The sequence below is a fragment of the Cnephaeus nilssonii genome (assembly GCF_951640355.1).
Source record: "Cnephaeus nilssonii genome assembly, chromosome: 5".
Classification (NCBI taxonomy): Eukaryota; Metazoa; Chordata; class Mammalia; order Chiroptera; family Vespertilionidae; genus Cnephaeus; species Cnephaeus nilssonii.
In genome coordinates, this window is record NC_137076.1 from 24,617,160 (window position 1) to 24,865,526 (window position 248,367).

At 51.7% G+C, this 248,367-nt stretch overlaps 16 protein-coding genes, 1 long non-coding RNA gene and 1 pseudogene across 40 annotated transcripts; 12 read left to right on the forward strand and 6 right to left on the reverse strand.

Annotated features, from left to right (window-relative positions):
- The first annotated feature begins 592 nt into the window (after nucleotides 1–592).
- Nucleotides 593–6,522, forward strand: LOC307099876 (high mobility group protein B2-like; annotated as a pseudogene). Its single transcript, XR_013815254.1, has 3 exons — nucleotides 593–719; nucleotides 5,582–6,011; nucleotides 6,087–6,522. The product of XR_013815254.1 is annotated as a high mobility group protein B2-like (transcript).
- Nucleotides 6,523–8,915: 2,393 nt separating this feature from the next.
- On the forward strand, nucleotides 8,916–24,792 carry LOC307100502. Its single transcript, XR_013813609.1, has 4 exons — nucleotides 8,916–9,047; nucleotides 17,935–18,061; nucleotides 21,736–21,808; nucleotides 22,365–24,792. It is a non-coding gene; the product is annotated as an uncharacterized lncRNA (long non-coding RNA).
- Nucleotides 24,793–37,249: 12,457 nt separating this feature from the next.
- ACP5 (acid phosphatase 5, tartrate resistant) lies at nucleotides 37,250–40,821 on the forward strand. Of its 3 annotated transcripts, none has more exons than XM_079772428.1 (6): nucleotides 37,250–37,535; nucleotides 38,464–38,555; nucleotides 38,783–39,043; nucleotides 39,246–39,373; nucleotides 39,503–39,848; nucleotides 40,244–40,821. In XM_079772428.1, exons 3-6 carry the CDS (start codon nucleotides 38,783–38,785, stop codon nucleotides 40,493–40,495), a joined length of 987 nt encoding a protein of 328 aa, XP_079628554.1. In that variant the 5' UTR covers nucleotides 37,250–37,535; nucleotides 38,464–38,555; the 3' UTR covers nucleotides 40,496–40,821. The 3 variants fall into 3 exon arrangements, with proteins under 3 accessions (XP_079628554.1, XP_079628555.1, XP_079628553.1); XM_079772429.1 differs by lacking the exon at nucleotides 37,250–37,535 and adding an exon at nucleotides 37,586–37,742; XM_079772427.1 differs by lacking the exon at nucleotides 37,250–37,535 and adding an exon at nucleotides 38,191–38,292.
- A 6,516-nt stretch (nucleotides 40,822–47,337) lies between these two features.
- On the forward strand, nucleotides 47,338–53,861 carry ELOF1 (elongation factor 1). 3 transcript variants are annotated; one of them, XM_079771493.1, is made up of 4 exons: nucleotides 47,338–47,409; nucleotides 51,628–51,761; nucleotides 51,885–51,955; nucleotides 52,252–53,855. In XM_079771493.1, the coding sequence occupies exons 2-4, from the start codon at nucleotides 51,646–51,648 to the stop codon at nucleotides 52,314–52,316; spliced, it is 252 nt and encodes an 83-aa protein (XP_079627619.1). In that variant the 5' UTR covers nucleotides 47,338–47,409; nucleotides 51,628–51,645; the 3' UTR covers nucleotides 52,317–53,855. The 3 variants fall into 3 exon arrangements, with proteins under 3 accessions (XP_079627619.1, XP_079627621.1, XP_079627620.1); XM_079771495.1 differs by having other exon boundaries at nucleotides 47,342–47,399; nucleotides 52,252–53,861; XM_079771494.1 differs by lacking the exon at nucleotides 47,338–47,409 and adding an exon at nucleotides 47,437–47,594 and having other exon boundaries at nucleotides 52,252–53,861.
- A 1,873-nt stretch (nucleotides 53,862–55,734) lies between these two features.
- On the reverse strand, nucleotides 55,735–63,577 carry CNN1 (calponin 1). The gene is made up of 7 exons (XM_079771944.1): nucleotides 63,500–63,577; nucleotides 61,403–61,524; nucleotides 57,652–57,718; nucleotides 57,431–57,568; nucleotides 57,156–57,266; nucleotides 56,578–56,724; nucleotides 55,735–56,492 (listed from the first exon to the last, which is right to left on the reverse strand). The coding sequence occupies exons 1-7, from the start codon at nucleotides 63,560–63,562 to the stop codon at nucleotides 56,247–56,249; spliced, it is 894 nt and encodes a 297-aa protein (XP_079628070.1). The 5' UTR covers nucleotides 63,563–63,577; the 3' UTR covers nucleotides 55,735–56,246.
- Nucleotides 63,578–75,924: 12,347 nt separating this feature from the next.
- On the forward strand, nucleotides 75,925–90,576 carry ECSIT (ECSIT signaling integrator). The gene is made up of 8 exons (XM_079771593.1): nucleotides 75,925–76,061; nucleotides 82,492–82,610; nucleotides 83,678–84,095; nucleotides 84,455–84,678; nucleotides 89,229–89,286; nucleotides 89,396–89,544; nucleotides 89,703–89,808; nucleotides 90,241–90,576. Exons 2-8 carry the CDS (start codon nucleotides 82,515–82,517, stop codon nucleotides 90,489–90,491), a joined length of 1,302 nt encoding a protein of 433 aa, XP_079627719.1. The 5' UTR covers nucleotides 75,925–76,061; nucleotides 82,492–82,514; the 3' UTR covers nucleotides 90,492–90,576.
- A 251-nt stretch (nucleotides 90,577–90,827) lies between these two features.
- ZNF653 (zinc finger protein 653) lies at nucleotides 90,828–109,406 on the forward strand. Its single transcript, XM_079771592.1, has 9 exons — nucleotides 90,828–91,343; nucleotides 96,633–96,676; nucleotides 98,726–98,941; nucleotides 104,185–104,796; nucleotides 104,924–105,104; nucleotides 105,181–105,292; nucleotides 106,529–106,643; nucleotides 107,424–107,523; nucleotides 107,717–109,406. The coding sequence occupies exons 1-9, from the start codon at nucleotides 91,051–91,053 to the stop codon at nucleotides 107,892–107,894; spliced, it is 1,851 nt and encodes a 616-aa protein (XP_079627718.1). The 5' UTR covers nucleotides 90,828–91,050; the 3' UTR covers nucleotides 107,895–109,406.
- Nucleotides 109,407–119,254: 9,848 nt separating this feature from the next.
- ELAVL3 (ELAV like RNA binding protein 3) lies at nucleotides 119,255–126,562 on the forward strand (the record flags this gene model as incomplete). The annotated part of the gene is made up of 6 exons (XM_079772417.1): nucleotides 119,255–119,459; nucleotides 119,708–119,811; nucleotides 123,645–123,798; nucleotides 123,960–124,185; nucleotides 124,800–124,838; nucleotides 126,211–126,562. The coding sequence occupies 6 exons, from the start codon at nucleotides 119,255–119,257 to the stop codon at nucleotides 126,560–126,562; spliced, it is 1,080 nt and encodes a 359-aa protein (XP_079628543.1).
- Nucleotides 126,563–129,935: 3,373 nt separating this feature from the next.
- Nucleotides 129,936–141,240, reverse strand: PRKCSH (PRKCSH beta subunit of glucosidase II). Of its 3 annotated transcripts, none has more exons than XM_079771411.1 (18): nucleotides 141,133–141,240; nucleotides 140,668–140,808; nucleotides 140,349–140,465; nucleotides 139,749–139,844; nucleotides 139,597–139,654; nucleotides 138,622–138,739; nucleotides 136,025–136,154; nucleotides 134,016–134,100; nucleotides 133,225–133,303; nucleotides 132,477–132,563; nucleotides 132,044–132,202; nucleotides 131,858–131,951; nucleotides 131,402–131,471; nucleotides 131,114–131,203; nucleotides 130,865–130,942; nucleotides 130,682–130,781; nucleotides 130,425–130,586; nucleotides 129,937–130,306 (listed from the first exon to the last, which is right to left on the reverse strand). In XM_079771411.1, exons 2-17 carry the CDS (start codon nucleotides 140,741–140,743, stop codon nucleotides 130,440–130,442), a joined length of 1,584 nt encoding a protein of 527 aa, XP_079627537.1. In that variant the 5' UTR covers nucleotides 140,744–140,808; nucleotides 141,133–141,240; the 3' UTR covers nucleotides 129,937–130,306; nucleotides 130,425–130,439. The 3 variants fall into 3 exon arrangements, with proteins under 3 accessions (XP_079627538.1, XP_079627537.1, XP_079627536.1); XM_079771410.1 differs by having other exon boundaries at nucleotides 132,023–132,202; XM_079771412.1 differs by lacking the exon at nucleotides 141,133–141,240 and having other exon boundaries at nucleotides 129,936–130,306; nucleotides 132,023–132,202; nucleotides 140,668–140,758.
- Nucleotides 141,241–141,661: 421 nt separating this feature from the next.
- On the forward strand, nucleotides 141,662–149,807 carry ODAD3 (outer dynein arm docking complex subunit 3). The gene is made up of 13 exons (XM_079771414.1): nucleotides 141,662–142,055; nucleotides 143,994–144,115; nucleotides 144,234–144,311; nucleotides 145,555–145,725; nucleotides 145,843–145,944; nucleotides 146,048–146,173; nucleotides 146,369–146,491; nucleotides 146,700–146,852; nucleotides 147,734–147,894; nucleotides 147,975–148,161; nucleotides 148,697–148,852; nucleotides 149,248–149,332; nucleotides 149,477–149,807. The coding sequence occupies exons 1-13, from the start codon at nucleotides 141,818–141,820 to the stop codon at nucleotides 149,593–149,595; spliced, it is 1,821 nt and encodes a 606-aa protein (XP_079627540.1). The 5' UTR covers nucleotides 141,662–141,817; the 3' UTR covers nucleotides 149,596–149,807.
- Nucleotides 149,808–150,192: 385 nt separating this feature from the next.
- On the forward strand, nucleotides 150,193–168,562 carry RGL3 (ral guanine nucleotide dissociation stimulator like 3). 4 transcript variants are annotated; one of them, XM_079771409.1, is made up of 19 exons: nucleotides 150,193–150,299; nucleotides 150,694–150,807; nucleotides 151,308–151,531; nucleotides 151,692–151,745; nucleotides 151,859–152,073; nucleotides 156,306–156,448; nucleotides 156,533–156,748; nucleotides 157,387–157,490; nucleotides 157,584–157,668; nucleotides 159,520–159,576; nucleotides 159,685–159,771; nucleotides 159,969–160,001; nucleotides 160,083–160,204; nucleotides 160,861–160,956; nucleotides 161,058–161,126; nucleotides 161,212–161,308; nucleotides 161,984–162,106; nucleotides 162,195–162,309; nucleotides 163,515–165,704. In XM_079771409.1, exons 1-19 carry the CDS (start codon nucleotides 150,267–150,269, stop codon nucleotides 163,634–163,636), a joined length of 2,109 nt encoding a protein of 702 aa, XP_079627535.1. In that variant the 5' UTR covers nucleotides 150,193–150,266; the 3' UTR covers nucleotides 163,637–165,704. The 4 variants fall into 4 exon arrangements, 3 of the variants coding, with proteins under 3 accessions (XP_079627535.1, XP_079627534.1, XP_079627533.1); XM_079771408.1 differs by lacking the exon at nucleotides 163,515–165,704 and adding an exon at nucleotides 167,968–168,562 and having other exon boundaries at nucleotides 159,969–160,204; XM_079771407.1 differs by having other exon boundaries at nucleotides 159,969–160,204; nucleotides 163,515–165,705.
- Nucleotides 168,563–168,700: 138 nt separating this feature from the next.
- EPOR (erythropoietin receptor) lies at nucleotides 168,701–175,262 on the forward strand. Of its 4 annotated transcripts, none has more exons than XM_079770164.1 (8): nucleotides 168,703–169,052; nucleotides 169,878–170,013; nucleotides 170,323–170,501; nucleotides 170,710–170,735; nucleotides 171,125–171,290; nucleotides 171,363–171,450; nucleotides 172,703–172,790; nucleotides 172,884–175,259. In XM_079770164.1, the coding sequence occupies exons 1-8, from the start codon at nucleotides 168,938–168,940 to the stop codon at nucleotides 173,487–173,489; spliced, it is 1,404 nt and encodes a 467-aa protein (XP_079626290.1). In that variant the 5' UTR covers nucleotides 168,703–168,937; the 3' UTR covers nucleotides 173,490–175,259. The 4 variants fall into 4 exon arrangements, with proteins under 4 accessions (XP_079626287.1, XP_079626290.1, XP_079626288.1 ...); XM_079770162.1 differs by having other exon boundaries at nucleotides 168,705–169,052; nucleotides 170,578–170,735; XM_079770163.1 differs by having other exon boundaries at nucleotides 168,706–169,052; nucleotides 170,578–170,735; nucleotides 171,125–171,278.
- A 188-nt stretch (nucleotides 175,263–175,450) lies between these two features.
- SWSAP1 (SWIM-type zinc finger 7 associated protein 1) lies at nucleotides 175,451–177,241 on the reverse strand. Its single transcript, XM_079770165.1, has 2 exons — nucleotides 176,797–177,241; nucleotides 175,451–176,104 (listed from the first exon to the last, which is right to left on the reverse strand). Exons 1-2 carry the CDS (start codon nucleotides 177,043–177,045, stop codon nucleotides 175,601–175,603), a joined length of 753 nt encoding a protein of 250 aa, XP_079626291.1. The 5' UTR covers nucleotides 177,046–177,241; the 3' UTR covers nucleotides 175,451–175,600.
- A 4,935-nt stretch (nucleotides 177,242–182,176) lies between these two features.
- On the reverse strand, nucleotides 182,177–188,849 carry PLPPR2 (phospholipid phosphatase related 2). Of its 4 annotated transcripts, none has more exons than XM_079771645.1 (9): nucleotides 188,713–188,849; nucleotides 187,993–188,073; nucleotides 186,839–186,952; nucleotides 186,578–186,713; nucleotides 185,536–185,807; nucleotides 184,502–184,678; nucleotides 183,852–183,974; nucleotides 183,471–183,522; nucleotides 182,177–183,356 (listed from the first exon to the last, which is right to left on the reverse strand). In XM_079771645.1, the coding sequence occupies exons 2-9, from the start codon at nucleotides 188,056–188,058 to the stop codon at nucleotides 183,013–183,015; spliced, it is 1,284 nt and encodes a 427-aa protein (XP_079627771.1). In that variant the 5' UTR covers nucleotides 188,059–188,073; nucleotides 188,713–188,849; the 3' UTR covers nucleotides 182,177–183,012. The 4 variants fall into 4 exon arrangements, with proteins under 4 accessions (XP_079627771.1, XP_079627770.1, XP_079627773.1 ...); XM_079771644.1 differs by having other exon boundaries at nucleotides 186,839–187,027; XM_079771647.1 differs by having other exon boundaries at nucleotides 183,192–183,356; nucleotides 183,868–183,974.
- A 2,220-nt stretch (nucleotides 188,850–191,069) lies between these two features.
- CCDC159 (coiled-coil domain containing 159) lies at nucleotides 191,070–197,841 on the reverse strand. 6 transcript variants are annotated; one of them, XM_079771640.1, is made up of 12 exons: nucleotides 197,717–197,835; nucleotides 195,180–195,618; nucleotides 194,475–194,508; nucleotides 194,114–194,202; nucleotides 193,943–194,024; nucleotides 193,577–193,766; nucleotides 192,942–193,009; nucleotides 192,783–192,859; nucleotides 192,332–192,453; nucleotides 192,024–192,106; nucleotides 191,361–191,474; nucleotides 191,070–191,200 (listed from the first exon to the last, which is right to left on the reverse strand). In XM_079771640.1, exons 1-12 carry the CDS (start codon nucleotides 197,719–197,721, stop codon nucleotides 191,196–191,198), a joined length of 1,308 nt encoding a protein of 435 aa, XP_079627766.1. In that variant the 5' UTR covers nucleotides 197,722–197,835; the 3' UTR covers nucleotides 191,070–191,195. The 6 variants fall into 6 exon arrangements, with proteins under 6 accessions (XP_079627766.1, XP_079627765.1, XP_079627767.1 ...); XM_079771639.1 differs by lacking the exon at nucleotides 191,070–191,200 and having other exon boundaries at nucleotides 191,211–191,474; nucleotides 195,180–195,406; nucleotides 195,500–195,618; XM_079771641.1 differs by lacking the exon at nucleotides 191,070–191,200 and having other exon boundaries at nucleotides 191,211–191,474; nucleotides 195,180–195,406; nucleotides 197,717–197,837.
- Nucleotides 197,842–198,093: 252 nt separating this feature from the next.
- TMEM205 (transmembrane protein 205) lies at nucleotides 198,094–200,351 on the forward strand. 2 transcript variants are annotated; one of them, XM_079770369.1, is made up of 4 exons: nucleotides 198,094–198,124; nucleotides 198,620–198,728; nucleotides 198,833–198,996; nucleotides 199,995–200,351. In XM_079770369.1, exons 2-4 carry the CDS (start codon nucleotides 198,629–198,631, stop codon nucleotides 200,298–200,300), a joined length of 570 nt encoding a protein of 189 aa, XP_079626495.1. In that variant the 5' UTR covers nucleotides 198,094–198,124; nucleotides 198,620–198,628; the 3' UTR covers nucleotides 200,301–200,351. The 2 variants fall into 2 exon arrangements, with proteins under 2 accessions (XP_079626495.1, XP_079626496.1); XM_079770370.1 differs by lacking the exon at nucleotides 198,094–198,124 and adding an exon at nucleotides 198,149–198,172.
- Nucleotides 200,352–202,529: 2,178 nt separating this feature from the next.
- Nucleotides 202,530–212,466, forward strand: RAB3D (RAB3D, member RAS oncogene family). Of its 2 annotated transcripts, none has more exons than XM_079771001.1 (5): nucleotides 202,530–202,751; nucleotides 204,072–204,336; nucleotides 204,989–205,107; nucleotides 205,195–205,319; nucleotides 209,661–212,466. In XM_079771001.1, exons 2-5 carry the CDS (start codon nucleotides 204,109–204,111, stop codon nucleotides 209,846–209,848), a joined length of 660 nt encoding a protein of 219 aa, XP_079627127.1. In that variant the 5' UTR covers nucleotides 202,530–202,751; nucleotides 204,072–204,108; the 3' UTR covers nucleotides 209,849–212,466. The 2 variants fall into 2 exon arrangements, with proteins under 2 accessions (XP_079627127.1, XP_079627128.1); XM_079771002.1 differs by having other exon boundaries at nucleotides 202,531–202,699.
- Nucleotides 212,467–220,116: 7,650 nt separating this feature from the next.
- TSPAN16 (tetraspanin 16) lies at nucleotides 220,117–235,684 on the reverse strand (the record flags this gene model as incomplete). Its single annotated transcript, XM_079773380.1, has 6 exons — nucleotides 220,117–220,164; nucleotides 224,164–224,247; nucleotides 226,242–226,394; nucleotides 228,044–228,151; nucleotides 233,255–233,452; nucleotides 235,616–235,684. The coding sequence occupies 6 exons, from the start codon at nucleotides 235,682–235,684 to the stop codon at nucleotides 220,117–220,119; spliced, it is 660 nt and encodes a 219-aa protein (XP_079629506.1).
- Between the last annotated feature and the right edge of the window lie 12,683 nt (nucleotides 235,685–248,367).

A 248,367-nucleotide genomic window follows, 5' to 3' on the forward strand; every position in this document is an offset into this window, starting at 1 on the left:
AGAACCTACAACTAAGATTACTCTACCCAGCAAAGCTATCATTCAGAATTGAAGGTCAGATAAAGAGCTTCACAGATAAGAAAAAGCTAAAGGAGTTCATCACCACCAAAGCAGTATTATATGAAATGCGTAAAGGTATTATTTAAGAAGAGGAAGAAAAAGGTAAAGATAAAAATTATGAACAAATACATATCTATCAACAAGTAAATCTAAAAATCAAGTGAATAAAAAATCTGAGGAACAGAATAAACTGGTGAATAGAATAGAATCAGGGGCATAGAATGGGAGTGGATTGATAATTCTCAGGGGGAAAGGAGTGTAGGGAGTATGGGAAGAGACTGGACAAAAATCGTACACCTATGGATGAGGACAGTGGGGGGGAGGAAAGGGCAGAGTGTGGGGTGGGAACCGGGTGGAGGGGAGCTGTAGGGGGGAAAAGGAGAAACAATTGTAATAATCTGAACAATAAAGATTTATTAAATTAGAAAATTTTTAATTACAAAATAAAATTTAAAAATATATATTTTTATCTACCAGCTGACAACTCTCAATTTTATTGACAATAAAAATGGAAACCATCTGAATTGGAAAGAAAAAAAAAAAAGACACTCCAACCTCCTTGGAAAGGATCTTATCAGTTGCCTAACTGGAATTGGATGCCTACCTCTGTCTGTGGACTTCAAAGACTCATTGAGGATGAGGAGCCGCTGATACCAAAGGTAGACAGCTATCCCAAGACATGGACCAGAACTGTATATTTGCAGATTGATATTGAACTCAGAATCCATGTTATTTGATTGTCTTTACCTGTCTGCTGCTGATATTAGTCATAATAATAGTTATACTTGTTCTTTGGGTGTTTCCATCTGGTCCAGCTGTTTATGATGGCTGGACATTTCTGAGATATCTGTTAATGCTCTTTTTGTGGCTCCTATAAATGTTCTACTAAATGCCAAGGAAGGATGAGAAGGCAAAACTCAGATCGTGATAATTAATAGGATAGAAATGATTCACAATGTTTTTTCATAATGAAGGCCATAAGATCTGATTGCCTTCCATTTACCTGCTCTTTCCTTTTTTGGGAAAGATTCTGCCTCCACTCAGATCCCGTCCCCAGGGGACTTCCTAGGAATGAGCCTTCCTAGTGCTGTGGGACCACACTATCCAACCAAAAGGTTGGTCATCAATGCATCCTTCGGATTGATTTATGAGTAAAAGAGGAAACTGAAGGAAAAAAGGGTTCTATGAACTGTAACCTCATAGGGTGATCTGATCATAAATTACTAACTGGGCAAATCATGATGAGTGGTCACAACCCAGGCCTATAACTTCTTTAATGAAAGTTTTTATAGCATCTAGGTTAACTCACCTTTGAAATGCCAAAAGTGGGGTATTAACCCTCAAAAGAGCACATAATATTGTTAACTATCTATAATTCAATCCCTGCCTTTCTTCAATCTTCCTTACATCCCCTTCTTAATTTCAAATGCATAAAAACACCTGCAAAACTGCTACTCTCAGGAACATTTGAGATCTTGTTCCATGGCTATGTCATCAGTTTGTCTCAAATAAACTCATAAAAATTCTCCCTGGGTTCGGACATTTCTTAGGTTGATACAGCGTCACATTGCAGGTGTTAAACTGTGTTTCCCTTTTTCTTTCCTTGGGTGTTGTGGTTTGTTTCTGAGGGCTGTTCATTACTTTTGGGTGATTTCAAATAAAATCCCAGGGCTTAGATTTGCAACACGTGTTTACGTATAATCAGTTGTTTACAGGACAATTTCTCAGCATGGAAATAATAATGAATTACCATTATTTTCTGAAAGCAGTAGATAGTTGAGGGTTTTCTTGTTGAGTTAGCAAAATACCTTATAATTATTTTCCCTCCTTTACACATAAATACTGGGTTTAAGTGCTTTTGCCAAATTGTTCAAACACTGGGTTTATGTGGTGCTTAAAATATAGATGGTGGTTCAGAGCAACTCCAATGGGAAGCAGAGCCTCAGGTCAGTGACAGGAAGCTAAGACCCCTCCCCCCGCCGCTCCCCCCCCCACACACAGATATACACACACACGCACACACACACAGATATACACACACACCTTGAGCCCGCAAAGGGAAGTACTTAAAGGCCCAGTTACTTTTCCAGAGGCACCTCCCCTGCAGGTGTCCTACCTGCTCACACCCACTGTGGAAGGAGCCTTTACACTGAGAAGCTACAGCCCTGGAGAGCTGGGGGTGCACGTGCACCTGGGCGAGGGGGTGAAGCCCCTTCTGAGGTTTGAGTTGTGCTTCCCCTGCGCCTGTTTCTAGGCATGTAGGTTAGAGTTTTGCATCCCCAGTGTGGGTGCACTCAGAGTGTCATTTGTGCACGTTGAGGAAGTCTGAAAGACAGCAGTCTGTGTCCTGGGTTAGGGATTGTGAATTTGGGAGTTCATTTGGATCAGAACCTTCAACTAAATCCAGCTAAGCACTTCCTCGCTGTGAGCTGAAGCCTGAGAGAGGGAGCATTTCCATTATTCCCCGGGAGGAGGAGGGTGTTGGAGCTCCCAGACTTTATTCTTGGGCTGCTCAGGCGTCCCTCCTCACCTTTCCCAGGGACAGATCCACTCCAGGGGCTCTGTCTCAGTCAGGAGAGTCTAGGATGTGGAACCTTCTGAAAGTGGCTCTCCTCTGTCCTGTGGGAAGCTGGCTGCTCCTCTGAGCTGAATCTAATGTATGTGTTTCTTTCCTTTGGATCCTTTATCCACTGAATAGTGCAGGCCTTTGGCTCTAATTTCCCTGAGAGCTTGGACTCTGAAACTATAAGATGACTGAGAGATATGAGGTGAGAAAAGCAAGAAAACTGTGGAACCACGTAGAATTTTTATTCCTTTATGCAAGAGAACCTGAAGAAATGAATTGAGTTGCCCCATGTTCTTTTAGTCAGCAAGAGATTTGAAATTTTCTTTGTATGGTTTATGCTTTTGTAACTATTAGTGTTTAAAGAATTTAAATAATAGAATGGTTAGTAAATAGTAAATTATTTAATGTATAAACTTTTGTGTTTATTTTTAATACTTTTTTTTATTGATTTCAGAGAGGAAGGGTGAGGGAGAGAGAGCTAGAAACATCAATAATGAGAGAGAATCATTGATCGGCTGCCTCCTGCACGCCCCACACTGGGGATCGATCCTGCAACCTGGGCATGTGCCCTGACCAGGAATCGAACCGTGATTTCCTGGTTCATAGGTCGATGCTCAACCACTGAGCCATGCCAGCTGGGCTCTGTGTTTATTTTAAATAAATCTGTAAGATAGGAAGGTCTAAGGTGAGATGACTCCCTGCAAATATCTTCTGGCCCCTCCAGCACTGTTACTCCAGCCACCCCCAAATACAGTTTTGGTCATTTCTTGAGCCTCCTGTTAGTGTTTCTCTATATAAAAACAAGCCATTGCAAGTACATATTTTCTTATGTATGTTTTTCCTTGTAATAAGCTGTTAGACTCCATATCTTTTGTTGTTTGCTGACAGCTTAAGCCTCCCCCTCCCTCTTCTCCTGTGTCCATACCTGGACAGGCCAATGAGAAAAACTGGGGCTTCCTCCTCTGGCACTGGCTTCAGATTCCAACCACACAAGCCCCGGCCCATGTGCAGAATCTTGCTCAGGCCCCACCCTAACCCACAGCAGACACCCAAACCAAGCTCCTTTCCTTGCTTCCTGAAGCCATTTCAGAGCTGCCTGAGAGGCCGCCCTGCTCTCTCCAAAGACCTCTGTTAGGCAGTTGTAAGCCTTTCCCTGCCTACCCTCTGGGCCACACTAGAATCGGTCTCAACATGAGGACCACACCTCTGCAGGAAAAGGTAACATTTGGGTATGTAGGCAACATGTCCCCACATGACCACCAATATGCATTTGTCTCTTGCTTTAACTTGCTCACCTGTTCTGCTGCCTGCTGCCTGCACTGTGGCTGCTGGGCTCTGGGGAGCTGGTGCTGTGAGCTGTGCTGCCCCGTGTGGCATTGCTGAGACTACCAAGACTCAGTTCTATCTGCAGCCGACCAGAGTGGGCAGTTTTGAGAAATTCTAGACATTTGGGAGCAGGAGTGTGGGCTTGAGACCCTCCTTAAAGTGGTCCTGGGTTGTTGCCTTTGCTGGGATGTATCTGTGTGTTAGAGGGAAGCTGTGACAGAGGCTGGGTTGGCGCCAACATGCCCTGGAGTCAGGGGTCGAGGGAAAGACTACACCCTGTGGGTCCATCTCATGGTCACTCCTGAAACATTAGTTATTTACAAAGAGGAAGAGAGGGTAAAAGATAGTCAGTAGGTAGCCAACTGAGTCCAACCCCTCCCCCCCCCCCACCACCACCACCCGCAAGTACGTAGGCTGCGGCTGCTCCTGCCTCTACTGCAACACAGAACCTGCCCTTGGGGTTAAGGAGACAACACCCATGGCACCCTGTGGCACAGCCAAACCTGATTTCAGCTTAGGTCCTTGAACTCTATAATGTAACAACCAATTACGGTGGAAAGGCTTCTAAACCTGACAGTGTTGGTTAGAGGCTCTCTGCAAGAAAAAAAAATGACCAATGCTGGCATACCTCATTTGTACTGTTTTATTGGGCTTTGCTTTATTGCACTTTGCAAATGTTGCATTTTTTACAAACTGAAGACCTTCTACCAGCACAAAGATTACAACTCTCTTTATTGCTATACTCACTTTCAGTGTGATGGTTTGGAACCAAACCCATGATATCTCTGAGGTATGCCTGCACTGGAAAAGAGAGAGCACACCCTTTCCTGAAGTAGAGCAGATCTTCAAATAATGTGGTTTTGTTCAAGGTCATTTTGCTATAAAGTTGATGAGGGGAAAAGTGAGACAAAGCATGGGTCACTCGGCTCTTTCCCGAGGGGGAGGAATCCCAGGCCCAGCAAGGAGTCTCTTTTGGCAGTGAGGCGTGCTGCTTTGGAGAAGGGGTGATGTGGGTAAAATGAAACTGTTAATTCTTACTGCCTACAGTGTGTCTGTTCTCAGTTAATTTGCTCAGCGGTGTGCTGCAACTTCTCCACTGGACCCTCAGAAAGATACTTTCATCCTGGTGTGGTTGTCAAAAGCAGTGCATTCAGGGGAGATTTTGGTAGAAAACTCATATTCCACCATCTGCTGAAATGTCTTTCACTTGTATTTATACCATTGATGTTTAAAGTGATTATTGAAATAGCTGGATTAATACCTACCATATTTTTACCATTTTTATTTGTTGCTCTTGTGCTTTCTTGTCTTCCACTTCTGCCCTCTTTCTTTTTGAGCATTTTACCAGATTACATTTTTGTTTTCTTTTAGCATATTATGCTGTTTGTTTTTTTTTACTTTCTTCATCATTGCCTTTGAGTTTGCAGTATACATTTATAACCAATCCAAGTCTTCTCTGAAGTAACACCATAGCACTTCACTGGGTGTGCAGGTTTCTGATAACAGTGTTCCCAATTTCTCTCTCCCTGTCACTTGTAACATTGCTGTCATTCAATTCACATATTCAAAAGCTATAATTACTGAACATATTGCTGCTATTATAATTTTCAACAAAATGTTCTCTGTTAGGTTAGTTAAGAATAACAAAACAGGCTGAGGATTGGCTAAGCGATAAGCCAGTTCACGCCAGAGCCCAGTGAGGGACCGGCCGCTTGGAGGGACTCTGAGGAAAACCTACCACCAGGTGGACACCGTCAGTCATCATGGATAAAGGAGACCCCAACAAGCCGGGCGCAGGATGTCCTTGTGTGCCTTCTTTGTGCAAACCTGCCGGGAAGAGCACAAGAAGAAACACCCCAACTCTTCCCTCAATTTTTCCGAATTCTCCAAGAAATGTGTGGAGAGTTGGAAGACCATGTCTGCAAAGAAAGAGTCAAAGTTCGTAAATATGGCAAAGAGTGACAAAGCTCACTATGACCGGGAGATGAAAAATTATGTTTCCCCCAAAGGTGACAAGAAAGGAAAGAAAGAAAGATCCCAACGCTCCTAAAAGGCCTCCGTAAGTTTTTGTTTTTTTAAATCGCTCAGATTGCCCCTTGCTTTTCCATTTATTAACTCTGTTACTTCCTTTCAGATCTGCCTTGTTCCTGTTTTGCTCTGAACATCGCCCAAAGATCAAAAGTGAACACGCTGGTTTATCCATTTGGGGTACTGCAAAAAATTGGGTGAAATGTGGTCTGGACAATCAGCCAAAGATAAGCAACCATATGAACAAAAAGCAGCTAAGCTAAAGGAGAAATATGAAAAGGATATTGCTGCATACCATGCCAAGGGCAAACGTGAAGTGGGAAAGAAGGGCCCTGGCAGGCCAACTGGCTCAAAGAAGAAAAATGAACCAGAAGATGAGGAGGAGGAGGGAGAGGAAGAAGAAGAAGAAGAAGATGATGATGATGATGAAGATGATGATGATGATGAAGAAGAAGATGAAGAATAAAGGCTGTGCTGTAATGATGTGCGGAGTATGTGTGTGTGCTCTCAGGCAATTGTTTTGCTAAGAAAGTGAATTCAATTGCAGCTCAATATTAGCTTCATTATAAAAACTGTACAGATTTTTTATGGATGCAAAACTCTGGGGGGTGAGGGCATGTATGGGAGTGGGGTGGGGGGGGCAATGGTAAGATATGTACACATATATACCTTAATAAAATAAAATTGGGAAAAAAATAAAATAATAATTCCATTTACAAAAAAAACTGTACAGATTTTTTTATAGCTGATAAATTCTTTGTAGAGAAAATATTTTATAAAAAATGTAGGTTGTAGCTTTTTTTTTATAATATATTTTATTGATTTTTTACAGAGAGGGAGGGAGAGAGATAGAGAGTTAGAAACATCGATCAGCTGCTTCCCGCACGCCCCCTACTAGGGATGTGCCCGCAACCAAGGTACGTGCCCTTGACCGGAATCAAACCTGGGACCTTTCAGTCCGCAGGCCGATGCTCTATCCACTGAGCCAAACCAGTTCCTGCAAGTTGTAGCTTTTCGAGGGGCTACTACAAACAGTTAGATTTTAAGGCTTCTGATGTTAAATGTTTCTAAAAATTTAATGGTTTCTTTAATTTCTTGTGTATGGTAGCACAGCAAACTCATAGGAATTAATACCAATAGTAGTAAATTTTGGGTTTTCTAGACTGTTGCATTTTGTTGTTTTTTTAAAAAAATTGTAATAAAATTATGTATATTAAAAAAAGAATAACAAAACAAATTATCTTATTTTACCTTTATTCCTTCTCTAACACTACTTTTCTTTATCATTCACCTTCCTCCTGATGAATTTCATACAAAGCAGGGATATTGGTGACAAATTCCCTCAAATTTAAACTCAGTCTTTATTTCTCCCTCACTTTTGAAAGATAATTTGGCTTTACACAAAATTCTAATTGGGTGGTTTCTCTTCTAACACTTTATTTCACAAAACTCTCTTCCTGCTTTCATTGTTTCTGAGATGAAGTTCCATTTCATTTTTATCTTTGTTTTTCTAAGGTTCCCCCCCCCCTTCTTTTAGATTTTATCTTTGACTTGCTGTCCCCAGACACTTCTGTTATGTCATAAACCCTTTTATATATTTCTGGCAGCAGTATGTTGTCAGCCAAACCTAGAGTGGGGGCTCACCTGATTCTACAAGTGAGCATAACAGTTTTAGAAGAGGTAACATGATATATAGTCTATTGATAAGTACTCCAAATCTTTACATATCAATACATATAATCTGTTCTTAAAAGGTACATATGATGATAAATTTATGTAACCCATTTTTCTAAATAGCCACATGGTTTGTTACCAATTTCAGCCACCAAAACCAAGAATGAAAACTCAGATTGCCACTTTACAGGGAAAACAAACATATGCAAATTATATTATTTGAAAAACTGAATTCCTTTTTTGTTGTTAATCCTCACCAGAGGATTTTTTTCCACTGATTTTTTAGACTAAGTGGAAGGGAGGGCGAGAGACAGGGAAAACATTGATTTGAGAGAGACACATTGTTTGGTTGCCGCCCTCCCCTCTTACCTTGCCCCCCGAGGAGGTTGAGCTTGCAACCTAGGCATGTGCCCTTGACTAGAATCCAAATAGAACCCTTCAGTCTGCCAGGTGACACTCCAACCACTGAGCCAAACCGGCTAGGGCCTGAATTTCTTAAACATTTTATCATCAAATATATTCAGATAAGAACAGACAAAATGCATTACGGTACAATTTAGTAATAACAATATTAACACCCTTGGGATCAAGATTCACAAATGGCCTGTGGCAGTGGGGAGGGTCTCCTGATGTTTCTGTCCTGATTTAGCTCTGTTATGCCCCACAGGTGACCACTGTCCTGATCTTGATTCTTTGCCTTCTATTATCTTTCACTAAGCAGTGTTCTTTCAGTCTTGCCTCCTTTGACCTTTCACAAATGGGTTTTAATGGGGTTCCTTGAACTCCGGTGGTTACTTTGTCCCATATGTTTCACACATGCTGGCATCTGGGTCCTGGTCTAGGACTGGGGGCTTCAAACTTCCCTCCAGAGCCAAGTGTCCCTGACACCACAGGATCCTTTAAAGCACCAGATGAGTGCGTGTGAGGGACCGAAGGGACGACCTTTCCCCTCCGGAAATGGCCAAATACCAAAATGGACCCAGCCTGACCTTTATCTATGGTGAGGTCATTTTTTAAGAGAATGTGAAGAAGAGTCCTCGTTCCGTGAACGGCCTTATGCTGGAAAGGGCAGATTGTGGCCCACTGCCATTGGCTCATAGACCTCGGCCTGCTGTCACTCAGTCGTGTGGGGCGGGGCCTTGCAACTGTCCAATCAGGAGAGACCTTGGTAACCTTTGTGGGCGTGGCGCTTTGTGAAGCGGGTGGACTGCGCGTTCGGCGTGGACGGCTCGCCGGTAGCTTGCAGCCCCCGCCACGCTGCGGGCGCTCTCCGGCTCCTCCGAAGGCCTGAGGGGGCGGGACACGTCCTCTGGGGTTGCGGCCAGCGCTCGCCGCTTGCCGCGGGAGGGAGTCGGAAGGTGGAAGGCAGGGAGCTCCGGAAACCCGGGAAATGGTGAGTGGGCGGGGCGGGTGTCAGGAGACCGGGATGGGGAGCGGGTTGGCACCAGCGGAGGTGGGACAGCGCCTCCCCGAGGTCCCTTCGGAGTCTGCGGACCCGGACCCGAGTCGCTGGGACCTCGGTCCGCTCCGGCACGCAGCGCGGGGCCTCGGCGGCAGCCCGCACCCGGCGGCAGCCCGCACCCGCCGAGCCTTCCCATCACTGCGCGCGGTCGCCTCCCCGCCGCATTGCGCGGTGACCCCGGGAAGGGTCATCAGGGGACGATCGTGACTCAGTCCCCAGGGCTCTGCGTGGAGGAGCTGCGGTGTGTGTCCCCCTCCTCTTTCTCCCCGGGGGACTTGTTTGCCCCTCACTTTTCCAAGTCTCAAATCCACCACCCTGTCCCCTCAGCCTGACTCCTCCGAGGGCTGGCAGTAAACCCCTACATTTCCGGATTACCTAGGCCCCCCCCCCCCCCGCCCAGCCCCCCATTCCAGAGGTCATCTTACCCCCAGCTCACGGCCTTTATTAACTAGTTGTCTCCCGCGGTGCATTTCATACAGACGCAGTATGTTATCATTCATCCCCTGAGCCGTGGGCGGCTCTCTTCGGGAATTTACTTTTGTGTATATTTTACAGGAGAGGAAAGTAGGGAACAACCCTATGAAATCCCCTTTCCCGTGGGAACAGACATTCTATGGGAAGCCCCTTGGGTGACTGTCCCGGGAAACTCCAGTTCCAGGTCAGTCCTGCCCCTCCCCAGGTTTGTCACTTTGAAAAAAATTTTATTCACTTGAAACAGTTTTTCAATAAATTAAACATTTTGTAAATCACTAGAGCTTGGGATACAGTAAAAGTATTTACAAAGAGGCAATAAAGAGGTGAATATCAGGAAAAAATAAAATATTTCATTATTACGTGTATGAATCAAAATTTTTGTTTCCCTTTCCCCTTCCTCCCCCTTTTCTACCCCCCCCCCCCCAAATGGGTGTAGTAATATTCTGATGTCTGTTATCCTTTTTTTGTTAATCCTCACCCTAGGATATTTTTCCTTTGATTTTTAAATATATTTTATTGATTTTTTACAGAGAGGAAGGGAGAGGGATAGAGAGTTAGAAACATCGATGAGAGAGAAACATCGACCAGCTGCCTCCTGCACACCCCCTACCAGGGATGTGCCCGCAACCAAGGTACGTGCCCTTGACCGGAATCAAACCTGGGACCTTTCAGTCCGCAGACCAACACTCTATCCACCGAGCCAAACCGGTTTCGGCTCCTTTGATTTTTAGAGTGGAAGGGAGAGGGAGAGACAGAGAGAGAAACATTGATTCGAGAGAGGCATGGCGATTGGTTGCCTCCGACATGTGCCCCTGACAGGGCTTGGGGGGATCAAGTGTCCTCTTGACGGGAATTGAACCCGGGACCCTTCAGTCAGAGGGCTGATGCTCTATCCACTGATCCAAACCGGCTAGGGCTGTTATCTTTTGGGTGATTTCAAGTGGCACGTGAGGGCCTAGACTTACAGCATCTAGAAGTGTTCCAAATCAGTTTCTTTTCTTTGACATAATTAACTGACATATTCATTTCTGATAAAAATAGGTATTTGTGGGTTTCCTTGTTGAATTAGTAAAAGTTCCCTACACAACTTACTTTCCTCCTTGCACATGAACAATGGGTGACTTTTAGATTCTTGCAACACTGGGTTTATGTCATTTAAATTATAAATGGTGGTCCAAAACATTGTGACTGGGAGTAGAGGCCTGAGGCCAGTGACTCCAAACTAAGCGCTCCTGCCCCATCCTCCTCTAGGGGCAAAGGGGGTTTTCTTAGGCCTAGACACTTTTACATGTTGAGTTTTGCATCCATGATATAAGTGCACTCAGTGTAATTTGTGTATTGACAAAGTCTGGGTATAAATACCATACTCTAACTCAATGGTTCTCAACCTTTCTAATGCCAAGACCCTTTAATACAGTTCCTCATGTTGTGGTGACCCCCAACCATAAAATTATTTTCGTTGCTACTTCATAACTGTAATTTTGCTACTGTTACGAATCATAATGTAAATATCTGTGTTTTTCGATGGTCTTAGGCAACCCTGCTAGCGGTTCTCAACCTGTGGGTCGCGCGACCCACAGGTTAAGAACTGCTGCTGTAGAGCCTAAGACCATCGGAAAACATGAGAACCGCTAGCAGGGTCGCCTAAGACCATCGGAAAACACAGATATTTACATTACGATTCATTAACAGTAGCAAAATTACAGTTATGAAGTAGCAACGAAAATAATTTTATGGTTGGGGGGTCACCACAACATGAGGAACTGTATTAAAGGGTCGCGGCATTAGGAAGGTTGAGAACCACTGCGTCTAACCAGTTGTGCCACTGGAGAAAGTATGTGAAGGTCAGGGGTTCTGTCTCCTGAACAAAAGGTTTATGAAGTTGGGAGTACATTTGGGTCAGACCCTTAAACTGAATCAGGCTGAGGGGTCCCTCACTTTTGAGAATGGGAGCCTGGGGAGGGAGTGCTTCCATGCTTACAAGAAAGGGAAGGGTGTGTGGAGCTCCCAGAATTCATTCCTGGGGCTGCTCAGCTGTCACCTATGTCCTTCTCCAGGGGCTGACCCACTTTATTATTTTTTTTAATATATTTTATTGATTTTTTACAGAGAGGAAGAGAGAGGGACAGAGAGCCAGAAACATCAATGAGAGAGAAACATCGATCAGCTGCCTCCTGCACGCCCCCCACTGGGGATGTGCCCGCAACCAAGGTACATGCCCTTGACCGGAATCGAACCTGGGACCCTTGAGTCCGCAGGCCGACGCTCTATCCACTGAGCCAAACCAGTTTCGGCAGGCTGACCCACTTTAGAGGTTCTAGCTCAACTAGGAGTATCTAGACTCCAAGTTTGAGAATGTTTTTAACTTTCTTTTTTTTTCTTTTTTTAAATATATTTTATTGATTTTTTACAGAGAGGAAGGGAGAGGGAATAGAGTCAGAAACATCGATGAGAGAGAAACATCAATCAGCTGCCTCCTGCACACTCCCCACTGGGTATGTGCCCGCAACCAAGGTACATCCCCTGATCGGAACCGAACCCGGAACCCTTAAGTCCCCAGGCCAACGCTCTATCCACTTAGCCAAACTGGCTAGGGCTTAACTTTCTTTTTTTTCTTTAAATATATTTTTATTGATTTCAGAGAGGAAGGGAGAGGGAGAGAGAGCTAGAAACATCAATAATGAGAGAGAATCATTGATTGCTGCCTCCTGCACATTGGGGATCGAGCCCGCAACCTGGGCATGTGCCCTGATCAGGAATCAAACCATGACCCCCTGGTTCATAGGTTGATGCTAACCACTGATCATACTGACTGGGCACTACTTTTTTTTTTTTTTAATATATTTTATTGATTTTTTTACAGAGAGGAAGGGAGAGAGATATAGAGTTAGAAACATCGATGAGAGAGAAACATCGATCAGCTGCCTCCTGCACACACCCCACTGGGGTTGTGCCCGCAACCAAGATACATGCCCTTGACCAGAATCGAACCTGGGACCCTTCAGTTCGCAGGCCGACGCTCTATCCACCGAGCCAAACTGGCTAGGCCTGGGCACTAACTTTTTTATTAAAAATGTTTTTATTGATTTTAGAGAGAAACATCGATATGAGAGTGTAACATCCATTGACTATCCTCCCCCCCTCTCCCCCCTTCCCCCCTGCATGCTCTCCTACTGGGGATCAAACCCACAATCCAGTTATGTGCCCTGACCAGAAATCGAATTGGCGATCTTTTGGTGCACGGGACAACACTCAACCAACTGAGCCACACTGGCCAGGACAAAGTTACTAATTTTTTTGAAGTCTAGTAGTTTTTTAAGATATGAAATGAGCCCTATCTGGTTTGGCTCAGTGGATAGAGTGTTGGCCTGTGGACTGAAGGGTCCCAAGTTCAGTTCCAGTCAAGGGCATGTACCTTGGTTGCGGGCACGTCCCCAGTAGGGGTGTGCAGGAGGCAGCTGATTGATATTTCTCTCTCATCGATGTTTCTCTCTATTCCTCTCCCTTCGTCTCTGTAAAAGTAATAATTTTTTTAAAAAAGATATGAGCAGCCGAAACCGGTTTGGCTCAGTGGATAGAGCGTCAGCCTGCGGACTCAAGGGTCCCAGGTTCGATTCCGGTCAAGGGCATGTATCTTGGTTGCGGGCACATCCCCAGTAGGGGGTGTGCAAGAGGCAGCTGATGGATGTTTCTCTCTCATCGATGTTTCTGACTCTCTATCCCTCTCTCTTCCTCTCTGTAAAAAATAATAATAATAAATAAATAAATAAAAAAGATATGAGCAGAAACCGGTTTGGCTCAGTGGATAGAGCTTCGGCCTGCGGGCTCAAGGGTCCCAGGTTCGATTCCGGTCAAGGGCATGTACCTTGGTTGCGGGCACATCCCCAGTAGGGGGTGTGCAAGAGGCAGCTGATCGATGTTTCTCTCTCATCGATGTTTCTAACTCTCTATCCCTCTCCCTTCCTCTCTGTAAAAAATCAATAAAATATTTTTTAAAAAAAGATATGAAATGATGAGACTTCAGTTTTTTCAGAGCATTTTAGGTTTACAGAAAAATTAATCGGAAAATAGTTTTCATTTGGCCCTCTGCAGCCACACAGTTTACACTGTTTGTCACATCTCCTATTACTGTGTTATATGTATTTGTTATAATTGAGGGACCAATGTTGATGCATTAAAGCTTGTTGCTTATATTAACATTGATTCTGTATTATAAATCTACCAGAGTCCCAATGCACAAAATTTGTGCTAGAGTAGGCCTTCGCAGCCACAGCAGCTGCTTGGATCCTTCCCTCACAGCCATGACAGCTGCCTGGATATCTGCGGCAGCTTCCTTGATCCTGTGGCTGCAGCCCCAGCTTCATCCGGAAGGTCATCCAGAAGGACATCCGGTCTAATTAGCATATTACGCTTTTATTATTATAGACTAGAGGCCCAGTGCATGAATTTCGTGCACTGGGGCATCCCTCAGCTTGGCCTGCACCCTCTCCAATCTGGGACCCCTCAGGGGATGTCCGACTGCCGGTTCAGGCCCCATCCCAACCAGCAATTGGACATCCCTCTCGCAATCCGGGACCGCTGGCTTCTAACTGCTTGCCTGCCTACCAGCTTGATTGCCATCTAATCGCTCCCCTGCCAGCTGGATGGCCCCCAACTGCCCTCCCCGGCCGCCTCAATGGCCCCCAACTGCCCTCCCCTGCTGGCCTCATGGCCCCCAACTGCCCTCCTCTGCCGGCCTGATTGCCCCTAACTGCCTCTGCCTCGTCCCCCACCACCGTGGCTTTGTCTGGAAGGAAGTCCAACAGTCAGAAGATGTCCCGTCTCCTGGTCTAATTAGCATATTACTCTTTTATTAGTATAGATGGGTTTTGATAAATGTATAATGACATATGGCCATTATTTCTATATCCTATAGAATCATTTTACATACCTCAAAGTACCCTGTGTTCCATCTATCCATTCATCCCTCCCTCCAACCCTAAATCCTTCACAAGCAAAAATCTTTTTACTGGCTCTTCCAGCATGACATGTACTTGGAATCATACAGTATGTAGTCTTGTCAGAGTATCTCCTTTCACTTAGCAATATACTAAGTTTTCTCATGGCTTGAAAACTTAGTTTTTTCATCACTGTACAGTATTTCATGGTATGGTTATACCACAGGTTGGTTGGTTATTCTATTGAAGGATATCTTACTTAAGTCTTGGCAGTTATGAATAAAACAGCTATAAATATCTGTTTGAATGTTTCTGTGTGAATACAGGTTGAAATTGCCTGTCTTCCAAAGTAGACATACCATTTTCCATTTCCACCAGCAGTGAATAAGAATTTCTGTAGCTTAACATCTTCATCATGTTTGTTATTCTGAGTCTTGAATTTTATCCATTGTAATAAGTATCTAGTGGCATCCATTGTTGTTTTATATGCAGCTCCCTAATGATATTTGATGTTGAGCTTATTTTCATATGCTTATTTGCCATTTGTATATCTTCTTTATGATGTGTGCTTAGATCTTTTGCCCATTTTTCATTGGATTATCTGTCTTTTTTTTTTTGGCATGAAATATTTTTATTAAAAGTTTAACCTTAATGAGGAACTGCATTCAAGATACAGGATTAAAAATACACTGAGCAGATATCTCAGTGCAGAGAAATAAAAATAGAATGGAAGGTACTGAAGTAGCAGAAGGCAGTTAAACGCTTTATATAAGTAAAAATACTTCGCTTTTATAGAAAAAAATGGGTATATCAATGCAAGTCTCACTTAAGCAAAAAGCTATTTTTTACATGCAATAAACCTTAATATTTCAAGAAAAACAATCTTAAATGTAATAATGTTACATGCAATAAACATTAATATTTTAAGAGAAATGATTTTAAATATAATAATGTTACATGCAATAAATATTAATATCTCAAGAAAAGTAATTTTAAATATGATGTTACATGCAATAAACTACAATTATTCAAGAAAAGTGATCTTACATATAATACATGCAATAAACATTAATATTTCAAGAATAAAAGGATTTTAAGTATAATAATATTACCAAAACTGTACTAACATAGTGTGATATCACAAAATTAAAAAGTTGTAGGAAAATCTTCAAATAACAGGATAACTTCTATTATATTCTAGAATATTTTTCCCCCTCTGGCTCTATTTTTGCTCATCAGTTTATGTTGTTCATTATATTCCACAAATGAGTGAGATCATATGATACTTATCTTTCTCCAACTGGCTTATTTAGCTTAGCATAATGCTCTTCAAGTCCATCCATGCTGTTGCAAATGGTAAGAATTCCTTCTTTTTTACAGCAGCGTAGTATTCCATTGAGTAGATGTACCATAGTTTTCTAATCCACTCATCTGCTGATGGGCACTTAGGCTGTTTTCAACTCTTAGCTATTTTAAATTGTGCTGCTATGAACACAGGGGTGCATATGTCCTTTCTGATTGGTGTTTCTGATTTCTTGGGATATATTCCTAGATGTGGGATTATTGGGTCAAATGGGAGTTCCATTTTTAATTTTTTGAGGTAACTCCATACTGTTGTAGTTGCACCAATCTGCATTCCCACCATCAGTTGCACCAGGGTTCCTTTTTCTCCTCATCCTCACCAGCACTTGTCATTTGTTGATTTGTTGATGATAGCCATTCTGACAGGTGTGAGATGGTACCTCATTGTTGTTTTGATTTGCATCTCTCAGATGATTAGTGATCTTGAGCATGTTTTCATATATCTCTTGGCCTTCTTTATGTCCTCTTTTGAAAAGTGTCTATTTAGGTCCTTTGCCCATTCTTTGATTGGATTGTTTGTCTTCCTTTTGTTAAGTAGTATGAGTTCCTATCTGTCTTCTTATTGTTGAGTTTTAAGAGTTCTTTGGACATTTTATATACCAGTCCTTTATTAGATTAGTCTTCTACAAAGATTGTTTTTTCCCGATCTGTGCCCTTTTCATTCTCTTACCACTGTCTTTTGTAGAACAGTGGTGTTTCGTTTAATAAAGTAATAGTTACTATATGTTTTTGGTGTTCTATCCTAAAATTTATCAGTTAACATAAGATCAACTTGAATTTTCTTCTATGTGATTTTCTAGGACAGGCCATCATATGGAAAAGCCACTGCAAATAGCTTGGGTGGGATCTCAGGGAATCACCAGGGCTGGGCAAAAAGTGTAGTCCAGGTTGATGGAGACTCAGATATGGCTCCTGCCTGTCAGCACTGTGGTAGGGAAGTCTCATCAAAGGAACAATAACCTCTGTCAGTACTTCTGCCTGGGAGAAAGCTGCCCTTCCCCATTCCTTACCCTGATGCCAGACAATTCATTTCATGCCAGTATGTCCCTGTCATCTTTCGAGCTACTGCCCCAGGGCTGGAGCTCAGAGAGAGTAAGTCTGTGTAAGTCCATGCACCAGGTCCATGCAGCCACACTCCATCTCAGCCATAGTACCAGCTGGTTTTCATGGCCAGAAATTTTAGGGACTCCTCTTCCCAGCACTGGAATCCTGGGCTGGGGAGTCTCATGTGGCACTAGAACCTTTCGCTCACCAGGGGGGTCTCTGCAGCCGAGATATTCCTCCTGATTTTTAACCACAATGTGTGTGTGGGACTAGCCCATTCCACGTCTCCACTCCTCCTACCAATCTTGACATGGCTTCTTCTGTATATCCTTAGTTGTAGGACTTCTATACGCTAGATATCAGGTGGTTATAAATGATGGATGTTCTATAGGTTGTTACAGAAAACATAACCAAGCAACACTTAGAGAGATGGAGTTACATTTATTACGTGTGGGTCCAGAGGAAAATGTCTCTCAAATTCTGGGCCCCAACATGGAGGAACTTTCCCTATTTATATGTTTTTACCTTCTTTGTCTCCCAAATATGGGGTGTTTCCGGCCCCCTTTGCAAGTTCTTAAAGAGCCCCTATGTGCTGGGGCCTTGAGACCTCAACCAAAGGCTTGGCCTGGTGCCAGCACTGATAACTTCATCCGGGGAAGGTTTAATGGCCTCTCTGAAGTGGAGTAGTCTTATTTTCCTTATTATTTAAGCAAGCAAGCATTTACAGAAGCCAAATAGCAGGGTTAAAATTTCAAACAGCAATTTTTATATAAGATGCTTCAAGTCCAGTTGTAATTTTGTGTGCGGATGCGAGTACTGCATAATGCTGTTAAATTTATGAGGAAATAAGTATGGACAGAGTATTTGTTTCTGATGACCAAGACATAAAATAAATGTTGAGAAACCACAGAATCCTATGTAAACCTTCTATAAATTGAGTGTAAATGCCCAGTGCTGTCAGATTGACGCATCCTACTATATAGATATTTGCAATGTTTTAGGACTCAGTGACCTTTGAGGACGTGGCTGTGAACTTCACCCTGGAGGAATGGTCTTTACTGGATCCTTCACAGAAGAAACTCTACAGAGATGTGATGAGGGAAACCTTCAGGAACCTGGCCTCCATAGGTAAGAATGACGACTTTGTTACTTAATTTGTCAATTAGAGATCAAGTATTTTTTTTATTGCTTTTGCTACATCCCAGAAGTTGTGACATGTCATATTGTCATTCTCATATGTCTCTGTCTTTTGATCTCACCTTTTATTCTTTGACCCTGTCAGTTTTTTAGCAGCATGTTTTTTAATCTCCACATATTTGTGGGGTAGGTTTTTTTTCTTTTTGTAGTTGATCACTAATTTTAAAGCATTGTGGTTGAAGAATATATTGGTATGAGTTAAGTCTCTTTTTTTTTTAAGATTTTGTATTGATTTTTAGAGAGAGAGAAAGGGAGGAGATAAACATTGATGTGGAAGTGATATATCGATTGGCTGCCTCCTGCCCACCCCCCACTGGGAATCGAGCCAAAACCTGGGCATTTCCCCCAACCGAGAATTGAAACAGCCACTGAGCCAGCAACTTTTCAGTGCATGGGACAATGCCTAACCAACTAAGCCACATGGGCTAGAACGAGTTTAATCTTCTTAAGTTTGTTGAGGCTAGTTTTGTGACCCAACATATGGTCTATCCTTGAGATTCTTCCATATGCACTGGAGAAGAATGTATACTCTGATGTCCTGGGATGAAAGGCACTGGAAATGTCAATTATGTCCATTTCATCTAATGTGTCATTTAAGGCTGATATTTCTTTATTGATTTTCTGAGTGGATGATCTACCTATAATTTTTATTGATTTCAAGGAGAAACATCAATGATGAGAGAGAATCGTTGATTGACTGGCTCCTGCACGCCCCCTACTGGGGATTGAGCCCACAACCCAGGCATGTGCCCTGACCTCCTGGTTCATAAGTCAACACTCAACCACTGAGCCACACCGGTCAGGCTATAATTGTGTTTTTTACAGTTTCTCCCTTTAGTTCTCTTAGTAGTTACTTTATATTTTGGTGCTCCCTAACTGGGTGCATATACACTGAATGGCCAGATTATTATGATCTCTGAATGCATAATAATCTGGCCACTCAGTGTATATCCTATATAATAAAAGGCTAATATGCAAATTGTCCCCTCGACCAGGAGTTTGACCAGCAGGCAGGCCGGCCAACTGCCCATGTCCCCTCCCCCTGGCCAGGCTGGCCGGACCCCACCCATGCACAAATTCATGCACCGGGCCTCTAATATACACACACAAACACACACACACACACACACACACACACACACACACACACACACTGAGTGGCCAGATTATTATGCGTTCAGAGATCATAATAATCTGGCCACTCAGTGTATATTGAAAAATATTATATCTTCTCTTTTAAAATTTCATTTATTTACTTATTTTTATTTTTTTTAATCCTCACCCAAGAATATTTTTTTCATTGATTTCTAGAGAGAGTGGAAGGGAGGGAGGAGGTGGGGAGAAAAACATCGACATGAGAGAGAGACATCAATTGGTTGTCTCCTGCATGCACCCCTACTGGGGCTGGGGAACCTGCATCCAAGGTAGGTGCCATTGACCAGGAATTGAACCCACAAGCCTTGGGCCCACAAGCTGGTGCTCTAACCACTTAGCAAAACCAGCCAGAGCAAGGAGTGTTATATCTTCTTGAGTAGTTTCCCCTTTCTATATATATAAAAGGCTAAGTGACCGTTTGACCGGCCGACCAGCCAGTACATATGATGCGCACTGACCACCAATGGACAGACGCTCAACACAGGAGCTGCCAAGCTGCGGTGACTTGGCAGTGGCGGTTCTCTGGGTGACGCACCCCAGAACCAGAGAGAAGGGAGCCTGATTCCTCGTGGGGCCGCACCATTCCACTTTCAGCTGTGGGTTACCGAATCTGGTTTACTGCCGAGCTGCAGTTCTTCTAATTAATTTCCTTTCAATGTGCACGAATCTGTGCACAGGGCCACTAGTATCATTATAAAATGTCCATCTTTGTCACTCATTACCTCCCTTATCTTGAAATCTATTTTGTCAGATATAAGTATGGCTACATCTGCTTTTCTGTGGATGCCCTTTGCTTGGAGAATCATTTTACACCCTTTTGCTATGAGTCTATATTTTTCTTTGCAACTTAGATGTGTCTCCTAAAGGTAGCATGAGGTTGGGATTTGTTTTTTGATCCTCTGCTACTCTGTGCCTCTTTTTTTTTTTAATATATTTTATTGATTTTTTACAGAGAGGAAGGGAGAGGGATAGAAAGTTAGAAACATTGATGAGAGAGAAACATCGATCAGCTGCCTCCTGCACACCCCCCACTGTGGATGTGCCCGCAACCGAGGTACATGCCCTTGACCGGAATCGAACCTGGGACCTTTCAGTCCGCAGGCCGACGCTCTATCCATTGAGCCAAACCGGCTTCGGCCTGTGCCTCTTTATTGGTGAATTCAGTCCATTGACATGTAGGGCAATTATTTATTGTCTGTGGTTTTCCTGTAGCCATTTACCCTTTGTTTTCTGGTGGCTCTGTGCCTCCATGGGTACATTTTATTTTTTAATCTTTATTGTTGAAAGTATTACATGTGTCCTCTTTTTCCATTGGTTATTTTCCTTTGTGTTTCTCTCCGTTGTTTTTGTTGGTGGTATTTTATATTTTTTTCTCTGTTTCTTCTTTTTTTAAGTTATGTGTCTCAGTTTTGTTTTTTGTTTTTTGGTGTGGTCACAATTAGGTTTATGTAAAAGAAAGTTTCATATATATAGTAGCCCTTTCTCTTCTGAATGCATCTAATCTCCATCCCCCTTTGCAAATTCAGACCTTAACCATACCCCTTTGTCACAAATTATCCCTATTTACTCTGTGAGTTCATTTCTGAATTGCAGTAGACATTGCCTTCTTTCTCTATTTTAATGTTATTACCTCCTTTAATCTTTATGTGACATTTAAGTGTATAATACCCTATTCTAAAAAAGGGTTGTAATATCCTGCTTCTGTGGGCCTGTTGGCGATCTTACTCATAGTTTTGTGACCTTTTGTTCTTTGTTTCAGGTATTATAACCCCTTGAGTATTTCCTATAACACGGGTCTTCTTGTGGTTTATTCCCTCAGCTTCTATATGTCTGGAAAAGTCTTTATTTCTCCTTCATATCTAAAGGATAACTTTGCTGAATATATTATTCTTGGCTGGTAATTTCTCTCTTTTGAGAAATTGCCAATTACCAGACAACCGTGGCCATACCTCTGTGCTATGTCCTTGCACAGGCCACTAGCTTCAGCCACAGCACATACTGACCACTCCTGCAGGAATGCTCATTGTATCTCTCTTCCCTGCCTCTGCTGAAGGGAATGTCTGTGGCCACTTGATTCCTCCCCTCTCTGGGCTGAGATCTGCAGTGAGCTTCGGGCTGTGAGCTCCAGGCTCTGTCTCTGACACCATCTCAGCTCTTCTTTCTTCCCACCTTTCCAGTCTGCTCCCACTTCCCACCTTCATATGTTTCATTGTTTGATCTCTCAGATGTGTTTCTGCATTGAGCAGGGAGTCCTTTGTTGAATGATAGCTGTTCAAATTGTTGAAACTTTAAGGGGAGAAACCAAGGTATTTCTTGCACATCAGTGTTGTTTCAAGATGTGGAAAAATGAATATATTAGTAAATAAACTAAGCATGGTCACAACTCATCATGGACTTAGAATCTAATAATTTTTCTCTAACTTCTAATAATTTGGAATTGTTTTTTCTAGGTACTCATTTAGAGAAAAAATGGGAAGATCATAACATTGAATATCAGTACAAAACCCAGGGGAGAAAACTACGGTGAGTCACTCGATAAACGGCATTGTTCCACATAAGAATTCTAGTATGTCATATTTGTTTTAATATTTTTATGTGTTTTTTTTTAATTTTTATATATTTTTATTGATTTCAAAGAGGAAGGGAGAGGGAGAGAGAGAGAAACAACAATGATGAGAGAGTCACTGATTGGCTGCCACCTGCATGCCCCCTACTGGGGATTGAGCCCACAACCCAGGCATGTGCCCTTGACTGGAATCAAACCTGGGACCCTTCAGTCCACAGGCCGACACTCTATCCACTGAGCCAAACCTGCTAGGGCTGTCATGGGTTTTTAAAAACAAGCAAATAAAACAATTTCTACTTCAATTTATTTACCCTTAACCTCATATATTAATATCACTGTTTTCATAATAACCAAGGTCTAGTCCTTTTACAGAGCATTCAGTATATTGAAACAATTCAGAAAGGACAAAAAACCTTCACTATAGTTATAAATTATAAAAATGTAATCCAATACCCTCCTAAGAAATAGGAAATTAACAAAGAAATCACTAATAATGCTTCTCATTTTTTACAGAAGTTATATGGTAGAAAAACTCCATGAAAGCAAAGGAGGTAGTCAGTGTGGAGAAACCATCAGCCAAATTCCAAATCCTGATCTGAACAAGGGAACTACTTCTGGAGGACAATCACTTAAATGTAGGCTGTGTGGAAAAGACTTTGTGCGTCATTCATCCCTGAATATACACATCAGATCTCACACTGGACATAAACCTTATGAGTATCACAAATATGAAGATAAGCCATATAAATGTAAGGAATGTGGCAAAGCCTTCAGTTACCACAAATCTGTTCACAGACATGAAAGGACTCACACTGGAGAGAAACCCTATGAATGTAAGGAATGCGGGAAAGCCTTCATGTGGCTCCCAACCTTTCAAACACACATGATAACACACACTGGAGATGCTCCTTATAAATGTAAGGCATGCGGGAAAGCCTTTAGTTCTTCCACTTCATTTCGAGCACATGAAAAAATGCACACTGGAGAGAAACCCTATGAATGTACACAGTGTGGTAAATCCCTGAAATCTCTTCTAGGTTTGCGAATACATGAACGAAATCACACTGGAGAAAAACCCTATGAATGTGAGCAATGTGGTAAAGCCCTCAGTTGTCCCAGTTCTTTTCGAAGACATGAAAGGACACACACTGCAGAGAAACAATATGAATGTAAGCAGTGCGACAAAACCTTCAGTTCTCCTCTAGGTTTACGAATACACGAAAGAATTCACACTGGAAAGAAGCCTTATGAATGTAAAGAATGTGGTAAAGCTTTCATTTCTCTCTCAAGCATTCGAGCACACATGATAACACACACAGGAGGAGAACCTTATAAATGTAAAGAATGTGGGAAGGCATTTGTTTGTCCTAGTTCTTTTCGATCACATGAAAGGACTCACACGGGAGAAAAACCATATGAATGTAAACAGTGTGGTAAAACCTTCAGTTGGCCCAGTTCCTTCCGAATACATGAAAGAACACACACTGGAGAGAAACCTTATGCATGTACAGAATGTGGGAAAACCTTCATTTATCGCACAACCTTTCAAGGACACATGAGAAAGCATACCGGAGAGAAACCCTACAAATGTAAAGAATGTGGGAAATCCTTCATTTCTTCCTCAAGTGTTCGAACACACATGATAATGCATACTGGAGATGGGCCTTACAAATGTAAGGTATGTGGGAAAGCCTTCAATTTTCCTAGTTCATTTAGGGTACATGAAAGAACTCACACTGGAGAGAAGCCCTATGAATGTAAAGAATGTGGTAGAGCCTTCAGTTGTTACACATCATTTCGAACACATGAAAATACTCATACTGGAGAGAAACCCTATGAATGTAAAGAATGTGGAAAAGCTTTCATTTATCGTACTACCTTTCGAGGACATGTGAGAATGCACACTGGCGAGAAACCATACCAATGTAAAAAATGCGGGAAAGCCTTTAGTCGTCCCAGTTCCTTTAGAAGGCATGAAAGATCTCATACCAAATAGAAACTTCTTGAATGTAAGCAGTGTGGACAAAGACATCAGTTGGCCTTCATCCTTACATGTGAAAACTCCCACTGGAATGAAACCCTGTAAATATTAGTAATGTGAGAAAGCCTGATATAAATCAATCCATATTTAATGTTCTGGAACACTATAATATGAAAGAATTATTATAAAAGTTATAAATGTATTGTCTTTATCAGTGCCTCATTTTTAAAGTGGACCTCTGAAGTGTGGATATTTACTGCTTCCAAAAATGAACATTGAGGCAATACTCTTCAATCAATACTATATAAGATTAATAGATATTTCCTCCTTAAATCAGTTGACATTTTTCTCTTACCATTTTGAAGACTATTTGATCTATGGGTAAATTGAAGTGTATTTCTAATATACAGGTAAGCTTAATTTTTATGTTTCCATTGTTTTGTAAATGAGCAATTAATAAATGATATTTTGGTATTTGTTGGGATTTACCTACTGGCCTCCTGTGCCAAGTACTGGATATTACTTGCCCCATCTTTCTTATGAGAAAACTACTCTCTTTGTTTTGGCCAGAAGACCCTTATTCCATTTTCCTTGCTAATAAAAGATGGCATCAATTTATAAATACCACAAAGTTTATCATAGAGTACGGTCTCATGTGAATGACAGTTGATCCTTGAACAATGCAGGTGTTACAGGTACTGACCTCCCACACAGTTGAAAATCTGAGTATAAATACAGTCAGCCCTCTACAGCCTCAGAGCTGATGTTCAGACTGTGTAGGTCAATTGAAAAAAAATCCATGAATAAGTGGATCTGCACAGTTCAAACCCATGTTGTTCAAAGGTCAACTGTATTTACATATTTTGCCCTTTGCTGTTTGTCATTCCTTCAGGCTAGGACTTTAAATAATAGGCTTTGCATTAAGACAGATCTGTTGTTGGACAATAAAATAAAGAATTGGAGATGACTCTCCTAAATTGTGTTTGGCACTGGGTAATGTGACAATTTCCAAAATCTGTATCTTTTATGGTTCCATGTAAGCTGCAGCTGAGAAGAAAGAGGAGAAGAAGGAATCGGAGGAGTCAAATGACAACATGGGAGTGATATGATTTAAAATTGTTCTCTTACCAATTTTAGAGAGATGGTTACAAAAGACCCTTATTTTTGTCTTGATTCATCATGGTCACTGAATAGCTTTGTCTGATGATGGAAGTGATTGACATTTTACTCTTCAGCACAATAAGAGACTTCAAGGCCAGCTCCCAGTCCACTGGAACACCTTCCCTGCTCATGATCTAAATACTGATACGTTTCCTACCGTGTATTGGACAGACACTGTTGATTATAAAGTACATCAGTGAAAACATATAAATCCCCTTAGTAAAGCACATGAAACGTTTTTGTCTCCTTTATAACTCAAATGAGTCCTATATGTTTAGGTAACTAGTGAAAGAACACAAACCTAGCAAGGGAGAAAGACATGACCACTATTCCAATCAGGCCTTTGTTACTTAGAGATCATACTCTTGATGCTAATTTCTTAACATGCCTCATCTAGATTCAAAACGTAACTAGTTTAGCACAGGTCATCAAGGCACTGTGGGTCTTGGATATAGAGGCATGAAACAAATGTCTGTGGTCCTGGTGCTCATATTTTTGTGAGAGAAGGAAGATGGTTAACAAATGGTAACACTTTGGTTTATAAGATGAAAATAAGGGCTTGGATAGAATGTAAAAAATAATGTGAGCAATGTGAGCCCAGCCAGTGAGGCTCAGTGGTTGAGCATCGACATATGAACCAGGAGGTCACGGTTCGATTCCTAGTCAGGGCACACGCCCAGGTTGTGGGCTCAATCCCTATTGTGGGGCGTGCAGGAGGCAGCCGATCAGTGATTCTCATCATTGATGTTTCTCTCTCTCTCTCTCTCTCTCTCTCTCCCTTCCTCTCTGAAACCAATAAAAATATATATTTTTAGAAATAATGTGCGATATTAGGGCAGCTGGGAGAAACACAGCAACGGAAGTAAATGAGCCACTTCTGCTCTTACATGAAAAGAGCTTGCTGCCATCAGTTATATTATTACAAGAAAAAAGCTGAATGAACTAAAAATTCATCAGAGATTTGAGGTTATAGGCTAAACCACTGCCCTGAAAACTGGAGGGACAAGAGAATATAGAGAATGGCCACTGAGTGGGAACAAAAGCTACTGGAGCCAGCAAACTGTGGTAACACAAGAATAAAGGAACTGCTGGAGACACAGTATGGACTAGCTTGAGAATATTCTGGGGCCTAGTCATAGGGTACCCCCCATAACTCACAAAGTTTAACTCAATGACCCAAAGCCTAATGCTTTATACAGTCAAAGGAGAAAAACATCTTTTTTTTTTTTTTTAAGCTTGGTTTTCTTTTTTTTTAAATATATTTTATTGATATTTTTTTACAGAGAGGAAGGGAGAGGGATAGAGAGCTAGAATCATCAATAAGAGAGAAACATCGACCAGCTGCCTCCTGCACACCCCCCACGGGGGATGTGCCCACAACCAATGTACATGCCCTTGACCGGAATCGAACCGGGGACCTTTCACTGAGCCAAACCGGTTTCGGCGAACCGGGGACCTTTCAGTCCACAGACCGACGCTCTATCCACTGAGCCAAACCGGTTTCGGCTAGAGAAAAACATCTTGAAACATTCTGTTCTCTGTACCTTATGTTATCCCTCAAAGAAAATTAATTTGCCAAAGCCTTATCTGACCTGGGGAAAAGGCGGTTAGCCACCTCCAACTGTTCTTTTCATTTTTAAAAATGTTTTTATTGTTTTTTGTTTGTTTGTTTGTTTTTAGAGAAAAGGAGGGGGATAGAGAGATAGAAACATCATCAATCTATCAGCTGCCTCCTACTGAGGATTAAGCCTGCAACCCAGGTATGTGCCCTGCCCAAGAATAGAACTGGTGACCACTTGGTGCATGAGACTACACTCAACCATTGAGCCACACCAGCCAGGCCAGAGCATGTTTTTAATGTTATCTTCTGTGCTGTTCCTAAGTTTGCTATTAAATTACATTAAACTATAAAAAATATAATAAAATGCTTAGGAACAAATTTAACCAAGGAGGAGAACGAGATGTATACTGAAAACCACAAGACATTCATGAAAAATTGAAAGACACAAGTAAATGAAAAGGTATCCCATGTTCATGTACTGGAAGAATATTTTTAAAATCTTCATACAACCCAAAGTCATCTAAAGATTCAATGCAATCCCTAGTAACATGCAGGAGGCAGTGATCAATGATGTTTCTCTCATTGATGTTTCTATCTCGCTATCTCTCTCCCTACCTCTCTCTCTATAAATAAATAAAAACACATTTTTTTTAAAAAGTTTCTCACCATCTTTAGCCCAGCCAGTGTGTGTGGCTCAGTGGTTCAGCATCAACCTATGAACCAGGAGGTCATGCTTCGATTCCCAGTTGGGGGTGTGCCAGAGGCAGCCAATCAATGTTTCTCATCACTGATGTTTCTATCTCTCCCTCTTCCTTCCTCTCTGAAATCAATACAAATACATTTTTTAAAAGAAAGTATTTTTTAAATGGATTAAAGACTTAAATGTAAGACCTGAGCCCTAGCTGGTTTGGCTCAGTGGATAGAGCGTCAGCCTGCAGATGTTATAGACTGAATATGTGTGTCTCCCCAAATTCATATGTTGAAGTCCTACCTAACCCAATGTGATGATGTTAGACATGGGGGCTTTGGTCGGTAATTCAGGTCAGATGAGGTCTGAGGGTAGATGGGATGGTGCCCTGAGAAGAAGAGACACCAGAGGTATCTCCCCCCTCCCCCCTGCCCCCACCATGTGAGGACATAGCAAGAGGTGGCTGTCGGTAAGCCAGGAAGAGAGCACTCACCAGTAATTGAATTAATTGTCTGGCACTTTGGTCTTGGACCTCCCAGTCTCCAGAACTGTGAGCAATAACTGTCTGTCCTTCAAGCCACCTGGTCTGTGTTTAGAATCCTGAGCTGACGAAGAACGAGAGCAAAGAATTAAAAACCCATCACATCAGAGATGTGTCACAGAGGCGACAGTGTGTTGGGGTTAAGCCCGAGCTTTGCAGTTGGAAAGAACGGAGTTCACCTTGGACAAGCCACTTGAGCTCTCTGAACCTCCATTTGCTCTTCTGTCAAGTGATAAGGCTGTTGTGAAGCCGCCATTAAACTGCATGACACATGGGCTGGCATCAGGTGAGCCTCAGTGAGAAGGGCAGGTGCTGTTATTGCGTGTGCAGTTGTTCATGCAATGACACTGTGGGGCAGGCAGGGCCCGGTCCTCCACGACTTCAGGCGGCAGGCTGACGGGCTTGGGAGCCCTGGGAGAAGTGGAGCAGGGGAGAGGCAGGGAAAGATACCCTGGAGACGGGGATGGACAAGCAGGAATTAAAGGCCGGGACAGGTACCCAACACCCAGGTGATGGGTGTCTGGCCCTGGGTGGTGGCCATGGGGATGGCAGGCATGAGAGGAAGAGAGGTGTTCAGGACAAGTATAGGCATGGTAACCCCGTGACCCAGGTTGGGAGCAGCAGTTTAGGGGATAAGGAGTATATCAGGAGTTCAGTTTTGACCTAGCTTTGTAAATAAATGGCAAAAAATGCCCTTCTTTCTGCCCAGGATAACTTTTCTTTTCTTTTCTTTTCTTTTGTTAATTTTCACCTGAAGGTATTTTTCCGTTGATCTTTTAGAGAGAGTGGAAGAGAGAGGGAAATATCGATGTGAGAGAAACACATCGATTGGTTGCATGAGCCTGCAGCCAAGGCATGAGCTCTTGAGCCCTTGAGGGGAACCGAACCTGGGACCCTTCAGTCCGCAGTCCGCAGGCCACGCTCTATCCACTGAGCCAACCCGGCTAGGGCCAGGATGGCTGTTCTCACTGTGCCTTCCTGAAAAACTCCTACTGGTCCTTGAACGCGGACCAAAGACCCCTCCTCTGAAAACCTCTCTCTAGAAGCCAACACAATCTGCAATTTCCTGAGAAGAGCGAGGTTCATCGGTTACCCTGCAAACATCTGACTCCCGACACGTTCACTCCTCACTCCTCTGGGAGAGGCTCTAGGACAGTCCTTGGCCGAATCCATTGCAGGACCCTCTGCGCAGCGCACAGTGGGCTGGGAGGAAGCCTTTGCGCACCAAAAAGAGCGGTCAGCCGATGTCGCTGCAGTTCAGGCTGTAGCCACACGGGGGCAGCAATGAACAGGTCAAGGATCCGAAAGGTATTCAGGCTCCGGCGTTCCGCTCCTTTTTTTTTTTTTTTAATTTAATGAGTAAAAGGGGTATAACCCCCCACGACCCAGTTTTTCCCATCTGCCCCAGGCACCCAGTGGAAGTTACACAAAACCTAAATCAGATCAGTCCCTCCTCTACTGAGTTCTCCACTGAGCCACCTCACTGGGGATAAAAGCTCCTCCCCCGCAGCCCCCGCAGCCCCTCGCATCTGCCCCACACACGCCCTCCTCCCCTCCCCGCCTTCATGTCCTCCCACTGTCCCCCTCGCTCCCTCTGCTCCAGCCACACTAGCCTTTCGGTTCCTAAAATCAAACTCATTAGTGTCTGGGTTTGGGGTCAGCTTCGGTGCCTCGAATAGTCCATCTTTGTAGTTAATTTGTAAATGTGTAATCCGTTTAAGAGATACCTTGAGAAACACGGTTTCCCTTCAGCCTGTGCTTCCAGCTGCAGCTATTATGTGACTTTTACACCTGGCCACGCGGACCATCGCTTTCCAAGAGGCCATTGGCTCCTTGTGGAAATGCAGTGGGTTGAATTCGCTTCAACATTTTATTTATTTTTATTTTATTTATTTATGAATACTGAAACACTTTATTTTTAATATTTCAAGAAAAACTTAAATATAATAATGTTACATGCAATAAACCTTAATATCTCAAGAAAAACTATCTTAAATATAATAATGTTACATGCAATAAACATTAATATTTCAAGAATAAAAGAATTTTAAGTATAATAATATTACCAAAACTGTACTAACATAGTATGATATCACAAAAATTGTAGGAAATATTAAAAATCTGCAAATAACAGGATTACTTCTAAAACATTTTTTTCCTCTGGCTCAGTTTATGCTGTTCATTATATTCCACAAATGGGTGAGATCATGTGATATTTATCTTTCTCTGACTGGCTTATTTCACTTATCATGATGCTCTCCAGTTCCATCCTTGCTGTTGCAAATGGTAAGAATTCCTTCTTTTTTACAGCGGCATAGTATTCCATTGGGTAGATGTACCACACTTTTTCTAATCCACTCATCTGCTGATGGGCACTTAGGCTGTTTCCAAATCTTAGCTATGGTGAATTGTGCTGCTATGAACATTGGGGTGCATATATCCTTTCTGATCGGTGTTTCTGGTTTCTTGGGATATAGTCCTAGAAATGGGATCACTGGGTCAAATGAGAGTTCCATTTTTAATTTTTTGAGGACACGCCATACTGTTCTCCACAGTGGCTGCACCAGTCTGCATTCCCACCAGCAGTGCACCAGGGTTCCTTTTTCTCCGCATCCTCGCCAGCACTTGTTTGTTGATTTGTTGATGACAGCCATTCTGACAGGTGTGAGATGGTACCTGTTTGTTGTTTTGATTTGCATATTTTGGATGATTAGTGACTTTGAGCATGTTTTCACATGTCTCTCGACCTTCTTTATGTCCTCTTTCGAAATGTGTCTATTTAGGTCCTTTGCCCATTTTTTTTATTGGATTGTTTATCTTCCTTTTGTTAAGTTGTGTGAGTTCCCTATAAATTTTGGAAATTAAACTCTTATTAGAGATAACATTGGCAAATATGTTCTCCCATGCAGTGGGCTTTCTTGTTGTTTTGTTGATGGTTTCTTTTTAAAAATCTATATATTTTAGATGGCCTTTATTAAAGTGATAAATTTTATTCTTTAATCTGCTAAATGCCACCACCAGCAAGCCCTTCTGAGGTCCTTAGCAGTTATTATAAATTTGAACATGAAACATATAAATAGGGGGCAATGTATTATCTTAAACATTCTGTACTGCTTCTAAACTCAAATTATCTTATACTCTTCAATTTAAAGTTATCAGCCTGAAATCAATTAGTCGTCTCTGGAAGGAGCCACAAAAATCTCGTAAGCTTGTTCCCTCCCAGTGGTAGCCAGGGTAAGCTGGGGGACAGAGTAGGAGGGAGGCTTCTCACTGTGAACTATTTGGGATTTTAAAAATTGAGATTAGGGGAGGGGGCTTCAACATATGCATGCGCCCTGATTGGGAACCGAATAATACACATAATAGCCCTGGCCGGTGTGTTCAGTGGTTAGAGCGTCGGCTGGCTCATGCACCCAAGGGTTGTGGCTTCCATTCCAGATCAAGGGTACGGCCTTGGGTGCAGGTTCAACCTGCAGGATGCCTGCAGGAGGCAACCAATCTGTGTGTGTGTGTGTCTCTCTCTCCCTCTCCCTCTCCCTCTCTCCCTACCTCCCTCCCTCCCTCTCTCCCTTCAATGCTCTCTAAAAATCAATGGAAAAAATATCTTTGGGTGAGGATCAGCAATAACAATAATACATGTAATAGTAATGGTAATAATATTAAGCAGTGACAGCTGGCTTAGAGTGAGTGATTGCTCCGGCAAGGTGTTATTCCGCAGGTTCCATCTGCGGCAGGTCTTCTGGTCCACACAACATCCTGAACTGCGCGACGGTCACAGCATCCACGTTAAAGATGAAGAAATGAGGCCCAGGAAGGTACACCCAGCCAACAGTCCCACAGATGAATGCCATCAGAGGCGCTGGAGCACCCAGGCCCGGCCTTTGAGCGGCCGTCCAGAGCGCCAACCCTGGGTCTCCCCGACCGCAGGCTCATCTCCCTCAGCAATCGTCCACGCTTTCCTCAGCGTGACTGTCTAGGTAAATATTGTCTTCCTGGTTACAAAAATATTACCAGCCCGGCTGGCGTGGCTCAGTGGTTGAGCATTGACCTATGAACCAGAGGGTCACGGGTCGGTTCCCAGTTGGGGCGCATGCATGCAGGCTCAATCCCCAGGAGAGGGCTGAAGGAGGCAGCCGATCAATGATTCTCTCTTATCATTGATGTTTCTATCTCTCTCTCCCTTCCTCTCTGAGGTCAATACAAATATTTAAAAATATATTTATCACCAGCTTATAATGTTTAAAGAGGAATTAAGTAAAGAAATGAATAGCTGAAACCGGTTTGGCTCAGTGGATAGAGCGTCGGCCCATGGACTGAAGGGTCCAAGGTTCGATTCCGGTCAAGGGCATGTACCTTGGTTGCAGGCACATCCCCAGTGGGGGATGTGCAGGGGGCGGCTGATCGATGTTTCTCTCTCATTGATGCTTCTGGCTCTCTGTCCCTCTCTGTAAAAGAAGGGCCTCTCTGTAAAAAAATCAATAAAATATATTTTTTTTAAAAAGAAATGAATAAAGTAGAAATTAATAAAGTCCCATAGCAGCTCTCCCCAGAGGATACCACTCTTCATTTGGTTTCTGTTGGCACCAGAATTTCTTCTTGGTGTGTAGCACCGAGCACTTGCAGTTTTGTATCGAGATATAGTGTGACTGCCCTAATTGGTTTGGCTCAGTGGATAGAGCATCGGCCTGTGGACTGAAAGGTCCCAGGTTTAATTCCAGTCAAGGGCATATGCCTGGGTTGTGGGCACATCCCCAGTAGGAGGTGTGCAGGATGCGGCTGATTGATGTTTCTCTCTCATCGATGTTTCTAACTCTCTATCCCTCTCCCTTCCTCTCTGTAAAAAATCAATAAAATATATATATTTTTAAAAGATATAGCGTGACTGATGGATAGCTAGGTAGGCAGGTAGATGTAGACAGTGATAGAGAGATATCGGTAAACAGAAATATAAAGATAGATGTATAGACAGTCAGATGGTACACATTTGTCTTTGACTTGCTTTGTTCCAGAATGATCTTTTTTTAAATGTTTTTATTGATTTCAAAGAGGAAAGGAAAGGGAGAGAGAGACAGAAACATCAATGATGAGAGAGAATCATTGATCAGCTGCCTCCGGCACACCCTACACTGGGGATGGAGCCCGCAACCTAGGCACGTGCCTTGACCAGGAATTGAACCGTGACCTCCTGGTTCATAGGTCGCTGCTCAACCACTGAGCTACACCAGCCAGGCCAGACTGATTTTAAAAACTCGGCTTGGACCCCATCCTCCGAACCTGTCACTCTCCAGATAGATCAAGCGCCCACTCCATAGCTCCAGGCCCTTGTTCCTATGGCCCCTTCGGCCTCTGTTCCCACCTCCTGATGCCTTCCACCGGCCTCTGCCCTCCGGCTCTCCTCAGACCACTCGTGCCAGTCTGGTGCCCACCTCCCCTCACTGACCGGAGCTTGTCAGTGCCCACTGGGTGCCCACTCAGACCTGCACTATGGGAACTCCTGGTGGGGAGGATGGGGAAAGGGTGCTTGACAAGGGTGGACACTGAGAAGTGGGTGCTGGGGTGCTAATTGTATCCGGGCCGTCTGAGGGGGTGGCACTTCAGCCAAGTACTCGATGACAGAGAGATGGGGGGAGCGCGGTCCAGTGGAGAGAACGGCGAGTGCAAAGGCCCTGAGGTGGGAATAAGCTGTCCTTCCTGTGACTTGAGGGCTGTGCCCAGGATGTGAGAGATGCCGAATCTAATCAGGGGTCACTGAAGGCTCTCTAAGACACTCCAGGGCAGGTTACCAACCACAACACCACTGACATTAGAACCGAAGCAGCCGGAACGGAGTTGGTGGAATCCACTCAAGGCATGAAGCCAGGAGGGGGGTCGGGGAGGCTGCACATTCAATCCAGAGGGAAGTGGGGTCCTGAAAGGGCACCCCTCCGCTCCATCATCCCCCAAATGAGCCTGTGTGCGCCTGTATTCCAGATGCCAGGGAAACACAACAGGGACGTTCTTATCCCAGTGGAGATCTCTCTGGTGGGGAGACAGACCAAAAACAAGATGTGTGGTTTGTTGGGTCATGATAAGGGTGACGGAGAAAAATGCAGCAGGAGAGGGAGTCAGATGGGGGTGGAGGGTGCATTTTAGATAAAGAAACTTGAATACAACGGGAAAGGAGCACAGGGTTGCGGGGGGGGGGGGGGGGGGGGAGGTGATCTGAAAGGGAAGAGCCTTCTAGGCAAATGGAACAGCAAGTGCCAAGGCCCTGAGGTCAGAGGTGGCCCTATTCCAGGAGGGTGAAAAGGCCAGAGAAGAGCAAGGGGAGAGGGGAGGAGTGGGCAGGGCACAGAGGTGCCAAAGGAAGAGCTCAACCATGGGATGGACGTGGCTGTTGGGAAGCCAGGCAGGACTGGAGGGGGCGGGAGGCTCTGAGCCAAACCCTGATCCACCCTCACAGAAAATCAGCAGAGCAGGGACCCCTGGGCAAACGGAGGGAGAACAGCATATTCAGAATCCGGGAGATGACAGAGCAATTGCCAAGAATCCACAAAGTCATGGGCACAAGCTTTTGCATACTTTTTAATTTAAATATATATATATATAATGTTAACACTTTAAGATTTTATGAAATAGTAGCACTAGCATCCCATTTTTCTGTTTCTTGTTTTTGTTTTTTGTTCATTTTCACCCGAGGATATTTTTCCATTCATTTTTAGAGAGAGTGGGAGGGAGGGTGAGAGACACAGAGAGAGAAACACTGATGTGAGAGAGACATCAGTTGGTTGCCTCCTGCATGTGCCCCAATCAGGGCTGCCAGTGATCAAGTCTGCAACCCAGGTAAGTGCCCTGGACCGGGATCGAACTTGGGACCCTTCAGTCTCGGGCTGACGCTCTCTCCACTGAGCCGAACTGGCCAGGGCCATCCCATCTTTCTGAAGACAAATGTAGGCATAGAAAAATCAACGGAAAAGAAAAATGAATGAATAGTGACTCTCCAGGCAGAGAGATTACTGGAGAGTGTAATTGTTTTCTTTGTGCTTTTCAGTATTTTCCAATTTTTCTATAAAGACCACGTCTTACAATAAGATAAAAAATATATACATTTTAAAACATATTTTTAAAAATACACTTTTTATTGATTTCAGAGAGGAAGGGAGAGAGGGATAGAAACATCAATGATGAGAGAATCACTGGTCTGCTGCCTCATGCACGCCCCTTACTGGGGATTGAGCCCACAACCCAGGTATGTGCTCTTGACTGGAATCGAACCCGAGACCCTTCAGTCCACAGGCCATTGCTCTATCCACTGAGCCAAACTAGTTAGGGCTAAAAAATATAAATTTGCGTGGTGTTAAAAAAATACAGAAAGCATAGATTACTCCTAAAACACTCCTGTACCAACCACATGAAGAAGCAAATGTTAACATTTGGTCCTAATTGGTTCTGATCATTTCTTTTTTCCTTTTTTGTGAAAACAAATAAACAAAAACAAAAAACAGTAGGGATGGAGTTGAAGCCCCTTCCCAACCCCTTTGTCACCCCACCCTGATTCCACTCCCCTGCCTGTCTCCCCAGAAACAGCCCCTGCCCTGAACCTGGAGTGAGGGTCCTGTTTCCTGTACTAGGATTTCCATTTGACCACAGATATGTTAAGAGGAAGTCTGTATTTGTTCTGCTGGCAAAATAATTAACAGGGCTTTTTAAGCAACATTCCAAACAGTACATCCTATATAATCCTATATAATAAAAAGGTAATATGCAAATTGACCATCATGCCCTTGCACAAGATGGCTGCCCCCATGTGGTCACAAGATGGCCACCACAAGATGGCCAGCAGGGGAAGGCAGTTGGGGGCAACCAGGCCTGCAGGGGAGGGAGGGCAGTTGGGGGGGACCAGGCCTGCAGGGGAGGGAGGGCAGTTGGGGGGACCAGGCCTGCAGGGGAGGGCAGTTGGGGGCAACCAGGCCGGCAGGGGAGGGCAGTTGGGGGCAATCAGACCAGCAGGGGAGCAGTTAGGCATCGATCAGGCTGACAGAGGAGTGGTTAGGGAGTGATCAGGCTGGCAGGCAGAAGTGGTTAGGGGAAATCAGGCAGGCAAGCAGGCAAGTGGTTGGGAGCCAGCAGTGCTGGATTGTGAGAGGGATGTCTGACTGCCGGTTTAGGCCCGATCCCCCAAGGGGTCCCAGATTGGAGAGGGTGCAGGCTGGGCCTCTAGTAAAAAATGGAGAGAGAACGCCTACTCCCAAAGGAAGGAGAGCCATTACTGGCTAGCATACACGTTTCTCCAGCGTGTCAGCCCAGCAGGGAGGGCTTTCCTGCCTGTGCTGCTCACTGCTGTGTCAGCCGGTACTGGGCAAACAGTGGTGCTTAATACATGGTGAAAACATTCTTACGTTTCTTGGATTAAACCCATTTTCAAAGTAAACTATCTTAATTTGGAATATTTTAGATTTACAGAAAAGTTGCAAAAACTAATGCCAAGCGCTTGGACGGGCTCCTCCCTGTTTCCCCTGTAGCCATAACCACCTTAACTACTAAGAAATTGTGTTTCTTGGTTGTGTTACAATTCACAAACCTGCAGGCTTTGGTTGGGTGTCACCAGTTTTTGCACCAACGCCCCCTCTCTGGCCCAGGATCCCACATTTCCTTGTGTCCTCACGCCTGCGGGGTCTCAGCCAGTCTGTGACACTCCTCGGACTTTTTTCTTCTTCATGACTGGGGCATGTTTGCAGAGCCTGGATTCCTCTGTTGAAGTGTATCCCTCCGTTGAAGTGTATCTGGTACTGTGCTCATCATTAGCCCGAGGCCACCGGCTGCTGGAAGAAACCCCAGAGGTCAGGCGCCCTCCCCACTACATTCTGTCAGGGCCACGGGATATCAAGCACTGGCCACTGGGACGTTAGCCAGGGCCGTCTGGTTAAGGTGGTGTCCGCCAGGGGTCTCCACTGTGCCATTCCCAGCTTTTGCTTTTCCTTACTTTATTCACTGGATGAGAGTCAATCACTTTTGAGCCCTGTCCACACCCAAAGGAAGGATGCTCCATCCTCAGTGGATAGAGCGTCGGACTTCGGGCTGAAGGGTCTGGAGTCGGATTCTGGTCAAGAGCACATGCCCGGGTTGCCCCCTGGATCCCCGGGGGAGGGGAGGCCTGCAGGAGGCAGCAGAATCAATGATTCTCTCTCATCATCGATGTTTCTCTCTCTTAAATCAATAAAAAAAAAATGTTTTTTAAAGGAGGCTGGAAAGACTGAGTCCTGGCTCCCGAGGGGCCTTTGACTGACATGATTTGGAATTCTTTCTAAGGAAGATTTGACTCGCTTGCCCTCACACCCATTTTAAAGACCAGAAGACTGAGGGTGGAGACTTCCTCACTAGACGGTGGCCCAGCCCAGGGCCAGGCCCCACCCAGCGCTGGACCAGGGCTGCGGCGCCCCCAGTGTGAAGGCAGGTGGCGACTCTGGGCCCGCGTGGGGGGCCGGGGCGGAAATCGGGCCCCGAAGCCGCCGTCGGGAGCCCCAATCGTGTTTGCGCTGCCAGCGCCGTGGGGCGGGGCGGCGGGGCGGCCGGGCAGGATTCCGGGGCGTGGCCAGCCGGGCCAGGTGGGAGCGCGGGGCCGCAGAGCACACCTGGGCCCGCCCCGGGCTCGCGGGCCGGGGGCCCTGAACGCGGGGCACCCCCCCCCCCCACGGCGAGCGCCCCGCACTTGAGCAGCGCGGCTCCCCCGGCGCCTGGCGTTGACCTTGACCCCGGGCCCCAGCCAACCACAGGTGAGACCCGCCCTGCAGGTGTAGACGTGCCGGCCGACTCCCGTGGGAGGGGTCCCCCCGGGTCCTTGTGACCCACTTCCTGTTACCCCGGGACTGCCAGCCGTGCTGGGTGACCCCGGGGCCCCTGTTCACCCTGCGGGGGCTGCAGGCGGCAGCCCGAGTGTGCAGGGGCTATTCCGGCCAGAAGAGGGAGGCCGCGAGTGCAGGGTAAGTCAGCCGGGCCACACGTGCAGGGGCGCCGGTGCGCAGGCGCCTGTCCCAGGGGCTGGGGTTACCCGGAGAGCCTCCCAGTTAAAAGCCCCAGGTCACATGCAGTGCCATCAGCTGCCTCCCGCCTGGGTTCCTCCTGCAGGAATGGGGGCAGGGAGGAGAGGAAGGTGTGGGCAGGACTTCCTGGAAAAGGGGGACTCTTCTGTTGGGGGGCGGGGGGGGGGGGGGAGTGACCCTGGGACACACACTCAGATGTTGTCAAACACACCACACGCACCATACACACCACTCACGCTAGAGACACAGTGCAGGCACGCACCACCACCCAGGCACCAAACGGGGACTCCCAAGTCCTCGCCCCACACAGCTTCTGGCACACATCACAGACATTGGGCCTTATCTGCTCGGGGCACACGGCAGACATGTGACCTCGGCAGCTCAGACACACCCAGACACAGGCAGGACGCGGACACCCAGATGTGTCTGGCTGGGGCACACGCAGCATGCCACAGCGGCACCTCAGGCCCCAGCACAGACAAGCCCCCAGGTCAGAGCCGTGACTGCGGTGGTGGGCGGGGCTACACTTGTGTGCCAGACCCCCACCCACCCCCTGCCCACGGCTGGGGAACTCCACGGCTCACATGACCCCAGGGGAGGGCCTCTGGAACAGCCCTGGAGAAACTGCCTCATCCTCACTGATGATCCATTTCCGCCCCAGAGCATAAAGGCTCCGTGACCCTGGCCAGTCCTGCCCTGGAACGCAGCCGCCCCTTGGACTGTGCCAAGTACCCGGCCAGTGCCTCCGCCGGGGTGAGTGCTGGGTCCGGGATGAGGGCGGGCAGAGTGGGCCTGCGTGGCCACCCTTCCTGGCCCCTGGCCGGACGCCACCTACCCGCTCACCCTCCCAGCCAACTTTGCCCTGAAGTCCTGGGAACCAGGGCACCCGGGAGGTTCCCGCTGGGCCACAGCGGGGCAAGGGGGTGTCTCCTGCCCACGCCTCAGCCCGGGTCCCCAGACTCTTGTCTCTCGCCTCCCAGATGGACACAAGGACAGTGCTGCTCGTCCTGCAAGCCATGCTGGTGCTCCCCCTGGCTGATGGCGCTGCCCCCGTCCTGCGCTTTGTGGCTGTGGGGGACTGGGGCGGGGTCCCCAACGCCCCATTCTACACAGCCCGGGAGACGGCCAACGCCAAGGAGATTGCCAGGACTGCGAAGATCCTCGGCACAGACTTCATCCTGTCGCTGGGGGACAATTTCTACTTCACCGGCGTGCAGGATGCCGAGGACAAGCGGTTCCAGGTGTGTGCCACTGGGGCGGGGGCGGGGGACACGCGGGGAAGCCGTGGTCAACTTCCGACTCTGAAGGACGCAGAGGGAAGCCGCCGACGCTTGTGGGGACCTGGAGCTCTCAGGGTCTCTCTTGTCCTCGGCTCCTGAGTTGGTGAGGGCATTGGGGTGCTGCTTGACCCTGGGGTGGGGGTGCCCTTTCTGTCTGCTGCAGGAGACCTTTGAGGATGTGTTCTCTGACCCCTCCCTCCGCAATGTGCCCTGGTACGTGCTGGCTGGCAACCATGACCACCTGGGCAACGTCTCGGCACAAATTGCCTACTCCAGGATCTCCAAGCGCTGGTGAGCCTGCTCCCCCCCACCCACCCCCCAGGCCTCGCTCAGGGGCACAGAGGGGCCCCCGCTGGCCTGAGCGGACCCTGGGGCCTCTCCACCCAACGTGCGTGCACACCGCCCCTGTGCCCCCCACAGGAACTTCCCCAGCCCTTACTACCGCCTGCGCTTCAAGATCCCACGGTCCAATGTGACCGTGGCCATCTTCATGCTGGACACAGTGACACTGTGCGGCAACTCGGACGACTTCCTGAGCCAGCAGCCACAGAGGCCCCGCGACCCACAGCTGGCCCGAACACAGCTGTCCTGGCTCAAGAAGCAGCTGGCGGCGGCCAAGGAGGACTATGTGCTGGTGGCCGGCCACTACCCAATCTGGTCCATTGCTGAGCACGGGCCCACCCACTGCCTGGTCCGTCAGCTGCAGCCGCTGCTGGCCACGTACAAGGTCACCGCCTACCTGAGTGGCCACGACCACAACCTACAGGTGAGGGACCTGCGGGTGGGGTAGGGTGGGGAGCCAGATAACGGGCCACCACCGCAGTGGATGTGCCACGTGGCACATTGGGATCCTCCTGCTGTTTGGGGTTCCCCCAGATGTCACGCTCCCTCAAACTCCATGTTCTTTAACCAGGGAAACAACCCCAAGTCCCCCCAAAGCTATCATGATGGCTACCAGTTGCCAGTAGCTTACTCAGTGCAGACTTGTGAAGTAGGATCAGTACACTCCTGCAGGTGGGGAAACTGAGGCCCACAGGGGGTGTATGTTGCTTGCCCCAAAGTGACTGGAGAGCCTGGACTCAAGAGAGGTGGGCACCAAGCCCGTGGTCGGCCTCACTGAGGGGCTGGGGGCTCCCCTGACCCCGAGGCCTCCATCCGCAGTACCTTCAGGATGAGGACGGCATCGGCTACATACTGAGCGGGGCTGGTAACTTCATGGACCCCTCGAGGAGGCACTTCCGCAAGGTTCCCAGCGGCTACCTGCGCTTCCACTACGGGGTTGAGAACTCACTGGGCGGCTTCACCTACGTGGAGATCAGCCCCAAAGAGATGAGCATCACTTACATCGAGGCCTCCGGCAAGTCCCTCTTCAAGACCAAACTGCCCAGGCAAGACCGGCTTGAGCACTTGTGAGGGGCCGGAGGCAGAGAGACTTCCCTGCCAGTGGGGTGGTGGGGCCCCCTGCCCCTTGGCAGGACTTCTCAGGGGCCTGTGGTTCACGCTCTTGAACCTGACATCCTTCTGTCACTGCCAAATATTCAATAAAAGAATAGATGCGCCCTGGCCGGTGTGGCTCAGTTGGTTGAGCGTCGTCCCATGCACCAAAAGGTCGCCAGCTCCATTCCTTATTAGGGCCCATGCCGGGGGGTTGCCTGTCCCCAGAGGGGGAGCATGCAGGAGGCAGCCGATCAATGTTTATCTCTCATCAATGTTTTCCGCTCTCTCACTTCCTTCCTCCCACTCCCTTCCTCTTTCTCTTAAAAAAAAATTTGTTACCAATAAAAACATTTAAAAAAAATAGATGCAAAACTGCAAATGTCCCTTTCCTGACCCTGGCGAGTTGCATCACCTGGGTTCTAGAGTGTCTGCCCCCAACCCCTTGCTGGCCTGTAACTCCATCTCTTAACCCCATCCACAGCCAGCTGGCCCCCTACGTGGATATGATTTTAAGGAAGGACTGAACAGGGCGCACCGTTCCCTTCCTCCTCTTCTCCCACAGATAGGCCTCTCCTAAACCCTAAGGGACCCCACAAGACTTGCAACCAGGGGAGCAGCTAGCAGCAGCTCGCCCCAGGCTCACCGCCTGAACCTCAGTCCCCTTTTCTCTGCCTTCCCAGTGAGCCTTGCAAAAGTGCCTTCTCGAGCCCTTCCTTGTTTCACTGTCCTGAGAGTGCTTTTGCTTCGGTCAATAAATTCTTGCTTGCTTTGCTGCACAAAAAAAAAGGCCAAACAGGGAAAAAAAATAAGGGTACAAAACAAGCCTTCCTCTCCCAGCCCAGCTCTCTAGGGACAGCCACACCGGCACTGGTGCCTCCATCAGCAAAACATCCCTCTTTATGCAAAACAACACCGTCCCCACACAGTTCTGCAACTGCTTTCTAGTTAACCACGACTCTTCTTTCTACCTAACCACAATTCAACTGTCGTAACAGAACACTCATTTTGTTCATTTCAACATGAAGTTGCTAATAAGGTCATATGGCTCAAGGTGAAGTCTCCCACCCACCTCCCTGTCTTTCCCGCCCCCTCTCCTAAAAAGAAACAACTTTTTATGACGGCTTTGTTTTCTTCCTTGTTTCCTTCCGTATATCTCTATGCAAATAAAGACAAGTGTGAATGCCTTTGTCTCCTCACTGATCTGCACCTGGCTTTTGTGTGTGTGTGTGTGTGTGGTGTTTTTTTTTCCAAACCAACTTTACTTAGGTGTAATTGACACATTTAAAGCATACAATTCCAGTCAGGCTGGTGTGGCTCAGTGGTTGAGCATCTGCCCAAGAACTAAAGAGGTCATCGATTCTGAGTCCGGGCTCATGCCTGGGTTTGGGTCTCGATCCCCAGTAGGGGGCCTGCAGGAGGCAGGCTCTCACTGATATTTCTGTCTCTCTATCCTTCTCCCTTCCTCTCTCTAAAAAAAATTAATTAAAAACCATGTTTTTAAAGCACACAGTTCCATAAACACCTACCACAATTTAGATACAGGAATAAGCATGTCCCACATCCCCAAAGGTACTTTCCTGTCCCTGCCTGTTACACCTGGAGATCTGCCTATCTGCTCTCCGTGGCTTCCGGCTCTTTCTGCGGCTATGGCTACGGAGGCCCCACGGTGTGCCTGCTCCACTGCCTATCTAACCAGCCATCTCCTGAGGGTTGCCAGGATCACATCCAATTGCTATCCTCAAACAAAGCTGCAATTAATGACCCTGTCCCTGTTTCCTGCATGAGCAGATAAGTTTGTAGAATAAACAAGACACATTCCAAAGAGCAGGACTGCCGTTCTTTTTTTGTTTGTTCTTTTTATTTTTTTTTTATTTTTATTTTTTCTGCTGCCGTTCCTTTTAACAGGCACGGAGCTTCTACCTATGTCACCCATTCCTTGCTGGGGCCCCCTTGAAATCTCCAATCTTTTCCTTTTACCAACATAGCTATGGAATTGTATGCATTCCTGGACCCAGGCTTTTGTACATCTGTGCAAATATGTATGAAAAAAAATAGAAGTCCAGAAGTGGAATTGTTTGAGGGCCTGTTTCTTTTTCTTTAAGAGGATTCTTGATTGATTGATTGATTGATTGATTGGTTTCAGGGAGAGAGTAAGAGGGTGGAAGGGAAGGAAGGAAAGAGAGAGAGAGAGAGAGAGAGAGAGAGAGAGAGAGAAAGAGAGAGAGAGAGAGACATCAATTTGCTGTTCCACTCATCCATGCAGTCACTGGTTGCTTCTTCTATGCCCTGCCCTGATATCGAACCCGCAACATTGGCGTATTAGGACCACACTAGCCAACTGAGCTACCGGCAGGGCTCAGGCCTGTTTCTTATGGTGAAGGCTGAAGGCTGAAGGCTGCAGAGAAGCCAGTTCCCCTTTGGGGAGAGTTGAGTAACAGCCACCCGGCTCCAGGCCAGTCACCGAAACTTCTCCTTTGGTCCGCCCTCAGCTGCTGCTTCAGCTGCTCCAGGGCAGGGACGCCAAACAGCCGAGACACAAAGTAACCGAGGCCACTGCTGGGAGGAACCCGGGGCAGGGGCACCTTCCATGGGCTACTTAAGAGATGTCCATCCATAGTGTTGAATTTGTTACAAGATACGCGTGTTACGGCTAAAATTAAGCAAAGCGATCTTACCCAAAGACCAGCCCTAAGGACTTTCCAACTGAGTTTACCCGGCTGGCATTATTACCAGCCAAGCTTTATGCCAAAAAAAAAAAAAAAAAAAATCATTTCTAATCCTGACCCGAGAGGGAAGGGCCATAATCAACCTTGCTTCTCAGAGGACATTACAGAAACTGAACGGATTACATGCCCAAGGTCATGCCTAGGAGTTGGCAGACTCTCAATCTTAACCGCGACAGTCACGGCAGCTCACAGCCACCCTGCCTCTTCCCACTGACTCAGAGGCTCTGGGCAGGAGTGGGTCTGAATCAGAGGTCAGCCCAATGTCCTATTGGTGGGGCCTAAACCGTGGAATTAGCCCAATGTCCTGGTTCACGGGGCCCAGAGCTTGGAAAGGAGAAGTGACACATCAAAGCTGACACAGGGAGTGAGTGGCAGGGATGGGGTTGGCCCCCTCCTCCACAACGGCCAAGTACTGCTACCAAGCACCAAGGACCGAGTCCTCTGCAGAGAGCTGGGGACACAGGAGCACCCAAAAGCATAAGGCAGGGTAGACAGTCACGCTCAGAGAGCTTCGGTCCGGCTCAGGGAACAATGCCAATCAGCACACAGCCATTGTTAGAAAGATGCCTTCTCAACTGCAAGGATTAAGATGACAGAGTTCCTCAAGGGCAGTTGCAGAAACCACTCTTCTCACTCTTCCTAAGCAACCATTTCTGATTCAGTCATCACGGGTATTATCAGGCCCCTCTCCACTCTTCACGCAGAGTGCCAGAATGGGCACCACCACCCTCAAGCAGCAACAGGTTGTCTCCAGAGAGTCAGGCCACACCCACCTCCTTACCAGCCTCCAAGAATCATGAATCAGAAGGTGAGAGACCTGCCTTACCACACAGCAAAATGCACTGTCATCAGAACAGCACAACATTGCCCTGCTAAAATTAAGCAAAGCTATCAGGTGGTGTGGCTCAGCAGTTGAGTGTTGACCCAGAAACCAAGAGTTTACTGGTTCAATTGGTTTGATTCCTGGTCAGGGCACATGCCTGGGTGTGTGCAGGAAGCAATCGATCAATGATGCTCCTCTCTCCCTCTCCCTCCCTCTCTAAAAATAAAAAATATATATTTTGAAAATATTTAAAATATATAAAAACCAGCACAACACTGGCTTCAGGAAAATGTCCAGAGGGAATCCAGAAATTCCAAGAACACACAAGAATGTGATGTAGGTTGAAGGTGGTATTGCAACTTTACAAGAAAAGGGATAATTTGCCTTGTTGAATTGCCCAGAAGACAGAGTCTGAACCCTACTTCCAACCATAAACAAGAATAAATTCCAGAGGGATCACATATTTCAGTGTAAAAATAAAAGAGTAGAAGATGGCCGAAACCGGTTTGGCTCAGTGGATAGAGCATCGGTCTGCGAACTGAAAGGTCCCAGGTTCGATTCCGGTCAAGGGCATGTACATTGGTTGCGGGCACGTCCCCAGTGGGGGATGTGCAGGAGGCAGCTGGTCGATGTTTCTCGCTCATCGATGTTTCTAGCTTTCTATCCCTCTCCCTTCCTCTCTGTAAAAAATCAATAAAATATATTTAAAAACAAACAAACAAACAAACAAACAAACAAAAAGAGTAGAAGATGAAAATGAGTATCTCCACAAAGTTCTCAATGAGATGGTTCATAGTAGTTCTATTCATCATTGTCCCAAAATTGGAAACATCCCAAAAGTCCAGCAGTAGTTGAAAGGATAAACAGGCTGGTAGCCTATCTAATAAAGAGGCAATATACTAATTGACCCTCACATTGTCACAAAGATGGCAGCACCCACAGCCAATCAGAAAGAAATATGCTAATTGACTGTCCTGCCCTCAAAGATGGCAGTGCCCACAGCCAATAAGGATGGAATATGCTAATTAACTGCCATGCCCTTAAAGATGGTGGTGCCCACAGCCACAAGATGGTGGCGCCCAGTCCCCTCAGCTCCCCAGCCACCCAGGGCCACCCGAGGCTCGGGTAACCAGGACCGGCCGAGACTTGCGCTGCCAGCAGTGGCAGCAGCAGAGGTGTGATGGGGTATCACCTTCCCCTGATTGCCAGGTCGCCTCCCGCCCCTGAGGGCTCCCAGACTGTGAGAGGGGGAAGGCTGGGCTGAGTGACCCCCCCTTCCAGTGCATAAATTTTCATGCACCGGGCCTCTAGTATCTTCATAAGGGAATATAATTCAACATAGAAAGGAACAAACTGCTGATAGATACAACATAGACTCGAAGGTAGTAAGCTGAGTAAAAGAAGCGGAATCAAAAGGCTATGTATTGTATTATTCTGTTCATGTGACTTTCTGAAAAAATATAAAGCTATAGGAAATAAAAACAGATCAGTTGTTGCCAGGGGCTAGGGGCAGGGAAGGAACTGACTACAAAGAAACAGCAGGAAACTTCTTGGAGTGATAGAAACATTCACTATCTTGATTGTATAATTTCACGTGTATATGCATATGTCAAGACATAAAATGTCAGTTTAAATACATGCAGCTTATTATCTGTCGATTATCCTATAAAATAAAAGGCTAATATGCAAATTGTCCCCTCGATGGGGAGTTTGACCAGGGGGCGGTGCCAGCTGGCCAACTACCTTCGGCCCCTCCCCCCAGCTGGCCCTGCTCCCGATCAGCCCCCCACCCCACCCCATAGGGGCAGGCGGGCAGGCCAACTTCCCATGTCCCCCCACACCCCCACCCCACCTGCCCCATCCGCCCTGACCCCACCGAGCAGAAATTCGTGCACGGGGCCTCTAGTATTGTTACAGAAAACCGGAGAAGAACCAAGCAACGCTTAGAGAGATGGAGTTACATTTATTATTATTACGCACAGGCCCAGAGGAAAATGTCTCTCAAATTCTGGGCCCCAACATGGAGGAACTTTCCCTATTTATATGTTTTACCTTCTTTGTCTCCCAAATATGGGCTGTGTCCCATCCCCTTTGCAAGTTCTTAAAGAGCCCTATGTGCAGGGGCCTTTAGATCTCAACCAAAGGCTTGGCCTGGTGCCAGCACTGATAACTTCCTCTGGGGAATGTTTATGGCCTCTCTGGAGTAGTCTTATTTTCCTTATTATTTAAGCAAGCAAGCATTTACAGAAGCCAAAATAGCAGGGTTAAAATTTTAAACAGCAGTTTTTATATAAGATGGATGCTTCAGTATCTCAATAAAGCTGTGAAGGAAGGGAAGGAGGCCGGGAAAAACTACCCTTCAGCAAATAGAGCAGTGTCCATATGCCATGGCAGAGTTGCACAATGACTTATGTAGCTACTGAAAACAAGCGTTATCTGTATACGTACCGACCATTAAGTGGAAAAAGCAAGTTGCAAGACAGCGGTTCATTGCAAGATCCCACCTGTGTGTGTTCAGGTTTGTAACCAGCACTGAGAAGGGGGCTTCCAGAAAGGCACTTCCAAGGGTAACACTGCCCCCTCGTGGGAACCTTGGAGACAGGTCCATTTGACATACAGGTTACAAGTTTATTTTCCTGAACACTCTAATGAAACAGTTCTTATCAAGGTCACCAAAGATCAAACGCAGAATTGTAGCAAGATCCAAAGGTGGTTAAAGTTGGAGAACAGCGTCTTACAAGCTCCGCCCTCACCCTGATCCAGCCATACTAGTATTTGCAATTCCTTAGCACCGGGACATTTTATTTTATTTTTTTATAGCAAAGGTGGAAATTGATTGAAGAACAAGCACAGACTCCCACGTGGGGAGGGGTAAAGAGTCCCGAGCTCCGGGATAGTTTACTAATGTGTCCCACGGTGGGGAGAGCTGGGTGGGCTGCGAGGGGCTGGGGTTTGAATCGCGAGAGGCAAGTGAGACATCCCCAAGAAGATACTGCGGCCCAGGACAGGATACCTTTCCAGCTCGGGGATGGCCGGGCCCAACGCCCCCGAAAGGCGGGAACGGCCGCCCCTGGGAAATGAAGAGAAGCAGTACTCTTAAGCGCTCAAGCCCACGCGCAGGCGCACTGCGAAACTCCCGCCGGCTCCCCTCCCCCTCCCCTTCACCCCATGAGTACGCATGCGCACAAGAAGACGTTGGAGGAGGCGGGTCCTGCTATTGGCCTATCCCGGCTGCGGGTGGGCGGGACGTAAGGGTATAAGGGGTTCCGCTTCCGCTGAGAGACGGAAGTCTCTGTCTCCCGGGTGAACGAGGCTGTCGCAACGAGGGAAGGTTTGTGCAGGTGACGGTTCACGCGGGAGGGCGTTGGAGCCGGGCGGGCTGGGTGCTCTTCGACTCGGGGCCGCTCACGGGGTACCGGAGGAGGCGCCGAGGGCCCGGGGGTTGGAGGGTGGCCCGTCAGGGAGCTTGACTCCCCCGGGTCCCAGCCGGCTAAGCGCGCTGCTCGCAGGCGCCGCCGAAGCCTGGGTAAGCCTGAAGGGACCGCCCACCCTCCGCCTCTTGAGCCTCGGCAGGATCGGAGGCCGACCCCCTTCCATCCCTTTGTCGGCGCGTTTGGCCGCCGTCACCGAAGGACCGGCCGAGGTCCCTGGGGCTTTATGGCAGGCCAGCCCCCGTTCCTGTGGTGGGGTGGGTTATTGTAGTCACCGGGTAAAATGAGATGGGGCGCGGGGGGGAGACATCTGTAGCTCCTGATTCAGGAGACTCATTGTTTCATTCAACACGGAGTTATTGAGCGCTTAATGCGCACCAGTCACTACGCATGCTGAGGCTTCAGCAGCGGGCAAATCATGCCCCGACCCCTCCAGAAGTGACATCCCAGTGTGGGTAGATCTGGGGTGAGGCTCAGAAATCAGCCTTTTCGGAGGGCCCCCAGGTGATTCCGTTGCAGGTGGTACCCAGGGCTGGACTTTGGAGGGAAAACTGCTTTGGTAGGTGAGAGCATGGGCTCCAGAACTGACTCCACCTCACTGAAGTCTGCAGGGCTTTGTGGGGTCTGGCTGCTGCTTCCCGCTTCTGTCGCATCTCATACCCATCTCCCCATTGTCCACCGAGCTTCAGCTGTACCAGCCTTTCTCTTTCTCGAGAAAAGTTTCTGCCTCGAAGCCTTTGCAGTTGCTGTTCCCTCTGCCTGGACTGACTACCTTGCATGGTGCCTTCTCATTCAGGTCTCATCTTAAGTGACTTTACGAAGAGGGTCCTTCCCACTCTGCTCTTATCTGAAGCAGCCCCCATTCCGGAAGTGTTTAACCTTGTAGGACTTAACAATGTTTGGAGTGATTTCCCTTAGTAGTTAACTTGTTAAGGGTCTGTCTTCGTCCGCGACCATAGAAGTTTCACAACAGCAGAATCCTCGCCTGCCTTGATTGCAGCATTGCTGTGGTGTAGTGTTGGGCCTGGCATTACTTTATTCATTCATTGGGTCAGTAAATATTTGTTGAGTGCTAGCTCTGTGCCATGAACAATTCTCGGCTCCGAGGATACGAAGAAATGCCAGAAGTCTCTGCCCTCGTGGAATTTACATTTGGAGATGCAGGGAGACCAATGAGGAGGCTGTTGTGATAATCCAAGCCAGAGATGACCAGGACTCTGGAATAGCCCTGGAGGTGGTGAGAAGTGGTCAGGTCCTGAATGTGTTTTAGAGGAGCAGCAGGATCAGGATCAGATTAAGAGCTGGGTGTAAGAGAGAGGAATCGAGGATGAGTCCGAGGTTTTTGGAAAGACGGATCTGCTGTCTGCTGAGATGGGGAGAACTGGGAGAGAGCAGGTTGAGGTGTCAGGACCTCAGTTTTCAACAGGTTACTTTTAAATGTTTGTTAGCATCAGAGGGAGGTGTGACCAAGACAAGTAGAGGGGCGAGTCTGTGGTTCAAAGGACACATCAAGGCCAGAGAGGCAGGTGGCCTCGGTGTAGAAGAGGCATTTGAAGCCTTGAGGCTGGGTGAGATCTCCATGGAGGTGAGTGTCGGCAGAGGAGAGTGGCCCAAAGATTGAGCTTGTGGACTCCTCATTAGAGAATTGGGGCGCGCGGGAGGTCAGCAGCAGCAGAGAGTGAAAGGATCTGTAGGGAATCAGGGGTGTAAGAGTGCAGGTTCTGAGGGTCCCATGGGAAGGGCAGGAAGAGAAAACCAGTGTGTCCAGTGCCCTGAGGAGTGGGGACTGCCCCTTGGGACGGGCAGCATGAGGAAGGTTGTAGAGAGTATGGGAGGGAAAACAGCTCTACTAGAAACTGCCGAGAAGGAGGTGTTTTGTTTTGTGGTGGTTTGTTTGTTTTTTGATTGGTTTTTTAATGGTGGGAGTGTGTTTGTTAATGACCTACTAGAGACAGAAAATGTGATGTTGGGATCTAGGACACAAATTGTTTTTATGGGGACCTCGGACATCCGTCCAAGGCAAAGGAGGGAAGGCCACATGGGATGTTCTCTGCCAGCTGTTTTTGTTTACTCAGTGACTTGGATGCATCCTCAGTTAAGATTGAGGATGTTGCCACAGCATGGATGGACCTGGAGGGTATTATACCAAGTGAAATAAGTCAGAGAAAGACAAATACCATATGATTTTACTTATATGTGGAATATAAAGAACAAGATAAACAAGCAAACAAAACAGAAACAGACTCATAAATGCGGAGAACAGACTGATGGTTGCCAGAGGCGAGGGGCTTGGAGCTCGCTGAAAAAGGTGGAAGGAATTGAGAAATATAAATTGGTAGTTACAAAATACTTATGGGGATGTAAAGTACAGCCTAGGAAATACAGTCTAATACTGTATGGTGCCAGTTGGGTACTGGAAATACCAGGGGAATACTTTGTAAAGTATATGATTGTCTAACAACTATGTTGTACACCTGAAACTAATACAAAATAATGTTGAATGTAAACTAATGAAAAGTTAAAAAAATTTTTTTTAATATATTTTTATTGATTTCAGAGAGGAAGGGAGAGGGAGAGATAGAGACATCAATGATGAGAGAGAATCATTGATTGTCTGCCTCCTGCACCCTGGGCATGTGCCCTGACCAGGAATCGAACAGTGACCTCCTGATGCATAGGTTGACACTCAACCACTGAGCCACTCTGGCCAGGCTTTAAAATTCTTTTTAAATGAATGAGGATGTTACATAGAAAGTGATTGCTACATATGAATGAAATTCTGGTCTTTCTTCTGGCAGATTGCCGACCTCCCCTGTCATGGAGGAATGATCATAGAACCAGCAGGGAAGAGAGAGAGAAAGACAGAGTGTGATTGGGAGAGCGGGGGAGCTCATTGGAAGGCTCAGGAATGGTGAATGCAGAGCCCTGAGCCCAGCTCCTGGCATAGAGATTCGTTCAGTGGTCTCTGCCTCCAAGACATATGTCCCAGTGGCACCTGACTCATTTTTAACGACACTGTTCTTTAGTGTTCGACACAGCCCCTGCCCATCACAACCTTGGAGGTCGTTCTGGACTCTTCCGTCTCTCGCCGCACCCACTCATTCTACTGATTGGTCTCTTCAGTCTTGCCAGCTGCTTTTCTCCTCCCCAAACAGCCCTGTCCCAGTTCTGACTTCCATCTTTGTCCAGACTTTTGACCTGTATTCCTCAGTCCCTTAAAAGCACAGGGTGAGGTTGTTGTTTCTCTCCCTGGCCATCAGGATCCCTCTGTTCCCTCTTCAGCCTGCCCCTCCCCCACTTGCGTGGTCCCCAGCTGCTAGCCCAGCACTCAGATACCTGCCCCTCAGCCTTCTACATGGCATTTCTCTGTCCAGTAACCCCTCTTCAGTGGATAGGCTGCCCAGGGAGCCTGTCGGAGGCTCTGTCAGATCCCTTGAGTGTCATTCCTCCTGGGTGGTCCTTGCATGTCTTTGAAACATCGATGAGAGAGAAACATCGATCAGCTGCCTCTTGCACACCCCCTACTGGGGATGTGCCCGCAACCAAGGTACATGCCCTTGACCGGAATCGAACCTGGGACCCTTGAGTCCGCAGGCCGATGCTCTATACACTGAGCCAAACCGGTTTCGGCCCTTGCATGTCTTTTGACAAGAGGAGCAGCTGCTCCTAAAAATCATCGGCTCCAGAGCACTTTGGCTCTGCCCAGCCCTGGGCAACTGGCCTGTCAGTCACTCATGTTATCCTCACCAGGAACAGTGGCCTCCTGTGTAGGTGCCAGCGATGGATGGGCCATATACAATGCAAGCACTTAGGATTCTGTCAGCCCCTCTGAGGTAGCAACCTCATCTCTATCTTATAAATAAGGAAATTGAGGCACAGAGAGACTAAGTAACCTATTGGGGGTCATGTAGTAAGTGGGGGGCGGGGCAGGGTTAGAATCTAGTACCTGCTCTCACCCCCTCTACCCAGAGTGCACTGGAATTGTCTGCTGTCCCCAGAGGGTGCCATTGTGCAAGTCCTCCTTTCACTGTGGGCCAGCCAGACCATCTTCCCGGCCTGCTTCCCAGAACATCTGGAGGGCCTCCTGGGTCCCATGAGTCATTGACATCTGTCTTCCTCCCCTCACAGGTTCGCCCTCCTGCAGACATGGGGCGCAGAAAGTCAAAACGAAAGCCACCCCCCAAGAAGAAGATGACAGGCACCCTAGAGACCCAGTTCACCTGCCCCTTCTGCAACCACGAGAAATCTTGTGACGTGAAAATGTGAGCAGGGGATGGCGGCCAGGAATCCTGCCTCATGGGGCCTCCCCGCCCTCAGTCGGGAATTGGTTCCCCCTTAAATACAGGCCTCTTTGCTTATAGTCCCTCCATCTCCTCCCATTCCAGGGACCGTGCCCGTAACACCGGAGTCATCTCTTGTACTGTGTGCCTAGAAGAATTCCAGACGCCCATCACGTGTATCCTTGGGAAACTGGGCTTTATCCAAGGGGTGAGGGTAGGGTGGTCAGGGCTGCCCTGCCCAGGGTGGGCTGCTCAAGGGCAAGGGGTAGAATCAGCCCTTGCATCTCGGGCCTTGCTATATATCCTGTGCAGGGCTGTGGCCACCCAGAGGAATGGGTGCTACCTGCTTGCTTAAGTGGGCCGATAGTGTGCAGGGCCGGGGTCTGACTGACATCAGCGTGAGCAGCAGAGGTATATACGGGAAAGGGGAGGTGTCGGATGCCGGCAGTTGCCCTTGACTTCAGCGGCTCAGATCTCTCAGAACCAGTGGACGTATATAGTGATTGGATAGATGCCTGTGAGGCCGCCAATCAGTAGCAAAACAGAGGACCCACCCCCTTAGCGGCCCCGCTGCCGAGGACCAGCCCACTGGATACCAATCCAGAGACATTCCTGAGGTCCAGGGTGTGGGTCCAGGGCCTTCGCAGCCCCCTGCCTGTGTATGGAGTGGATGTGGATGTGAATGTTTGACTGCAAGTATGGCCATGGGAGTGTGCTCATGGGCAGGGGGCTCCGGGGGCCTGAACTGCCTCCTTGACTCCAAAAGCCTTTGACTTGCTCCCTCTTTCGGCCCCTGACCCCCTGGCTCTGGAGCCCTGGCTTCTCCAGGGGCCAGTGTCCTGACATCCTGGGTGAGGGCAAGCCCACAGAGACGGTCTCAGGACTCTCCACCTCCTCACCCCCTCTCCAGCACCTTGCCTGTGTGAACTGGACCCACGCCCTCCTCTGCCTTCGAAGGACTGTGGCCTGGGATTCAACACCACTGGATGGGGGCCCCGGTTCATGTGTAGTTGCTTTTATAGAAGAGGAAGGGGCTGGGATGGGGACTGTTAGTCACCAGCCCTTAAATAAAGCAGCCGATGCAGACTCCTGGCTCTCTGATTTCCTGGGTTCTGGTCAGCCCCCTGGGCCCAGTGAGGGGGGAGAGGGAGGCCTGGCAGGCCATTGTAAATGGGGTTTGGTCAGTCCTTCCAACTGTCCACCACTTGTCCACTAGACAAGCATCCAAGGTAAAACCATGGCAGTGCTGGGCGCAAGGAACTCAGATGACCCCACAGACATGTGGACAAGCATTTAGTTCCATTGAGAAATAGGGCAAGAGCCTGGGGTGCGTGGAGCAGGGTGGTCAGGGAAGGCTTCTTGACTGACAGAGGTAACTCTCAAGGGCCACCCCGTGAGGCAGGTGCCACAGGCTTGCAGGTGAGGAAACAGGCCAGCGATGGGAGGTCACTGGCCTAAGGTCCCACAACCAGAAAGCAGCACAGCTGGCCCTTAAACCCAGGACACCTGGCTTCACCACCCAGGGTATAGGCTGAGAGGACAGCTCGGGGCTGGTCACCAGAAAGATCAGGTGATTACTGAGGGGAACTCGCAGCCACCTCTGGGAAGTCGGGGAGAGACTACAGGTTAAGCTCTCTAAAAACTTCAATAAGATTTGGAGAACAGTTGAAACCTATATAATTTTTTTAAAATATATTTTTATTGATTTCAGAGAGGAAGAGAGATAGAAACATCAATGATGAGAGGGAATCATTGATTGGCTGCCTCCTGCACTTTGGACAGAGCCCACAACCCAGGAATGTACCCTTGACTGGAATTGAACCTGGGATCCTTCGGTCTACAGGCCAACTCTCTATCCACTGAGCCAAACTGGCTAGGGGGAAACCTATGTAATTTTATCAACCAATAAATTCAATTTAAAACTGTAAGTAAATAAAAAGGTTTGATGAGCTTCCAGGTTGGTGAACTGGGAAGGTGGTGGGTATGAAGCGCATGGCGGCTCCGCTCTCCTTCCCCAGCCTTGCCTGTGCAGCTCTTCTATCGGGCTGTTCCTGGTTTATGCCCTTTTATAATAAACCTGTAAGTGACCTGTTTCTCTGAGGACTGAACAATCTAGAGCCAGTTGGTCACAAGCACCTGGACTTGCAAAGGCAGCTGAAGTGGGGGAGGACCGAGCCCTTGTTCTATGGGATCTGACACTGTCTCCAGGTAATGTCGGAATTGAGTTCCTTGCTTGGTAGTGTTGGAAAAAGCACACATCTTAGCATGGCTGATGGTGAGCACCTGGGCACTGCACAGCACCCTCAGGTGGTCTCCTGGTTATGAAGGTCCTGACTCAATAGCCTGGGGCAGGTCCAGCTCCGCCTCCTGAGCCTGAGCAGCAGGGGACCTGAGTTTTGGATTTCTCGTTGAGTTTTGGATTTCTCGTTGGTACAATGGGAAGGATGATGGGACCTTCCTCCAGGGCCCACACTGTGGATGGAGGTGCCTAGTTTGGTTTGAGCGACTCTAGAATCCACCCTGGATGTTGAGGGGTGTGAACAGTTAAATGGTGAGTTGGCAGGAAGCCCTGACCACCAGGCCCAGCAACTGGGTCTGGCATGTGCCCCCTGAAGTCCACCCTGCCCTGAGATGCTCCTTCCTGGTGCTCCCACCTCCCCGCCAAGGCCCCAGGTAAGGTTTGGTCCAGACAGGAGTCAGTGGTCATGGGCAAAGTGGTGGACGGGCCTGGGTGGGATTGCCTCTGGGGTCCAAGAAAAGGGGGCTCAGTCCTCTGGTATCCAGGGCCCGCCCACCCCAAGTCTCACTGACCAAGTGCTAATATGGTGCTGTTCTCCACAGGAGGCAGGGCCCAGAGCGTGGATCCTCAGCGTAGCTTCTAGAGCTGGCCCTAGGGGAGCAGGACTCACAGTAGCCAGGCCAAGAGCGCCTGGAATCCAGTTTACAAGGCCCCAAGGGCTAAATCATCTGCATGTAGGTCTTCTGATGTCTGTCTGCAGATCCCCCACGTTCCAGCCTCATCCCCTGCCCGGGGGAGGGGAGGAGAGAAGGCTGCATCCTCTCCTTGGAACCCTGACAGTTGGTGGCTTGCAAGAGGGATGAGTGGGGCTGAGGTCACAGAACAGGGTCCCCTCTGAGACAGGGAGGATGGGGGCCTGCCCACAGACTTCTAGGGTCCTGGGATGGCAGGCGAGACTGGGGGATCAGCTGTAAGGACAGAGTGAGCCTGGCGCATAAGACAGCCATGCCCTGCAGTTAGCTACTCAACTGCTCTGTGCCAGTCAGTAAAGGGCCATTGCTCTGGGCCCCCGAAATGCCCATCCTCGCCCACTGCCCTGTCCCTTCACCCCACACACATTGCAATCCAGGACTAAAGGGGTCCCCTGCCCACAGGGCCCTCCAGGACCCAGCTTGTCCATGGGTCGGTGCCAAACATCCTATTTGGAGCAGTCATTTAAGCTTCCCCATGAGCCTTGCTGTCCCCATTTTCCTGATGGAAAAACAGACCTGAAGAGGGAAAGTGACTTGCCCAAGGTCACCTGTCCCGTCTAGCCCATCCCAGCACTTGGGTTCTTTCCTCACAACTCACAGGCCCCCTGGCAAAGTACATGGGTACTGAGCATGTGTGGGTGGGTATTGTGTACATATGTGGGAGGGTTGTTATGTGTCTTTTTATGTGGGAGTGTGTACTGCATGTGTGAGTATCTGTAGGTGCCTCTAAGGCTGCAGCAAGCGTGCACACACCATACCCACCAAGAGGTGTGTGTGTGTGTGAGTGCATGTCCGTGTGTCCTGGGTCCAGCCGAGTGGCTGTGAGCCTGTGTGTATAGAGTGTGTGGGAGTATGTGTGCCTGCACAGATGTGTGTTTGGTCAATGCAGTGTAACTGAGCAAGGCTGTTTGTGTGTGTGCAAGAGCCATACAGGCTCCAGGACAGAGCCGCCTGAGTCTCCAGATGATTTTATAGCCATTTATTGTGCTCCAGTGAAATAGAAAAAGAAAGTGCTCGCATTGCAAACACCGCTGTCACATCCACATACGCCAGTCGCTGCAAACCAAACTGCGTGTGTCCGCTGGGTCTCTGGGCATGCAGTTGGCTCCCATTGTGGGAATGGGGTGGAGGCAGGCTGAGCCTGGGCTCTGGGGGCTTTGCTTGGGGGGCTTCTTGTCCTGGGGGGAACCCACCTGTGAGGGAGCGGGGAACAGCTGGGGTAGCTTTGCTCAGTGCGTCCTTTGGATGCTGTTGGGAACACCTGGCTCGATGTTGGACCCTGCAGTGCTCCAGGGAGGAGAGCCCCCTCTCCCCCCCCACAGACCCCCCAGTCTGCTCCTCCCCCCAATGCTAACCCTGTAGGCAGGTGCCAGGGGCTGGAGGGCGCCATGCAGGGGGAAGGGGTTAGCGGGGCCGGGCTAGGCCCTGCCGAGCAGCAGCCAGCCTCCCTGGGGGGGAAGGCGGAGGCCCAGGGCCCTAGGCAGAATTGTAGTAGTTGTGTGGGTGGTGGTTGTGGGCAGCCTCGCCCAGCTCCGGGTACTCGGGCGTCAGGCAGTACTTGGGGTCATAAACCTGGCGCGGCAGCCCATACACCGTCATGCCCCGCTGTGAGGCCCCCTTATTGCTGCCCATCTGCAGGCTGACGTTGAGAGTATCACAGTGCTCCATGCCCAGCCCCGGCTCGAAGATCTGCCGCTTGGTCCCGGGAGCCGTCATGCCGGCCTGCGGAGGGGAGGCAGTGCAGTCAGGCCGTGGGCATGGCGAAGGGCAAGAGCCCCACCAGCCCACCCCATGGCCCCCCACACACCTGGCTGGCTCCCTTGTTGGTGCCCATCTGCAGGCTGATGGTAGCCTGGTCCAGGGGTTGGTCCGTGCCCAGCTTGGGGTCGTAGAGGTGGCGCCGGGTACCATAGGCCGTCATGCCCTGCTGGCTGGCAAACTTGTTGGTGCCCATCTAAGGATCCAAAAGGAGAGTCATTTCAAGGTTACGGAGGCTCACCATGGATCACAGATGTACCGATGCCCGTGGACACTCACATGGCCCTCTAACAAGGCACTGTTTCCACTCTTAGGCTACAGACTGGAAGCCGAGGCCCAGAGAAAGGGTCACAGCTCAGTGAGTGGCTCAGAGCACCCAGGCCTGACTTCCAGGTTCAAGTCCCAGCTTGGCCACTCGTCACCTGGGAGAGCCTGACAGCTCCAGGCCTGTTCCCATATCAATGGTCTGACGCTAACAGCCTACCTTCTAGAGCTGCTGCGGGAGTGGGTTAGGTACAGAGAGCATCAAGGCCAAATACGCTGTCCCCAAAGCCCACAGGGACCAGGATGCCTTCCCCCCTCAACCTCCAGCCCAGGCAGTGAGACTCAGGTGGGGAAGGGCAGTACCTGCAGCCCAATGATGTTCCGCCCTTCTCGAAGCTTCTCAGGCTCAAATTTCCGCTCCTGCTTCTCTGCATACTTCACACCCACATTCACCTTATTCCCTTTCGTCTTGGCCTGGGGGAAGCGCAGGGGGGCAGGGACTGAGGAGGGGGGAGCCTCGGGCTGCACTGTCCCCTCCCACCCACGCTGGGCTCAGGGACGTGAGTGGCCCCACCTGAATTGCAGCCCAGACCGCACACAGTCCCTCCACCCCAGGCCCACCTTGGAGCCACACTCACCATGCTGGCCAGGGCCAGGAGGGTGGACTGCACCTGGGTGTAGTTGGTGTTCTCGAACAGGTCATTGGCCTCAAAGATGTCGTGGGGCCTCACCCCGTACTTGGTGATGGCTTTGATGAAGTTGCCTATGTTCTCCAGCTGGAGGGGCAGGGGGCAGTCAAGGCAGGGGCGAGGCAGGGGGTGGTGCTGAGGGGTTGAAAGAGTTAAGAGTCTGGGCTCACCTGGTGCCAATTTTGTGTCGATTCATTGACCTTCTTCACAGAGCCTGGCTGGAGCTTATTGATGAACCTACAAGGAGTCGGGGAGAGGAGTGACAGAGGTGACCCCTGCTGCCCCACCCATGCCCAAACCAACAGGACAAGGGGTCAGGATGACAGTCCGTAGGCGACATCCATATCGCTGTTTCCCACTGCAGTCACTCTCACCGGGATCCCTCACCAAAATCCACCCCCAAAACACAGGCAGGACCAAGATGGGAAACCAGCCTGGCTGGTGTGGCTCAGTGGTTGAGCATTGATTTGGTTCCTGGTCAGGGCACAAGGTTGTGGGCTCAAGCCCCAGTGTGGGGCATGCAGGAGGCAGCCGATAATGAATCTCATCATTGTTGTTTCTGTCTCTCTCCCCCTTCCTTTCTGAAATCAATAAAAATATTGGGAGGAGGAGAAGATGGGAAACCAAGTGCAGGAGGCTAGACTCTGTCCCTGTCAGTCTCCTTGTCGAAGGTGTGTGGGAGTCCCCTGGTGTGCCCCACCTCCTGGAGCCCCAATGCAGTCTCCTTCACTCCTACACCAAGGAGAGCCTGCAGCTCAGGCCTCCACCTTCTCTGCCACACTCACCCCCTTGACCTCATCCAGTCTCTTGACTTCAAATGCCACTGATATGCCAGCCACTCCCCAGTCTCTCCCTGGAGCCCCGGCCTCTCACTCTCCGACCCAGCTCCATACACGGACGTGTCAAATCAAACGCACCCACCCCGGACCCGACACCCGCCTCTCCCACTTTCTCCTTCTCCCCAGCTCAGGAAACCCACCCTCCCAGGGGCACAGGCAACACCCTCAGACTTGTCCTTGACTCTCTGCCTTCTGTCACCCCGCACCCTGCCCCTCAGCAAGGCCCTGGCTCTGCCTTCCGAAGACCACAGCTTCCCACCGCCCCACTCGGAGTCCCCGCGGCGTCTCCTCTCCTGGGCGTTTGCAGCGGCTCCCTGTGGGCTCCCAGCTTCCACCTCATCCCCTACAGACCCTTCATCTTGCAGCTAGAATGGCCTTTTAAAAACAATTCCAGTTACTCCCCACTTCAAGATGCTCCCATTGCCCTAACCCAGTGGTCGGCAAACTCATTAGTCAACAGAGCCAAATATCAACAGTACAACGATTGAAATTTCTTTTGAGAGCCGAAAACCGACTTCTGCGCATGGGCCACGAAGTTTCAATCACACTGTACATGCGCACTCGCACGTGGTATTGTGTGGAAGAGCCATACTCAAGGGGCCAAAGAGCCGCATGTGGCTCGAGAACCGCAGTTTGCCGACCACTGCCCTAACCGTTTTGGCTCAGTGAATAGAGTGTCGGCCTGCGGACTCAAGGGTCCCGGGTTCGATTCTGGTCAAGGGCATATATCTTGGTTGCCGGCATATACCCAGTGGGGAGTGTGCAGGAGGCAGCTGATCGATGTTTCTCTCTCTCATTGATGTTTCTAACTCTCTATTCCTCTCCCTTCCTCTCTGTAAAAAATCAATAAAATAAAAATATGCTCCCATGGTTTCCTAACTCCTTAGCATAACTACCAGGCCCCATGTCATCTGACCCCCAACCGACCCCTCCGCTTCCCCAGTCCTCCTGTGCCAGCCACTCCCCTCAGGGCCTTTGCACTGGCTGCCCCCTTGCCTGGCCCACTCTTCCCTCAGACACCGCCTGGTCTCCTTCACTTCGCCCAAGGTTCTGCGCAAGATTACCTCTCAGAAAGACCTCCCAGACCATCCTGTACAAAGCAGCTGCCTTCACCCGACCCGGCCCCCCATCCTCCCCCACGACTCTCTTCTCACATCACTTCCCACCATAAGCAAGTATGTGATTGTCTCATCGATTGTGGAATCCAGCTCCCCCACTAGGACGAAAGCTCCCTGTGAGCTCCGAGGGAGGCTGTTTTGTTCACTGCCCCCAGGGCCTAGACCTGACACATAGCGGAAGCTCCATCAATGCTGGTGAGCTGGGGACCCTGGGTGAGTGGCTCTGCACTCTTTTTTTGTTTGTTAGTCCTCACCTGGTGATATTTTTTTCCATTGATTTTTAGAGAGAGTGGAAGGGAGGGAAGGAGGGAGAGAGAGAGAAACATCAATGTGAGAGAGACACATCGATGGTTTGCCTCCTGCATGCGCCCCCAACCGGGGCCGGGGAATCAAACCTGCAACCCAGTTACATGCCTTTGACCTGGAATTGAACCCACAACCCTTCGGTCCAAGGGCTGATGCTCTAACCACGTAGCCACACCGGCCAGGGGGGCTCTGCACTCTCTAAGGCCCAGCAGCCCTGACTGAGCTGGGACACCAGGCTGTCTCCCTACTTCTTGTCCCCAGTGGATATTGTAGAGCAAGAGGCTCCTGTCTGCCCCCCTTCTCAGCACCTAGGGCTGGGTAAGGAACACTCCCAAGGGCACACTCTGGTCGTCACGGTCACCCTGTCCTGGGTCAGACTCAGAGATACAGACAGGACCCCTGCTGGGCTCAGGACCCCGCCCAGCATTGGAGTTGTTGAAGCTGGAATCAGGGCTTGGGAGCTGTGAAGGCTTGCATCTTTTTTTTTTTTTTTTAAAGGCTTGCATCTTGCCCTAGATGGTTTGGCTCAATGGATAGAGCGTCAGCCTTCGGACTGAGGGGTCCCGGGTTCAATTCTGGCCAAGGGCACATGCCCGGGTTTCGGGCTCGATCCCCATTGGGGGGCATGCAGGAGGCAGCTGATCGATGATTCTCTCTCATCATTGATGTTTCTATCTCTCTCTCTCCCTCTCCCTTCCTCTCTAAAATCAATAAAATATATATTTTTAAAAAACACATTTAAAGGCTTGCATCTTTCTCAGTGATTTGAGTTCTGAGAAGGGTAGAAAATCAGAGCCTACTTAAATTACTGTGGCACATCCTTATGTCACCAAGCCAGCGATGGACAACCACTGTTGCCTGTTGTCTTAGCTGTGACCTCTCTTTCTTGGGACACTGGAGGCCATAAATGGGCCTGTGTGCGTGATGGTTAAGATGCTAGAATCTGCCTGGCTGGTTTGGCTCAGTGGATAGAGTGTCGGCCTGTGGACTGGGGTCCCGGGTTCGATTCCAGTCAAGGGCACGTGCCGAAACCGGTTTGGCTCAGTGGATAGAGCGTTAGCCTGCGGACTCAAGGGTCCTGGGTTCGATTCCGGTCAAGGGCATGTACCTTGGTTGCGGGCACATCCCCAGTAGGGGGTGTGCAGGAAGCAGCTGATCGATGTTTCTCTCTCATCGATGTTTCTAGCTCTCTATCCCTCTCTCTTCCTCTCTGTAAAAAATCAATAAAATATTTTTTTTTTTTTAAAAAAAGGGCACGTGCCAGGTTTGGGCTCATTTCCCCAGTAAGGAGCGTGCAGAAGGCAGCCAATCAATAATTCTCTCTTATCAGTGATGTTTCTAACTCTCTCTCACTCTCCCTTCATCTCTGAAATCAATAATAATAATAATAATAATAATAATAATAAAAAGCTAGAATCTGGAGTCATTTCTGTTGGAAATGCAGGGGACTTTGGGTGAGGTTTTACTTGACTCAGTCTCAGTTTTCTTTCCTGTTCAATGGGCACAATGATTAGTCGCCATCTCAGAGGACTGTTTCAACGTCTAAGATATAAAGTGCTCAACCCAGCTCATGGTCGGTGAAGGGGTTGAGGCGGAGAGATGAATACCGGTTGTGGGTGAGCCCTAGGCAGAGTCTGGGCCAACAGCGCCCCACTCACTCGCAGAGAATGATGCCATCTTTGAGGCCGTCCATGAAGTTGGTGCCTATGCGGCGTCCTGTCACCCCCTCGATCCACTCTCGCAGCTCCTGTTCCCGCTGGAGGTCGTACTTCTGGGCCAGCTGGGGGTGGGGGGCACAAAGATGATGGTGAGGACCTGGGGGGCAGGCTTTGCTCCCTAAGCCTGATCTCCTTCCCCATCCCTTCCCAACTAAGGCAATTCTGCCAGTGTCCACGGGTGGGGGTGGGGGTGCCTTAAGGGGCGGAGGGCCAGGGCTGAGGTGGCACCTGCCCAGGGGGCCATTCCGGGCATTCTGAGGTTTGGCACCAAGAATTCAAACAAGGGTGGGTGGAGAGGGGGATACTCTGAGTTGGGGGGTGGTGCCTGGCCTCCTGGTTTCCCCTCCAGGCCAAACTTGGGGCTTTGCTTTCCCTGGCCCTGCCTCCTCTCCTTCACCCCCTCCCTCTTAGTCACCCCCCCCCCCCCTTTCCTGGAAGACTGGGAGCCTCTGGCGAAGGGGGAGGAGCCCTGAGGAGGTGCCCTGGATGCTGCCTTGCAGGGGAGACTGCTCTGTCTTGCATCTCCGTCTGTCTCCAGGTCGTCATCTGGGGCTCCAGCTCTGGCAGAGGGTCGGGCCTCTTACTTCTGGCTCCGAGCGCTGTGTCTGTTTCTCTGTCTCTCTCCCACTCCCGGGGTCCTCTGTCTCTCTCCCCCAGCTCTGTCTGTCTTTACTTGGCCCTGTCTGCCTGTCCCCATCTCTCCCTGTCTGGCTGGGGGTGGGGCCCATCATCCATCTGTGGATCACTCTCCATTCCGGACTTCAGGTTCCCTGCCTCTGGTGGGGGTGGGGCTCGTCTGTCTCCCCCCTCTACCCCACCATCCGCGTCTCAGTCTTATCTCACCCCTGGCTCGCCCTCCCCCATCTGTCTCTCTCCTGTCTCAGGCTCCCAGAATCTCCGTTTCCCTAGAACCCTCGGCCTCCAGCCCAGACAGGCTTCCAGCCCCTGGGGGACCTGACTGTCCCTTCTCCTGGGGGAGGGGACGGGGGAAGGGAGTGGACCCCTCACCTGGCCCCGGCCCTGCCACCCCCCTCCCCACCAGCCTGGCTTTATAAAGCAAACCGGCCCTTATATAGCACGGCCCTGGGGCTGGGCTCCCCGAGGCCTCCTTATATGGCGTGGCGGCTCCTCTGGGCTCTGGGGCCGGCGCTGGAAGGGGGGGCAGAGGCGGGGAGCACTGGGATGTGTCTCCTGCATGAGCACCCGCCCCCCACCTGCTCCCTTCTCCAGCCACGAGGATCCCTGACCAATACTAGGTTCCAGTACTAGCTCCCCATTTCCTCGCTCTCTGGCAAAAGCCATCCTGCACCTCAGTGTTCCCCTCTGTGGAATGGGGCTGGGACTCCTCCCCTGGCAGGCCTCATGGGGGCATTCCAGTGGGTTGGAGACTTCAAGTTCGCTCCCTTGGAGAAGCTGACCCCATCCTGGGGCAGAAGGGGGACGAGGCCAAGGGCATATCTCCGCACCTCCCTTTTATAGGACCCGGGCTACTTGCCTCTCCACTTGGAACCTCAGTTTACCCATCCATAGCATGGAGGTCATGTCCCAATGCCTTCCTATTCCGAAATTAGGAGACCCCTGCCCTGTTTCTAATGCCCACTCTGCCCCCCTCAGCTGCCTCCTCCCCCTTCACTTTCTAGGCTTCACCTCCCAGGAACCCCAGCTCTCAAGTGCTCCCCAACTTCTTTGTCAGCCCGGGGGAGTGGGGAAGATCAACACGCCTCCCCCAGCCCACCAGGAAAACAAAGCGTTCACAGGGGATTCTGACGAAGTGGGGTCTTCACAGTGGAATGGCCGCCCTGTTTACCTGCGGTTCTCTGCGTGCCCCCCACTCCTCCCCTCCCCCCAGCAGTAGCTGCGGGCTCTGGGATGCTCAAGACAGGGAGGAAGGCAACCTCTATGGTATACTTGTCCCTCTTCCCTCTCAGGTTCCAAGTCACATGGGACAGGCAGGAGGGCGTCCAGGGAACCCCAAGAGCGGGGCCTCTGGCCTGGCAGGGTGTGTCGGCCAGACCAGGGGCGGCCCTTTAGCCCTACCTTGTTCTTGACCTCGGCTGACAGACCGTAGGCGGGGCCTCGGTTGAAATGGGCAGAGGACATGCTGGCCGGTGGTGGCAGTGGTGACGGTGGCTCTGAGGACGCTGCAGCAGCGGAGGCTCTGTCTGCACCCTCTTCCCTCCTCACACGTTTTTGAAGCTACGGAGGCGGCCCGGGCCTCTTCCAAGGCCGTCCCATTGGCCACAGGGGCCTGCCAAGGGGCGGGGCGCCCCCCCACCTTGGCCACCCCCCCTTTCGTGATGTCAGGGCCTTGGTATTGGGAGCTGATTGTGTCATTGTTTCCACCTAGGGGGGCGGCCTGGGTTATTCTTTTGTGGGGGGCTTAGCCAGACAGAGGCCAACCTTACCCTACTCCTCCCCAACCCCCACTGTTCACTGGGCCTCTGGCTGGGCCTCCCAGTCCCTGTGTCTGTCTCAGAGGCTACTGGCATCTCTGACGCCATCTCTCCGTGTCGCTCTCCAGTCTTGTGGCAGAACTGCCACTCATGGTAGTTAAACCGCCCTCGGTTTAACTCCAGAAACCAACAGTCCTTAACTCTAGACAACTGCCTTCTCTCTGAGCCTTGGTTATCACATCTGTAAAATGGGCGAATGATAATGCCTGCCTTGTGAGAATCAGAAGAAGCGCGGCCTCTGACGTGACCAGTGCAGTGCCTGGCACAGGGGAGAACTCAAGAAATAGCAGTCCTGCCCTAGCCGGTTTGGCTCAGTGGATAGAGCATCGGCCTGTGCACTGAAGGGTCCCAGGTTCGATTCTGGTCAAGGGCATGTACCTTGGTTGCGGGCACATCCCCAGTAGGGGGTGTGCAGGAGGCAGCTGATTGATGTTCCTCTTATCGATGTTTCTAACTCTCTATCCCTCTCCCCTCCTCTCTGTAAAAAAATCAATAAAACATATTTAAAAAAAGAAAAAGAAATAGCAGTCCTTTCCGCGGAGAATCTGGCATCCCACCTCTGTCTCCTGCAGCCCCTCATAAGATCCTGGGGGGAGCAAAGATCCTGGCTCTCACCCTCCCCATCTACCTATGGGTTGAATGTGTTAGCAGGTTTCAGGCCATGACATCCCCATCGATCCCTGTCCCAGCCAAGATGACCTGGAGGGAATGCCTGCAAGCAGTCCCAGCTAGCCAGCTCTCACTCCTGGACCACAGGGTGACAGGCTCACATTATGCCACATATGTCAAGGCCGTGTTAGTGACACCTGGATGACATGTCCGCAGTGTACCGTCCACTAATATGTTAAGGACATCCCATTGGCTGGCCATATGCTAAAGGCACAGCTGTGCTCTACTAATATGACAACAGCCCTTATGTCAGGTCCTGTTGCAAGCGCTGTACAGGTGTCAACTCAGTCCTCACAACACCCTCAGAAGTGGACATTGTTTTATACACAGCCTAAAGATGGGGAAACTGAGGCACGGGGTGTGGAATCACTTCCCCAGTGTCACACAGCTTGCCAATGGCAGAGCAGGATTTGAACCCAGGTCCCTGCCCTGAATGCTAAGAGGCAAAGGCTGGTTTCTCAACCTCGGCAGGCACTGTTGTCATCGGGCTGGATAATCCTTCCTGGCGGGGCGCGTCCTGGGCAGCATCCCGGGTTTCTGCTGCTAGATACCAGCAACACTCCCTTAGTCTTGACAAACAGAAATGTCTCCAGACATTGACACATGATCCTGGGGGAGGGAGGAGGGCAGATCTGCCCCATTTGAGAACGACTGGGCTAAGGCAACTAAGGACCAGTCGTGGCATGTTGAGGATGCACTAAAATACATAAAGGAACTAACCATTAACTCCTGGACGCTACTAAATGCACTGGATCTGTTAACTCATTCCTCACAACAGCCTTAGGAAGTGGGGTCGACAGGAGGCACAGAGAAGAGAAGCCGACTGCCCGGGGCCCCCAGCACGAGCTGGCAGAGCCAGGATTCGAACACGCCATGCCGGGACCCTGCCTACACAGAGCGGCCCTCGGCCGGCCACAGGTCGCTACTGCGCATGCGAGGACCCGCGCCCGGCGGCGCTCGCGGCCGGCGCCCCCTGGCGGCCGGGACGCGCGCGGCGAGCCTGGCAGGGACCCGGCGGCGGTGACGCGCTCGCTGACTCACCGCCCGCCTCCGGCCGGCGGCCGCCTGGCCATTTATAGCATCCGCGCGGGCTCTGAGGTCACGGCCCAGGCACGACGCGGGCGGGGCGGGAGCACTTGGCGCAGCCGCGACGGGGCAGCCCCGGGTCTCCCCGAGGGTGGCCTTTTCTGGGCCTGTCCTGTCCCTCCGGTTCTGGGTCTGGGTCTTTGTGTCTTATATTCTGTCTCTAGGTCGGTCCTGGTCCCTCCGCGTCGCCCAGCCTTTTTCGGTCTCAGCCTTTGTCTCAAGCTGAGTCTATGAGTTTGCCTGCCTCTGTCTTTCTCTGTCCTCACGTCTCCTCTCTCTCCATCTCTGTGTCTCTGGGCCACGTTTGCTTCTCCTCTCCCTCCATGCCTCCGTCCGGTCGCTGGGAGTAGAGAGAGACAGCGGGGCTGAGCCACTTCCCCATCACCGGCTGCCCTGTGTGCAGTCCACTCCGCTCCTAGGGAGCTTTCCCCAGGCCTCAGTGCCTCAGTTTCCCATCTAAGTGAAAAGATGCGATCTTGTAAGAACAGAGTTTCCCAAAGGGTTCATTCAGGTCAGTTATGAAAGAAAAGCCCTGGCATTTCTCAACCTTAGGGAGCCCATAAACCTTCCCGACTCTCAGCACACACACACACACACACACACACACACACACACTCACACACTCACCCTCTGCACTCGCCTGTCTCCAGATGCAACCCAAAGTTCCCGTCCCCCTTTAACTGCCTATCTTGGCAGCCCCACTTGGCCAGCCCCTCCTCACCTAGCGTTCCCTCCTGAAAACAGGAAGAGGCTGTTGTTCATGATGGCTCTTGTTTTTGGGGGGCTCACTCCATGCCAGGCACAACCTCATTTAATCCTCACCACCACCCTCTGAGGGTGGAAACTCTTAGGCCCCGTTTATAGAGAAGGAAAGGAGGTTCAGAGAGGCCAGGCCACTACCCACCGTCACGAAGCTCCTACAGCTCCCAGATCCTTCCACATGTATTTCTTCAGTGCCCAAGCGAGCTCCCACCTCAGGACCTTTGCACTGGCAGTTTCTTCCACTTGGACACATGTCCACAAGACGCCTACGTGGCCTTTCCTCGCTTCCTCTGCTCTGTCACCTTTTCAGAGGCCCTCCCTGACCACTTGCTCTAAAACAATAGCATCCCCTGCTACCAGACCAACCCTGAGAGGGTGGGCATGGGGGAGGGGAGATGTTCACGTGTTTGCACCTGGCATAAAATGTCTACCTCCATAAAAACTTTTATTTTACAAAGTGATCTTAAAGCACCTCCCCCCTCTAGCTCCTTTCCTTGCCTCCTTTTTCTTATCATCTCCTATTTGCTTATTATCTCTCATCCAGCAAGAAACTCCACAGGGCAGGGCTTTGCTTGTTCACTGCTCTATTCCCAGTGCCTGGTACAGTGCCTGTCCATAGCAGGTGCTCAAAAAATGCTGTGAGTAAATAGAATTAAAGTGAGTGAGCCAGGTCTCTCAAACCCACGTCTGTCTGAGATGTTGCTACTTAACCACACACAAAGGACTGGCACAGATTTTTATGTATTTTTTATTGATTTCAGAGAGGGATAAACACATCAGTGATAAGAGTCATTGATAGGTGGCCTCCTGCACACCCCACACTGGGAGAAAGAGAAAGTCTCCTGCCTGAGTGCCTTCAGATGGGACATTGGTCTTTTCCGCCTTCACATCAGAACTGAAACGTCAGTACCTGGATCTCAAGCCTGTGCCAGCTTTCAGACTAGAGCTTATACCATTGGCTCTCCTGGGTCTTCAGCTTGTCAACGGCAGATCTTGGACTTCTCAGCCTCCATAATCATGTTACTCAATTCCTTAGAATAACTCATATATATATTCTGTTATAATAAAATATGATAACTCATCCTAATATATAAAAAGCCAGAGGCCATCATGACTGAAACAGCCGGACAGATGACCAAACAGCAGGCTGTGTGGGGCGACCAGGCTGGCAGGGGGATTAGTGAGGGATGACCAAATGATTGAACAGCAGGATGCGTGGGGTGACCAGGCCGGCAGGGTGGGCAGTTGGGGGAGACCAGGCCGGCAGGGGGACAGTTGGGGGTGACCAGGCTGGCAAGGGGGGGGCAGTTAGGAGCAACCAGGTCCGCAGGGGGGTAGTAAGGGGCAACCAGGCCAGCGGGGGTGGCAGTTAGGGGCAACCAGGCCGGCAGGCAGAAGTGGTTAGGGGTGATCAGGCTGGCAGGGGGGGGCAGTTAGGGGCAATCAGGCAGGCAAGCAGGTGAGCAGTTAGGAGCCAGCGGTCCCAGATTATGAGAGGGATGTCCAACTGCCAGTTTAGACCCGATTCCGGCAGTTGGACATCCCCTGAGGGGTCCCAGATTGGAGAGGGTGCAGGCTGGGCTGAGGGGACCCCCAACCCAACCATGCACGATTTCATGCACTGGGCCTCTAGTAAATAATAATACAAGAATAAACTGTTTCTCATACTCACAACTGTAAACCTACTTTTGCCCTATCAAATATGTATGTGTGTGTGTGTGTGTGTGTGTGTGTAGTGAACCTGGGACCCTTCAGTCAGCAGGCCAATGCTCTAGACACTGAGCCAAACCAGCTAGGGCAAGTCTGTAGTTTATTAATAGTATTGTGCCAAGGGTCCCAGGTTATATATTTATATACATATTTAGTCCCATTTCTCTGGAGAAGCCTGTCTATCTAGTACACTTTCTGAACCAGCTTCTTTTTTAAAAAGAAAAGTCCTTAGAAGTACAAGTGTAGGTATGAAGAATGAGCTATGTGCAAGAACACTGATTTCAGTGGCCTTTTTAATAACAAGTCACCCTATAGCTCTACCAAGGAACAAGTGAGATAGACAAAGATGTAGGCAGAATATGCAGCGTTTTGTTTAACTTAAATAAAGGCACTGTGGTGCTGTGGTTAAGGGTAGGGGCTCTGGATCCATATTCCATGGGTTTGAGACATACCCTGGTGCTTCCTGGCTGTGTGACCCTTACAGGTGGCTTAACCTCTCTGTGCCTCATTTTCTCCTCTGGAAAATGGGCGTATTAATAGTACCTGCTTCATAGCTTTATTTATTTATTACATTATTACTTTTTATTTTGAGATAAGACTTACACACCCAGCCAATATGGCTCAGTGGTTGAGCATTGACCTATGAAACAGGAGGTCATGGCTCAATTCCCGGTCAGGGCATATGCCCAGGTTGCAGGCTCGATCCCCAGTATAGGGTGTGCAGGGGGCAGCTGATCAATGATTCTCTCTCATCATTGATGTTTCTGTCTCTCCCTGTCCCTCCCTCTCTCAAGTCAATTAAAAAAAATTTTTTTAAAGTCTTACAGAAAAGATGCAAAAATAGCATAAAGAGTTCTAATATACCATCACCCAGTTACCCCTACTGTTAACATCTTACATAACGATAGTAAATTTATTAAAACTAAGGAATTAACCTTGGCACGATACTATTAATAAACTACAGCCTTGCCCTAGCTGGTTTGGCCCAGTGGCTAGAGCGTCGGCTTGCTGACTGAAGAGTCCCAGGTTCAATTCTGGTCAAGGGCACATGCCTGCATTGAGAGCTCAATCCCCAGTAGGGGGCATGCAGGAGGCAGCCAATCAACGATTCTCATCATTGATGTTTCTCTCTCTTCTTCTTCCTTCCTCTCTGAAATCAATAAAAATATACTAAATAAAATAAATAAATGAACTACAGACTTGATTCAGATTTCTTGTTTTCCTACTCATGTTCTCTTTCTGTTTCAGGATGCAATCCAAGGTCCCTCATTGCATTTAGTCATGCCTCCTTAGACTCCTCCAGTCTGTGACAGTCCCTCCATCTTTCGTGACCTTGACACTTCTGTAAAGTACTGCTCAGTAATGGTGTACATTGTCTCTCAATTTGGTTTGTCTTGATTAGGTTGAGGTTTTTGTATTACTGGGAAGGATACCAGAGAGGTGATGTTCTGGGGGGGGGGGGCGGGGGGAGTTATGATGTTACTATGACTCATCGCTGGTGATGTTAACCTCGGTCCCTTTGATTAAGGTGGTGTCTGCCAAGATCCTCCACAGTGAAGCTGCTAGTTTCCCTCGGGTTGTTCTGAGGACTGCATGTTAAAGAGTCTACATAGTTCACACATACCATTGTGGTCTATGTTAATAAATACAAAAAAATATATATGTAAATGCTTGTGTTTGTACTTCTGCAAAGTAAATAAGGCTCAGTGGTTGAGCGTTGACCTATGAACTGGGAGGTCACTGTTCAATTCCCGGTCAGGGCATGTGCCCAGGTTGTGGGCTTCCCATGTGGGGTGTGCGGGAGGCGGCCGATGGGTGATTCTCTCTCATTGTTGATGTTCCTATCTCTCTCTCCCTCTCCTTTCCTCTATGAAATCAATAAAAACACATTTAAAAAAGAAAAGAAAAGAAGAGCTGTAATTGCCTCAAGAGGGAAATGGGCACTGGGAGCTCTGAAGCCAGGTTTTCAGATCAGCCACCCTATCACTGCCTACATGTGCCTTCACCCCTGCTCCCCCCCCCCCGCCCCCGCCTTCCCCTCCCCCCCCCTCCCCCGCCCAGCTGAGCAGAGCTAACTGCGCCTGCAACTTAGCGAGGGGTGCCCAGGAGAGGGCAGTAGTGCCCCCAGCAGCTGTCCAAATGGCTATCACCGTGCTGGGAAGGGGCTGTGCAAGCCATCCTGGGCCAGTAGCTGATTGGCTGCAGTGCTCCTCAGATCAGCCAATCACAGGAATCTTGATGAGACAGATCTGCGGTGGCTGCAGAACCTGTGAAGCATCCCAAGGGTGGCTGCGTCTCCTTGTCAGCACCCTGCGTCATGGAGGCCCAGGGACTGCAGAAATGGCTTTATGGGGGAAAATAGCCATCCTTGCCTGGAGCCTCTGCCATTCCCAAGTCCCCATTTTATGCGATAACCCACTTAGGTTATTAACAGCTTATCTGGGGAGCCCAGGAGCCCCCCTCCAATCTAACCTTATCTCTTATCACTTATCTTTTTTTAGGAGACTTAAGAAATTGTAGTAAAATATATAACATAAAATTTACCTGCATTTTAAATGTACAGGTTTGTGTCCGACCAGCGTGGCTCAGTGGATAGAGCATCAGCCTGCAGACTGAAGGGTCCCAGGTTCGATTCCAGTTAAGGGCACAGGCCTCTGTTGCAGGCTCAATCCCCAGTGTGGGGTGTGCAGCAGGCAGCCAATCAATGATTCTCTCTCTTCATTGATGTTTCTATCTCCCGCTCCCTTCCCCTTCCTCTCTGAAATCAATAAAAAAATATTTTTAAAAAAGGAAAATAAAACTATTAAAAAATCTCTATATATAAAAGCCTAAGCGACCCTTACAGCAGAACAACTGGAATGACCGGTCGCTATGATGCACACTAAGCACCAGGGGGCAGACACTCAACGCAGGAGCTGCCCCCTGGTGGTCAGTGCACTCCCACCGGGGGAACACCACTCAGCCAGAAGCCCGGCTCACAGCTGGTGAGCGCAGCTGCCATGGCATCGGGAGCCTGTCCCGACGCTGCGGCAGCCCTACCGAGTGGCGGCAGCAGGCACAGCAGGCCAGGATGAGCATAAGTGGCGCAGCGCCTGGCCCCAATTTGGGCTCCCCCCTGGCCGCTTGCTGCTTGGTGCACTGCTACATCCCCCGAGGGGTCCTGGACTGTGAGAGGGTGCAGGCCAGGCTGAGGGACCCTCCCCCCCCCCAGTGCACAAATTTTGTGCACTGGGCCTCTGGTAAATAAATAAGTGTACAGGTTTATGGTATTAAGTACAATTATGTTGTTGTATACCACCATCCACCTCCAGGACTTTTTTCACCCTTTAAGGCTGAAACTGTCCCTATTATGAGTAAACACTAATTCCCCATCCCCTCTCCCTCAGTCCCTGGCACCCACCATTCTATTTTGTTTGTCTGATAATTTGACCACTCTAGGGTCCTCATGTAAGTGTAATCATACAGTATTTGTCCTTCTGTGATTGGTTTATTCACAAAATGATAGCATTTCCTTCCTTTTTAAGGCTGAATAACATTCCATTATATGTACATACCACATTTTGTGTATTAGTTCATCTGTCAATGGACACTTGAGTTGCTTCCACAATTGTGAATCATGCTGCCATGAATATGGTGGGTAACTATCTAGTGGAGTCCCTGCTTTCAGTTTTTCTGGGAAATACCCAGAAATGGAATTGCTGAATCAAATGGTAGCTCTCTCTCTCTCTATATATATTTTTTTTTTGAGAAGCCACTATTCTGTTCTAAATGGTGGCTGCACCGTTTTACATTTTCACGAACAGTATACAAGAGTTCCACTTTCTTCACACCCTCATTAACACTTGTTAGGTTCTCTTTGTTTGTTTTTTATAATCACCATCCTAATGGGTGTGAAGTATTTAAATAGGCTTTTAAAGTATATCATGCATATTGAAAAGTATACAAATTATAGATCAGTGAATCAATTATCACTTTTTAAAACTTTTAAGTTGAGATATTAAAGTAAAATGCACAAATATTAATAGATAGCTCAACGAATTTTTACATACATGTGCACCATGTAATTGCCACACAACTCAAGCTATAAAACATTTACTTTTTAAAAATTCCTAGTCTATTAATATCAACCATCTTGTTAATCACATGTAGCATTGTACATTTCTTTTCAAATATATTTTTACTGAGAGGAAGGGAGAGGAAGAGAGAGAGATAGAAACATCATTGATGAGAATCATTGATCGGCTGCTTCCTGCATGCCCCAACAGGGGATGGAGCCCACAACCATGTGCCCTGACCTCGAACTGAACTGTGACCTCCTCGTTCATAGGTCAAAGCTCGACCACTGAGCTACACCAGCTGGGCACATTTTAATGTTTACTTCATGAATTTGAAAACAAATTCTAAGCACTTGAAGAACTTAAATTTATTTTCCTGTTTCAAGTTAATTTTATATTTCCTCTTGGATTTAGCATAAAACCTGTATTTGTTTTAAAATATGTATAAATACTTGTTGAATTAATGAATGTATTTTGATGTTTTGTTTGAGAAGGTGGGATGATAGAAGACATAAATAAAATACCTAAATTAATACACAGAACACAGAGAATCAAGCTCTACACAAAAGGGACTAAAAATGTTATTAATTACAGAAAGTAACATGTTCAATGTTCAAAAGTAAATTAAGGTTAACAAGATGATAAAATCATATCCTAAACAGTTTTTCTGTTGCACTTATGTTTTTATAAGCTACAAATAGTTGTAAAATATTTCTATTGAACTTGGATCTCTGTCTGCCCCACTAGAATGCCAGCTACCCAAGATCAGGGATCTTTTTTTGCTCACTGCTGTTTCTCCAGGGTTAGAACAGTGACTGGCACAACGGAGGCACTCAATAAATGCTTTTTGAGCCCTAGCTGGTTTGGCTCAGTGGATAGAGCGTCGGCCTGCGAATGGAAGGGTCCCAGGTTCAATTCTGGTCAAGGGCACATGCCCAGCTTGCAGGCTCAATCCCCAGTAGGAGGTGTGCAAGAGGCAGCCAATCAATGATTCTCTCTCATTATTGATGTTTCTATCTCTCTCTTCCTTTTCCTTCCTCTCTGAAACCAATAAAAAAAAAATATCTTTTAAAAAATGCTTGTTGAGCCCTGGCTGGTTTGGCTCAGTGGATAGAGTGTCAGCCTGCGGACTGAAGGGTCCCTGGTTCGATTCCGGTCAAGGGCACATGCCTGGGTTGCGGGCTCGATCCCCAGTGGGGGGCCTGCAGGAGGCAGCCGATCAGTGATTCTCTCATCATTGATGTTTCTATCTCTCTCTCCCTTTCCCTTCCTTTCTGGAATCAATAAAAATATATTTTAAAAAATGCTTGTTGAGTGAATATGAGCCTTCTGGTTGTGGATGGGCACAGCCTCAGGCTCCTCTGCACAACTCCCACCACTTTGGGCCTGAATCCAAGTCTGCAGCAGGGTTTAGGGGAGCTCTTCCACATCTCTCAATCCCTTCCCACCGGCTCCGGGACATGAGGGCTCCCCACCTCACGCCCTGGACAGCGTGATACGGTACATCTGTAGAATGCTGAGGGTGTCCAGGTCCAGCATAGCCAAAAGTCAAAACCCCTCAAACTTTAAAACAACGTCACAGTGATGCCAGCTGTACAACTTCAACCATGGGCACACCACTCAGTAAGGCCACTAACAAACTAACAACTTTCAGGGGCAGCTTGCTGTACTCAACAACCAATTTTGGACAGGAGAGTGGGAAGTCAGGGTGAGGGAGGAAAAGGAGAATTGCAGGAAGATGCTCACATGTCTCCAGACCCAAGTACCCAAAATTGACAAAGGGCTGAGAGCAGACACAAACTGGCATAGAGGTCTTCAGGTAGTCGTGCAGCCTACCCTGGGGCTGGGGCAAGAAGGGGGGAGGCAAAGGTAGGGTAATTAGTCAGGTGTGTGGAAGGCAGTCACATGAGGCTGTCACAAGGGACAGTTGCTGGGGTTTAAAGGTTGGGGTGAGCATCAGGACAGTTGTGACAATCGTCACAAGGGACAGTTTCTAGGGTTTAAATATAGGGATGAGCATCAGGAACATTCATTCATTCACACATTCATTCATTCATTCATTCATTCTGTAACTAACATCTATCGAGTACCTACCAGGCCCAGTCCCCAATGCTAGGGACAATATATACAACAAACAAAATCTCCCTCTCCTCATGGAGCTAATATTAACAGCGCACAGGAGATGTTCAATACATGGTGGGGGTGGGGTGGGGGGAGAGGTAGTGTCCCAGGGATCTGAGAGAGGTGGTGAAAGCTAAAGAGAAACTGTATGTTAACCCAGGAACAAATGATGTCCTAGTTGCAGTGGATCAGCACCAGGTGTGGAGGGAGGTGGGCAGGGGATTGAGTGAATGTGACCCAGGGCCCACCCAGCTGAACCCCATCTACCATGGAACAGGTTACCAGGGGCATCAGCCACAGTCTGTGGGTCAAAGGGAGCATGGAGCCCACTTGACCCACCCCCACACTTCTGGACAGCCCTGTACAGGGTAGCTGGGGGCCTGGCATGGAGGGGTCAAGGCCCTGGGTCAACTTCTGCCTGGGCTGGGGTAAAGGGAGAAAGTAGGCTGGCCCATGAGGCTTCTTAGCTGTGCCATCCTTACTCAGAGAATCTTCCTCGAGGGGCTCCTTACTCACCTGAAGACCTTCAGCAGTGTCCACCCCCTTCCCCATGTTACCGGCTCCCCGCCCCCACCGGAGCTCAGAGTAGGGGTGAGAGTGAAGTGGAGAATATCCACCTGTGCCCAGCTGACTCATGGAGTGAGGCTGATGTTGATAGTCTCCACGGAGAGTAGGTTGTACCGCCAGAGGGCGCTGATGGCCAGGGAGAGGAGGATGGTCAGGCACCAGGAGAGGGAGGTGGGGTTTGAACCTCACCACCTAGAAGCCTAGGCGTGAGTCCAAGGCGCTCCGAGGCTGTGGAGCACGCGCTGGATGAGCGCCCAGAAGCTGGCACAAGACGAAGTCAGGAGGCAGAACCACAGGGGGTTGGGGGCGGGGGGACCATAGGGACCAGCAGGAAGAGTCATTGCTCTGTAGCCCTGTCCACGCCCCAGGTACCTCCTCTGTCCGACTGCCCAGCTCCTGCAGCCGTCGGGGTGGATGCCAGCTGCACCATCTCTGATGCCGCCATGCCCGGATCATGCACCTGACGCCAGAAGGAAAAGGTACAAATACAGGGACCCAGGCACTGCATTTTCACACACTTGGGAGTACTTCCACCCTTACTATTGCATTCCCACCTGGACCTAGTCACTCCTTCCCGGGCCATTCTCAATTCCCAGGTCCGGGATGCGGTTTGCCTAATATGGGACAGGGGCTGGCTCATTATTAGGCAGCGTCAATGTCATTCTCCCTTCCTATTGGTGCTCCTCCCTTTGGGGCGGGACCTCTTTAAACCCGCGTTCTTGAATGGCTGGCTCCCTGACGGCCCGTGACCCGGAAGCTCTCTGGGCAACATGGCGGCGCCCAGCAGCCAGATGTAACTGGCTCGGAGTCCGCGGCCGCCCGCGTTAGTAGGTAGGTTGTGCGTGGGGAGGCGAGCGCGAGCTGCAGGGCCCCGCAGCGGCCCGTTCTGGGCCGACAGCGCTGGAGAGCGGCTCCAGAGGGACCCGGCTGCTGGGCCAGGGCACCATGACCTTTGCGCTGCGGGGCGGAGACGTGCCGGGAAAGGCCGCTCTCCGTGTACCTACCTTCTCACGTCTTTAATCTCCCATTTTGCAGATGAGACAGCCGAGGCTCAGAGAGCTTAAGGCTGTCTCCAGCGGGCACGCCGCAGGTGGGCAGCCGGGCCGGAATTCGAACCCGCGTCTGCCGGTTTCTCCCATCGATCCCAGAATCCTGGCAGCCAGCCTCAGAGCTGCTGTAGGTACACCCCGCGTGGGGTTCAGATTTATAAATTATAGAGTTTTGTAGAAACTTGGTTCTTTCCATTCCAGTGACCTTGTTAGGCGCCTGCCATATACCAGGTGTTGTCCCTGGTGCTGGAGAGGCAGCGATGGAGAAGGCAGAAGAAATCCTCCATCTCCTGGGGGGCGAGGGTGGGGAGGAGCCAGACATTGAACAAGTCAGGAATAAAAATGAACGGGTGATTTCAGATGCTGGTAGTTGCTAAAAATGCATTCCTCGGGGTGAGGGGGGCTTTGAACAGGGAGTGAGGCTGCTGTCAGGGAAGGCCTTTCTTTCATTCGAATATGGGCCTGAGTGACGAGATAGCTGTGGTCTGATCCGGGGGAAGAAATTTCCAAACAGAAGGAAAAGCAAGCGCAAAGGTTCTGAGACTAGAATAAATTTATCTTGTTTAAGAAACAGTGTAGCTGGAGTTATAAGAGTTGAGTTTGGAGGAGTAGACCCTGTCTGATTTTATCTTACGTGTGATACATCATTAATTCTAGGCAGAGAATACTGTATTCAGTTCACGTTTTATTTTATTTACTTTTTATTTTTTTTAAATAGTTTTTATTGATTTCAGAGAGGAAGGGAGAAAGAGAAAGCTATAGAAACATCAATGATGAGAGAATCATTGATTGGCTGCCTCCTGTATGCCGCACACGGGATGGAGCCCACAACCCGAGCATGTGCCCTGACCGGGAATCGAACCGTGACCTCCTGGTTCACAGGTTGACATTAAACCACTGAGCTACACTGGCCAGGCTAGTTCAAATTTTTTAAAGCTCCCTATGGTCAGGGTGGGAAGAACTGACTGGAGGCGCATAAGGGAAGAAGTGGGAGGCTGGGAAAGAGGCCGTTGGGGCACTGGCCTGCAGGTGGAGAGAAATGGATGCACTTGGGATCGGTGTGGAAGTAGTCACCAGAACTACTTAATGGATTAAATGGGGGCGTGAGGGACACAGTGGACTCAGCAGTGTCTCCTAGGTTTTAGGCCTGAGTGACTAGGAATTGGTGGTGTTATTGGCCAGGATGGGGAGCAAACAAGTTTAAGCAGGGAGCTTAAACTCCTGGAGCTTAGGCGAAAGCTGGAGCTTAGGCGATAAACATTTGGATCTGTCAGCACATAGATCATCATTTCTCAGACTTTAACACACATAGAAGAAACCTGGACACTGGTTAAATGAGATTCTGATTCAGTAGGTCTGGGTTAGGGCTAAGATTTTGCATTTTTAGTAAGCTCCTGGATGATAATACCAATGCAGCTGATTCCTGAAAAAAAAAAAAATGTTTTGAGTGGTCAACATTTAAATTAGGGTCTTGCCCTAGCTGGTTTGGCTTAGTGGATAGAGCATAGGCCTGAAGGGTCCTGGGTTCGATTCTGGTCAAGGACATGTGCTCAGATTGCAGGCTTGATATCCAGTGTGGGGCTTGCAGGAGGCAACCGATCAATGATTCTCTCTCATCATTGGTGTTTCTATCTCTCTCTCCCTCTCCCTTACTCTCTGAAATCAATAAAAATATATTTTTAAAAAGAAAATAAAAAAATAAATTAGGGTCTTAATCTTGGCTGCGTGTGAGAGTCATTGGGGTGTGCTAAAATGCTGGTGCCTAGGCCCTGCCTCTAGGGAGACTTCAGGTCAAGATGGGAGATGCTAGAGAAATTTAATGCTGAGGATGATCTAAATACTTCCCAATTCACTTTATGGGGCCAGCATTACCTGATACTAAACCAAACAAGCACTAAAAGAAAACTACAGACCAGTATTTCTTATGAATATGGACACAAAAATCCTCAACAAAAGACTAACAAACCAAATTTTAGTAACATATAAAAAGGATTATATATGGAGTTTATCCCAGAAATGCAAGGTTAATTTAAAATCTGAAAATCAGTTAATGTATAAAAGAAAAGTCACGTTTATTTTAACAGATGCAACAAAAAGCATTTGACAAAATCCAATACCCTTTCTGATAATAACACTCAGTATTTCCTCAACCTGATAAAGGACGTCTATGAAAAACCCACAGCTCACATTGATGAAAGACAGGATGCTTTTCCCCTAAAATCAAGAGAAGCACAAGGAAGCGGCTCTTGCCACTTCTATTCAACATTGTACTGAAGGTTCCAGCAAGGGCACTTGGGCAGGAAAAGAAATAAAAGACATCCAGATTAGAAAGAAAGAAAATCTGTTTCTATTTTCAGAAGACATGATATTGTATATAGAAAATCCTAAGGAATCCAATAGAAAGCTATTAGAACTAATAAGTGAGTTGTGCAAAGTCGCAGTATATAAGATCAAAGTAAAAGTAAATTTTATTTCCCCCTAGTTGGTTTTTCCCAGTGGTTAGAGCATCAGCCCCTGGAGTGAAGAGTCTCAGGTTCAATCCCCATCAAGGGCGTGAACCGCAGGCTTGATACCTGGCTCTGGTCTGGAAGTGTGCGGAGGCAACCACTCCATATGTCTCTACAAAGATGTTTCTCTCCCCCTCCCTTCCACTCTCTAAAAATCAATGGTAAAAAATATCCTCGGGTGAGGGATTAACAAAAATAAATTCTATTTCTATATACTAGCAATGAACAGTACAGAAATGAAATTAAGCCCAGCTGGTGTGATGTAGAGGTTGAGTGGTGACCTGTGAACCAAGAGGTCACTGGTTCCATTCCAGACAGGGCACATGCCCAGGTTTGATTCCCATTAGGGAGCGTGCAGGAGCCAGCTGATGTTTCACTATTGCATCCATAGTTCTCTCTAAAAATAAAATGAAATACAAGTAAATTTAACAAAAGAAAAGACTGAAAACTATAAAACATTGTTGAGAGAAATTAAAGATCTAAATAAATGGAGACAAAAATAAATAAATAAAGACATATCCTATGTTTGCGGATCAGAAGACTTAACATTATTATTAAGATAGCAATAGTCCCCAAATCAATCTACAGAGTCAATACAATCCCTAACAGAATCCCTCTGGCTTTTTACAGAAATTGACAGCTGATTCTAAAATTTATATATAATTGCAAGGGACCAGGAATAGCCAGAACAACCTTATAAAAGAAGGACAAAGTTGGACTTATAGTTCCTGAGTTAGAATACTACAATAACCAAAACTGTGTGGTACTGGTATAAGGTTCAACATAGATCAATGGAATAGAATTGAGAGCCCAGAAATAAACCCTTACATTTATGGTCAATTGATTTTCACCAAGAGTGCGAAGACTATAAAATGAAGAAAAAATAGTCTCTTCAGTAAACAGGCCTCGGACAACCGGATATCCGCATGAACTGAACCCCTCTGTCACACAATACACACAGATTCCCAGTGGGTCACAGACGGAAATGTAGGAGCTAAAAGGCTTAGAAGAAAGAGAGGTAAATCTTTATAACCTTGGGCTCGGCATTTTTTATTTTAGATACAACATCAAAAGCAGAGCTATAAAAGAAAAACGTTAATTGGACTTCATCATAATTTAAAACTTGTGCTGCAATGATAACAAGGAAGTGCAAAGAAAACTTAAAGAATGGGAGAAATTATTTTTAAATCATAATGGTCTGTTATCCAGGATATATAAAGAACTTTTTACAACTCAGTAATTCAAAAGAAAACCCATTTATTTTTTTATTTTTCTTTATTTTATATTTTTATTGATGTTAGAGAGGAAGGGAGAGGGATAGAGAGATAGAAACATCAATGATGAGTGAGAATCATTGATCAGCTGCCTCCTGCACGCCCCTCACTGGGAATCGAGCCTGCAATTCAGGCATATGCCCCTGGCTGGAATCAAACCTGGGACCCTTCAGTCCACAGGCCGATGCTCTATCCATTGAGCCAAACCGGCTAGGGTGAAAACCCATTTTTTTAAAAATGGACAAAGCATTTAAATAGACATTTCTCCAACGAAGGTACACAATGGCCAATAAGCACATGAAAAGATGCTCAACATCATTAATCATTAGGGAAATGCAAATCCAAACCTCAAGGTGATATCTCTTCACACTCAGTAGGATGTCTGTAGTAAAAAAGACAGTAAGTATTGGCAAGGATGTGAAGAAATTGGAATCCTTACACATTGCTGGTGGGAATGTAAAATGGTGGAGCTACTTTGGAAAACAGTTTCAGGGGCTCCTCAAAATGTTAAATAGAGCCGTAGCTGGTTTGGCTCAATGGATAGAGCATCAGCCTGCAGTCTGAAGGGTCCCAGGTTCGATTCCAGCCAAGGGCACATGCCTGGGTTGTGGGCTTGATCCCCAGTAGGGGGTGTGCAGGAGGCAGCCAATCAATGATTCTCTTTCATCATTGATGTTTCTATCTCTTTCCCTTTCCCTTCCTCTCTAAAAATCAATAAAATATATATTTTTTAAAAATAGAGTTACCATATATCCCAACAATATGACTTCTAAGTGTATACCCAAGAGAAGTATAAACACATGTTCACACAAAAGTTTCTACACGGATGTTCATAGCAGCATTAGTTATAGTAAAAAAGTGGGAACAACTCAAATGTCCATCCGTTGATGAAGGGATAAATAAAACATCTATAAAATGGGAATTTTTTGGCAATTAAAAGGATGAAGTCGGATACATGTTACAACATGGATAATCCTTGGAAACATGCTAAATGAAAGGTGTTAGCCAAAAAAGAACATATATCGTATGATTCCATTTATATGAAACTAGGTGCCCGGTGCACAAAATTCATGCACAGGTAGGGTCCCTAGGCCTGGCTGGTGATTAGGACTGATCCGGGCCTTCCGGCTGCTGGCCAGGGCTTTCCTTTGTTTCGCACCGCCCCCTGGTGGTCAGCGTATGTCATAGCAAGTGATCGAACTCCCGAGGGGACACTTTGCATGCTAGCCTTTTATATATATAGACTAGAGGCTGGATGCACGAAGATTTGTGCAAGAATGGGCCTTCCTTCCCCTGGCTAATGGCACCGCCTTCACTCTGCCTGGAGCCGCCTTTCTGCCTTCGTTCCGCCCAGAGTCACCTTTTCGCTCCGGCCTGGAGCCGCCTTTCCACCTTCCCACACTGCCCAGAGGCCTGGAGCAGCTGGGGCGGTACAGAACGCCCCCGGCTGCTGGGCGCCTGTGTATGCAAATTTTTTTTCTTTTTAATATATGTTTTATTGATTTTCTACAGAGAGAAAGGGAGAGAGACAGCTAGAAACACCGATGAGAGAGAAACATCGACCAGCTGCCTCCTGCACACCCCCCACCAGGGATGTGCCCGCAACCAAGATACATGCCCCCGACCGGAATCGAACCCGGGACCTTTCAGTCCGCAGGCCGACGCTCTATCCACTGAGCCAAACCGGCTTCGGCATGCGTATGCAAATTAACCCATCATCTTTGTTGGGTTAATTTGCATACTCCTGATTGGCTGATGGGTGTCACAAAGATACGGTCAATTTGCATCTTTCTCTTTTATTAGTGTAGCTGCCCAGAGTAGGCAAATTTATAGAGATGGTAGATTATTGGTTTTCTAGAGTTGAGGATGAAAGGAAATCAGAGTGATGGTTAATGTTTTTGTTTTCATTAGGTTTTGTTTTCAGGGTGACAAAAATGTTCTAAAATTATATTACAGTGCTGGTTGCACAACTCTGAATATACTAAAAAAAAAGATTGAACTTTATACTTTTTAAAATTAAAACTTCATTGGTTTTTAAAAAATATTTTATTGATTTTTTACAGAGAGGAAAGGAGAGGGATAGAGAGCTAGAAACATTGATGAGAGGGAAACATTGATCAGCTGCCTCCTGCACACCTCCCACTGGGGATGTGCCTGCAACCGAACCTGGGACCTTTCAGTTCGCAGGCCGATGCTTTAGCCAAACCGGCCAGGGCTAAAACTTTATTGTTGAAAGTATTACATATGTTCCCTTTTCCCCCCCTGACCTTTATATTTTAAAAGGATGGACTGTATGGTATGTGACTAACGTTAAGAAATGCCCTCGTAGGGCCTTGCCCAGATGGCTCAGTTGGTTTGAGCATTGTCCAGTACACCAAAGGTTGTAGGTTTGATTACGGGTCAGGACACATACCTAGGTTGCAGGTTCGATCCCCAGTTGGGACATGTATAGGAGGCAACCGATCAATGTTTCTCTCACATCAATGTTTTTCTCCCTCCTCTCTCTCTAAAATCAATAAAAACATCCTCTGTAGAGGATTAAAAAAAAAAAAGACCTGGGAGGGAGGGTGGGGAACCATTGCAGTAAATTTCTCTAGATAGTGAAGCAAGGACCCTTGATTGTAACAGTCATTTAAGCTCCATCCTGTGGATGAGGAAACAGTGGGTCTGGTGAGGTAGCTATGCAGTCTGGAAAGTGGCCTCTGCCACGAGAGGGGTCTCCTCTCCATTAGCAGGTGGGGTGCCAGGCTGATGCTGTCTCTTCTCCCTTGTCCAGGTGGCTGTCCAACAAGCAGAGGCATGAGCTGGGCCCAAGCCATCATGCTAGCCCGGGGCCTCTCTCGGGGCTGGAGAGGCATCTGTGGCGCTGCCCTCACGGGAGCCCCCTTCTCTCAGGTAATTGCCAACCAAGCAGTCGTCAGGGTGGAGGAAGGGAGGGACGGGGCAGGCAGGCCTAGGATTTGGCAGGCAGGCCTAGGATTTGCTCCCAAGCCTTTCAGAATCCACCCAATGAAGCCAGCTCTGGGGTGTGTGTGTTGGGGGGGTCGGGTCTGGGCTGGCCGCTGGCCTGTCTGCTCTGAGGACCAATTTAATGTTGATTAATTAACATTGAACTCACAGTCAACAGCACTATAACTCATGCCTAAATGAAGTTTATCTACCACATTTATTTTCTCTGTAAGCAACAGCAGAGCCTTCTTGTAGGTAGGAGCGCTAAAAAGCACTTCTGTACCACGTTTGGGGACCATTTTCAGTAGCAAAATCACCAACAAAAAGATGTGAAACACATGCACTAAGTAAGCCTCTGAAAGGACACTTGACAGTATGAGAGCCAAACAACCTCAGCCACACGTGTCCACGAAAGACCAGGAAAGTGCCGTGAGGGCGTGCTGACTTGGGGATTACACATCAATGTTAGCAAGTAGGCAAATTCAGAAATATGGAATCCACAAATAATGATGATCTACTGGATGTAAGTTTGGGGATTTTTTTTTTATACATACTCTAAACAGTCTCACACCCTCCTTTTTTTAATTTAATGAAATACCTTGAAGATCACCCAAAGTAACACAAGACCTCCTCAGTGTGTCTTAGAGCAGCAGGTGTGTTCCTTGTTCAAGTCCATAGCCATTTGCTTTATCATTTCCTTGCTGATGCACATTGGGGCCATTTCCACCGACAGAGCGGATGCGCAGTCATTTGGTGCAGGTGTGTTTAGAGCTGTCAGATTTAATTATCAGGTGCAGGATTGCTGCCACAGAAGGGGTGTGTTTGTCCTCGTGAATATTGTCCAATTGTCTCTGAAGAGGTTTTACCATTGTGTTCTCACAGTCTGTAACAGCTTACCTCCTCAGAAGCCTTTAGGGATTCCCACTGGCATCTTTCCCAGGAAAGAGCAAGCCCGGCATTCCCCGAGGGGCACAGGGAGGTAGCAGATTTCAGCAGTGGTTCTCTGTCCCCAGGTACCCTCCCAGGTCCCTCGAGGCCTCCACTGCAGCGTAGCCACCCACAGCTCTGACTCATCTCTGGTCCCGAGGCCACCTGAGCCCCCGCGGCAGCCGGCCAAGCCCCTGTCACCCCACGAAGAGCTGTTTAGGCTGGCGCCAGATGGGGCCCGGGACAAAGCCAGCTTTGTGCAAGCTGTGCAGAACTTTGGGCAGCACAACGTGCACAAGCGGGGCCACGTCGACTTCATCTACCTAGCCCTGCGCAAGATGCGGGACTTCGGCGTTGAGAAGGACCTGGCTGTCTACAACCTGCTGCTTGACGTCTTCCCCAAGGAGGTCTTCCAGCCTCGCAACGTCTTCCAGAAAATCTTCATCCACTTCCCACGGCAGCAGGAGTGCGGGCTTGCTGTCCTGGAGCAGATGGAGAACCACGGTGAGGCCCGCAGGCTCAGGGTGGGGGAGTGGCTGCCTCCCACTGCTGGGTCTGGGCCCCTACATCCCTCTGTGGCGCTGACGTGTGTCCTCTCTGTCTGCCTGCTCCCCTCCTCCCTCTTTCAAATCTCTTTTTGGCTCTCATCCCTTTCCTCTCTCCCTCTGACTTTTCCTTTAAATTCTCTCGGATTCTGTCCTGTGGCATCAATTCCCTGACTTCTATTCTCCCTGTTCCTTGCTCTTTCCATCTGGTCCTTCCATAATTTCCTCTTGGTCCTGGGCTCCTCTACTGGCCTCTGTCTGCCATGTCTCCCCTCTCTGCCCCCTCCCTGATGCTCTGTTGCCATCCACCTGGCACAGGGGTGATGCCCAACAAGGAGACCGAGTTCCTGCTGCTTCAGATATTTGGGCGCAAAAGCTACCCCATGCTCAAGTTCATACGCATGAAGCTGTGGTTCTCCCGCTTCAAGAACATCAACCCCTTCCCTGTGCCCCGGGACCTGCCCCAGGACCCTGTGGAACTGGCCACGTTGGGCCTGCGACACATAGAGCCTGACCTCAGCGCCAGGGTCACCGTCTACCAGGTATTCAACCCTGTCTGTACCACCCTGGGCTGGGCTCCCCTTTACTCAGCTGAACCCTCTGCTATATTCCTATGTCCCTCACTCCTACCGCAGCTTGACCTCTGACCTCTGCTCCTAACCCCCTCCCCACATGCACTATAATCCAGGCATCTGCCTTCCTTTCTGTTCCTTGAGCAATCTGCCAGTTCCCTCCTTGGGTCTTTACACTTTACACTCACTGTTTCCTCGGTCAGGAACACTCTTCCCTGGGGACTTCACATTCTTCCAGTCTCAACAGCACTGTCCCTTCCTCAGGGTCCCCTTCCTGACCACCATTTATTTCCCTGTACTGAGTTTGGTTGCTCAATCACTGTGACTCAGTTTCCCCTGTGTCTCCCAAGGCCCAGCACAGGGTCTGTCACAAAGCTCAGCAGTTGTTTGTTGAATGACTGAGTGAAATATTCTATACCCCCACCCATGTCCTGCGGGCCCCACTCATGCTAGGTCACACGGGATCCAAAGAGAGCCCCTCACAGCACTGGTCTGGTCATAGAGGCCAACCCTGGATAACAATTCCCTCAGAGCCACTGGTTCTAAGACAGAAGCCCTGGGGGCCATGGTAGCCCAGAAGGGGCAGGGAACCAGGAGGGCTTCTTGGAGGAGGTGAAGGTGAGCTGGCTTAGGCAGGACAGGAGAGGCAAGAGTATTCAGGCAGAGGGAGCAGCATGGGGCAGGGCTTTAGGGTCGGGGGAGATGCTGAAAGGTCTTCCTTTGGTGCAGAGGGTGTGGGTTGAGGAGAAGAGGCTAGGAGGACGATGGGTTAAAGAGCTTGTTTTTGAACCTGTTGCTGAGGAGAGAGCCTAGAGGAGGGATGGTGTGGAAGTCATGTTTCTGGAAGGGGTTGCAATTTCAAAAGTGCCCTCTAGTAGCCATGTGGATGGTATTGGGTAGTGGGGGGAGAAGACAGAGGGAGTAGGATAATGGGTGGTGCAGCATCCAGGTGAGAGAGGACAGAGGTAGTTTTTAACTCATTTCTTAATTTTGTAAAGAATGCAATAAAAAGCCAAACAGTAAACAAGAACACAATGAAGAGTTCTCTCCTTTCCTGCCCTTTAGCCCGTCTTCCCCAGAGGAATTAACTTCCATGTCCCCTTCCAGAGAGATCCTATGTGTTTGCAAGCAGATATACTTTTTTGCATATACTGTGTATATAAGTATTCCATTTCCCCTGCCTCATTATGAAAAATACAGCCCTATCTGGTTTGGCTCAGTGGATAGAGCATCCTGCGGACTGAAGGGTCCCGGGTTCGATTCCAGTCAGGGGCACATGCCCGGGTTGCGGGCTCAGTCCCCAGTAGGGGGTGTGCAGGAGGCAGCCAATTAGTGATTCTCATCATTGATGTTTCTATCTCTCTCTTCCTCTCCCTTTCTCTCTGAAATCAATAAAAATATATTTAAAAAAAAATACACACAGAAAGGTGGAAAGCATGATAAAATCACTGACACTGCCCAGATTTAGAATGGAAACAATCCAAGTATCCATTAAGAGCAAATTGTCATGCAGACTGTGGCACCTCAGTCAAAGATTTGGGGAAAAAGGCAAAGTGAAAGGATGAAGTACGCACAGTGGTATAGTCAACTGTCTTCAGTGAGAGGGAGGGGATATAAAAGTGCATATAGCTATTTGCCTATTTTTACAAAAATAAATAATGCAAAGATAAGTCAGAAATGGGTAGAAATTATGGCAAGGAGATGGGGTAGAGAGAACTGGAATGGAAGAGAGACATGGGTTTATTTAATATGGATTGACTTTTAACCTATGCAAATATGTAAAAAATAAAATAAAAATGGGGGGGGGGGAGGGGATAACTACCAAAATTAGAAACAAACAAAAATGGATATAGCTAAATATCTAATTGATAGCATAACTTAGAAGAGAAAAAAAATCTTCTCAGTCACTGTCATCTGACTGTCCATCTTTAGTGACATGTATTCTAAGAAACAAGATCAGCAGAGAAATCCTGAACTTGATCCCATAGCATTATGGTAGTAGTAATATCAAAACTATGTAAAACAAACCACTATGTATATTGATGGACAAGTCAAATAAGTGCACGTATTACTGCTGATAGGAACCAAGATTTTTAGCATGAGAGGAAAAGATATGTAATCAAATGTTATTTTTAAAAAACTCCATGGTAAAATTTTTTTTAATGTTATTTATTGATTTTAGAGAGAGGAAGAGAGGAAGGGAAAAAGAGAGATAAACATCTATTTGCTGTTCCACTTATTTATGCATTCATTGGTTGAGTCTTTTTTTTTTTTTTTTCATTGGTTGAGTCTTACATATGCCCTGACTGGGGATCAAACGCACGACCTTGGCGTATTGAGACAGCTCTAACTAACTGAGCTACCTGGCCAGGCATGATGTTAAATTTGAAATTAAAAATCAGTATAAATACAGTCAAACCTTGTTTCTGGTATGTCTCCCATCTCAAACAATTTGATTCTCAATCTAGTTGTTCTTAGAAAAAAATGTCTCATTTGTTGAATGAAACTTCGAACCAAACTTTGGTTTTTGACCTGACAGTCCTTTCACGCTAATACCTCATCATGACAAAAAGCATCTCTCAGGCAACAAACAAAGGAGAGAATGCAACAATTTTAAAACATAAAGAGGTCATCAATGGCCGAAACCGGTTTGGCTCAGTGGATAGAGCGTCGGCCTGCGGACTCAAGGGTCCCAGGTTCGATTCCGGTCAAGGGCATGTACCTTGGTTGTGGGCACATCCCCAGTAGGGGGTGTGCAAGAGGCAGCTGATCGATGTTTCTCTCTCATCGATGTTTCTAACTCTCTATCCCTCTCTCTTCCTCTCTGTAAAAAATCAATAAAATATATTAAAAAAAAAAAAAAGAGGTCATCAAGAGTGCTAATGTTGCTAAGGGTGTGAAAGAAACAAGGATCACAAGCAACTGAAGAGATAGGAAACCTGTTGTTGATTTGGATAACCAAAAGCAGTTAGCCAGTCACGGCATTTCAGAGGCCCTGATATACGAATGAGCAAAGATGCTGCATGCTGACTTAAAAGACACCCCTGGAACAAGTGCTGAAAGTGATTCCTTTAAACCTAGTAAGGAGTGGTTCGATAAATTTAAGAAAAGTAGTGTTTATTTATAGATTAAACAGTACATTAGACATGTACTGTATATAAGAAAGGTTAAAACAGGGAATCAGTTGGGGGTCTGGAACAGATGAATTCAATTTACATTATTTCTAATGGGAAAAATAATTCAGTTTTCAAACAACTGCTTCTCAAACAGCCTTCTGGAATGAACTGAGTTCTAGAACCAAGGTCCCACTGTATGTTGTCCAGTAAAAGGGCCCAAGAGTAAAACATTTACTTTTTCCACCCCCCAAAAAGAACACTTTTAAAAGCATTTCTCCTGCCCAGGAGTATAGCTCCGTTAGTTGAGCATCGACCCATGCACCAAGAGGTTGCTGGTTCAATTTCCAATCAGGGCACATATCTGGTTTGCAGGCTCAATTCCCAGGCAGCTGATGTTTCTCTCTCACATCGATGTTTCTCTCTCCCCGCCTCTCCCTCTAAAATTAAAAAAAAAAAAAATAAATTTTAAATAAACTTAAAAAAAAATTTTCTCCTAAAGGGGGTCAAATATATGGTGATGAAAGATTGGACTTTGGAAAGAAACAGATGATGTATCATAGAATTGTACACTTGAAACCTATGTAATTTTATCAATGTCACCCAATAAATATTAAAAAAAAGAAAGTGTTTCTCCAGTGGCAGAGCATCACACACTTTCTGCATCTTGCCTCTTGCCGGTTTCACTTAATAACATGCTTGGTGGTTCTTCTATGTTTGTGCCCACGGATCCAATGAATTTTTAACCAGAAAGGATGGATGATGTGTGCCAACAATTGTCTACTCTTCGATACTTTAGTCAAAACATATGTGCACTTTTTTTTGTTTATCCTCACCTGAGGATATTTTTCCATTGATCTTTTAGAGAGTGGAAGAGAGAGGGAAGGACACAGAGAAACGTCGATGTGAGAGACACACATTGATTGGCTGCCTCCTGCCCACTCCTGACCGGGACCTGGGTTGGGGAGGAGCCTGCAACGTGCCCTTGACCAGAATTGAGCCAGGACCCTTCAGACGGCAGGCTAACGCTCAATCCACGGAGTCAAACCAGTTAGGGCTGCTCTTGGCATTTTAGAACCATTGGAAGTAAGTGCTGTTATTACCCCTATTTGAATTGGAGAAACTAAGGCACAGGTACAGCAACTTGGCCATGGTCCCACAGCCCGGGGCAGAGCCCAGATTTTAATGCAGGTGTGTGGCCTCCGGGTTCCAGCTGTGTGAGCATCTGAAATGTTGGTGGTTATTATGCTGAATTGGATAGAAGTGAGGAAGGGTTGGGCTTGAGTGACATGTAGGAGGCCCAGTAGACAAGCCTAGAATTCGCTGGGAACCCCCCTTCCCCATTTCTCCCCAGTTCCTCTGTAGGGGCTGGAGGCCAAAAGCTTCCACCCCTATTCTTTTTTGCAGATGGCTTCATCCAAAGACTCCACAGGTACAGCAGATCCCACTGAGCAGCATATTGTAGGTAAGGCCCTGCATATAGAGCAGCTGGGTTCTCACTGGGCCTGCTGGGTGGGCTCCCTGGGCCTTTGGACTCAGCCAAGGCCCCTTGGGTATGCATGTTGCCACACCAGGTATCCAGAGTCCCGATCAACAGGCTGCCCTGGCCCGCCACAACCCAGCCCGGCCTATCTTCGTTGAGGGCCCCTTCTCCCTGTGGCTTCGCGACAAATGTGTCTACTACCACATCCTCAGAGCAGACTTGGAGCCCCCTGAGGAGAGGGTAAGGCCCAAATCGTGAGGGTGGGCTGGCACTGCCCTGAGGGCTAGTGAGGGCTCACAGATTGGGGTGGGGTGAGTTTCTGGTGATGGTAGGGAGGAGACTACAAGATCCTGAGCCTCTGACTCTGTCTGTACCCCCTTTCCCCCTTCCTGGGGTAGGAAGTGGAGGAGATTCCAGAGGAATGGAACCTCTACTACCCCATACAGCTGGACTTGAAGTATGGTAGAAGCGGCTGGGATGACTACGAGTTTGACATCGATAAAGGTAAAACCTGGGATGCGCAGGACTCCAGAGACAGCATGGGATGAGGTGTGGCCTGTGGGGTTGAGGCAGACCTAGCAGGTGCCCAAATACACACACACCTGAGGGGCTCCAGGCCTGTCATTTCTCCATCATGGAGTGCCTCTGTGCTGGTTACCCAATGTGACCAGGGTAGGGCCAGAGGGGGAACAGGCAAGTTATATTCTGGGGAGGAGCAGGTGGGAAGTGGGAGGACTTTCCAGTGGAATCTTGAAGAGCCAGGAGGCATCACACAGGTGAAGCATGGAATGGGCAGTTCAGGCAGAGTGTATATCCTGTGGGAAGACTTGGATACACAAGAAAACCAAAAGGGAGCTTAAAGCCCCTGTCCGTGGCCTGGTAGGGGAGTGGGCTACAGTCCCACTGCACAAACTGAGGGCCTGTCTCTCCCAACAGTGGAAGAAGGCCCTGTCTTCGCCATGTGTATGGCAGGTGCCCATGACCAGGCTACACTGGCCAAGTGGATCCAGGGCCTGCAGGAGACCAACCCAGCCCTGGCCCAGATCCCCGTGATCTTCCGCCTGACAGCGTCCACTGGGGAGCTCCTGGCATCCTCCTCAGGACTGGAGGAGCCCTGCCCACCACCGCCCCAAGAGGAGGAAGAAGAGGAAGACAATACGCAGCGACAGCAGCAGGGCCAGAGCTGAGGCCTGAGCAGGCACAGGGACCTGGACTGGTGTGGAAGCATGAGATGATCTTTGATTGTACAGCAAATAAAAGTTTCCTGGTTTAGGGCTGTTACCCGGCAGTGTGGCATCCCTGCCCTTTTAATGCCTGTGGCATGGCTTTTCAAGGGCTCTCCAGCATCCAGGACTGACAGAAAAGTCAGATCGCTGGCCTCCCCTCTGTCTTCACCTGACAACTCCCACCCTCACCTTGTCATCAAGCACTCAGGATCAAGACGCAGTAGTCGTCCCCCCCCCCCCCGCCCCTCCGCCCAAGGTCTACAGGTTCATCTGCCTCTTTCTTACGGGGCTGCCCTCAAACCTTCAGCTCCTCCCTCCATCTCTATGAAGTGAGAAGTTTAACAGAAAAAGAGATTAGGTTGTCGCGCAAGCTTGGACGCATGCGCAATTTCCTCTCTGTCTCTTTTTTGGCGCTGCGGGGCAGTGAGTCCAAGAGAAATTTCCCGGCGGCGCGGAAGATGCGCGCCACTTCCGGCCGGGCTCCTAACAACGGGGGAGGCTGGTAACCAGGGAGGGGGGGATGGCGGAGCGGGCGCCCGAGGCAGAGGCGGAGGCTGAGGCGGGCGCAGGCGGGGAGGCAGCGGCCGAGGAGGGCGCGGCGGGCCGCAAGGCGCGGGGCCGGCCGCGACTCACGGAGTCGGACCGGGCCCGGCGGCGACTCGAGTCCCGGAAGAAGTACGACGTGAGGCGCGTGTACCTGGGCGAGGCGCACGGGCCCTGGGTGGACCTGCGGCGCCGCAGCGGCTGGAGCGACGCCAAGCTCGCCGCCTACCTCATCTCGCTGGAGCGCGGCCAGCGGAGCGGTCGGCACGGGTGAGGGGCCTCAGCCCGAGGGAGAGAGGAAGGGAGGGAGGGAGACGCCCCCATCCCCCGCTGAGCCTGGTCCCGCCCCCTCCGCTCAGGCTCTGCCCCTGGCACCTCTGAGCTCCGCCCAGCGGCCCGGCCTGGGTCTCCGACTACCGGTCCTGGGACGTGCCTCGCTCGCGGCCCCGCCTCCCGTCGCTCTGACCGCCCAATCCTAGGATGCGTCCATCCTCAACCCGCCTCCTGGGCGTTTGGCCCCGCCCTCTAAGCGCTGGCTGACCAATCCTGGTACGGGCTCCACCTCCAAGCGTTCTAACTGTGCTGTCCCTAGAGGAGCGGCCCCGCCTCCTGAGGCCTCAGTGGCCAGAGGTCCCCACTGTCCCTGGTGTTTCATAGGCCTCGTCCCCTACAATGTAGCCTGAGACTGGACAGCATGACTGCACACCCTGGGCCACCCAGCCCTGCCGCTCTTGAGGTTCCGATGCCCCAGCTAGGACAGAGTGGTCCCATTCCCACACCTCGCAATCCAGATCGCATTCCCCTAAACCTCTTGGCACCTCAGCCCAGGGAGACTCAGGTGAAGAGGAAGCCCTGAGTTAGCCACGCAGGTGGAAGGCAGAGAGAGGCCTTTGCAGTCTCAATTTTGAGAATGAGCAGAGTTGGAATTTTTCGCTTCCAGCCTTATAGGCTGAGGTGATGATTAAATGAGTTAAACTACACAGCAAAGGCCTTAAGACAGTGCCACCACTTAGCATTCCAGGTATTAACTGTTAGGATGATGTTTGTTCTGTATTGCAAGCAGTTCTGTGACAAAATCCTTGTTCTGCTTGAATGTTTCTCTGGGGGGTAGGGAGGGGGCGGTTCTGAGGATCACGAAACAACCTGCCTCCTGCTGAAATTGTACCCACCTGCTTCTCAGGGTGGCAGGCTGGTTTATATGCCCAAGAGCAGGGCAGGAAATGCTAGGTGCTTGAAAAATCTCAAGCCAATGTTCCACTATTGGAATTTCTGATTCAGTTAGTCTGATGGAGCTGCAGACCCTGTATTTTTTTATGCAAAGCTTCCAAGGAGACTTGATGTGCAGCTGGAGAACCACTGGCCAGAGGGAGCCCCTGGAGGTTCCTAAGCTGAAAGTGGTATTTGCGGAACTTGGTTTGGCTGAGCAGGGGCTGTGTGTGCAGGACTAGGGCAGGGGCACTGAAACAACCCAGGCAGTGTGTGGCAAAAACTTGGCCCAGGGCCCATGGGTAGTTGGGAAAATACATTAACCTGGGTGAGGGATATCCTATAGGGAATAGCCATGACCAGAAGTAGGAGGTCAAATTATTTCAGTTGTTCAATTATTTATAACCTGTCTTGTACCTAGAAGGATTTCAGTTCAAGGGCTGTGAAACATGAACACAAAAGCAGAAGTTAAAATCAGGGTGAAAAGAGAAAGGGAAATGAGTGGCACAGTGAGGCCATGATCAGTGCTGTTGGATTGAAGCATTAAGTCACAGGGGACATGACAAGGGCAGTTTTGTGGCACGATAAGGTAAACGTCTGACCAGAGGGATTCAAGAGGCGTAAAGTGGGAATGGTGAATGGAATTTGCCTTGGTGCTTTCTAGTGGGAAAAGGGAAACAATGGTCATAGTGGGATTTCCAGTGCTTCTTCATTTGTTTAAGGAACATTTAATGAGCACCTACTATGTGCCAGGTGCTCATTAAATGCCAGGGTACAGAAATGAACAAAACAAAGGTAACTGCCTCATGGAGTTGACATAAAGGGCAGAGGGTAGAGGCTTTTCTAGTGTGCAAAGGCTTGTCTGCTGCAGATAAGAAACAATAAATTATGTAGCATGTGAGAGATTGATGGAAGCTATGGAAAAAACAAAAGTGAAATAAGGGAAGAGGAATCAGGAGTGTGAGCTGGAAGTTTAAATAGGGTATTAGGGTGGAGTCACCTTGAGAAAATAGCATTTAAGTATACAGCTGAAGGAGGCCAGGGCGAGCCGTGCGGATATTCAGGGGAAGAGTGTTGTAAGAAGAAGGAATAGCAAGTGCAAAGGCCTGGAGACGGGACCCTGTCTGGTGCCCTGATATGTACATGGCACAGTGAGGGGAACGTGTGGCTGCAGCACAATGAGGAGTGGGAGAAGATGAAGGCAGGGAGGTGCAAGGAGGACTGATTTTTTCTTCTAGTGAAAAAAATCTAGTGGGAGCTCTGGTGGGATTTTTTTTTTTTTTTTGCCTTTGTTAAGTGCAGAATTTTGAGTTCCCTTTATAAGTGCAGAGAAGTCATGTATCTGGCTTAGATGTTTAAAGAAGCACTCCTCAGGGTGTGTGTGGTGGGAGGAATGGGTGGGGTATGAGTTAAAAGAAGGTTGGCCAAGAGTTGACAGTTATTAACGCTGGTGATGGGTTCAAGGAAGTTCACTCTACTCCTCTCTAGCTTTGTATGTGTTTGCATTTTTCTTTTCACATCTTAAACTCCTAACAAGAAAATCAAAAGAATCATCCTGACTCCTATGTTGAGGCTGTGGGAGGGGAGGGCAGGAGGAAGAAGGTGACTACGCTGGTTCAGGTGAGCCAAGGTGGGGCCAGCCTCGAGCAGGGTCATAGGGACATGGAGAGAAGTGGTTGAACTTGGGACCGGCAGTGTTCTCTGGTGGGTGTGGATATGAAAGATGCCCCAGGTTTGAGCCCGAGCACCCGGAAAGTTGCAGTTGCTGTTAACTGAGAAGGGCTATGTTGGGGGACAAAATGACAGCTTGCATGTGAGACTCCTACATGGGGTGTCAGGGAGGTGGTGGAGGTGCTGTTGTGGTGGGGAGAGAGCCAATAGGAGATGCAAATGTGGGATCACCAGGGTGGTGATGGTATGGTGATGGATGCACACGGACCGAGCACACAGGTCTGAGCCCATTGCCATTCCCGGTGCTTCCAGAAGTCAGGGAGATGAGAAAGAAGCAGCAGCTTGGGAGGCAGGTGGAGGAACAGGGAGGGTGGCGTCCTGGAGGCTAAGGGTCAAATACTGGGGGGCCGAATGAGGCAGCCATCCCTGGTGGCTGTAACTGGGCAGTCTGTGGCATGGTGGAGAAAAACGCTGCCCTGAGGGGCTCAAGGGAGACGAAGGAGCAGACATGGAAACCAAGAGTGTAGACAACTCAGTCGAAGAGTGGTCAAGGAATGGGGCAAAAGTTGGTAGTGAAGAGGCTCAAGGTAATTTTAACCCAAGATGTTAGAAATACCAGCTTGTTTGGATGCTGGTGGGAATATCAAGTCAAAAGTGAAATCGAAGGGCAGAGGAGAGCAAGGGACTGTTGTTGCTGGCCACCGCTTGGGGCTGGCCACTGAGAGGAAAGTACAGCCAGGCCCTGGAAGAGCCTCCACACTGTTGTCCTCAGATGCAGGTGGTGGCCACTGCGGGGAGTCACAAAGATGGTAGGACTTGGAGAAGCAGGCAGTGGGGGGACGTAGTTTGGGTTGAAGGAGAAAGTGCTGTGTTAAGGTCAGAATGTGGCCTGACTTCCTTTAATCCTCACAGCAACTCTGTGTGGGAGGCACTGCTGTTGTCCCACTTCACAGATTAAGAAACAGTGTCAGAGGGGATGACACTGCTTGAGATTGCACAGCCAGTCAATAACAGAGATGAGACTTGAATGGGATCTGACCAACGCCAAGCCTATTCCCACCACAAACACTTGCCTTCTCAGCACCCCAGTCATGGCAAGGCCTTGAGTGATTGTAGGTGGCATGGTTGTTTGGACTTGGGTTTGGGGAAGGATCTGGCAGCCTGGCCCCTTAGAGGGGGTAGAGGTTCCTGGGATGGGGAGAGGGAAGTAGATCCCAGGGCAGAGGTCAGAGCCTGGGGCAGGAAGGACAAAGGAGCCCCGAGGAGCTGTCCTGGGACCAAACAGTGAGGTGTGGCGGCTGAGAATTGTTATCAAGCTGGATAGGGGACCGAGGGGATGGGCAGTGGAGCTGAGGAGAGACCCTGGATTGGCTGCCAGGGTATTTGTGGTAAGAGCATGGCCCTGGCCACAGCAGGGAGGTCAATGTTCTAGGGCCTGGCTCTGTGATAATATTAATAACCATAATGATCATTGTCACCATTTGCTGAATGATTACTAATTGCCAGAGCTGCACCAAGCTTTTTACAATACGTATAATCTCATACCAACCTCATAAGGGGAAACGGAGGCACAGGGCAGCAAGGTCACTCACCCAGGGTCACAACGCTTTCTGCTGCAGTTTAGAAGAAGAACAAGGAAACAGCCAGGGTGAAGGGAGCAGACCTGGAAGCCTGGTGGCAGGAAGGCAGAGGGAAGCCCCTACCAGGTCTGAGAGAGATGGCTCCAATGTGCCTGCCCTCAGTCTGTGTAGAGCCAGTGCTGGGCCATAGCCACGTGGCCCGAGTGGAGTCAGGAACCCATCCGGCAGACCTGATGGCCGTCCCGGTGAGGGAGGCCATGAGAGCCTGGGCTTTGGGTCTGGCCCTGTCAAGGCATTAGGGGTCAGTTAATTAAATTGACCAAATATAACAGGCTAATTTTTAAGTTGATAATTTCGTATGGTCCTGAGATGATGTTATACCTATCCAAATGGCCTTTGGCAGATAAAAGGTTCCCCACTCCTGATCCGGAGGTTCAACTAGGGAAAGATCTCCCAGACCCCCTCACAGTGTTGGCAGAATTCACATGCTCGTGGTTGTAGGACTGGGGTCCCTGCGGTCTTGCTGGCTGTCGGCAGGACTGCTCTCAGCTCCCAGAGGCCATTTGTTCTCAGGTCCTTGCTACATAGCCCCTCATAGTCCCCTCACATCCTCAGCCTCTGATTTCTGATATCTGCTGGATCTTTGTAAGGGCTCTCTGATTAAATCAGGCCCACCTCAGTAAGTTCCCTCTTGATTAATTCAGTCACCTAGCCACGGGAATGGTATCCATTCATATTCACAGGCGTGCCCCACTGGTGGGGAGAGGATTATGCAGGGTGTGGGATCATGGGGCCAGGAGAGGTCAGAACGAGGTACTGACTTTATGCCCCTTTCTGACCTCTCCACTCCCTGGCCACGGGACCCTGGGCTTGTGGTCTGACCTCTCTGAGCCTCAGTTTCCCACTCTGTGAGGTGGGTGAGGATACTAGACTCCCCTCTAAGGGCTGTTGTCCATGTGGGAGAGAACCCAATGAAGGGCCATGAGAACAGACGCAGGAAGCAGAAGCTAACATCTTGCCCCACAGCAGGATGCAGGGTAGCTGTCATTATCTCATCATCAGTCAGGCTCTGCGTCACTCCCCCTGCCTCTCTCTGTTACAGGAAGCCTTGGGAGCAGGTCCCCAAAAAGCCAAAGAGGAAGAAAAGTAAGTGGGGCTACAGCCAGGGGGGAGGGGTGGGTCTTGGGAGTTACTGGCTTTGTTGTTCCCTCCTTCCTGGCCTCCCTCGCTCCCTCATTCTCTGAGACCATTTATGGAGAGCCTGCATGTGCCAGGCACTGGGTGGAACAGGGCAGACCCAGCCCTGCCCTCACTGAGCCCACAGTCTCCTGGGAAAGACAAGGGACAGGCTGAGCAGGGCTGGGACGGAAGGGGGAGGTAGATTAGGGCACTGGGGCCCAGAGGAGGGACCCCACCCAGCCCAGGCTGGGACCCACTGAAGGAACCTGTGCTGTGCCCAGCAGGGGTGCCCTCATCATCTCTCATCATCCCCATCTTACACATATAGAACCCAGGAAGACCTAGTCACTGCCCCAGGCTGCACAGCTGGAAAGTGGCAGGGCCAGCTGCAAACTCAGGTCCTCACATCTCCAAAGTAGTCCCCTTAGCTCCTCTGCTCTCCTGCTGGTGTGTGGGAGTCAGCCAGGGAAGAGCCAGGCAGAGCAGAGGGAACAGCTTGTGCCAGGGCCTAAAGGGCATATTGTGTGCCAGGCTCAAGGGGAGCTGGGCGTGGGCAGTCAGAGCAGAGGCCTGGAGCACATCCCTCCTGCCCCTGAGCACGGGGGCTGTGGGTCTCGAGCTACGTCCACCAGGGTGAGAGCCAGCTGTCCAGGGACAGCCTTCTGGTGGCAGTGAGCCCCTCCCACTGTCATAGTTCTCAGGGACCAGGTGAGCTAAGACTGTGACCCCAAATCCCAACGGGGTGGGGATGAAGATAAGGAGGCAAGTGCTAGGCTAGGGAGGTGGCTTGCTGGTGGTGTCCCCATGGTTGTCACTGTGTTGGAGGCTCTGGGCACCATCCCTAGGCCCAAGGACCTTTCCTGGGCCCGCTCCTCATCTAGCCTGGAAGGTCGGAGGCACTCCTTCCCACTTTGTTGAGGGACCAGGATCATCACACATATCGCTGGTACCAATTCTTAGGCACTCACAGCCCCTTTCTGTGCCCTGTCAATGTCTTCACTCTCTAACCTCTTCCCTGTCAGCCTTCAGAAAACGGGGACCCTTATTCTCCCCTGACCAGATGGGTCAACTGAGGTTCAGAGAAGCCAAGTCACTTGCCCGGAGCCACCCAGCTAGGAGTGGTAGAGACAGGATTTGAACCCTGGTGGTCAGGCTCCACTATCCCCACCCCCTCACAATATGCGCTCATCTAGCACCTACTGTACGTAGGTGCTGAGTATGCAGAAGGAACCACACAGATACCATAAGTGGCCCTGTCCTTAGGGAGCTGCCATCTAGTGTGGGAGATGAGCAAGAAACATGAAAACAAATAAGCATAGATAGTATCTAGGTGCTACCTGGAGAGAAAGGAAGCAGGTCAGCTAGAGGGACAGGGAAGAGAGGATGGCTGGCCAAGGGAAGACCTGAGTGAAGGTGGAGGTGGCAGGGCAATTACCTGGTGACAGAGGACACAGCCAATGCAAGGGCTCTGAGGCTGGCCCCGGGAGAAGGCCCCGAGGCTGGAGGGGGTGAGCAAGAGGCAGGGTGTGAGGAGGTGAGGACGCAGGCGACTGGGCAGAATGTGTAGACCTCTGGGAGGAGTGTGACTTTTCCACCCAGTGAGGTGGGTGCTATGGAAACTTCTGAGCGGAGGAGGGATGTGACCTGACTCAATGTTCACAGGCGTCCACTGGTGTCTCTGGAAGGAATAGACTGTAGGAGGCCAGGGTGGGAGCAGGGGCAGGCCAGGGGACTGATTGTAACAATAAGAAGCAGCTAACAATGACTGTGCACCTTCATGGCCAGGCCCCACTGTTTATATGACTGTTCATCCAGTGAGGACAGTCTCTGTTATCTCCAGGGTGGCTCATCTCTCTGAGCCTCAGTTTCTTTACTTATAAACGGGACAGGCCTGGACAGGGTTCAGGACATTGTCTCAACCCCCAAGAGCCAGAAGGCCCGGGTGGTTGTAGGGGCCACACTACCCTGAGTGGCCTAGCCATACTCCTCATGCCTGACCCGGCCCTGTGTGCACAGGGCGTCGGCGCAATGTGAACTGCCTGAAGAATGTGGTGATCTGGTACGAGGACCACAAGCACCGCTGTCCGTATGAGCCACACCTGGCCGAGCTGGACCCCACCTTCGGCCTGTACACCACAGCCGTGTGGCAGTGTGAAGCCGGCCACCGCTACTTTCAAGACCTGCACTCACCCCTGAAGCCACTCAGCGACTCAGACCCCGACAGTGACAAAGGTGGGTCCACAGAGTGAGGGCATAGAGTCACCCTGGACTGCCCGCCCTCCTGGGTCTTGCTAGCCTTAGGCCAGTATCATAAACTTCTCAGCAACTAGATGGCACAGGTGCTGGCTTCAGGGACAGAGCGCAGACTCCGTGCAGCCTGCAGTCTCTGAGCCCTTACAGATCCCAAGACACAGTTCCCGCTTTACAGCGACAGCTGCGGCACAGGGCAGTTTGCCCACCTGTGCCCAAGGCCAGGCTCAGGCAGGGCTGGACTTGGGGTCCAGGAAACCTGGCTTAGTAGCGGGAGGGAGGGTTGGGTGCTGGGCCTCAGACTCCACAGGGTGGCTCTTCTCTCTTGGCCTCTTCCTCCCTCCTCTATTTTCTCCAGCCCTTTCTCAGGTTCAAGGTCTGTCTCTACCAGTCTCATCCTCTTTCCCTCTCTCCATCCTCCTCTCCTCCTCACTTCCTGTTCTTTGCTCTCTATCTCTCTCATCCTGTCCCTGTTTTGTCCTCTCTCTCGCTCTGTCTTCAGTCTCCTTCCTTTCCTTTCCTCCCCACATTGTCTTTCTGTGTCTCCCCTCCATCTCACACCCTTTCCATCTCTCATTTTCTACCCTCTGTCACCCTGCCCTTCCCATCTCTGTTCCTGCTCCTCTCCTGCCATTCCACATTGGTCACACCCAGGGGCTGGCTGCCAGCTCAGGACTGGGAGGGACTCAGTTACGAAGGTCCAGGAAGACCTGGTGGAGGAGCAAGGGTATGCTCTGGGTAGCGAGGGGTTGCCCACCTGCCTCAGAAGCTTGGCATGAGCTGTGAGAAGAAATGTGAGGCCCGCAGATAGGTGCCCTGCCAGGGCTGAGGGTGAGGTCAGTCACCAGGGCTGAGTCCGAGCTGGCAGGCATTTGGAGCAGATGGCATCCCAGCTGGTGAGGGGAAGCCGTGGGCGAGAGGTGTTCCAGGTGGGCACCCTGGCCAACAGCCATCCCATTGTGTATCAGTCAGGTTCCCACTGTGAACCTGCCCCTCAGCCATCCTGTCCTGTACTCCGCTCCAGGCCCACCCCAGAACTCCCCGAGTCCTCCCCACAGTCCTGTCATTAGACCCACTGAGCAGTCGAGGAAACTAGGGTTTTGGGAGTAACATGACTGGCCCATCTGGTGATGGATCCAGCTTGGATGGGGTGACACCCAGAGGAGGTCTCTTGCACCCCAACCTAACTTTTACAATAGCAGCTTCTGGGGCTGGGCCCTTGGGAATGAACACTGGGATCAATTCCAGGTCTGCTCTGGCTGCTGGGGGCTGGCGAGAGAGTGCTGTGCCCCAGGCCTGCCCTCTTCCCTCAAGCAGCACTCTTATCTGCTCTGCGCCTGGGGCAGCCTGCCGCCTCTCACTCAGTAACAAGACCCCTCCCTCCCCCGAGGGACTGTGGGAAGCCAGGGGTGCACGGTCATTTCTGTTGTGAGTGTTGTTATCATCTTGAGCAAGATCCAGTGTCAGCCTTAGCAGCAGGTGCTGCACTCAGGGACCCAGGGACCCAGCTCTGCTCCCAACTCATTAGGTGATAGCCCCTTCTTCAGGGTGCAGCCAGGGCTCATCCCGTTACAGGGTGTTGGAAGGATGAGCTGATCCCCATACTGTTCCTGTTGCCATCCCAGGGCCTGCCTCGTGGATGGGGCAATTGGGAATTAAAGATAGTGGAACACATTGGTAGGGTGCTTTCTCCAAGCCTGGTACTGTCCTAAGTCCTTTACATGTATTTACTCATTAAATACCCAGAGTACTCCCTGAGGTAGGTACCAAGATATCTCCAGGCCCAGATGGGTTACATAAGGCCCTATAATTACACAGCTGGAAGAGCAAGCACTGAGACCCCCTCCCCCTGCTGCAGTCTGGCTCCAGTGCCTGCACTCTCCGTGTGACCCTCTGGGGTATACAATGTGTGGTTCCCAGACAGTGTGCCCCAACTGTCCCGAGTGTGTAATCTAAAGGACAATCACTCCTTTTGCCTGTGCCCAGCTTCTCCCTGTGTGGGTAAGATGTTATCCCCCTTGGCCTTCATCACAGCCTTGGTCGGAGAGTCGTTCATTTTTGCAAACGTGTTGCTCATTGTGTACCATATAGCCTCTGGGCGCTGGGGACTGCACAGGGACTCCCGTCCTTGTGGAGTTTACTGTCTAGAGGGGAAGCACACAGTAAACAAGGTAGACAAGTAAAATCCAGACACTGGAATATGGGAAGTATTTGGGGGAGAAGTAAAGGAGAGAAAAGGGTGCTATTTGAGACAAGGTGGTCAGAGGCCTCCTTGAAAAAAACACCATTGATGAAGGGTCTGATGAAGATAAGAAAGGGAGACCATACAGGTGTCTGAGAGAAAAGGGTTCAGGTAGGAAGTGGCAAGTGCAAAGGCCCTGAGGCAGAAAGCTGTCGAGTGTCTCAGAGCTCAGGAGGGAGGTCAGCGCTGGAGAGGAGGTGCAAGCCATGTTACCTGCAGTGAGAGCTTTGGCTGCTATGCCAAGTGAATTGGGAAGGGTATTTTTTAATATTTTTATTTATTTATTTCAGAGAGGAATGGAGAGGGAGAGGGAGATAGAAACATCAATGATGAGAGTCATTGATTGGCTGCCTCCTGCACACCCCCTACTGGGGATCAAACCCACAACCCGGGCATGTGCCCTTGACCGGAATTGAATCGGGGACCTTTCAGTCCACAGGCCAACGCTCTGTCCACTGAGCCAAACTGGCGAGGACGGTTTTTTTTTTGTGTTTTTTTAATGATAAGCATTGTATGATAGTTTGACAGCATTTTTTCTTTCTTTTTTTAATAATATATATATATATATATATATATATATATATATATATATATAGATAGATAGATATAGATATATAGATATATAGATATATAGATATATATATATTTTTTTAAATATATATTTTATTGATTTTTTACAGAGAGGAAGGGAGAGGGATAGAGAGTCAGAAACATCGATGGGAGAGAAACATCGATCAGCTGCCTCCTGCACACCTCCTACTGGGGATGTGCCCGCAACCAAGGTACATGCCCTTGACCGGAATCGAACCTGGGACCTTTCAGTTCGCAGGCCGACGCTCTATCCACTGAGCCAAACTGGTTAGGGCTATAATATATTTTTATTGATTTCAGAGAGGGAGAGAGAGATAGAACCATTAATGATGAGAGAGAGTCATTGATTGGCTGCCTCCTGCATGCCCCCTACTGGGGATTGAGCCCACAACCCGCACATGTGCCCTGGACCAGAATTGAACCCGGGACCCTTCAGTCTGTAGGCCAATGCTCTATCCACTGAGCCAAACTGGCTAGGACTGGGAAGGGTATTAACTGAAGTAAGGCCAGCTGCTGAAATACACACGCCTGCAAATTGCCTTCCATCCCAGGACCCAGGTTCTTTCCGTCCTGTGGCTCCAGCTTCCTCTGAGTTCTGATCATCTCTCATCATCCCCATCTTACACATATAGAATCCAGGAAGACCTAGTCACTGGTTCATGAACCACTCACATTTCATTGGGACTCAGCCATATGGCCACACCTATCTGCAAGAAATGCTAGGAAATGTAGTCCATTTCGGTGCCAGAAGGAAGAGACACTGGTTTAGTGAGCAGCTGGCCTCTCTCTTTCACAGAAAGTGACGAGCAGGTTCTCAAAGAGGGATATGACCTGAGTAGGTGTTCACAAACTCCCTCTGGCCACTGTAGGGAGGACAGGGGGGTGGGGGAGACGGTGAGGGGGGGGAGCTGGGGGAGCTGGGGGACCAGGGAGAAGGGACTGCATGGTTCAGGCAGGGGATGATGGGGCCATGACCAGGTGTGTGCGGGCGAGGTGGGAGAAGCTGTTGGCCTTTGGATGTATTTCGGATGCAGCACCAATAGGTTTTGCTGACAGATTGGAAGTAGGCGTGAGAAAGGGAGAAGTCAAGGATAGCCCCAGGTCTTGGCCTGAGCAACTAGAACAGAGCTGCCCTCTGGGAAAGGGACATCCATGAATGCTGCAGGCTTTTTCTGAGAAGGCTCAGAGCCCAGAGTTGCTGAGAGGAGTGTGAGACGCCTGTGAGATCCCCTTGGGGGGTGGGTCAGCAGAGAAGGCGGTGGGATGTAATAGTCTGCAGCTCCACAGGAGGTCTGGATGGAGCTGCTCACATGGCAGCACCGGGGTATAGGTAGTGGCAGCACAATAAAAGTAGATACTTGATCTTGGTTCTTAATTCCTGGCACAGAGCTCCTAAAACGCTTGGAATTCCCTGAGAGAGAGGAATGCTTTTCGTTACCCTGAGTCCTGTTTCGGAAGGAGCCCCTTTGAAACACACCTGGGCTCTGTGCTAACGAGGTGACTCAGGGAGGGACCCTTAGGCAGCTTCAGGAGGAGGGCTGGTCACCAAAAAGACCAAACACATGATTAGAGGCGCAATCTCTCTCAGCCCCACACCCAGTCCCCGGGGCTGTGGACAGGGCCTGGAGGTTGGATTATTAAAGCCTCTTGAACAGTGTGGTTCAGAGAGTTTCCGGGTTGGTGAACATGTGGAGGCATGGAGAGGGTGACACACCTGGAGAGGGCATGGCAGCTCCGTGACCCCGCCCCTGTACCTTGCCCTGTGCATCTCTTCCATCCGGCGGTTGCTGAGTTTTGTCCTTTATAATAAAACTGTCATCAGAAGTGAAACATTTTCTTGAGTCCCATGAGCCATTCTAGCAAATTATCAAACCTGAACATGGGGTCGTGGGAACTCCTGGTCAATAGGTAGGAGGGCAAGTGGCCTGGGACTTACAGGTGACCTGGGGTTTGCAGCTGGCATCTGAAGTGGAGTCGTTCTTCTGGGGTCTGATGCTGACTCCAAGTGGGTAGTGTGGAAATTGTATTGAACTGCTGGACACGCAGCTGGTGTCAGAATCAGGGTAGGATTTAACACCATCAGCCCGGCTGAACCCCTGGGGTGATCTGATCGGAGCACTCAGGAGAGGCCCCAGCTAGAACCTTCCAGACCTTTAAGAGCAGAAGAGGCTGTGAAGGAGCCACCACGGAGGAGTCAGGAAACTGGAGCGGGCCAGAGGCAAAGGGAGGAGAGCATCTTTGAGGAGTAGGGGTGATTGAGGAGGGTGGGGACTGAGAAGTGACCACTGTTCGTGCCAGTGAGGAGTCGCAGCACCCAGCCCCTTGTGAGTCTTCAACAAACACCAGCTGCTGCCGCCACTATTGTAACCATCTCTTTCCTCTGTCACCACAGTGGACAACGGCCTGGGGGCCGGCAGCTCCAACTCGTCCAGCTCCTGCTCTGGCTCTGACTCTGAGGAGCCCCCTGAAGGCCAGCCAACCAAGGTGACAGTTGCAGCAGCTGCTGTTACCCCCACCAGCCCAGCGGGCAGCAGTGGGCTCATCACGCAAGAGGGTGTGCACATCCCTTTCGACGTCCACCACGTGGAGAGCCTGGCTGAGCAGGGCACCGCACTGTGCCCCAACCCAGCAGGCAGCGGGCCGGAAGCCCTGGAGACTGTGGTGTGTGTGCCAGTGCCCATGCAAGTGGGCCCGGGCCCTGGCACCCTTTTTGAGAACATGCCCCAGGAGGCACTGGGCGAGGTGGTAGCCAGCTGTCCCATGCCAGGCATGGTGCCTGGCTCTCAGGTGATCATCATCGCAGGCCCAGGCTATGATGCTCTCACGGCTGAGGGCATCCACCTCAACGTGGCAGCAGGCAGCAGTGCGCCCAGCGGGGGCCTGGGTGACGAGGTGCCCTGCACCATGATGGAGGGTGTGGCAGCCTACACCCAGACGGAGCCTGAGGGCAGCCAGCCCAGCGCTATGGACCCCACCACCGTGGCAGGCATGGAGACCAAGAAAGGTCTGGGGGACCATGCTAGTCTGGGGGTGTTGGGAGAACCTGGGAGGGGGAGGGCGAGGAGGGGCCCCAGAGTGGGCTCCTCGAAAGCCTTAGTCCCCACGGACACCTGCCCTGTGTCACCCCGTAGAGAAGGAGGACCTGTACATGCTTAAGAAGGAGGAGAAGGAGGAGCCGGTGGCTCCAGAGCTGGCAGAGCTGGCAGCGACAGTGCCCGAGAGTGCAGAGCCTGAGGCAGAGGCAGACGGGGAGGAGCTGGACAGCAGTGACATGTCAGCCATCATCTATGAGATCCCCAAGGAGCCTGAGAAGTGGGTGTCAGGCGGGCGGGGCATGGTGAGGACTGGCTGGTGTGGGAGCCCTAACGCCATGGGCCTTCCTCTCCAGGAGGCGGAGGAGCAAGCGGTCACGGGTGATGGACGCCGACGGCCTGCTCGAGATGTTCCACTGTCCCTACGAGGGCTGCAGCCAGGTGTATGTGGCTCTCAGTAGTTTCCAGGTGAGACTACCCCCCAAATGGCTGGGCAGGGTCTGCTTCTGTGTCCAGCAGCCTGTGGCTGGTGGAGAGCCCCACCAGCCCCCAGCAGGTGCCACGGGCCCGCCTCCCACATGCCCGCCTCCCACATGCCCACCCGCCTCCAGCATACCTGTCCTGCCTCACCAGCCACAGCCTCTCTGCACCCCCAGTGGCTGCCTGCTCCTGGCCTGGAGGCGCCCCCCACACTCTTGCTCTTCTAGCTGCCCAAACTCCTACTACCTCTGCCCACGCCACCCTCTTGGCTCAGGATGCCCTTCTACCAGGAGGCCCACCCTGGTCCCCCAGGGTGGTAGGGCCTGCAAGCCTCAGGTCACTATACCACCAAGATGTACCTGCAGGTTGCCCACTGGGCCTGAGACACCCCAACGGCAGAGACAGGGCCTTATCATATCCCCACTCTGGGCAAAGGAGGTGTCACAAGTTGGCCCTTGAATTTGCCAAATCATGTTTTCATTAAGCACATATTGAGCACCTCCCAGTGCCAAGCCTGGTGCTGGGCACTGAAGCTACCAGTGTACTAGCGAGTTAAAGAACAAAGGAAGACCCAGCCAGCGTGGCTCAGTGGTTGAACATCGACCTGTGAACCAGGAGGTCACGGTTAGATTCCCAGTCAGGGTACATGCCCGGGTTGCGGGTTCAATTCCCAGTGTGAGGGGTTCAGGGATCAATGGTTCTCATCATTGATGTTTCTATCTGTCTTTCTCTGTCTCTTCCTCTCTGAAATCAGTAAAAATATATTTTAAAAAAAACAACACAAAGGAAAGAGTGATTGAGGGCTTTCTGCTCCAGGCCCGGTGGGGGAGGGGGCAGTATAGCACCATGGCAAAAGAGCCTGCTGTGGACTGACAGCCCTAGAATCCAGTCCCAGCCCTGCCACTGCCCAGCTGTGAGACACCAGGCAAACTACTGAGCCTCTGGAGACTCAGTTTCCCCATCCATAAACGGCTAATGGCGGGGCCCTTCACAGGGTTATGACAAGCTTCACTGATGCCCTAACCCAGAGCCTGGCTGGAGTAGATGCTCAGTAAAACTGGTCCCAGTTGTGTCCCTGGGCCCCAACTCGGAGCTGGCAGTCCATCCTAAGGACAAGGGCACGCCTCTTCCCTCCTCCAGTGAAGTTGCCCCAGCCTGCCTCCCAGCAGCCCTCACCTGTCCCTATAGCACCCACCGCACCACTCCTGTCCCTCTCGTCTCCAGAACCATGTCAACCTGGTGCATCGAAAAGGGAAGACCAAAGTGTGCCCTCACCCTGGCTGTGGCAAGAAGTTCTATTTATCCAACCACCTAAGGCGACACATGATCATCCACTCAGGTAAGGCCCTAGGGCACAGGGGCCTGAGCCTTGGAGCCAGAGCGGGTTCAGGCAGGGTCAAGCCTGGGCACAGGACTGCCTTTCTCAGTTTTCTGCCTGTCCCCACATGGACTAGCTTGAGATGGTGGAAGTGAAGCACTTAACCTGGAGCCCACGGGGCACCTCCCTGAGGCTGCACGGCTGGAACTGTGTCAAGAGAGCAGAGCGAGATTGAAGAGTGAGCTGCATAAGCCACAGTGACACTGACTGTTACAACTCACGTGGAGCTAGGCCCATGGGCCTCCTGACTCCTCCAAGCAGATCTCAGGCTGGAGCAGTTCCAGGGCTGAACCACCTGAAGGGGCATCAGGCTAGGAACAGGGCCTGTTTCTTCTGCTCCACACACCTCCTTGACCCAGAGTGTGGCTGCGACACAGCAGCCAGCGCTGGTGCCTGTGCCCAGCGGGAGGGCATGGATTTGGACTTTTTGAGATCAGAACTTTGGATTTTTATGTGAAATTGTGCCAAAGTCCAAATATCGGGGTCAAATTCAAACCCATCTGCACCCTGTGCTCCTCAGGAACCGAGTTCACATTCCATCTCTGCCTGGGACGTTCCTGGGCAGCGGCCATGAGCCTCCCCTTTATTAGCCTCTCTGGTTATTGGACTTGACATTCAAACCTGGAGGGAGTGGGGGTTTGGTTCACCTGCGCCCTACCTGGTCTCTCTAGTGCAGTGGAGACACTCCACAGCCCCCCCCACCCCCGCCAAGGGCGGAGTCCTCAGCCTGTGTTTCCCCAGGTGTCCGGGAATTCACCTGTGAGACCTGTGGCAAATCCTTCAAAAGGAAGAACCACCTGGAGGTACACCGGCGCACACACACCGGCGAGACACCCCTGCAGTGAGTGACAGGCGTCCCAAGAGGGTACTAGGAGGGAGGAGATCCGGGCCTGGACCAGCACAGAGCAGGTCCCACAGGCGAGCTCCATCCTGGGGTTGCCATACCAAATTCCATCTGCACTCCAGTCCCAGATGGCGCCAGCCCTTTCCGGGGCCGGCCCTGCCCTCTCTGACTGTGCCCTGACTCCTGGCAGGTGCGAGATCTGCGGCTACCAGTGCCGGCAGCGTGCTTCGCTCAACTGGCACATGAAGAAGCACACAGCAGAGGTGCAGTACAATTTCACGTGTGAGCGCTGCGGGAAGCGTTTCGAGAAGTTGGACAGCATCAAGTTCCACACTCTCAAAAGTCACCCAGACCACAAACCCACCTGAGCCACCTTACCAATGACCGTCCCTATTTATTTGTCCACTCTGATGCCACTCCTGGGCCTACTGGGCCTGGACTGCCATGGGGCCACCCCGCAGGCGGGAAGGTGATGCCCCTGCCCCGCCCAGGGCTGGTCCCCCCCCCCCCCCTTCTCTGGAGCTGGCGATGGGGGCCGCACTGCTGGAACTGTGTCAAGAGCAGAGCAAGATTAAAGAGTGAGAAAGTAGATGCCCTCCCCCTAGACCTGGATGATTTGGGGGTGAGGGGGTCTCTTCTCCAACCTGGTCCCATCCTGAGCAAGGCCTGGGGTGAGGGTGGGAAGTAGGGGAAGTCATACTGGCAGACCAGGGACCTTTCCCTCTGCCTCGGTTGCCTGAGCAACCCTGAACACTCGATCCTCACAGGGCCAGGGCTGGGGGTTTGGGGACCCAAGGAAGCCACTTGACATCTCCCAGGACTTGATCCTGACTCAGTGCCAATTTCTCATGGGTCACTCATTCCCCACCCTAGAGAGGTCAGGGACCAATTGGGGAGATGTTAAGTAAACCCTTAAGACATCTATGACTTGAGACAAGCACCATGCAGAAAATAGTGTATTAGTTTTTGGGGGTGCTGTTTAGGTCAGTGGTCAGGTAGTATTTGAACATAGATCAGAATGACACGGTTCCATCCCAGAAGAAAGCTGAGGGAGGCAAATCCCAGGCTGAAGGAACAGCCGGTGCCAAAACCCCGAAGTAGAATGGGCTCGGAGTGTTCCTGGGACAGGAAGCCGCGGGGGAAGGGAGTTGGCATCGGCGGCGGGGCGGCTGCTCTGGTCCCATTACCTGGAGGATACTGAGGCCACCTCCTCAGCCCGTAGTCTGCCAGGGAGAGGGGCGGGGAGTGAAACCAGGCTACACAGCCGCCAGGTGGCGCACAAGCTGCATGGGCCAGTATGGCCGCAGCCACGTGACCCTGGGGACCACAGCCGCGAGCAGGACAAGGGCCCTGGAGAGCCCCACGGCGAGCCGCGCAGGTTGCCCCCACCAGCTCCTCACCAGTTCTTGGAGCTTGGCCTCAGCTAACGCCTCATTTTACACTTCTAATCGGGGTCTACCCCAGCCAGGGACAGAAATGTCGGCGAGGAAGAACGAGTCCGGCCGCTGGGGCCGCTCTTCCGAGAGCCGCCCCCTCTCCCCCCCAGGCTCTCTCTTAGTTGTCTCCGCACAGCGGGAGCCAGCAGTTTCCATGGGAACCGCAGTCGGGTCTGCGGGCCCAGGAGTAGCCCCTTCCAGGCCAAGCACAGCTTCTGATCCCATTGGAGCCGGGAGGATCAGGGGGTGGGGAACAAGCCATCGGTCCGGGTCTCTACAGTCCGGCGCCACATTGCCCTGCCAAACCCTAGAAGGGCCACCCGGGGTCCCGCACCGCCACCGCCCAGGCTTTGCGGGCCACTATGATTGGCCTCCCTCTCCATCAGCGTGGCCGCGCGCTCTGCTGCTCGGGTTCTCATTGGCTCAACCTCGAGGGCGTTCCTGATTGGTCAAAATAGGCTCCTCTCGCAGGGTTTGATGACACTCTTGGACTGTCTGGAGGCTAAAAGGGCGTGCTGGGACGAGGATAGGGTGGGAGCTGCCACTCTCAGGTTTAGAGGGTCGTGCCTACCCCGCCCGCAAGAGCACGGGTTGGGGCCATCGGGCCGCTGTCTGTGGTGCTGAAGGCCGTCCGACGTAAACATGCACCAAAGGTGATGTGCCACCTTCTATCGCCTTAGTAGCGTCCAGGTTCCCCCAGCAGAAAGGGAGATGACTCCGCGGTCGGACCAATCGTGAGCTCGGAAAGCCAGGACATTCTGCTAGCAGATCAGCCCACCCCAATTTATGTTGTCCCAGAATGCCCAGTGGTTTCCCAGGGCTGCAGGGCACCAGCAAGGTTTGCCTGGAATCCTAAGTCCCAAACCTCGTTCCCCACTTTGCAGTAGTGCCAAGTGCCCCTGCATTGTGGGGTGCCAGTCCACAGCTTTTGAACCCTAGAGACACCTAGCCTACAGGGTACCAGTTCCTTCTGCAGGAAGACTAGGACCCCCAGCCTTCCTCACCTTCCTCCCTTGGCATTAGGAGACTACACCCGGTCCCCCCAAATCTGGGGACCCAGGCCTTTGCCTATTGAAGTCTTGGATCCTGGTTCCTTTCCAGTCTTCTTGCGAACAGCACCTCAGGGAGGTCGTACAATGGGTCACAGATACCTCCTCTCCCTCTTCGCTACTCCAGCTCCAGGTGCTGGACAGAGGAGAGCCTGCCCTGTCTTCCGGTTAGAAAGCCCTTCCTAAAAGGGGTGCCCGGCAGGAAGTAGGGTCCGCTGAGTCAAAAGAGCCGGAATCTGGCAATACTAGTCCCCAGAAATCGAGTCCGGGCCAGCGCGCTCGCTTCCACCTGCCGCGCCGTCGGGCGCCGCGAGGAGGTGGGGCTTGGTTGCTGCAACCAATGAGCGACGCCGGCGCTGGCAGCTGCAGATATAAAGGGCTGGGGGCGGCGGCGGCGCGGCCCAGATCGCGGAGCGCGCAGCGCGGGCAGGAGGGTGGGAGGGAGGGCGGGCGAGGGGAGAGGACTGAGCATCCAGAACCCGACTAGCCCGGCTGAGGGGCAGCGGCGAAAGGCAGAGCGCCGCGATCTCTCTTGGAAAGCGCAAACTCCCCGGGCCCCGCGGGGCTGTGCAGGGGACCTTCTCAGTCCCGCGCCCGCTCCCTCTTTTCATCCTCTGCCGCCCGCCGACCACTCCGGGCTCGGTTATCCGCGCGCGCGCCCCCGGGCTCGGGCCCGTCTCCGGCCTCGAGGGAGCCGCCGCCTTCACCGACACCTCTGCAGCGGCCGCGCCTGAGGCCGCCCGGGTAGAACCCCGGCGTGAGCACCGAGCGCCCCACAACGAGTGCGCGACCCCCCGGAGCCGCCCCCAGCACGGACCGCGCCCGCCGGGCACACAAGAATGGTCACTGTAGGTATCCTCTGTCGCCGAGAGGGAACCTCATCGGGAAGGGGCTAGGCTCGGGCTCCACGGAGATGGAGGTTGTGGGGGGGTAGGACCAGGCCCAGCTAGGCCCAGTTGGGGGGGGCGGGTAGGACCGAGCCTCGGAGCCTGAGAGTGGGCAGCGCCGCGCCCAGAGTGCTGAAGGCGCTTAGAGTCTGGCCGAGAGGCCTCGGGGAGCCAGGCTGCGATTCGGGGCATCCTCCGACGCCCTGGGGGCGGGATTACCCCCCTCCAGCATGCCGAATGGGGGAGGGGCCGCCGCGGTGGAGGATACCTCCTCCATCCAGGCCTGGACCCCGCAGGCCGCCCAGGCAAACGCAGGGCCCCAATCACGGGTGCTGGGCCAGGACACGGCGTCAAGGCAGCCCCGAGAGCCCCGGGAGCCGGTGGCGTCGGATCGCGCGCCCAGGCCTCGGCCGCGCCCGGGATCCGGGCATCTCGTCCTCGAGCCCGTCGACCTTGCGGCAAGCGGGGAGGGGAGAGGAGGGGGCGCGCCCGGAGGCCCCGCGGGCCCGCCACCGCCGCCGCCGCGTCTCTTTGTTTCTCGGCGTTTCTTCGCGGGCCATAGCATCGCGCGGGCGCTTCAGGCTGTGGGAGGGGGAGGGGATTGCAGGGCCCACGTGGGGGGGGCATCCCGGCTGTTGGGTCCTGGTATACCGCGGAATCGGGTAAGGGACTTAGGCAGGCCCCCTAGACCAGGGCCAGGCGCCGCAACCGCCAGGGCTCAGGGCCGCGGGGTGACCTTGAGCGCGCCTGCCCGCCCGCTCCACTCGCCCGGCTCCCGGTGTTTTTCAGCAGCCACGGAGCTGGTCAGCTCCCCAGCGCGGACCACGCCCGACCACACCCGACCTGACCACGCCCCCGCCCCGCCCATTTATGCCCCGCCCCCAGTGCCCGGGGGACCGGCCTCGCCCGAGCCCTCGGATTTCCTGTAGGCTTCCCAGGCGTCTCCCGGGGGCGGGGCTGGCCAGTTCTAGCCCAACCCCGACTCCACCTCCGCCCCCGTGGAGCCACTCTGCTCCCCGTGCTGCCGCGCGTCCTTTGTCTGGTCCCAGCGCCCTGGCCTTCTTCCGCCCTTCCAGCCTCTCGGTTCTGTGTGTGTGCTGTGTATATGGGTGTGTGTGTGTGCCTGGGCCTCTTTCAGTCCTGGCCAGCACAGTGGGTGGGGGGATGCTCAGCACTCCCCCCTGGACCCTGGGGCCCGCCCACCTGGCTCTGAGAAATAAGGCTGGAGAGGCCACACTTTCCTGCTGTGTGACCTCAAGCCAACTCCTTCCCCTCTCTGGGCCTCACACTGCTCACCCAAGTTCAGGAAAGTGAATGTGGCTTCCTGAGGACCCTCAGAACCCCTACATCCATCCATTCTCCTCTGATCTGTCCCCTCTTTTGAAAAAGGGAAACTGATGCACAAAGAGGAGAGGGTGTGGTCAGAGGTCACAGGAGGGCCTTGGAGGCTTGTTTACTCCAATCGAGGGCACTCAGGCCGAGACCCACCATAGGGACAGGCTGGCAGGACAGTGAGGGCCCTGCATGGAGGGAGAAAGGCCCAGAAGTGGGAGGCTCAGTTAGCACCACGTGGTGGCTCAGCCTCACCATGCATAGCCACTCAATGCCCTATTGTCACCGGTATCCAAGCATCTGTCACTGTGACTGAGGCCCAGGGGTGCAGCTGGGGCCAAGGGGGTCAGACACTGGAGAGTCTACACAGCAACTGACCGCAGGTGTGTTCATTGCATAATATGTATGTCAGATATATGTGCAATGGTGCAAAAGAGTTGGAGAAAGATTGAGAGAGAGGGATGGGGAGACAGAGTGGTTCAGAGAGGAGAGGTGAACAGAGGAGGGGAAAGGAGAGAGAAAAAGAGGAAGAGATCCCCAGAGGAAGAGCTGGAGAGAGGAAGGTTCCATTGCTCCCAGTGGGCATCTGCCTCTCCATCCAAGGCCCCCCTCCCTCTTTTAATTCCCCCTCCCGCCTCCCGACCTGGAACAGTGCTCCGAGGTCCCTGTGATTCCCATGTCACATCAGGCCATACATTTGCTGCGGACTGGAGCAGGGTGGGTGTGACCACCACCAATCTGATCCCCATTAGCGGCTTAGCCGGCTCAGCCATGGAGGAAACGCAGGTGACACTGATCCCACTAAGCCCGGGCACAGAGGGAGGGAGATGTGAGATTCACAGGCTGAGGCTCAAGATCCAGAGTAGAAATCACCCAATCACCTATTTTTAAAATTGATTTTAGAAAAAAATATAAATAAATAAATTGATTTTAGAGTGAGGGAGGGAGAGAGTGATCAAAGTGAGAGAGAAACATTGATTGTTTGCCTCCTGCATGCACCCTGACTGGGGATCGAACCTGCAACCTGGGTATGTTCCCTGACCAGGAGTCAAACCCGCCTCCTTTTGGAGTACAGGACGACACTCCAACCAACTGAGCCACACAGGCCAGGGCCCCAATCACCTCTAAATCCCCTCCACGTTGAGTACAGCATTTGGGGTGGGGGGAATCTGTAACCCAGTAGGCTTTGGGGTTATCAGATTAGGAGTCAAACCTGACTGTATCACCACCACCCCCAGTCACCCTGGGCAAGTTATAGGTCCCTCTGTCCCTTGTTTCTCCATCTGGAGAAGCAGAGACAATATTTCCTGCTTTCTGTGTGGTTGGGAAGTCAGTGAAAACTTTGCAGTTGTTCTGTGCCAGGCACATAGTAGGGGTTCCAAAGCTGGAACCTGGGATGTCCTGAAACAGGGCCATGTACTGCCGAATGCTCCTCTGGCTCCCGTAGACACTACCAACTGATTGCAGAACCCTGTCTCACTGAGCCTGGGCAGGAATTCAGAATCTTATCTCCAGACACGGGGACTTCCGTTCCTTTAGTGGAGGGACAGAGGTCCAGAGAGGCAATGTGAGTGTCAGAGGACACACCGTGAGGAGGGGAAGCCAGCAGCTGGCACATGGTGGCACCCAGGAAATATTTGTTGAATTGAATGAGTAGTAAACTCAGCCTACACAGTGAATTTATATGTAATGATGCCCGGGGCGTGGCATAGAGTGGGTGCTCAGCTTCACTTTACTGTTGTTATTTTTACTATTTTTGGCCTTTTCATTAGGAAAGTGGGCTCTGGAGTTCAAATCCTGGATTGGAATTCTTGGTCCATCATTTGCCTGCTGTCCAACCTCATACCAATCCTTTCCCTTCGTTGACACGGTTTCCTCATCTGTTAAAAGGAGAGAGTCCCCTAACATTCAACACTGGGAGAATGGCGTGGGTATTCTCACAAAGAATTTGTCTGGCACACAACAGGCACTCAGTACATGGCGTGTTATTTGTAACGTGTTAATGTTAGGAGATGGGACGCGGTCCATGGAGTGTGCGTTACTGCTTTACTGGAGGTGCCTATGGCAGACCTCGCTAATCACCCCAGTGTGTGCTCCTGTTCAGCCCGGATGTGGCTTCAGAATAATCCTCCAGGCAGCCAATCCCAGCCCACTGGAGTTGCAGGGGGCTTGGTCCTCTGTGCCACCCTTTTTTTTTTTTAATATATTTTATTGTTTTTTTACAGAGAGAAAGGGAGAGGGATAGAGAGCTAGAAACATGGTTGAGAGTGAAACATCGATCAGCTGCCTCCTGCACACCCCCCACCGGGGATGTGCCCGCAACCAATGTACATGCCCTTGACCGGAATTGAACCTGGGACCTTTCAGTCCACAGACCGACGCTCTATCCACTGAGCCAAACCGGCTTTGTCTGTGCCACCCTCTTACCAGTAATCATAAGAATCCACGGGAAAGGAAGGAGGGGCCCAAAGAAGAGCTAAGATGATCCCTGAGGACACACAGCTCCCAGGTGGCAGAGCCGCCCCTCTGGATTGGCCACAATCATTAAAAACAGCTCTGAAGCCTGGCTGGCGTGGCCCGGTGGTTGAGCGTCGACCTATGAACCAGGAGGTTACGGTTTGATTCCGGGTCAGGGCACATGCCTGGGTTGCCGGCTCAATCCCCAGTGTGGGACGTGCAGGAGGCAGCTGATCTATGACTCTCTCTCATCATTGATGTTTCTATCTCTCTCTTGCTCTCCATTCCTCTCTGAAGTCTAACACAAGGAAGTTTGAAATGGAGTCCCCCATTTATATCACTCAATACCTCTGAGCTCAGCTTCCTCGCTTGTAAAATGGAGAATGTGTTGCTGTCTTTTAAAATTGTTGAGAGAGCCTGGCTCAGCGGTTAAGCGTCGACCCATGAACCAGGAGGTCACTGGTTTGATTCCAGGTCGGGGCACATGCCGGGGGTTGCAGGCTGGATCCCCAGTAGGGGGTGTGCAGGAGGCAGCCAATCGATGTTTCTTTATCTTTTTTAAAATCTTTATTGTTGAACGTATTACATACATCTCCCTCCTCCCCCCCCCCCCCCACATTAACACTTTCCAGCCCATCCCCACACCCTGTCCCAGGCTTTCACCATCTAATTGTTGGTATCATGGGATTGATGTTTCTGTCTCTATCCCTCTGCCTTCCTCTCTCTCTAAAAATCAATAAAGGGAAAGAATGGTTGCGAGAAATAAGTGAAGTAATGCCTTGAAGCACAGCACACAGTGCTTAACACATGGTAGATGCTCAATGGAGCAGGACGATTATTAATAGCAGGATCGTGAGGCGTGGATGGCAGACATGGCTAACTGACCCCAGAATGCTTTCGAGCCGCACTCACAGGTGGCTTTAGAGCCTTCCCCCAGCCCCTGGGACGGTAATTGGAAGTTTTGGGCCAAGTGGAGCAGAGGCCCAGAAGCAGTAAGTGGCATTACCTGAGGAAGCAGCTGGGAAATGTTAGAGCCAGGGCTGGGCTGGCAGTGGGATTTGGAAACACAGACTCTGGATCAGAAAAGCTCATGTGCAAAAACCCCTGCTCCATCACTTACAGGCTGCGTGGTCTGTGGTAATTTCCCAAACATCACTGATGCTCACTTTCTTTCTTTTTTTAAAATATATTTTTATTGATTTCAGAGAGGAAGGGAGAGGAAGAGAGAGATAGAAACATCAATGATGAGCCGAAACCGGTTTGGCTCAGTGGATAGAGCATCAGCCTGCGGACTGAAAGGTCCCGGGTTCGATTCCGGTCAAGGGCATGTACCTTGGTTGCGGGCACATCCCCAGTAGGGGGTGTGCAGGAGGCAGCTGATCGATGTTTCTCTATCATCGATGTTTCTAACTCTCTGTCCCTCTCTCTTCCTCTCTGTAAAAAAATCAATAAAATATATTAAAAAAAAAAAAAAAGGAACATCAATGATGAGAGGGAATCATTGATTGGGTACTTCCTTCGAGCACACACACACACACACACACACACACACACACACACTCACACACACCCCTACTGGGGATCGAGCCCGCAACCTGGGCATATGCCCTTGACCGGAATCGAACCTGGGACCCTTGAGTCCGCAGACCGACGCTCTATCCACTGAGCCAAACCAGCTAGAGTGACGCTCACTTTCTTTATCTGTTGTCTTAGCTCAGATCGCTATAAAAACATGTCATAAACTGTGTGGCTTAAACAACAAACATTTATTCCTCCTAGTTCTGGAGGCTGGGTGGTCCAGTTTCAAGGTGCCTGCTGGTTTGCAGACAACTGTCTTGCTGTGTCCTCACATGGTGTAGAGAGAAGTCATCTCTCTCCTGTCCCTTTGTGTAACAAACAAATCCCGTTCACAAAGGCTCCATCTTCATGACCTAATTACCTCTCAAAGGCCCCACCTCTAAATATCACCTTGGGGGTTACCGTTTCAACATATGAATGGGGGGGTGGGGAGGGGGGAACACAAGCGTTTAATCCATAACATGTTAAGCAGAGGGAATAAAATCCTCCTCTTTTTTAGGGCACTTGTGAATAAGAAAAGAAAAACTGCCTGCAGAGGGCTGTGCTCTTTGCCTGGCACAGAGGGAATGCCATCTGGGAACAATTACAGTATTGTATTTGGAGTCAGGGATGACTGAGATGATGTGTACCTGTGGACTGTTTCTAATTCTATGGCCACAGCAGACATTGCTAATCGATCACAATTGTCTTCCTTGCTGAAACTGGATGTGGCTTCAAATCTTTTTAAATTCCATCTAGAAAGACCCTACCATTCTACCTGAGTTTTCCGGGGAGGGCAACCTATTTACCCAGCACGCTGTAAGAGAAGACCTACGGAAATGCTGGCTGCTTTACCTCCCCATGCCCATCACAGACAATACCAATCAATCCAGCATCACAGACAAGACCAATCAACCCAGCACTCTTTCCTTCTGTGCCCAGATGTGGCTTTAAAGTTCTTGATGTGGGCCTTAGATATAAAATAGATGTAGAATATATTTTAAAGTTGTTAAGAGAGTAGGTATTAAAAGTTCTCATCACAAAAAAACAAAACAAAATTTGTAGCTATGGATGGTGATGGATGTTAACTGGACTTATTGTGGTGATCATTTTTCAATATATACAAATATTAAGTCATTATGTTGTATGCCTGAAACTAATATAATGTTATATGTCAATTATATCTCAATTTAAAAAATAGATGTAGGAAAAGAACATTTAATAAAATTTAACATCCATTATATTTAAAAACATATATTGTTTGGATAGTAGGAAAAAAATTAAACATTTCTTTTTTAAATTAAACATTCTTAACCTGATAAAGGCCATTTACAAAAAACCTACAGAAAGGTCATAGTTAGCTGTGCAATGTTTAAAACATTTCCTTTAAAATCAGAAACAAAGAAGATATCACATTGTAACCCCTGCACTAAGACAAGAAAAATAAATAACAGATAGAGACTGGAGATAAACTGTCATTGTTTGCAGGTGTTATGTTTATACTTTTTTTAAAAAAGCTTATCCCAGCTGGCATGGCTCAGTGTTTGAGCGTCGACCTATGAACTAGGACCGTGGTCGGCAAACTCATTAGTCAGAGCCAAATATCAACAGTACAACGATTGACATTTCTTTTGAGAGCCGAATTTTTTAAACTTAAACTTCTTCTAACGCCACTTCTTCAAAATAGACTCGCCCAGGCCGTGGTATTTTGTGGAAGAGCCACACTCAAGGGGTCAAAGAGCCGCATGTGGCTCGCGAGCTGCAGTTTGCCGACCACGGAACTAGGAGGTCACGGATTCCCAGTCAGGGCACATGTCCGGGTTGCAGGCTCCATCTCCAATAGGGGGACCTGCAGGAGACAGCCAATCAATGATTCCCTCATTAATGTTCCTATCTTTCTCTCTCCCTCTCTCTTCCTCTCTGAAATCAATAACTATATATATATATATATATATATATATATATATATATATATATATATATATATATATTCTAAAGCTTAGTGGAAAAACTGGGGGTGCCCTGGCTGGTGTGGCTCAGTGTCATCCAGTGCACCGAAGGGTCCCTGGTTCCATTGTTGGTCAGGATGCATGATGCAGGAGGCAGTGGATTAATGTTTGTCTCTCACATCGATGCTCTCTCTCCATTCCTCTCCCTCTCTCCCTCTTCCATCCTCTCTTTAAAATTAATAAAAAATGTATTTTTAAAGCTTTTAAAAAAATAGGAAAAACTGTGGGTGTAAATGCCTAGTGGGAAATTCATGCACAAAATGTCAACACATTTGGGATAGGAATTACCTTTGGTGGGAGAAGGACAGTACCTGGGCCGGGAGGAACTTATGAGAAAGGGCTGCAAAGCTAACAAAAATGTTATATTTCTTATTCTGAAGACAAATGTGGTCATTATAGCCCTGGCTGGTTTGGCTCAGTGGAGAGAGCATTGGCCTGCAGACCGAAGGGTCCAGGGTTTGATTCTGGTCAAGGCCATTACCTTGGTTGCAGGCTCCTCCCCAGCCCAGGCCCTGGTCAGGGCGCATGCAGGAGGCAACCAATCAATGTGTTTCTCTCACATTGATATTTCACTCTGTCTTTCCCTCTCTCTAAAAATCAATGGATTGGGGGGGAGGATAATGGGGCGATAAGGACACATATGTAATACCTTAATCAATAAAGAAAAAAAATCAATGGAAAAATATCCTCGGGTGAGGATTTTAAAAAAAGTGTTCATTATATTATTATGAAAAAACAGGTTGGTTTTAGACAAACAGGGAAACATATACAAAGCCATATATGGCATTTATATATGAAATTTTTTCACAGTAAAATCATATGTTAAGTGCTTTGCTCAATGCTCAGGGTTATTAGAATAATGTGACGTCCTCTCCCCTTGTTCAAGCCCATAGCAGATATGAGTGATCCATCACCACCGACCCCCTCCTCACTCCCCTGGTCTCCTGGGGACTGTGCCGTGAGTGGGTGTGGCCTGTTGTCTCCAGCAGATACTCGGGGCCATGGAGTCTCAGGTGGCAGGGGGCCCGGCCGGCCCGGCCCTGCCCAATGGGCCACTCCTTGGTACAAACGGAGCCACTGACGACAGCAAAACCAACCTCATCGTCAACTACCTGCCCCAGAACATGACCCAGGATGAGTTCAAGAGTCTCTTCGGCAGCATTGGTGACATTGAGTCCTGCAAGTTGGTTCGGGACAAGATCACAGGTGTGGCTTCTGGCAGGTGGGGAGGTGGACAGGGGAGGTGGTAGCCGCGAGGACAGGTGTGATGGGGCCAGGTGGTACTCTGGAGGTTTCTGAGGTGTGATTAGAAGCAAGGTGCAGCCTCAGGTGGGGTGTCTTGGGGACGATAAGGGCAGGTGGACGAGAAGGGGGTGGTCAGCCTCTCACACCTGGGTCAGGGAGGATCCTGGCAGGTCCAGGGAGGTGGGTCATCGACCTGGTCCTGCACACAGGGCAGAGCCTCGGCTACGGGTTTGTGAACTACTCTGACCCCAACGACGCAGACAAAGCCATCAACACCCTCAACGGCCTCAAACTACAGACAAAGACCATCAAGGTGGGTGCCCTTGTTCCCCGTGCTGCCTGTCTCCCTGCCCCGTCAGTGCCCATCCCGACTGTCCCCATGTCCCCTTATCACCAGGAGCACCCCTGCTCTGCCATCCATCCTTCTCCCCCGCTCACCCCCCGACGGGTTTAAATCTCCCCCCAAGGCCTCTGGTTAGCCAGCCCGGGGGCCAATGCCTTTGCCTCTCTGAACCTCAGTTTCCGCACGTGTCAATGGGGAGAATATTAGCCTCCACATTCTGTGGAGGTTCACGGAGGTACCCTCCAACTGGTACTGGGAGAGAGTGACAGGGGTCCAGTGGGCAGCCCCCTCCCTGCCTTTGTTAGGGAAATGGGGGAAGGGTGGGGATCCATCTGCCATCTGGAGCCTAATTAGGGTCTGGGAGGGCGGGATTAGGGGTGGGCCACTCCTCCACCTTTGTGCAATGCCCCTCCCCCCACGACCTCCCCTCTCAGCAGCTGCAGCTGGGACCCTGGGAGCCCAAGTTCCCTGGGGGGGGGGGGGGGCGGGGTTGCCATGGCAACCCCTCTCTCTAGGTTGCCTGGAGTGTCTGGGCTCCACCCCACAAATCTGCTCCTGAACCCTGGAGGAAGGTGGGCCCGTGGGGCACCCATCTGGCCCCCAGTTCGCCATAGGAACAGAGGTGTGGGAATCTTCCTCTCCCTGGGGTGGGGCAAGGTTGTGACCTAATGGCTCTCTCTTGGCCATCTGAACCCCGAAGCCCCCAAGCATGAGGGTGGACTCTAGGAATGAGCTGTAAGACCCTGTGTGTGTGTGACCCTCTGTGAGACGGTGTTTGTTGGACACCGTGGCGATGTGAGTGGGTGTTGTCACATAGGCCCAGCTATTACAGACTTCGGGTGTGTTACTGCGTCTGTGGGACGTTTTCTATTTGACAGGCACTTTGTCACGCACTGCGACTCCGGCTGTGACCTGGTGGGGCCTCCTGGGTGTGTCTGGCTGTGATGGAGTGTTTGTATGTCACAGTAAAGTGTGGTTATGTCTACCTGTGCCCCACTCGGGGTGGAACATGTGTGATGTTGTAGGCTTGCGCGGTGTATGACAGGCGTGTGCAACTCTTACTATCCTTATCCAAGATCCCCAGCGTTGACACAAGGTGGCCGAGGCCTTCTGTTACCCGCCTGCCTGTGCATTGGCTAGCACACTGGCCGTGTGTGGTGTGTTTCTGTCTGTCTGTCTGTCTGTCTGCCAGAATGGCTGTGTTGTATGGTCAGCCCTATGTGTTCCGGCAGATTCTGCCCAAAATAATTCTAGCCACCCACTGTGTGCCAGGCACCATCCTAGTGAGTGGGGGAGGGGAGGGGGCGCAGGTTAGCTCACATGATGGAAGGACCTACTCTGTTCCTCAGATGTCGCCAAACCAGGAGCTCAGACCCCTCTTCTGGTCACCACCAACTTCAACCCATCAACAAGTCCTCAACCTGTCCTCACCCCTCAAAGTTCACAGACCTGTGGTGAGGAGAGAAAAAATTGTAAAATTCATAGCGTGATTTTTAATTATCATTACAGAAATAATAGCAGCGGATGTGTTTCCTTTTTTTTAAAAAGATTTTTGATTGATTGACTGGCTTTTTTTAGAGAGAGTGGAAGGGAGAGAGAGAGAAACGGTGATGCAAGAGTGGAACATTGATCGGCTGCCTCCTGCACGCCCCCAACTGGGGATCGAGCCTGCAACCTTTAGGTGGACGGGATGACACCCAACCAACTGAGCCACACTGGCCAGGATGATTGTTTGTTTGTTTTTTCTGGAGAACCCCAGGTGTGCACAATTCATTAGAATGCCCCACCCCAGCCCAGTTCATTCATTTTGTTAGTTTTTAAATTAGCTAATGAAGTAGCATGCCCTCACAATTCACAGCCCCAAACAAAAACCAGACCCTTGACAATGATTCCTACCTTCCCAGAGGTTATTTTAGAAGGAATAGAAACATAGATAGTGGCAGAAATGAAGGGAGAGGAGCTCATGACACTCCCTGCCCCCGCCAGCTATGGGTCACCCTGTTAGCACGGGGGGTGGACCCTTCGGTCCACGTTCCCAGGACATTGATAAACACACAATGAGATGGGGTCACACAATCCTCGCTGCTCTATAAATGGACTTTTTCTCTCCTCCACTTCACAATACTCACCACTGTTTCAGGGAAATCAATATCCACGTCCCCCATTTTTTAAACAGCTGCAGAGAGTTTCATTGTTGGGCTGGACCAATTGATGACACGAATCTAATGACCGTGCTCCAATGTGTCTGACTCACAAGGAGTTTGTACTAGAACGTGTCTAATGCTAAGAGAAGTGCTTTGAGAGAAAGTAACGTGGGTAGGACCCAATTCAGATGGAAGAGGATGAGGAAGATATTTTAACTGAGACCTAGAGAAGAAGAAAAAGGAAGAGAGTTCCAGGCAGAGGGAACAGCCTATGCAAAGGCCACAAGGCAGGACCATGCCTGGTGTTTGGGGAACAGGATGAGGCCTGTGTGACTGGAACACAAGGGGGAAGTGGGTGGAGATGAGGGCTGGCGGTGAGGTGGTATATGGCCTTGTGGACCATGGGAGGGACTTGAACTCTGAAGAACGTGGGGACCATGGGTGGTTCTGAGCAGAGGAGTGAGGTGACCTGGCTCAGATGTTCTCCGTGCTCTCTGGCTGCTGTGTGGGGAACAGCCGTGAGAGGTGAGGCTGGGAGTGGGGACCAGGGCAGACGACTACGTACTGGTTGGGGTTAGCAATGGTGGGTTCCGGTCCAAAGTGGGGAGATGAAAGTGGGAGGAAGGCCCTGCTGGGTGGCTCAGTTGATTGGAGTGTCGTCCCATACACCAAAAAGTGGCGGGTTCGATCCCCGGTTGGGGTGTATGCAAAAGGCAACCAATCGATGTTTCACTCTCGGATGGATGTTTCTTCCTCTCTCTCTCAAATCAGTTTTTTTAAAAAATCTATTTTTATTGATTTCAGAGAGGAAGGGAGAGGGAGAGAGAGATAGAAACATCAATGATGAGAGAGAATCATTGCTCGCACATCCCCTACTGGGGATGAGCCCTGACTGTAATCGAACCATGACCTCTTGGTTCCTAGGTCAGCGCTTAACCACCAAGTCACGTCAACCAGACTCTAAAATCAATTTTTAAAAAGCATGTCCTCGGGTGAGGATTAAAAAAAAAAAGAGTAGGAGGAAGTATGCAGATTCTGGGTCATGAGAAGTAAAGCCAACAGGACGGATGGGGGATCAGACGTGGGTGTAAAAGCCAGAGAGGCGTCAAGGATAGCTGAGGCGGGGTCCTGAGCCCCCGGCAAGTTGGGGGAAGTCGGGAGCTTGGAGGCAGGTGTCACAGGTGTGGAGAGAGGGGCCAGATTTGTGCTGGGGACGGACATTTGCGAGTTGTCAGGTTTGAGTTGGTGGCTAAAGACCTGAGCGACTCAGGGGCCCCGGGCAGTTGGGAAAACAAGGGGTCACAAGAGCCCACTTTCCAAAGGAGTGGGAGGCGTTGATGCTGACGGACGTCCTGCCTGAGGGCGTGAACTGGGGTGCAAGAGTCCCTGAGGTCTTGAGGGAGACGTGACCCCAGGCGTGTGGCTCCTTTGACCTCCTCAGGTGTCAAGTCCCCCCATCACCATGCAGACAGGGCCATGGCCAGGCCTCCCCCCCCACCCCAAGCCCCGGTGGCCACAACCACCGTGACTCCTCACGAGGTATTTGTTGAGTGAACAGATGAGGCATTTCTGCGACTCCGTGGTGGTTCTGACGTGGCCTCTCTCTCCCTTCCTGTGAAACGGGTCTTCCCCTCACACCTGTCGCCTGACCCTCCCCAGGTGTCCTATGCCAGGCCCAGCTCTGCATCCATTCGGGATGCCAACCTGTACGTCAGCGGGCTCCCCAAGACCATGAGCCAAAAGGAAATGGAGCAGCTCTTCTCCCAATACGGTCGAATCATCACTTCCCGAATCCTGGTGGACCAGGTCACAGGTCAGGTCGCCAGCGAGGGTGCACCTGGTGAGGGCGCTGGGTGGAGGCACCGAGGCGCGGCCAAAACGGAGAAAGGGGAATGGCAGGGCGGGAATGAGGGGAGCAGGAGGGGATCGCGTGGGAGGAGGCCGGGTCCTCATGACACCCTGGCTCCCTGGCAGGTGTGTCTCGGGGTGTGGGGTTCATCCGCTTTGACAAGAGGATTGAGGCCGAGGAGGCCATCAAAGGACTGAATGGGCAGAAGCCACTGGGTGCAGCCGAGCCCATCACGGTCAAGTTCGCCAACAACCCAAGTCAGAAGACGGGGCAGGCCCTGCTGACGCACCTTTACCAGTCATCGGCCCGGCGCTATGCAGGCCCCCTGCACCATCAGACACAGCGCTTCCGGTGAGCGCCCCCGTCACCCCCAGACCCCAGGCCTGCAGGGCGAGGGACCCCAGCACAGGCCCACGTGCCGGGGCCTCAGGGAGCACAGGGCACTCCGAGGGGCATTATCCGCGTTAGGGTAGAATCACCTGCCAGGTCCGGCTCTAACTGCCCCTCTGGCACGGGACTCCCGCCGTCTGCCTCCGTTTCCTCACGCACTTTTCATGAGCGCGTACTGCGTGCCAGGCACACGCCTTTATCCTGCACTGCAGCCCCGTGAGAATGCAGCCTGTCTTGTCCCAGTCGACGGATGGGGACCCTGAGGCTCGGAGAGGCATGGTCACTGGTCCTGCCCCGCCCTGTGGTGAAGGGATCAAACCTTCGTGTCTGGAGACCTGAGCCCTCCGGGGTGTGGCAGCCGCGGGAGAGGGAGGGAGAGGATGTGGCAGGGCAGGCGAGAGGCGGTGCCAGAGTGACCACGGTCCGTGCCAGGCGGTGTCCAGCCGGGCAGGCGGCGGGGGCAGGGCTGGCACTGCTGGCCTGCGCGGTGGGGGCGGGGAGGGTAGGCTGCCTGGCCTGCATCACGGCCGGGGACGCGCCTGGAGGCCACCGTGACCACCCCTTCTGCTCCACAGGCTGGACAACTTACTCAACATGGCCTACGGAGTCAAGAGGTAACAGTGCCCCCACCCCACTGCCCCCAGCCCCTCGCTGTCCCTCCTCGGACCCTTGCCCTGGTGGAACCTCCACCTCACCCCCGGACTGCCAGCTTAGCCGTGTCTGCGCTGTCGGGGAGTAGCACGCCCGTTAGACTTGGGGGCTGTGGAGCCCAGTAAATGCCTAAGAGCTACTATAGCCTTTGGGCCCAGGCCTCTGCAGCCCAGGGACAGGGGGGCAGTGCTGCCACGCCCCAGCTCCCGTCCCGCCTGAGTTCCACCTGCCACTGCCGGCGGTCCTTGCTGAGGGTCACATCTGCCCCTCTGCCCTGTGGGCGGGGAGGGTCCCCAGGGCCCCATGGCATTGTCCACATCCCTGACCCTGTGAGCGTCCTGAGCGCACGCTGAGGCCTGGCCCTGGCTGGCGGCTGGTCCCCACGGAGATGAAATGATATTGAGCACAGTGCTTGGCACGTAGTGAGCGCTCAATAAAGGTAGCTGCTCTGAAGATTATTGTTACTGTTATTGATTATCTCAGTCTAGTGGGAAAGGAGACAGGTGCACAGTGATCAGGGAGGTGGAGTGGGCAGACGGGTGATGGGGACCCAGAGGGGCCCGAGCCATCGGAGGCAATAGCAGGGAAGCCGAGTTCCTGGCAGCAGGAATGGCCTGGGCGAGGCCTGGGCGAGGGAGTGAGCAGTTAGTTCCAAAGGCTCCGATTGGATGGCTCAGGCTCCGGCCCCGCCCAGTTGCGTGGAGCCACTTGCCCGCTGTGTACTAGGTCCTGTTCTGGGCTGGGGCCCCACAGAAAACAAAACCCTTTAGGGAAGAGGGAGCCGATAGCAAATACACAGTTTAACTAGGAAACAGCCAGGAGGGGGCCTCCTTATGGCTCAGGAGGCTCCGAAGGAGGTGATGGTTGTGTTTAGCCCCGAATAGCAGGAGGCAGGCGCTTAAGGGGCTACATCACCCCTGGGCTCCCGGCGCTGCCCTTCTGGGTGGCCAGCAGGACAGAGGGGACAACATGGCAGGGTCAGGATGGGGTCAGAGAGGGAGCCAGGGCAGGAGTTGGGTGGGAAGATGTGGCTAGGGGTGTGGGGAAGTAGGGTCAACAGAGCCAAGGACCAAGTAGGGCCAGAGGTCATGGGGTCAGGATTAGTACAGGGCTCAGGGCAGGATCAGAGGTTAGGAGAAGGGACAGGTCAGGGTGAAGAGTGGGGGATGGGGTTGAAGGTGAGATTACAGATGGAGGTCACAGCAGGGTCAGGACAATGCAAGGCTCACAAGAGTCCCAGGGTCAAGGCACCATCAGAGGTCATGGCAGTATCAGAGGTCACAGGTCGGGGGCATGCCGGGGGTCAGGGCAGAGCCCGCGTGACCCCCAAAGTAGTCCCCTGTCGCTCATCGCCAGGTTCTCGCCCATCGCCATCGACGGCATGAGCGGCCTGGCGGGCGTGGGCCTGTCGGGGGGTGCCACGGGCGCTGGCTGGTGCATCTTCGTGTACAACCTGTCTCCGGAGGCGGACGAGAGCGTGCTGTGGCAGCTGTTTGGGCCCTTCGGGGCGGTCACCAACGTCAAGGTCATCCGCGACTTCACCACCAACAAGTGTAAGGGCTTCGGCTTTGTCACCATGACCAACTACGACGAGGCGGCCATGGCCATCGCCAGCCTCAATGGCTACCGCCTGGGCGAGCGCGTGCTGCAGGTGTCCTTCAAGACCAGCAAACAGCACAAGGCCTGAGCCACCGCCGCCCTCCCCACCCTCCCCGGGCAGCAGAGAGAGAGAGAGAGAGAGAGAGAGAGAGGGAGAGGGAGAAGGGGCCCGAGAGAGACAGCGCAGGCAGACCACGGACAGCACGAGGCCCCACACCCCTGCGAAGCCACAGGGTGAGCACTCGGGCTGGGAGGGTCTGCGGGGAATGGGGGGTGCCTGGGGTCCCCCACCCCGTCCTCCTGCCCCTACCCCAGGCTGGGCTGTTCACTCTCTCGTCTTGGTTTTGTTCATGGAGATGATTTTTGTTTCTTTTTTCGGCTGAAAAGAAAGCAGAGATGTGCCCCCACCCAACCGTCAACCAGCTGCTCAGGGTGGTTTTGGGCGGGTGCTGGGGCCCTCCAGGCCTCCCCCCGCGGAGGTGAGCCTGAGTGGGGGAGGAGACAGGTTTAAAAATCCCCAACAAAGCGAAACATGAGGGGGCTGTGGGCATCCTGGCCCCCTCGGTGCATTGTGAGGAGCAGGGTGAGGGGCTGGAAACAAACAAAATGGAAAAAAAAAGGGGGGGTGGGAGGGAGGGGGAGAAAAACTCTATTTTTGTAAAAAGGGGAAAAAGACCTCGTGGAGAATTTTTACTGGGGATTCTTGAACTTGAAAAAAAAAAACACACACACAAAAAAAAGACAAAAAAAAAAAAGATAATATTTTGACAGGTTATGTTTACCAACTGGGGCAAAGACGGGAAGCAGGGCTCGGGGCCGGGGCCAGGGGCCACACAGAGACACACGCCACAGGAACACACAGCACTGACAGACGCAAGACAACCCCGACACACAGGAACCGCCAGACGCAGACACGGAGACACACACGGAGGACTGGAGGACGGAGCCATGTAAACGTGGCAGCGGTCGAACACAGACGGGGACAAACGTGATCACAGGCAGATGTGGACAGAGGTGAATGTGGACCGTGGACTTGCAAATATTTCCATGCTCTCACGTGAATACGTGAAAGTGGAGACATACATTTGGAGACACAAATCTAGACACCCAGCAACAGACACAACACCCAGGAACACAGACACGCCCACAGTTCCCTCGGACCCAGGCGCCCAGCCCCTCCTGGTGCCCAGCCCCCCTCGCCCCTGCCCCGGGGTCTCTGCAGAGCTCTCTTCTGGCTCATCAGTGGTCCGTGCCGCCCATGAACACAGGCGTGCACACAGCGTCCTGCATCCGGACACACGATACCTCGTTCACTTTTGGCATCATGGTGGGCTGGAGGCAGCACCCCCCAATACTTGAGGCCAAAGGACCCCTTGTCCCTGGGGCTGAGCCGTCTCTGGGGCTGAGCCTCCCCCCAGCCCAGGCCCTGGCCCATGAGGCCAAGGGCGAGGCCAGGCCCTGAGCCTCCCCCAACCTAGGGCCTCCCCTTCAGGCCCAGTGTGGACAGGCCCAGGGGCCCAGCCCCGCTTTTCCTTCCCATCCACTTGTCACCCCTTTTAGTTTGTTGGGTTTTTCCATCTTTCCGATGAGTGAGGGCAGTGGACACAGCTCCCATCCCAAGCCCCAGCCCTGGCTTCTGTCTGGACTTTCCATCCCCCTAGTTTTCTTTCTTTGTAAAAAAAATTCCAACAGAAGCCCAAGGTGGGAGCCCCTGGGAGCCCTTGCAGCCCCACCCCTCGCAGTGGGCCCCGTCAGAACTGAAAATTGCAAACCCCGATTTTAGATTCAGTTGACCTTTCTCCGGTGTCCTGCTTTGGTGTCTGGCCATGGCCCCATCTGACTGCCCAGCTCTCTCTCCCCACCCTCCCTGGTGTTTGTTATTAAACGTCTGTGGAGCTTCTGCTGCAAGGAACAAAAAGAAAAAATTTAAAAAGCAACAAAAAAATACAAACAGAAGAGAAAAAAAAAACAACAAAAAAAAAGGAAGAAAAAAAAAACACACCGAAGAGATTTTAAAAAAGAAAAAAAAAAAAAAGACATAAACTGGCACCAGTTAACTTTCTTGTACTTTTTTGCCGAATTTAGCTTCTTGTAGTTTTAACTTATTGCTATGTTAACTATTTATTCTTGTTGCCCTGTAAGGACATTTGTGTATATTTCTGTTCCTTCATCCAGTTTGCAAGTTTAAAGGAACCATGATGTTCTCTTTGTTTCTTTAAGTTTTGCTGAGACGTGGTTATGCCTAATTTATTTATAAAGGGGAAGTGGAATCATTAAAGTAATAATTATTAATAACGGTAACGGTAGCCGGTGGCAGCGGTGGGGCGTGTGCACTCTCCGGGGCGGCCCCCCACTTGGCCAACGCCGTCCGGTCTCAATGGGATTCTTTTTGCTCGTCTTGAGAATTTTTTCAGTCCTATTTAGCTGGTGAAAACCTTAGCTTGTTCTTGATACATGAACCTATTTATTCTTGTGGTTTTTAAGTCCTGATCTCCCGGCTCCCCTCCAGCAGGGCAGGCCCCCCAGCGGGTCCCTCCCTCTCCCTCTGTTTCTTGGGGCTTTCTCCCCTCTGCCCTCCCTGCACGCAGGGACACGTGTGCACACGTGGGCAGCGTGCCGGGGGCATCCGTGAGCAATAAGGGCTGGGTTTGTCCCCCACCCTGGGGGTGCTGGGTTCTGGAGAGGGCACCTCCCCACACAAACCCCCCACACTGAGGCCTAGGCCCCTGCTACCCCCAGACTGGGAGTGCACTTCTTTTTCTAAAACAGAACTCAGCCCAGCCAGCCAGGCCCCTACCAGGAGGCCGGCCCAGGGGAGGGGCCTGGGGTCTTCCACGTCCCTGGGGGCGGGGGCAGGGCAGGGCCCTCGGGGAGGGGGCTCAGCCCCTCAAGCCCTCCCTTCATCCTGTTATTTATTCGGAAGGTTCGCATCATGACAGAGTCCATATGTTGGAGATGATAAAGAACTGCAAAAAAAAAAAAAAAAGACAAAAAAACACTTTGCGTTGCATTTAGACTATTTATTACCGGATTACAGGCCTGGCCGCGGTAACAGACTTTTACATGGAATTGTTTAATTATTTGTACTTTTCATGCCAGAAAATAAAAGTTCAGAATCTTACAGCCTTGGTTGGGTGTCTGTGCGCCGGTGGGCAGAGCGCTGAGTGGCCCTGGTTGCACAGCCTTACGCCAGCCGCTGTCCAGCTCGGGGCCTGGGTCTGATCTCAGCTCCTTGGCCTACCCACAACAGGGACACCCCGGAGGGTGGGAGAAGCTCAGGGAGAAATGCGATGGACCCGGCCCATGGTCCGTCTGTCCCTCGGTGCCCGATTTTGCTGTCTGTGTGCATCTCAGGTTTGGTCATCTCACCTGTGACTCAGGCTCTGAAAAGGCTTCACCTGTGGAGCCAGCCTGATGGGTCTGCAGACAGCTGTGGCCCCTGCCTTCTGCCCTGTGCCCACCCTTGGCCCAAAGCAAAGGAGACGCAAATGGGTTGGGGATATCATTTATTGTTTCAAGGTCACAGTCTACAAACTGTCCCCACCAGCAGGGGAGGCGGACACCATAGGCAGGGGTGGGGGTACGGGGGAGGGGGAGGGGGGCGGCAGTGAGTCACCAGGCTATGGCCTGGGAGGGTGCACTCCTTTAGTCCATTTTGGAGGCCCACTGAGGCCTGGGCAAATGGCTCTGCCCAGCCTGACCCCCCAAGAGCAGGGCAGGGGGGCCCCTCAGTTCCTGCCTGTGGGGAGGGCAAGGAGACTCAGAGGGGCAGGCCTTCGTCCAGACGGGCAGGTAGGTGGCACCACTGAGGCTGGTTCCATGCCTTGAGGTTCTGGGGCCAGAGAAAGAGACGATGGAACACAAGTGGGGAGAGGTGGTGCCAACCCAGATCTGTCTTCCTTAGACCCCACTGCACACCCCGAGGCGGGCAGACCCACTCCCCGGCCCACCTCGGCGGGGCGGGGCTAGAGCTCGTCGTGGTCGCTGTCGGCAGGTGGCTCGGGGGGTGGCTCTTGGCAGGCAGCAGGCGTCATCAGCTCCATGAGGTACTCACAGCGACTGGGCTCCGTGGTGCTGGTCACCACTGTCTCCTTCCCACACAGCAGGCGCACCTGGGGGCGGGCAGGTGGGGCTCGGGTGGGCTCGGCCAGGCCTGGGTCCCCCACACCGCCCACCCCGTCTCCCACCGAGCCCCCCGCCCACTCACAGTGGTGGAGCGGTTGGGGCCCTGCCAGCAGCCAGTGCCCTGTTCGTACTTCATGGAGCTGAACTTGTCGTGTTCAGGGCCGGCCCACGAGCCCCAGGTGCTGCGGGAGAGTGGGTGCTGAGGGTGGGCTGGCAGGGGTTTGGGGGTGCCAAGGGGAGGGGGGCTCAGCCTACGCCCACTCACCCGAGGTTGGTGGGAGAGCCGCCGCCGAGCTTGGGCTGCTGTGAGACATGCTTGAAGGGACAGAGCCGGTAGACATACCTGTCAGGACGGGACTGGTGGGTGGGGCACACAGGACCCCAGCCTCCCGACATCCCCACACCCGGGGTGGGCGGAGGGTGTGCACCGGGCCCCTTCACCCCCTTGTGACCTTGCTCAGGGTCAGACCCTCCAAGTCCGCCCGCCCTTGGGGCGGTGGAAGGGGAGACGCACTCATTGGTGGTGAGTTCGTAGCACTGTTTGTACAGGTAGGCAAACTCCCCATCGGGGCCGAAATCAAAGGAAATCTCCTGCTCCAGGTTCCTGCAAGGGAAGGCAGTCAGTGCCCACACACTGACTCAGGACAAGGCGGGGATCCCCATGGTTAATGGAGGCTGTGTGGGCTGGGCTCTGGCTCCCTGCCACTGGGGACCCCCCTCAGGAGCCACCCAGCCTGGGAGCAGAGTTGCCTCGGCAACCCCCTGTCGTCACCACCACTGGGGAGCCGGCCCGCGCTCACACCTGATGGCCTCCTCCATGTCCCTCAAGGACCGCTCGGCCTCCTCAAACTTGTTGCGGGCCTCCTGGGCAGCTGTGGGGGCAGAGTGGGGCAAGGTCAGAGCCCCCACCCACATCCAGGAAGAGGGGGAGGGGGAGCTGGACACGCCTGCTTCCCGCCCCCAGGAAGGCCCTGCGGGTCTCGCCAGCTGCAGACCCCACCCCGCTGCCCAGGCTCCTGGCTCCCAAGGGATCGGGGCCAGGGCTCCTGGGGCGCCCCGGCTCCCCACCCATGAGGATGGCACAAGTCAGCAGCACCCGGTGAGGAGGCAGAGGGGCCCTGGGGCTGGCAGGGGTGGTACTGGCATCCCCAGCCCCAGATGCCCCCTTCAGGCCTGGTTCTTCGGTGCCTATAGGTGAAGGCAATGGGGGGCAGGTATGGGCAGCGCCCCCTCCCGCGCAGGCCCAGGGAGCACTCACCGTCAATCAAGGCCTGCGTCTGCTCATCATAGGGCGGCATTTTGTCCTCCGTGGGGCTGGCTGGCTGGGGGGGTGTGAGTGGGGGCGGGGCCTCCTGGGGAAGGGGCAAGGTCAGCGAGTGACCCGGCCTCTAGTCCCCACACCCTTTCTCCCCGACACACACACCTTGGGCTGCTCCCCCTGCACCTGGAAATCCTCCTCCTCCTCCTCTTCCTCCTCCTCCGTCTCTCCTTCTTCCTCCTCCTCCTCCTCCTCCTCCACGGGCTGTGAGGGTACTGGGGGCTGCTCCTCCTTGGGCTCCGTGAGGTCAGGCACAGAAGGTGCTGGCGGGTTGGTGGGTAGAACCTGTGGGTGTGCAGGGTGCTTGGTGCTGTGGACTTGGGGTTCTCCCTCCATCCCCAGGGGGCAGGGTCCACACTCACACCATTGCCCCAAGAGTGGCCTCAGTGCCTCCACCCCTCCTAAGGGGCCTGGAGGGAGGGACAGACAGCTGGGAGGGGGTTGGGTGGCCAGCTGGCTAAGGTGGCCCAGTGCCAGAACTGGAGGCAGTTCCTTTGTGAGGCATCAGGGGGCTGGGGAGGGAGGGCGAGGACAGGACCGCATCCCCTCCCCCACTGACCTCGGAACTGTACTTGTCCCTGATGGCAGCCCACACACGGTCGTGGAAGGAGGTAGGGTCCATCTGCGTGTCTCCCCCGAGCAGGGTCTGTGTGCGTGTGTTGAGATGGTATCAAGACGGGGGGCCTTCAGAGCCCCTCCTGTGCCCCAGCCACTTACAAAGGGGAACCTCAGGCTGCAGTGCCAGGAGTGGGCGAGCTGACTGCCAAGGCCATGCCTGGGCCAGGATGAGTGAGGTGCAGCCACCAGAAGGGGGCAGCACAGGCCGGCGGGAAGAGGAACCCATCACCAGGGGAGGGGGCGGGGGTACCTACTGGAGAGACGGAGAGGGCAAGAGCACAAGCACCAGAGATGGCCAGGCCTCAGAGGGAGAGGCCGAGGCCGAGGAGGGACAGGAAGGGAGCCAGCAGGGACAGTGATGGACAGAGGGACGGAGGAGCAGGGCCCACACTGCAGAGCCAAAAGCACGTATGTGAGGAGTGCAAACTGGCTACACACACTTGGAGCCAGTGGGGCCACGTGAGGGGGAAGCTGGCTCTGTCCTAACCAGACACCCTGTGGCACCCATGTGACCCAGGCTCCAAAGGGCAGGGAGAAGTGACGCTGGTGGCTGCCATCCTGGCTCTCACACGAGGCCAGGCCTGGGCCAGTGGGGAGCTTCCCGTGGGAGCAGCCCCCAGCCCCTGGCCCTCACGTCACGTGAGGCAATCCCCTCTCAGAGTCCCAGGCCACGGGGCAGGGCGGGGTACCTGGGCTTCCCCTTCGGATAGCACCCCGTCCCCATCTGTGTCCAGCTCTGGGTGAGTCTGTAGCTCGGCCACTGAGACCCTGCAGGGGCACAGAGACCGCCAGGTGAGCAGCAGGAAGCTGGAGGTGAGCTCTAGGGTTGGGGCCCCTCCAGCCCCGACCCCTGGATCTCCCCCGCTTCCCGTCCCTTCCTTCAGTCTCTACAACACTGCAGAGGCTCAGAGGGGACAGAGACAGGGGTGGGATTGAGACACCTGGTCCAGTGTCTCCCAAGACCCTCTTCTCCTCACCACCAGCAGCATCCATTCCCTTCCACCCTCAGCACCTCCAAACTGCCCTCTGCCCGGTGCCCTCCACCCACGAGGGCCCAGGCACAGCGGAGTGTCCCCCACCGTCACCACTCCCAACCAGGGGAAGGCTCACCCGCCCATTCTGCTCCCCTGGTCCTCACCGGGGTGCCTGCCCAGCCTCCTGGCTCCCGACAGCCCACCCTCCACTGAGCCATTAGTCTGGGGTCAGGGGCACAGCCGGGGTCCAAAGGGTCTGCCTTTGACCACAGAGTAGGCCTGGAAATAGTGGGACCCCTCGTCACGTCCCTCAGCTCCTTGGGGGGTCAGTTTCCCTCATCTCCACAACCACCTGCCTGTTCTAGACCCATCTCACACATGAGTAAGTGAAGGCGCAGAGAGAGCTTGGGACCAGCTCAGGCCCATGGCCGGGAGGTGGGGGCTGGCGGTCTCTAAGGCAGGTGGGAGCAAGGGACCCCAGGCCCGGGCAGGGCGGGGACACTCACACCCCGTCCATGTTGTCGTCCAGCTCCTGGAAGGCACTGGCCGCCAGCTCCTGCTCCCGCTGGGCCTTGAGGGCGGCCTGCTGCTCTGTGGAAGGGCCAGCTGTCACCCTCCACTCTGCCCGCTGGCTCCCCCACCCCAAAACCTGCCCTCCCCCAACACCCCATGCGCTGACTGTGTGCTTGGCCCTATGCTGGGCCCTGGGACGTGGATCTGAAGAGGCAGGGGCTGCAGAGACCACGTAAGGGGCGGCTGGGGACCAGGCCACAGGTTTGCCATGTCTGGGAGGCCCCCACGGTAGAGACCCAAGCACCCCACCAGGCTCTCTCTCCACATGAAGGAGGGTGGGGAATGGAGGCTGGGGTGGGAGTGTGACCAGGCAAGGGGGGTGACCTGGTGAGTCTCTAGGGGCAGTTACATCCAGGACAGCTGGGTTTGCGGGTGAGGAACCAGACAGAAGAAGCCAGAGGTCAGGGTCCGAGCCCCGAAGAGGCACCAGGTCCTGGACACCCTGAGCAGGAGAGTGTGGGCCACCAGGAAGGGCAGGAAGCCCGTCATCGGGAGCAGAGGCTTCCGGGAGGTGGCGGCGGAAGAGTGCAGACTCAGGAAACAGGAAAGCCAGGACAGAGTCAAGGACGCCAGGTTCCGTCAGGGCGGGAGAGAGGCTGCCTGGCTTCCCGGCACTCGAGGGGAAGGCGGCCTGGGCAGCCGAGGTCTGAGTGTACTTCTGAGTAGAGGGAAGGTGTCGGCCAAAGGCCACCCAGGGGAGAGAGGAGATGCCTGGAAGCCAGAGCGTGGGGGTGAACACGGCCTCCACTGAGGAGGGAAGGAAGGGGGGTCCCTGCAGGTGTCTCCACCCAACAAGCCACTGGGATTCGGGCAGGAGCCTCTGTAGGCACGCTCCCCTGATTTGGGGTGAAAGCCAAGTCCTCTCCATGGTCCCTCAGGCCCTGTCTCTCCCTCCAGCCACATGGCTGCCTGCTGCTCCTTAAAAACCGACACGACGGTGACTCGGGCCTGTGCACCTGCTCCCCTGCAGGCAGCGGCTCCTCCTCTTGTTCAATGCTGCACTGCTGGCACCTGGGCTGTGCCTGGCACGCAGCAGGCACTCGGCAGGTACTTGTCAGATGAACTACTGAATTATTGATTGTGATAAATCAGGGCAGAGAGAGGGGGGCGAGGAAGAACGCAGCAGATGCCAGAGAGATGGAGGACATCGGCAGCGTGGGGGGCTGCCAGGAACTGGCTACCAGCCGTAGGAACAGCTGGAGCCGCACCTCCAAATCCCCCAGCAATGCCTGGTCCTTTGACCAGCCTGGAGGGTTTCTGTCCCACCGCCCCCTCCTATGCTGCTTCCAGGGTGTGTCCCCCATGGAGCTGACTGAGAACAAGGACCAAGGCCTCCAATTTCCCGGAATGGTGACATGACCGGCCAACAGCAAGAAAGTGCTGAGCACAGCATAAAACATCTTAAAACCAACCAAGGCAGCAGGAATTGCCAGGGCAACGGAGCACTTGGAAGGGTAAGAGATGCGGAGGCTGATTTTGCCCCAAAGGACTTGCCCATTCTGGATGTGTCTGTCTTGATGAGAACTTGTGGGGCCAAGGAGATGAAAATCAAAGTCCAAGGTGGGGAGCACAATAGCACACACTCCACTGTGACCGCCATGGGGCTACCTCGGAGGAGAGAGGCTGGATGGGAAATCACCCAGCCTTCACTCAGATCTCAGCTCCAGCCTGAATTTGGATTTGGGCCTCCCAGACATGGCAGGAAAAAAAGTCCCTTCTATCTGGAGGACTCCTCATCCTAGGCTACAAATTACTCCTGTAAATGACTGTCAAATGCGATGGCCAACACACAGTCGAAGATAACTAGGCACGTGGGGAACTGAGGCACCGTGATCAAGAAAGTCAGCAGGAGAAACAGACAAATGGTGAGGAGCAAGTCTCCTGGGTCTGGGCTCTTCCTGGCCAGAAGCGAAGGGCAGGTCCTGGCCACCCTGTGACATACCTTCCCACAGCTTCTGGTGCCGGTCTTTGGCCTCCTTCTCTGGCTTCTCGGCCTCCTCCTTCACTGTCCGCAGCACCTCCACCTGGTCCTCCAGGGACTTCTTTCCCGTCTGTAGCTCAGTGAGCTTTTGCTGGGTGGGGAGAAGGCAAGGGGCCAGCTCTTCCTTCTGTTCACTTTCTTCCTCACAGACTGCTACCTCCCCGCCTCTACTCCACGGGCAACCGCAGGATCTTTCCAAAACTCACACCCTCCTGGGTCCCCCGCTTGCTGTGGTTCCCTGCAGCCCACCGAAGAGAAGCCCAAACACCTTAATGTAGTTTCGAGGCCCCGTGTGACCAGGCCCCTGCTGCCTCTCCAGCTCCACCTGCCCCACTGCTATCGTTTTTTATTTTACTTTTTTGTTAATCCTCACCCAAACGTATTTTTTCCATTGATTTTTACAGCAAGTGAAAGGGAGGGAAAGAGGAGAGAGAGAGAAACGTAAAGTAAGAGAGACACTGCGACTGGCTGCCTCCCGCATGCGCCCTGACTGCAGCTGGGAATCAAACCCACAACCCAGGAATCGGACCCATAACACTTCGCTGCATGGGCCAACGCTTTAACCACCGAGCACACTGGCCAGGGCCCTACTGCTATTCTAAATATCCTATCTAATAAAAGAGTAATATGCAAATTGACCATCACTCCAAGACACAAGATGATCGCCCCCATGTGGTCAAAGATGGCTGCCCCCATGTGGACACAAGATGGCCACCACAAGATGGCCTGCAGGGGAGGGCAGTGTGGGCAGTTAGGGGTGACCAGGCCAGCAGAGGAGGGCAGTTGGGGGAGGACCCAGGCCTGCAGTGGAGGGCAGTTGGAGGGGGGACCAGGCCTGCAGGGGAGGGCAGTTGGGGGGGACCAGGCCTGCATGGGAGGGAAAGTGGTGGGGGGGGACCAGGTCTGCAGGGAAGGACAGTTAGGGGTGACCAGACTGGCAAGGGAGGGCAGTAAGGGGTGACCAGGCCGGCAGGGGAGGGCAGTTAGGGGCAATCGGGCCGGCAGGGGAGCAGTTAGGCATCGATCAGGCTGGTAGGGGAGTGGTTAGGGGGTGATCAGGCTGGCAGGCAGAAGCGGTTAGGGGTAATCAGGCAGAGGCAGTTGAGTGGTTGGGAGCCAGCAGTCCTAGATTGTGAGAGGGCAGTCGGACATCCCTCTAGGGGTCCCAGACTGGAGAGGGTACAGGCTGGACTGAGGGGCCAGGCCTCTAAAATTATATATTTTATTGACTTCAGAGAGGAAAGGAGAGGGAAAGAGAGATAGAAATACCAATTATGAGAGAGAATCATCAACGGGCTGCCTCCTGCATGCCCCACACTGGGATTGAGCTGGCAACCCGGGCACATGCCCTGACCGGGAATTGAACCATGACCTCCGGGTTCATAGGTCAATGCTCAACCACTGAGCCACACCAGCCGGGCAAATTTAAACTCTAGGTTCCAACTGTCTTATCAACCAACATTCAGATCTCCAAATGCTTCTGCCTCGTTCTTCACACGTGCCTCCCTTCCATGTGGAGCACTCTCCCCGACTACCTCTGAATTTCCCTACAGATTTCAGCTTAGAGACCTCATCCTCCAGGAAGTCTTCCCTGCTTCCTGCCCCGAATACCAGGGACCAGGCAGGAGTGTCTCCTCTTTGCCCAGCAACCCTGGGCAGCATGTTCTGTCTGTCCCTCCCACCGGACAATGCGCCCTGAGGCAGTTCCTGGTGAGCTCCCGCCTCATGCCCAGTGCACAGCATATCCTGGGCCCCTATGGATGTTTCCAGAGGAATGAGTGTGCGGGATGGGCTTCCAGCCTAGGAATTGGGTCCCCAGCTGTAGAGTCTTAGCCCGAGCACCCACAGGACCACTTATTCTCCCAAGACCTCGGCTGACACCTCAGCGGGGAAGGCTGCTATGATCCTCCCAACTCCACACGAGGGCAAAGGTCGCTTGGAGACACCCTCACCACAGAGTTCCCCCACTACCCCTAAGCTTAGGACGCAGCTCCCGGCCCCAGGGCCCTCCGTAGCCAGGCCCTGGGGATGGGAGAGAAAGACCTGGAACCTTCCCTGGGCAGAGACACAGAGCTGGAACCCTTGCTCAGTTGGCCGAACAGGAGCCAGAAGCCGGGCTGAGAACTCTGACCCATCAAACAGCCAAGGGAATGGAAGGCAGGAGGGGGAGACACACACTTGGGGGTACACCCTCTTCCGGCCCCCAAAGCACACACCCTACTGAACTAACCCAGCTGCTGCTGACTGACACGGTCTTGAGTCCTCCCTAGTCACACAGTCATCAGCCCCATCTTACAGATGACAGAACCACAGACCCGGGGTGCAGAGGCACCCCTCCTGTTCCGGGGGGCCGCGGAGCTCCGCCAGCCCCCTTCAGCCTGCCACCTGACGCTCCACGCCTGTGCTGACCACTGTGGGCCTGGGAACGAGCCAAGCGGACAATGAGAGAGCCAAGGCGCAGGCAGTAACTGGCCCCAGGGCACCACTCACAGGGAGATGTCAAGCCCCGCCTTGCCAGCCCACGTCCCCCAGGCCTCTGGTCAGCCCCGGGCCCTCACCTGCTTCTCTTCCCGAGCCTTCTTCCAGTCCTCGATGAGGATCTTCTTCAGGCGGAAGCCCTCGCGGGTAACCTCTGCCATCTGCTGCAACGTCTCTCTCTCCTTGCGGCCCTTCTCTCTGGGGTGAGGGGACACACAGGCACCACCAGGGGCCACTTAGGACCCATCAGATCTGCTCTTCCAACAGGGCTCAACCCCACCTGCCGCCACCATATTGGGAAAGACAAGAGAGCGAACCCTCCTCCTCCATCTCCCCAGACTCTCTTGGCCTCCGAGCCCCAAATCCTTGTCCTTGGGAGGAGAGACAGTGGACGGGGTTCGCCCACCTCAGGGTCAGGACAGGGAGTAGGGAGTGCTGGGATGTGAGGCTGAAGTTGGCTCCCAAGAGAGAAAGGAGAGAAAAGCGCAGAAATCACAGACTCCCGGACAATCTGGCCGGGAAGCATGTTGTGCGTCATCAACCCTCTGCTTCAATAAAAGACCTTCAATCAGAAGAGTTTACGTACATAAATGTTCGGCTTCGCTGAAAAACCAATCAGGCCCTCCTCACCTGCCCTCAACTGACAGGAGTCGAGGGCAGCTGTCCCTTTAGATGCCACAACCCCCACCACTCCTACAGCCTCGTGCTCAGCCTGCTTCTGGCATTTAGATGACATGCCTGTCATTTCAGCTTTCAGGTCCTGCTCCAGTGTAGCAATTAAAAGCATGGAGTCTCAAGTTAGACTGTCCTGGGTTCGAGTAGCAGCTCTGCTATCTCCTAGCTACGTGACCCTGAAAAAGCCATTTTCCTTCTGAACTTGAGCTTCTCGACCTGTTGAACATGCAAATGACTGCACCTCCTTCCCGGCCAGAGGGAGCCCTCACAAGGCACCTGGCACAGACTGAGCACTCGATGCTCAAACACAGAAAAGAGAGGGGGCCTGATTCACCGGGCAGGGCAAGGTCCTGGGGGCTGAGGGGGGGGCACCCACGTACCTGCAAGTATTCTCACAGACGATCCCACTATTGTACTCGTCCGTCCCGTCGCAGCAGTCTTGGGGCAGAGGAGGGGGCACCATCAGACCTAGCAGCGTCTCCTCCTCCTCCACCCACCTCTCCTTCCCCAACCCCAGTGGGATCTCATTTACCACAAACTCCATCGTTGACCCATCTGGAGGAGATGTACAGGGGCTTGTAGCCAGTGTTGGTGCAGTGGAAGCTGCCGTTAGGACAGGCAGCCGTGCCTTGGGGAAGGAGGAAGAAGGAAGGGAGTTTTCAGAGTGCTCAGGGCCTTACCCCATCACATCCACCCGACAGAGCACAAGAACGGCAGACCAGTGCTGCGTAAGGGACGGAGAGACAGCTGCACACTCAAGGCCTGAAACTAAATTCTCTCATGCCCCCTCCTGACTCTCTCCACCAAGACCCTCAGAACAGGCCCAACCAACTCCTCCCTCCCTCGCCTTCACCTGTCTGCCCACAGGCCCCGCCTTCTCTCCCACCTCCGGGTGCTGGCCTCTCCACGTGCAGCACCCTTCAGGATGCCGCGGAGACCTCAGATTGGGTGGGGACCTCTCTGAGCTCCCACAGTGCCTGTGGCTCTCATCAAGGACCACTTGCTTCTCTGCCTGCTTTCCCCATTAAGTCAACAGGGAGCAGTACTGTCTTAGTCTCCACACAGGACCTGGCATTGCCCCGGTGCTCAATACATGTGCAGTGAATGAATGAGTGGATGGAGAAAAACTCACCTGGCTCATCCGAGCCATCCTTGCAGTCACAGTAGTCATCGTTGACCTGATCAAAAGGGATGGTGACCGAGCCATCCAGGCAAGTGAAAGGCTTGGATTCCTCGTAGAAGTGATGGTCTGGGGAGGTGAGCAAGAGACTCAGCCCAGGGCAGGAAGAGGCCTCTCAATCTAACGGGACCTCTGCTTCCATCCACTGGCTGAGCACTGCCACCTTCCCTACCCAGAGGCAGGGAAACTGAGGCCAAAGGCTGTAAATGCCTCCCGGAGGAGCCACAGTGGCCCCTTCCATACCCTACCCCCCATCCAGCGGCAGACTCACTGGTGAGGGAGACGCCCCGAGGCCGCCGGACCTCCACGGCCCAGCACGCGGGGAGCAGCAGCACCAACAGCAACATCTCGCTAGAGGCTCGGAGGCCGGAAACGGGTTCAATGGGAGGGAGGGAGGCTGCGGGGAGATGCGCTGCAAGAGAGGAGCTGCTGGTCAGTGGCCGAGGGCTACTTCCAGCCAAAGGAAAGCACCTCCTCCTCCAGCCAATTGGATTCCTCCTTCGCTTCCGGGCAATGGGGGCTCATGGGAAAAGATATCGGAAGATACCTTTCCGACCTGGCCCGAATCAATGGTGGGATCTCAAAACCTCCGCTCCCTATGCGGGGGGAGGGTGGGCTAACCAATTCCCGCCCATAGGCCGAAGGAGTAAACAGCCTCCCCCTCTTGCGACGCACACCCTCAGGCTACCTCAATAGGAAATTGGGGTTCCCTCCTGCCCGCTAATTCATCACTTACATGCAGCAAGGGCAAAGGTCAATATCCACCGCGCCCCCCTAGCCCAGCAGCCAACAGTTCCTCCAGCATAAAGAAAGCGGAAATGTGTGGCATGCGTCACTTCCTGTAGCACGCTGAGCGCCAGAACGGCGGCTCCGGGACGCCATGTTGGGAGTGGCACCGGAGATGCCGGAACCCAGGCGGCCATCTTGGATAGGACTGCGAAGCCTTAGAGGGAATAGTTCTGAAGGTTTGCGCTTAATGGCGGCGCAAGGTGCCTCCATCTTGGGAGTGGCAGGTTCTGCCATCGCGAAAGAAAGTTCCTGAAAAACGCCGCGAGCATCCTGTGGGTTTGGGGTGGGAGGAGAGAAAAGGAAAAAAAAAAAAAAAAGGACGAACACGTGACTCTAAAGAACCCTCCCCCACCCTATGGCGGCGCGACTCTGCTCCGCCCCCTGTTGGGACCGCCCCTCCGCAGCACCAGCCAATGAGAGCAGTGGTGCCGAACGCGGACGGTTTCCATGGTTGCGCAAAAGGAAGGCGGGGAGGAGGTAACCTAGCAATTGGGAGATGCTGCTAGGCCCAGCCAAACGGTAGGAAAGTGCTTTCGCAGAGCCGGAGAAACCCGAACTGACGGATCCCGGACAGAGGCGATTCCTAGTCGCCCCCCTAGCCCCCGGAGCCTGCCTTTGTCCCCAACCCAATCATGACGTCTCCCCTGTGCTGGCTGGCCGCCACCAGTGCCGCGGTGCCTTCTCAGGACCAGATTCCGACTTCTTCCAAGACCAAGGGCAATCAAGATCAGGCCAAAAGCCGCCCTAGAGGCAAGGTCGCGGGACAGGCCTGGCCTCCAGTCCATTCCAAGGGACCCACCCATGCCAGCCCCGGGAAGGCTGTTATACAAATGCAGATGGCTGAGTTACAAAGGAAGATACAAGTATTAGGTAAGATGGCTCCAAGTGGCATAAAATGGTCCCCAGTCAACAGTGTCCACTCAGCCCTCTGACCAGGCAAGGGTGCTTCACCAGCATTCATCCAGGTGATCAGTTCTGGCGGCAAAAACTCATAAAAACTCATCTCATAAAGCTTCCTGGCCCTGGCTGGGTTGGCTCAGTGGATAGAGCATGGGCCCTCCGACTGATGAGTCCAGGGTTTGATTCCAGTCAAGAGCATGTACTGCATGTACCTCAGTTGCAGGCTGGATCCCCAGCCTGGGTCGGGGCATTTGGGGGAGGCAACCAGTTGATGTGTGTCTCTCACATGTTTCTCTCTCTCTCTGCCTCTCCCCCTTCCTTTTCACTCTCTCTAAAAATCAATGGAAAAAATTTCCTTGGGTGAAGATTAATGAAAGAAAAAGCTTTTCCTGGACTCAGGAGTCAACTGGATTGTATTTCATACTTTTGTGTAATTTCAACTATCATGTATGGAGTGGTGAAAAACATAGATTCTAGAGACAGACATTCTGGGCTCAAATCCTGGCTCTGCAGATACTAATGGTTTGATCTTGGGCACTAAGAGTAACCTAATTGCTCTCAGTTTCTCCATCTGTAAAATGTGGATAACAGTACAACACCATAGGTAGTTGAAATGTGTTAAGTGCTTAGAGCAGTGGCACATGGTAACACACTGTAAGTTGCAAACCAGTGGTTCTCAATGGAAGAGGTCCGTTTTGCTCCCCAGGGGGCATTTGGCAAAGTCTGGAGGCTTTTATAATAGATTATTTATTTTTAGAGAGAGAGAGATCACATCAATTTGTTGTTCCACTTATTTATGCATTCGTTGGTTGATTCTTGAATGTGCCCTGACTGAGGATCGAACCCACAACCTTGGTGTATCAGGACAATGCTCTAACCAACTAAGCTAACTGGCCAGCGCTAAAGACATTTTTGGTTGTCACATAATTAGGGGTGGGATGGTGCTGCTGGTGTCTAGAGGGTGGAGGTCAGGAATGCTGTTCAACATACCAAAATGCAAAGAGCAACTCACCACAGTAAATAACTGCACATCCCAAGTGTCAGTCATGCCGAGGTTGGGAAAACCTGGTGTAAACCATTATTGTTTTATTATTAACTAGAGGCCCAGTGCATGAAAATTCATGCACTTCGTGGCGGGGGTGTGTGTGGGGGGGTCCCTCAGCCCAGCCTGTGCCTTCTCACAGTCCAAGACCCCTGGGGGGATGTCCACCTGCCAGCTTAGGCCTGCTTCCCGGGGGATCAGGCCTAAGCTGTTGGTCAGACATCCCTCTGGAAGCCTGGGAGCCCCCTTGGGGAATGTCCAACTAATGGCTTAGGCCCACTCCCCATGGCAGGCCTAAGCCATTAGTCAGACACCCTTAGCACTGCCATGGAGGTAGGAGAGGCACCCACCACCACTGCTGTGCTGGCCAGCCATGCGCTGGCTTCTGGCTGAGTGGCGTTTCCCCTGTGGAAGCACGCTGACCACCAGAGGGCAGCTCCTGCGTTGAGCATCTGCCCCCTGGTGGTCAGTGCACATCATAGCGACCAGTCATTCCTGGTCAGTCCCCTGTTAGGGTCAATTTGCATGTTACCCTGTTATTATATAGGATTATTATATAAGATAGGGGGAATCTTGCAGAGTGGTTGAAGGTCAAGAGTCAGACTGTTTGTGACCTTGAACAATCTAATAAGCCTGAGCGTCAGTCTTCTCATCTATAAAATGGGTATGATGTGGATATGCACCTATTGGCATACTGTATTTTATACCTGGAAAGTTCTTAGTTCAGCATCCAACACATAATAAATGCTCTAAGCAAAATATTATTATAATATTAAATTGATGACTACAAAAAGGCTATCCCTCTGGGAAGTCTTTCCCACCCCCATGATGCTCTGCTTGTACCTGCCCACATCACTTGACCCCAGAGAGTGATCGGAAGGCCTTTCATGAGGGCACCCAGTGGAACATCAAGAAGAATCAGGAAACCATCAACCAGCTACATGAGGAGAACAGGGTGCTGCAACTACAGCTGAGGGACCTGCTCCAGGTGAGGGTACAGCAGTGGGAGAAGCGGTTCCAGGGGCAGCACCAGCACTCCCAGCACAGGGCCCTGCCTCAGGTAGAGGTGGCCTGGGTAAGTGGTGACTGGGCTCCCCTCCTTGCAGGGAGAAGAGAAAGTGGTCCAGGCAGTGATTCGGGAATGGAAGTCAGAAAAGCCATACCTGAAGAACAGGACAGGCCAGGTTTGCCCCACCCCTCCTCCACTGACAATCTCCTTCCTTTCCAGCCTGGGTCCCCTCCCCACTGAACTCCCTCCCTCCTCCCCTCCCTCTCTAGTCCTTTCTCCCAACCATCCGCCACTCATTTATTCACACAGTTAATTTTTATCACCTGTCAACCATGTGCCTGGCATGGTATTAGGTATTGTTGATCGTGCAGTAAAAAAAAAACAGACCATGTCCCAAATGGGACAGGGATTTGCACTTTTGACTAGGGGGTGGGAGTCAGCAAAGGCCCCTCTCTTTCTGATGTGATGCTTGACCTGAGAATGGGCCAGGCAGGAAATGATCTGGGGGGGGGGGGGGGGGCGGCGGGGATGCCCCAGGCAGAGGGAACAACAAATGCAAAGTCCCTGGGGTAGGAACAAGTGTAAAGTGTTGGAGGCCAGTGTGGCTAGATGGGAGTGAGGGAGGGGAGCATGGTAGGAGCGGGGTCAGCAGGAGCCGAATCTTGCAGCAGGCCATGATGAAGAGAGTGGATTTTATATGCCAAGGCTCAGGTAAGTGGAAAAGGACTGAGAGAGAGCAAGAGTGGAAGCCAGGAGGAAGTCATTTTGGTGAAAGATGGTGTTGGATACACTAGGGTGAAAGCTGGAAACAGGAAGAAAGAATCTCGGGGGCAACCTTTGAAATAGAACAGATAACTGCTAACAAATTGAACATAGATGGGAGAGAAAAAGAAGTGGGGATGACAGAGTTTTGGACTTGAGCACTTGGAAGGAAGGATAGAGCATCCATGAGCTGAGATGGGGAAGACTGAGAAGGGCAGGTTTGGAGAAAGATCAAGTGCTCAAAGGGGTCACAATGGTTTTGAGGAGCCTGTGGACACATCTGGAATGCAGTGTAGATATGGATACATGAGCCTGAATTTCGGGGGAAGGCTAAATTTGGGCGTCTTCAGTGTACAGGTGGCCTTTAAAACCCTGAGTCTGGATAAGAGATCATGATGGGGTGGGTGTAGACAAAGGAGAGAAGAGCCTGGGGCTGTCTCTCCAAAGGCAAAGGAGACAAGCAAGGGGCAAACAGGGAGGTGGGTGGAAAAGCAGGGAATGGGCTTCTGGAAGCCATCAAAGTAGAAAACCTGCAGGAGGAGGGTCAGACGCTGCTCAGAGACAAGAGAGATAGATGGGAACCAAAATATGGAAGGAAGCGCTGGAGGAGGGACTAGGCGGGGTTCAGACCCCTGCTCTCGCTCCCCTCCCTCCAGCAGGCCCTGGAGCACTTGGACCACCGGCTGAGTGAGAAGGTGAAGCAACGGAATGCTCTCCGGCACCAGTTGGGATTGCGGCAGAAGTGGCTGGAGGAGCTCCAGCTGCAGCACAGCCTACGTGAGCTGGAGATGGAGGAGGTGCAAGATAGCAACACTGAGATGGCTAAGGTGCGGCCAGTGAGGTGTGGAGGGCTGGGAGGTGGACGGCTAAAGAGGGGCTCTTGATCTAGGGGGGAAGAGGAACTCAGGGTGCAGGGCACCCAGCCCAGCCTTGTTTCCCTCTAGACCTTGCGGAACCTGGAGAACCGTCTGGCGAAGGCTCGGATGAAGGCGGAGGAGGCGGAACACATCACCAGTGTGTACCTGCAGCTCAAGGCCTATCTACAGGTAGCGACCAGACTGGCTGGGGAGGGGGAGGCAGGGGGAGGCAGGGGAGGGCCAGCCTGGCCGGGGACAGCGGTCACAGGCTGCCCCACTCCTCACACCCCAGGGAGAGAGCCTTCACTTCGAGAACCGTCTGGACTCCATGGAGGCTGAGGCGGTGAAGGCAAAACATGAACTGGAGGAGCTGCGCGTGGTGAACCAGGAGGCCCTCAACACCCAGAACATTGCCAAGGTGCCAGCTCACTGGTCCCTGGGAATCCTACCCAGACACCATGGTCTCCTGGCCCCAGCATCTGGGCCCCAGCTGTCCCAGAGCCCCTCCTACTTGTCTCTCAGACCTTGCAACCTGGCCCATTGGGCCTGTGGCTCTGCCCCTGAGCCACGGCAGATGCCAACTGGTCCTGCTGTTCCCCTGCCTGCCCTCCAGAACCAGCTGCAGTATCTGGAGGAGACTGTGTTCCGGGAGCGCAAGAACCGCGAGCACTATGTAACCGAGTTCAAGAAACTCGCGGAGGAGAGGAAACTGCAGAACGAACGCATGGAGCGCAAGGTGGGTGCACCCGGGGGTGCCAGGACCAAGGCCCTGTCCCGCACTCCTGATCCCTGCTTGCTTGTCCCTACCTGACCTAAGCCTTTTCCCTGGACCCCCAGACGGGGCCCCACCTATTCCCTGACCCGTGTCCAGATACCCTTTCTTGGCCTCTGTCCTAAGCCCTTGTCCACAACCTGACCCTGGACCTGACCTCAACCTGGAGCAGACCCAGCGAGAGCACGTGCTGCTGCAGTCCGAAGATACGATCCAGGACAACCGGAAGGCCAAGGAGGAGGAGCTGCAGCTGCGCTGGAGCATGTACCAGATGGAGATGCTCTTCGGCAAGGTCAAGGACGCCACTGGCGTGGCCGAAACGCACGTGAGTGCTGCCTGCAGCCCTGTGCCCTGGATCAACACCTCAGCACACAAACGTGCTCTCTTAAAAGACAACCCTTCTTCCTCCAGCTACCGCTCCATCTCTCTGCTGCCCCTTACAGCAGAACCCATGCAAACTGTCTGTACTCACCATTTCCTCTCCTCCTGTCAGTCTTACACTGACTTCTTTGTCCTGGAGGCCCTGTGAAAGCTGGGAGTTTTGTCTCTCCTCTGTCTCCATCACCTGTAACACGGTCTAGGGCAAGCCAAACCCCTGCCCTGGGCCCCCCTCTTTGCAATGTCTTCCTTGAAATTTTCTAAGACAACTATGTCCCCTGCTGGCAAACAGTGATCCTGCTGGACCCCAGTCTGTTTCCCCCCGTTTGGGCACTCCCCAACCCTCTATTCTTCCCATGGGATGACCCCCGAGCGGTCCAGGACTTGGCTCTATGGTGTCATCTGAGGCACTGTGGCCAGGTGTCTTTTCAGAAATTGGCCTGGTGGCAGGATTGCTCCCACAGCGGGCCAGTATTTCCTCATGGGATTGGGTGAGATCTACCACCCACCCACCCCACCCCCCGCCACCTCAGAATGTTGATGGCACCTTGATTTTGGAAAGCAGCTATGGTCACTGCTACCCTGCCTCACACACTGATTTTTGGCTGATTCAAATTCCTGATCTAGAGAGGGAAGGGCTCAGCAAATATTATTTGTCCCAGGCTGCCCACCTGTGAGGCAGCCCTGAGTCCTATTCAGAGTCACTACACTTCACTGTGCAGAAGCTGTCAGCTCAGCCACCTGTTCTTCTTGCCCCGGGGTTAAGGAGGAGGGTGGCAGCTGGACCTGTCCAGGCCCTCGCTCTGACTGCGGTTGGGTGGGCCCTAGGCGGTGGTGCGGCGGTTCCTGGCGCAGAGCGACACCTTCACGCAGTTGGAGATGCTCAAGAATGAGAACATGGAGCTGCTGCAGGGACTGAAGCAAGAGAAGCAGCAGCTGCAGCAGGAGCTCGAAGACCACAAGTACTCAGGGGAGGCCATGCTAGTGAGGTGAGGCCCCAGCGCCAGAGGGAGAGGGTGGGGGCAGGGGGTCCTCTGCACTCCCACGGCTCTCTCTCCACTCCCTGCAGCGAACAGAGGCTGCAGGCCGAGTTGCAGAGTAGCCTCAATGCAGAGCAGCAGCGGAAGGCTGAGGCCCAGGCCCAGCTGGAGCAGGCCACACGGGCGATGCAAACCCTGAGGGAGGGCCTGGAGCAACTGGCGGGCAAGCTGGACCACCTCACAATGGGCAGCCAGGTCCCTGAGAAAGACCCTCAGGTGGGTGTCCACCCCATAGCCCCATTGAAAGGACCCCCCCCCCCATGCCCCATCCAGGACATCAGAAGCCCACTTAGAAGGGAGTCCCTACCCCACGTTCCTGGGGTAACTCCCTTACTCCGTAAGTGGCCCAAGACTTCAGAGTCCCTGTGCTGCCTCAAGACCCACCCCCAGAGGAAAGTCCCACTTTGTCCCCCAACCCAAAACCTCCGGGACCTGGCTGCAATACTGGAGCACCCCGAGACAGAAGCCCCACCCTTGTCTGCAGCAAAGTACCGTTTCTTCAGGTCATCCCGGCAATGGCTTCTCTCTGGTTATCCTCTCCCCTCAAAAGAAGATCTCCCCCACCCCTTGTCCAGCTTCTGAAGTTCCAAGGCCCTAGACAGCAGCGGCCCCGCCCTACAGAGGATAGCACCACCCTGTGGGTGGTCCCTCACCTCCGAAGGCTTGACCCCTGCAAGCAAAAGCCCCTTCCTGGTGGAATCTGCTCGAGGCCCTACCCCTCCAAACTGACACAGCTCCTCCCCCGCCGCAGGAGGCCGGGGGCTCTGCTGAGAAAGAGCTGGATCGCAAGGCTAGTGACTATATGCCGAAGCTGCTGGGCCTGGTGGAGGAGAAGCTGATGACACTGCAGGCGCAATTCGACAACCAGGACATTCCGGAGATGCTGCGCCACATCGCGAATCGCGAGGTACCCAGGGGCTGGTGTCAGGGGTGGGGGGAACGGACTTCAGGGAGCTGCGGCAACCCCTGGGAGACCTGGAGAAGGCCGCTCGCCAGAAATGGGACTGGGAGGTCAGAGGGCAGGGTTGGGTGGGGTGGGGTATCAGGGGTGGGGCCTCAAGACGCCAAGGGGCGGGCCCCAGGGACCAGGGGCGGGCCTGGCGGGAGGACAGGAGGTGGGACTGGGCATCGGGGTGCCAGCTGAGAACGAAGGCCACAGCTGGGCCCGAGTAAAGTTAAACTGGAGTTGGCAGGGGCTGTAAGGAAGCAGGGTGTATCTTGGGATGGGGTGGGAAGGAGGGGTAACAGGACTTCCCTGTAGCCCCCACTCACAGTCTTCTCTCCCGCTCCCCTCCTCCCCAGTTCTACTCCAACCTAGAGGGAAAGCTGCCCGTGCACAACACCCGCATCACCTTCCCCCTTGCCAGTTCCAAGGACAAGTTCTTTGGTCAGTACGGGTGCGGGGGAAAGGGAGGGTGTGGGGCCTGGGGGCCGATAAGGGCCAAGGTGAGGGGGGTATAAAAGGCTGCGTAGGGAAATCTGAGCAGGGATGGGAACCTGGACCCCCTTTTCCCTCACCCACCCCCCACAGACGAAGAGGAGACCGAGGACGACGACAACGACCTGGTGTCTCGCGGGGACCTCAAGATCCGCTCCCAGAAATTAATCGATTCTCGCAGCAAGAAGCGCAACCGCCCTCGGAGGTCCTAGACTCGCCCTCGCACCCGCGTGGCCTCTCCCGGCCTCTGGGGAGCTCCCAGGCCCGCTGCGCCCAGCCGCCGGCCCGCGGGCCCCTCCCGGGCTGAGCGGCCGGACCGGAGCGAGCCGGCCAGCGGCGCCCGGAATAAATATCCCCAGGCGGCCGCGCCGGCCTCGGAATCACAAAATAAATGTCACCGACCAGCCTCCTGGGTATTCGCCTCTCCTTGACCCTGCACCTCCCCAAAGACAGCTGCCTCTCAAACCCGGGGCCACAGGCTCTGCCCCCTCCCGTCAGCTGGGAACACAGATGGTGGCTCCAGAGAGTTGCCCCGCACCTGGGAGGACCGCGGACTCCACCTGGCGCACAGCCCGGCCGCCCTCCTGGCTGTCCAGAGCCCCCGCACGCCGGGCACGGCGAGGCGCCTCCCTGGGAGAGGGGGCCTTTCCTGGGCGCACACTCACACCTGTAGGAGGAGCCGGGGCCTCACCCCGCGGGTCTGGATGGGTGCTGGGGTCCCGCAGGGGGCATCCGAGAGCCGTGGGTCCCCCCGCCCCTTCCCGCCCCGCCCCCGCGCGGCCCGTCCGCCCCGCCCCGCGGCCCCCAAGTGCCCCGCCACTGCCCGCCGCCGGCGGCCCTTCCGCCTCACTCAGCCGGGCTGCGGAGCGGACGGGCGCGGGCCATGCTGCGGACGGCGGGGAAGGAGCTGGCCCTGGTAAGGGGACCAGGGGCCCCGGGACCCCACATCCCTGGCGACCCCTGATTCCGACTCCAGGTGCCGGTCCCCCGGACCCTATCTCCCGGCCAGCCGGACCCTTCGGTCTCCCCGAGATTCCCTGCCTCGGGCCCCGGGCCCCCGGCTCAGGGAAGGGGCTCCTCCGAGGGATGGAGGGGAGGAGGCCGGAGACACTCCGAGCGGCTGGGCCCTGGGGCGTTCCCACATGCCACCCCATCCTCCCCGACCGGGAGCGGGGTACTCGCGGCGCCGCGGACTTGCCCAGCCCGAGTGAAACAAAGTCCGGGGAGGCCCGGCCTAGCCCCGGCGGCAGAGGGGAGCCCGGCCCGGGACCGACCCCCCGCGGCGCCCTGAGCCCCGCTCCCGCGCCCAGGCGCCGCTGCAGGACTGGGGCGAGGAGACCGAGGACGGCGCGGTGTACAGCGTCTCCCTCCGGCGGCAGCGCAGTCAGCGCCTGAGCCCGAGGGAAGGGCCCGGCGACGGCCAGGTGAGACGGGACTGGCGGGCGGGGCGGGGCGGGTGGGCCGGGGCGGGCGGCGAGGAGTGGAGCCCGAGCTGGGCCCGACGGGCGGGCGGGCGTCCCGGGGCGTGGGGTGGGTGAGTGAGGTGGGGCCAGGTCGGGACCGGCTCGGGAGCGGGACCTGAGCGCAGGGGCCAGGTGAGCCCGGTCGGTGGGGCGGAGCTGGAGCGGGAGGGGTGGTCTTTCGAAGCAGCCGGGTGAACGCGGGTGGGGCGGAGGGCAGGGGCCCGGACCGCCAGTGAAGCGTCGCTGGAGAGCCGAGAGCAACCGAGGGGCGGGGCAGCGGGCAGGGCCCGGGAGGCTGCGCTGTCCCGGTCGTTTGTGCCAGGTGCAGGGTAAATCTAGGGGCCAGATTCCGAGGAATGGACGGGGTCAGATGCAAGAACCCTGCTAGCAACGGGTGTGGTTGGAAAAGGGGTGCTCCTGGGGCCACTCCTCTCGGGCATCATCACCCCTCTGCCTCGCAGGCCCCCAGCCCCAGTGCGGGCACCTTCCTCCATTACCGCACCAGCAAGGTGCGCATGTTGAGGGCGGCGCATCTGGAGCGGCTGGTGCGGGAGCTGGTGTCGGTAGACCGTGAGCAGGACCCCGGCTTCGTTCCTGCCTTCCTGGCCACCCACCAGGCCTTTGTGCCCACTGCTCGCGTTTTGGGCCTTCTCCTGCCACCACCTCCGCCGCCCCTGCCGCCCTGGTCAGTACCAATGGGGAAACCTCCATGTTCCCACCCCGGACCCTCACCTGGGCCCTCCCTCAGGTTTAGAATCAGGAAATCCCCCAACCTCAGAACCCTCTCCTACGCATCCCCCCTCTTCCCAACACCCTTCCTCACCTGATTGGGGGGCTCCTTCCAGGGTAGAGATCAAGAAGACAGAGGGACAGGATCTGAGCTTCAACAAGAACCTGAGGTTGGTTTCCCACTTGGGCAGCTGTGGAAGGTCCTAGAGGTCAAAGGTCGGATCTGAGGTGTGGGGGCTGCAGAGTTCCCAACTGGCCTCTGAGGTCCTGCCCCTCTGGCCAGGGCTGTGGTGTCTGTGCTGGGCTCCTGGCTGCGGGACCACCCTCAGGACTTCTGGGACCCCCCTGCCCACTCGGACCTGGGCAGTGTCCGTACCTTTCTGGGCTGGGCTGCCCCACTGGGGGCTGAGGCCCTGGAAGCAGAGAAGCTGCTGAGAGATTTCCTGGAGGAGGCTGAGCAAGAGCAGGAAGAGGAGGAGCAGCCCCAGGCTTCGGCAGGTGAGGGGTTTGGGGCAATGATAGTGCCCTGAGCAGGCCTTTCCTGATTCATACCTCCCCCAGGGGGCTCCTCCCCTCAGGGAGCTACAGATCTTAGGCAAGGTTCTTTTTCTCTTTTTAAAAAAATATATATTTTAATAGAGGCCCGGTGCACGACATTCATGCACTTGGGGGGGGGGTCCCTTAGCTCTGCCTGCTCCCTTTTGCAGTCTGGGAGCCCTCAGGGGATGTCCTACTGCCTGCTTAGGCCCAGGAGCAGGCCTAAGCCACAGTCGGACATCCTTGGACATCCTTAGCACTGCCGGGCAGGCGGGCTGCTGAGCAGGCGGGCTGCTGCGCTCGCCAGCCATCAGCCAGGCTTCTGGCTGAGCAGCGCTCCCCCTGTGGGAGCGCACTGACCACCAGGGGGCAGCTCCTACGTTGAGCGTCTGCCCCCTGGTGTCAGTGCACATCATACTGCTGGGTCATTCCCTGTTTGGTCGATTTGCATATTACTCTTTTATTATATAGGATTGATTTCAGAGAGGAAGGGAGAGGGAGAGAAAGAATCATTGATGAGTTACTTCCTGCATACCCCCCACTGGGGATCCAGTCCATAACCCGGGCATGTGCCCTGACTGGGAATCAAACCATGACCTCCTGGTTCATAGGTCCACACTCAACCACTGAGCAACACCAGCCAAGCTTTTTTTCTTTTATTTTAAAAATATATGTTTTTATTGATTTTTAGAGAGAGAAGAAGGAGAGGGATAGAGAGATAGAATCATTGGTTGGCTGCCTCCTGCACACCCCCTACTGCAGATCAAGCCCACAACCTGGGCACAACCTGGGCATGTGTACTGGCCTGGAATCAACTGTGAACTCTTGGTTCATGGGTTGATGCTCAACCACTGAGCCACGATGGCTGGGCTAAACAAAGTTCTTAATCTTGTCTGAGCCTCAGTTTCCTAACCTATAAAATGGGGAAAATACCCTTTGTCTAACATAGTGGCATTTATCTAGCAGCTCCCTCCCCACTCTGTCCTAACTACAAAGATGCTCCATCATTGGTTCAGAATGCCCTGCATTTTAACTACAAATCATTCCATTACTACTTACCTTAGGAGCCACAGAAATCTGAATTCAAATCCCAGTCCTGCCATTTGCTGACTGTGTGACCTTGGATAAGTCACTTCACTTATATGAACCTCGGTTTCCCTACCTGTGAAATGGGGGCGATAACAGTACTTACCTCATTGCCTCTTCATTCATTTAGCAGATATTTAGCCACTGGACTCTATGCACATAACAGTGGACAGGAGCTCTCAGTTCCCTGGTGAAGACAATCAGTAGACAAGTAAACATACAAACAACGAGGGCTTGGCAAATAGTAATACTTTCATTATTGTTGTTATCAATGATTCTTACTTATTAGAATGTACCACTTACAATGAAATATGTACAAGAAGCCATACTGATATTTTCTTGTATAGTAGGGGTCAGTAAACTGGTCTTTTATAGAAAAACCTACCGACTTCTGTAGTAGAGAGCTTTGGCGGGCAGGAGGGAAAAAGATCCATATACTTCATTCAAGTCTTTGTTCAGTTGTCACCTTTTTCAGACATGCCTTCTCTGATCCCCTCCCAACAAATTTATTCTCTCACTCTGTGCCCTTTTAACCTGCCTTATTTTTCTGCATAGCACTCATTGGTTTTGTCCCCACCTCTGTCCCCAGGGGCAGGAACAATGCAGATTGGTTGACTGAATAATTATATATCCTGCTTATAAAGTATCATCTTCCACCCATCTGTGTTCCATCTGATCCCTATCACGAAAGCATCTGTATCCCTAATCCCCATCCTGTAATCCTCAGGTAATGGCCACATTTCTCTCCTCTTTACAAAGTAGCAGCCACTTCTCCCTCCTGAAACATTCAGTTATGTATATACAGGGTCAGGCAAAAGTAGGTTTACAGCAGTGAGTTCAGGAAACATGGAGTTTATTCTTGTGTTATTTATTAATTATTGTATTATTTTCCATATGAACAGCTGTAAGCCTACTTTTGCCACACCCTGTATATCTTATCCTTCCATCTTCTGGTTACTAAGTGTTTTTCTTCCTCTGCTCTCAAGATTTCACCAGCTGCCTTAGCCGGTTTGGCTCAATTGATAGAGTATCAGCCCTCGGACTGATCAAGGGCAATTGCCTCAGTTGCAGGCTAGATCCCCAACCAGGTCGGGAGTTGGGGGTCGGGAGTTGGGGGTCGGGAGTTGAGGTTCCTGTGCGAGTTGACCGGTTGATGTGTCTCTCTCACATTGATGTTTCTCTCTCTGTTTCTCCCCGTTTGATTAGATATAGGTGCAATTTTTTCCAATGCCACTTAATATATATATATATATATATATATATATATATATATATATATATATATATATATTGATTTCAGAGAGGGAGAGAGAGATAGAGAGAGATAGAGACATCAATGATGAGAATCATTGATCGGCTGCCTCCTGCATGCCCCCTACTGGGAATCGAGCCTGAAACCTGGGCATGTGCTCTTGACTGGAATCGAACCTGGGACCCTTCAGTCTGCAGGCCAATGCTCTATCCACTGAGCCAAACCAGCTAGGGCCCAATGCCACTTTAAAAAAAAAAAATGTAGCCCGGCCAGAGTGAGCCAGAAACCCAGGCATGTGCCCTGACCAGGAATCAAAACGTGACCTCCTGGTTCATAGGTCGACGCTCAACCACTGAGCCACGCCAGTCAGGCCCAATGCCACTTTTTAAACTAATGTTTTGCAATGCCACCTGTCCTCATTTGAAATGAAAGACAAATAATCAAGCAGACTTATTCAGATAATTTTAAAATAATAAAATGATGTTGTAACTGTAACACGAAGGAAAAAGAAAATGAAAGCAATTTACACAATAAACTATGCTCATTGCTGTGTTGGTGCTTGGGCATGCCTCCCTGGAAGACATGGTGGGATTTTGTCTGTCGTAAGATCATGGGGAATGTGAGGCACAAACACCTACTAATGCAGGAGAGTGCACTGGCCACACGGACGGACGCAGTAGCATAGATGTTAGTGACATCGCCTTCCAAAATGCTGAGCAACACTTGCAGTTTCCAAACAAAACAAAGTTAGGGCTTTCACAGTCTTTGCATTCCTAGAGCCAAAATAATTAGTGTTTCTGAGCAAGATAGTTGGGTGCAAGGTGCAGATTGCTATAAACAGGTTTTTCAAGGACACATATGAACAAAAAGAAAGAAAGAAAAAGTAGAATAGACGGAAAAGAAAAACAAGCAAAAGAAACAAGGACAGCAATGCCCCGGAGGGACGTTTGGAGGCTGGGGGGCACAGTTCTTCACAGGGCAGTGAGAGTCCAGCTTCTAAGGTGTCCCTGGGGGTGCCACATTGGAACCCACTACCATAACGTCATTCATATTTGAGTACTTTATAGCAGCCTGGTATGCATGATCTCATTTGATTTATTTTTTTTAAAGAAATGTGGGGGGTTGGGGGGGATCAAATAAAAAGAAATGCAGATGAAGAAAAGAAAGCGCAGAGAAGTTAAAAGGCTTGTTTTAGTTCCCACAGCAAGCCCAGTGGACAAGTTTGAATTTGAATTTGGCATTTTCTGACAATAACCTTCCCCAACCACAAAGCTATACCATCTTTCACCAAAAGAAAAGGGCAAGCCCAGCTGGTGTGAGCTTCAGCCTATGAACCAGGAGGTCATGGTTGGGTTCCTGGTCAGGGCACATGCCCAGGTCGAGGGCTCATCCCCAGTGTGGGGCCTGCAGAAGGCAGTGGGTCAATGATTCCTCCCTTCCTCTCTGAAATCAATATATATATATATATATATATATATATATGCAAAAGATTTTATCTTAATAAAGTCTCAAGGTCATAAAGCTCTATTTTCTACACTAGTCTTTGAGCACCTGGCTTCAAATCCCTGCCCTGTCATTTACTGAACTGACTTAAGGCAAATTGCTCCTCCTGCCCCTGGGAGGTGGGTAATAAGTAGTGCCTGGCTCACTAGTAAGTGCTAAATTACCGAGTTAAACAGCATCGCGTGCTCAGTGAAAGTTACTGTTGCTTTATGTCCTTACAAACATTCAGGGAGGTCTCCATTTCACAGATGAGGAAAGTGAGGCTCAGAAACACTTAGGGACGTGCCCTAGGTCCCACAGCCAGTCCTGAATTCACACTTGAGAGTTTTGACCCCCTCTAACGTTCCCTTAGGACCTCCTGCAACGGCCCGGACCCCCAGCCCAGACTCCCCCGAGGGCTGCTTGGAAGAGGAGGAAGGGCTGGTGCAGGAAGGCCCTGAGCTCCTGGACTTCAGTGTAGACCAAGTGGCTGAGCAGTTGACTCTGATGGACGTGGTGAGGATGCAGGAGGGGCGCAGTGGGGGTGGGGAGGGGGGGCAGGTCCGGCTGAGCACAGATCCTACCCCCACCCCCTTTCAGGAACTCTTCTCCCGGGTGCGGCCCTGCGAGTGCCTGGGTTCGGTGTGGTCCCAACGGGACCGGCCAGGGGCCGCCGGCATCGCCCCTACTGTGCGCGCCACTGTGACCCAGTTCAACATGGTGACCGGCTGCGTGCTGGGCTCTGTGCTGGGGGCGCCGGGCCTGGCTGCCCCGCAGAGGGCGCAGCGGCTGGAAAAGTGGATCCGCATTGCCCAGGTGCATGTTCGGGGGCGGTGCCCAGGTACCCGGAGAGGCAGGGGATGGGCGGAAGGCGCCAAAGGAAAAGCCGAGGACAAGGCTGTGCCAGGCTGGGGCGGGGACGCCGAGGAGCTGGGTAGGCCTTAGGATTAGAGGATGGGATGGGTGTGATCGGGCGGGTACAGGATTGGAGGAGGAGGGACCAAAGCCCAGACAAGGGGGCAGGGGTCCCGAAAAAGACTGGGTGGGGGCGGGGCAGGAACCTCTGGTCTGAGAGGAAGAGACAGAAATGAGGGCCCTGGAGAGAGAAGAGGGCGCGTGGCCGGAATGGGGAGTGGAAAGGTTGAACCTGGCCTGAGACTTGGGTTCCGGGAGGAGGGGTCTGGTTCCGGAGAGGTGCCGCGGGCGCCTCTAGTGCCCACTGAGAAGGTCGAGGCGGGAGACCGAAGCCAAGGTCAGAAGTAGAGGCAGCTGGGGGAGGGGCCGGGCCGCAGGTGGGGAGAGGGCGGGACTCCTGGAGCCGAGACGGTCCTGGTAGCATGTCAGATGTGGGGCCAGTCGTAGAGGTCGGACCTGGGGTGAGAAGTCAGGAGATCATCGAAGGCGGATTACACCTGGCCAGGCTTGGGGTCTGAGCGCCCCCCGCCCCCTCCCAGCGCTGCAGGGAACTGCGGAACTTCTCCTCCCTGCGCGCCATCCTGTCCGCCCTGCAGTCTAACCCCATATATCGGCTCAAGAGCAGCTGGGGCGCTGTGAGCAGGTGAGCAAGAATGGGGAGAGAAGCTGGGCGAGACCTCCCTACCAACCCCAGCCCCGACCCTCCCAGCCCTGACCCCTCTCCTGTCCCCCACAGGGAGCCGTTATCCACTTTCAGGAAACTTTCGCAGATTTTCTCGGACGAGAACAACCATCTCAGCAGCAGAGAGATTCTTTCCCAGGTACAGAGGCCCGGCGGCCGGGGACCGGGGGCGGGCAAGGCTCAGGCTGTCCTGTCCTTCCCCTGCACCTCAGAAATGACCTTGTCCTTGCGTGTGGGCAGCCCGCGTTTTTACTGCCTCTGCTGCCCTCCTGATAGTTCAACTTGCTAACTGCCTTATTTATTCATTCAACAAATACCAGAAGTTACAAGGAAAAGGTCACTGAAGGCTAGAGCCACAGCGAAGAGTGGAAAAAAAAAATTGACTTTAATAAGCAAAACTAACAAACGTGTGCCCACAGATCAGACTTACTGTAGGCAAGATGGAGGTTCTAAATGCAATTAGGTTGTTAGGGTGAGTCCAGAATTGATGGGACAGTCCCCACATTCACCTCCTGCAGGTCCCTACCCAGATGTCCCCTCCGAGATGCCCTCCCTGTGCCCCCCAGCATCTCATTCTTTTTTTTATTTTTTATTATTATTTTTTAATATATTTTATTGATTTTTTACAGAGAGGAAGGGAGAAGGATAGAGAGCTAGAAACATCAATGAGAGAGAAACATCGACCAGCTGCCTCCTGCACACCCCCTACCGGGGATGTGCCCGCAACCAAGGTACATGCCCTTGACCGGAATCGAACCTGGGACCTTTCAGTTTGCAGGCCGACGCTCTATCCACTGAGCCAAACCGGTTTCGGCTCATTCTTTTTTTTTAAAGAATATATTTTTGTTGATTTCCGAGAGGAAGGGAGAGGGAGAGAGAGAGATAGAAACATCAATGATGAGAGAGAATCATCAGTTGGCTGCCTCCTGCACGCCCCTCTCTGAGGATCGAGCCCCCAACCCGGCATGTGCCCTGACCAGAAATCGAACTGTGACCTCCTGGTGCACAGGTCGCTGCTCAACCAATTGAGCCATGCCTCTGGGCTCTATTGTTCTTTTCTTATCTCTGAGTATCCTTAATTACTACGTTAAGTTTGGTTGTTGCTCTCTCTTCCTCCCTGATGTCTGCTCCATGAGGCGTGTTTTTGTATGTTTTACTCGCTACTGCTTCTCCAGGAGCCAGAGCCTGGCCCAGAGCAGGCTCTCAATTAATATCTGCGAGTGAATTAATATCTCACATAAGAATGATCTCAAGGAACAAGGAGCTCTGCGTTAAGCACCTGCTGTGTACCAGGCACTATGCCAGGAGGCTTGGCCACAAACCAGAGAGACACAGTTCCTGCCCTGGGGGGGAATCAGGCCCCAGACAGGGGAGACACACCGGGCAATGATAACTGCCCCAGCAATGATGTAATTAACCAGGCAGAGCAATGCCATGAGGGCAAGTTCAGGGCATTCCCAGCGGATTGCCTGAGGGCCTGGTCCATCAGACCTGGGACAAAGATTCTCACCTGTGTTGAGGCTGTCCCTGGGGGCCATGGCACTCACAAGCCCCACCTTGGGTCATCCTCAGCGGGGCCTACCCCCTGCCACTTCTCTGCTCCCTTCCTCCCTCCCCTGTTCACTTTCCTTGGAGCGTGACCTTTGCAAATGGTTTGTAATTGCTAAAGGCAAAATGGGCCCGGCCTGCATGGCTCAGTGGTTGAGCATCTACCTATGAGCCAGGAGGTCACGGTTCGATTCTAGGTCAGGGCATATGCTGGGGTTGCGGGCTCGATCCCCAGTGTGGGGCGTGCAGGAGGCAGCCAATCAATGATTCTTGATCTCTCTCTCTCTCTCTCTCTCTCTCCCCATCCTCTTTGAAATCAATACACATATATTTTAAAATAAATAAATAAAAATAAAAGCAAAATGGGTGTGTATTGAGGCTTCTTCCCTGAAGGAGAGGTCCAAGAGACCCCGGATCTGCTCAGTTCTTCTCCTGCCCACAGGAGGAGGCCACTGAGGGACCCCAAGAGGAGAATACTCCCCCAGGAAGCCTGCCTTCAGTGAGTGGTGGTAGTTTGGGGTGGGGGACAAGTGGGACCCTCATGGAAGGGGATGGGGCGCGATGGGGTCTGTGATGGTGGAGAGTGACTGGAGCTCTGGGGCCACAGAAACTGCCCCCAGGCCCGGTTCCCTACCTTGGCACCTTCCTCACGGACCTGGTTATGCTGGACACAGCCCTGCCGGACATGCTAGAGGTCTGACTCCTGACCCTTGACCCAGTACCACTTGCCCTCAGCACAGTGGCCTCCTGACATCCCACCTTTGACCCTGCCTGCAATCCGAACCCCAGCTCCCTTAGTGCAGCAGGGCTCCTGACATCCCAACCTCTGACCTTGACCCTCAATCGATCCTTAACCCTGGAGACTCCAATTCAGACAAAGTTTTCCCCCAGGGGGATCTCATCAACTTTGAGAAGAGGAGGAAGGTGAGTGGGCGCTGGGGTGAGTATGGGAGGGGCCAGGGTGGGATCAGGGCAGGGATGAGGTCTCAGAAACCATACCCTCAGGAGTGGGAGATCCTGGCCCGAATCCAGCAGTTGCAGAAGCGCTGTCGGAGCTACTGCCTGAGCCCCTGCCCGCCCATCCTGGCTGCCCTGCGTGCCCAGCGCCAGCTCAGTGAGGAGCAGAGGTGACCACCCTGTGGCCTGGCCCAGCCCCACCTCGACTGACCCTGGATTTGCTTACCCTGTACACCTCTCCAAATCCTTCTAAGACCACCCCCTTCCTGAGCCTTGACCCCCAACCTGTGACCTTGCATCATCTCCAGCCCAATTGAGGGCCCCAAATGACCTCCCACCTTAAATTTGACTCTATCTGACTTTCTGACTTCAAGGCAACCATCCATTCTGTCTTCTTCCTACCTCTGACCCTATCTGACCCGCGATCCCATTCCTGACTCCCATCTGACTCTCCGAGCCCAATCATTGACCCCCAATTTTGAGTAATTGACTATGACTTTGACATATATTTGACCGTCCAACTCAACTATCCCAATTATTTCCTTCATTCTGTGGAATCCATGACTCCAATGATTACCTGACCTTGAATTCTATTCTTGACCCAATTTGATGCCTCAGTCCCACCTGTGAGTCCCTGTGTGACCTGCCAACCAAGCCATCCCATCTCATTCCTAATAAGACCCAGTTTCTTTATGACCCCATTTACTACTCTGACCCTGGTATTTGGTGCCCAATACTTGGCTGTTCCCCACAATGTCCAAACCCAGCTCCCAACTGATTCTAACTCTCATCTCCCAATGCCCCCATCTGCACCTTGATCCCTCAGCTACCGTGTCTCCCGTGTCATTGAACCGCCAGCTGCCTCCTGTCCCAGCTCCCCACGTGTGCGGCGACGAATCAGCCTCACCAAGCGTCTCAGTGCGTGAGTCTTGGGAATGTGGGTGGGGTGATATGGGCAGAGATGGGGGGGCTGCTTCTGGCTCTGAGTTTGGCCTTACCCTCATCCCCTGTCCCCACCCTCAGGAAGCTGTCCAGAGAGAGAGGCTCGTCTCCTGGTGGGAGTCCTGGAGACCCCTCATCCCCCACTTCCAGGTGAGCATTCTGTTTAGTGAAGGAATTGGAGGTGGCAGGGTCAGAGGTTGGGGTAGCACCACCTCAGGCTCTGCGTCTCTCCCAGTCTGTCCCCAGGGTCTCCCCCATCCAGTCCTAGAATGAGGGACCCTCCTCCTGGAAGTCCCCCAGCCTCTCCAGGGCCCCAGGGCCCCAGCACCAAGGTACCAGGACTGCCTGTGTGTACATGTGGGACTGTGGGCACCCAGGGCTCGGTGTGTGTGTGTGTGTGTGTGTGTGTGTGTGTGTGTGTGTGTGTGAGAGAGAGAGAGAGAGAGAGAGAGAGAGAGATTTTAAGGCCAGGCATGTACATATGAGATTGTACTCATGCTTGGCTCAGTACTTGGGGTGTCTGTCCAAGGGACCATGTACATTTTCATGGCCTTGATTGAGAAATTGTCCCTCCGTCTGGCTTGTGCTCACATCTGGACCTGTGTGTCTGCTCGCCCATGGTGCAATCCCACATTTTGCAAGAATTGGTGTGTTGCCAGGATTTGCATTCCTGAAGGGGAAATGTGGGCATGAATATCCACCATATCCACAGGCCCATGTGCCGGGCTGTTCATGGATATGGACTTACATGTGTGCAACAACTGTGAGCATATGTATGTACTCTCTGTTCTGTGTACATAGGATTTTTTGTGTGTGAACGTGGGTGTGTGTTTATTAATCATGTAAATGTGTGTAACAGGAAATGAAGGTTTGTATGTGATGGGATTGCACAGATGTGGACTTGTATGTATGTGCCCTAATTGTGTGTCCCCTGGCTTTGAGTGTGTAGGGGCATGTGTTGAATGCATTAATAAGGAAGGGGCCTAATGCTCCCCCACTGCTTACAGCTGCCCTTGGCCTTGACCCTGAGCTGTCCTCGAATCCCCCACGTGGGGCAGCAGGGCTCAGAGGCCCGGGTCATCCGCGTCAGCATGGACAATGACCACGGGAACCTGTATCGGAGCATTCTGGTGAGGAAGGGGGCCAGGGACCTGCTGGGGGCAGCCCTGCCCTTGGGGCTCAGACTGTCACATCTGACCTCCTGCTTTCTTTTCCCAGCTCACGAGTCAGGACAAGACCCCCAGTGTGGTGCAGAGAGCCTTAGAGAAGCACAATGTGGCCCAGTCCTGGGCCCGTGACTACCAGCTCTTCCAAGTCCTTCCTGGGGACAAGGGTGAGCAGGGACAGCTTGGAGCCTTGGCTGGGGGGCAGCTGGGAGATGGCCCTAACAGGGCCAGGAGATGGTACAGGCACAGGGTAGGGATAAGATGAAACAGAGTGGGGGTGAGAGGCAGTAAAATATTTGTTCCTCAATTATATGAGTCATGTGGTTATCCTGGCTCAGTGCGAGGCAAGAGGGCACCTGGGATTATAGGGAAATGAGATTGCCCAGGGTTAGACAAGAGGGACTGTGTGTAGAAGATTGTTTAGGCTTACATGTATAGGATCATGAGGTTGTTCAGGCTTAACTTGGTGGGGTGCAGGACTGAAGGGGCTCTGGGCTTTAATTTGAGGGGAAATGAGTTTGTCCAGGCTCAGCCTGGGAAATCTGAAGGTGTCTGAACTTGACACAGGAGAAGGCCAAAAGGTATTGAAATTCAGGGTAGGGGACCATGAGGTTGTTCAGTGTAGTAGGTTGTCCAATTTTTGCAAGGGAGAGACAAGAGGTTGCTATATTAAAGAGCACGACATGAAATAGGCTGGACATTAGGAAGGAATATATGAGGCTCAGGTGTCAAGGGCCATAGATTGTGCGGGCTGGAAGTAGGAAGTCAGAAGTTATCCAAGCCGAAACCGGTTTGGCTCAGTGGATAGAGCGTCAGCCTGCGGACTGAAAGGTCCCAGGTTCGATTCCGGTCAAGGGCATGTACCTTGGTTGCGGGCACATCCCCGGTGGGAGGTGTGCAGGAGGCAGCTGATCGATGTTTCTCTCTCATCGATGTTTCTAACTCTCTATCCCTCTCTCTTCCTCTCTGTAAAAAAAAAAAAAAAAAAAAAAAAAAAAGAAGTTATCCAAGTTCATGGTAATAGCAGCATGAACTTGGCTGGGAACTGGCTATGAGGAGAGAGTGGGGTGGGAAGGAAGTTGTTTGGGATGGGTGGCCTGAGTTTGCCCAAGCTCGTAGTGTAGGTTATCTAGACTCCATGGGAAGTGGCAGGAAGTTGCCCAGGTTTGTGGTGGGGAGGAGACATGAAGTTGTGCAGGCTTTGAGTGGGAAGTTGTCCAGGTTCCCAATGAGAGGAGAATGAGGTTGGCTGAGCACTGGCTGAAGGGACCCAAGGTTGTTCAGGCCTCAGGTTGAACGGCAGACCTAGGTCCCTTGTGGGGGAAGTATGAGGTCGTGCGGGCCTTTCATTATTATGTCCACACCTGGCCAGAGCTCCTGATTCCTGACAACGCCAATATCTTCTATGCCATGAGTCCAGCCGCCCCTGGAGACTTCCTGCTGCGGCGGAAGAAGGAGGAGGCCCAGCACACAACCTCAGTCTCCCCGACCTGAGTTGGCTCTCTCCTGCCTCCAGGACACAGGTCCCATGGGCAGCTTCTATCACCATGGGGGCAGCAAGGGCACTCCTCTCCCAGAAAGCTCCCATTCCCCAGTAGAGCCCATTGTGCTCCATACCCTGTGACCCCCTCCCCGCAACTTTACTGGGCCCCATCCCACTGACCCTCTTGGCACTGGATCCCTATTCCAAAGTCCTCAGCTCACAGGGTGGCTGGTGGAGAGCGCTATTGCATACTGGAGGTCAGACCCTTCCCTAGAGAAATCTTGTAACTGTTTGGAGAGGCATCACAACTGACAGAAGTAGATGAAAACAGTGACCAAAGATATGAAACAGGAGTCGGTCGTCTTTGTTTGGCACCTGTGCCTCATGTTCATTCTTCTTTAAGATAAAAATGTAAAAGCAAAGAACTAAGAGCCCTAAGGAAAGGATTGGGTGAAGCATGACCAGACACACTGGGGGAGGGTAGCTGTTTTCAGGACTCCCTCCCCCAACATTTTTGGGGTACTATGCTGCTTTTCTGCTGTGTGTATGGGAGATGAAGAAATGAAATTCCATTGGAATCAGAGACAAATAACATCATCACCCATGAGTCAGTAGGGCTGTGAAGACAAAAGGTGAAGCGAGTTGTCTATCAGTACTGGGGTAGGAAGGAGAGACAGGTAGAGCCCATCCAGCCATGGCTCAGTGGTTGAGCATCGACCTATGAACCAGGAGGTCATGGTTGGATTTCCAGTCAGGGCAAATGCCCGGGTTGCAGGTAGGGGATGTGTAGGAGGCAGCGATCAATGATTCTCATCATTGATGTTTCTATTTCCCCCTCTCCCTTCCTCTTTGAAATATATATATATATATATATATATATATATATATATATATATATATAATTTTTTTTAAGAAGAAGAAACAGGTAGAGAAGGCAGAGATGGAGTGAGCTATAGGGCCATCTACAACAGTCATAGCAAGAACAATGATATGCCCACTTATGAACTCTACTCTGTGCTGGACAATAATTAGGGGCTTTATATTTCACTGTATTAATCAGGATTCTTTATGTTTTAAGTGGTCAAAAACCCAATTCAAATAGGCACATGCATAAAGGAAATTAATGGCTTGTGTAATTTAAAAATTCAGTGGGTCCACTTCAGGTACAGTTGGATCCAGGGACTGAAACGATGTCATCGGGATTTTGTTGCTGTCTCTTGGCTCCAATTTTGCTCTAAGAATGAGACTGTCTATTGTCCCCTCAAATCCAATCACCTTCTATGGTGATAGAACCAGTGGTTTTTACCTGGTCACCCAGAGTAAAAACTGCATTTCCAGTCTCCTTTGCAGCAAAATGTGATCATGTGACTAAGTCCTGGCCAATGAGATGTAAAAGGAAAGGATGTGAGCAAATGCTAGGTCCTGTCCTTAAAGGGGTAGTCCTTCCCTTCCCCCTCTTCTGCCTCCCTCTGTGTGGAGTGGATCCTGTGGGGTCGGGTGGGCCACACCCTCTAAATAACTGAGCAACAAAATGAAAGGAGCATGGAATTGCCATATTGTATTGCTGCTACTTGGATTGTTGCATAAGAGAGAAATAAATGTCTATTTTACTTGAACCACTATTATTTGGGTTTCTATTACAGTAATCAAAAGAACATTTTAAGTAACATAGCCCCACTCCAAGGCAGGCTCACACCTCCTGGGAGCATTGCCAGGCTTACATCCCACCGTCTCCATCCCCCCGTGCAAGGAGAACAAACCCCTTTTTCCCATCAGATCCAGCAAAAGTCCCACAGCAGATGCCCATTGGACCAATTGAACCAATAACTGTTTAGAGCAGTGGTTCTCAACCTTTCTAATGCCGCGACCTTTAATACAGTTCCTCATGTTGTGGTGACCCCCAACCATAAAATTATTTTCGTTGCTACTTCATAACTGTAATTTTGCTACTGTTAATGAATCGTAATGTAAATATCTGTGTTTTCCGATGGTCTTAGGCTCTACAGCAGCGGTTCTCAACCTGTGGATTGTGACCCACAGGTTGAAAACCGCTAGCAGGATCGCCTAAGTTAAGGGTTACTATGAGTATTAAGACCTTAGTACTAATTGGATGTAAATAACAATATCTTGAACTAGCTTAAGCAAGTCATAATTGCTATATAATATAATATGTCAATTTTATCTCAATAAAAATAAAGTAAGTGTTATTCTTTTTAAAAATACATATATTTTATTGATTTTTTTACAGAGAGAAATGGAGAGGGAGAGGGATAGAGAGTTAGAAACATCAATGAGAGAGAAACATCGATTCAGCTGCCTCCTACACACTCTCTACTGGGGATGTGCCCGCAACCAAGGTACATGCCCTTGACCGGAATCGAACCTGGGACCCTTCAGTCCGCAGGCCAACACTCTATCCACTGAGCCAAACCGGTTAGGGCGGTAATTGTTATTCTTACGGAGTGCTTATTATGTACCAGGCTCTGTTCTAATAATCTATCTCACTGAATCCTCATAATAACACTATGGAGTAGGCACTATTATTTTACCCATTGCATACACAAAAAACTGGGACTAGGGAGGGTTAAACAACTATCCAAGGTGGCATGGTAAGTGGCAAGGCTGGGGTGCGATGTGCTAGAACATGTGCACTTAACTGGGCTAGCTAGCCTCTCAGAATCACAGTTACAGTTTCTGCCTTTCTCTCTCACACACACAGTCCAAATCCAATTTCCCGAGGAAGAGAGAGATTCTCTGAATCACTTTGTTTCTTGAAAGTGCACCGGTAGCCCTGGCCGGTGTGGCTCAGTTGGTTGAGTGTCTTCCCTTGCACCAAAGGGTGCTGGTTCGATTCCAGGTCAGAGCCCATGCCCAGGTTGCAGGCTTGGTCCCACAGTCCAGGTGTGTAGGAGAGCCAACTGATCACCACATTGATGTTCCTCCCTCCCTATCTCCCTCTGGCCCTTTCTCTCTAAAATCAATAAAAACATTAAAAAATAAATAAACGTGCAGGGTACTCAGGCACAGCTCTACCCAGTAACTAACAAGATCTGTATCTTTATATCTCTTAGTGGGCTTTTCTCTAATCTTTACTTCACAAATATTCCGCCCCTCCCCCAACAAATATTTCTTGAGCTCCTACTGTGTACCAGTCTCTATTCTATGGGCTGAGAACACAAAAATGAACAAAACAGACTACTGAGGGCTATAATAATAAAACTACTGAACCAATAATAAAACATCATACACATTAGGTGATATTACCCACAGAGGATGCAAAAATCCTATATAATAAAGATGTGATATGCAAATGGTCATTACGCCGTGAAGCGTAACGACTGACCAACTAACGTGACCACCTAACGACCGGATCACGGATCAGCAGGATGGTGGGGCAGTGAGCTACTGGCTATAAGTGGGCAGCGGAGAGCTTCAGGAGGGGGCAGGGCAGCAAGCTATGAGGGGGGGAGGGGTAGGGAAAGCTACAGGAGGGCAGGGCAGCGGGCGGAGAGCTACCAGAGGGCGGCAGCAAGCTACTGGTGCATGGATTCCTGAGCAGGGCTACTAGTCTATACTAATAAAAGGGTAATATGCTAATTAGACCAGGAGACCTTCCAGATGTCCTTCCAGACAAAGCCATGGTGGCGGGGCCGAGGCAGAGGCGGTTAGGGGTGAGCAAGCTGGCAGGGGGGCAGTTGGGGGTGAGCAGGCTGGAGGGGGGGCAGTTGAGGGCAAGCAGGCTGGTGGCGGGGGTGGAGGCAGTTGGGGGTGAGCAGGCCATTAGGCAGAGTGGTAAGGGCCAATCAGGCAGGCAGGTGAGCGGTTAGGAGCCAGTGGTCCCAAATTGCGGGGTCCCAGATTGGAGAGGGTGCAGGCTGGGCTGAGGGACTCCCCTCCCCATCCACAAATTTCGTGCACTGGGCCACTAGTATATATATAAAAGGCAAAGTGTTCCCTCAGGAGTTCGACCAGGAGACCGGGAGTTCAATTGCTCGCTATGACGTGCGCTGACCACCAGGGGCAGTGCAGAATGAAAGAAGGCCCCAGGACAGCCAGAAGGGCCTGATCCCTGGGACTCTTCCCATGCATGAATTTTGTGCACCAGCCATCTAGTAATAATAACAACAAGCCATTTAAGGGCGATGGGGAGTGTGGGATGATAGCTGCTGTTTTAAACAGGGTGATCAGAGAGGACTTCATTGAGAAGGTGACATTTGGGCAGAGGCCTGAATGAAGTGAAGGAGTGATCCCTGATATTTAGAGGAAGAACCTTCAAGGCAGAGGGAACAGCTGGTGCAAATGCCCATACTATCTTCACCATCTGTGGGTTTCTTCCCTCCAGGCAAAGTTGTTCCGGCTACTCCATCTGCCCATCTTGTTGCCCAGTAGAAAGCAGCACCCCCTTTCCCAGTAAGGCCAGGTCAAGTCCTAGGATGGGAGCTCATTGACTGCATTTGGATCACATGCCCATCTGGAACCAATCACTGTGCTCCAGGGAATGGAGCGTTTAATGGGCTAATCTGGGGCTGGGAGGAGCAATCAGGTAGGCATCACCCCTCCCCAGGCATGTACCTCTGTGGGGTGTTTACCCCCATTTAAGCTCAGCTCAGGCGAATAGCTTTTATGGTTTGTTCTAGAATTACTTGCCACATTATTAAGAGAACTGCACACTCCTTATAAATGCTGAATATACAGATGTAAACAGTACTTGTTTTTTTCCAAAAAGCAAAATCTCACCCTCCAGAATATATGCAATTTTACCAATACAGAGTCATATCATACATACTGTCTGGCAGCACTGCCTAGCATTGTGCACACGCAAGAGCTAGTCACTATTACGATTTCATTATTTATTCCCACCCAGACTGGGAAATGTTAATGAACGCGATAATATCAGTAGCTTGCATTTTTGGAATGTTTGCTACACGCCAAGCCAATTTTTACAGATGAAAATGCTGAAGCTCAGATAAGGTAGGCACCTGCCCAAGGTCACACAGCAAGAAAGTGTTTCGGATACAGAAACCCCGAGGGGTTCCCGCCCCCCCCCTCCCCAGCGAGCGGCAGCGGGGGGCCGAGAGGGCCCCTGCCTCCTCCTGCCGGGCCTGGCAGGGCGTCCGCCTCCCGCTTATCTCAGCCCAGGCTGCCTGCTGGTCCCGCCCCCTCGGGGAAGCTGCCACTTGGAGGCGCCTGGCCGGGAAGGGCCTGGTCAGCTGTGTCCGGTGGAGGCAACTGCTGACCCAGCTGTGGACTGTGCCAGAGGTGGAGGAAGCGTGGAGAAGGAGCGCTGGGCCCCCCGTGGCGGGGGCTGCATCATGGATCACCTCGGGGCGCCCCTCTGGCCTGGAGTCGGCTCCCTCTGGCTCCTGCTCACCGGAGCCGCCTTGGCTCCCCCTCCTTACTCCCCGGGCCCCAAGTTTGAAAGCAAAGGTAAGGAAGGATGGAACGGTGTACGGACCCCGACAACCCCGACACGGTCCTGGAGGGCAATGCAGGGGCCGGAACCTCCAGCCTTGGTCCTGAGGACCAAGCTGGTGTCTGAAGCCCTAGGGCGGTTCTGCTGGGGCACGCCGGGTCTAAGTCCCCGGACTGGGTTGGGGGGGGGGGGGGGCGCGATACCGCTGGAGAGAAACGTAAGGCTCCTGATTCACCTTTTCAGGGAGTCTGGGACATGCTACATCCTAACGGGGCAGGAGTGGTGCTGGGTCTGGGCTCCGCGGTCCGGAGTCCCTGGGGGGAGAGGGACTAGCGGACCTCCAGGGAGGGAGGGAGGGAAGCCCGGGTCCGAGTCGCAGGGAGACTGTAAACACGGTTTGCGTGCGGGCACCAGGTCCCTTGCAACGCTGGGTTGAGGGAGGGGGCGCGGGGCACGGTTGGCGCTATCGGGAGGCCGGGAGCCTGCGGGGTCCGATAGGGGGCCCCGCCTCCTCCACACACCCCCGCGGGCTGGCTTGCCCTGGGCCGCGGCGGGCGGGTGGGCTGCGGGAGCCCGCGGCCTTGAGCGCTGCGCTCAGTTCGGCGGGTTGCGGGATGGATGGGTACGTGTGGGGGCAACAAGAAGGCAAGTAGCCTGGGCTTGGGCGTTCGGGAGGCGCCACCTCGGCGTACCCCTCCGGGGCCCTGCCAGGGTGGAGAGCTGGGTGGGGCTTCTGTCTTATCGGCCCGCACAGGCGCCGGGAAAGAGGGGGAGGGCGCTGTGGTCCGAAAACAGGGCTCGGCGCGCCTGACCCTTCCCCTGGCCCCCTTCCTCCCCAGCGGCCCTGCTGGTGGCCCACGGGCACCAGGAGCTCCTGTGCTTCACCGAGCGGCTGGAGGACTTGGTGTGTTTCTGGGAGGAGGCGGCGAGCGCGGGGGTCAGCCCCGACAACTACAGCTTCTCCTACCAGCTCGAGTACGTCCGACCGGCCGGCGGAACGCCTCCGAGGGTGGAGGGGCGGGCGGGATGGGCACCTCCCCTGCCGGTGGGGAGCCCGCGGTCTCGGCCCTGACACTTCCCCTAGTGGCCGGGGCTGGAACACGCCGGTGATCACCGGTGGAGCGCGGCTCCAAACCTCAGGGCTGGGACAGCAACCTCTCCATCAGGTCCGCGGTGTCGCGTACCTGGCTCTGGGACGCCCCCTCGTGGTCATGACCAAAATGAACCTGGCCGGGTCCAGACGCCCAACTTGCTCCCTTCCCTCCCGGGTCCCTCCTCACTCAGGGGTGAGCCGTGGAAGCCGTGCCGCCTGCACCAGGCTCCCGCCCCCCGCGGAGCGGTGCGCTTCTGGTGCTCGCTGCCTACGGCCGACACGTCGAGCTTCGTACCCTTAGAGCTGCGCGTCACAGCGGCCTCGTCCGGTGCTCCTCGCTACCGCCGAGTCATCCAGATCAACGAAGTGGGTAGGTTCGCCGGCAAAGGGGGAGTGGTTGGAGGGAGGTCTCTGTCTCCGCCCACCTGAGCTGCCCTTCTCGGTAGTGCTCCTGGACCCCCCCGCGGGGCTAGAAGCGCGGCGGGCGGACGAGGGCGGCCACGTGGTACTGCGCTGGCTCCCACCGCCTGGGGCCCCCATGGCGAGCCTCATCCGCTACGAGGTGAACATCTCCGCAGGCAGCGCCGCAGGGAGCGCGCAGAAGGTGAGACTCGCCCCTACTGCCCACCCCCAGCTCTCCCAAAGGCCCAGCCCCTCTAAGTCCCGCCCAGACGGTCACCACGGCCTCGCCCCTCCAGGTCCGCCCCTGACGCCCGACATCCCATTGCCCTGGGGCCCCTGACAGCTCCACGCCCACGGACAAGACCCTTTTCTCCAAGCCTCCCCAGCCCACCGAAATCCTTGTCCCAAACCCTAGACCACCTTCAGGGCCCCGCCCCCTCCATGCTCTGGGGCCACTGTTTACCGGACCCCCCTCCTGATTGGCTCCGAGCCCTCCTGGAGCCCCGCCTCCTACTCTCATTGCTCCTCGGGTGCCGTCCTTCCTTTCTCTGATTGGCCCGCCCTACTGCCGGTGTCCGTTCGCGCGGCCAGGTGGAGATCCTGGACGGCCGCACGGAGTGCGTGCTGAGCAACCTGCGGCGCGGAACGCGCTACACCTTCTCGGTGCGCGCGCGCATGGCGGAGCCGAGCTTCGACGGCTTCTGGAGCGCTTGGTCGGAGCCTGCGTCGCTGCTGACAGCTAGTGGTGAGGCCCCAGGTAGGGGTGTAGGAGGGGTTGGGGCTGAGCTTGGGGCAAGCCCACTGCCTTGACCTATTCCTGGCTCTCCAGACCTGGACCCGCTCATCCTGACGCTCTCCCTCATCCTCGTGCTCATCCTGCTGCTGTTGGCCGTGTTCGCCCTCCTCTCCCACCGCCGGTGAGCACCCCATTCGGGCACCTGATCCAGACCCCTCCCCACTAAGTCCCCCCTTTCCTTGTGGAAACCTAGGCTCAGAGAGGCAGGCACCTGCCCAAGGTCAAACAGTAAGGAGTCAGTGGCAGGGCTGGGATGCAAGCCAGACCAGACCCAGACTCTTAGTTAAAATATGCTGGGGGACAGTCATCTGGTTCTCCCCTTTTAGATTCCTTTGCAAATTCCTTTACTTTTGTAAAGTCAACGAGATGGGCTTAATGGAAAGAGGTAAGCCCCTGCGTTTCTTCTCTTCTGTTGTTAAGCTCTTCAGACGCTTTATGATCTGACTGTTCCTCCTGAGGGTTGTAATTCTGAGCACATACCATGTGGTTTCACACCACCAAACTTTGGCGCATGCTGTTCCTTCTGCCTGGAATGCGATTCCTGCCCTGTCTGCTTAGCAATCTCCTAGTTGTCTTTAAAGGCTCTGCTCATTTATTTGGTTGGAAAATACATATTGAGTGTCAACTATGTATTAGGCACAGGGAAGAGAGTAGAGAACACGCCAAACATGTCCCTGACCCGGTGGATCTCATAGTTGAGTCAGACAACAAACAAGGGAACCAACAGATATTTGATTATAAATTATGATGAGCGATATCACAGAACTGGGATATGGGGACATGACAGCATGGTTGGGGAAGACCTCTGGGAGGTGACCTTAGAGTAGAAATCTGAAGGTTGGAAGGAAGCAGCCATGAAAAGCAGGGAGGAGAAACAACCATTGTGCAAAGGCCCTGGGGTGGGAACGAGCTTGGAACAATGACGCAGCTTCAGGAAGAGCTCTATGGCCAGAACAGAGGGTGTCAGGAGGGAGTGGTGGGTGATGAGGGGAATGAAGTAATAGGGGTGAAAATAGGCAGGGCTGCCTGCAGGGCTGTGGGGAGGAGATTGGATTTTATTCTGAATGCATTGGGGAACCAGGGGGAGGAGTGACATAAGGGGCCTCCAGGCAAGCTGGGCCAGGTTTCGAGGGGCATGAGGCACTGTATACTGAACTCCTATACATCCTTCAAAACTCTGTTTCAGTTGCCTTCCTGTAGGTCTCTACAGATGCTTCAGCCAAAGCCCCTGCTCCCCATCCCCTATGCACTCCTCTGCCTTCATCACGATCACCAGAGGCTAGGAGTATCTGTGCCCCGTGACTGCATACCGAGGGGATGTAGGTATGTTCAATGACACATGCCCATGTCCTTGTTTCTTTTGGTCTCACCAGGACTCTGAAGCAGAAGATCTGGCCTGGCATCCCAAGCCCCGAGAGTGAATTTGAGGGCCTTTTCACCACCCACAAGGGTAACTTCCAGGTAGGTGGTCTGGTCGTCCCCCCAGGGCCTGTGGCGTCCCTGCTCCTGTGGCCAAACCCCAGGTTTCTGAGCTGGCTGGTACTGTTTCCCCAGCTGTGGCTGTATCAGAATGACGGCTGTCTGTGGTGGAGCCCCTGTACCCCCTTCGCAGAGGACCCACCTACCCCACTGGAAGTCCTTTCTGAACGCTGCTGGGGGGTGACACAAGCGGTGGAGCCAGGGACAGATGATAAGGGGCCCCTGCTGGAGCCAGTGGGCAGTGAGCATGCCCAGGACACCTACCTGGTGCTGGACAAGTGGTTGCTGCCCAGGAGCCCACCCAGCGAGGACCGCCCCCAGTCTGGTGGCAGTTTGGACATAGCAGCCATGGATGAAGGCTCAGAAGCATCCTCCTGCTCATCGGTTTTGGCCCTGAAACCAGAGGGGGCGTCGGCGGCCAGCTTTGAGTACACCATCCTGGACCCCAGCTCCCAGCTCTTGCGCCCGAGGGCATTGCCCCCTGAGCTGCCCCCCACCCCACCCCACCTAAAGTACCTGTACCTCGTGGTGTCGGACTCTGGCATCTCAACTGACTACAGCTCAGGGGGCTCCCAGGGAGTCAAGGGGGACTCATCCAATGGCCCCTATTCCAACCCTTATGAGAATAACCTTGTCCCGGCCCCCGAGCCTTCACCTCCCAGCTATGTGGCCTGCTCCTAGGACTCCAGTCCTCAGATGCTTGGGGACCCAGCGTGACCTCAGTGCTAGTCTAGGGCCAAGGCCTATCTCGCAGGGCCGGTGAGGCCTCTCTCAGGACCAGGGGCATTTCTGACCTTGGCTCTGAGCCTAATCCATCCTCAGGAAGTCACAACCTTGCAGTATTTCTAAATGTACAGGTCTATTTTTTTGTTTTATATATCTATATCTATAAATATATGTATAGATATATGGATATAGATAGATAGATAGATTGCTGCTCTTATGGCTCAGGCTATAGGGGGAACAGTATAAAAGGCTGTGAGCTCAGTTTGAAATTCAGGACTTGGAAGTCTGAATAATAATCATAATAAAATGAACTAACCACTATAAGTTACACTAGCTGCCAGAACAAACAACTTCTAAATCTGAGTGGCTTAACACAATTAGTTTCTCTCATATTTCAATTCAAACAGGTGGGCAGCCATCCCTGGGATGAGTCAGAAACTGAGACTCTTCTGGTCTCTAGCTTCACCATCCAGGGTCACACTGGGGTCTTTATTTTATTTTTTTAAATATATTTCTTTATTGATTTCAGAGAAGAAGGGAGAAGGAGAGAGTGATAGAAACATCAATGATGAGAGAGACTCATTGATTGGCTGCCTCCTGCACGCCCCCTACTGGGGATCGAGCCGGAAACCCAGGCATGTGCCCTTGGCCGGAATCGAACCTGGGACCCTTCAGTCCACAGGCTGACGCTTTATCCACTGAGCCAAGCCGGCTAGGGCACCCTGGGGTCTTTAGATAGATCCTCTGCATCCAACCAGCCAGAAAGTAAAGGGAGAGAAAGGATTCTGTGGCCCATTTTAAGGATCTAGCCTAGAAGTGGGCTCCAATGGCCAGAAATGGTCACGCGACCTCAGCTAGAAGCATGGTTGGCTGGGAAATGTAGTTTAGCTGTGCACCCAGAGAGAGGAAAGCTGTTTAATGGGCCTCTAGCTTGTCTCTACCAGTAACAGTAACAACATTAATTCACAGGGCTTTATTCTATATCAGGCCCTATTCTAAGGAAGCATTCTGATGACAACAAATGTTATGAAGTGGGCTCAATGGGAGTTCAAGTTTAAACACTTTTAATAATTATTATTATTTTTTAATCCTCACCTGAGGATATGTTTTTCATTGATTCTAGAGAGGAGGGGAGTAGGAAAGAGAGAGAAACATCGATGTGAGAGAGAAACATTGATCAGCTGCCTCCTGTACCCACCCAACCAGGGATCAAACCCACAACCTGGATATTTGTCCTGACCTGGAAGTGAACCTGAACTGAGACTCTTCGGTGCACAGGACAACACTCTAGCCAACTGAGCCTCACTGGCCAGGGCAAGTTTAACCATTTTTTAAAAGTTTGGCATAACTTACGAAAGCTGAACATATGCATACCTTCTGCTGTAGCAATTCAATTTCTAGGTATATAGCCTAAAAACCCTCACACATACACCAGGACATGTGTGCAAGAATGCTCATAGCAGTGAATAAGTCAATCTGATAGATACATTGGAATTATATACAGTAGGGAAAAAGAAATTGACTAAAGCCCTGGCCGGTATGTTCAATGGTTAGAGTGTTAGCCCGCCCACTGAGGGGTCCGAGTTTGATTCTGATCAAGGGCACGTACCTGGGTTGCAGGTTCAACCCCTGGCTGGCCCTGGTCAGGGTGCATGTAGGAGGCAACCAATCGATGTGCTTCTCTCACACAGATGTTTCTCTCTCCCTCCCTCTCTTCCCCTCCCTCCCTACCACTCTCTCTGAAAATCAATGGAAAAAATATCATCGGGTGAAGATTGAAAAAAAAAAAAGAAATGGACTAAAAAATGTGGCCAATTCGTAGCAACAATGTTGAGGGGGAGAAGAAGAAGTCTCAAAGATTATATTTCTAATAAAACTCTTTTTATAAAGTTAAAAACAGCAAAACTAAACAATATGTTGACAGGGTACAATATATACACGATAATGCTATTTTGAAAAGAGAAGAAGCACTTTACATTCTTTAGGTTTTTAAATCTGTACATGTCCCTGAGGTAAGTACTCCAGCCATGGGAAACAGGCAGAGAGAGGTGGTCATACACCAAAGCTCAAGGCTGGCCTCCAGAGCTTGAACCCTTGTTTGAGCTGGGGTCAACAGCCTGGGTAGGCCATGGGGTGATTGTCATCTCTCCATCAGGTTGGAAAGCCACACACCACTCTGCCCTGGGTCCCAGCCCGCCCGGCTCCAGGCAGGCTCTGAAGCAGCGCTGTCCTGAGCCTGGTGCAACCGGCTGCAGCCAGCACTGGGCAGGGAAATACCTCTGGAGAAGCGACAGCTGCAGGGTATCACCACTGTCTCCTTCCTCCTGGGTCTGTAGGGCCACAATGAGCCCACAGCCTCGGCCAGGCCCAACCTGCTGGCTGAAGTGGGCAGCTGTGTCCAGAAGCAGGGCAGCCAGGTAGGCAGCTTCCTGGGGCTCGGCGTCTTCAGCTAGGTACTCCTCCAGACCATCAAGCAGCAGAAGGAAGGGGGCTGGTCCCCGGGCCTCGTGGGCAGAGCACAGGAGCTGAAGAAGGTCATGGGTTGAGGGCGGGTATTGGAAACGGATCTTCTAGAGGGAGAAAACAAGGAAAGGGCCAGATTCAGCACAGCCAGCCAGGCTCCCAGCTTCCACAGCCTTGCTTCCCTGCATACTTTCCTGCAGGAGGCCCTCAACTCCAAAGTGAAGCAGCTTAGAGTGGTCAAATATATTTTTCTATTGCTCCCCCACCCCCCGCCTTTTAAAAAAAATTATTTCGCACTTGTACTGTTCGGTATTAGTTCAGAACAGGGAGTATCTTTTTTTTTCTTTTTTCTTTTTTTTTGAGCGATAGTGGCAAGATTATTACAGTGAAAAGAGATAGATAGCACGTCCTCAATGCAAGGTATGTCTTCCTGCCAAATCTCTAGGTCAATCTTTCTACGCAAAACCCACCCCAGCCTCCATTCTCACTCCATCCTTGCCTCCGGCTTCCCTGAAACCAACTCGTGTCCTAACAACAACCAGGGTTAGTCCCGCTCCTAACCAGCCCTGATCCCACCCTTTGGGCCCCGCCTTGCGCTAACTCCGCCCCTTCATTGGACAGTCTCTCACTCAATTTTAACAAACCTCACAAGTCCCTCCCCCCACTCATTCGTGACCCCGCCCTAGAATGGCTGTTCTGGCTCGTCCTTTGTCCCCTTCATTGGTCTGTCTAGTTGTCACTCAATCTTCGATCCGCCCTGCCACTGGCTGGTCCGTCTCAAGTCCCGTCTCCCTGTTACCTGTAGCCGTAGAGGGTCGAGCGCCGCCGGCGTCTGGCGGGGTAGGCTTTGCAGAGGCCTCCGCGTCAGGAAGAGCACGGGGCCTCGGCCCTCCCCTGCTGCCTCCAGGGCCGCCGCGAATAGCAGCGCTGTCTTTCCGGACCCTGGACCGCCGAGCAGCAGCAAAGGTGGCCCAACCTCCGCCGCCATATCCTCCCGGGGCCCGGCCGTCCTACCGGGGCTTAGCACCCGCTTCAGCGTCTCCGCCATCCACAAATCCTCTCTCTCCAATCGGCGGCCTCTTCCTGCCCTTAGTCCCGCCCAGTCCGAGGTCTCTTTGGTTACAGTGCACTTGGCTTCTCCATTGGTCTATGGATCTGTCCATCAAAGTTAGATCCGCCTTTGCTAGCTCCTACTCTGGTGAAGGGATGATGAACCTAGCGAGGGAGGAATGCGAGCGTTTGAGGGGGGAAAAGACCCTTCCCTTGATAGAGTTTGCTGAGGAGAGCAGTACGAATACTATTATTGTGAGCCCATCAGCTAAAGAGAGAGATGTAAGGTTGAGAGTTGAAGGGAGCAGACCCTACGGAATCAGTGACACACTGAAGTCTCCTCGTCTCAGTTTGCTCACCTGTAAAATGGAACTCATGATATCGCAGAGGAATATTGCTATGGGCATGTGACTGTGGTTTTGCTGATGTCACCCAATGACAATTGAGAAGCAGAGAGATGGAGAAGCTGTGTACTTCTCTTTCTGGGTCTGAGTACTGGCACAAGTGTCTGTCAGGGGCTGCAGACGCGGGGACATTTGTGTGCAAAACCTCAGAAGCTGTCCCCGAGGGTCTGCGAGGAGTTTCAACTGCTTCCTCATTGGCCTGGGATCCTGGGTCCTGCTAGAGGTAAGGGGGTAGGGGGCAGGCAGCACCACAGAACAAAGAAGGGGCCAGGAGCAAAAGAAACGGGCTGGGAGACTGGGACCGCTTTTGCTTTGTTCACTTGGTAACTCCAGCGCCCAGAACAGTGACTAGCTTATTGTATATTCTCAATATACAGGATGGGGCAAAAGTAGGCTTACATTTGTGAGTACAGGAGACAGTTTATTCTTGTATTATTATTAATTATTGTATTATTTTCCATACGAACAACTGTAAACCTACTCTTGCCCCACCCTGTGTGCTCGTTAAATAAATGAATGAAAAAAAGGAAGGTAGGATTGATGAGAAACTGGGAGAGAAGGAGGAACGAGGTGAGTGATCAAGTGATCGAAAGCTGGGGCTCCTCACCCAGACTTTGCCCCAGAGCTGCCACTCACAGCCCTGTTGCCCTAGCAACTCTGTTTCCTGGTAACTTCAAAGTAGTGCCGTTGCCAGGAGACCCAGGGACAGGGTGGAACTGATATTTCCAGGGCTTTCTCTCTCTGGGACCAGAACACAGTTCCACAACATTCCCCAATATACCCACTCACACAGTCGGGTACCCCCACACTCCTACACACACACACACACCATGGCATCTCTGCATATGTTCCACTTCCAGAATCCCCATCACCCACATGCTCACAGACCTACCCTATCCTGACACAAAGCATCCTATCCACCCTCCTACCTTCTCACCCTTCCCTTGCACACACACCAGAACACACTGATACAATCATATCATTGCCACCACACACAGAGACACATTTCCTTTTAGCTGATGTACCTGCAGCTCTTTCTAATACACACAGAGATGAGGTACACTGTTACACTGCCTTGTCAAAAGCACCACCTCAGCCCCTCCCCACAACAAACCATGATTCACCTCACTTTGCAGCACTACAAATGCACAAGCACCCAGTAGTGACAACTGTATCACACAGTTGCATACATGGAAGCATGCTGAACACAGCCCACCTCAGGTCTTTTGCATCTGCTGTTCCCCTGCCTAGAGCACCCAGCTCCCAGACAGCCCGGTGGCTCATTTTTCTACTCCATTCAGGTCTCTGCTCAAATATCACTCAGAGGCTTTCCCTGACCAGGGAAAGATTGCACACACTTCACTTTTTTTCTTTTTAAAATATGTTTTTATTGATTTTTTTAGAGAGAGAAGAAGAGAGAGGGAGATAGAAACATCAGTGATGAGAGAGAATCATTGATTGGCTGCCTCCTGCATGCCCCCTACTGGGGATCAAGCCCACAACCCGGGCATGTGTCCTGACCAGGAATCAAACCAGTGACCTCTTGGTTCATGGGTTGCCGCTCAACCACTGAGCCACACCAGCCAGGCCATGCTTCACTTTTTAACTGCTTATCTGTCTTTATATATCTTCAAATAACGTATAACTTCCAACGTTATGTACTTATTTTATTGTCTCTCTCCCCACTAGAAGGTCAGCTCCACCAAGGTAGGGTCTTTCTTTTGTTCACTGCTGGATCCCCAGCTACTAGAAGCACACAGTAGGTGCTCATAAATGTAGGCTGACTAAGTACATTGGCAGAGATGCAGACGTTTGGCATACCTCTCATGCACACAGTACTTCTTTCTCTCACTGCTTAGAATCCTGTCTTCATGTTCTGACAGAAGAACAATTAACATAGAGGAGCTCCCTGGAGTATGGGGGACTGATGGGTGAGGGGATGAGGACGTGGACAGTCTGTGTTTCTCCCTCACTTATCAACACTCTCAAGTTAATTTATTTAACAACTATTTATTGAGCACCTGCTGTGTGCCAGACCCTGTTTTGGGCACTGGGAACTCAGTAGTGAACAGTGGACAAAATCTTTGTCTGAGCTGACATCCCTTGTGAGGGAGGCTGAGGAATTTAAATAGTCTATGAGCAGATGTTAAGTTCATGCAAAAAAAGTTTGCACAGGGAAGGAAAATTTGGAGGACCAATTATTTGGCTGTTTTTGCAGTTCTGAATAGAGTGGTAGGGGAAGACCTCAATGAGAAGTTGACAGGAGAGAAAAGACTTGAAGGAGGTAATGGGGTGAATCATGCAAATGTGGGGCGGGGGAGAGAACATTCCAGGTGGAGGCACCTGCACCTGCAAAGGCTCCGAGGCATCGGAAGAACTTTGGCTTTTACATCGAGTGCCATGGGGATCCACAAGAGGGTTTGAGCAGAGGAGGGATATGATCTCATTTACATTCTAAACCACAGCTCTGGTTTGGATGAGCTGAGTTTGAGATGCGGTGAGACCCACGGGAGCACGTCGAGAACGCTCTTGAATAAGCGGGTACATCTCAGTATGGGTTCTCTACCTAAGATTATCCGTCATGGGTTGGGGATGTGGACAAGGCTCAGGCTACCGCCACCACCCTCTCTAGCGGGCCCAGACACTTCTGTGTATCCTGCAGCCCCATTTTACCCTTTCTTGCCCTGTGCTCAATATCAGGACCGTGGACAGCACCAACCGGGTTGGTAGGGGTGCTGTCCACGTGCTGACAATTTGCTTCCTTCCTGTCCTGGGTGGAGGCAGCTGTGAGGCAGGAGGTGTGAGCCCTGGAAAGAGGAGCTCTGGTCCGGGAAGCAGGGGGAGGGGAGGGTCCATGATTCTGTACCTCCACTGATTTCATCCCTTTCGTGCTCCCATCTCATTCCCTGCGATCCACAACAGGCCCACCACCTCCCCCTCACTTATTCCGCTCCAGCCACACAGGTCTCCACACTGTTCCCTGAACATAGCAGGCACACTCCAACCTCAGGGCCTTTGTGCTGCTCTTCCCTCCGCCTGGAATGCTTCTCCCACCAGCCCTGGTATGTTAATGGATCCCTCCCTCCTCTCCAGCACACCTCATCTCCGGTATCATCCCCTCAGAAAGAAGTTCCCTGACCACCCACTTTAAATTGCAAACTGTGTCTCCATCCCGCAGTTGTCCTATTATCTTCTCTAGTTTGAGTTTTCGCCTGATCACTTATCAATATCTAACATATCAGAGGTCCCAATCCCTGACCTAAGTCTGTGGTCCTAGAGTTTGGAATTCAGAATTTTTCAGATTTTTTAAAATAACTCTGGTGTAAATACTATGTGTTGCATAACACCCCTGGTGGAGTCTTGGATAACATCTCAAAATCAAATACTTTATCATCAATGAAACATAAGAATATTCACATCATGTTAAATAAATGAAAGCTATAGTAACCTCATGTCAGTTCAGGTCAGGTTTTTGCCACAGATGAATTATGAAAAAAAATTTTTTTGGTTCTCAGATATTTTTGAAATTTGCAATTGTAGTTCTGTATACACTGAGTGGCCAGATTATTATGATCTCTGAACGCATAATAATCTGGCCACTCAGTGTATATCCTATATAATAAAAGGCTAATATGCAAATTGTCCCCTCGACCAGGAGTTCGACCAGCAGGCAGGCCGGCCAACCGCTCATGTCCCCTCCCTCTGGCCAGGCTGGCTGGACCCCACCCATGCATGAATTCATGCACCGGGCTTCTAATATATATATATATACTGAGTGGCCAGATTATTATGCATTCAGAGATCATAATAATCTGGCCACTCAGTGTATAGCTTCTATATCTTGTTTATTGTCTCTTAAGTATTAGAATGTGAGCTCCATGAGGGCAGAAGTTTGTGTCTGTTCTGTTAACTACGACAGCCCCTGTGTCTAATCACACAGCACTTGGCATGCAGTAGGTGCTCCCTAGTGTTTGATGAATGAATGAATGAATGAATGAATGGATGAATGGATGGATGAATTAGGGGAAAGCAGCTTCCCTTTTCCTAGTCCCTGGATGACTCCATGCCCTGAATGGCCTGTCTGAAGCCCTTCAGAGCCTGTGTGTGTGTCCCTGCCCCTCCTACACTTTCTGGTCTCCATTGGGTCTTCAGCACAACCTCACAATCCGAACTCTTGCTCTCATCCGTGCATCCAGGGGTTTGGCTTTGAGGTTCCTACTGGCCTCAGCATCTCCTTTCACTATTAGGAACTCAAGTCCACTCACCTTATTTCCTGTGCCTTCTACACCCTGGCCATGGTAAAAAAAAAAAAACAAACAAACAAAAAAAAACAACCAAAAAAACAGGCCAGCTGCCTGGGAAAGACAGGCATGTGAGGCCCCTCACTGTATGTTTGTGGGTCTGCATTTCACATGAAGACACAGGGCACAGAGAGGTTAATTAACTTTCCTGAGGCCAAGAAGTGCAGAGCCAAGATTTAAACCCAAGTTGCTGGCCCACAGCCCCACACTGTCTTTCCACAATTGCCCTCAGATACACTAACAATACACCCACATCCAGCCTCACTGACACCTAGGCCCACAATAAAATACCTCCACACTCCAATACTCAGGGAAGGAAGGCATGTGGCCAAACTTCTGTTACAAACAGGTCTTTATTAAAGATGAGGAAGGGGCAGGCTGCCCTCCTGGATGGGGAGCCCTCTCTGCTCCACCCATGCCCCCATGATGGGCACATCCTCATGAGGCTGAGGCATGGGGCAGTGTGAAAAACAGGGGTGGGTTCCAAGGGAAAAAAAGGTCCTTTCCCACAGCCCTAATAAATAACAGAAGGGTTTGGGGTGACCTGGGCACAGGCAAAGGGAGACAGCACCCTGAACCACAAAACTTTTGAACTGGACAAGCCCTGCATAAGTAGGGAGTTAGGAGGGACTGGGTGAGAGGGTGCACATGGTGGAGGGTCTGAGAGGGGAAGGGGTGAATCAAGGACCCTGCCATGGGGGAACCTGCCCCCACCCTCGGGTTGGATTCTGATCCTGAGGAGAGAGAACCCAGTTACAAAGGATGATCCCATCTCCCTCCTCAATTTTGCACATACTTAGACATGGGCGGTTCCCCATTGGCTGGAATCATACCCACCCTAGAAATTCTGGAAAACAAGGGCTCCTATTGGTTGTTCATTTGCTGAACACTGGCTGGAGTTGCCCTCTTGCCTGAGGATTCTAAGTGAGGAGGAGGCTCCCATTGGCTGGAGTAAACTCCTTTTGGTTATAATTCAAATAACTGGAGGCACCCATTGGCTGGCAATAGCCAATGGGGTCAGGATTTAGCCCTCAAAAGGGCAACCCTCGGGGGTAAGGGCCCACCTCCCAGTTATGCCCACTTGGATGTCCCAGAGGGCAAGAGAGGCAGGGGTTCCCCCAAATGTCCTTCCAGCCATCCTCTGATGTCTGGACCTGGCTGGTTTGGGTCAGGGGCCTTTGGCACTCACACGGCGCACGCACGCACACGTGTGGCAGGGAAGAAATGAGGACTGGCAGATTCTGGGTGAGTGATTGGGCCTCACAGCAGGTGGTCACGGCTAGCAAACAGGTAAGGGCTGAAGTTGTCCCGATGGAAGGGGGAGGGATAGAGTCCACTAAGGGTGTACAGGTCCCGCAGCAAGGGTGTGGGCAACAACAGCTTCCGGCCACGGCCACCACCCCCGCCTGGCCCCCCAGGCCCAGGAGAGGAGGGTGAGGGGCCCTGGCTGGGGGTTGGTGCTGGCAGGGGCAGGGGCAGAGGCAGAGGCGTTGGCTCAGATCTCAATCGAGGGCGGGGCACACGGGGTGATGAACACATGGCTGGAGCCCTGGAGGACGCGCAGCTTGGGATCAGGTGGCCACGGCGGGCGCAGTTCTGCGGCTCTGGGGGGGTCAGAGGTCATGGAGTTAGAAAGCTTGGGAGGAGGGAAGGCCTCTGTGGCAGGCACCACCATCTGGAAGTCCCCTCATTTACCCCTCCATTCCCCGGACACTCACTGGATGGGGTGAGCCGTGCCGGTGTCGAATGCGGCCTGCAGGCCTCGGGTTCCTGAGACAAAGAGGCAGAGGGATGGGCTAGCGGTCCCCTGAGCCCCGCGGGCCACAGCATGAGGGGCTCATTGGGCAGAGAGCCCAATGGAAAAGACAACCAGATTATCAGGATTAACCATGTCCCCTTGGCAGGGAGAGAGGGTCACACCGTTCTATTCTGTGGGACTGTCCCCCCAGGTCTTATGTTCACAGAGATGAGTCATCCCCCCACATTCCCATGGCCCTGAGGACCCCCCCTCCCCGATCTGTTGCCTGACTCCCTGCATCGTTGGTCCCCCTTCCACCCACCACCCTCTCCAGCCGGGAGCAGTCCCCGGCCCCCCTTACCTGGGCCACACTTAACTTTTCGAGGGGGCTGTCCATGGTGGGGGCTTGGCCCAGGCTCTCCCAGGGGGAGAGCCTTCGGCCGGAGGGCGGCCGGCTCTGGAAGTTGTGCACGACGCAGGTGACCTGGGACAGAGGCATGTTGAGGCTAATAAGATAAGAGTGGTGTAAATACCATCCCCATTTTTCAGATAAGGAAACTGAGGGTAAGGTTTTCAAAGACAGCTAACGTTTTTATGATGCTTACTATGTTCTTTTCCACCTTCCTAAAAGGTTGCTACTATTGTAATTTACTCCACAGGGCTGGGACCGGGAGGAGGCAAGTAAGGCTCAGTTTCGTAAAGTTTAAATTTTTGATGTTTTTTGCACTAATTTTTTTATTTTTAAAATGTTTCACTAAAATATGATTTATCTGAATTACTGAATGTTTTAGCACCCTTCAAATTTTGCACTCAAAACAAGTACCTCACTCACATCATCCTGATCCAGGTCCTGCTATCCCATTTCACAGATGAACATCTGGGCAAGGTAAGGTTAAACATCTTGTCCAAGGTCACAAAGCCCATAACCTTCACAATCATGCAGTCCTCCCTTTTGGGTCAAGGAGCTGATGGAGGGTCTCCCATACCAGAATGGGTGCAAAGGGGGCTCACCAGAAAGGTGGCAATGGCCGCTCCGGTCAGGAAGCCGGCCAGCACATCTGACCAGTGGTTGCGGTACTCCGCCACGCGGACCACACCCACCAGGAAGGCGGGGCACAGCAGGGCCAGGCAGAGCGAGGGTTTGACCAGGCGGGAGCCCTTTACGCGGAACACCAGGGTTACGTACATCTGCGGAAACCAAACCGGACCAGTCAGGGGACACCGGTAATGCAGTTGCCGAACCCAGGGGCCGCTGCGTTTGGGGCTGGGGGGCATGACCAGAATCCCATTGGGGCTGGAGGATGTGGTCAGGGGCTCCAGGGAACAGAGCCAGAAGACAGGAGTGCAGGGGATGGAGTCTGCACTCCCAGTGGGCCCTCGCTGGGATGGGGCGTGGCCAGATCTCCAAAGAGCAAATGAGCTCTCAGGGGCAGGGTCTCCCAGGGACCAGTCACAGATGGAGAAAGGCCCTTGCTGGGCTAGGGCGTGGCTACAGAACCAGAGGGCGGAACCAGGACCTAAGGGGGCAGTCCAGGAGCTCCAGGAGGTGGAATCCCCAAACACCAGAGGATCACGGACTGGAGTAGAAGCGGAGACCCAAACTCCAGGAAAAGGAGTCAAAGCAACATGGGGTGTGGCCAGGGAAAAGCAAGGGAGAGTCAGGAAGTCCTAGCAGAGACCGAGACAATAAAGGGGGAGGGAGTGAGGGCTCCAGGGGGTGAAGGTGCTCCTGGGGACACGCCTAGGCTCCAGGCACAGGGTCCTGATCCCTCAGGGCGGAGCCAACAGCTTCCATTGGGTGTGGCATTACTGGGTCAGGAGGCAGGGCCAGACACCAAAAGGCAGTCAACCACAGCAGACTGAGGGCAGGACTAGGGTCCAAGGGGAGGAGTCAGAGCTTCCACCGGGGTAGACCCTGCCTTATGGGCGGAGTAACAGGGTCAGGGCGTGGCTTCTCCTGGGTAAGCATTAGAGGCTCCAGCCCAGGGGGCCTGTCCGGCTGGGCGCCCCCCACCGCCACACCGCGCTCCCATTTTGGGGCTCACCGCTGTGTAGGTAACGGCATAGGCGCAAAGGGCAGCATCCTTGCAGGGGAACGCTCGGCGTGCAGCGGCCACCAGGTTGGGGCTGCCGGCGCAGGCACCCAGGTCGGTGACAAAGCGGTCGGGCCCTGGCCGGTCCGGGGAGGGCGGCTGGCAGCCCAGGGCCGTGTAGTTGGGGCGGCACACGGACAGGAAGTGCGGCGTGGGGTTGCCAGTCACCACCTGCCCCGCGTTGGCAAAGATGGTGGTGGTGAAGAGGCCAAAGGAGTAGACCCCTGGGGATGGGGTGGGAAAGGGTTCATGTTAGGGCCGCGATGCCGCACTGGCGCCCCCGTGAGCCTCCTGTGACTCATCTGGGCCCCTCTCTCCTGGTTCCTGTGACCACCATTCAATCCCCTAACACCATACCCCAGTAGAGCCGGGCCACCACGATGGCACTCGGGGCCTCCTGCCTCTGTCCCCCTGGGACTACCACTCCGGCAGCAGGAGCCCTCCCCTGGGGCCCCATTAGACCTGGGTTTCCTCAACAGCATTACATCAGCATTGGACCTGTGCCTGGGACCTCCCAGGAGCATCCAGATGGCATTCCTGGGCCTCTTTATATCTGCCCTGGACTCGCTGTGACCCAGTTGCTCACTTTTCTTCTGGGTCCCCAATAAGCCAGAGCTGAACCACCGGCCCTCTGCCTCAGGGACCACCGTTATGGATGAGCTATGCCCCCTCCCGTCCCCCACAACCACCCACTGTGGCTGGGACTACATTTACAGCACAGCTGGGGTCTCATCTCCATGGGGACCCATGGTGTCCCCCTTTTCTGCCTGAGATTTTCCCTGTGGCAATTTGGGGCCCTCCTCTTACAGTTGCTGTGGTTGGCTTAGGCTCCATCCATGTCCCTAAAACCTCCATCATGCCTGGCCTGAGCCCAAGTCCCTTTTTGCCTCTGACCATCATGACAATTCTAGGCCCCTTGCCCCCTGGAATCCTGATGATGGCTGAGCCTGGCCCATATCCCTTTGGGTGGTTGAACCCTGGCCCTGTCACTCACCCAGGAAGCGGACCAGCCTCCTCAGTGGGGGGCTGAAGCGGCAGCAGGCCCCAGACACGATGGTGCTCTCCCCGATGACAGGGATGGCTGAGGGTGGTGCGGGGAAAAAGGCACGAGCCAGCTCCCCCAGCAAGATCTGTGGGTGAGACCAAAACAGGGTCTTCCTGGCCTACAAGCCCAGCCCTAGCCACCTCCCCCTGACCCTCCTGCCTCCCGGGAGGGCCTCCCACAGTCTACCAAGGCGACCCCCTCCAGTCTCACCGTGAGGGTGGGCCCAGCGGTGACCAGAGCATAGATAAGTGCAGGAGGTGCTCGGCTGGCAGCCTCAGGCCCCGGGTAGGGCTTGGCATAAGTACTGTCATAGCAGAAGAAGCCCTGGGTGTGCACAGGGAAGGTGTCCGTGAACTCCAGGCGGTAAGCAAGCAGGACCACCACGCCCAGCAGCACAGACTGCCACCCAGCCAGAGCAGAGAGAGAGACGGAGAGAAAAAGAGAGAAGGTCAGGCCTGAACTGGGGACATGGAGAGAGACACACACATACACACACAAACATGGAGAGAGACAGAGAGAGAAAAGGGGGAGAGAGACAGAGAGTGATCAAGACAGAGGGAGATGAAAAGAGTGAGAGAGAGGGAGAGAGGTGGGGAATGGGGCCAGAAGTGTCAGGGTTTGGGAGACACAAATAAGAAACAGAGAAAAGAGATGGAGATGGAAACAGAAAGAAAGAGAGGGAAGACAGAAGTGGAGGGGAGAGGAGAGAAGCAGGAAGAGAAGGAGAAAGAAAAAGAGAAAAGGCAAAGAAGAAAAAGGGAAGGGACTAGAACAGTAGATTAGAGAGAGAAGAAAAGAGGGAATGGGATTGGGAGGGAGAGTGAGGACACGGCTAAAATCTGACCAGAGAGATAGAGAGACTGGGTGGGGGAGTGACAGACAGATCACCAGGGGAAGAATTAATACTACTGGTAGGACTGACTAGCAGCTACCACAGGTATAACTCTTCCTGTGGGCAGGGGGTCATACTAACCCTCTTCTGTCAGTGAATACATTTACCTTCTAAATATGCCCATTTGACAGAAGAGGAAATTGAGGCTCAGGAGGATATGTGAGATGCCCAGAGTCCCGAAGTAAGGATGTGAAGAGTGCGATTGGAACCCTGGAAATGCTACTTCTGAGTCCAAGCCCATAAACACTTCTCAAGAGAAAGGGAATAGTATTCTCATCTCCCTGCCCGCCTCCCCCAGCCCCCCGAGACAGGGAGGAGGAGATCGGGAGAGAGAAGGCAGGCCTGGAACCCGGTAGATGGAAAATTAGGTCCAGGTAGGGACCTGGCCAGGAAGAGGGACACAGAGAGGGGGCAGAAAGACAGGTACACCCCCTCCCCACTGAGGGAATGAAGGAGGTACTGGACTCCTCACCTCCACGAAGACAAAGCAGGGAATGATGGAGAAACTCCTCTTGAGCTGAGGTCTCCCTCCCGCCATGGTGAAGGCCTGGGCCTGTGGAGGTGGGGGGAGGTGGGGTGGCCAAGGGGGAAGCTCAGGTCACGGGCCCCTGGAGCCCTCTGGCCATGCCTCTGCATATCCAGGGCTCAGCTCTGCTCCTGCCCATTGGAGACACTAGCCTCCTCTGACAACCTGCTCAGCTCAGCCTGTTGGCGGGGGAACCCCAGGGATTCTCTAGTGGTCTTCACTCCCTATAACCTACACAGGAGATTCTGACCCCATACCTTTTAGGAGGGACTCTCCTCCTTACTAAGCTGGACCCCACCTCCCACCCCCCTGGCCTTTAGAAGAGAATTCTCCAACTTAACAGGGATACCTTCACTACGGAGAAGGATCCATTTAGAAGGGTTCTCACACCCACCAGTTTTTAGGGAACCCCATCCTCTTTTCCCACATGCTTTACGGGGAATCCCATGCTCCGTGTCCCCCACCCCTGCCAGGCCCTCCTCCCATGTCCCTATGGTTCGTGGCTCATGGCCTCTCCCATTGCCTCTCCCTCTCTACTTTCTTCCAGCCCATCACCTCCCTGTATCATTAGGGAGCTCTCTCCCACCACATGCTCCCCACTGCCCCGAGCAGTGAAGCGCTAAGAGAGTCACACCTGCTTGACCCATTCTCCCAGGCGGGCCTCACCTGTGAAAGAGCCCTATGACTTCCCGCAGGTGGCTGCCACGCCTGTGGACTCACAGCCGTTCCTGGCAGCCAGCAGGGCAGTGATGGTCACCCCCATTGCACAGATGTGGAAACTGAGGCGCAGGCAGGTGAGGGTAGGCACTCTGGGTCCAGTGCTCCATCCACAAGGCTTGCTCTTCAGTGTAACATGTGGGATGAAGGATGCAAGAGGTCCCAGATGTCTATCTGTCCACAGCCCCCTCACCCTCCCAGAGACATAATCAACCGCACTGGCACCCCCAGAGTACGCAACTCAGACACAGCCTTCATCCACCCCCCACCCCCCACACACACCATGGCCCAGCATTCGCCCATCTCACCAACATGGACCAAATGCCTGCTGCGTTCCAGGCACTGTACTGAGTGCCAGCCTGTGGTGAACAAGACAGGCCCACTCATTCAGACAGGTTCCCAACACCCACCACAACCCACCACACACATAACTGCATACTCATGCACACACACCACACACGCACACGGCACAATGTGCACACAGCCTGTCACAGACACCCACACAGATCAAACAACTCCCCCCCAACACAGTCACAGGGACACAACAGGAGGTTCTCCACACACCTCCCAGCCCCACACAGCCCCACATGAGCACCCGCCCCTCAGGGATGTGGGGTCAGGGTTGCCAACACACTTAAGAGCAACATCAGAAAGAGAGTCACCACACACAATGGGGGGGTCACAGAACCGGTCAGTGTCACACCCCCAGTTACATGGAATTCAGTGACAGCCACCACATGAACACTTCTCATCCACATCGACAGTCATGGGAGATACGGTGCTATCCACGACCACAGCCACATGGCCACACAAGGGCATATACATACATGGACCATGACAGACTCCCCCAGAGAGCCACAGCCACACAAGAAAGATGCACGATCACAGCCACACGTTAGAATGCAAAAATGCCCCCCCCCCCCGCCATTAAAAGGAACACACAACAGCAGCCACACAATGACAGTCATACACACACAACCACACAGACACCAGAAGACTCACAATCACAGTGACAGCCATCACAACAAAGCCACGCACACACACCATCAGCGATACCCACGGTGAGAGCACACAATGACAGCCACAGGAGACAGTCACACACACACACCACACACACTTCAGAAGCCACACAATCACAGCTATACAGACACAAAATGACAGTTATACAACCACACTGACATATAATTACAACCATGCAATCCCAGTCACCCTCGCCACCACCTCTTGGCTTCTCAAGCCCGGGTCCCCTCCCATGCCCCCCTCCCCAGCCTGGTCCCCAAGCTCCTTGCTTCCCCTCCCCCTTCCCACGCTGGACCCGCAGGGGACCGGACCCTCAGGATCCGAACCCGGACCAGACAGAGACCGAGGGTCGGAAGCCCGCCAGAAGGGGTACAAGCCCCTCCCCCTCACCGGGTTGAGGCTTTGCCACCTGAGTTCGGGTTCCGCCTAGACGTCACCAGCGCGGCTGGACAGACTGATTGCTGGCCTGGCGGGCGGGTGGGTGGACGCACAAATGGAGATGCTGTCGCCCGGCTCTGCGCCGCGCAGACTCCGTGAAGGAGCGAGGGGCGTGGCCTCGGGGCACCTTATTTGCATAAAACAGTGGGCGGGGTATCGAGACGTCTTATTAGCATGATCTGGGGCGGAGCCTCGGCAGTTCTCTGGGGCCAGGCGGGGCGTGTTAGAATAGATTGAGGGGGAACGAAGGATGGAGGTTAAGAGGGAGGACTCCGGCCCTAGCCGGTTTGGCTCAGTAGATAGTGCGTCCGCCTGCGGACTGAAGGGTCTCGGGTTTGATTCAAGTCAAGGGCACATGCCCAGGTTGCGGGCTCGGTCCCCAGTGAGAGTGTGCAGGAGCCAGGCAATCAATGATTCTCTCTCATCATTGATGTTTCCATCTCTCTCCCCCTCTCTCTTCCTCTCTGAAATCAATAAAAATTGTTTTAAAAAAGAATAAGTACCTTAATTGTAGTGTACAGTAAACAAATTAAAAAAAAAAGAGGGAGGACTCTGGGTGAGGGTAGGCGCTGAGGGGAAGAGGAGGGTGCAGTGTCAGAGCATGACCTGGGCCACCACGCTCCCTCTCTGGGCCTCGGTTTCCCCATTTGGGCAGCAGGGCCAGATCGCCAAAGCCCCCTAGAAAGGAAGGCGGGTGGCTAGTGTGAAACAGCCTGTCTTGCCACTCATCTCTGAACAGATCAACCCAGGACTTGTCATATACTAATCTGCCCTCGCACTGTACTCTGACCCTAAGCTCCTACATCCCAAACAGCCCCTGGAACCTCCATGCCCTCCCCGACACTGGTGAGTAAATGGGGGTGGCTCATTCTCAGGCACAAGAAGCAGCAGGAGCAACAGTCCGCAGGTGGAGGAGGGTCTCGGCTAGTTTATTTTCTCTCTGGAGGGGTCTTCGGGGAGAGCAACCCGGCTGCTCACGCTGTGGGGAGACAGGATGGGTAAGGGCCAGGTCTGGTCCAGGAGACCCGGGGATGGCAGTCAGGGTGCAGGAGCCCAGGTTGAGCTGGGAGGGTCCATACTGTGGGATTCCAGGGCTGGTGGGAAGGGGCCAGGTGGGTGGAGCAGGGGAAGACCCACACCTGGTGGGAAGGAGCGGCTCTTGTTGAAGGGTGGCTGGGGCGGGTCCTGGTCCGAGTCGGAGTCCGAGTCCCAAGAGTGAAGCGGAGGACTCAGGCATCTGTGACCCTTGTAGCCTGCAGGGACAGGTGCCGTTCTGGCTCTCCATGCACGAACCCTGAATGTGACCCTTGAAAGACCTCTGAATATGGATCAGTGTCCCTTAATCATGTCCCTTGAATGTGACCCCATGTGATACTTGAATTTTACACCAACGATCCTTAAAAAACATCCAGGTGACCCTGACTGACCCCTAGATGAAACCTCCAGGGACTCCTGAATGTGACCCCAGATTAAAATCCAACAGATGTGGCCCGGCTGGTGTAGCTCAGTGGTTGAGCATCAACCTATGAACCAGGAGGGTGGGTAGTTCCTCCTGGGCTGCTGGCTCAATCCCCAGTAGGGGGCATGCAGGAGGCAGTCAATCAATGATTCTCTCTCATCACTGATGTTTCTATCTCTCTCTTCCTCTCCTTTCCTCTCTGAAAGCAATCAAGATATATATATTTTTAAAAAAATGAAACACAACAGATGTGACCTCTAAATATGGCCTCTGAACATGACCTCCATGTGTGAAGCTGGAGAATGACCCCACCCACCCTGGAGCATGGCTCAGTCCCTCTCACCCCTGAGGTTCCCAGTCTTGGGGCGGATTCCCGAGGATATGTTGAGGCCATCAAAGGAGTTCTGCAGCATATGCACGGCGGACCTGCAGGAAGATGGGGAGCCGGGGGCCCCAGGTGACTCTGGACTGCTTGAGGCTGGGGCATAGGGTTGTTAGGAGGGCAGAGGAGGAAGGGAGTCCTGCTTGGAGATGGGAGGTCTGGACTCAGATGGCTTCTAGGTTCTGGTGGTCACTGTTTGATCAGATTAGGAGCAGGGCAGGGCAGATGAGGGTCAGGGGTCAGGGGTCAGAGTGGGGGCTGGGCATCACCATATGTCACTCAGCTCCTTCTGGAGGTCATTCCTCCAAGAGCCTTTGCCTCCTGATGGCATCTCCTCTGTCTCCAGCCAGTTGGTTGTCTCACACCCCTGCTGTTTCATCTTGGTCAAGACCTGGGGCTCCGACAGGGGTGGGGGGAAGAGAGAAGAGCAGCAGTAATAATAATGACGGTGCAAGGTGACCATTACATGGCACTTATTACATGCCAGGCTGTCCTCAGTTCATGCAGCTACCCCTTCAGGTAGGGATGTGTGTGTTTTATCCATTACACAGATGAGGAAAATGAGGCCCAGAGAGGTGAAGAAACTTGCCCACAGTCACACAGCAGTAAGTAGCAGAGCTGAGATTTATGTCCAGGCCTTCTGGCTCCAGTCCAATGGTGGAGGCCAGCAAAGATCCCCATATCCCCAACCCATGTGGGGTCCCTGTCCTCTCCTCTCACCTTACGGCACTTCACCTGGGTCTTCTGCATCTTCTGGATGTTCACCAGGTTCTCAGTGATCTCTTCCTCCTGTGCCTCTGTGAGGGGGAGGGGACTCAGGGAGGCCAGGCAGCAAAGGACACCCCCTTCCCCCCACCCCCGTGGGCTCCAGGCACTCACGGAGCTTCTGATAGATGAAGGTCACCTCCTCCCGAACCAGCTCTAGCTCCTCCCACAGGAATTTCTTGCTGAGGGGATAGTGCAGCCTAGACCCACAGCCTGTGCCCAGTCCCTGGCCTCCTGGTCTCACAATTTGCCCACCTGCCTCTCCAAACCTCCTCCACCTCCCATGTTCCCATCTGTTCAGCCACCCATTTTCCCCAGGCTCCACCCCTCCCCAAGTTGCCTACCCACCTTTACCCTCCAACTACCATTCCCCCACCTGCCCTCCCCCAGTCATCTCCTCCTGACCTCCAGCCTCCCATTCCCTCAGCTTCCTATTGCCTGTCCTCCATCTCTCTACCTTCCTCACCCCTGACCTCCCATATTCCCAGCCTCAGCCCGCATCAACCTCTCCACCCCCCAGCTCCCTGATCCTCTGGCCTCCTTCCCATCCTACCTTCAGCTTCCTGTCTTCCCTTCCTGCCTTCTGGCCTCCCAGTCTCCCCACACACAAACACTGCAACCTGTCTTCGACCCTATCATCTGCTTCTCTTGTCCTCTAAGCCTTCCATGGCCCCCCATCACCCTTACTCAGGCCTCTCCCACTTTCCTTCCCTCCCACAGCCTCCCGGCCTCCCCCTTGGCACACCCACCTGTCTCGGATCTCCTGGGCCAGCAGCTGCAGGCAGCGGGTAGTGCGGGTTCTCTGCACCTCCTCACTCTCCCGCAGGGTCTTCTGCAGCCCCTTCAGGCCTTGTGCCAGGGCCCCATACAGCTCCTGCTGTCCCTGATCCACGTCCCATTTGTTTCCCTCTGTCTGGCGGCCCGTGGGGCTCAGGACTTCTTCAGAAACAGTGGGAGCTTGACTGAGCCCCAATCACACCGAGCGCAGCTTTGAACCCACTTGCCCTAGCCTGGCTGGATCCCAACCCTGAACCCAGGCTCACCCACTTCTCTCACTCTGACCCAGCTGACCCTGACAGCCTCCGGCCTGACCTTGACCTCAGGCCAGTCCTCACCTTCAAGCTGTTGGATCTTGATTTGCTGCAGGCAGCTCTCTTTCTCCAACATGGTCACTGAGTGATTTAGGAACTCAAAAGCCTGTGGGGGAAGAGGTCATGCCTGGAGGCAGGAGGGGGATGAGGAAGGGACAGAGGTTGCTGGGCACAGGGCTGGCTGAGGAGGCTAACCTTAGTCTGGGCCTGTAGCTGGTTCTTGAGTGACTCCAGTTCGCATCGCAGGAGCTTCTGGGTGTCAGGAATCATCATGGTGGACTTACCTGTGAGCAGAAGTGTGGGTCAGCCAAGCTGGGAAGGGTGGGGGCAGGGGCAAGGTCAGGAGCAGGGATCACAGAGCCTGAGGTAGAGGCAGGAGTAGGGGTCAAGATCAGGGACTGGGATGGAGGGCAAGGTCAGGGGCAAGAGGCAGCTGATGCTGGGGCAGGGTTGGGCGGGCAGCAATGGCAGGATTCCACAGAGGCTGGGGCAGAGGGTGGAAGTAGGAACCAGCAGGTCTTGCACACACAGTCTTGTTAGGAGGGAGGGTTCTCACCTTTGGTTTTGGAAGAGCTGGTCTCCAATGGTTTCTAGGATAGGGGAATATGAGGGCAGTAGAAATTCATCCCTGGGCTGCCTCCTGGCTCCCCGCAACCCAGTGTTTGGACATGAGTTGAGTCTGCTGAGTTCTGGATGTCCCAGACCCTGAGTGCAGGCATATCTGTACATGCTCAGAAGTGCACTCATGTGGCTTGTACCCTACATGTGTGGGCCTCTGGGGTACCCCTGACAGCATGCACCTGCAAAGCCCTATCTCTGGACTGGGCTCAGAAAAGGGCCCTCCTCTATAGGGGCAAACGACATTGACAATGTCTACAGGCAGCACCAATGGCACAGACGCATAACCATGCGTAATCCCACAACAACCACAGCTACATAAACACAAACACAGTCACGCACTCCAAGGCATAAGACCCAGGGCGTCCATGCACACTCATCTCAGATACATAACCAGACACAGACACACAGTCATAGCCAGAGACAATGACAGAAAAGACTCCACTAAAACACACAATCCCACGTCCATTCCATTCATTCCCTCATCCATTAAGACATATTCATTGCAGGCCTGCTGAGCACTGGGAGGTGTTCTGGGTGCTGAGGACCTCCCTGTCTCCCCAACCCCTCCCCACCACCACCACCAAGCCCTGCAGCAATAGATGGCGGTGCAGCAGGAAGGGGGTTCCAGGGTGCGGGTAACCTTAATGATACTTGAACGCTTCTTCACAAGTTCCTGGTCATTACAGCATTCCCGCGAGCCTGAGTTGGGGAAGTGGGGAGACCCATGCGACTGAGGCCCTGAGTCCCTCCCTGGCTTCCAGTCTATAATTGTCACTGTGTTCTCTGAAGCAGCTGGCCCCGAGGTCTCTGGTTCTGGGGTGCTGGACCAGTGAATCGTATAGTCCAAGTTCTTGTCTGAGGACGTGCCTAGGGGTGGGTGAGTGAGGGCATCCTGAGGGCCAACCCAGAGCACTCCAGCCCCTCCCAGCTCCCCAGCTCTGGAGCAGCTTCTCAACGAACCCCAGTACTTGTCACACTTGCTGTTATCAAGCGAACACAAGTTGGAGGGCGACGGAGATGAGCAGTAGCAGGGCAGAGAGTAGTCAGAGTCCCGGGGCAGGCCGGCCAGAAGAGGGTCGCTTCGAGTAGGAAGGACAGGACAGGGGGCTGCACTGAGACCAGCCCCCATGTCCCGACACTGCCAGACCCTCCCTGACACCTCACAGAGGCCTCAGCCCTGAACACAGGGCCTCCAGCTATGGTAGGAACAGGATGAAAGATGATCCCAGCCCCAGGGGTTGGGATGGGCAGTGAGAAGGACCCAGAAGACCCCACAGGAGAAAGGGAGGTCTCAGAAGAGTCTAAAAGAAAAAAAAAAATTCTTAACATTGGGCCCTGTTAGGAAACAGCATGTGCAACCCTAGCCGGTGTGGCTCAGTTGGTTGGGCGTTGTCCCATGCACCAAAAGGTTGCTGGTTAGATTCCCGGTCAGGGCACATGCCCAGGTTGTGGGCTAGATCCCCAGTTGGGGGCATCCAGGCGGCAGCCAATCAGTGATTCTCTCTTATCATTGATGTTTCTATCTCTCTCTCCCTCTCCTTTTCTTCTCTGAAATCAATAAAAAATAGATTTTAAAAATATTTTTTAAAAAAATCAATCAACTATTCTTAAAAAAAGAAAAAGAAAAAAGAAAGAGCATGTGCCAAAGCTTGGAGGTGTGGAACCATGTGCTCTGTGATGATAAATTCAGGACGGTTGGAGGCAGAGTCCAAGAGGAAGCAGCAGGAGATTAGCAGGGCAGTTCAAGCAGAGTATTGAAAGCCGAGCAGAGAAGTTTGGACCCGGTTCCCCAGATAAATGGGAGCCATCGTGTGTGAACAGGAGAGGCAAGGCACATCTATTCAATAAGTATTAGCTGAATTGGGGCCCAGGCCCATGCTAAGTGGGGCGGGGAACAAGAGAGAAGGCAGCTCTGACTCATCCCAGGGACAGTGGTCAGGGCTGGCACAGATGGAGGCATGTGGGACAGAGCTGTCTGGGAAAACTTCCAGGTGGAGGGGATCTTGCCTTGGGTCACAGACAGAAAGGCCACACTCTAGAGGCCTTTCTGAGTCCTCTAGTGTCCTTCCTCTGCCCAGTCCTAGAAGACTGCTATGCACCCTTCAAAACCCCATTCAGCATCTGTGAAGCGCTCTGTGAACGCTTCCTTAATCTGTTCTTTAAGAAAGATGTCTTTACTGATTTGAGAGAGAGAGAGGAAGGGTGAGGGAGAGAGAGAAACATCAATGTTAAAGAGAAACATGGATCAGCTGCCTCCTGCACGACCCCATAGTGGGGATCCAGACCACATGCCCTGACCATTGACTTCCTAGTAGTGCATGGGACAATGCTCAACCAACTGAGCCACACCGGCTGGGGCCCTTGATCCTTTTAAATTGATTTTCAGAGAGAGAGGAAGGGAAAGGGAGAGAAAGAGAAACACTGATGTTAAAGAGAAGCATGGATAGGTTGCCTCCTGCATGACCCCTACTGGGGATCAAGCCTGCCACCTGGGCATGTGCCCTGACAGGGAAACAACCCGCAATCTTTCAGTGCATGGGAGGATGCCCACACCGGCCAGGGCCCTTGATCTATTTTTAAGCTCATATTTTCTGAGTACCTCACTAGTGGGGGGCACCACCATCAGCACTCATCGGGTCTTCACACCCATCTTGTCACATAGAAGTTGTGCTTCTGCCTGAAATGTTCTGGAGTACCTTTTCAAGAGGCACTGGAGACCCTCTGGCTGGATGGTGTGGGTTCAAATCCTAGCCCTGCCCCCTCCTAGCTGTGTGGTATTGGAAGAATTACAGAACTTCCCCATGCCTTAGTGTCTCCAACTATAAAAATGGGATATCACACTACCACATAATTGAGTTGCTGTGATTAAGTAGATTAATCCATGCCAGTGTTTAGCACACAGCAGTGGGAAACTCAGTGTATGTCCTTGAATGTCACGCTGAGAACTTGGGACCTGGGAGTCCTAGGAGCCCTGAGAGGATTGGAGCAGAGGGAAGACCCATTTGAGTGCCAACTGCAAGTAGAACACCCTCCCCCTCCCACATCAGTTGTTCCTCCCCAAGTCCCTCCAGGGAGAATTCTTGGGGAGAGAGGGGAGGGTCATTAGCCTGGGCCCCGCCCCCCTGGCCTTGAATCCTGCGCCCCACAAGCTCCCGAACCCTTCCCACCCCCACCTACCACATAGCACCTGCTCATGCTCTCCCATCAGGAACCGCGAAGCCAGTCCCCAGCTGTGACGCTGAAATTTGATCCTGTGGGGACACCATCACTTTAAAACGCGCGGAGCCCCAACGCGGAGTCACAGAGAGGGGCGTGGCTGACACGTTAGCCCCGCCCCCTCCGTTGCATCCCAAGGCCTCATTGGCGCCTTCCCGCTTCCGCAGATCTTGGGAGCCGCCGCGTAATTGAGTAAAATCCCGGCGAGGGGGCGGGGCTTCAGGCAGGTTTCTGCTAATCGATTAGTCAATATCTAATGGGGCGGTACAGAAGGCAGCAGAGTACGATTGGATTGGCTTCGGGTTCAGCTGGGAGGCGGGACGAGTTCTTGGTCCCACGAGGAGAGGTGGTGAGGATCCCGGGAGTAAGGTACCGGGCCCAGCCCGCTGGCCCCCAAGATCGGCCTCGGCGCCTCTGGTCTCGGACTCCTGGGTATTGCGGGTTGAAGTCCGGATTCCTACTGGTGGGATCGGTGTCTTTGGGATGAGATTTGGGGGGTTCTCAGGCTTAGATGGAGCCGGGGTGCTTTGGGGATCTTCATATAGATATCTGGATGTTGTTATGGGAGCAGGATCTTTGCTGTTAGAACTGGGACCCCGACGTGATATTTGAGAGTCACTGAGGTGATCTCAGAAGATCTAGGGCTATGAGCTTGAGCTGGTGGGGCTGAAACTTGGGGGTGTCGGAGGTGGCATGGATGTTGGGGTCCAGAGAGTCTGAGATCTTGAGGGCTGACATTTAGAGAGATGGGGTAGGGTTGTCGCAGGGCCCGACCCTTATTCCTGGTGACCCTGGCCTTGCGCAGGCTCACAGGGGCTGAAGGCCAAAGGTAAAGCTCTGAGCCATTCGGTACCTCCTTCCCAGGCCTGCAAGATGGAGGAAGGCGGGGAACCGGCAAGCCTGACTAAGGTGGTCCATCTACTGGTCTTGTCGGGGGCCTGGGGCATGCAAATGTGGGTGACCTTCTTCTCAGGTAGGGACCCTCGTTCTGGACGTCATGGATACCCAGGGTGGGGACGGGAATGAGAGCAGGACCTGGAGTATCCTAACGGATGTGTGGTCCCCTACACTCCACAGGCTTCCTGCTTTTCCGAGGCCTTCCACGACATACCTTCGGTCTCGTGCAGAGCAAACTCTTCCCATTCTACTTTCACATCTCTATGGGCTGTGCCTTCATCAACTTCTGCATCTTGTTTCCACAACACGCCTGGGCTCAGCTCACGTTCTGGGAGACCAGCCAGGTATGCAGACTTGGGCTTCACTACCCTCTGAAGACTTATTCCCAGTACCCCACTGAGCTCCTATGGCCCCTCCTTTGTGAGAATCAAACGACAACAAAAACGGTGCCTTCTTCCTGGTGGACACAAAGCTGGGCTCTGTATACCCGTGAGCAGTACACAGCCTGCACAGCCATCCCCAGCAGCCCTGTCGATCCTATTCCCCCTGTCTGTCTGCTGGCTGCTGCTCCCTCTCCTCCCTCTGGTTGGGCCTGCCGCCAAGCTGTGGTGACTCAGCGGGGCTGGGGCACTGACCCCAGCTCATTGTTTAAAAACTAGCCTGACTGGGAATTTAAAGTCCCCCACCCCCATCCACACATTTTCCCAATTACCAGGCAAGGGACCATCTCTGCATCTCATATTTCTCTATCCCGCCCTCCCATTGCCCTCATTGTGTTCCTCATATGTGGGCAGGTAAAGCCTGACAGGGGTTTCAAGAATAATCCCATAGAGACTGGAGTGTATTATGGGTAACTAGAACTTTAAGGGCTTTTTATTCACGCCCTGTGGGCCCAATGTCAGCTTCTGGGATCTGGGCTGGGGCCACAGAGGAGATGGACCCTGTCTTAGGCTCTCTCTTTTGGGGGAACGAGGGGGCAGTTATTGTGCTGTTCCAATCTGGGGAAGAGAGGTTCTGCTCTGAGATACCATCAGTTTGTGGGAAAAGAGGAGACAAGGCTGTGTTCTGGAAACATCCAGTCTGACTATCAGAGAAGAGGAGGCTCAGAAGGTTTTGGGGGGGGATAAAGGAGGTGCTGATATGGAGCTTTTCCTGCCAGCTTCAGATTATTAGAGCTGGAGCTCGGGTGGGGGGTCCTAATCTGGGTTGTGGAAGGAGGGGGAGGCCTGGCTTTGACCCTCTGCTGTCCCCCAGCCCCTCTGGACTTTGAGGGTGCAGAAGGACCCTCTGGAGGGCCCCTCCTGCCTTCCAGGTATGGCTCACCTCCCACTACTTCCAACAGCTCTGCCTGTTGTTCCTGAGTCTCACACTTGCCACCATCAATGCCCGTTGGCTGGAGCACCGCACCACAGCTGCCATGTGGGCCCTGCAGACCATGGAGAAGAAGCAGGGCCTGGGTGGGGAGGTCCCAGGCCGCCACCAGGGCCCTGACCTCTACCGCCAGCTGCGGGAGCAGGATCCCAAGTACAGTGCCCTCCGCCAGATCTTCTTCCGCTACCATGGCCTGTCCTCCATTTGCAATCTGGGCTGCCTCCTGAGCAATGGGCTCTGTCTTGCTGGCCTTGCCCTGAATCTCAGGAGCCTGTAGCACCCACTGCTTCTTCGTCTCTGCTGGGGGCCCCAGATCTCAATAAACCCATCTTTGGAAACGGCTGCTGTCCTTTTTCTCCGACTGGGAAGCAGGGGGAAAGGTGGACAAGATTGGAAGCGAGGGCCTCTGCTTCTCCGTTCACACTCCCCATGATGATTTGGAGTGTTAGCTATTGCAGCCCCTAAGCTCTTCCTATCACAGTGCCCATTTGTTGAGCAGCCACTGTGTGCCACGCATGGAGCTAATCATTCACATACTGGTACCATATGTTATTGTAACAATAGCTGGTTCTGATCCCTCGGGGACAAGCATATTTTCAACCCCATTGAATTGGGGGTGGCCATGTGTCTTGCTTTGGCCAATGAAATGTAAACAGACCCCAACAGTCATTTCCAAAGAGAAGGGTACACCCTAGCCCGTTTTTCTCAGAGGTGAGGGCGTCAGACCTTGGACCAAAGGATCTGAGGTTCAATTCCTGGTCAATGGCATGTACCTAGGTTACAGGCTTGATCCCCAGACCTGGTCAGGGCACGTGTGCAGGAGGCAACCAATTAATGTGTCTCATATTGATGTTTCTCTCTCCCCTCCTACTTCCCTTCCATTCTTTTAACATCAATGGGAAAATATCCCCAGATGAGGATTAAAAAAGAGAGAGAGGGAAAAGGGTACAATGGTCCCCTCCTTATCTATGGGGGATACATTCTAAGACCCTGTGATTGCCTGAACCATGGATAGTACCAAATCCTATATATATTACATGGTTTTTCTCTATACACACATACCTTTTAATTAAAGCACTTTATGGCTCCTCTGGCATATCTGAATTGCCAGCATCACTACTCTTGTGCTTTGGGGGTCATTATTATTATTTTTTAATTATGGGGTTTTTAAATTTCTTTTTTTTTTTAGAGAGAGAGGAAGGGAAAGGGAGGTAGAAACATTCATGCGAGAGAAACATCAACATGGACTGGCTGCCTCCTGCACACCATCTGCTGGGGATCGAGCCTGCAACCTGGGCATGTGCCCTGACTGGGAATTGAACTGGCGACCTCTTGGTGCAGGGGGTGACACTCAACCACTGAACAACAGTGGCGGGGCTGGGGTTATTATTAAGTAAAATAAGGGTTACTTGAACACAAGCACTGTGATACTATGACATTTGGTCTAATACCTGAGATGGCTTCTAAGTGACTAATGGGTGGGGAGTGTCCACAGCGTGGATATGGTGGACATGGGTTAGTCACATCCAGGTTGCATGAAACAAGATAGTGAAAGATTGTGTCATGCTATTCAGAATGGTACACAATTTTAAACTTAAAAATTGTTTATCCCAGAATTTTCCATTTGATATTTTCAAACAGTGGTTGACTGTGGGTAACTGAACCCACAGAAAGGAAGCTTTGGGTAAGGGAGGACTACTATACAAGTCAGTGCACGATTTGCCACATTTTCCCTTCTCCACAATGACCAGTGTGAGAAGCAAACCTTAAGTGTTGGGTGCCATTGAAATTTTGGGGATGCTTGTTACTGAGCATATGCCACTCCTTCCTGACTGATGCATGTCATTTTTATTCATCCTCACGGCAGTCCTCAGAGGCATCTGCTGTTTCATGAAGCAGTGGTACTCAGAGATGTTCAACAAGTGGCTTCAGGTGGAGTTGGTGGAATTTGAACACCAGCAAAGCCTAAGCTATTATAACTGCACATCCTCTCCTGCTGGCAAAAAGAAAACTCTAGGACCTCAGTTAGGGCTGGATATGCCAAATTTCCATACTGTGTGGCTTCGGTCAAGGAGCTGATCCTTTCTGAGACTCAGTTTCCTTATCCATAAAGTGGAAATTAATTCCAAGGGCCCTTAAGAATATTTGGAAAAGGGATTGAGCCCACTCTAGGATCAGGCACACTGCAATTACAAACACTAATTCAGACCAGAACCCATACACAACCCTGTGTGTATCAACCATTTGACTGTTGGGGAAACTGAGGCCCAGAGAGGTTAAGTAACTTCTCCAAAGTCACAGGGATAGAAAGCGGTGGAGCTGGGATTCGAACCTGGCTCCAGAATCCGCGCGCTCAATCGCCCCGCACACAGTAGGAGTTCTATAAGTAGTTTATTGTTGGGGCGGGTGGAGGGTGAGCTCCAGACCTCCTATCCCCACTTTCCACAAGTCCCGCCCCGGACTCGGCCCCGCCCTGCCCTCCCCGCCCCCGGGAGCGGCCCCTCCTTCCCCGCCGGGGCGGAGCCGGCGCGGGATCCGGGTGGCTGCGGGCTGCAGCGGCGGTGGCAGAGGCTGCGGGGTCGGGGTCGCGGTCGCGGTCGCGGTCGGGGTGGCGGCCGAGGGCAAAGCCGCAGCGAGTTCGGAGGCGGAAACTCCGCGGGCAACGACCCACTCGAGGTGACCCCCTCGGAGGGAGCGCACCCCGCCCCACACCTCTGCGTTCCATCAGGTCTGGGGGGGCGGGGGGGCGGGACAGGGGGTTGGGGGAGGCCCCGTGGGAACAAAGGCGGGCAGCGGGGGACGCCTCTACCCTCGCCCCCACCCAGCTGGGCTCCTCCGAGAACGTTAATGGGACGCGGGCGGCTCCGAGAGCCCCGCTGGGAACAGGAGATGGGACCATATGGTGATGGGGGGAAGCTCCGGAGCTACCCTGCACTGGCTGGGGCCCCCCAAATCCAGCGAAGAGGGAAAGGGCCAAATCCCGGGACCCTTACCGAGTGCGGGGCGAGGGAGGATGGGGCCGGCTGACAGGTGGGCTGGGGATGGGGCGGGGACGGGGGCCCCAGCCTGGCAGCCCTGCCCAGCTCGGGGAAAGGCTTCCTGTCTCTCGTCTTCCCCTCAAACTCGTTCTCCCGGAACACGGGGTGGGGCTGAGGGCTGGGCAGAAAGGGGGGCCGGTTGTGTTCTCCTTTAAAATGGAAAAAAGCCCCACAGGCAGTTGAGAAAGAGCTTTGCGAGGAGTATCTCGGCAGGTGTGCCCTCCGTTCACCCAGGTCTTCTGGCACCTCCCCGTGTGGCTCCCCGTAGACAGCTGGGGAAGCTGAGATCCAGGGCGGCCCTGAGGGCGGAGGGCATGTCCCGGGCCCAGGTGGAGCAGCCCCGCTGTGGGGACACAATGCCAGGAAGGACAGGACCCGGAGCGGTGGTCCTGGCAGCAGGGTTCTTGATTATTCGGTGGCTGGGGTGGCTTCCTTCTATTTGAGGACCATCACCCCAGCCTCCCTGGGCTGGGGCTGGACTGAGTCAGCTCTCTCCAGAAAGAAATGGGCCCGGCCCCTTTGACAAACAGAAGGTGGCAGTAACCATTGCCGGGGCGGAGCTGGGCTTATCCCTGGGCTGGATCCCTGAAACCCTTGGGCTGAACCTACTGAAATCCCCTCCCCTGGGGATCAGGGAAGGGGTTAACCTCAGCCTGGATGGGGGCAGGGTAGGCACCCTGGTGGTGGCTGACACCTGCCAAAGTCAACACCCAGCCTGTGGGGGGAGGGGGGGGCTCTATCCAGCTGGCAGGCCCCCTCCCCCAGCTCACACCTGGGCCACACTGGCTGCTCACCAGGGGGCAAAGTCCACACCTGCACCTTCGCAGGGTCTGGTTCCTCAGCAGCCAGAAGAGGCTGCCATGCGCCCCCCAACCTGGGCCCTTGCATTTGCCAAACATCCCCATTTTCTGCGTCCTGCAGACAGCAACTGATGCATCCCGAGTCGCTTGGCCTCCAAGTGGCAGAACCGGGGTTTGAACCCAGGTTACTTGTCTTTTATTTCCCTGCAGGGCTCCAGGCCTCCCCCGCAGGAGGCTTCCCCCCAGGATGGCATCAGCTGGAGACCCCCCCACCAGCCCACGTGATGCAGCAGACCAGAACTTCGACTACATGTTCAAGCTCCTGCTCATTGGCAATAGCAGCGTGGGCAAGACATCCTTCCTGTTCCGCTACGCAGATGACTCCTTCACACCCGCCTTCGTCAGCACCGTGGGCATTGACTTCAAGGTCAAGACCGTCTACCGCCACGACAAGAGGATCAAGCTGCAGATATGGGTGGGCCCTGCCGCTGTTCCTGAGTCTGCGGCTGAGGAGGGCCTGGAGTTGCCTCTGGGACGTCCATGGGGAGGTGTAGGGCCGTGGGAAGGGGTCCCGAGTGAGAGAGGAGCCCGGAGTCGGGGAGGGGGCATGCAGTAGATGTGAAGAGTCGGGGAGTATTATCTGTGAGCGAATTCATCCGGATGAGAGGATACACCCTGCCCTGTGAGGCCTGAGGGGGAGTCAGCAGTAACCCAAGGGGAAAGGGATTTAGGTACATCTCCGGTGTGAGCCCACAGGCCCCCACTGAGCCTGCCAGGTGTCAGAGCCATCCTCACCCCTGACCGCACCCCCAAGGTGCAGCCGTTGGTAACAATTGTCAGGGTAACGAGCGCCAGGTGTGTGCATTGAGATGGTCCCCTCTAGCCCAGGTGGCTCCTATTTGTGGTCATTACGTTGGCTCTTGGAGATGAGGTCAAAGGGGCTTATAAGTCTGTGAGAGGCACTGACCCCTCAGACTGGGAATTCCTCAAGCTCAGGGCCATGCTCACATCAGACTGGAGGCTGTAGAGGCAAGGCCCACGTTCCTCCCATCAGACTGGGGCAGTGAGGGCAAGGGCCCTGCAGGGGTGCGGTGACCCCTAGTCGGCTGACCCCACTGTTTCCCCAGGACACGGCAGGACAGGAACGCTACCGAACGATCACCACGGCCTACTACCGGGGAGCCATGGGCTTCCTGCTCATGTATGATGTTGCCAACCAGGAGTCCTTTACCGCCGTGCAGGACTGGTAAGTGCTTGCCGACTACTGATCCCCTGACCTTTGCCCTCTCCCCTAACCCCAAATCTCTGGCCTAACAGCCCTCAAACTCCACAGGGCCACCCAGATCAAGACCTACTCCTGGGACAATGCTCAGGTCATCCTTGTGGGGAACAAGTGTGACCTGGAGGATGAGCGTGTCGTGCTTGAGGAGGATGGCCGGAGGCTCGCCGATGACCTTGGTTAGTGCCCAACCTGGGCCGTAGGCCCTGGACTTCCCAGAACAAGCCCCTATCCTCATGCTCCGATCCCAGGTCCAACCACAGTCTCCAACCCTTCGCTCTTTGAGGATCTGGCCAGAAAAATGCCCACATGTATGCCACCTTCTCCACTTAATTCCAGGGGGTTCACCCATTGATCCCCCTCCCTGACTGCTGCCCCCCCCCTAGGAACGCAGACCCAGAAGACTGTTTCTGGACATTTATCCCACAAACATCCTCACCCACGTGGGAAACAGCGAGTATGTCAAATGACAGTACTGCTAGTGGCAGGGACACCTTGGCAGCCTCCCAGGTGTCTCACAGTGGAGGAAGCCACAAAACATAAAGCATATTCACGTGGCAAAATGCTGTGCAGCCGTGAGTATGGCAAGGTTCCTGGGACACATGGCTAAGAGGTAAAAGCAAACTGCAGAACAGTGGCTGTGGCTGCTTCCTTTAGTTCAGGCCGCAGTCAGCAAACATTTGCTTAAAGGGCCAGAGAGGAAATGGTTTTGGTCGTAGGGTCTCTCACAACTATTCAGTTCTGCCTGAAAGTAGGCATAGACAATACATCAATGAATGAGTGTGACTGCCAGGAACACGTTATGTACAAAACAGGCCATGGGCCGGATTTGGCCTGCATTCTGAAGTGGGCCAACACCTGCATCTATACTAATAAAAGGGTAATATGCCAATAAGACCGGACGTCTTCCAGACGTCCTTCCCGACAAAGCCACAGTGGCAGGGCTGAGGCAGAGGCGGTTGGGGGATCAGACTGGCAGGGGAGCAGTTAGGGGCATCAGGCAGGCAGGCAGGTGAGTGGTTAAGAGCCAGTAGTCCCGGATTGCAAGAGGGGTCCCCTGATTGCGAGAGGGTGCAGGCTGGGCTGAGGGGACCCCCCCCCTCGCCCCCCTGCATGAATTTCATGCACTGGGACTCTAGTTAGTGTATAAAAAGGATGAGAATAAGAACGTATACTTATGTTTGCCTAAAGGAACTCTGGGAGGATACAGAAGGATCTAGTCATAGAAGTGACCTTTGTGTCTGAAAAAACTGGGTGTCTAGAAACCAGGATGGGAGGGGGACTTTTCAGTTTATCTTTTTGGGGCAGGTGATGAATGAATTATCTTAAGCTCAATGCAAACCTTGTCCTGGAATATTCTAGTATTCTAGGCTCTCCCAGGACTTTTCTTACAGGAGGCAGTGTAACCACTGTAGGGTAGGGCGTGTAGAGGACCCAGAGTTCAACTAGAATCCCAGTCTGCAGCCCACTGCTGTGTGACCGAGGGTACAGTGCCTCCCCTCTGTGCTTCCATTTCTCACCCAGGAGACAGAGGTGAAACCGTGTCTACTTCATAGGGCATTAGCAAGATTACATAGGCAAACGCTGGCCTCGGTTGAACGTTAACTTGTACTATTTCTCAGTCGCTTTGTGATCTTGTCCCGGTGACTCCAGCTCTCTGGGTCTGCACGTCCCAATGTGTCAAATGGAGGTAGTAACAGCCCCACCTCACTGAGTTATCATGAGGACTAAATGAGTTACGACGTGTGAAGCAGTTATAACAGAGTCTGGCACTTGAGTAGGTTGCATCTCAGTGTTAGCTGGCATGACTGTGAACTATTGTTGATGCTTGCATAGAAAATTCTAAGCACCTTATGGCCCACCAAGTCTGAAATATCTACTATCTGGCCCTTTACAGACAAAGTCCAGTGACCCCTGGGGTATCATGGTCCCCTTTCTCTTTTTTCTTGCCATCAATTTGTTGGAGAAACTGGGTCTTTGTTCTATGGAACATCTTCCATTTGAGGTTTGGCTCTTTGCCCCCTCGGGGTGTCGTTTAACCTGCTCCTCAGAGGATCCCTGGTGTTTTCTGGGAACTCTAGCCTGGGTTTCACTTCCTGGGGAGTCCTATCGTGGGCTAGGGTACTTGTGGATGTCACCCACACCTTCTTGCAGGGACATCTAGTGCCAGGGCTGAGGGGAGACTTCCCACTCTGTCATTAAGTTGAAAATACCAGAGTACAAAGCAGAAGATGGAATTTAATCCCAATTTTGTAAAAAAAAAAACAACAACACACAACCAACCCCCCAACACACAACCTACAAACCCAAGCCCAACAATTATGTATTTGTATTTTTTAAATTAATTTTATATTGATTTCAGAGAGGAAGGGAGAGGAGGAGAGAGAGAGAGAGAAATATCAGTGATGAGAGAGAATCACTGATTGGTTGCCTCCTGCAGGACTCCTACTGGGGATGGAGCCCGAAACCCAGTCAGGTGCCCTTGACCGGAATCGAACCTGGGCCCCTTCAGTCCACAGTTGGACGCTCTATCCACTGAGCCAAACTGGCTAGGGCTGTATTTGTATTTTTAAAAGTAGAAAGCTAAATATCAAAACATCAATAGTAATTGTCTCTGGGTGATGAAACTACAAATGGCTTTCATATTTGTCTTGATACTTTTCAGCAGTTTCTAGCTTTCTCTAGCAAATATTTATGATGAGAAAAAAATACTTTAAAAAAAAAAAAGGACTCAGATTGAGAGAAGCCACACACATTTGAAGGAAATGCCAGCTTTGCCCAGGAAGACAGTGGGGTGCCATTGATGATCACTAGGTTCAGAGGAGAAGGTCTGAGTTCATATCCTGCCTCTAGCATTCATTCATTCATTCATCATTCATTCATTCATCCATCCAGTCATTGAGCAAGTAGTTTCCTAATGCCTGCTCTGTGCCAGGCACTGGCTGCCGAGTGGACAAGGCAGACAGAAATCCTGCCCTCTTGGAGCTGGTGGTCTAGTAGCGGAGACGGATAGGAAACCTATAATTACACACCTAACTATTTAATTACATTTTTATAGTGCAGCATGACAAGTGCCGGGGTAGAGGCCCATTTACCCTGTGCTGTGTGAAATATGGTGGGTGTTGGTTTGCATTTCTGGCCCTCCTTGGCGGGTGTGGCAGGTGGGGACACATCGGGGACCTTTCAGGGATAGTTCCCTGCAGGCAGATCCTTAACCAAACTTTTAGGGGTGCTGGAAGGATCGTCATGTACACGTTATTTTCAGGTTGACTGGCTACTTTTTGTAGCTGAGGGACCTTAAGCAAAGCATTTGTTTCACCTCCCACCTTTGGGAGGGCAAACAAGTTATGACAGTCACTAAGAATATACTCAAAGCTACCTCACATCCTCCCACCCCAGAAGGAGTCAGCCAGCCAAGACCCAAGGTGGTACAATAGGAATATTTATTATTCTTTCTTTATTATATTAAAATATTTATTTAAGGTTAACTGTTGTTCGAGCAAGGCAGCCTGCGTGTGAACCCTGGCCCTGCCACGTGTTACCTATGTGAATTTAAATAAGCGAATGTCCCTCTCTGTGCCTCAGTTTCCTCATCTATAAAATGGGTTATAATAGGATGAACCTCAGAGCATCATTAAAGATGGTTATTTATGCAAAGCGCTTAGAAAAGTGCCTGGCACATAGTAAACATGATATAAGCACTTATTATTATTATTATTATTATTATTATCACCATTATCACCACCATTACCATTTTTAGTGCCTTCTGTAGGCCAGGAACTACTTATCACACACTCTCCACAAACACTGGGGAACCCGACAGAGACTGCAGATTGGTAGCCCCCAGGCTGAAGCCCGCCTTCAGCTATGCTGTACTTGGTCTGGAGCACATTTTCCAGAGCATTTCTAAAGTCCATATAAATATCTAGTGTTGTGGGCACCCTTGCGGTACCGTCCTGTGCAGTACAATTGCATGGAAGGTAAGTCGAAGCCACCCATCCCTCTAGGCACCAGAGTATTACTACCTGGACTCTGGCAGCCACTGCCTTGGGACAGAGAGGTTCTTAGGGTAGTTCAGAGCAGGGATTCTGTCACAAGGTTTTTTGTTTGTTTGTTTGCCTTTTATTTCAGAGAGGAAGGGAGAGGGAGGGAGAGAGAGATAGAAGCATCAATGATGAGAGAGAATCATTGATCGGCTGCCTCCTGCATGCCCCGCACTGGGGATTGAGCCTGCAACCCGAGCATGCGCCCCTGATGGGAACTGAACCCGGGACCCTTCAATCCACAGGCCGACGCTCTATCCACTGAGCCAAACCAGCCAGGACTATCGCAGGTTTTTATTAACATGGTTCCCATTTTATAGACAAGCACACTGAGGCTCAGAGAGACTCAGGCACTCAGCCAAGGTCCCATAGCTGCAGAACAGACAGAAGTGGGCTTGAAACCCAGATTTGGATGATGCCACAGCCCAGCCTATGCCTCTCAGGGTCTCACAGGTGTCCCCACTTATGTCCGTCCAGGTTTCGAGTTCTTCGAGGCCAGTGCCAAGGAGAATATCAACGTGAAGCAGGTCTTCGAGCGCCTGGTGGATGTCATCTGTGAGAAAATGAACGAGTCCCTGGATCCCAGCTCCAGCCCCGGCAGCAATGGGAAAGGCCCCACCTTGGGGGAGGCCCCCCCTCCCCAGCCTAGTAGCTGCAGCTGCTAGAGATGGTACCCACCCCCCACCGACCCCCTCCTGCCTTGGCAGGCAATGTGACTGAGGCGTGAGCCACAAGGGCTGTTTCCAAGCTCAGGGCGCCCCCTTCCCTCCTGTCAGCTGTCAGCTGCCCCTCACTGCCCGCATGGTTCGTTTTCTCACCGTAGCCGCCAGCTGCCCAAGCAGCCCCCCGTCACGAGCTCCTGACCCTGGGGACTCTGCATTAGAGGCAGGGTCTGGGGATGTTGACATGCACGCGCTTGCTGCTTTCCAGGTGTTTTAGTGGGGGCGCATGGGCAGCCTGCGGGGCTTCCACAGTGCCTTCTGGGTTCGAGCCATTGTCCACATCCATTCTGTGCTGGGCGTTGTCTGGAGTTCACGAGCTGGCGGAAGGTGGTTAGCCTCCTTCCTCACGCCCTGCGGGTTCTCAGAGTTCATCCTTGGAGATGTGGAAGGAGGCTCCTTGCTCAGGGTCCCCTGCTCTGATCCCGAGCCTGCCCATCCATCTCTGATCTCAGGGCTCCAAGGTGGGGAGGTGACTTTGGCCCTGGTAGACCCCTCCCTTCTGGCCTGCAGATCCTCTGTCTGTGAAAACAGTATTAAAGCAGCTTTACCTGTTGTGAAGGGATAGGGGGACAGAACCCCCGGGTTTCGGGGACCCCGAAGTGCCTTCTGAGTTTCCCCAGAATTCCGCATCACCACGACCCTGCCACTGTTTTGGCTGATCCACGGTGCCCCTGATCCAGGATTGAATTCTGGAATTATGCACCGTGTGAGGCCAGGCAGGGAATCGCCAACTCCCTCGCCTTACTGTTTGGGGCTTTTTGCCAGGAGTTAACCTCAGAGCCAGGAGCCCCGGCCCTCCCGCTGAAACCTGCCTCCCAGGGCCCATTGGGTGATGTTTCAAGCAAGGTCTTTCCACATCTCACATCCTGCTAGAGAAGGAAATTGAGCAACGTTCCCATAGCCCGCCCTCGCTGGTGACTTTCTGCTGTAAGGACTTGGGCTCCCTTTACGTGAGCACCGGTGAAGACCCAGAGTCCGTTTCCTGAGCCATGTCATCGGTGGGGTCCAGAGACGGGACCTTTTTTTGCTAATGGAGGAGTCACTCTAAGGAATGTTTGGGGTTTGGGCTGGAGGAGTGAGAGGGTAGGGTTGTGTAACTGCTACTGCCTCTTGCACTTCATGATATAGCTTGGGAGTGGCAGGCGGATGGGGGATGGGCTGGGGTCAGTCTCCCTGGTTGAGGCTTGGGTTCCCAGCTGCCCCGGGCTCCTGCTGGGAGGTTATGTGCAGTTTGGGGATCTAGCATCTTCACACACACCCCGTACAGCTCCGTGGCCCTTTCTGCCCTGGAACAGTAGCCGACACCCCACAACTTGACAGACACTGTGAGGACAGCCTAAACCGATAGTCTGTGTTCCCCAATTCTACTGTCCCGGCCCCTGCTGGCAAGATGACCTCCTGTAGCCTTAAAGGTCTCCGCCTCCTCCCCTGCGGTACGGGGAGGGCCTGGTTCAAGTTTAACCTTAGCTCTCACCTTTCTGGAAACTCTAGATTGAACCTATTTCTAGAGGGTCCCATGTACCCCCGTATCAGGGTCGGCCCTGAGAGTTTCAAAGCGAGGATACCTTTGTATACCAACCAGTTAAATGACTGGTGAAAGGATCAAGTTTTGGGAGACACACAAAGTGAGAAGATCTGAATGCTTGGGGTGGGAACCAGAAATGTTCATTGCTTTGACATAAAAGTGAAATTAAATTAGTTAAACGTCTTCTTAAGTTGCACCACGGGCTGTCAAGATGTCCCTGGCCAGTCCATTCTCGCTGAGCTGCTGCCAGAAAAAATGGTGGGTCAAGAGGGGCGAGCCTATTGTCACCGCCTGTGTGATGCAGGGTTGGCCAAATCTTGTATCTAAGCTTTCTGTGTAGACAAAGTTTTTCAACCGTTCAGCTTCAAGTAACAACTGAGGCAGCTGCCTCCGGGTTCTCTCAAGACTGGGAAGCATGTAGGAGCATACTATGTATTTTTGTTTCTTCTAAAAATAATGCAGGTTTTTATTTCATGATGTTTGGGGGGGAGGGTTCGCTCAAGATAGTCTCTGGGGAACAGAAATGGATGTGCCCCCGGGTCACTGAGGGAAGGGAGGGAGGCTTGTTGAGTTTACAAACAAAAATAAACCAAAGACTGTGGGAAAACCACCTCCCAGCTGCAGGGAGTCCTGCCTGGGTGCTGTCCCTTCTTACCATTTGCTTTTAGCAACTTGTCTTTCTACAGGCAGTTCGGTGGGAAATTGCCATGATTGCTGTGGTTTAGGGTTCTGCTTTCTTTCCTTTTCTTTCTTTCTTTCTTTTCCTGGCTTCTCTGGGGGTCATATTCTTGTGTCATTCTCTCCAACCAAACTTAGAAAAACAAGCAAAGGGTGAAATTTGGTCTCCGTGTTGAAGCGCTAATTCTGCTAACTGGCTTCGTCTCCCCCATAATCCCAAAACACTACGGAGAGAGCTCGCGACCTGCTCATTTCCATCCTGGATGTGGTTCTCTTGCGTCAGCGATTCTCTGATGTCCATTGGAAAGACGTTGCACTTTTCTCCACAAGAAAAAAAAAATTAAAGCCATTGTGCCCAGATGCAGTTGTTTTTTTATTTCCATTAGTGAAATGCGATTTCCAGGAAGAGGGCAGTTGAATCACAGCCAAGCCGATGGTTGAGGGCCGTGCAGGATGTAGCAGATCTCGTGTTAGTCCAGGGAGGCTCAGGCCTGGGGCTGTCTAGCTGGAACTCATGGCCACCCCTTTGGCTCTGGAAACTTCCTCTGCCTGGAGGGCAGAGAGGATAATGTTGCTCCAACTAATTCTACTAGGAAGGTCTGTCCTCCACCACAGCAGCCAGAGGGGTGCCTGTGAGCACCAAGTCTGGTCACATCCCTCTCCTCAGAACCCTCCATGGCTCCCACCTGCCTGGGAGTAAATGCCAAAGTCTCCCTGTGGCCTACAGGGCACTGCATGACCTAATCGGCCACCTCCCTGCTCTCAACTTTTCCCACTTGCCCCCTACACTTGCTTTGCTCCGGTCATATTGACCTCCTAGCTGCTATTTGAACAGGGCCCTCGCATTAGCTGTTCCTCAGCCTGGAACTCTCCTACCCCAGGTAGTCACAAAGCTCCCCGCACTCACGTCCCCTTTCAGGTTTTTCCACAAATTTCACCTTCTCATTGCTGCTTCTTCCCACCCCCCAGCCCCCCCGCCCCCCGCTTCCCCTGTAATTTAGTACTTTAGTACTGCAACGCCTCCTTCCCATAGCCCCTAGAATATAAAATACTATTTCATTTTCTCATTTAATGTCAACATGTATTTCCTCCAATAGTGTCAGCTAAATGCAGGGATTTAAAAATATTTCACTGCCACACCCAGCTCTGTTCCTGTCTGCTACAATAAAAAAGAAATACTTGGGCCCTAACCGGTTTGGCTCAGTGGATAGAGCGTCGGCCTGCGGACACAAGGGTCCCAGGTTCGATTCTGGTCAAGGGCATGTACCTTGGTTGCGGGCTCATACCCAGTAGGGAGTGTGCAGGAGGCAGCTGGTCAATGTTTCTCTCTCATCGATGTTTCTAACTCTATATCCCTTTCCCTTCCTCTCTGTAAAAAAATCAATAAAATATATTTTTAAAATAAATAAATAAATAAATAAAAATTAAAAAAAAATAAATACTTGGTCTTTGTCCCTGGTTCCTAGCACCTCTCTCTTTCTCTCTCTCTCTCTCTTTTAAAATATTTTATTGATTTTTTACTGAGAGGAAGGGAGAGGGATAGAGAGAAACATCGATCAGCAGTCCGCAAGCCGACGCTCTATCCACTGAGCCAAACCGATTAGGGCTCTTTTTTAAAAATATATTTCTTCATTGATTTCAGAGAGGAAGAGAGAAGGAGAGATAGAAACATCAATGATGAGAGAGGATCATTGATTGGCTGCCTCCTGCACACCCCCTAGCAACCCAGGTGTATGCTCTTGGCAGGAATCGAACCTGGGACCCTTCAGTCCACAGGCTGACACTCTATCCACTGAGCCGAGCCGGCTAGGGTTAGCACACATCTCTTAAAACCCGTTATCTCTGGAGGGAGGGCTAAGTGTCTTTTGTATGCTAACCAGAAGACTGGGGGAGGGGGTTGGTAGCTTCAGGATGGGAGTTGGTCTCCAGAAAGACCAAGCCATGATCAGATGGTTGGCACTGTCAGTCCTGGGAGAAGAGGGGCTGGAGATAGAGTGAATTACCAATCTAATGATTTAATCAATCATGTCTTTGTAAGGAAACCGCCGTGAAAACCCTAAACTATGGAAGAGCTTCCGTGTTGGTGAGCACATGGCCGTGCTGGGAGGGTGGTTCGCCCAGAGAAGGCATGGAAATCCCACACCCTTCCCCATACCGTGTCCTGGGCATCTCTTCCATCTCACCGTTTCTGAGTTGTAGCTTTTATTTATATTTTTAAATATGTTTTTATTCTGAGTGGTAGCTTTTGTGATAAACGTAATAACGGGTAAAGTGCTTTCCTGAGTTTTGTGAGTCATTCTAGTTATCAAACCTGAAATGGAAGGAAGATGGCGGGAAACCCCGGATTGTAACTAACTCAGACAGAGGTGTGTCTCACCTGGGGACACAACACTTGCCACTGGCATCTGAGATGGGGGCAGTCCTGTGGGACTGAGCCCTTAAACCTGTGGCTTCTGATGTGGACTCTGGGTAGTTTCAGAACTGAATTGAACTGTGGGACACCCAGCTGATGCCTGCAGATTTGCTTGATATGGAAAATCCTCACATATTTGGTGTCAGAAGTGTGAGTAGAAACTGTTTCTGACATACAGCAGGCACTGTACAGATGTTTGTTCAGCGAATGAATGAACTGCAGAGCCTGAGTGAGCTAGGTCCGAAGACTTGCATACGGTATCAGGATTCTCATCCCTGCTCTCTGTGCCTTCTCTCTGTAGCCTCGCCCCTAATGAGGTGGCCCCCTCTGAACCATGTAAGTTGTGGGGGGCTGTGGGGATGGTGGAAGCTGCTCTTTCCTGGTAACCCTAGTTAACGTCCCCAAACCAGGTCTCTTGGCCACCTGGGTCCCAGTCCATGCCTGAACCAATGACTGAGGTCAGACAGATGAAACGTGCTGATTGGCTGGCTGGGAGTATTTGCCCGCCCCTACCTAAGGGACAGAAATCTGAGAGGTGGGCTGGTTCCAAAGAAAGCGAGGTGTGTTTTACAGAAGTGGCAGGTGATTGCAGCAATAGCAAATATGACTGTGCCCATTTTATTACCCTCCCCAAAAGATAGATGGAAAAATTAGATAAATTACCATTTGCAACCCCCCCCAATGGAAGGATCCATCCAGTCTGCTATGGTCACTGGGTGAAACCCTTGTTTTATTGATTCTTAGCAGTGACCATGGCCACCCTTAATTGGGTAAATGTAATAAGTCCCCATGCCCAGGCCACAGCCCAGGCCAATTAAATCAGAAGATGGGGAGATGGTGTAACCACAGAACCAGCTCAAACTGGTCCTATCCTGTTTCTAATGTCAACTGATGGATGTTGGTGCCAATTCAACAACAATAGGGATCCCCAATTTGGGGTGTGGTGAAGAAAGAAATTATCCAGGGCAAAACACCTCAATGGTGATACAGCACAACTGTGAGGCAGCCCTGGGGCCAGGCCACGCTCCAACTAGGCGGCTCTGCTCCTGGCTGGTCTGCACTGGTCTGCTGTGTCCGTCTGCTCTGTGCTGCAGTGACCTGCTCCACTGCCTTCTGGCCTGTTCTGTTCCTCTCAGTCTTAGGTGGAAAGGAAAGTGTGCTCCCAGAGCCGCAGGAGAGCTGGCTTATATAGACACAAGTCCCCACCCCTGGCCCCTGGTTGGTGTGTCCTCATGCAAACGAGGGCTCCAAATCCTCGGCAGTTTGATTGGTCCGAAAGGCACTGTCCTAATTGGTCAGAATAGAACTGCTCTAGTTGACCCGAGCTTTGCAGCGCCAGTTGGATGGGAAAGCCTCCATCCTGTGGGCTGAAGTGGGGTTCCAGGCACCCCTTTATCAGGGCTGGCTCTGATGGCAAAAACAGTGCCGGCAGGCACGTCAGTGCAGAGGCAGGCAGCTCAGTGCAGGCCTCTCCCTGGAGTGCAGTTTGTGTGAGAGGCCCCGTGTAGAAATGGCTGCCAGGCTCCGTTTTTAAAAATGTGAGCCCAGTTAGCCACCAGGAACCCTTCTTAGTAGGTATCTTCTTTCTCAGGGTTCACACCAACAGGACCCAGAACCAAAGTTTAAACCTTCAATACACCACTTGTGAACCCCTACCTGCTCCCCCCACAGAAACAAAGGACCAGGACATGATCAGAACCTGATGAAACCCTTTCGGAAGCAAAGGCTCTGTTGTCCAGGAAGATCCGGTGTTGAAACTCCTTACATTACTTACTAGTTTTTATTTATTGACTAGAGGCCCAGTGTACGAAATTTGTGCACTGGGTGTGTGTGGGGTGTTGTCCCTCAGCCCAGCCTGCACCCTCTTTAATATGCACCCCTCAGGGGATGTCCGACTGCCCAAAGGGATCAGGCCTAAACCAGCAGTCAGACATCCCTCTCACAATCCTGGACTGCTGGCTCCCAACTGCTCGCCTGCCTGATTGCCCCTAACCGCTTCTGCCTGCCAGCCTGATCACCCCCTAACCACTCCCTTGCCAGCCTGATCGATGCCAACTGCTCTCCTGCCGGCCTGATTGCCCCTAACTGTCCTCCCCTGCAGGCCTGGTCACCCCTAACTGCCCTCCCCTGCTGGCCTGATCGCCCCCAATTGCCCTCTCCTGCCAGCCATCTTGTGGCGGCCATCTTTGACCACATGGGGGTGGCCATCTTGTGTGAGGGCATGAGGGTCAATTTGCATATTACCTCTTTATTATATAGGCTTTTTAGAGAGAGAGAGAGGGGAAAGGAGAGAAAGAGAGTGAGAGTGAGGGAAACACCAATTTGTTGTTCCACTTATTTATGCACTCATTGGTTGATTCTTGTATGTGCCCTGGTTGAACCCATAACCTTGGTATATCTGGACAACACTCTAACCAGCTAAGCTACCTGGCCAGGATGAGACCCCTTAAATCTTGCCCCAAGCCCTGGAAAGAGAAGACAGACTTGAGCCTTGTCTCCTGTCTCTTTGCAGGTTGACCTCACAATAAAAGCTTTTTTTTTTCTCCCCTCCTTAAAAGCTAGTGCCATAGCCCGGCCACCATGGCTCAGTGGTTGAGCCTTGACCTATGAACCAGGAGGTTGCAGTTTGATTCCAGGTCACATGTCAGGGCTGTGGGCTCAATCCCCAGTGTGGAGCGTGCAGGAAGCAGCTAATCAATGATTCTCTCTCATCATTGATGTTTCTATCTCTCTCTCCCTCTCCCTTCCTCTCTGAAATCAATAAAGACATATTTAAAAAAGGAAAAAGGAGAAGCTAGTGCCATAGTATTGGCTTCTGTGTCCATTAGGCCTTACTTGGTAACCCTGGGGTCCAAGCTTGAGTATTTTGTTAAACTCCCAGGGGGTTCCGGTGTACAGCCAGGGCTGAGAACAAGTGATTTACAGGAAATACAGGGGAGAGAGGAACCAGGTAAAGGCACCACAGAGCAGAAGCAGCAAAACCAGAAGGTGTGGAATTCCCAGCATTCCACACTCTTCCTGCAACAAATCAAAGGTAGGCGGGGTTGGGGAAAAGGAGGAAATCTAGAACAGCGGTTTCTCAAAGTGTGTTTCCTGTGTCAGCAACATTGTCTGGGACGTGTTAGGAATGCAGATCCCTGGCCCTCAAGATCTCCTGAGTCAGAAGCTCTGGTGGAGGGATTGGGACTTTAACAAAACATCTAAAGGATTGCAATGCGTGCTCTAATTTCAGGACTACTGGATTCAAATAAAAGGGACGTAGAAGACATGACACACATAACATGGGGAGCTTGTTTGGATCCCAATTCAAAGAAACCAAATATACAATGCCATTTTGAGCCAATTAGAGAAATTCAATGATGGCCTGTGTGTTTGGTGATGCCAAAGAATGGCTGCTGATTGTCTAGCTGTTGTCTTAGTCCAGTGGTCGGCAAACTGTGCCTTGCGAGCCACATGCGACTCTTTGGACTCTTGAGTGTGGCTCTTCCACAAAATGCCACGTGCGGGCGCGCACATACAGTGCGACTGAAACTTCGTGGCCCGTGCGCAGAAGTCGGTTTTCGGCTCTCAAAAGAAATTTCAATCATTGTACTGTTGATATTTGGCTCTGTTGACTTTGCCGACCACTGTACTTAGTCCATTCAAGCTGCTATAACAGAATATCAGCCTTGGTGGGTTATAAACAACATTTATTTCTCACCGTTCTAGAGGCTGGGAAGTTCAAGACCAAGGTGCCAGCAGATTACTGTGCCCTCACATGGTGGGAGGGGTGAGGGAGCTCTTTGGAGTCTCTATTACAAGGGCACTAATCCCATTCATGAGGGTCCCACACTCATGACCTAATCACCTCCTAATACCATCACTTTGGGGATTAGGTTTCAACATAAAAATTTTAGGGGAGACACACATATTCAGTCTGATGTTATAATGGCATTAGGGTTGTGAACACAAATGTATACATTTTAAATTTTTATTTTAATCTTTATTGTTGAGAGTATTACAGATGTCCCCTCTCTTTCCCCCATTGCCTCCCTTCACCTGGTTTATGCCTCACCACAGGTCTTTACCACCTATTGTCTGTGTCCATAGGTAACGCATATATGCATATAAATTCTTTGGTTAATCTCCTCTCAGCCCCCCACCCCCCTTTCCTCTGAGATTCATCAGTGTGTTCATGTTTCCATGCCTCTGGTTATATTTTATTCATCAGCTTATTTTGTCCATTAGATTCCTTATTTATTTATTTTTATTCATAATTTTTAAAAATATATTTTTATTGGTTTCAGAGAGGAAGGTAGAGGGAGAGTGAGATAGAAACATCAATGATGAGAATCATTGATCGACTACCTCCTGCACACCCCCTATTGGGGATATAGCCCGCAATGCAGGCATGTGCCCTTGACCAGAATCAAACCCGGACTCTTCAGTCCTCAGGCCAACCCTCTATCCACTGAGCCAAACCAGCCAGGGCTATTTTGATTTTTAGATTCAATTGTTAATAGGCATGCATTTATTGCCATTTTATTGTTCATATTTTTGATCTTTTACTTCTCCTCCTCCTCCTCCTCCTCCTCCTCCTCCTCCTCCTCCTCCTCCTCCTCCTCCTCCTCCTCCTCCTTCTTCTTCTTCTTCTTCTTCTTCTTCTTCTTCTTCTTCTTCTTCTTCTTCGTCTTCTTTTTTTTCCAAGAAGACCCTTTAACATTTCACGTAATACTGGCTTGGTGGTGATGAACTCCTTTAGCTTTTCCTTATATGTGAAGTTCTTTATCTGACCTTCAATTCTAAATGATAGCTTTGCTGGGTAGAGTAATCTTGGTTGTAGGTTCTTGCTTTCCATCACTTTGAATATTTCTTGCCACTCCCTTCTGGCCTGCAATGTTTCTGTTGAGAAATCAGCTGACAGTTGTATGGGTACTCCCTTGTAGGTAGGTAAATGCTTTCTCTTGCTGCTTTTAAGATTCTCTCTTTGTCTTTAACCTTTGGCATTTTAATTATGTGTCTTGGTTCTGTGCCTCCGCCCCTCCTACTAGTCTCGATGTACTTTCTTCTTTACTTCTCTAGTTGTAGGACTTCTGTTCAGCCAGTTCTCAATGATGGTTGTTCTGTATTTTAGTTGTAATTTTAATGTGGTTGTGCAAGGCGGCCAGAACCTGTTTACCTATGCTGCCAGCTTGGTTCTCCTCAAAAACATTTTTTTTTAAAAAAAGAGAGAAAAAGGGATAATGAAACAAATAATGTCAAACTCTTGGTGATTGCTGAATCTGGGTTAGGAGTACATGGGAGTTTCTTTGGACAAGTTATCTTTTGTGAATATTTTAGATTTTTTTCCACATAATAATTTACCAAATAAGACAGTTGCATGTGAAGGCAGGCCATGTCAGGTATTTCGAACTAAAATCATTGCCAGCTAGTATGAAAAACAAAGCAAAGGAAGAAAATAAAATAAATAAATAAAGCGAAGAGAAAGTAGTCGGGATCCCCAATCTTTTATTATCAATCTCCCTTCAAAAAGCAGTGGGTGCCACAGAGAAACAAAAACGAGACTACATCTCCAACAGCCAGGTGGGCCCAGGTGCCCTGTCCTCCCCAGGTCTGTCAGCCCAGCTTCACGAACAGCAACAAGGTGGCAAGAATTCCTGGCAGCTGAAATGGAAGAAAGAAACATTGAACCAACTTGAGGGACTTCTGGAACCGTAATCAAATTGGAAACACAGAGATGGGGAGCATCCTGTTCCAGAAACGGCAGGGCAGGGTTTGACACATGGCCTAAGGTTCCTCAGGGCCAAGCTGGAGATCCTTTGGACCTGTTAGCATAGTTTCAGTGGTGGGTAGAAGGTGGAGGCCTTTCAGGAGGCACAGCCGTCATTCTCCCTTTGCTTCCCCCAGGTCTTATCTCCTCCCTCCTCTGTTCTTCCCTGGGTCCTGAAAACTACACTTCCCAGAAACCCCTGCCTTCTTCCTTCCTGTTAGAATTGGCCAATAGGAAGCACCAGTGAGAGATGGGAGGATGGGGGAAAGTTTGAAGTATTCTGCACTCCCTCCTCTCTTCTGCTCATCCTGAACGCTCCAAGCCGGCTCGCCCCAGCTCTTCAGGACTAGGAGAAGTAACAGCTCCCCAAGTTGCTAGCCCCTGAGTGCCTCAACATCATTTTCCTTAACGCTGCCCACACCTCTACAGAGGCCCCTGGAAGCTACTTTTCTGATCTTTTTCTTTTTTTCAATGACAGTTTACGTACAATATTATTTTGTATTAGTTTCCAGTGCACAACATAGTGGTTAGATAATCATATACTGTACTGTACAAAGTGGTCCTCCCAATGTTTCAGGGCCCACCTGGCACTGTACATAGTCCTTACAATATTATTGCCTACTAGTGGCCCAGTGCATGAAATTCGTGCACAATAAAAGGGAATTAATTAGAGGAAATATTTTAATATTGCTATTTGCCCTTTCTCTATAATAGAAGTGTCAGAGATGAAAGAAAATTAATAAAATGTTTATGAAAATCTCCCTCCTGTCAGAGTCTGGGGCATGCCACGGGACCTAGAGTCAAGTCCCCACCCACCGTCCACATGTGCTTCGAAAACACATGAGACCCAGACCCAGCCAGCCCCACCCCCATTGGGTGAGACCTAGACCCCGCTGGCCCCACCCCTGTCAAGCCCCTCCAGGTGGGGGGTGCAGCCTCAGGTCCCCTGACCTGGCGTCAGGGCGGGGGGCACGGCTGAAGTCCCCCATCAAGCCCCACTGGTCAGGGGGCACAGCCTAAGGTCCCGCAGCCTGATGCTGGGGTGGGGGGGCATGGCCTGAGGTCCCCGTCAAGCCCTGTGGGGCGGGGGGTGCAGCCTGAGGTCTCCAGGCCCGGCACCAGGACAGGAGGCACAGCCTGAGGTTCCCCATCAGGCCCCACGGGGTGGGGGGCACGGCCTGAGGTCCTTTGCCCCCACCAGGCGCCATGTAGCCTTAGGTCCCTGCTGTTCGGTCGTGATGTTATGGCATCCCAGCTAATTTGCATATTCCTCTATTATACAGATAGATATTTCCTATGCTGTACTTTACATCTCCATGACTATTTTGTGGCTACCAATTTCTTCTTCTCCTACCTCCTCCTCCTCCTCCTCCTCCTCCTCCTCCTCCTCCTCCTCCTCCTCCTCCCCTTCTTCTTCTTCTTCTTCTTCTTCTTCTTCTTCTTCTTCTTCTTCTTCTTCTCCTTCTTTATTTTAAAATGATTTTATTATCTTCTTTTTTAAAAAAATACGATGTTATTGATTTCAGAGAAAGGAAGGGAGAGGGAGAGAGAGATAGAAACATCGCTGAGAGTCTGACCTGTATGGCTCAGTGGTTGAGTGTCGACCTATGAACCAGGAGGTCATGGTTTGATTCCAGGTCAGGGCACATGCCCAGGTTGTGGGCTTGATCCCCAGTAGGGGGCGTGCAGGAGGCAACTGGTTAATGATTCTCTCTCATCATTGATGCTTCTATCACTCTCCCCCTCTCCCTTCCTCTCTGAAATCAATAAAAATATAAATTTAAAAAATCTTTTAATTTGTATTAAAAAATAGAAACATCCTATTTTTTATTTGTTCATCTATTGATGGCCACTGGGGTTGCATCTATATCTTGGCTATTATAAATAATGGTGCAGTGAACAAAGGGTGCATATATTCTTTCCAATTAGTGTGTTGGGTTTCTTCAGATATATACCCAGAGGTGGAGTCACTGGGTCATAAAGCAGTTCTATTTTTAATTTTTCAAAATACCTTTTCATTGATTTTTTTAAAGAGAGAGAGGAAGGGAGAGAGAAAGAGAAACATATATGTGAGAGCAAAACATTGGTTGGCTGCCTCTTGCATGCTCCCTAGTGGGGATCAAGCCTGAAACCCAGGTGTGACCTGGCCAGGATGGAACTGGACACCTTTCAGTGCACAGGACGACGCCCAACCACCTGGGGATTACAATGAACATCTTTACTTTTTACAGTCTTGCTTGGATTAAGAGTAAATTAATTTCAGTAGCCTACAAAAACTTTGCTCCTATATAGCTGTTTTCTCCAACCTTCTTCGTGCCATTATTGTCATGCAAATTACATTTTAACGTAAGTCTATCAACACAGTTTTATAGTTATTGCCTATTGCAGTTATCCTTAAATGAGATAGGAGAAGAAAAGTTTTAACAACAAATGTTTTTCTCTCCCTGGGGCTTATCTGAACTTGGCTCTGAGCAAAGAGCCGCCCCTCGGACAGGCGCAGGGATGAGAATAGCTCCTGTGCAGACCGTTTCCATGGTGAGTGGCCTCCGAGCATCTCTAGTGGTGCATGAAGAACTCATCCTCTCGCTGCCTCCGCCTCCCTGTGATCCCTGCCTTGGATAAGCCCTCTCTCGGGTGGGTGACAATAACTTCCCAGAATCATAGGGCATTTTGCAAAGCCTCTGACGCACTCCACCTCATCAGTGCTTAACAGCAAACAACGGGGCAGCCCGTTTTACAAATAAGGGAGGCTGTCGTCCTAACGCACAGTCAGACAGCTAGTGAGTGACAGAACTAGGACCAGAGCCCGGAGCCCCAGCCCTTGCCCACTCGGGCCTTGCACCAGAGAAGTGTAGGCCAGACTCATTAGCTGGATGAAGAGGGCATGTCCCCAGGGTAAGTGCTTCTCACTTGAATCCCCCAGCACCCACGTGCCTTCCTCACCCTTTCTTTTCTTTCTTTTTCTTTTTTTGTTAACCCTCACTTGAGGATATTTTTCCGTTGATTTTTAGAGAGAGTGAAAAACTTCGATGTCAGAAAGACACATGATTGGTTGCCTCCTGCATGTGCCCCGACCGGGGCTGGGGACCGAGCCTGCAACCAAGGTACATGCCCTTGACCAGAATCGAACCCGGGACCCTTCAGTCTGTGGGCCAAAACTCTATCCACAGAGCCAAACCAGCTAGGGCCATTGGTTGATTCTTGTATGTGCCCTGACTGGGGATCGAACCCGCAACCTTGGCATATCAGGACAGAACTCCAACCAACTGAACTACCTGGCCAGGGCCACATTTTCCAATTTAAAAATCATATTTCTCACCTATCCCTGCTGGGTAGGAGGTCAGCTCCATGACAGCAGAGATTTTTGTTTGTTTAATTCTAAATTGTATCCTTGGTGTCTACAATAGTGACTGGACCTAGTAGGTGCTCAGTAAAGTTTGTGGAGTAACCAAGATGTGAAAACCCTTTCTACTGCCTTTCTGTTATTCTCAGAAGAAAGCCAAACCCCTCTCTGTATCCCACAAGGCCTTATATTACCTGGCCCGCATCAGCCTGCCCTCATCTCCCCCTTCCCGTCCATCCTGCTCCACCACAGGGGCCTCCCCGCTGGTCCTTGAATAAGCCAAGCTTATCCCAGCCTCAGGGCCTTTGCACCAACTGTTCCCTCTGCCCTCCCCCCATATACACACATGGCTTTTCCTCAGGTCACTGGTCAACTGTCACCTCCGTCACCATGTTTTACTGCCTCCCCCACTTGAATGTCAGTGCCACATTGACAGGGATTTTTGTCTTTTTTTTCATCACTGTTGTGTCCTCGGTGCCCTGAACAGTGCTTGGCACGCAGTAGGTGCTCAATAAAAGGGTTTAGTGTGTCCCAGAGGAGCTGGGCTTACCTGTATCACGGCTGCCCCCAGTGAGCCTGCACTCAGGTTGACGCTCTGAGTCTTGGCTATTTTCAGGAGTTTGGGAAAACAGCCCTGTGGGTACAGATATCAAAGCAGGCGGGACCTGGTTAGGGGCTCAGAGGCTCCGGGGCCCTGTCCCCACCCACCCCTTTTGGGGCCATTCAAACTGCCCTCAGATTCAGGGAGGATACAGGGACAAAGCTACAGGACCTTGGCTCCGTCTCGCTTGACTGCCCCCCAACCTTCCAGCATTGCCCTAGCTTCCTTGTTCTCCCCACACACACACCCCAGAACACTCCCCAGTATCCATCTGTGCAAGTCATGACTAACTGGGGGACGTTGGAGAGGTCACCCCCCCTTTCTGTGCCTCGGTTTCCCAACTGGGTCCACCTCACAAGGTCTTTGAGTGGATTAGGAGAAAGCATCTACATGAAGTGCATAGCAGTGGCCTGACACAGAGCCAGCATCCAGGAGCTATTAGTTATTTCCGAGTGTTCTGTACATACAAACAGAAGGACTAACGTGTTTCTAGCACCTTCTCACTCGTTTCTTACAACAACCCCATAAGGTAGGTATTTATTTTCTCTTTTTTCCCCAAATATATTTTTATTGATTTCAGAGAGGAAGGGAGAGGGATAGAAACATCAATGATGAGAGAGAATCATTGATCAGCTGCCTCCTGCACACCCCCCACACTGGGGATCGAGCCCGCGACCCGGGCATGTGCCCTGACCAGGAATCGAACCATGACCTCCTGGTTCGTAGGTTGACGCTCAACCACTGAGTCACGCCAGCTGGGCTCTCTGTGTTATAAGTGAAGAAACTGAGGCTCAGACAGGTGAAGAGACCAGACACAGAGGGTGAGCAGAGCAGGCTCCACTCCCCTTGCTGCAGCCACTGAGATGCCCCTCACCTTCGAGGCCCCCAGCACCTCTTGTTTTTGGAAGCTTGGGCTGCTTTGTGCTCACTGTTGGCAGTTCAGAAGCCCCCTTCACATAATGAGTATTTATTAAGTGCCTATTGTGTGCGAGGCACTGGGCGCTGGAACCCAGCAATGTGAAAACAGACAAAATTCTTGCCTTGGTGGGGCCGACATTTGAGTGGGGAAACCAGGTGATAGGGACTGGTTAAGCACCGGACAGACACTGAAGCAGAGTAAGGAGATGAAGTGTGATGGTGATTTGGGGGGGAGATCCTATTATAGAGAAGGGGTCGGGAATAGTCTAATGGAGCACAGACCAGAAGGAAGTGAGGTAGGAAGACATTTAGGGGGAGAGAATTCCAGGCAGAAGGAACAGCCTTTGCAAAGCCCCTGAGGCTGGCAGGCGCCTGATGTGTTTGTGCTGCATGGAGGAGGCTGGTGTGGCTGCAGCAGGATGAGTGAGGGTGTGAGTCGGAGGAGAAGAGGTTGTGCAGGGCCCAAGAGGCCAGTGTGTTCATCTCTGAGCCCCAGGGTCCGGCTCCCAGTAGGAGCCATTCAGGGTGATGAATGAATTAATGAATGATTCTTATATCTTCCCTCAGAGAAGATCTGTGTTCATTCACTTGTGACAGAGGTTAAGAGGAAGCTGGGCATGGGGTTTAAAGCCCAGGTCGACCACTCCCTGGCTGAGGGAAGCTCTCTGTGCCTCAGTTTCCTCATCTGTAAAATGGGAGAAGAGCCTGGAGGGATGCGATGGGGATTGAATTAAAGTGAATGCCCAGCCCTGGCCAGTGTGGCTCAGTTCATTGGGCATCATCCTGGCACCAAAAGGTTGCTGGTTCAATTCCCAGTCAGGGCACATGTCCAGGTTGTGGGCTCGATCCTGGGTAGGGGGCATGCAGAGAGACAGAGAGACAGAGAGACAGAGAGAGAAACATCAACCTGACAGAGAAATGCCAATCATGGGGAATCAAACCTGCAACCTGGGAACGTGCCCTGACCGGAAATCGACCCCACCACCTTTTGGTGTATATAGGACGACACTCCAACCGAGTCACACCGGCCAGGGCAAATATGCAATTTTTATGAAATTCCCCAGCCCTCGGGGTCCACCATGGTGGTGGCCAACAAAATCGGGAGTTACCGCCTGGTGGATGACATCGGAGGACACGTTGCGCCCGGTACAGGCCGCAGTCCCCATGGACTTGCAGCAGCTCCTGGGGTAGGTGTGGCCCGTTGTCATCTCAAAGGAAGAACCAGAGAAATCCGTGTAGTTCTTCACCCCACAGCACTTCAGCTGCAGAGAGGAGAATAAACACTTGAAGACTTCCTTTCACATATTCACGTAACAAGAACAATAGAAGTCACAGTCACCATGGCTACTATGTAGACAGCAGTCACAATATTCCAGGGCCTGGGCTAGTGCCTCCCTCCCCCCCCAACCCCATCGTGGCTCAGAACGCTCCGTGGTTCTCAGCTGAGTTGGGGTAAAAGCTGAAGTCCTCACCATGGCCCGCCAGGCCCTGCAAGAAGGGCCCTGTCACCTCCGGGCCCTCATCTCTGCCCGCTCTCCCTTTCCCTTTCTCAGCTTTCGCCTCCCTGTCTCCTTGATGTTTCTCAAACACACTTAGCAAGTGCCAGCCTCGGGGCCTTTAGATAGGCTGTTCCCTCTCTCTCTCTCTCTCTCTCTCTTTTTTAATTAGACCTAAGTACACTGTTTTTTATTTTTATTTTTATTTTTTATTGATTTCAGAGAGGAAGGGAGAAGGAGAGAGATAGAAACATCAATGATGAGAGAGAACCATTGATCGGCTGCCTCCTGCACGCCCCCTACTGGGGATCCAGGCTGCAAACTGGGCAGTGTGCCTGACAGGGAATCAAACCGTGACCTCCCAGTTCCGTGGTGGGCAAACTGCGGCTCACGAGCCACATGCAGCTCTTTGGCCCCTTGAGTGTGGCTCTTCCACAAAATACCATGGACTGGGCGAGTCTATTTTGAAGAAGTGGCGTTAGAAGAAGTTTAAGTTTAAAAAATTTGGCTCTCAAAAGAAATTTCAATCGTTGTACTGTGGATATTTGGCTCTGTGGACTAATGAGTTTGCCGACACTGTCCTAGTTCATAGGTCGATGCTCAACCACTGAGCCATGCCGGCCAGGCTATGGCACTAGCTTTTGAGGAGGAAAATAAATAACAATATATTTTAAAAAATAATTGAAAGCAGGTTCTCAAACACCCAAGAAGGATTTGCACACCCATGTTCATAGCAGCATTTTTCACAACACCCCAAAGGTGGGGACAACTCAAGTGTCCACTGATGGATGATGGGTAGACAAAATGTGCTGTATCCACACAAAAGGAAGGAAATTCTGACCCATGCTACAACATGTGTGATTCCACTTATATGAGGTCCCCAGAGGAGTCAGATTAATAGAGACAGAAAGTAGATGGTGGGTGCCCGGGATGGGGGAGGGGAGAATGGGAAGTGAGTGTTTAATGGGGACAGAGTTTCAGTTTGGGAAGATGAGAAAGTTCTGGAGCTGGATGGCGGTGATGGCTGCACAACAATGTGAGTGTGCTTAATGCCACTTAAAAATGGTTAAGATGGTAAATTTTATGTTATGTACTAGAGGGCTCAGTGCACGAACTCCTGCATGGATGGGGTCCCTTGGCCTGGCTGGCGATTGAGGCCGATCGGGGGGCTGATCGGGGGGCCGATCGGGGCCAGCCGGCAGGGGGGAGGGACCGAGGAAGGTTGGCCAGCCTCGGGAGGTTGGCTGTGGGAGTGCAGTGACCACCAGTGGGCAGTCCCTGCATTGAGTATCTGCCCCCTGGTGGTCAGTGCATGGTCATAGCGACCAGTCATTCAGTCGACCAGTGGTAATGGTCGCTTAGGCTTTTATATATAGAGATATTTTACCACATTAAAAAGAAGATGTGACTCTCACCGTCTCCATGACCAAGTTCCACTCCATGGAAAAGTCATCTGGCTCATTGTAACCCCTGTAATTCTTCTTCAGGGCCACAAAGTTGTGTTCCAGGGCTGCTTCTTGAACCTCCAAGGTGAAACGGGAAGCCGTGAATATACAGAACAGCAAGGCGCCCCTTTGGTGAGGTTTCTTGGGGACAGCGCCAGGGGGTGGGGGCTTCCCTTCTGCTCCCTTCACGGTCCCTCCCCTCAGCCGTGGGTCTGCGCTGGCGGATGGCAAATTCAGGCTCCCGTCAGCCCAGGGAGGCACGGGGAGTGTGTGGGTCGCGAGCCGAGCGCATCTGGTCGTATCCATCACAAACCAGTTTGAATCATCTGCTCTTTCCAATCGCCCACACATCTGCCCCCCCCCCCCCCCCCCGCAATTTGGCTGTAATTCTATTAAAGACTTGAATATCATCGTTAGCAACTGAATATCTCTCTCTCTCTCTCTCTCTCTCTCTCTCGCAACTGCATCTCTCTGTGCACAAGAAAAGAAACACATTTCATTTCCTACTTTTTAAATAAAGGTCTACATTTTAAACATTTCCCCTGAAGAGGTGATATAGTCCCATGGTCCAAAATTCACAAAGCACAGACGGGTAGACCGTGAAAAGTCTCCCTCCCACCTTTTCTCCCAGCCAACAAGTTCCTCCCACTCCACAGCGACTGTCACTGCTTCCCGTGTCCCCAGAGGAGACAGCCTGCGTGTGTCAGAGCCAGCACACCCGCTGACTTTCCTCCTGGCCTCCTGGGACTCTCGCTCTGCACCTGGCTGGTCGCTGACAAGGAAGGCCATTGTTCTCGGTCCCTGCTCGCGTCCCGGTGGCCTTTGTCATTTCTGTGCTCCTGCGCCTGCTTCCCACTGCCAGCGGCCGAGGGCTTCCTGGGGCCTCTCGGCCACAGGCATCCAGGGAGCCGCACGCAAGTGGCTGACGGAAGGAGGGGGGTCAATACTGCAGCTTCCTGGGCCCTTGGGCGGAGAAGCAGCTGTGTGTCCCGCTCCGGGTCCCCGGTCCCCAGCAGGGCTGAACCCAGCTGCCCGCAATGTCACCTTTTACAAACTGCATTCCCTTCCCTGCCTTGCTGCCCTGTCCTACAGGTGCTTCTTGGGGTTACGTCTCAAATAAACCAGGAGCCTTCAAATTCTTGTCTCTGAGTTGGCCTCTGGGGGGACACAAACGAGGACATCACTGTGTCCTGAAGAGAGTGCCATCTTGTTCTTGGACAGCCTTCTCCTTCCTTCTGTCCACCTGCATCAGACAGTCTTGTGATAGCTGTCATAAACTGCCCCCCTCCAGGGATGCTTAAGAGGCCGGGGATTTTGCAATCCCCGAATGCATGTCATTCTGTCCACGGACACGCAGACCCTTGGATAAAAATGGGATGGTGGGGTCAAAGCATCTGTTTGTCATTTGGATTTTGCCAAATAGCCCCCTGATTTCAACATATTCCAAAGCCCAACAACGTGTATGGCGTTTCCCATTGCTCCTTACCACCCACCACCCAGAGCAGGACAGATGGTCAGATGAACGGGGCCAGTTTCTTGGGGCCTTCGAGGGGAGGCCTGAGGTTTTCGGCTTTTCACGGCATCTTTAAAGGCCCAACCTCCCTCCTCGGGACCTGCGGGCCGGCCATCCCGGATCTCCATCTGTGAGCAGCCCAGAGCCGGAGTGCCTCCCGCCTGGGGTGGGGTGGGGGGCTTCAGTTGAGTCTGTTTCTTTCTTTTTTATTTTTATATATTTTTAAAAATATATTTTATTGATTTTTTACAGAGAGGAAGGGAGAGGGATAGAGAGTTAGAAACATCGATGAGAGAGAAACATCGATCAGCTGCCTCCTGCACACCTCCCACTGGGGATGTGCCCGCAACCAAGGTACATGCCCCTGACCAGAATCGAACCTGGGACCTTTCAGTCCGCAGACTGACGCTCTATCCACTGGGCCAAACCGGTTAGGGCTGTTTCTTTCTTTTTTTAAAAAATATTTTTTTTTATTGATTTCAGAGAGGAAGGGAAAGGGAGAGAGAGATAGAAACATCAATGATGAGAGAGAATCATTGATCAGCTGCCTCCTGCACGCCCCACACTGGGGATCGAGCCCGCAACCCAGGCATGTGCCCTGACCAGAATCGAACCTGGGACCCTTCGGGTAGAGACCAACGCTCTATCCACTGAGCCAAACCGGCTGGGGCTGAGCCTGTTATTTCCAATGCTGAAGGGGAGAAGCAGCACTGTACTTACAATCGGGAGGAAGGCAAGGACCAGTGTGGCGACCGTGATTTCCACAATGAGGACGACAGCCATCCACAGGAGGCACTGGAAGACACGGAAGGGGCGATGGGAGCTGGAGCTGCTGGGCGTTCCTGCCCACCCCAGGCCACGTGGCTGCCCCGGGTTTGAAAGAACGGACATCCAGCGGGGTAGGGGCCTCTATTTCTTTCATGTGTCGCTTTCCTACTTGTCCGGGATGCAGGGTAGACTTAGGAGCCAGCCAGTGGACCCTCACTTCACGCCCAGCACTTCATGGGTGTCAGGAGGCTTATGTGTCAGGTGTGGTAAAGGCTGTATGTTGCAGATAGCAGGGACGGGGGTGGGGTGAGGGGTGGGGTGGGGTGGGGTGGGGAGGACCGGGGAAGGGGAGAAGCCTCAGACCCGCCAATGTGGGAAGAGGAGGGACAACTGAAGGGGAGGGACAGGGGGCAGGTCGGTGGGTGCAGGAAGAAAAGATCAGCATTCGCTGCCTAATGTTTCCAATAAATTCTCTTGCACAGTGGAAAACGATGGGAAATTTGGCAGGCAGAGGGGCGGTCTCCAAGTTACCCATCAAGGAGAAGCCGCCTCCCGCCCGTGTCTGTTTCCCCATCTGTACAATATGGAGGTGGGACCAGCTCTGGGGGTCTCAGTGGATTCTGTGGAGCTTGAGGCCAGATGGGAGCAAAGTAAGGTCAGCTCCTGGCTTTCCTTTCATGCATTTCCATTTATGCCTCTTATTATTATTACTAGAGGCCTGATGTAGGAAGATTCGTGCAAGAATGGGCCTTCCTTCCCCTGGCTGCCGGCACCACCTTTGCTCCGGCCGGAGCCGCCTTTCCGCCTTCCCACACTGCCCAGAGGCCCAGAGCTGCTGGAGCAGTGTGGAATGCCTGTGTCGTCGCCATCTTTGTTGTGTTAATTTGCATACTCACTCCTGATTGGCTGGTGGGCATTGCAAAGGTACGGTCAATTTGCATCTTTCTCTGTTATTAGTGTAGACTATTATTACTACTAGAGGCCCAGTGCATGAAAATTCATGCACTGGAGCGGGGGGGGGGGGTCCTTCAGCCCAGCCTGTCCCCTCTCACAGTCTGGGAACCCTCAGGGGCAGGAGGTGACCCGGAGATCAGGGGAAGGTGACGCCCCATCACACCTCTGCTGCTGCCACTGTCGGCAGTGCAAGCCTCATCCAGCCCTGGTTACCTGAGCCTCGGGCGACCCTGGGCGGCTGGGGGTGCTGAGGGGACTGGAGGACTCCGGAGACAGGCAGGCCCGGCCTTGCCGCACGTCTGCCGCCCTGGGAGGGCTGAGAGGACTGAGCACCGCCATCTTGTGGCTGTGGACACTGCCATCTTTGAGGGCAGGGCAGTCAATTAGCATATTCCCTCCTTATTGGCTGTGGGCGCCACCATCTTTTCCACAGCGTGAGGGCCAATTAGCATATTTCTTCTTTATTAGATAGGATTATTATTAAAGATCTGTTTGATGATTTAGGCTGAGTCACCCAGCTGGCAATGTCGGGGCTTATTTGGCCCTCACACAGAGAGGCAGGAAAGTGCAGTGGATATATCCCCGGGGTCCCCACAGCCCACAGGGATAAACGTGGGTGCAGGGCTTAGCAGGTATAGGACCCCAGATGATTGGCTCATGTAACAGATTATGAGGATTAATATTAATATCAATGTCACTCTCTCCCTGCCTCTGGGTGACTAAGATAACCAGGCGTCAGCAAGTCCCAGTGGCTCTATCTTCAGAGTCTATCCCCAGTCTGCCCTTTCTCACCCCCTCCCACAACTCCACCAGGTCTAGCCTCCACCATTCCCACCTGGCCCAGCACAGTGCCTCTGCTCTGGTGCCCCCCACTGTCCCCCCCACGGACACCAGAGGGCGCCCGTGAGCACCTGTGTCCCAAAGTCCCTCCTCCGCTCAGACCCTTCTGTGGCTCCCAAATGCATCAAAAAGACTTTGCTTTTGTGAGTGAGGTCTCAGAGGCTTTGGAGGGACAGAGACTGACGGTAAAGCAGGTCGGATTTGCAGACGGGTTGGATGTGGGGTTGTGAGAGGGAGGACTCTGATTCCTCCACGTTAAACTATGGTTAAAATAGTGTCCGTATCACATTGAAGATAAAATGAAATATTGTAGGCCCAGGACGTGGCTAAGAAATATTTGCTGAACCTAATTAAGAAAGGAAATTGAGATGATGGAACTTCAGGGAGGAGGAGGGTGGGGGCAGGGTGCCTTAGAAGGTAACTAGAGTAAGAATTTCCCTGAAACCCCCAAATTGAAATAACCAAGAGACTGGTAGCAACACAGTAGAGGGAGGAAAAAAAAACACACTGGGGACAGATTAAACATCAGGTGGGATCATCCACTCCAACAAGATTCTGAGGGAAACGGGAATGGGGACGCTGGGAGCTGGATTTTAAAGAGATGTTTAGCCAAGGCTGTGTGTGCAAATAAAGCATGTAAAATCTGGGACACGCTATCTGCACGGCCATGCTCAAAACTTTCATACCCCATGTACTTGAACATGTACTTGTTCATGTGTGACGATTCACAGTGTTGTGTTAGTGGGATGGAAAGAACAGCATGCCCAGGCCAGACCCAAACACAATGGAAACTCATGTAGATAGAGGAGGACCAGAGGGGCCACTCAGTAAGGGAGACAGTATAAATCAGATCCCTACCTCACACCACACACACGGCTAAAGTCCAGAAGGCCACGGGGAGAAAGCCTAGGAGAGTATAATTTATGACCTTGGGTAGGAAAGGAGTTCTAAGTGAGACACATCATAAAGGAAAAGATGTATGTATTGATGCCATCGCATGAGACGCCATGCACACTGTAAATGGGTGGGAGGGACTTGCAGTGTGTACAGTAAAGGATTCCTATGTGCGGGGCGAGTTTTGGGGTTTGCTTGCGGACCCAACTTACAAACAAGAGAAGGCCTCTGCTTTCTTTGGTTGTGGCATACCACCCGGCGAAGCCCAGCAGCACTGTGAGGCAGCCCATGACCAGACACAGGTAGCCAACGTGGAACAGGTGTGTAGAGAACACCCCGAGGACGCCAGTGAGGACAGCCCCTCTGAACGTGACGTAGATGCCCAGGCCAATGAGGATCACGCCAGACATCTTTAGAACATGAATCAGAAATGGAAAGGCAGACTGTTAGTTGTTTACAAAAGGAACTCTCCTCGGGGAGGGACAGGAGAGTGAAGGCCAGTATGATTAGCAAAAACATTAAAACATTGATCATACCCCGTGTCGGAGAGGATGGGGAGAACATTCTCATACATTTCTGCCAGGCAACAAACTTTACTTTTTTTTTTAGTGGGGGGGGGGCACTTGCAATTTATATTTAAAACCTTAAAGGTTAGCCCAGCAGGTGTGGTTCAGTGGTTGAGCATCCACCTATGAACCAGGAGGTCACAGCTCGATTCCCAGTGAAGGCATAATGCCCGGGTTGTGGGCCGTGCAGGAGGCAGCTGGTCAAAGGTTCTCTCTCATCATTGATGTTTCTCTCTCTCCCTCTCTTTTCCTCTCTGAAACCAATAATAAAAATATATTAAAGAACAAACAAACAAAACACCTTAAAGGTTATATGGTAAAAACATTTACCTAGAAATTCCATTTCTAGATATTCAGCCTAAGGAAAAGTCACATATTTGCCTCAGTACCAGGATGTTCCTTAAGGACAAAGCATCAAAAATTACGGAAGCAACCAGTAAGACAGAGCGGATAGGTAAGTCATGGTAAGGCCATGCCCTGGCACCATACACAGTTACTTTAAATCAGGGGTCCTCAAACTTTTTAAACAGGGGGCCAGTTCACTGTCCCTCAGACCGTTGGAGGGCCGGACTATAGTTTAAAAAAAAAACTATGAACAAATTCCTATGCACACTGCACATATCTTATTTTGAAGTAAAAAAACAAAACGGCAAAAACACCCGCATGTGGCCCGCGGGCCATAGTTTGAGGACGCCTGCTTTAAATGATGCTGTAGGAGAGGGGGTGGCAATTTTTTTTTCTGAAAAGCCCCAGATATTATGAGCTCTGTAGACTATAAGTTCACTTTTATCTAATCCTTACCTGAGGACATATTTGTATAGATTTGTAGAGAGAGAGGAAGGGAGAGAGAGAGAAACATCAACGTGAGAGAGAAAACATCGATTTGTTGCCTCCTGTATGTGTCTGGCCCAGGGATCAAACCCACAACCCAGGTATGTATCCTGACCGGAAATCAAACCTGCAACCTTTTGGTGTACCAGGAGGATGCTCCAACCCACTGAGCCAGCCAGCCAGCCAGGGCTGTAAATTCTCTTGGGAAAGAACTCAGCTATGGTGGTGTGCCTCAAAAGCAGCCATATTCAATTTGCAAACAATTTTTTAAATTTACAAATACATTTTATGTACTTACCTATTTATCTATCTATCTATCCATCTATCTGTCTGGGTGTACTGTGCTGACCCCTATTGTAGGAAAATGTTTATTAGTACAAAAAGATGTTTTCAATGCCTTAGGAAGTTTTATTTTATTTATTTTTATTTTTAACTTTTATTAATTTCATAAAGGAAGAGAGAGATAGAAACATCAATGATGAGAGGGAATCATCCTGCACACCCCCACTGGGGATCGAGCCCACAACCTGGGCATGTGCCCTGACCGGGAATCAAACCAGTGACCTCTTGGTTCCTAGGTGAATGCTCAACCGCTGAGCCACCGGCCGGGCTAAGATGATGGTTTTTATTGAGCAATGTCCCCACGATAGGCATGAGCCCCTTAAATGCGCTGTCTCCTTTCACTCCCATCGAAATGTCACAGTACAGGTAACGAGGAGTGATATTGAATAGCTTTCTCTTTCCTGGCAGCCTGTCCTTAGACTGCTCTACTATAAAAACAATCACTTCTTGAATAATGCACATGCTGAGTTATTTTCATAGAAAGAAAACAATGTTTGGAAAAATTTAAAGGACCAGAAAACGACCACTCCCTCCGGCCCTCCCAACACAATTTCGTTTTCTGCCGGATTTGACTTAGAGCCAAGCGGTCCTCTGCTGACTCTGGGCTCCCAGATCACACTCGCCTGTGATTTCCACCAGCTCTGGGTCAGAGGAGGCTCCCCCTGTTCCCAACACGTCCTGCTCCTCGTCAGCCTGCCCTACATTCCTCCTGCTTCCCTGGGGACCACAGAGCTGGATGCCAATGAATTTGGATCAACTTATTTCTGTCTTCGAGGGAGTTAGCCGTGGAGGAAGGGCCGCGAAGCCTGGGGGCCTGGGTTGTGACATACTTACAGCCATGAAGCCGTTGAGGAAAGATAACAGCCTCTTCAAGGAAGAATAGGGAGTGTGCACCTCAGCCATGTTGGCAGGCTGAGTGCCCTGGACATGAAGTCAGCATCTTCCTACACCTCTGGGCTACTGTTTCCTGAGATGGTAGAGGGCTGGGGGTTGGGGGATGGGGGTCACTGAAGCTGACTTGCTCTACCCCTCTCTCTTCTGACTGCCTGACCATCTGCAGGGGAGGAGTTCAGTCATCAGCCTTTTATCACATCACAATTGGAGCAGGTGCCCCAAACTGCCTTCCTGCCGGCTCCTCCAAACAGGACGTGTGGGGCGTGGGAAAAAGGACTGGTGTGCCATCTGGTACCCCCAGATGCCATGGGGTCCTGTAGGTAGAGTGCTCAGCACTGACCACTTACGTGGTTGATGCTAGACTGGGGGGCGCCAAGGGGGAAAGGGCCTTCAGCGTCCCCTTCATGGCTGTGTTCCCAAAGCCTGCTACACAGTACGTGCTCCGAGACACCAGTGTGGAATGAATGCATCAAAAGGCACTATGGCCCTGGCCGGGTTGGCTCAGTGGATAGAGCGTCGGCCTGGGGACCAAAGGGCCCAGGATTCGATCCCAGTCAAGGGCCTGTACCTCGGTTGCAGGCTCCTCCCCGGCCCGGGCCCTGATCAAGGCTCGTGCAGGAGGCAACCAAATGATGTGTTTCTCTCACATCGGTGTTTCTCTCTGTCTTTCCCTCTCTCTTCCACTCTCCCTAAGAATCAATGGAAAAAATATCCTCGGGTGAGGATTAACAACAACAAAAAGGCACTATGACCCAGGAATCTAACGACAAGCCACTGGGTCCGAAGCCCCTGCCCACACATGAGCTCATTTGGCCCATCCTTCTCCCAGGGCTCAGAGAGGCCACACAGGAAGCAGGATCCAGGCTGGGCGTTGAAGCTCCAAGAGTGTCACTGAGGTGGGAACCGATGGCCCCTTCTCCATGTGAGGCTTGTCAGCCAAAGCTGGGGGAGCGACTGTCCTTGAGCCCATGAGTCTCTGATCACTGGGACTTTCTTGATACAGAGGCAGAGAGGGCATTTCAGGGCAAAAATATGTGCACATGGGCAGAGAGCCCACGGGCCCTGCTCCTGCAGCCCCTAACCCCCATTGTTTCCCGGATTCCAAGTCCATGCCACACCAACCCTGTGCCCCCTCTGTCCAGCCCTGGGCGGCAATGTGTCTGTGTCCAGTCCTGGGGGGCTCAGGACTTTCAGAATCTTCTGTGATCCTAGGGAAGAAAATAGTTTACACTTGAATTAACCTAATGAATGTTTGTCAAATTTCCTGCTTCTTGGAACAGGTGGAACTAAGCAAATATTCATGGAAGAGGAACTGTCTCCTCCTTGGCCCATGGGCCATATTCACAGCCAGGAGTATGTCCTTCCACGTCTATCTCTAAATGGTCTTTTTTAAAAAAAAAAAAAAATATATATATATATATATATATATATATATATATATATATATATATATATATATATATAATTGATTTTTTTACAGAGAGGAAGGGAGAGGGATAGAGAGTTAGAAACATCGATGAGAGAGAAACATCGATCAGCTGCCTCCTGCACACCCCCTACTGGGGATGTGCCCGAAACCAAGGTACATGCCCTTGACCGGAATCGAACCTGGGACCCTTCAGTCCGCAGGCTGACGCTCTATCCACTGAGCCAAACTGGTTAGGGCTCTCTAAATGGTCTTTAAAATTTTATTTTTTTATTTAATTGATGAGAGAGAGAGAGAGACGTCGATGTATTATTCCACGTATTTGTGCACTCATTGGTTGATTCTTGTATGTGTCCTTAGTAGGGATCGAACCTGCAACCTTGGCATATCCCCAGGACCCTCTAACCAACTGAACTACTTGGCCAGGGCCTCAATGGTCTTTTAAAACAAGGAGCCTCAGAGCCAGGGGCTAAGGATACGAAAATAGGGGTACAAAGGTGGGGAGAACATGGGGGTGAAAGGGAGCATGGGGAAATAGAAGGTGCAAAGGGGGGTGGAGAAAAGGGGGATGCAGAGGGTGGGGATGGAAGCGGCGACGCAAAGAAGCGCGGGAAAATGAGGGGCGGATAAGGGCGGGGTGGGGTCGGAGACAGAGGTTGGGGTGGATGGAAAGGCAGGTTGGGGCGCCTGCCGTTGAAGGGGAGCAGCCGGGATGGGAAAGGACGAGGGAAAGGAGGACCCTGTGCGCTGCGGAAGGTGGCCCCCTCCGCGGCCCCGCCCCCAGCTTCACCGCACGTCCGCGGCCCGGCCCCGGTCTCGCGCGCCCTCTGTCGGCCTTCAGTGGATGCGCGGCCCTACGTGTGTCCGGACTCTGGCGTCTCCCCGCCAGATGTGTGGGTCCCCCAGAACAGCCGCTCTGCCCGCGAGTGTCATGAAGCTCCAAGAGTGTCATTTGTGAGAAAATGGAGATATAATTCCCACCCCAACACCCCCCAACACAAATCCATTGAATTGATGGGAATAGACAGAATTGTGCAGGCATCTGGCAAATTACAAATGCAAGCCATTTGGCTAAAAAAGAAAAGCATGCAGAAAACCAGTACAAATTTATCAGTGACAGTTAAAAGGTTCTAGAAACAGTGAAAAGCTCCTTTTGAAGTGGTGCTACAGAGCCATTAGGAGGACATGTAAAGACCACGGTAGAAATAACACAAGCGCCACTTCAATATTTCCTTAATAGCAGGGCTTATGGTGTATTGACATAATCCTGGTTTCTTTCTCCACATGCTTGGTCTCCTTCCTTATAATTTAGGAGATGTTTCTCTCTCTTTTTTTGCAATATATTTTTATTTCAGAAAGGAAGGGAGAGGGAGAGAGATAGGAACATCAATGATGAGAGAATCATCAATCGACTGCCTCCTGCACGCCCCTCACCATGGATAGAACCCTGACCTCTCAAACACTGAGCCATGCTGGCCAGGCAGGATATGTTTCTTAAATGAACAATTTCCAAGAAAAGGAAGTCTATTAAACACACACACACACACACTCACACATACACACACTATTTTATGTCAATAGCCCTTGTTAGTCCATGAACGATCCTTAAATTCATAGATTTGTCATCAACATCAACAGCAAGGTTCTCACCCTAGCTGGTTTGGCTCAGTGGATGGAGCGTCGGCCTGTGGACTCAGGGGTCCCAGGTTCGGTTCTGGTCAGTGGCGTGTGCCTTGGTTGCGGGTGCATCCCTCGTGGGGGGTGTGCAGGAGGCAGCTGATTGATGTTTCTCTCTCATCAATGTTTCTAGCTCTCTCTCCCTCTCCCTTCCTCTCTGTGAAGAATCAATAAAATATATTAAAGACATACACACACACACACACACACACACACACACACACACGCGCGCGCGGTTCTCAGGAGATAGATTCACCCCGTTGACTGTTCACGTAAACTTTGCAGCATTGATATATTTGTGTGTTTAGGGCCACACGACCTGGATCCACCCCTGACAAGAGGCATTTTATGGTTTAAGATATTTCACTGGGGGAGGAGGTGACAAATCAGAATTTACCAGCCAACAGAAAAGTGAGCTCAGGGCAGAAGGCATCTGTCCATGCTGAGGCTGGTCATCCCCTCACTCCGGGCTTCCCAGGCCACAGACCTGAGCCCTGGCCAGGGATGCTGTGACACTGTGGGCTGAAATCTTCGATGGGACAGAAGAGGATCCTAGTAACCATCATTGCTGCCACTTGACAGAGAAGCAGACGGCATTTCCACCATGAGGGATCTTTTGTTGTTGTTTGGCTGGTTGTTGGTTTTTAAAAATTCCATTTCTTTCATCTATTTCACATTCTGACTTTTGTTGTTGTGGTTAATCCTCATTGAGGATATTTTTCCCACTGATTTTTAGAGAGAGTGGAAGGGAAAAGGGAGGGGCAGAGAGAGAGAGAGAGAAAGAAAGAAACATCAATGTAAGAGAGACACATCAATTGGTTGCCTCCCACACAAACAGGGGTGGGGATCGAACCTGCAACCCAGGTATGTGCCCTTGACCGGGAATCGAACCCAAGACCTTTCAATCCTCAGGCCGGAGCTCTAACCACTGAGCGATCGGCCAGGGCTTCTGACTTGTTTTTGAGCCTTTGTGCTCTGAGTGCTGAGGGCCTTGGATTGGGGTCTCTTCAGCCCTAGCCGGTTTGGCTCAGTGGATAGAGCGTCGACCTATAGACTAAAAGGGTCCCAGGTTCTATTCCAGCCAAGGGCACATGCCCGGATGCCCGGGTTACCAGCTCGATCCCCCACAGTGGGGGGGGGGGGGAGGCGGGTCATGCAGGAGGCAGTCAATCAATGATTCTCATCATTAATGTTTCTATCTCTATCTCTCTCCCTTCCTTTCTGAAATCAATAAAATAAAAAAGACAGTCTCTTCAATAAATGGTGTTGGGAAAATTGGACAGATACATGCAAAAAAATGAAAGGAGACCACCAACTCACACCATACACAAAAATAAATTCAAAATGGATAAAGGACTTAAATGTAAGTCATGAAATAAAAATCTTAGAAGAATCCATAGGCAGCAAAATCTCAGACATATGTCATAGCAATATCTTTACTGATACAGCTCCTAAGACAATGGACACTAAGGAGAAAATAAACAAATGGGACTACATCAAAATAAAAAGTTTCTGCACAGCAAAAGAAACCATCAACAAAACAGCAAGACATCCCACTGCATGGGAGAACATATTTGCCAATGTTATCTCTGATAAATATTTAATCTCCAAAATTTATAAGGAACTCACACAACTTAATAAAAGGAAGATAAACAATCCAATAAAAAATGGGCAAAGGAGCTCGATAGACAGTTTTTGAAAGAGGACCTACAGAAGGCCAAGAGACATATGAAAACATGCTCAAAGTCACTAATCATCTGAGAGATGCAAATCAAAATGACAATGAGATACCATCTCACACCTGTCAGAATGGCTATCATCAACAAATCAACAAACAACACGTGCTGGTGAGGATGCAGAGAAAAAGGAACCCTCGTGCACTGCTGGTGGGAATGCAGACTGGTGCAGCCACTGTGGAGAACAGTATGGAGTTTCCTCAAAAAATTAAAAATGGAACTCACATTTGACCCAGTAATCCCACTTCTAGGAATATGTCCCAAGAAACCAGAAACACCAATCAGAAAGGATATACGCACCCCTATGTTCATAGCAGCACAATTCACCATAGCTAAGATTTGGAAACAGCCTAAGTGCCCATCAACAGATGAGTGGATTAAAAAACTGTGGTACATCTACACAATGGAATACTACGCTGCTATAAAAAAAGGGAACTCTTACCATTTGCAACAGCATGGATGGACCTGGAGAGCATTATGCTAAGTGAAATAAACCAGTCAGAAAAAGATAAATATCACATGATCTCACTCATTTGTGGAATATAATGAACAACATAAACTGATGAACCAAAATAGAGCCAGAGGAAAAAAATATTTTGGAACATAATAGAAGTAATCCTGTTGTTTGCAGATTTTTAATATTTCCTACAACTTTTGTGTTATTATACTATGTTAGTACAGTTTGGGTAATATTATTATATTTAAAATCTTTTTTTCTTGAAATACTAATTTTTATTGCATGTAATATTATGTTTAAAACTAGAGGCCCGGTGCATCAAAATTCATGCACTGGATGGGGGGGTCCCTCAGCCCAGCCTGCCCCCTCTCACAGTCCGGGAACCCTCAGGGGTGGGAGGCAACCCAGCGTTCAGGGGAAGGTGACACCCCCATCACAGCTCTGCTGCTGCCACTGCCGGTAGTGCAAGCCTTGGCCAGCCCTGGTTACCTGCGCCTCGGGTGGCCCTGGGAGGCTGGGCAGCCGCCATCCGAGGTTTGCCTGCGCCTCAGGCTGGCCCTGGGGGGCTGGGGAGCTGAGGACTGGGAGACTCCAGAGGCAGCATGTGGAGCGGCCGACCCACCCAGGGGCAGACACGAGAGGACTGGGTGCCGCCATCTTTGAGGGTGTGGCAGTCAATTAGCATATCCCCTCCTTATTGGCTGTGGGCGCCACCATCTTTGCGACAGTGTGAGGGTCAATTAGCATATTCCCTCTTTATTAGATAGGATTGTTTTCCTTGAGATATTAATGTTTATTGCATGTAACATTATTATACTTAAAATAGTTTTTCTTGAAATATTAAACACACACACACACACACACACACACACACACACACACACACACTCAGCCACAAAGTACTGCCCAGGCAGCAGTGAGCCAGACAGAGCAAAGGGTCTGGACTCTGTAGGACCAGGAGGCCTGGGAGGTCCTGGTGAGAGTCCTAATGAGAGTTCGGACAGAGTGGCTACTAGGCCATTGGCTCCAGGTGGCATTCCTCAAGGGGGCTCCAGTTTTGCTTTTGTTTTGATCCTCACCCAAGGATATTTTCCCATTAATTTTTAGAGAGAGTGGAAGAGAGAGGAAGAGACACAGAGAGAGAAAAACATCGAAGTGAGATCAATTGGTTGCCTCCTGCATGCGCCCTGACCAGGACTGGGGATGGAACTCACAACTGAGGTGTGTGCCCTTGACCAGAATCTAACCCAGGATCCTTCAGTCTGCTGGAAGACACTCTATCCACTGAGACAACCCAGTGGCTGGTCCCTGGGGAGTCAAAACTGTTCCCATCCCACTGAAAAGTTCATAAGTAGTTTTCAGAGATTCTGCACCTCTTATGCCTCAAAGGGACCTATAACAACTACAAACAGGACCTTTTAAAATATGTGAGGAGCCCGAGCTGGTTTGGCTCAGTGGGTAGAGCGTTGACCCTCAGACTGAAGGGTCCCGGGTTCGATTCTGGTTTAGGGCGTGTACCCGGGTTGCATACCTAAGTTGCAGGGTGGATCCCTGGCCCTGGTCAGGCCACATGCGGGAGGCAATCAATCTATGTGTCTCTCTCACATGGATGTCGCTCTCACATCAATGTTTCTCTCTATGTCTCTCCCCGTCCCTTCCACTTTCTCTAAAAATCAATGGAAAAATATCCTCGGGTGAGGATTAACAGAAAAATAAAACAACAAAGTATGTGAGGAGTGTTTCTCCTTCTAGAAATTTCTCCTACAGATTTATTCAAACACATAAACCAGGAGTTGGCAAACCCAGAGGGTAAATATTTTCAGCTTTGCAGACCACACCATCTTTGTTACCACTCTGTTCTTGTAGCACAGACAGTATGTAAATAAATATCATGCAAATAAATGCAAACAAATGGGCGTGGCCACGTCATGATGTAAACAACAAAGAGAATGTTGTTTACAAAAGCAGGTGGCAGGATGTGGTTCTGTCAACACCTCTAAAGTTTAGTCTGAGTTGGCGAATGAATACAAACAATCCAAATGCCCTTAACAAGGGGACTGGTTAAATACGACAGGATCCAACCACAGAAAGGTGTTGTGGACTAAATTGTGTCCCCCCCAAATTCATGTAGTCAAAGGCCCCAACGTGACCATATTTGGAGGAAGGGCCTTTAGGGAGGTAACTAAGATTAAATGAGGTCGTTGATAGATCCTCCCTTCCCCCAACTGATGGACGGAGTATGACGTAAACTCCACCTGCAGCCGGACATTCCTGAACACCTTATATGGACTGTACATTGAACCACCAAGCAGCACCTGCCATATACCCTAAGCCCCCAATTCCTAAATCCCTAGGCCCCTAACCATGTACCTTACATGAAACCACCAATCAGCATGGGCTGAGTACCCTAAGCCCCGTCCCCTCCCTTCCTCCCCTTAAAAGGCACTCTCACCCGGGCAAGCTCGCGCTCTCTCTCTCTCTCTCTCTCTCTCTCTCTCTCTCTCTCTCTCCCCCCCCCCCCGCCCCCCCCGTTTCCCCCTCTGGAAGGCGGCCGGCAGGGTGATCTCCAATAAAGCCTGTGTCCTGGTATCCCATGGTCTCCAGCCCTCTGTTTCATCTTTCAGTCGTAAGGGTGGGCCCTGATCCAATAGGACTGGTGTCCCTGTGCAAAGAGGAAGAGACACCAGAGATCTCTCTGTGCAAGACAGAGGAAGTGTGAGTGAGGGCACGGCAAGAGGCGGCGGCTACAAGCCAGGAAGAGGACTCTCAGCGGAAATCAACCCTGGCACCTTCGTCTTGGAGTCTAGCTTCCAAAACCACCAGAAAATAAGTGTCTGTTGTTTATCCCAGCAGTGGGAGGTGTTTTGTTACAATGGTCCAAGACCGTGGTCGGCAAACTGCGGCTCACGAGCCACATGCGCGCTCTTTGGCCCCTTGAGTGTGGCTCTTCCACAAAATACCACGGCCTGGGTGAGTCTATTTTGAAGAAGTGGCGTTAGAAGAAGTTTAAGTTTAAAAAATTTGGCTCTCAAAAGAAATTTCAATCATTGTACTGTTGATATTTGGCTCTGTTGACTAATGAGTTTGCCGACCACTGGTCTAAGGGGATCGGAGTGGAAGGGAGGGGGAGGATTTAAAAAACCTAAAATTGGGTCGGCAAACTCATTAGTCAACAGAGCCAAATATCAACAGTACAATGATTGAAATTTCTTTTGAGAGCCAAATTTTTTAAACTTAAACTTCTTCTAACGCCACTTCTTCAAAATAGACTCACCCAGGCCGTGGTATTTTGTGGAAGAGCCACACTCAAGGGGCCAAAGAGCCGCATGTGGCTCACGAGCCGCAGTTTGCCGACCACAGGTCTAAGCTGATTCAGACCCGAGGGATATTCTGTAGCTGAGAAAATGAGTGCTGAGTCCCGAAAGTACTCAGGTACCAGCATGGGGAGATTTCCAAGTGACAGTCTCTTAGGAGAAGAAATAAGGTGTAGCTCTAGCCGGTTTTGCTCAATGGATAATGCACGGGCCCTCGGACTAGAAGGTTCTATTCTGGTCAAGGGCAAGGACCTCAGTTGCACGCTCTGACCCTGGTCCGACAGGCAGCCAATCAATGTGTGTCTCTCACGTCGATGTTTCTCTCTCTGTCTCTTCTCCTCCCTTCCACTCTCTCTAAAAATCAATGGAAAAATATCCTTGGGTGAGGATTAACAAAAAAGAAATAAAGTGTGGAAAACATGAATGAGTAAACAAATTGTGATGCCATCCACACAACGGAATATTATTCCGCTATGAAAAGCAATGAAGCTCTGACACACACTGCGATGTGGATGAACTCATGCTGAATGAAAGAAGCCAGACGCGAAAGGCAACATGCTGTATGATTCTATTTCTATGAAATGTCCAGAATTGGCAAATTTGTAGAGGCAGAAAGTAGATTTGTTGCCAGGGGCTGGGGAGGGGGAAATGGGACTGACGGCTTCATAAGGACAGAGTTTCTTCCTCTTGGAGTGATGGAGATGTTTTGGGCCTGGCCGGCGCGGCTCAGTGGTTGAGCATCGACCTATGAACCAGTAGATCACAGTTCCATTCCCAGTCAGGGCACATGCCTGGGTCTCGGGCTCCATCCCCAGTGGGGGGTCTGCAGGGGGCAGCCAATCAATGATTCTCTCTCATCATTGATGTTTCTATCTCTTTCTCCTTCTCCCTTCCTCTCTGAAATCAATAAATATATATATATTTTTTAAACGTTTTGGAACTAGATAGTGGTGGAGTTGCACAACATCATGCCTGTATTACATGCCACTGAATTGTACGGCTTAAAATGGTTAATTTTATGTATGTGAATTTCACCTTCATAAAAAAAAAATAAATCCGACCCTGACCTCCCCCATAAAAGCAGAAACATTTTGATCTCTCCCAAACAACCGTAGACACCCGGAGCTTGCTGTGAATGCTTGAGGGAGGCCCTGTTGTCAGGGGGTTGGGCCTCACACTTGTTGGTTCAGTTCCTGGTGTCCCCACTGGCTGGCCAGGAAACTGAAGCCATGGCACTCACCGGGCAGGGCCTCGGTTTCCTTACCTGCCAACAGGTGATAACGATGGCAAGGGCGGAAAAAGTGAAGGGGTTAGGAAATACAAGCTGCCACTTATGAAACTAACAAGTCTGGTCCTGGCAGCATAGCTCAGTTGGTTAGAGTGTCGTCCGATACGCCAAGGTTATAGGTTCTATCCCCAGTCAGGGCACATAAAAGAACCAACCGGCACTAGCCGGTTTGGCTCAGTGGATAGAGCATCGGCCTGTGGACTGAAGGGTCCCGGGTTCGATTCCGGTCAAGGGCACATGCCTGGGTTGCGGGCTCGATCCCCAGTAGGGGGCGTGCAGGAGGTGGCTGATGGATGATTCTCATCATTGATGTTTCTGTCTCTCTCTCCCTCTCCCTTCCTCTCTGAATTCAATAAAAATATATTTTAAAAAAACAACAACAACCAATAAATGCATAAATAAGTGGAACAGCAAATCAGTGTTTCTATCTCTTCCTCTCTCTAAAATAAAAAAAATAAAATAGCTCCTGGGGATGTAATGTACCACACAGTTAATAATGTCATACTAACTATGTCCGGTAACAGATGGTTACTAGATCTGTGATGGTGATCACTTCATTAGATATATACTAGTAAATGTTGAATAACAATGTTGTATGCCTGAAACTAATATTGTACCTTAACTAAAGTGTGTCCCCCAAAAATGTTATACATTTCAACAGCGGATAGTTCAATTTGGAAAATGAAATGTATTTAATAAACACTTGCCTTTATAATTATTCAAAGTGTGTGTATACATTTTGGGGGAACACCCTGTATATTTTAATTTAAAAAGAAGTAAATTTATGTGCAGCAGGAATAGAGGCCTCCGGGTGGGAGGGGTGGCGATGGGGGGGTGGAGCGCGTGGCTCCATCCCTGCAGCTGCGGGGCAATGTCACCTCCGGCGCCCACCACCTCGGGCAGCCAGCGGAGTGGGTGCAGTCCTGCTCCCAAGCCCCACATCCATGTCCTCCTGGCGCCTCCGAATGTGACCTTATTTGGGAATAGGACCATTGCAGATGCAATGAGGGATCTGGAGATGAAATCAATCTGGATTTAGGGTGAGTTTGGGCCCTAAACCCAATGGGCCTTGGAGCTTCAATGGTGTGAAAAAATGATCCCAAGGTGCGGCTAAGAGGATGCTGCAGGTCCCAACGCTGTGCATTCAGAACAATCCCAAGTTTGAAAAATTAGCCCCGACTCCTGTCTCATCAACAAAAATGACCAGAAGGGAATCTACAAAAATGCCAGCCCTGGGGCATTAGGGCAACGTTGTCTTTCCTTATGTACTTCTTTCTGAAAGTGTTTACAGATCGCTTACCATGAGCATGTATTCCTTTGGCATACAAAAATAAAAATAAAAATTGTTAAGAACATGGAGGGATGTCATGACTGTAAGAAGAGACCAGGGATTGAAGGAGCCCAGATGCTGAGCGGCCGTCTTCAGCCGGGGCCCCTGCGTCCTGGGCAGGGTTGTCTCACCATCTCTGGGGATGCTCCTTGCTGAGCCTGGCGGGATACGAGAAGCTGGGACCTCGAGTGAAAGAATTTTCAGAAACAAAAGCAACTCTGACGTGAAACGTAGCCAGGACCTTGGGGGTCAGGGAAAACAATCCGCCCAGCACAGGAATTTCCTCTGCAGGCTGCCTTCAGGCTTTTCTGTGTCTCTCTTGAAAGATCTGACGGAGCCTGGCTGGTGTGGCTAAGGGGCTGACCGTCAACCTATGAACCAGGAGGTCACGGTTCCATTCCCAGTCAGGGCACAGGCCTGGGTTGCAGGATTGGCAGGAGGCAGCCGGTCAATGATTCTCTTTCATCATTGATGTTTCTATCTCTCTCCCCCTCTCCTTTACTCTTTGAAATCAATTAAAAAAAAATACATTAAAAAAAAAATAAAGATCCGAAAGAGTTGGTGTACACATTTCTTGAAGCCTTTACTCCATGCCACTTAACAAATAGTCTGGCCAAAACCGGTTTGGCTCAGTGGATAGAGCGTCGGCCTGCAGACTGAAGGGTCCCAGGTTCGATTCCGGTCAAGGGCATGTACATTGGTTGCGGGCACATCCCTGGTAGGGGGTGTGCAGGAGGCAACTGGTCGATGTTTCTCTCTCATCAATGTTTCTAGCTCTCTATCCCTCTCCCTTCCTCTCTGTAAAAAATCAATAAAATATATTATAAAAAAAAAACCACCACCAAATAGTCTGGAATCTCCCCTCCCATCCTTGGAGGTAGGTATGGTGGTTGCACCCAATTTACAGATGGAAAACCAGAGGCACCATAGGAGAACCTCATGCCCCAAGTCACACTGCTGAGACTGGAAGCCTGGTCTCCCGAGTCCAAAGTCAGGGCTTTTTTCTGATGGGTGGTGTCTGTCCATTTACTAAGTCATTCAGCGAGCATCCACTGAGGGCCCAGTGTATGCCGACCACTGTGCCAAACAAGACAGACACAGTGTCTGCATCCAGAGCTAAGGTATTTTAGGGACCCAGATATGTGAGCAGACAATGCAATCATTGGGCCCACCTTCTTTTTAAGAATATTGGGGACAGGGATCTCACTCCTTGAAAAGCCATGTGGTTCATTATTGGTGGGCTCCTGTCTGACCCCCTTATTCCTTGGGCTAGTAGTGCTCAGGCCTCCGGGAGGCCAAGGGGACTTCAAACCCACAGCTGTCCCATTTGGAAGTCCAGCCTTAGATCTGTATCTCTGTCTCCTCCTCCTGGGCCTGGCTTCCGGAGACAGCGATACAGATAGGGTAGCCTTCCTGGGCCGGGAGTACCTCTGACCCTTCACCTTTGGCCCTTTGAACACCTGA

Excerpts from the sequence above, each read along its gene's own strand:
- ACP5 (XM_079772427.1), top strand. The coding sequence starts at position 38,223 with ATGTGTCTGGCTGGGGCACACGCAGCATGCCACAGCGGCACCTCAGGC. Across the intron at positions 38,293-38,463 it reads CAGCACAGACAAGCCCCCAG|AGCATAAAGGCTCCGTGACC; the intron begins GTCAGAGCCGTG and ends TTTCCGCCCCAG. Across the intron at positions 38,556-38,782 it reads CGGCCAGTGCCTCCGCCGGG|ATGGACACAAGGACAGTGCT; the intron begins GTGAGTGCTGGG and ends CTCGCCTCCCAG.
- ELOF1 (XM_079771493.1), top strand. The coding sequence starts at position 51,646 with ATGGGGCGCAGAAAGTCAAAACGAAAGCCACCCCCCAAGAAGAAGATG. Across the intron at positions 51,762-51,884 it reads AAATCTTGTGACGTGAAAAT|GGACCGTGCCCGTAACACCG; the intron begins GTGAGCAGGGGA and ends CTCCCATTCCAG. Across the intron at positions 51,956-52,251 it reads ATTCCAGACGCCCATCACGT|ATCTCTCAGAACCAGTGGAC; the intron begins GTATCCTTGGGA and ends TCAGCGGCTCAG.
- CNN1 (XM_079771944.1), bottom strand. The coding sequence starts at position 63,562 with ATGTCCTCTGCCCATTTCAACCGAGGCCCCGCCTACGGTCTGTCAGCC. Across the intron at positions 57,267-57,430 it reads TCCTGGCCCTGGCCAGCATG|GCCAAGACGAAAGGGAATAA; the intron begins GTGAGTGTGGCT and ends CGCTTCCCCCAG. Across the intron at positions 56,493-56,577 it reads CCAACAAGGGAGCCAGCCAG|GCCGGCATGACGGCTCCCGG; the intron begins GTGTGTGGGGGG and ends TCCCCTCCGCAG.
- ECSIT (XM_079771593.1), top strand. The coding sequence starts at position 82,515 with ATGAGCTGGGCCCAAGCCATCATGCTAGCCCGGGGCCTCTCTCGGGGC. Across the intron at positions 84,679-89,228 it reads CCAGGGTCACCGTCTACCAG|ATGGCTTCATCCAAAGACTC; the intron begins GTATTCAACCCT and ends TCTTTTTTGCAG. Across the intron at positions 89,809-90,240 it reads CGAGTTTGACATCGATAAAG|TGGAAGAAGGCCCTGTCTTC; the intron begins GTAAAACCTGGG and ends CTCTCCCAACAG.
- ZNF653 (XM_079771592.1), top strand. The coding sequence starts at position 91,051 with ATGGCGGAGCGGGCGCCCGAGGCAGAGGCGGAGGCTGAGGCGGGCGCA. Across the intron at positions 98,942-104,184 it reads AGACCCCGACAGTGACAAAG|TGGACAACGGCCTGGGGGCC; the intron begins GTGGGTCCACAG and ends CTGTCACCACAG. Across the intron at positions 105,105-105,180 it reads ATCCCCAAGGAGCCTGAGAA|GAGGCGGAGGAGCAAGCGGT; the intron begins GTGGGTGTCAGG and ends CTTCCTCTCCAG.
- PRKCSH (XM_079771412.1), bottom strand. The coding sequence starts at position 140,743 with ATGTTGCTGTTGGTGCTGCTGCTCCCCGCGTGCTGGGCCGTGGAGGTC. Across the intron at positions 139,845-140,348 it reads GGATGGCTCGGATGAGCCAG|GCACGGCTGCCTGTCCTAAC; the intron begins GTGAGTTTTTCT and ends TCCTTCCCCAAG. Across the intron at positions 133,304-134,015 it reads GACGACAACATGGACGGGGT|GGTCTCAGTGGCCGAGCTAC; the intron begins GTGAGTGTCCCC and ends GTGCCCCTGCAG.
- ODAD3 (XM_079771414.1), top strand. The coding sequence starts at position 141,818 with ATGACGTCTCCCCTGTGCTGGCTGGCCGCCACCAGTGCCGCGGTGCCT. Across the intron at positions 145,945-146,047 it reads AGCTCAAGGCCTATCTACAG|GGAGAGAGCCTTCACTTCGA; the intron begins GTAGCGACCAGA and ends CTCACACCCCAG. Across the intron at positions 146,492-146,699 it reads ACGAACGCATGGAGCGCAAG|ACCCAGCGAGAGCACGTGCT; the intron begins GTGGGTGCACCC and ends AACCTGGAGCAG.
- RGL3 (XM_079771407.1), top strand. The coding sequence starts at position 150,267 with ATGCTGCGGACGGCGGGGAAGGAGCTGGCCCTG. Across the intron at positions 151,746-151,858 it reads AGCTTCAACAAGAACCTGAG|GGCTGTGGTGTCTGTGCTGG; the intron begins GTTGGTTTCCCA and ends CCCTCTGGCCAG. Across the intron at positions 156,749-157,386 it reads AGTGGATCCGCATTGCCCAG|CGCTGCAGGGAACTGCGGAA; the intron begins GTGCATGTTCGG and ends GCCCCCTCCCAG.
- EPOR (XM_079770161.1), top strand. The coding sequence starts at position 168,938 with ATGGATCACCTCGGGGCGCCCCTCTGGCCTGGAGTCGGCTCCCTCTGG. Across the intron at positions 170,014-170,322 it reads AGCTTCTCCTACCAGCTCGA|GGGTGAGCCGTGGAAGCCGT; the intron begins GTACGTCCGACC and ends CTCCTCACTCAG. Across the intron at positions 170,502-170,577 it reads CATCCAGATCAACGAAGTGG|TGCTCCTGGACCCCCCCGCG; the intron begins GTAGGTTCGCCG and ends CCTTCTCGGTAG.
- SWSAP1 (XM_079770165.1), bottom strand. The coding sequence starts at position 177,045 with ATGGCGGAGACGCTGAAGCGGGTGCTAAGCCCCGGTAGGACGGCCGGG. Across the intron at positions 176,105-176,796 it reads TCGACCCTCTACGGCTACAG|AAGATCCGTTTCCAATACCC; the intron begins GTAACAGGGAGA and ends TTCTCCCTCTAG.
- PLPPR2 (XM_079771644.1), bottom strand. The coding sequence starts at position 188,058 with ATGGCGGGAGGGAGACCTCAGCTCAAGAGGAGTTTCTCCATCATTCCC. Across the intron at positions 187,028-187,992 it reads CCTGCTTTGTCTTCGTGGAG|TCTGTGCTGCTGGGCGTGGT; the intron begins GTGAGGAGTCCA and ends GCTGGGTGGCAG. Across the intron at positions 183,357-183,470 it reads GGCACGGCTCACCCCATCCA|AGCCGCAGAACTGCGCCCGC; the intron begins GTGAGTGTCCGG and ends TGACCCCCCCAG.
- CCDC159 (XM_079771638.1), bottom strand. Across the intron at positions 193,767-193,942 it reads CAAGATCCAACAGCTTGAAG|AAGTCCTGAGCCCCACGGGC; the intron begins GTGAGGACTGGC and ends CTGTTTCTGAAG. Across the intron at positions 191,475-192,023 it reads CAAGACTGGGAACCTCAGGG|GCTACAAGGGTCACAGATGC; the intron begins GTGAGAGGGACT and ends CTGTCCCTGCAG.
- TMEM205 (XM_079770369.1), top strand. The coding sequence starts at position 198,629 with ATGGAGGAAGGCGGGGAACCGGCAAGCCTGACTAAGGTGGTCCATCTA. Across the intron at positions 198,729-198,832 it reads GTGGGTGACCTTCTTCTCAG|GCTTCCTGCTTTTCCGAGGC; the intron begins GTAGGGACCCTC and ends TACACTCCACAG. Across the intron at positions 198,997-199,994 it reads CGTTCTGGGAGACCAGCCAG|CTCTGCCTGTTGTTCCTGAG; the intron begins GTATGCAGACTT and ends TACTTCCAACAG.
- RAB3D (XM_079771001.1), top strand. The coding sequence starts at position 204,109 with ATGGCATCAGCTGGAGACCCCCCCACCAGCCCACGTGATGCAGCAGAC. Across the intron at positions 204,337-204,988 it reads GGATCAAGCTGCAGATATGG|GACACGGCAGGACAGGAACG; the intron begins GTGGGCCCTGCC and ends CTGTTTCCCCAG. Across the intron at positions 205,320-209,660 it reads GAGGCTCGCCGATGACCTTG|GTTTCGAGTTCTTCGAGGCC; the intron begins GTTAGTGCCCAA and ends ATGTCCGTCCAG.